General features: G+C 44.4%; 28 protein-coding genes, 1 long non-coding RNA gene and 5 other non-coding genes across 61 annotated transcripts in view; 19 read left to right on the forward strand and 15 right to left on the reverse strand.

Moving 5' to 3' along the window:
• Positions 1-1,020, forward strand: part of LOC130530577 (PRELI domain containing protein 3B-like) — a 3,277-nt gene extending 2,257 nt beyond the window's left edge. Inside the window, exon 6 of the mRNA XM_057041873.1 lies at positions 1-1,020. This exon is cut by the window's left edge and continues 277 nt beyond it. The gene's annotated coding sequence lies outside the window, so the exon portion shown is untranslated.
• Positions 1,021-1,106: 86 nt separating this feature from the next.
• Positions 1,107-4,886, reverse strand: bpifcl (BPI fold containing family C, like). The gene is made up of 16 exons (XM_057041867.1): positions 4,715-4,886; positions 4,538-4,655; positions 4,345-4,456; positions 4,130-4,258; positions 3,783-3,938; positions 3,649-3,712; positions 3,443-3,503; positions 3,228-3,319; positions 2,827-3,003; positions 2,666-2,725; positions 2,195-2,362; positions 1,937-2,004; positions 1,822-1,864; positions 1,686-1,746; positions 1,528-1,604; positions 1,107-1,438 (listed from the first exon to the last, which is right to left on the reverse strand). Exons 1-16 carry the CDS (start codon positions 4,727-4,729, stop codon positions 1,379-1,381), a joined length of 1,461 nt encoding a protein of 486 aa, XP_056897847.1. The 5' UTR covers positions 4,730-4,886; the 3' UTR covers positions 1,107-1,378.
• A 432-nt stretch (positions 4,887-5,318) lies between these two features.
• LOC130530571 (vesicular inhibitory amino acid transporter-like) lies at positions 5,319-8,829 on the reverse strand. The gene is made up of 2 exons (XM_057041865.1): positions 8,012-8,829; positions 5,319-7,319 (listed from the first exon to the last, which is right to left on the reverse strand). The coding sequence occupies exons 1-2, from the start codon at positions 8,390-8,392 to the stop codon at positions 6,132-6,134; spliced, it is 1,569 nt and encodes a 522-aa protein (XP_056897845.1). The 5' UTR covers positions 8,393-8,829; the 3' UTR covers positions 5,319-6,131.
• A 4,882-nt stretch (positions 8,830-13,711) lies between these two features.
• actr5 (actin related protein 5) lies at positions 13,712-18,472 on the forward strand. Its single transcript, XM_057041458.1, has 9 exons — positions 13,712-14,113; positions 14,570-14,808; positions 15,257-15,426; positions 15,543-15,760; positions 16,330-16,494; positions 17,039-17,143; positions 17,292-17,431; positions 17,691-17,823; positions 17,981-18,472. The coding sequence occupies exons 1-9, from the start codon at positions 13,733-13,735 to the stop codon at positions 18,299-18,301; spliced, it is 1,872 nt and encodes a 623-aa protein (XP_056897438.1). The 5' UTR covers positions 13,712-13,732; the 3' UTR covers positions 18,302-18,472.
• A 2,605-nt stretch (positions 18,473-21,077) lies between these two features.
• Positions 21,078-24,463, forward strand: ndufa4l2a (NDUFA4 mitochondrial complex associated like 2a). Its single transcript, XM_057041125.1, has 4 exons — positions 21,078-21,251; positions 23,108-23,193; positions 23,839-23,899; positions 23,992-24,463. Exons 1-4 carry the CDS (start codon positions 21,207-21,209, stop codon positions 24,046-24,048), a joined length of 249 nt encoding a protein of 82 aa, XP_056897105.1. The 5' UTR covers positions 21,078-21,206; the 3' UTR covers positions 24,049-24,463.
• A 1,398-nt stretch (positions 24,464-25,861) lies between these two features.
• Positions 25,862-31,545, reverse strand: LOC130530175 (serine hydroxymethyltransferase, mitochondrial-like). The gene is made up of 12 exons (XM_057041124.1): positions 31,407-31,545; positions 30,359-30,520; positions 29,332-29,411; positions 28,933-29,133; positions 28,674-28,755; positions 28,412-28,534; positions 28,150-28,289; positions 27,837-27,999; positions 27,608-27,707; positions 27,339-27,494; positions 26,967-27,074; positions 25,862-26,615 (listed from the first exon to the last, which is right to left on the reverse strand). The coding sequence occupies exons 1-12, from the start codon at positions 31,437-31,439 to the stop codon at positions 26,488-26,490; spliced, it is 1,476 nt and encodes a 491-aa protein (XP_056897104.1). The 5' UTR covers positions 31,440-31,545; the 3' UTR covers positions 25,862-26,487.
• Positions 31,546-31,565: 20 nt separating this feature from the next.
• On the reverse strand, positions 31,566-35,837 carry LOC130529649 (neurexophilin-2-like). Its single transcript, XM_057040095.1, has 3 exons — positions 35,823-35,837; positions 35,466-35,516; positions 31,566-32,868 (listed from the first exon to the last, which is right to left on the reverse strand). Exons 1-3 carry the CDS (start codon positions 35,835-35,837, stop codon positions 32,038-32,040), a joined length of 897 nt encoding a protein of 298 aa, XP_056896075.1. The 3' UTR covers positions 31,566-32,037.
• Positions 35,838-36,541: 704 nt separating this feature from the next.
• Positions 36,542-42,225, forward strand: LOC130530538 (uncharacterized). Of its 3 annotated transcripts, XR_008951865.1 has the most exons (5): positions 36,542-37,426; positions 37,570-37,621; positions 38,155-39,068; positions 39,215-39,266; positions 42,012-42,225. It is a non-coding gene; the product is annotated as an uncharacterized LOC130530538 (long non-coding RNA). The 3 variants fall into 3 exon arrangements; XR_008951864.1 differs by having other exon boundaries at positions 36,546-37,426; positions 38,155-39,266; XR_008951863.1 differs by lacking the exon at positions 42,012-42,225 and having other exon boundaries at positions 36,556-37,426; positions 39,215-40,351.
• On the forward strand, positions 36,821-36,934 carry LOC130530760 (U5 spliceosomal RNA). Its single transcript, XR_008951924.1, has one exon. It is a non-coding gene; the product is annotated as a U5 spliceosomal RNA (small nuclear RNA).
• LOC130530749 (U5 spliceosomal RNA) lies at positions 37,633-37,746 on the forward strand. Its single transcript, XR_008951914.1, has one exon. It is a non-coding gene; the product is annotated as a U5 spliceosomal RNA (small nuclear RNA).
• On the forward strand, positions 38,464-38,577 carry LOC130530761 (U5 spliceosomal RNA). Its single transcript, XR_008951925.1, has one exon. It is a non-coding gene; the product is annotated as a U5 spliceosomal RNA (small nuclear RNA).
• LOC130530752 (U5 spliceosomal RNA) lies at positions 39,278-39,391 on the forward strand. Its single transcript, XR_008951916.1, has one exon. It is a non-coding gene; the product is annotated as a U5 spliceosomal RNA (small nuclear RNA).
• Positions 40,154-40,267, forward strand: LOC130530751 (U5 spliceosomal RNA). The gene has a single exon (XR_008951915.1). It is a non-coding gene; the product is annotated as a U5 spliceosomal RNA (small nuclear RNA).
• Positions 40,743-45,704, reverse strand: stac3 (SH3 and cysteine rich domain 3). Its single transcript, XM_057041788.1, has 14 exons — positions 45,086-45,704; positions 44,812-45,004; positions 44,165-44,196; positions 43,527-43,605; positions 42,978-43,131; positions 42,796-42,893; positions 42,636-42,696; positions 42,447-42,544; positions 42,232-42,301; positions 41,968-42,017; positions 41,767-41,849; positions 41,589-41,640; positions 41,381-41,518; positions 40,743-41,271 (listed from the first exon to the last, which is right to left on the reverse strand). The coding sequence occupies exons 3-14, from the start codon at positions 44,170-44,172 to the stop codon at positions 41,164-41,166; spliced, it is 999 nt and encodes a 332-aa protein (XP_056897768.1). The 5' UTR covers positions 44,173-44,196; positions 44,812-45,004; positions 45,086-45,704; the 3' UTR covers positions 40,743-41,163.
• A 645-nt stretch (positions 45,705-46,349) lies between these two features.
• Positions 46,350-53,883, forward strand: LOC130530532 (methyl-CpG-binding domain protein 5-like). Of its 2 annotated transcripts, none has more exons than XM_057041780.1 (7): positions 46,350-46,564; positions 47,469-47,665; positions 48,375-48,511; positions 49,307-49,409; positions 50,742-50,913; positions 51,042-53,427; positions 53,664-53,883. In XM_057041780.1, the coding sequence occupies exons 3-6, from the start codon at positions 48,399-48,401 to the stop codon at positions 53,228-53,230; spliced, it is 2,577 nt and encodes an 858-aa protein (XP_056897760.1). In that variant the 5' UTR covers positions 46,350-46,564; positions 47,469-47,665; positions 48,375-48,398; the 3' UTR covers positions 53,231-53,427; positions 53,664-53,883. The 2 variants fall into 2 exon arrangements, with proteins under 2 accessions (XP_056897760.1, XP_056897761.1); XM_057041781.1 differs by lacking the exon at positions 46,350-46,564 and adding an exon at positions 46,603-47,041.
• On the forward strand, positions 53,837-58,986 carry LOC130530535 (proline-rich protein 36-like). The gene is made up of 7 exons (XM_057041785.1): positions 53,837-54,655; positions 54,849-54,957; positions 55,058-55,203; positions 55,685-56,428; positions 56,519-56,571; positions 57,091-57,157; positions 57,416-58,986. The coding sequence occupies exons 1-7, from the start codon at positions 53,837-53,839 to the stop codon at positions 57,485-57,487; spliced, it is 2,010 nt and encodes a 669-aa protein (XP_056897765.1). The 3' UTR covers positions 57,488-58,986.
• A 479-nt stretch (positions 58,987-59,465) lies between these two features.
• On the forward strand, positions 59,466-71,971 carry kif5aa (kinesin family member 5A, a). 4 transcript variants are annotated; one of them, XM_057041779.1, is made up of 29 exons: positions 59,466-60,132; positions 61,869-61,956; positions 62,037-62,110; positions 62,231-62,335; positions 62,417-62,465; positions 62,553-62,608; positions 62,686-62,773; positions 64,125-64,249; positions 64,350-64,454; positions 64,707-64,855; positions 64,940-65,088; positions 65,168-65,346; positions 65,578-65,646; positions 65,720-65,926; positions 66,189-66,335; positions 66,488-66,676; positions 66,775-66,892; positions 66,987-67,048; positions 67,200-67,309; positions 67,446-67,547; positions 67,701-67,761; positions 67,859-67,930; positions 68,045-68,149; positions 68,266-68,482; positions 68,556-68,730; positions 68,810-68,838; positions 69,104-69,143; positions 69,367-69,486; positions 69,676-71,971. In XM_057041779.1, the coding sequence occupies exons 1-28, from the start codon at positions 60,004-60,006 to the stop codon at positions 69,443-69,445; spliced, it is 3,078 nt and encodes a 1,025-aa protein (XP_056897759.1). In that variant the 5' UTR covers positions 59,466-60,003; the 3' UTR covers positions 69,446-69,486; positions 69,676-71,971. The 4 variants fall into 4 exon arrangements, with proteins under 4 accessions (XP_056897759.1, XP_056897758.1, XP_056897757.1 ...); XM_057041778.1 differs by having other exon boundaries at positions 59,467-60,132; positions 69,367-69,452; XM_057041777.1 differs by having other exon boundaries at positions 59,469-60,132; positions 68,810-68,889.
• Positions 71,972-78,522: 6,551 nt separating this feature from the next.
• LOC130530529 (uncharacterized) lies at positions 78,523-94,943 on the forward strand. Of its 3 annotated transcripts, XM_057041773.1 has the most exons (26): positions 78,523-78,615; positions 78,696-78,838; positions 83,002-83,199; positions 83,288-85,385; positions 85,464-85,673; positions 85,808-85,928; positions 86,039-86,132; positions 86,224-86,310; positions 86,433-86,549; positions 86,637-86,735; positions 86,882-87,033; positions 87,219-87,357; positions 87,615-87,737; positions 87,815-88,012; positions 88,091-88,749; positions 88,840-89,286; positions 89,778-90,027; positions 90,189-90,278; positions 90,822-91,133; positions 91,214-91,384; positions 91,486-91,663; positions 91,746-91,862; positions 92,657-92,941; positions 93,210-93,448; positions 93,564-93,623; positions 93,735-94,942. In XM_057041773.1, exons 2-25 carry the CDS (start codon positions 78,836-78,838, stop codon positions 93,600-93,602), a joined length of 6,426 nt encoding a protein of 2,141 aa, XP_056897753.1. In that variant the 5' UTR covers positions 78,523-78,615; positions 78,696-78,835; the 3' UTR covers positions 93,603-93,623; positions 93,735-94,942. The 3 variants fall into 3 exon arrangements, with proteins under 3 accessions (XP_056897753.1, XP_056897754.1, XP_056897755.1); XM_057041774.1 differs by having other exon boundaries at positions 78,553-78,838; positions 92,690-92,941; positions 93,735-94,943; XM_057041775.1 differs by lacking the exons at positions 93,210-93,448; positions 93,564-93,623; positions 93,735-94,942 and having other exon boundaries at positions 78,553-78,838; positions 92,682-92,823.
• A 166-nt stretch (positions 94,944-95,109) lies between these two features.
• Positions 95,110-104,783, forward strand: LOC130530534 (protein-glutamine gamma-glutamyltransferase 2-like). Its single transcript, XM_057041784.1, has 15 exons — positions 95,110-95,254; positions 95,478-95,648; positions 95,746-95,979; positions 96,049-96,167; positions 96,264-96,392; positions 96,905-97,073; positions 97,266-97,398; positions 97,522-97,625; positions 98,897-98,985; positions 99,141-99,294; positions 99,370-99,458; positions 99,605-99,788; positions 103,490-103,650; positions 104,127-104,263; positions 104,337-104,783. Exons 1-15 carry the CDS (start codon positions 95,128-95,130, stop codon positions 104,482-104,484), a joined length of 2,148 nt encoding a protein of 715 aa, XP_056897764.1. The 5' UTR covers positions 95,110-95,127; the 3' UTR covers positions 104,485-104,783.
• Positions 104,784-104,930: 147 nt separating this feature from the next.
• Positions 104,931-109,298, reverse strand: rprd1b (regulation of nuclear pre-mRNA domain containing 1B). 2 transcript variants are annotated; one of them, XM_057041786.1, is made up of 9 exons: positions 109,149-109,298; positions 108,693-108,972; positions 108,416-108,545; positions 108,203-108,226; positions 107,945-108,078; positions 107,515-107,633; positions 107,208-107,334; positions 106,823-106,998; positions 104,931-106,606 (listed from the first exon to the last, which is right to left on the reverse strand). In XM_057041786.1, exons 2-9 carry the CDS (start codon positions 108,841-108,843, stop codon positions 106,457-106,459), a joined length of 1,011 nt encoding a protein of 336 aa, XP_056897766.1. In that variant the 5' UTR covers positions 108,844-108,972; positions 109,149-109,298; the 3' UTR covers positions 104,931-106,456. The 2 variants fall into 2 exon arrangements, with proteins under 2 accessions (XP_056897766.1, XP_056897767.1); XM_057041787.1 differs by lacking the exon at positions 108,203-108,226 and having other exon boundaries at positions 108,693-109,268.
• A 126-nt stretch (positions 109,299-109,424) lies between these two features.
• Positions 109,425-114,293, forward strand: LOC130530533 (taste receptor type 1 member 1). The gene is made up of 6 exons (XM_057041782.1): positions 109,425-111,039; positions 111,129-111,438; positions 111,512-112,273; positions 112,366-112,584; positions 112,827-112,947; positions 113,301-114,293. The coding sequence occupies exons 1-6, from the start codon at positions 110,840-110,842 to the stop codon at positions 114,224-114,226; spliced, it is 2,538 nt and encodes an 845-aa protein (XP_056897762.1). The 5' UTR covers positions 109,425-110,839; the 3' UTR covers positions 114,227-114,293.
• A 2,945-nt stretch (positions 114,294-117,238) lies between these two features.
• her12 (hairy-related 12) lies at positions 117,239-118,393 on the reverse strand. Its single transcript, XM_057041770.1, has 2 exons — positions 118,273-118,393; positions 117,239-118,157 (listed from the first exon to the last, which is right to left on the reverse strand). The coding sequence occupies exons 1-2, from the start codon at positions 118,336-118,338 to the stop codon at positions 117,741-117,743; spliced, it is 483 nt and encodes a 160-aa protein (XP_056897750.1). The 5' UTR covers positions 118,339-118,393; the 3' UTR covers positions 117,239-117,740.
• Positions 118,394-121,510: 3,117 nt separating this feature from the next.
• Positions 121,511-123,560, reverse strand: LOC130530469 (transcription factor HES-5-like). The gene is made up of 2 exons (XM_057041659.1): positions 123,401-123,560; positions 121,511-123,276 (listed from the first exon to the last, which is right to left on the reverse strand). Exons 1-2 carry the CDS (start codon positions 123,461-123,463, stop codon positions 122,833-122,835), a joined length of 507 nt encoding a protein of 168 aa, XP_056897639.1. The 5' UTR covers positions 123,464-123,560; the 3' UTR covers positions 121,511-122,832.
• A 3,175-nt stretch (positions 123,561-126,735) lies between these two features.
• ubr4 (ubiquitin protein ligase E3 component n-recognin 4) lies at positions 126,736-166,870 on the reverse strand. 11 transcript variants are annotated; one of them, XM_057042108.1, is made up of 106 exons: positions 166,712-166,870; positions 164,796-164,893; positions 164,608-164,711; positions 164,389-164,518; positions 164,128-164,273; positions 163,951-164,050; positions 163,522-163,663; positions 163,321-163,445; positions 163,058-163,182; positions 162,800-162,859; positions 162,500-162,690; positions 162,218-162,317; positions 162,004-162,141; positions 161,684-161,801; positions 159,499-159,537; positions 156,843-157,030; positions 156,564-156,720; positions 156,367-156,452; positions 156,095-156,264; positions 155,612-155,891; positions 155,229-155,361; positions 155,004-155,083; positions 154,784-154,912; positions 154,436-154,618; positions 154,054-154,176; positions 153,714-153,943; positions 153,398-153,516; positions 153,216-153,313; positions 152,933-153,090; positions 152,642-152,848; positions 152,396-152,497; positions 152,216-152,316; positions 151,646-152,033; positions 151,390-151,453; positions 151,034-151,225; positions 150,623-150,693; positions 150,146-150,338; positions 149,398-149,631; positions 149,047-149,217; positions 148,775-148,957; positions 148,517-148,675; positions 148,284-148,436; positions 147,908-148,135; positions 147,646-147,803; positions 147,389-147,563; positions 146,999-147,200; positions 146,617-146,780; positions 146,247-146,463; positions 145,787-146,003; positions 145,311-145,343; positions 144,977-145,040; positions 144,733-144,867; positions 144,336-144,510; positions 143,962-144,093; positions 143,656-143,777; positions 143,196-143,307; positions 142,934-143,064; positions 142,668-142,845; positions 142,391-142,495; positions 141,886-142,041; positions 141,394-141,562; positions 141,080-141,284; positions 140,879-140,992; positions 140,223-140,432; positions 139,981-140,130; positions 139,665-139,892; positions 139,429-139,507; positions 139,074-139,310; positions 138,752-138,920; positions 138,490-138,634; positions 138,165-138,250; positions 137,989-138,076; positions 137,603-137,796; positions 137,243-137,482; positions 137,017-137,155; positions 136,764-136,889; positions 136,481-136,609; positions 136,051-136,397; positions 135,819-135,909; positions 135,651-135,735; positions 135,045-135,172; positions 134,818-134,947; positions 134,561-134,721; positions 134,326-134,435; positions 133,884-134,025; positions 133,728-133,809; positions 133,371-133,544; positions 133,093-133,214; positions 132,812-133,009; positions 132,642-132,722; positions 132,448-132,535; positions 132,231-132,358; positions 131,573-131,680; positions 131,325-131,441; positions 131,032-131,222; positions 130,716-130,889; positions 130,531-130,630; positions 130,230-130,448; positions 130,008-130,121; positions 129,577-129,719; positions 129,362-129,487; positions 129,078-129,272; positions 128,739-128,963; positions 128,486-128,576; positions 128,141-128,303; positions 126,736-128,050 (listed from the first exon to the last, which is right to left on the reverse strand). In XM_057042108.1, exons 1-106 carry the CDS (start codon positions 166,834-166,836, stop codon positions 127,986-127,988), a joined length of 15,603 nt encoding a protein of 5,200 aa, XP_056898088.1. In that variant the 5' UTR covers positions 166,837-166,870; the 3' UTR covers positions 126,736-127,985. The 11 variants fall into 11 exon arrangements, with proteins under 11 accessions (XP_056898088.1, XP_056898094.1, XP_056898090.1 ...); XM_057042114.1 differs by having other exon boundaries at positions 150,191-150,338; positions 159,499-159,540; XM_057042110.1 differs by having other exon boundaries at positions 142,937-143,064; positions 159,499-159,540.
• Positions 166,871-167,204: 334 nt separating this feature from the next.
• emc1 (ER membrane protein complex subunit 1) lies at positions 167,205-175,469 on the forward strand. The gene is made up of 22 exons (XM_057042119.1): positions 167,205-167,364; positions 167,800-167,927; positions 168,057-168,122; positions 168,207-168,300; positions 168,411-168,539; positions 168,670-168,796; positions 168,913-169,062; positions 169,183-169,350; positions 169,444-169,515; positions 169,633-169,731; positions 169,844-169,940; positions 170,355-170,471; positions 171,030-171,229; positions 171,365-171,514; positions 171,668-171,829; positions 172,043-172,162; positions 172,383-172,520; positions 173,263-173,436; positions 173,520-173,730; positions 173,818-173,902; positions 174,041-174,170; positions 174,585-175,469. The coding sequence occupies exons 1-22, from the start codon at positions 167,273-167,275 to the stop codon at positions 174,762-174,764; spliced, it is 2,889 nt and encodes a 962-aa protein (XP_056898099.1). The 5' UTR covers positions 167,205-167,272; the 3' UTR covers positions 174,765-175,469.
• A 266-nt stretch (positions 175,470-175,735) lies between these two features.
• Positions 175,736-181,924, reverse strand: LOC130530691 (ERBB receptor feedback inhibitor 1). Of its 2 annotated transcripts, XM_057042120.1 has the most exons (4): positions 181,687-181,924; positions 179,034-179,199; positions 178,209-178,276; positions 175,736-177,516 (listed from the first exon to the last, which is right to left on the reverse strand). In XM_057042120.1, exons 2-4 carry the CDS (start codon positions 179,078-179,080, stop codon positions 176,546-176,548), a joined length of 1,086 nt encoding a protein of 361 aa, XP_056898100.1. In that variant the 5' UTR covers positions 179,081-179,199; positions 181,687-181,924; the 3' UTR covers positions 175,736-176,545. The 2 variants fall into 2 exon arrangements, with proteins under 2 accessions (XP_056898100.1, XP_056898101.1); XM_057042121.1 differs by lacking the exons at positions 179,034-179,199; positions 181,687-181,924 and adding an exon at positions 178,882-179,014.
• A 5,079-nt stretch (positions 181,925-187,003) lies between these two features.
• On the reverse strand, positions 187,004-190,121 carry zgc:154075 (uncharacterized protein LOC556929 homolog). Its single transcript, XM_057041220.1, has 13 exons — positions 189,803-190,121; positions 189,645-189,729; positions 189,492-189,565; positions 189,345-189,404; positions 189,081-189,188; positions 188,911-188,967; positions 188,653-188,783; positions 188,498-188,552; positions 188,313-188,405; positions 188,090-188,224; positions 187,714-187,815; positions 187,393-187,554; positions 187,004-187,274 (listed from the first exon to the last, which is right to left on the reverse strand). Exons 1-13 carry the CDS (start codon positions 189,893-189,895, stop codon positions 187,146-187,148), a joined length of 1,284 nt encoding a protein of 427 aa, XP_056897200.1. The 5' UTR covers positions 189,896-190,121; the 3' UTR covers positions 187,004-187,145.
• A 185-nt stretch (positions 190,122-190,306) lies between these two features.
• Positions 190,307-192,293, forward strand: taf10 (TAF10 RNA polymerase II, TATA box binding protein (TBP)-associated factor). Its single transcript, XM_057041221.1, has 5 exons — positions 190,307-190,679; positions 190,865-191,010; positions 191,213-191,277; positions 191,547-191,661; positions 191,996-192,293. The coding sequence occupies exons 1-5, from the start codon at positions 190,547-190,549 to the stop codon at positions 192,083-192,085; spliced, it is 549 nt and encodes a 182-aa protein (XP_056897201.1). The 5' UTR covers positions 190,307-190,546; the 3' UTR covers positions 192,086-192,293.
• Positions 192,294-193,611: 1,318 nt separating this feature from the next.
• On the forward strand, positions 193,612-202,390 carry ppih (peptidylprolyl isomerase H (cyclophilin H)). Of its 2 annotated transcripts, none has more exons than XM_057041182.1 (9): positions 193,612-193,771; positions 199,878-199,942; positions 200,093-200,116; positions 200,557-200,601; positions 200,762-200,804; positions 201,093-201,185; positions 201,594-201,681; positions 201,768-201,808; positions 202,153-202,390. In XM_057041182.1, exons 1-9 carry the CDS (start codon positions 193,706-193,708, stop codon positions 202,219-202,221), a joined length of 534 nt encoding a protein of 177 aa, XP_056897162.1. In that variant the 5' UTR covers positions 193,612-193,705; the 3' UTR covers positions 202,222-202,390. The 2 variants fall into 2 exon arrangements, with proteins under 2 accessions (XP_056897162.1, XP_056897161.1); XM_057041181.1 differs by lacking the exon at positions 193,612-193,771 and adding an exon at positions 199,694-199,798.
• On the reverse strand, positions 196,094-197,979 carry si:dkeyp-100a1.6 (probable G-protein coupled receptor 160). 2 transcript variants are annotated; one of them, XM_057041180.1, is made up of 3 exons: positions 197,726-197,979; positions 197,164-197,377; positions 196,094-197,095 (listed from the first exon to the last, which is right to left on the reverse strand). In XM_057041180.1, the coding sequence occupies exons 2-3, from the start codon at positions 197,201-197,203 to the stop codon at positions 196,260-196,262; spliced, it is 876 nt and encodes a 291-aa protein (XP_056897160.1). In that variant the 5' UTR covers positions 197,204-197,377; positions 197,726-197,979; the 3' UTR covers positions 196,094-196,259. The 2 variants fall into 2 exon arrangements, with proteins under 2 accessions (XP_056897160.1, XP_056897159.1); XM_057041179.1 differs by having other exon boundaries at positions 196,094-197,377; positions 197,726-197,969.
• A 1,261-nt stretch (positions 202,391-203,651) lies between the features above and the next one.
• Positions 203,652-207,524, forward strand: ybx1 (Y box binding protein 1). Of its 2 annotated transcripts, none has more exons than XM_057040493.1 (8): positions 203,652-203,922; positions 205,451-205,514; positions 205,703-205,736; positions 205,821-205,910; positions 205,990-206,325; positions 206,652-206,746; positions 206,828-207,108; positions 207,185-207,524. In XM_057040493.1, the coding sequence occupies exons 1-7, from the start codon at positions 203,817-203,819 to the stop codon at positions 207,060-207,062; spliced, it is 960 nt and encodes a 319-aa protein (XP_056896473.1). In that variant the 5' UTR covers positions 203,652-203,816; the 3' UTR covers positions 207,063-207,108; positions 207,185-207,524. The 2 variants fall into 2 exon arrangements, with proteins under 2 accessions (XP_056896473.1, XP_056896474.1); XM_057040494.1 differs by having other exon boundaries at positions 205,990-206,262.
• arhgef16 (Rho guanine nucleotide exchange factor (GEF) 16) lies at positions 207,312-216,126 on the reverse strand. Of its 5 annotated transcripts, XM_057040489.1 has the most exons (17): positions 215,969-216,125; positions 215,851-215,932; positions 215,607-215,664; positions 214,404-215,024; positions 214,202-214,253; positions 213,048-213,211; positions 212,516-212,572; positions 211,458-211,618; positions 210,606-210,758; positions 210,409-210,538; positions 210,229-210,303; positions 210,047-210,139; positions 209,811-209,962; positions 209,160-209,348; positions 208,733-208,803; positions 208,153-208,254; positions 207,312-208,078 (listed from the first exon to the last, which is right to left on the reverse strand). In XM_057040489.1, the coding sequence occupies exons 4-17, from the start codon at positions 214,947-214,949 to the stop codon at positions 207,939-207,941; spliced, it is 2,085 nt and encodes a 694-aa protein (XP_056896469.1). In that variant the 5' UTR covers positions 214,950-215,024; positions 215,607-215,664; positions 215,851-215,932; positions 215,969-216,125; the 3' UTR covers positions 207,312-207,938. The 5 variants fall into 5 exon arrangements, with proteins under 5 accessions (XP_056896469.1, XP_056896470.1, XP_056896468.1 ...); XM_057040490.1 differs by having other exon boundaries at positions 214,404-215,016; positions 215,851-216,126; XM_057040488.1 differs by having other exon boundaries at positions 215,851-216,125.
• A 1,140-nt stretch (positions 216,127-217,266) lies between these two features.
• Positions 217,267-241,931, reverse strand: espn (espin). Its single transcript, XM_057041457.1, is given in 16 exon segments — positions 217,267-218,749; positions 219,304-219,325; positions 219,548-219,626; positions 224,969-225,343; positions 225,736-225,881; positions 228,068-228,121; positions 228,644-228,860; positions 230,282-230,443; positions 233,171-233,311; positions 233,314-233,462; positions 233,773-234,028; positions 234,721-234,852; positions 235,212-235,394; positions 235,466-235,652; positions 239,734-239,927; positions 240,997-241,931. Coding segments are annotated over 16 exon segments (2,745 nt in total). The 5' UTR covers positions 241,297-241,931; the 3' UTR covers positions 217,267-218,601.
• LOC130530372 (espin-like protein) lies at positions 220,889-224,959 on the reverse strand. The gene has a single exon (XM_057041456.1). The coding sequence runs from the start codon at positions 223,525-223,527 to the stop codon at positions 221,569-221,571; it is 1,959 nt and encodes a 652-aa protein (XP_056897436.1). The 5' UTR covers positions 223,528-224,959; the 3' UTR covers positions 220,889-221,568.
• Positions 241,932-243,793: the final 1,862 nt, after the last annotated feature.

Here is a 243,793-nt window from a genome sequence, read left to right on the forward strand (position 1 = left end):
GGAGAACTGAGCTGGTGGCGGTTTAAAAGAAACAACAACCCAACGGGACCGTCGCACTCGAAGCTCATGAGACTCTTGAAGTCACACGGTGCCTCCATGTCGTCTCAGCTTTTTCCTCCATTCTGTCTTTTCTCCTCTTTTGTTGCAGCTGATGCTGTTAATGGCCAAATGAAGCCACATCCCACTAATCTTTGTGGACTGACTGGCCTTGTTTTGTACCCTAGGACTGACCAGATCTCAAAGCTCCTGGCACTTACTCTCCACTGACTAATAGAGGATTGTTTCAGGTCGATGTTGAAATAATTCAGATAATACTATTAGTACTAATACTATTTACTGTTTTCCTCTGAGTATTCTGGTATGTTCTGGGTAGAAATGAGTCCATTATGTTTAAATCTGTGCTAATTTTAATCTCCTGCTGAAGATGTGCCGCCTAGTTAATGTTACACTTTAAGAATGTTCAAACTTGAATGTCTAACTTATTTTCAACTTGTGCGTTGTGGTTTTTAAATAAGAAAGTGTCCAAGCAGTGAGCAACATATTGTGATTCACCTGTGGCAGGAGGAGCTGGGCTGAACACCGAGGGTGCCAACTAACCCCAGCGGAATTTAATGTTAATATTTATTTAACATGTAGGGTTCATGTTTCTTCCATACCTCTCAGCACGCTGCTGCAGTTTAGGCCTTTGTTCGTTTCCCGTGTTTGATTTTACATTGTTGATGTAAAAGCAACACAACGTTCCTGGTTTTTTTTTGGTTTTTTTCCATTTTACTATCGGATTAAATCTATCGCAAACTACGTTTACAAGAAGGAACTGATGCATCAGCCAAATCACTCTTCTCAGTACTTCCTGTCCTTTTCTTTTCTCTTCTGTGGGGAACATGAGGTACAACTGTGGCTGTAAATAAAGGCCCGTTTCTGTCGTGGTGGTGTTACATTCCAAGAATGTGAACGTGTGCCAGAAAATAAAGAGCTCGCACTGAAATGTTTCAAAATAAAGAGGTGTCATTGTTTCATGAACATGCTGGCTAAGATTTTTGTTTTTGTTAAAGCACATATTCACTGTTGCTTAAACACATGAAAGATATTAAGGGCTGGGGCATGAATTCTTGTGATTCAAATTTTATTTTGTCTTTAGTTGCTACAACCTGGTGATGGTTTACCTTCCCCTCCACCCCAAAAACAGTGCCCCTTGGTGGAACCAACAAGTTTAGTTATTGAAAATCATTTGTGATTAAACTGTTAAATGTCTTTATTACCAAAATATGTTTGAAAGTGTGAAACAACGTATGAGGATAAGAGCCAATGTGAGTTTCCCCTGCATCCGCACGCATTTAACTACCCAAAGCATGAAAACCAGTTCAGATTGACTCCAGATTTAATCAGTTGAATCTTCTGTGAGTGAGATCTGTGCATCTGTAGAGATGGTTATGAACCCCTGTTAGGAACACAGACAAACATCAGCCCGATGACGGCATCTTCCCGGGTTTAAGTCAGGCCTGAACGTTCCGGACGGTTGAGACTCACCGTCTCCACCTCCAGAGTTGTGTTGGTCAGCTCTGCGTGCTTTAGTCTGGGCAGCTCAACACCCTTTCTCAGTCGCTCTGAAACCGATATTATAATATTTAAGATCATATTTGAGTCATCAGAACTTGGCACAAACAGGTAGAACAGTTGGAGCTTACGGTTGAGTTTGGTAATGGCTAGTTTCGCTCCCACTCTCGCCAGATTTTCAAGCGCTGCTGTCTGCAAATATGTTCTTTACATCTCTATTTTCTGCTGTTTGTTTGTTAATTAGTTTTCCGCGCAAGTGTTGTTTACCTCGAAACCTCCGATTTCAGTCGCCTGCAGTGTCACTGTGAGGCTGTGGGAAAGAAAGCAGCCTCCTTATTTTCAGTGGGTGAACTGAGGGTTTCATAAACACAGCGATGCTCACTTTTTCATTTCCGCTGAGCCCTTCAGCCTCCCGCCAGCCGTCCACACTTTACCACTGAACTTTGAGTCCTGAAAGGGAAAATGATGCAGGGGGGCGGAAACAGGAAAATAGATGTTGTTCTGGTCTAATTAGAAATATCATTTAAACGACGAAAACATAAGCAGTAAATATCTGTCAAGTCATGGTGGGCACAAACCATTAAACTGCTTTGAACTTTGTACAAAAAATAAGGTAAATGATTAAAAGTAAACCACTCACTGTGTTGAGAGTGAACAGGGGAATCTGGGCACCAGTTAGCTGAATTGCATAAGCCTTCACGGCCCCCTGAAGGTCCAGTGTGACCAACCCGGGCTGGAATGAGACCACTGGAACCTCTCTGGCATAAAGCTGCAGGTTCATCAGCAGACCTGGATACATCTTAGGAAGCTGCAGAAACAGGGAGGCTTCTGCTCGGTTAAAACGTCGCATTTTAGATGATTCTGCTGCACCGTCTGTCAGAAAAGTCACGCCACTCGTGAAAAACAAACAAAGTCTAATCAATTTTACACTTCCACAAAGGTCTAAAAACACATGGTTATCTATTGCCACGGTTCCCTTTCTGAATATTAAACATGCACCTTGCGGCCGTGATATTAAACAACACGACCGCCCGGCTGGGAACAGCAGCTTCTCCTGTGGTTCCTCATTTGAAGGCATTTATGTGGCCGGTTTTGAAACAGCTAAACTCACCTGAGGAATGAACGCTCCAAATGAACTGGTGTTTAGGTGCACGGGGGAGTAAGAAGGTATCTGAGATGAGAGATAGCGCCTGTTAGCTAGAACCAATCTGAGGTGTTGAAAAATCTGCCTGTTTTGGGACTGAAATGCGTCATTGGACAGCCTCTTCTCACCATGCTGTCATTAAGGAGGATCTGAAGCAGCCCTGCTGAGTAATATGCATATGAGGCAGAGTTCAGGGTGAATTCAGATACCCCCAGTGTTAACATGGAGTCTGGCTGCTCGGCCAGACTGAAAGGCTGGGGTGCAAACGGAGGTTCTGCGTGGGTTTTGATACTGTAGATCACCCCCTTTAAAAAGAAAAGGAGATAATCAAATAATTGACGCTATTACCACAGCATTGATGCATTTAGAGTCCTGCAGAAATCCAAAAGCACAGGGGAGCAGAACCATCTGGACTGTACCACTGCTGAAGATGGACTTCTACACTTTTGCTTAATGCAGATTGTATTATTGTTAAGGGTATTAAATTAGTTTAAATTCCACGTTATTGTTCCTTTGCGTGTTTGCCTACCTTAAGACCCACATTCAGACTTGAAACATCAATGACGGGATCATCGGTGAGACCGAGGTCAAGAGTCAAGTCTTTGCTCACATTAATGGAAACTGAAATAGAAAGATTTTTATCCTATTTGTATAATCATGTCATCTCCTGTCCACGCCACTTCGAGTTGGGTTCATTTTGTTGCACAACAGCCGTTTAATTTAAAAAAAGAGATTGTGTAATACCTCCGAAGACCTGTAGGCGGTAGTCCAACTTTATAATGGATTCCTCCAACTGTGGGCAGATCTGAGGCGTAACCAAAGATGTGAATATCGGCAATGGTTGCCACATCGAATCTGTGCACCATGTTTAATATAGGCATTGTTCAACAATTGCAGAGATTAAATAACCATGATTTGCAATCATGTCACAAAATTCAGGGAAAACCCACTTTGTCCTCTATTTCTCCTCTGACGCGGTCCCTGTATTTGCTCACAAAAGGCTGGAAAATCCAACTATCGGATAGAAAAAGCAGAGTTTATGTGCCACCTCAGCGTCCCTCTCATGCCACTGTTTCTATCATACCTGCCACCACCGTGGAACTGCATGTCCACGCCTCCGACGTGAGCCTCGCAGTTGACACTGGTGACAAATGGATGACCGCCAACTCCTCTGCCCAGCTGCACGGCAAAGGTCACATCCGTGTTGAAAACATTCATCTGGAAGGTTCCACCATCCTGTCTGAAATGCACAGACAAGCACACGATGGGGTTCAAGTCATCCGACATACAAATCAAGGACCTTGAAATCCTTTCAAGGTCCTTTCAGGTTTAATGAAAATGGCCTGATTTGTGGAAGACAAACACTAAATTAAAAATCAATAATGTGTAAGAATTTAGACGTTTTATGGTATGAGATTTTGGAATACTCACATTAAGCCAAATCTTGTTATCCACCCACCAGTCAGTGTAACGCTGACATCCGAGACAGATGCATCCAATCCTCTCCCTGGATAGAACTCCACAGAAGGTTCTGGAAACTTCACATTTTCTATGGTGATGCTGCACATGAGGAAAGCAAAGGCAGGTGTAAACAGCTCTCCATTCTCTTTGGGGGGGGGGTTGGAACCACAGTTTAACTCTCTTACCCCATCAGCGTGTAGTGTAAGTTATCAAATAAGATGTAGATTTCACCGCTGATGTCTGGGATAGAGACATCCTTCAGCTTATCTGTCATCCACTGTGCACCCGCGTACGCACCTGGCAGGAGACCGTGCTACATGTTAGAAAATATAGTCCAGATTGGTGGATCCGGCAGATCCTGTCGGGCTGCTGCCTTACCATAGTGGAGAGCTTTATCGGTCAGAGAGACGTGAACGGCCGGAGTTTCACCAGAGGTCGGCGTTATCAGCACAATTACAGCCAAGAATAGACGCATGTTGTGGCTGACCGAGGTCTCCTGAAATATCCCCGTTTATTCAGTATTCGACAAACCATTAGAGACGTGGCCTACCTGACCTGGGGCAGCGACATGAGCTCCTCTCCACCGCACTTCTGCAGCTTGTGTCTACGGAGAAGTGAAACTGGGGGCGAATCTGCTGCACCTTTTTGTGAAGATCAGGAAACTGTGGTTGATTTTAAATGAGCTCCAGTGTGCGTCATCCATTCTGTCTGTTTAAAAACTACAAACGCCATGTGGTTTATGAGAAATGTTGGGTTAAATGTTCAGCTCAGTCTGTCTATGAATAACATCTGCCTCTTTAGATATTATTTATTTTTTAAAAAGCCCCTTTTTACTATAAGGGAAGTGAAAAATGTTAATGTTTCTGTCATGTGTGCAGGCACTCGATGGAATGATTTCATTTCTATAGCTCTCATTTCTTTTCTGAAATGGAACAGATGATATCCCAGAGCTTTGGACCGTGATTACAGAGCTTTTACACTTTCTACAGCCTGCTTTTCCCTTCTAGATGGTGAGTTATTTTGTGTATTTCCTCTCATGGGAGCACGGAAGTCGAAACCAGCAGGGTGCACCGACACCACCGCCGTGACCTTTGGAAAAGAGAAGTTTGCTCTTCAAAGAGGAAGCGTGCAAGGACGGCACATTGAGATAACATTAGAATCACCAGCCATAAAATATTGGATTTATTTGTCTCTTAATTCAACAGATACTCTTTGTCTCACACACCATGATTAGTTCCATTAAATTACACATAACAGGTTCAAATAGCAAGAGAATATTATCAGACAGACATTTTCATAGAACAGTTAGGGTCCACCTGCTTGCACTTTGTATTCACGTCGTCCAAGTGACACTTGCAACACCGACGAAACGAAGGAGACTGAGGATTACCACAGAGGGTGGAAAACAAAACACAAAAACAAGTCCAGAAAAATAAGAGTTCTGTTCAAACGATTGCACATAAGTATATTGTCGCCTATTATAGCCAGACAGCACCGTCCCAGCTGGTCTGGTCTTTTTTTTTTTCTCTCCAGTGGGGTTTATGACATATCTATTAATAACATATTCACTGCATTGTTTTATCACACATTTCATTCCCCAGATACAGACACGTGCACACTCACATTTAGAATCACGAGCTGGACGTTTTTCGCCTGGTCTTTGACAACTTTTGTGTGAAAGCTGTTTCCCGCAGGCGCGCTTATTTCGTTGATAAGCCGCCAGGTTCGCGCGGCGGCCGCCTTCCTTTTGTCCTCTTCATTAAACATGTGGTTGAACGAGTCGACTACTTTACACTATGAGCTCAGAGTTTATCATTGCACATTATCACGAAGGCAAAATAAAAAGATGTACATTTCACACATACACACACACACACAAAAATCCCCATCATGAGCTTTTTATGTCACCATGATGTTTGGATAAGGTCTGCGTCAGGACAACGACCCCGGCGCCTTTGTGCCAAAGGTCATCTCAGTCCGGGATGTTGTCCCTGAACGCCTCTATGAGCCCTTCAATGGAGTGGATGAAGCCCGATACGGCACAAATGCCCCCGATAACAAAAATAGCGACGTCAAAGAAGACGTGGTGCCACAGGAGGTTCCTCCACTGGAGTTTCAGGTGGAAGAGGCTCGGCAAGAGGAAGCACAGGCCGGCGCCGGTGAGGCTCCCAGTTAGACCCATGAGGAGGGCAAAATGGGGTACAAAGACAGCCATGAGCATGGTGAAAACTACCAGGGCAATCCTGAGGCCCAGGCCCCACGATTTCAACTTCCCACCCGGGCCGTAGCAGTCAGGGAAGAGCGCCCTTCCACCGTCCTGGAAAAAGGACTTCTCCAGGACCTCAACTGCAGCAAAGAATGGCAGCGGATAGGATAGCAGCGCCTTGGCGACGAGGAAGATGTTGACCACGGCTCGGATGGTTGAAGGCAGGTTGTCCGTGATGACCTCTTTGGTGGCGTCTGCCCAAGTCAAGTAGGCCACCAGGGCGAAGAGGCCCTTGAGGACGCAGGCGGCGATGTGGCTCCACTCCAGCATGCAGTGGAACTCGCTGGGCTTCTGCATGTTTCCCTCCAGCGAGGGCAGGAAGATCTGAGAGGTGTAGCTGAACACGATGATGCCGATCGAAATGGGAAACTTCTTCACGTCGATGTAAAACTTGACCTTCTCCCAGGCCCACTCTCGAGCCCTGGACAGGCAGTAGGCAATCACCATCACGTTGATGATGAAGTGCGCCACGGTGCAGAGCAAACTGAACTTGGACACGGACTTCAGGTTCGTGAGGAAGGCGCACGGCAGGAGCGCGATGGTGGCCACCATAGACCAGGCTTTCTGCGAAACAGGAAACCCCGGGAAGCTGTTGTACATGAGGTTGCCGCTGACCACGACATAGAGGATGCACGTCATGACCAGCTCGATAATCTGAGCCACATTGACCACGTGGCCACCCAGGGTGGGGAAGCGCGGGGCGCAGCAGGCGTTGGCGACGTCCACGTATGAGTCCCTCACCCGCTCCTTGATGCCGTCCTCGTTCTCCTCGTACAGACACGCGATGAGGATTTTGCCGGTGTAGCAGCACACCACCGCCGCGAAGATAATGAGGAAGAGGCCGAGGTAGCCGCCGTGGAGGATGGCGTACGGCAGGCCGAGGACAAACATGCCCTGCGGACAGAGAGGCGTAGCTGAGTGGAAATGGACGAGGCCCACATCGCAGTGACAGGCCGGGCCAGCACAGGCATGCAAGGGACAGCCCACGCCTTACATAAGAATACGCAAGGAAAATTACATTTTGCGTGTCGACAACATTCGGAACCGCACATTTAGGAAAAAAAAAAAAAAAAGGGGGGGGGGGGGGTCTCAGCATTCGGTAGAACCTTAATTGTTCTTTGGAATCCGCGCAGACGCGTGAAATTGACAAAAATGCGATCGAACTGAAAAAAAAAATAAATGAATGAATTTAAATTGGAGTTTGATTTTTGAGTTGATAAGCACGTGGGTGCCATTCAGCTGCAGGGTTATCAAGGTCCAGCAGGCCCAGCCTGCAGCTCCCGATAAAAAGATTTGAATAAATACATCTTAAAGACCTGCATCATGCTTTTAGGAAGGGGAGAAGAAACGAATCCAATGTGAAATAACGTCGCATTTTTTTTGTCAACTTTTTATTTCCCTAAAATATATGTTAAATGCATATATAGATTATTTAAATCAACTGTGCGTCGTTCGCACACCCGCGCTGGTCCTTTATCGTCGACTACATCAAAAGATTCCAATCTCAAGGTGACTTTTTGTCCACTACAGGCCCGTCTCATGCACACGATGCTCACAGTTACGGTTCCAGCCAAACCACTGGTTACCTGGATCGCGTTGGTGACGTTCCACCCCGCATCCCAGGTGGTGATTCTGGGCTTGTCCTCATCCAGAGAACCTCCTGTCTTCATGGACGAGGGCCTCCGACCGGCTCCGTCTCTCTGGTAGTGGCTGTCTCCCTCAAACTCCCCCTCGCCCTCCATGCGCCCTCCTTCATCGTCTCCTTGAAGGACATCCATTTGCATCCCTTGCCTGTAGTCATAATCCAGATCGTCGCACTCGGCGAACCCCAGGCCCTCCTCGTCCGTGGCGGCCTGGAAGCCCAAGCGGGCGAACACCCCACTGACCTTGGCCTGAGATTTGTTGGACACCGTGTGGGCCGCATTGGTCAGCTTGTTGGTCAGCTTGTGTCGTATAAGGTGAGCCATCTTCTTCGGGATAAAACGCGCTCTTCAACTGGAAAATATTTTAAACGTGCAAAAGCAAAGTTGCGGGCGCATACAGAGTAATTTACCTATTTTTTTTTGTTATTGCGGATGTAAAGTCATCCCTGATTCCGTTTCGATGTCGTTGCAACGAACGCCAACCGGGCTTCTAAATGGCGCCTTCACCCAAAATCTTTTCTCTTTTTTTAAAAGAATCCCTCAGTTGCTTTTCCTAACTTGCGCGTCCATATTATTTTTTTTGCAAATCACTCACAGGCATTTGCCTCAAAGGTGAAACGCCCAACAGCGCAGACGGGGAAAAAAATACAAAATGTCCTCATTTGTGGCTCAAAAATGAGCGTATTTCCCTTCCAAGCAGTTTTGCGGGTTGGAAATCATGACAGAAGCGAAGGCTGGAATCTGACTGCAGCATCCGAGAGAGAGAGAGATGGAGAGAGAGGGGGAGGGAGGGGGAGGGAGGGAGAGAGGGAGAGAGAGAGAGAGAGGGAGGGGGGCAAATACCGATGATTTAACCGTCAGGTCATTTCCAGAATGGCTCCTGACATTATGCACGAAAAAAGAGATCAAACATTTCACCTGTTTTAGGCTGGATCCTGTCAACAGGTCAATGTCGGGAAGCACCAAACGCCACAAGGCGCCACACAGGGACGCGCGCAGAGCCGCGCATTTCGGAGCCACTCATCTAGTTCGCTTTGCACGTTTATTATTAAGACACGACCAATTAAGGCTAATATGAGGATTTTGAAATTGGAATAAACTGTCATTTCTAATTTTAGAGGATGCGCAATCGTGCTCATATCTCAAAAGACCACATCTGTAAATGTTGTAGCGCTGCAGCAGGTCTGTCTCTCTCGCGGATGCATATTTTGGTTTCCAGCTCATTTGACAGCATTATTCCCGATCAGCCCCTTCAGGGGGCTGCAGCTCGAGGTTGACGGGATGAGGGCTTCGCGGAGGCCTCCCGCGGTGCACGCCAGCGCTGCAGACGGCTCCTGCACCAAATCCATCAGTTTCGTCCCCGTTACGGTTTTCAGAATTAAGGAAATGGAACCGCGAGAGGCAACCCCTGGAATATGGCATGCTCTATATCGATCTATGTACATTTATTTTATGTATATGGTTGCACAGTGGGGGTGGGGGTGGAGGGATCTCAGTGGGACTTTCTTTTCCACCTAAGCTTTAATCCTCTGGAAGAGCCTCTTTTTAAACCTCAGTAATATGATGTGACGGCTGTCGACTGTCATCGAATATTTTTATTTATTTATTTTTCATCTTACTAGAAACCGTGGTAGAACTGATGAAAACGCGTCCCCGCTAGAGAGACAGACATTTATGCTAATAAACGACATTTAAACCCAACCCTGTGTTGATTCAGCCTGTCGTCACGTGTGCGATATTATTCTGTCATCATTAATAGGAATAATCATGAATGAGACACAATGTTCGGCGCAGCTTTGAAAGAAGAAGAAGAAAAATCCCAACATGAAAGGAGGATCTAATTTTAGCAAATATGCAGCCAGAGGACAGAAAAGTGGCGCATATTTCCATGCTTGGCTTGGGCTGCTTTACAGATGCTTTACGTGCACAACAACCCAGTGTTTATTAATTGTGCGTGTCATCAGTGCGTTCGTGCGTGTGTGTGTGTGTGTGTGTGTGCGTACGCGTCTGTAGGAAATGGGGAGAGTCCTTCAGGCATCTCTCCAGACTCCCTCCCCCATCACATGTACAGTCTCCAGGCTAAGGGACACGCGATTGGCTGCAAATGTCACACACACGCGCACGCAAACAACAATACGACCACGCAAAAATAAGAAATTTAAGAACAACAAAGAAAAATAAGCGAAATATAAAGCGCTTTCCTCTACTCGCAATAGAAACGCCTCCCTGATCATTTCTGACTATTTGAGACAAAATCGATTTTCATTCTGTTTGTTTGGGTTTATTTTTTCTTCGTAAGGATTTCTGATGGTCAGATTGGTTGCCGGGGAGACCAAATTAGCTTTTCGGGGCACAAAGCGAGGGATTAATTCAGGCTCTGTGAATCAAGATAGAGACAGTCGGAATACATAGAGACAGGGGAGTGTGGAGGCACGACGCCCTGGCTTGTGTGTGTGTGTGTGTTGTGTGTGTGTGTGAGTGTGTGTGTGTGAGGGGCTTATAGCCGGGTCTAACAGCCGTGCGCCGACTGCAAGCAATAATCTCTGATAGTTGCCATGGACACAATAATTAGACATAATATCCCTGTATATAAATTAAGGGGGATTTTTTAACGATTTCTTTCATTTGATACGGTTAATCCAAACATTTGGTCCTATTGTACTGAGTGATAAAAAAGATTTAAAAAATCGAGCGACGGTCAAACCGCCATGTTGATAGTGTTTTGGTTTTGTTATTTTTAAAAACTCGAAATTATTTATAGAAAATTAAAATCAGAGAGAAAATCTGGGTTTTTTTTGGGGGGGGGGGGGGGTCTTTAATTTTAAGTTTTGTCTTCAGTGGATATATAACAAAACAACCCTTTTTGAACAGACCGTTTCACCTTAGTAGAGCGAATCATGATGGAAAAACTGCGATTTTAATGTCATGTGAAGTCGCTGTAGGTGCGTGTCAGCATGTTGTCACCCTTCCAAAACACGCACAGTGGACCCGCGTCACTCGAGTCTCCTGGCAGAGAAAATATCTGCTGTCAGACAATAAAACACAGTGCGTCGTTACAAAAATGTCAAAATACATTTGAATCCGTGAATATGTCGTTATGAAATCCGAAATGCACGCACAGTTCACAATTATATTATATATAAACCCTAATTTCATCAATCACTTAATCAAATTGATTCCTTTAATGTTATACAGCTTTATCTTTTCAAACATACGGATGAATCTTCAGCTCTGAAGTTTCTTTATCTGTGAAATCTGAAAACAAAAGCTATATATAATATATAAAATTAACATTTGCAAACACTTTATATGTTTAATATATAATCTATGTTTATTTACATTATCATAATGTAAACTAATGTTAAGTTATTTTCACAACATGAAATAAAAGGATTAATACAAAATTAATCAGTAAAAAACGAATTTTGTTTCTGGCCGGAGATGATTTAATTTCAAATTTCTATAGGTCTGGTGAAGAGGAGATTTCAACCAATCGTCAAAGAGAAACTACTACAATAAATTCTACAGGCCATCTGGACCAGACATTCGATTATTTCTTTCTTTCCTTGTGATTTTTAGAAAAAAAACCCATCTCACACATGGTCAGAAACACACTCGGACACGAGTGCACGAATGGTGACAGGTGCACAAACACATTAATCACTGTGTGGCCCAAAAAGATCTGCTGGCTTTACAGGGCCAGAGACTGAAGAGAGCGATAGTGACAGGTGTGTGTGTGTGTGTGTGTGTGTGTGTGTGTGGTGTGTGTGTGTGTGTGTGTGTGAGAGAGAGAGAGAGAGAGAGAGAGAGAGACAGAGACAGAGAGAGAGAGAGAGAGACAGAGACATGGCTCTGAGGAGAGTCATAAAGAAGGGTAACTCTGACATATCAGAAGTGCTCAGAGCTGTTAAAACACACACACACACACACACACCACACACACACACAACACACACACACACACACACACACACACACACACACACACAAACTTGGAGAATCAGTTAATTTCTAAAAATTCAAGCCAGACAGAACCATTAATGTACTATTCAGCAGCTGCTAAACAGGACTGGTATCACATTCCACCCATTTCCCTCCTCGTCGGTGGGACGAGTCTGTTCGTTCCTCCACAAAATGGAGGCTGCCTGGCATCATATGTGGCAGTCCCAGAGTGCTTGTAGCCTATTAATTCCCCAGCGCCTCATCACCACTGCGGGGTTGACAAGCACAACAAGCAGAGAGCTGTGAGCATCGTGCACGGACAGTGACACAATGTCATGTCTTGCCCTGTGGGAGGAATGGAGTCGTGTGTGTGTGTGTGTGTGTGTGTGTGTGTGTGTGTGTGTGTGTGTGTGTGTGTGTGGGTGGGTGGGTGGGTGGGAATGTGTGGATAGTACGTAAGAAATTGTTTGTCTTACCAGTGGGTGGGTGTGTGTATGTGTGTGTGTGTGTGTGTGTGTGTGTGTGTGTGTGTGTGTGTGTGTGTGTGTGTGTGTTTGAGAGAGTGAGCTGACCCAGATCTGCTTATTAGCATCAGGAGGAGGGGACCACAGTCACTTAGAGCTTTGTGCCTGAGCAGTGAACTGTGCTCATGCTTCAGTGACACACCATCAAGCCTTATACAGTAAGCCCCCAACACACACATGAACACACACCCAACAATTATTTTCATCTCCTATATGTTCACAATATAGGTAGACAGTCTTAAAAAAACATTTTCAGAAATCTGGAAGAATTAAATGTCTCCTAATGATAAAATAATATAAAGATAGCTGTAATTCATATGTTAGAGGTGCTTCTGATTTAAGAGTCGAAATACTTTTTTCAGTGCAATATTTCAGCTAATCAGAGATACTCAAGGTTTTTTGTTGTTTTTTAAAAAAAAAAAAGTGAAATAGTAAATGGGGCTGTAAACCTCCTGACTGGTGTCTCTGTTGGACCAACACAGACGTGTGCAGTGGTAGACATGTGGGATATACAGCAGATCACACCTGCAGGTGTCCCACATCACCAGCTGAGGCCTCACTCGGTCAACTGGGAGTAACAGGATGGCAGACAGACTGAAATCAGGGATCTAGGGGCCTGAGGGAGAAAGTCTGCTCACATGGTCCAAGTGTTGCTTCGCATTGGAATATCCATGGGTCTACACACACCTTTTTCAAACTGATGCCGAAAACCATTTATTTAACTTAAATGGTGACGTGTAATATGAAATGCATTTTTTGGAGGTCTCTCTTGGACAAATTAAAATTTATATGTTTCACCACTGCAGTGCAAACAATGTGTTTTTACGCCCCCTGGTGGTTAGAATTATGTACACGATAGGTTTCTGAGACTCTTAAATTGAGGATTTCCGGTACATCACGTCACAATTATCGACATATTAGGTGTAGGAAACAAACAAACAAACAATCAAACAAAACTATACAGTAATCAAAACATTTGGAGGATATACTCCAATTTAAAAAATGAAAGGTGTATAAAATTATGTTAAATGAAAAATATTGAAATATATTTCAAGATTCTGGCAGCTATAGATTACCCTTGGCGGAATCTCTGCCAAAAATCAAATGCTATACGTTTTGTGATTGAAGGATCAACCGGAACATAAATGCGATACTCTAGTCTGCACACGGCTCTGTGTTACAGTGACACGCTTTCAAAATGGCTTCCGTTGGGGAACCAGTGTATCAAATCTTCTCATTTCAGGACTCCAAATATTCCCCTGACCCTATACACGAACTGCCCGCGCATTGTCTGACCTCCACACCGGTCCCCATAGTGATAGATAACGGTTCCTTTCAAGCCCGAGCAGGCTGGGCGGTTCCAGGGGCGCTTGACTCCCCGAGGCTGGTCTTCAGGTCAGTGGCGGCGCGTAGTAGAGGTGCTGCCCGCAGCGAAACCCAGATCGGTAACGATATCCCCAACCTGGAACCGCTACGGTGGCTCCTGAAGAGCCAGTTCGATCGAAATGTAGTTGTGAATTTTGAGATCCAGGAACTCATCTTCGACTATATCTTTACACACATTGGCATCACCTCAGAGGTCAGTATTCCAATTCTGTTACAGTACTGTTTTTATCACAGGAGAAATCTTTAAAGAATATATTATAGGGAGGTTTTTCTTAACGTACGTCCACAGCAGATCACGAACTTGCATTTGGCCTGCTAAAGTCACAATGCTAATTGTAGTAGCGATTCCAATAAGGATCTGAAACACCTAAACACCACAATTGCTTATTCTTTACAACAGTTTACAGGTATTAAAAAGTCAAATTGTGTGGTGAGCTGAGAGATAGAAAGAATAGAGAGATAGAAAGAATAATTTAATGAATTAGTAAAGAAAAATGGCAATTATTTTTGGTGACAAGAGCAATGAGCAGCGTAAAAGAGGTTATGACATGATTTCTGCACAGTTTTAATGTTCAATAAATTGTATTGTAGTTGTTAGCAGCATTTAATATGTGACACTGACCAGCATTACCTTCCTTTTGCTTTTCAGGGCAGTGTGGCCCACCCCATTGTGCTGACAGAGGCACCCTGTAACCCGCTGCATTGTCGGCAGATGATGTCAGAGTTGCTGTTTGAGTGCTATCACGTTCCATATGTCTCGTATGGCATCGATAGCTTGTACAGTTTTTGCTACAATAACGCTCAGAAGAACCTCCCGTCTCCACATACTGGCATCATTCTCTCCTCTGGATGCCACTGTTCACATGTCCTGCCAGTTGTCAATGGCAGGTGAGTAGTCGCGGACAACCCATTTGTTTTGAAAGCCCTAATTTCTATTTTATCGTCTTGGGTTTAATAGAATTCTTTGAAAGGAAATTCCCTAGTTTCTAATTGTTTTAATAGACTTGAATCCAGTTTCTCATACTGGGCAATAATTACAATTCTCATCTCTTTCCTCTGAGTTTGTAAGCTTTTGTAGTGATCTTTATGATATGGGCCTGAGCAGAAATCGTGGCTTACATGAAGAGGAAAATAGAAATATGCCAGACTAATGAGCAAAATAAGTTGGATTTCACCCTTAGTTTCTGAATTCTAAATGATTGTCGGGAAGGAAAACATGGAAAACATACCCCCAAACAATGTATTTGAAATGTGTTGCAGCTTTGACATTCAGAATGACTTTATATAGGTTGCAAGAGCCAGCTCAACATTTATTTTAGTATATATTTGTTTTTAGGGTGGATGCTGTCAACTGCAAGCGGGTGAACGTAGCGGGGAGCCAGGCAGCATCTTACCTGCAGCGTCTCCTCCAGCTGAAGTACCCCGGTCACCTCGCTGCCATCACACTCAGTCGAGTGGAGGAGCTGCTGCATGAACACAGCTACACTGCTGTGGATTACCATGAAGGTATATTGGATCATGTGTACGCACTTGATTATTATATAGTATAGTATACTGGATGTACTCTTTATAGGTAGTAATTCAAGGTGAGCCCCTTGACTTGAATGTCGTGTTCTTAACAGAGTTGGAGAAGTGGCGCAGCCCTGAGTTTTATGACCGGGAAGTTCACCGCATGCAGCTTCCCTTCTCTGGTAAGGTGCCAAGCGGCTCTGTCAGCGTGGAGGAGAGACAAGAGAGGCGAGCTCAGCAACTTCGGCGGCTTCAGGAGATAAATGCTCGCCGCCGGGAGGAGAAGCTGCTGCAGGATCAAGAAAAGTTAGACAGGCTCATGGCTGTGCAGGCAAGAGATTCAGATTATCTCTTTCTCACATTTTGTTTGACCTTATAGGCAGCATTTAAAATCCAAAGAGAATGAATGACCAATGTTCCATAATTTAAAGGAGCTTTATGTAAGTTTGTGGCCAAAACAGGTGCTGCAATCATATGGAGAACTTTAGAGCGCTGTACCCAGCTTTAAATTCTTCCTCACTTCCACTAGCCACCACCATGTTGCAAAGGCATCTCCTACACAGATCCTGGTTTAGTTTCTGAATTTGTCACAACATCTTTGGCAATGATAATGATGCCTTTTATGTTTACTAATGTCAGACTTTGGTGATTTTAAATGTACTGGTACTTGCAAGCTGCATCTTTGCTTTTGAAATGAGAATATTCTGGCTGGACTACTATTCTCAGTGATAAAAGTGTTTCAAATTAACAGGATTCCATAAAGGTAGCAGACATACCAGGGTCATTTTTATGGTTTCTTTACCTAAATCTCTTACATTCTGCTCCTTAAACAAGAGAAAATTCTGTTTAATATTTGATTGAAGTGTGTTGTACAGTAACACTAGAGGTCTGTGTGTGCAGGAGCTGCTTGAAGACGGTCTGATGGACCATTTTCACAAGAACCTGGTGGAGCTCAACATGGACTCGGCTGAGGAGCTGCAGTCCTACATCAACAAGCTGCAGGTGGCGGTAGAACAAGGCAGGCAGAAGCTGTTGCAGAGTGATGGAGCAGAGGGAAAGACGGAGGTGAGTGTTACCAACAGTAGTAACATTATTATCATGCTTTGGCTGATGCTGCAGGCTGACTTGGGTGTGGTGATTTATTGTGTTTCTTTCAGTCTGACAGTTTTAGACTAGATGAAAGAAACATTCCAGAGAAACAAAATTCTTCATATTGAAAATGTGTATGATTAAAAGAAATAACTCCAAATTCCCAAATGTAACAGTAGAAAAAGGTTAATTGGTATTAAGTATTTTAGCAATGAATGTCTAAGTACACACACACACACACAAACACACACTCACACTAAACTTTGGATTGATTTGGAGATATTTCAGCTGCCACAGTGAAGTATTCATTCTCCTCAGTTCTCCACAAATGCCCGGAGCTGATCATCTTACTTTATAAACCCTTGAGTTGAGGACAGAGTAGAGTACTCTAATTATTCCTGCATCCATATCTAATTACCATAAATGTGCTGCTGGGCTTTGTGGAATCTGTCCTTGTTCGCCACCGTTGATGTGCTGCAGCTGACATGAAGCCTGAGGCTTTTCTCCTGCTCTCTGTCAGGTGTCGGAGCTGGAACAGCCAATGGATGAGGGTGATAGAGCGCCGCTGGTGGAGTCTGATTTCCCAGAAGATGCACTGCAGGAAAAAAGTGCTAATATGGTTCAGGTAGAGACTGGAAAAGTAGAGCCTTTTTGTAGAAACTAAAGTAGAAACTTTTTTAACTTACTTACAGGTTAGTTTTGCAGCTAGCAGAACTATTTTGTGTACATAGTGATGCCTTGATGATGGAGTGAGAAATGACTTTGGTTTCCAGCCTGTGTTCAACATGGCGGAGTACCACCAGCTGTTTGTAGGGACAGAGCGACTACGGTGTCCTGAGATTCTCTTCCAGCCCTCGTTGACCGGCGAGGACCAGATGGGGCTGATGGAGACGTTGCAGTACGTCCTGGCCAGGTAATCATGCAAGATAACTATACAACAACCATAGACTTTAATGGGCTCTATATCATCTATTTCAGTGCTGTAGATTCAGACATCCCACTTTGCATGCATGGCTTTATATGTGATTATCTAATGCTGCATTAAGATGAAAGAGGTTCATCTGCAACAAAGATAAATTTAAACCTTGATTAAAGGTCTTAATATCCTAAACATGAATTTGTCTCAGAGAACTATGCCTAATTATTAAGTTGTGTATCTCTACCACATGCAGATACACTCCAGAACAGCAGGAGGCGCTGGTGAGCAACGTGTTTCTGACAGGAGGAAACATGCAGTACCCTGGGATGAAGGAGCGAGTGGAGAAGGAACTGCTGGCCATGAGGCCTTTTCAGTCACATTTTAAGGTACTACAGTCATACATTATATGCCATAAAACCTTATAAACCCCAGCTTTAACATACAGCCATAATTAGAATTCCAAGATAGTTGTTTAAATAGATTCACATTTTTACAGTGACATACAGACCAGACATGACGTCTAAAGTCTCGACTCCTTCTTAGGTGACTCTGGCCTCGCGACCTGCCCTGGATGCCTGGTTTGGGGCGCGTGACTGGGCCTTGGAGAACCCGCCTCCTAGAGAGGGAGCAGCAGCACAGGGGTGGATAAGCAGGCAGGAGTACGAGGAGAAAGGAGGCGAATACCTGAGTGAGCACCGTGCCTCCAACACCTTCGTTCCCATTAAAATCACCAAACCAGCTCCTGCCCGCCCCACTGAGCCCTGTGCCCCCACGCTGCCATCAGCTGTGGCCTCTGCACCAGCCACTATGGTTACAGCCGCACATCCAACCTCGAGTTCCAATATGTTGAGGGTGAACTCCTAAACTGACGTCTTGGTTGTCATGATATCGATGTTTTGCTTTTGTGGTTTCCTCAGTCTGTTAAACGATCATTCATATTGAATGGTCATTAAACTGAGGTTTGCTGGTAATGTTTTGTCATGTAAATAGAAGGCATTTGTATGTTTTATATAAATTTTGTATTTCCTCTGTAAATGACTGGCCTTTTTGTTTAACTCCATTTCTCCCATTGCATCTGAAATAAGTCGTTTTGTAATAGCTGACCTATTTTGTTTATATTACTCAGCTAATTGTTAATATTTAATTGAAAAAATGACCACAGATTTTTCCAAAACTAAACTAAACCCAATCTTAAAAATCATGAAATAAGACGTAGGATACAACTGACAACAGTATTTGTTAGATTTTTTTTTTAAATTGACATATTTCAGTTACTTTATTTTAACAACTGACCCTGTAAATACAAAAATCCTCTGGATGCAGTTTTGGCTTAATGCTACAGTCGTTTCTTGTGTGTTAAACAATTTCATACCACTAGGGGGAGAAAAGTACCACTAAATTGTGTCCTAGGTCTATTTTGATATATATATATTGAAAATATTTACTAAAAGCAACACTACTTCTAATATTGTAATGCCTGCCTATTTTTTATTAACCATTACAGTGTTTTGGCTCCACTCACCACAGATTCAGGACACATTAAGCCCAGTTCTTTCTAATCTGATATAAATCCTTTAATGTCCTCTGTAGAAGCTCTTGGTCCTGTTGCAGGTGTGCTGTGCTGCTCTATTCTGTGCTGATCCAGGTTATTAAGGTATATTAAGCAGTCAGCAGACCTCTGCTCTAATGGTGTTAGCCTGTAAAACTGTGCCACTGCTCTTTCTCATGTCCGACAGTTTCATTTTAAAGGGACGGCGGGTTGCTATTCAGAGCCAAACCAGACCTGTGGCTGCAGGGCAACCAACTCACACCAGAGAATGAAATGAGACTTCTATCTTTTACCTCAGCAAAAGTGAACGTGAATGTTTTCACGAGGATATTTACCATACCGATTCAGTTGCCCAGATTTAGCCCCCTGTCCAGGATGCGTCAACAGCAACAAAAACATGCTAGTTGAAGGTGCTCATTTTTATTTTTACCTGTTTTCACCCTCTTTGTACATTTCTGTCACTAACTTGCCGAATATCAGCAGCGTCCATGTCAAATTTACTGCTCGGGTCAATAAAACTCATCATTAGTTGGGGTTTCTGCACAAATTCTTTCTGCAGCTCCAGGGATCACGGGCGCATTTTGTGTTTCTGAATAAGCCAGGGCTGTAATTGGACTCTGTTTGTGGCAGAGTGTTGGGCATGGTCCAATAAGGAGGATTTGGAGGTCAGCAGGAACACCGTTCAGGACTGAGCTCAGCCCTGTGTTTGAGCGCAGGAGAGATAAAGATGGAACTGTAGGTGCTCCGTTTTAGATCTCAGCTGCACTTCATGATGAAACAAAGCCATGCTAAGTTAACATATTTGCATATCTAAGGATGTTTATAGGCTTAGACCTTGTAGTTCATTTTAACTGATATTTTTAGCGCTGTCTCTAGTACAGTGGTGTCTCAAAGGACTTCATTTCAAATCTATCAAATTTTGACTTGACCAATATCAAATGAATTTCAGGTCTGTGTAATGTGTCTCATAAACATCCATAACAACATCCTCTTCATGTTGTTCGGGATAATATCACACACTGTAAGAGATACTGTAACTGTGGTTTAATAACTGCTGGTTGAAATATTTGGTTTATACCAAGACCTTTTTTTTGATTGTTTGTGGAGCCAGATGAGATTTCTAAAAGTGTCTCCCCTCTTTTCCTTTTTCAGCAGTATCATATTTTCTCTTTGATTTTGACACTATTGTATGAAGATCACTCCTTTAAGAGGATTTAGGAGCTGACAATCACCCAGAGTTAATCATGTCCAGGTTTAAGCATATTTTCCCTCTTCATTTATCCGACACGCCGCACATCAGACGGCTGCTTAAGTCAATGTCTTCATTTGAAATTAATGGTCAACAGGATCCCTTACCTCCAAATTCTGTCTTCTATGCATTTTAATTCCAGGATTGGATTTTGGAAAGTCTTTAAAACCGCGCAAACACGATGATTATGAGGAATAATTATGTTTTTGTCCTTCAATGACACAACCTAGGAATAAACAAGAAACTACTCAACTTTTAAAAAGGATGCAATTTGACTTCAGTGCAAGTAATTATTCTTTATCGTGCACATAAAGGTTTGCTAAACTTCATTATAAAGAATCAACACAAACATGTTCCAGACTTAGAGCATCACTTTGACCTTAAAAAGCCTCCTTCTCATGTGTGGCTCTTTATTCTTCCCTATTTTCTTGCTTTTGAATTATATTTTTTTGCTGTTTTGTATATATTTTATTGATGTGATTTGGGCAACTGAACATCAATAGTCCCCTGTGACCCTTCAAAAGCCTTTTATACATGCTTCCATTTCCTCCAGCAGGCTCCCAACGGGTTAAAATATTTAAAATCCAGCAAAGGAAATGAGGCACAAAAGGCCTCTGTGCTCTGCAGGAGCTTACACAATTTGATAGGACACACAGACTCGAGCATCAAATGTCTGCGGCTCCATTAATAATGAGACAAAACATCATTGTTTGTCCAAAATGAAACAGTTCCAAAGTGTCCAGCATGGCGTAATCTCCACCAGCAAGAAGCAGAAGTAGCTGTAATTAGATGTAAATGACCTGCTTCTCCTCCTCCTCTTCCTCCTCCTCTGCCTCCTCCCATCCCCCCCCCCCCCCCTGCAGGGAGCAACAGGTCTAAATCCCGTCCTTGCACGGCTGCACAAAGCTTACTGACTTTGGTGACAACGGCCCGAAACATAAACTTTGTTGATTCAAGTTTACAGTTTGACAATGATATTCAGGAAGGCAGCAGAGCACGCCAAGAAACACCCTGGAGTAAGTAATCTTGATTTCTCCCCTCTTTTTGTTATTGAGAAATATACTTAAACATCATTTTGACAGCAAATTTGATCATGTTTGAGGGAGATCTACTCCTTTAAGGATTAAGTCTGCACAGATGACGCACCTGTAAAACTTTCCTCTGTAATTTTCATATCGTAGCATCCTAATATGTAAACATCTGTAATGGATTTATATAAATATATAATAGCAGAGCTTTTAGCATAGTAAAACGTATTTACAAACATGCACTAGTAGTTCAAAGAAAGTGTAATCATTTAAAAAGTGAAATAATCCTTTATGGCGCTGCCATGCTCGTAAAAATCAAAGTAAAAAATATCTTAAATGAATAAAATAAATGAATAAAGACATCATTTAAACAATTGCATTGATTTAATCAGCAGCACAGCCATAGAGTCAAGGGGCAGTTTTTGTTGCCATCAGATCAGTCTCCCATGAAGAGAGAGCTAGAGAGAGAGAGAGAGAGAGAGAGAGAGACAGAGAGAGAGAGAGAGAGAGAGAGAGAGAGAGAGACAGAGAGAGAGAGAGCGAGACAGAGAGAGAGAGAGAGATAAAGAGACAGAAGAGAGAGAGATAAAGAGACAGAAGAGAGAGAGAAAGAGGCAGCAGGAAATAAAAAGAATCCCTATGAGACTCTCCCAGAGCTCTCTGTTACTGTATGTTCCATCATTGTGACAGACAGAAGCAGCAAGGAACAAATCCCTGAGCCTCCACAAACCTGTTTGATCAAATTCTAACAGACAGACAGACAGAGAGACAGAGAGACAGACAGGCAGACAGACAGACAGGCTGCTTCCAGAGTGAAACCACTGTAAACCGCTGCCTTCATATCTACAGTGAGACCTCCTTACTGTCTGTCATAAACATGCACGTCGCTACATCTAGCCGAAGGAAGGAGCAGCAGTCAGTAAATATCCAGTGAAAACTCTTGAATAATCAGCGGAAAAAGCGTTTTAATATAAGCCTCCGTCAGGAAAGTAACATAATCTGCAGCATGTGTACACAAATGTTCCAGGCCTGGAGCCACTTATGTCAAGTTCTTCAGCATGTGATTAAATTTAGAGGACTTCAAGTACGGATGTTGTGATTGGCTGACCTTTGATTGGCGTTTCCATAGAGTCAAGGAGGGGGCGGAGCCTGTGCGAGGCAGCTGCACAGCGTGACGTTAAATCAATGCAGACACAGTTTTGGACAATTTCCCTCATTAAATAAATCTAACTTGTTATTTCATTTTTGTTGAGTTGGGTGTTAGAAAATGTCACAAAGTGATAATTGTGTTGAAATAGAGAAAATTCAAGTTAAACAGGAAACTTCAGCATTACCAAAGTAATTGTCAGCCATCAGTTAAGAATGTTTTTTGTTTGTTTTCCGTTCAGTGAATTTAGCTCAGCAGCTGTTTTTGACTGAAACACTGTTTTTGAAGCGAAATACAAAGAAAAGGAGTCAGAATAATATCTAAGTTTTTATTCAAATGATCCATGGAGGATCTGAATTGACGTTTTGGTCCCCGGGGCCTCCACCTTCATGGTGGTCTGTATAACATCCCAGTGGACTACACATATCAGATTTTCTTGAGTTTATTAGTCTTTCTGTGGAATCTTCTGTGCCCCTTCCTCTGAGCCGAGTTACAGAAGCTACAGCTGTCAACACACGACTCTAAGGGATGAAACAAATGACTAAATGGAGACCTTGTCTGACTAGTGTTGAAAACCTGAAGTGATGTGGCTTTATGACAGGAATCCAACCAAAGATGGAGACTTTTCTTTTATAATTTAGTGATCCAAGTTACTTTTGTGAAAATCTAAACTGAAAGTGTGTCTCCACCTCTTTAGCTCATCCCACAGTTCTTCTTCATCTGTTTGGGAATGGGTGGAGCGTTTCTTTATCTGATTCGGTTGGCCAAAGGACCCCACGTTACGTAAGAACCTTCACACACACATTACGGACGATATTCTAATGTGATACTGTACAACATAAATGCTTCAAATTTTGAAACATCTGTCAATGTGTCGTCTTTATGTCCCTCAAATATGATTCACTTCCCATCAGGATGGTTAAATTCACCGAAACTAAGATCATTATCCGGATGCATTAGGACACGATTTAACCTTTTTTCAGAGGTTTTGCATTATTCAACCTTGTGCCGATGGCGGCAGCAGCGATCTCTGCCCAGTTTCATGCTCTCCCTGACTGACCTACACTGGCTGGGACCTCATCTCTGCTCCTGCTGCTCTAAGAGCAGATAGATCACAGTTAGAGTTGCAGTAATAACAGCCGACACACTGAAGGCCTAAAAAAGACAAAACGTGGGGGCAGAGGGGCATTATCCCATCGTTCTACAGGTCAGTCATTCGATCTCTGCAGCCTGTCCATTTTCCTAAGACCAGCCTCACTTTTTTGTGGCTGCTCTGAAGACTATTTTCACGTTTGGTCAGAAAGGAGAGCGACAGATTTTGGCTCATCGTTTCTGTTCCTATGTTGGATTACGACATTTCTGCTATTACAGGGGAAACCTGAGTGGTGCATGAGCGTACTCTAAATCAGTTTAAATGTTTATGTTCAGCTGGAACAAGACCAGTAACCCTGAGCCATGGAACCAACTCGACCCCACGTACCAGTACAAGGTAACGACCTGCACACGCATCCACAGTCACACAGATTTAAAGAATTCATTTATGAGAGGAAGATGCATGAAGGGATTTCTCATCCTCCTCAGTTTGTTGCCATCTCCACGGACTACAAAAACCTGAAGAAGGAGGGGCCAGAGTTTTGAAGCTCTGCAACAAAGAAGCAGCATAAACATGGTCCGACACCCCCCCCCCCCCCATGAAGCCTGTAGGTGGAAGGGAAATTGGGCATATTAAACCTTTCCCCGAATGGATCCTGACTGCACATGTAGGACGATTCTATGTAGCTAGATAGTGTTAGTACTTTTCTGAGCTATTTCTTTCATCCTTTGATTGACGCAGAAGTCTGGTGATAGTTTCAGCGTTGGCCTTGCAGGTTTTGTGGTGAGCATCTGTGTTCTTCTGAACTTCTATGATTGCTATAAATCTACATAAATATGCTTGACTCTTAAGGAGATGTGCATGCTGGGCCGCTCGCTGTGGTGTCAGTTATTAGATAAGCTGTATTTAGCTGCACGTTTTTCATTTTTACATGAAAATAAAGAGTTTTTCATCACACAATTGTGTCAGTCAGAAATCGCCCTGCAAGACGGAGCTGACAAAGATACATGAAGTCTGATTCGTGTGTGGCTGCAAGAGTTGTGTTGATGACGGCGTTTACAGATACGGATCTTTTTCCGGCATCTACAATGGACCAACACACCTGCTGGTGGGGCAGCTGCCACTTTGTTGTTTGATTAATTGATTTGTGTCTGTGTGTGTGTGTGTGTGTGTGTGTGTTTGTGTGTGTTTAGTTACACTGGTGAGAGGATATTGAGCAGTCACCACGATGGCATTAACATATGACACACACACGCACACTCGCACACACAACACAAGAACACACACACATACACACACATGCACCAGTTTACTTCCAGGCTAGATTACAAGCTCTTGTGTGGAATCCTCAGATCTCTGTTTTATCTCTCTAAAGACACAATAATACATAATAATACACATGTTATCCCTGCTTTAATATCACACAAACAGCAATGGAAAAAAGAAAAACTGCACACATCAGCAAGCTCTCTGAAGCCTGAATAAACTGCGCCAGAGAAGTTGTCAGGTCGTGAGAAACTGGATTATAAATGGATGAATCATGTATGCCGCATCTGTTTATTTGTTTGTGTGTTTTCTGACAAGAGAGCTGAGAGTTTCCCTGACCTCTGACCTCCAGTACAGCTGGCTCGGTCCGTCGAGGGACACATTCCTCTGGCAGACCGCGGAGCCACAACCTCCAACCGGAGAATTGAAAGCCAAAGTAAGAAGCTGACTTGGGGACAGACAGACTCATAAAACAAAAGTCCCTTTAGTTCCACAGTGAAGTAAATATTTAGCGGGTCCAGCAGGAAGCAGCACTTTGCGTTCAGCAGCTCGCCTGCGCTGCTTTATACAGCGTCTCAGAGGGGAACTTTCCTTTCAGAATAATAAATAAATACATCAAAATGGAATTAGTGATTTGAACAGAAGAAGAGGGGTTTTCTTTAATCTGACTGATCTGACTGCAGCCATCTCAGAAACAGAGGAAATGTTAGAAAACAGAAGCTCTGAAGGTTTTTCTGAGGCCAGTGAAGGGCTGCAGGGTTACATAATCCCCTCCTTCTCATGTATATATATAATACTGCCTCTGGTTATTGGTATTAGTTTTATTGGGGTTACAGCAGGACAGAGTGACAACACAAATTCTGTCAAGGTGCTTATGTTTTGTTTTTTACAGAAGGTACAGAGTGGCAGCAAAGGGGAGAACAGGAACTTCGACAATCTTTGACTGATTGCTGTTGCTATCTAAAGATCTCTCAGAGGAAATTCCAGCATTTTAACAAGGATTGATGTTTATAAGGCCTAAAGTGGCTTCCTCTCTCTTATCATCATTTGTCTCTGCAAAATCAGTTGAACGCTACACAGCAGTAGGCAGTATTTCCTCAAGAAAACAAAGCTTTTATTTCAAAGACAAAAGTAAACAACGACCACAGAAGGCAGCATTTGTACAAATAGGAAATATGGCTCTGCCTGAACTTTGTCTGTAATCTGAGCACGCAGTCGGTTCGAAGCTTTGGGACGAAGCTTTTGCTTTGGAAAAAGAGCCAAATGCACCGATCACTCAGGGTCCTTCTGAGAACAAGTTTGAATGAAGAGTGGAAGCCGCTGATGCTGCGCTAACCACAGGAAAACATTCACCAGTGCAGAGCTTTCATGTCATGGTAAACAGCCTAAGAGACGTCATTATGGATCCTCATTACGGTTTATGTGGTGCTTCTTCCCAAATAAAATATTGAGATCCCATTTTTAGAAACTCAGGTGCATTATTTCTTTCTAACCCATAAAACACATAAACAGTCATAGTGGTGTCACATTAATGGCGGAATTTGCACGTTATGGCCCCGCTTAATAAAGAATCCTGTAGAAATGACTGTTTCAATTCAAACGATCCTGATCTACATTAGAGCAGGGACTGGTACCGTGGTAACGGGGCCAAAAAAAAATGAAAGAGAAGGGCCACGTCACGTTATTGAAGGTCAGCTGCAGGTGGACATAGAGTGACCTTAGTGGTCAGTAAATCCAGGCATGGGGAAGGGCCTGGCGAAGAGCTCTACCCTCTGGCGAAGCTCTGCAATGCGGGACGCGGTCTCTGCGTCCTCCAGCAGAAAGGCCTTGAAGCTGGCCAAGTTCCCTGTTGGCGAGACGAGGAACCACGGCAACAGGCTTAAAAGGCAATCTTGACACGTGTTTAAAGATTTAGCAAAAGGTATTGAAACTTAAACTTGTTACATAAAGACTTTGAATAAAATTGAATGAAGTCAAAACCAGGAGCACCTTTAATTTGAATGGTATTAGTCCTAAACTGGCAAATAAATGCTTAATTGTGAACAAAAGATCTAAAGAGTTTCTTTTTTTCTTCATTCAGACATTATCCACAGTTATTTAGTTCCTGGAATGGCCAACAACCCCACCGTCAATAATGCTAGGTCCCCACTCATGACGCACTCATTTGCTATAAACCAGAAGCATCTTCCTCACTCACCCGTCTTCTTCTTCACATCCAGCGCGATCTGAATCCCTTCATCAATAAACGCCACGACCTTTTCAAAGTCGGCTTCCTTGAACTGACGGGATGTCAGAGCTGGAGTCCCTGAAAGAGCAAAATCTAGGTAAGAGAACCTAACGCCCCCCTCAAAAAAGATCTTTTTTTTTTAGATATTGATGAAGTTAATCAGAATTTTCGGAATGACAGACATGTCAAAGGCAAACGAGACTCAGAGAAGAAAGAATGAAAGGATTTGGCTCCATGCAGTGGCGCTAACAGGTTCAGCCGACGCTCCTGCGTCGCTTTGCTAAGGATACTCAGATTTACACACATCTACTGATCACATTGTAATTCCTCCTATGTGAGTACCGAGTCGCATTCCTCCTGGGGTCAGGGCGCTCTTGTCTCCGGGACAGGTGTTCTTGTTGGCAGTGATGGAAACCAGCTCCAGGACCCTTTCGGCTCGTGCCCCATCCATCCCCCGAGGTCTAAGATCAACCAAGACCAGGTGGTTGTCTGTTCCGCCTGACAGGAAGGAGGGAGATGAAGCGCATTACTTTACCCAATAGTCAAAACTGGAGTACGAGCAAAGAAAGAGGTCACCTAAATGGCGTCTGAAAAACAATAAAAACATATACCTGACACCAGGGTGTAGCCTCTCTTCAGCAGGGCATTTGCCATTGACTTGGCATTCAGCATCACTTGAGAGATGTACTGTTTGAACATGGGAGTGGAAGCCTGCAGAGACAGATGTGTCACATCAAGGAGGTTGCAAAGGAGAAGACAGATGACTGCGGAGTGTTTGCCAGAGATCTTGTTTTCCCCCTTTTTGATGACTGCTAATGAATATTAAGAACTATCCAGGACCTGTTTCAACGCCACAGCCACCCCACCGATGGCATGGTTATGAGGGCCACCCTGAAGGGAGGGGAAAACAGCAAAGTTCACCCTCTCCTGCAGGTTATAGAGCACCTCTTTCCCTTTCTTATCCACGGACCGAACTCCTTTTCTGTAGAAGATCAGACCGGCTCTGCAATTTAAAGAGAAATCCAGATTTACTTCTCATCGACTGTAAAGACTCACGACCTCATGTGACTCCACAATTTAGCTTCCCTTCACTCTAATGCTTGATCTTTCCCAACTTTGCCTTTACTTAAGGGGTAAAAAGCAAACTACTCACCTTGCGCCACGCAAGGACTTATGGGTAGTGGTCGTGACCAGGTCAGCGTGCTCAAAGGGAGAGGGAACAGCGCCTGCTGCAACCAGGCCACTGATATGCGCCATGTCGGCCAGCAGGTAGGAGTTAAGTTCAACACAAAGCTGACACACACAGGCATTAGATTTTTTTTTTATCAAACACACTCTGTTAAATCATTTTTAACATAAGACACATAATTTTATAAGACATAAGAAACACTGACTGATCTAAATTCCTGACCTACCTTCTTCATCCGGGCGTAGTCGATGAGACGAGCATATGCGCTGGTTCCTGCTATGATTAGTCTGGGTCTGAAGAGCCGGGCGGTCTTCTCCAGCTGATCATAATCTATGAGACCTGTACTGGGCTGGATGACAGGATGAAAAGAGAATATTCACAAGAGGGGAATGGCAGCATCACTTGCGACACCCTGTCAGAGCAGCTTGGTTCTTCACACTTTGAAAACTCCGGTGTGAAGGTTTATTAAATCCAATCCCGTTACTCACATCCAGCTTATACGGCATTGATTCAAAGTAGATGGAGGTGGCTGAGATTCTCTTGGTGTCCGTCATGTAGCCATGGGTTAAGCTGAAGTGATGTGGAATAGAAATAACACCTTATTCTCGTATCTGAGCATTCAAATTTGCCTTCTATATGTTCAAAGCATTTATGCAATCCAGGCTCCCCACCCCACCCCCCCCAAACCTCCAAGTCAATAAATTCTCGTTAGTTCTTCAAACTTTACTACATTCTGTATTCACTCACTGTCCTCCATCGGGAAGATCCAGGCCCATGATTCGGTCGTGAGGCTGCAGGACAGAGGTGTAAGCTGCAAAGTTGGCGGGAGATCCAGAGTATGGCTGGACGTTGACCCCCCACAGGTTGGGGTCCAGGCCGAAGGTACTGAGGGCTCGTTTCTGGCACAGCAGCTCAATCTGATCCACAATCTCTGCCCCTCCATAGTACCTAAGAAATAGTGAAACTCATCTTTCATAGAATTCTCTGTTTGGTTGTCATAAGTAACTTTACCTCTGAGCTCAAGGCCACTAAAAAAAAGCAGATTTAAGCTTAAACCACACAAAATGACATTTTAACTTGCGAAAGTCTTTGGTAACATTTACAAGCTATGTGTCAGTTACGCAGAATAATATGATACGCGTGTACCTTTGTCCAGGGTATCCTTCAGAGTATTTGTTGTTCAGACAGGAGCCCTGAGCCTCCAGAGCTGCGCGGCTGCAGAAGTTCTGACCAGACACATGAGATTTCAGGATCCAAAGCCACGCGTCAATTTTGCACATCATGCTCATATATTAAGAAGCCGATTGTCGTGTCCTTAACTTTAACTAACCAAAAACAAAAGCAAAAAATATCTCTTTTTTTGGGTAATCGTGGTGAGGTTAGAAGGAATATCATATCTAGTTACATTTTCCTTGCATTTTTTAAAGGGTTCATCATCACAGCCTATATAAAGGGTTTATGAACATGTTGCTGCAGTGAACATCCAGCTCAGCTATTACTGACTCCCCGCGGGATTCAGCACACTGTCAAACCTGCCAAAGACACTTGAGAATTGGAGGAAAGATGGAGCTGTTGAGAGGGAAATAAATGTGAATTGAGTATTTCTCCCTGTCTCACTTCTGCTCATCATCTCTGCCTCAGCCACCTTTTCTACCTTCCTATTATTCCAAATCTGTCACCCTTCAGCGATTTCCCAATTGTTCCTGAGGGATTTAAAACCTTTCCATGTCACAGATCTCTCCATGACTTTTTAAAAACGACTTCCAAATCACACTCAAGTGTAAACACGCATGAATGATGGCGTCTGTTTCGACCGAAAATCAGAAAAGGAATCTGATGTTGCGCCTAAAAAACAACTAATACAATTTTAGCAGTTGGGAGAAAACTGGGAGTCACCCCGCTGCAGCACAAATGCACACAATTATCAAAATATTTCACTGTGACTGCGACCGACGGTGCTGCAGGATGCAGAACTTTCACAGAATTTAGGAAGAGCATGCTTTCAATAGCTGAAAACTCTAAAATCCCATGAACCTTTAAATAATGAAAGAAATGCAGATGTAACAATGGTGACTGACAGTTTGGTTCTGGGTCTTTTAAAACTCATTGCACCCGAAAAAGCAGCATAACACTAAAGCATTCTGCTTTTTTGGATTACACTTGCAGTTCTAACCTCTGAGGCGATGAGCTCCAGCCCCCGGCACTGCCGGTCCTTCTCCTGCTGCAGGAGCTTCCACATCTCCGGGTCGTCCTGGGCCAGGCTCTCTTGCCCGGTCCAGCTCAGGCCCCGACTGCATGACTGACCGGCGCATCCTGTGGCCCTGAGGACGAGGGGCTGAAAAGATGGTCGCCCTTTACAATTACGTCAAGATGTAAAGTTCTGAAACACAATTCAATGATAAAATGCGAGGGTCTGTTTTTCTGAAGAAACGCCCAGATGAGCTGGAAACCCTTTATTTTACCATTAAGTCCCTACTTGGAATAAAGAAGTTTTTCCCCCGTACATGGTTTTTATTTATTATTGACCAAAATTTCTCCTGTGTTGTTGTGTGAAAACCTTCTGTGAGAGTCCGCCTGTACAAAAAACACTTTCATCACTAACAAATTAGAATACTCGGTACTGCGGGTATTAGAATAATGTCCTTTGATGTTCTAAACCAGCCACTGAAAGAAAAACAGCAAGTGTTCAGCAGAGCAGTCACGGACAACCTCAGACATGAAGCGTATTAAGAGTGCTGACCACACACGAAGTGACTTATTTATCAGGGTCTTTGTTTGTCGAAGGCAGCATGCTCCTGCGTGATAGTTATGCAACCACCTGTTACTTTGGCCAACCAGGTAGATTAGCGGCTGTACATAAATGAAGGGAGAAAAACAAGTCTCCTTTTAATTTTCCGTATCTTCGTTATGGTTTCAAGCCAATGTTACACAAAGCACTCTCGCCCTCTTTGCTTCAACGGCATTAACGAAAAGTGTTCTGGAAGGAACAACGTTGTTTCTTCTCGTGATGGTGACAAATCCAAGTTAATCTCATGCTAATAGAAAAAAGACTTATGAGACACACGGAACAGTGCAGGAACAAAGGGACCCGAGTTACCCTTTGCAGTAAAACCTTTTTAAACAAAATGTGAAATTTTACCTATGATACCTATGTAAATAGATATTTGTACATGCAAATGTATGTAGATATTTGTTTTAAAACAATTAACCAGTGTACTCACCCGTAATGTTTGTCGTAATGACAGAGAAAGCATGTCGCACAGCGAAGAACCAGAAAACAAAGAACTGTTCAAAGTGCAAAGTCAAAGTGGGATTGACACCTGCGCGCGTGTGTGTGTGTGTGAGTGAGTGTGTATGTGTGTGTGTGTGTCTGAGCCACTGGTAGGAACCGTCAACCCTGTTTCTGCTCACTCTGCACAAGTTATTGGAAGAAAAGATGCACAAAACTGCAGGCAAGATATTCATTTTATAGAAAAAATTTACTTCAAAGCAGTCAAAGTTTGAAAAGCCACAAATGATTAATGCCTAAAGTTTCATTTTGTATTATGGATGAATGCACATGTATATATATTTTTTTTTTCAAACGGCGAACGTCACATTTGAAATGCACAGCCATTGCTCGTTTTCACATCCAGATAAATAGGAACTCATGAATATTCAGAGATATCAGAAGCCCTTTAAATAAAAGGACCTCATGAATGAGTCAGACTTTTCTTTTTCTGGAGCTTTTCGGCAGATGAATGCAGACAAACACAACTCTCCATTAATACGATCACAAGCGCTACGACATTTTGAAAGATGCAGGAAGAAAAATCACTGGTCCACGTGTCATGGTAAATGTTTCTGAGTCCATCAGCCAAATTGCTGCTGGTTCTGCTCTGCCTGAAAGTGGTGATCAGGGCAGACCTTCTGCACCAGCCTGTAATCTGTGCCAAAGAAGGCGATGAAGATACAGATGACCTTAAACGGCTTGGCACAGATCCACGCCGCCTGGGACTGGGTGTTTTCAGAGTAGCAGGTCTGCCCCGGGTCGTACATGCAGGGTTTGGTCTTCTTCGACCGGTTGGTTCTCTGGTATTCAACGCGACAGTTGAGCTCCGACACCACCGTCGCATCGTTTTGCGGTTTCTGTTGGTTTGGCGTGTTGGCGCTGGTGGACTGAGGTGGACCAAACTGAGATGTCAGGTCCGGGTCCAAGACTGAGTTTTTGGAGTGAGGGCCTGGCTCAAACACCTCCCATCCTACAGCTTTAGAAGGCGGGACGATACTGACGGATATGTTCCCCAGGCGGGAAGAGTTGTGGCGGAAGTAGACGCTGAACGTTCCGTTGATGTGATCCACGATTTTCCCTGTCACCAGGAGGCTGAACTTCACTGTTTTGACGTTGAAGTAAAAATCCCCCCAGCCCAGGATCTTCTTGGACTTTGCAGATGTTTTTGCTGGGGGCTTGACTTTAGAAACAGGACGGTACTGATACTGGTCAAGGGCTTGCGAGACATTCTGAGACCATCCGTACGGAGCATGCGAGCCATATGAAGGTGTTTTGTGCTTGGTGGAGATGATCTGCAAGTTCTTCTCTACTTGTTTGACATTCAGAGCAGCTCCAACGACACCTCTTCTCCCTCTCACGTCCACTTTCCGTTGCTGCCTGGGAAAGCCCAGAGGTTTGGCTGTTTCTTGGACCTGGGACAACAATAGGAGACTGCTTACAACACAGACAATAACTGAATTAGATCAGGGCCTGTATCCAACGTTATGCCCTGACTCTAACTGCTGTATTTATCAACCTGCCATTGCACTGTGGACGTGAGGTAGAAGGTGAGCAGTTATGAACCCTACCTGACCAAGCTGCTCAAGGTGATGATTAGGGAAAGCAAACTAGCATCTGTAAGCACAGATTAGGCACACCTAGCAGGGTAATGTGCCACACAGCCTTCCACCAACAGGACTCAGCTGTAGAATAATGATGGCAAATGATCTCATCTTGTCTTCTTATCTGCTTTATCCCTTTTGGGGTCATGGGAAGGGTGCACATATGGGTGGAGGGAGGGTCCACCCCTGGATGGGTCACCAGTTCATCGCTGGGCCCTATGTGAGCATTGCTTAAAGGTACCACAGCAGTGCTCTGAAGGCACTTCCCCTACTGTCTGGAATGGGCCTTGAACATAGAACCCTCCACTTCCCAGCTCAGTTCCCACCAATCTGAGCTACCACCAACCACAATAGCAAATGCTGTTACACCCAGTTTTAATGGCATCCAATAGTTGAAACCGATCTGGTCTGATGACGGTCGATTTAAAAACAAATGTTCCTGATAAGACCTGAGAGAATCTATCTTAAAAATAATTTCAGCAATCCATCGAGTTGTAATCTGGGTATGAGGGGTGGCTGAAAATGATGTCACGTTTCAGGTCTGCCCATGTGAAGCAACCTACTACCAGGGGGCATTTTAAATGTTGATCTCATCCTTGGGGGGCTTTTGTCATTGTGGTGAAAATGTTTCCCGATACCTTTGGCCTTGATGGTGACACTTGGCAGGTAATGACCTTATGCTCAGCACAGGGGATTTCTGACGTTCCTGCTGCTATTTAAACATGTGATTGAAACGCTCCCTGAAGGAACTGCTGGTAGCTGCAGTTTAGAATATTTATGATTGTACATTAAATAACATTAGATGTCTTGAGAGGAACAAAAACTGCTGGATTTTGATGAGGTTAATATGAACTCAACTCTGCTGTCAGGGACGTATTCAATCACAGTGTATTTACACAAGAGAGAAATCTGTGGAAACCTTGAGATCATCAGGACAGACAAACAAAGGACAGTTGCACACGAACTAGATTACAAAACGGGCGTGATCGATTAAAACAATCATGCTTTGGTGTACATCACCGTATGAGAAACACTTGCGATCGATGGGTCACTTCAGGCAAGGACTGCAGAAACCACACACACACAGACACAGACACACAGACACACAGACACACAGACACACAGACACACACACACACACACACACACACACACACACACATATAGCCATCAACACATTTTAATTCGCTGTCCTCTTTCTCCCCTCCTGGTAGAGCATTCAATTCTCTTTTCAATGCAACCTCATTATCTGCTGGATTTTTATTTATTTATCAATCAATAACCCAGAAGGGCGACAAATCACACACACATCGGAGGATAAAATATTAATATGCTTGGTGCAGGGTTAGTATAGACTTCTAAGGTTTGAAAAATGTCTCAGATGTGTGAAACAACTTTTCTCTGTTATAATTTCTTCTCATTTACTTCCAATTCTGATTTTATATCATGTTTGTTTGCCTATTTTATCTAATACATGATCAAATCTTCAGATTGATTAATCATCCATCCATCCATCATCCAATCACAAGTTATCAAGTAAAAATATGTACGAGTAGAAACTTGTTTAGAAATAGAATCTATTCTAATCATTTGTCAATGGCATTTCTTATCACCCTGTGGGACTCCTTAAACATCTCAGCCATGTGTGCCAGCCTGGAGTGAACTCCAGAGGTGCCTTATTGTTGAAAACCTCCATCTCCGGCTCCTCTAATTGGAGCCCACTCCGTGACAGCCATGTCACTGGCTGTGTCAAGATGCCAGCACACAGCCTGCAACTGAGCACCGGTGGCAGAGTGAATGCAAACGCAACACCATCGTAAACATCTCTGCAGAAGCAGAAAGAATCCTGATAACGGCGAGTGCATTTTAACAACAGATGCAAAACCATAAACTGCCAATTTTCTAGTGTCCATCCACCCAAATGAGGGAAAACATTACTTAAACTGTAATGTGAGTTTAAGAAACACAGTATTGATATTTAAATTCATTTGTTATTAAATGACATTTCTTGTGTTATCAGTTCTTCACATCTGACACTTTTACTGACAGTAACCAATGCCTTTGGTCTGTGTTATTAGGTTACAACTTGAATGTTATCTGTAATTAGCTGCTCAAGAGTGGACAACATATATAAACAAATATAAATTCATACAAATGCTACGAATAGCCATTATATTATGCAATTATTATCATATGGCACAAGTGTAGAGTCACACCTGACGCACAAGAAAACTGGCTGGAGTCCTCACATCCGTCTATGAAAACTCATACTCCTTCAGCATGTATGAAACTGTTTAACTTTGAGTACAAGTACAGATCCTTTGTTCAAGTTTTACGGTACTTAACATTATAGAATAGTTCAGGCATAAAACATGCACATATGAAGAAGTGTTCACTTCTGGACTCACCGCTGATGGGAGAAGATACATACAGGTGATGAAAAAGTTCACACACAACATCTTTATATTGTTACGTTTCTCCAGTCAGTAAAACTGATTGTCCAGGGGCTGCCAGTCCTATTTTATACTCACTACTTTTGAAGAATTAAGTCAAAAGCACCGTGAAGAGGAGACATTGCAGCGAGACTCCAAAATCTGGAATAAATACAGAGCTTCTCCCTCGCATCATCCCTCTCCCCCTTTTAGTGCTCAGCCCCCCCGCCACACACATACACACACGCACGCACACATGCACACACACATGCACACACATATGCACACACAGTGAGAGGAGTCCTCACTTTCTTCCTTGCTCATTTTCTCCACCTGGCCAACCCTCATTATGACTCGTCAACCCACAGATAGGCGCGCTCAGACGGGCATGGTTTTGACAACCCTTCCGGGCTGTTCCTGCATCCTGAAACCATGGGGAGGCTGAAAAAATGACAATGACTTTCTTTGGGAAATATATATATATATATATATATATATATATATAAAAAAAAAACTCTGACATGTCTGGTGAAATGCTGCCACCACTCAGTTTCAAGGTACATTATGTACCTTATGTGTCCTACAGTATGTTCACATTTACAGTAATTTATTTACTACTTATATGTGTTATGCCAATCAATAAATTAACTTATTGACTTTAAATTTGGAGTTTCTAAATGTTAAGCGTGTATTATTTTCTCATATGGGCATTAGTAGCAGATTTACCGTCCAATATTTCCAGGTTTGTATGGAATACCTGTCTTCTTACCTTTATCTTTCCTTAGCCTAACTCTCAATTTAAAACTAAGTATCAAACCATCAAAAATCCTCACTTCCTACAACTGAAAATATATATTCTGCTAATCGCGATGGAGCTGTACAATTGCGCGTGCACACGCTTTTACAGCACACGCGCGCTCCAGAAAGAAAGCGCTGTCCACTTTCTGCGCCGCATGGAGGAGGTGCGTAATCTTCTTTGGACGGATTTTGTAATTAAAAATGTAATATTTGGCGATGGCAATGTTTTACAGTAATAAATAAAAGAAATGTCACTATACAAGCGGTATTTGGCGAAATATGTCACTCCCAGAGGCGTGGTCTAGTTCGCCCTGTTCCCATAATTCTTAGCGCGCATGTTGCAGTTCAAATTTATAAACATATACTTGAGTGAATCTGTAATTAAACCACATATTTTTTTCCATAAAGGGTCTTCTTAGTTGGGAATTATATGTAACGATGTATTTCACCGGCTTACCAATTTCAACATAAACCGTCGGTCAAGATGTTCTCAGGGAAAATGTGTCGGACCACTCCGGCAGCATTAAGCTAGTTCACTCTTGATTCTCTTCAGATCGTATAAATCTTTCGCCTTTTACTAAAGATTTCCGTGGAGAGGCTCAACAAGAGTATATCTCAATTTTTTGATGCCCTGCGTTAGCGGGGCTTCCTGCTCATGTTCAAGAATAAAACACAATATTTCCATATTAGTGAGTTCAGGAATAACTTTAATATGAAAATCTAGTATTATATAATTGCTTCTTATAATGTGTGGTTGATTAATCGGCCTAGGATGTTGTCAGTCATTTTAAAATATAGAACAACCGTCGGATGCGATAGAATAACATCGTGCATGTTCTAGTTGTCATTATAACTCCTAGGAGCGCACGCGTCGGCACCTTTATACATGCCTTTTTCTAATTTAAGTTAGAAAGGAAGATGTTTTCACTGTAGTTTGCGATTTCAATGCGTCCAATCCGTTCGATAACTTACAAACTTGTAATTTTGTCGAAATATGCTCATTTGTTTGTGAAATCCTGCTCCTCGCCCCAGCGCCTCTAGGGGGCAGGATGTCCTCCACGGTGATTACAAACCCAGAAGAAAACGAGAATGCAGCTATGCACCGAGGCCAGACAACGTTGATAAAACAAGAATAAAAAGTAATTTTGGGCTATGACACAAGTTTATTCTATGTCCTTTTTAGTTTGCAATAATAATATAATAATAATAACTATCTGCAAAATGTGTTCAAGCTTACGACATGAGCTTATAATGAGTTTATTTCACCGCCTGTTTCCATGAGGAACCGTGGGTGATGAGCCTGTCGTGGAAGATCGGGTGGACCACCACTGGAGGTAGCTGTAGTTCACTCTTGATTCTCTTCAGATCGTATAAATCTTTCGCCTTTTACTAAAGATTTCCGTGGAGAGGCTCAACAGGAGTTTATCTCAATTTTTTGATGCCCTGCGTTAGCGGGGCTTCCTGTACATGTTCAAGAATAAAGCACAAAATTTGACATTAATATGTTCAGTAATGATTTTAATATGGAAACCAAGCTATTATCAAATAGTTACTTAAAATGTGTGGTTGATTAATCGGACTAGGATGTTGTCAGTCATTTTAAAACATAGAACAACTGTCGGATGCGATAGAATAACATCGTGCATGTTCTAATTGTCATTATAACTCCAAGGAGCGCACGCGTCGGCACCTTTATATATGCCTTTTTCTAATTTAAGTTAGAAAGGAAGATGTTTTCACTGTCGTTTGCAATTTCAATGCGTCGAATCCGTTCGATAACTTAATTTAAAATTTTGTCGAAATATGACAAACTTAGAATTTTGTCGAAATATGCTCATTGTGTGTGAAATCCTGCTCCTCGCCCCAGCGCCTCTAGGGGGCAGGACTGTCCTCCACGGTGATTACAACCCAGAAGAAAACGAGAATGCAGCTATGCACCGAGGCCAGACAACGTTGTTTTATCAAAAGTAATTTTGGGCTATGACACAAGTTTATTCTATGTCCTTTTTAGTTTGCAATAATAATATAATAATAATAATAACTATCAGCAAAATGTGTTCAAGCTTATGACATGAGCTTATAATGAGTTTATTTCACCGCCTGTTTCCATGAGGAACCGTGGGTGATGATCCTGTCGTGGAAGATCGGCTGGACCACCACTGGAGGTAGCTGTAGTTCACTCTTGATTCTCTTCAGATCGTATAAATCTTTCGCCTTTTACTAAAGATTTCCGTGGAGAGGCTCAACAAGAGTTTATCTCAATTTTTTGATGCCTTGCTTTAGCGGGGCTTCCTGTACATGTTTAAGAATAAAGCACCATATTTCGACATTAGTAAATTCAGGAGTCATTCTAGTATGGAGCTCGAGCTGTTATAAAATAGCTACTTAAAATGTGTGGTTGATTAATCGGACTAGGATGTTGTCAGTCATTTTAAAACATAGAACAACTGTCGGATGCGATAGAATAACATCGTGCATGTTCTAGTTGTCATTATAACTCCAAGGAGCGCACGCGTCGGCACCTTTATACATGCCTTTTTCTAATTTAAGTTAGAAAGGAAGATGTTTTCACTGTCGTTTGCAATTTCAATGCGTCCAATCCGTTCGATAACTTAATTTAAAATTTTGTCGAAATATGCTCATTTGTTTGTGAAATCCTGCTCCTCGCCCCAGCGCCTCTAGGGGGCAGGAATGTCCTCCACGGTGATTACAAACCCAGAAGAAAACGAGAATGCAGCTATGCACCGAGGCCAGACAACGTTGATAAAACAAGAATAAAAAGTAATTTTGGGCTATGACACAAGTTTATTCTATGCCCTTTTTAGTTTGCAATAATAATATAATAATAATAATAACTATCAGCAAAATGTGTTCAAGCTTACGACATGAGCTTATAATGAGTTTATTTCACCGCCTGTTTCCATGAGGAACCGTGGGTGATGATCCTGTCGTGGAAGATCGGCTGGACCACCACTGGAGGTAGCTGTAGTTCACTCTTGATTCTCTTCAGATCGTATAAATCTTTCGCCTTTTACTAAAGATTTCCGTGGAGAGGCTCAACAAGAGTTTATCTCAATTTTTTGGTGCCCTGCGAAAGCGGGGCTTTCTGCACATGTTTAATGACAATATTCATCCATATTCCACCGCTTATCCGGGGAGCCTACGCAGAGGAGCCCAGATTTACCCTCTCTCAAGATACTTCTTCCAGCTCGTCCAATAAACTTAATCTCTCTTCAAAGACAGAAAGGAGTACATTTAATTATTTTGTCATCTTTGACTATATAGCGGGATACTGACTAATGCATAATCAGTTGTTTATGCGCAGATGTTGACCCCTTCCATTGTAACAAAAAATCTGGCGGTGCGTCAACAAATAAAATCAGGCTACAAATTGTCGGTGCAATAACCGTGTTTTATATATCTGTTCTATAGGTGACACATAAAACATTTCTCATGTTAATTAACAGTATACATGCCTTCTAATTTAAATTACAAATTAAGACGGTGATAATTAAATTTATAATTTCAGTGCGTGGAATCCTTTCGATGATTTACAAACGTAAAATTGTGTTGACATGTGGAGCTACAGTACTTGCCCTTCGCCCCAGCGCCTGCAGGGGGTAGCAACGTCACCCAGGGTGATTAAAACCAAGAAGAAGAGAAGGAGAACGCAGTGGCGGATAAAACGAGAACAAAGTAATTTTGGGGTGTGAAACAACTTTATTGTATACGTTTTTATTTGAGCATAATATTTGTCTCACGATCTCTAAAACGTGTTCAAATTCCTGAACAGTTTAAATGATGAACCGTGGGTGATGATCCTGTCGTGGAAGATCGGGTGGACCACCACTGCAGGGAATTGTAGTTCACTCTTGATTCTCTTCAGATCGTATAAATCTTTCGCCTTTTACTAAAGATTTCCGTGGAGAGGCTCAACAAGAGTTTATCTCAATTTTTTGATGCTCTGCGTAAGCGGGGCTTTCTGCACATGTTAAAGAATAAAGCTCCATGTTTTCACATTAGTATGTCCAGGATTAATTCCAATATGAAAGTGGAGCTATCATAGGTTGGGTTAGGGTCATTACATTACATTAGTAAGTTCAGGGTTATTCTTAATGTGAAAAGCAAACTATCATAATTCCTGTAATTGACCAAAAACAGATAAAATGAATCAAGTTGTACCCTTTAGAAAACGCAATACGTTATTGAAATGCTGAACTCGGGTTGCACGCTTGTGTTGGCGTGAATATTTTGTGTTCGCTGTGGGGCCGCTAGGTGGCAGGATTGCCACGCCCACTTATTGGAAACCAAGAAGAAGAAGAGTAGGAGGAAGTGGGGGAAGAAGAAAATAAACGTCATTTTGAGTTGTGAAATGTTTCTTTTGTTTACGTTTTTCTTCTGGAATATCAAAAAATGCCTGGATTGTCTTCATTTGGGAGGAAATAAAGAATGATCTTCACAACATTGTAATTTTATTTGAATCGACATTCAGTTTTTATGGCTAACTTTATAAACAGCAATTGTGCAAAGTCTTATGCAAATAAGTGCGAATTGCTCGTTTTTAACCTTAATATATGTGTGTTTAAATTAATTATTGATTAATATCCTCAAACTAAAGTAAATGTATGCATAATTTGTCACACAAGCAGGTGGTACCTGAAGCATGTGGCTGTGTTATCTTTCTGTGTACAGTACCTTAATAACTCTTAACAAATATCTAGTACATTTATAAATGAGATGTGTTTCGTGCATCATAGATACATTGAAGAAATTTATTTTATGTAATTGTTACGATAAAATTGAAACGAAGAAGAAGGCCCAGCCGGTAAGGCCTGTTTAATTAATGCGTTCAGCTCTTTAATGGCTTGTAATGATTTTATGTCACAGTGATCTCTTCTAGAAGATCAGCAGGGAAGTAGCCCAGCTTGCGTCCAGTGCTGACCTTTAAGTATCCACCTTTCTCATCTCCTTTCTTCACTACAATCTGAAACACAGAGAAAGTTCACCTTAATTCCTTGGTGATATTGTGAGAACAGTTATTTTGTTGGACATTAATAAAATAAAGAAAATATGCTTTCTTTTGCAGTCATTACCTGATCTTTCTTTAATGTGATTTGTCCCATCTCCCTGTTTCCTACAAAGGAGCGTGTCACCTTAAAAACCCTTTCTGATGCTCGTACCTTAATGAGGTAGTTGGTGGGGAAGTAGCCTGACTTTTCCCCCATCTTTCCCTAAAAAGAGCCACAGCAGAGGTTTAAAATACAACATCTACAACATCAACTCTTAAGATGTTCAACTCACCCTCCACCATTCTTCATTGGAGTCATCCAACACTGTGATCCGATCACCAGGGCTTAAACAAAAGGGACAGAAGGAATAAAGCATTTTTGTTCATTTTTACATTTCAAGCATTTTTTTTGTATAACAACCTTATATAATTACATGCTCGGTGGGTAATATTTAAAACTTGTAATCATACTGGAAATCAAGGTCATCCTTTTCTATGGCCTTGAAGCGGTAAAGAGCCAGGTAATAGTGGGATTGGGAAAATGTTCCCTTAGCCTGTTGACAAGCCAGCACAGTCATTACTGCTTAGGCAGCTAAAGTGCAACAAACTCATGTAAACAAACATCATTACTAAGTCAACTTGATAAATAGTTGCAACAGTCTTTTTTCTGACCTTTTCATCTGCTTTGTCTCCACCTTTCTCCTTCTTATCCTCAGGTTTCCCTGTGACCATCAGACAAATTCATTATTTACAACAATTTGTTTACATCATACTGGTGAGATAAGTTTGCTTGTACTTGACCATATTACTTTCCTTACAACTCTATTTTACTTTTTCCAAATAAAACAGCACTACGTGTGTGTCAGATCTGATTATTTAATAATCGTTAATCACGTCTGCTGCAAATATGCTGAGCTTTGATTCATTAGCATCTACCTTCCCCTCCCTCTTCGTTTTCTTTGGGCTGCTGGTTCTCCTCTTCCTCTTCTTCCATCATCATCATCATCTGAAGAAGAAACATTATTTGACATACACATGTTACTTTTAATTTCTTTATGTATGGATTATTTCATTCATACATTTTTACTTGCTCCTCATATTTTATAATGTAGTCATGTAATATGAATGAATGTTTGTTTATAAACACGCACATTTTTCTTGTCATTTTCATTCTTTTTACGCTCCTTATTGGCCATGATGACCCCAACCCGCAGAGTGTCAAAAACTGGGTCATTCCGATTCGGGTTGTCTGGAGAAAGTCAGAGCCGTAATTTAGATTAATAAATGTTACCAATCAGATGTACAGATCAATGCCAGGCAGGCTGCAATACTGGACTCACTTGAGTCTGGTTGGTCGCTGCTGTACAGGGGGGAGCTGTAGGCTCTTCTGAAGCCGGGCGGCTGCGTTAGACAAATCAAGGCTGTTATATGCACCAAAGTTTCCTGTGTGTTTCCACACTTTGTCTTACTGTTGTGTTAACTGGCTGCAGAGAAACTCACAATTTTACCAAAGCACCTCTGGAATTCTACATAGGACTGACATGAATGGTGGATGTTGGTCTTGCAGTTTTTACACCTCAGAGCAAATTTGTTGTTTACTGGAAGGGCAAAAGTGGATAAATTAAAACTGCCATTTATTTATTCTTTCATTTGTTTGTTGTAGTAAATATAAATATACGTACGGACTATCATGCGAGCACAGACGTCACAAAACTTTGGTTTCTTGCAGTAGTGGTCCTTGAATTTGTGCGGTTTGTCATTAACCCGGACGACAGGCTCTTGAGGTTCTGGTTCCTTCTCCTCCACTTCAACCTCCTCCTCATATATAAAATAGACCTTTACATAAAAAAACAAAACAAAACAATATATAACTGTTATTTACCAAAACAGCACATGAGTGTGTTTTAATGCACACACAAAGAACAGGAAATTAGATAAAGGTAATGTGGAGTATTTCATAAATGTGCAAGTTTCATGTTTTGGGAGCATCTGACTGAAAATGTTTAATTCCAGGGCTTTATTTTAAATCATATACGAATCATTCCTGAAACTTCTATCTGCAAAATTTTATTCCCCACTGGGATAAAAACAGCAGAAACACAAAAGTCATGGTTCATATTTTTCCAGTCGTGGTTGAACTGCGTTCCTGCCCCAGCTGGTGGCTATTTTAAACTGTCTCAGAATGGTACTGTTGACAGTGACGGGGGGGTGGACATGGTCCTGCCACTCACAGTGTCTCCGTCCTCTTTCACTACGTTGTCAGGCACTGGAGGGTTGTCATGGATATCCAAAGAGTGTTTGTCATCCTCCCTGACGCACACACACACACACGAGAGGAAAAACTCATTCAACTTCCGACAGCTACTTTCAAAAATTAAAACCATGACATAAAAACAAACAAATAATTTCACTGACTGACTTTTATATCAAATCACTGATCTAAGTCAAAATTAGATTTTCATTGTGCATTGCGACTCACATAATCCATTTGAGAACATTGAGCTCTTTTTTTGAGCAACTTTAAGAATATATTACAGAATGTAACTATAATTATAACTAATTATATGAAAAAAATAATATTAATATTAAATATTAAAAACTACTTTGAAAAATCTCTGCCACAATGCAAGGAGAAGCCAGTGTGGATCATGCTCATAATGTTTGATTTGACACAGATTTGCTGTAAGACTTAATCAAATTATTCCAAAAAAGGTTTAAGTTTCTTATCCCATTTTAAATTCTAGCTATTTTACTGTTTTTAAATTCCCAAACTTTTAAACTCACATCTGTGCAACAGTTACAGTAATATGACCTTTTGAAAATGATCAATCTTAAACGAGTGCATCAAAAATGCACGAAATATACTTACAGATCCATCGGTAGCCGTCAATACTGCTTTACCTACAAAGATAAGTTTATTTTAGTTTTACAGTACAAAAAGTATTGAATTATTTTTTTTTAAATCAGGAGTTGGCTGCCAGGGTTATCAAAACCAAAAGCTACCTGCTCAATTTTCATGAAATCCCAACTGAACTAAGACGGCCAGGGTGTTTTGAGGGTTGGTTGTGATGTGTTGCCACCAACAACGTTAAGTTTAAAATACATAAATAAATAAAAATAAATGGAGGACTTACAAAGGAATTACACAACACAAAGACACACAAACAGATCACACATCTGTGTGAATTCTGATCGAAAAGCTTGAAATACATAGCAAACACATGCAAACACACACTGCACGAGTGTCCTTGTCTGCTCGGCTGAACCTATTCTAGGGCTGTGAAATTTAATCTACTCAGCACATCTAAATCTGGTCCAGTAAGCTTGAAAAAAAGAGCAAATTGATTAAAAAGTAACCACAATCAAAATCACTCTTTCTAAAATCACAAATATCTACAAAACTTATAATCTTTACATAATTGCTATATAAATATTAGGTTGAAAAATGGACCCATATGGTCTGACTTGAAGAAACTTTACACAATAACCTAAAACATCAAACCAGCTGCATCTTACCTTCAGTCAAAGTTCACAGAGCTCTGAGGATAAAATCCAGCACACACGGGAAGTTTCCTTTCCTGCTGCCAGTTACAGGAGCTGATCTGTCCAGTGGATCCAGAAGGAACAAACCTGCGTCCTCAGTTCAGGCCCACTGGGGTCAACGTCACGATGAGACACTTACTGTCAATTTAGGTGATCCCCAGTGTTCCTGAATGAACATGTGTGTATATTAACCTATGATTGAGAGCGCGTGTGCTTGAATGTGTGTTTGTGTGCATGCCATACGAACCACTCATGTGTCAAGATGACTGTTGGCGACAGCTGGGGACCCTGGACGGAGCACCGATGACGACCAGAAATCAGATACTTTCACTTGCTCTATCTTCATTGCACACTCACCTTTTTCTCCTTGTCATTTTTCACAAACAGCAGAAGTACACACACTGGTAAACACACTCTCCTCTGTTGTTTCAGAACCAGATAAAGACTTTATTTGTCGCTGGGTGGTTTGTATCAATGATTACACATTGAGGATCATTACCCTTTCAGAAAAAATCACACCAGGAGTCTTTTAGGTATGTATATGATGAGATTTTGGTCACACTTCAGAGGAGAAGGGTTTCAAGTGGAAGGTTTTATTGATGTGACCCCAAAAGATGAAATTATCTTTGATTATTTTCCCCCATTAATAAAATCTCAAAGCAGATTAAGACGGTCACAATTTCACGCTACAGATTTACCTCAGTTCATCTATAGAGGGACTGTTTTATTCCAACCTCAACTCTTTGGGACAGAAAAAGGTGTAGATTTTTGCTAAAGGGCAACATTTTACAGTACTTCAAAAAAGGAGACTTAAAAATATCATGGTCCCTTTGCACAGTTGAATATAATCACAATTTCACATTTCAGTAATGACTTTAATCCACATTTATGTTACAAGGAAATATTAAGAAGGTCAGATACGTCATTTTATTATCGCGGGACACCAGCAAATAGTCAAGGTAAAAATATTCAATCATAGAGCTTTCTCTTCCTCAAAGGATTGTTTATTCATTCATTTTCTGCTCGGTCCAAGACTTGCTGATTACAATAGTGAAGGCGTGCTCACATATATTAAGTTTTTTAAGGAAGTACAATGTTTGGTAAAATTCCATACTAAAGCCATTCTAAACATTAGATTTGAATTATCTCTAAAATATTTTTAAGAGCAATTTTAGCTTTGCAATGGAACAACATACATCGGACAACCAGCTCCAATCAGGTTAAACCAGTTGGTTAATCATACGCAAAGCCTATGGAATATTCATTAAAGACAAGCATCAAGGGGCATTATCACCTCCCTTAAAGGACTGTGTTAAAGTTAGTGAGTAAAGGCTGGTTTAAATCTTAGAACAAGCAGCCATGGTGCTCTGCAGACATGTGTCCCGGCCTAGTGTCCAATTGTCATTATCCTGTCCTCCACAATCAAGGAGCTGCACTGGTGTCTGTCTGGAACACTACAAAGGTCCCGGTGCATGTCGGGTACAATACTCCCAGTCACACCTAGTGCGCATGCGCAAACGAAAACTCCATTATTTTTTTGCTCGGGATCTGTTAGAAAAAAAAAAACCTGGAAAACTGTGAATCTTAGACTACATGGGTCGTAATGTTTGGCGAGATCTCTATAAATGCAGGACGATTTAGCGGAGCGAAGGCCAAAGAAGCGTCTGGACAACTGTGCGGCTGAAGCAGGACATCCTGCAGTGTTGTTGGGACACTCCACAATCAAGTAAATTTCAATTCGCCTAGCCTAGCTCGTAGCCTCGGATCCTAGGCGCAGTAATATGAAGCGTTATTGCTCTTTGTTTTTTAATTGGACTAGCCAGTGATTTAAGAAGACCCGGGGCGAATTAAGTACGCTGATACGCGGTTTTAGGAAGGGGAATAAATATTTTACGGCGCCGCTAAAGCGGCGTCTGTTTTCAAAACACACTCCTGATACTCCGTTAGCCTGTTAGCCAGCTAAGTCTTGATTCTCCCGCGAGCCAGAGGAGTCCAAAACTTGGACAAGACAGAGAGAAAGGTTGACAAGTCCCGCAAACACAAACGATCGCTGGGCGTTGGAAGTAAGCTCTCCACACCACGGCGTTTATTTAGAGACGCGTCGGTGCCCCCGGCTCGCTTCTGGAGAACGTTGCTAACGTACAAGAGTTTTGCAACGGAGTGTTTAGTGCGCCTGACAGCTGTCACGACAACATAATATAAAGTAGGTAGCATGCTAGCTTAGGTGTTAACCTAGCTGCTAGCCTGTCGTGCACTTGACTAGATCTTGTTTCCTGGCAGCACCCTGCAGAGGTGTCGATTGACCCTCAGCTGCGAATTTCTTTGTAATTATATTTAGGATCAATCAAGCTTTTTCAGCTTTCTTCGCCGTTTGTTGGAAGGGCTCCTGCTTGTGCTGGCTAAGTCCTCAGTGTACCACAGGCCTAAAAAAAACACACCCTCCCACTTCAAAGTAGCCCCAGTTTGTTCTTAAGTTGTAATCTTTTCGCATTCGTGAATAAGTGGCGTGTCCGCTTTTATTGTCGTGTGCGTGGTTCTCAGCCGATGAAGGAAATGGCTCATTACGTCTGTTGCTCGCCCCGACTGTGTCTTTGCAACATTACATAATCCGCCTCCCACTTTCCTTGCAGGCTCACCATCTTTATCTAAGACTCCGTTCTGATGTGAACAATTATACATACAGCAGTCATCCTCTGAGCGGAGGGAAGTCCTGGTCATTTGGACATCTGCTCAGGATTTGCTGACACTGCTTCTCACTCCAAAAACATGCACATTGGAGAGTGGATACCATAGCCAAAACAGATCCTGGCCTCCCAAAGATGACAAGGTATAGCTCTGCCATGCTGGTTACTTCTTTCCAAATGAGGGTTTAGTAAGGTCACAGCTGAGAAGTTATGCCTTTTTTGGGTTATTTTGTTAAACCTTGTAGCAATATTTTATGTGAGACAGTTATTAGTTGTTTCTAAAGCATGCCGGGTTAATCACAATACTGTTAGTTAATAATTAGAAAGAAATTGCTTCATATCTTCCAGACACTTTTTAGTTTTGTTATTTGGTGAGTCACTGTGAAATGACAGAAAATGGAAAAATAATCATGAATATATATTTAACAGCTTTACATAGCGTCAATAATAATTATGAGCAACGTACGTTTAACTATAAACGTAATATGGTGTATCTTAAGGCTTTAGAGAGTATTTTTGCGGCATAATGGAATCAAATTAAGCTGAATCCATTAGATTGATACAAATCTTTATTTGCAACCCAGAAATGAAAATGTTAAGATATGAGAGTTTGATAAAAACAAAAAAAGACATACCATGGGTTAAAAACAAGCTATATATTGTTGCGTGTCTTTATATATAATAGGCTGTGTTGTGTCACATCATGACCCACAAAAGAATCTCTCTTCTGAAGCATAAAATCAGACAGAAAGGTTAAACATCATCAGCACAAAAATGGACAGTTTAACAGGAGAAATAGAACAAGTGACAAACTAAAAATAAGGTGTGTTATCACTTTGATGCATTTACAAGGTGCTGGCAGGCTGCAGCTACAAAATGATGGGTGGCGGTGAGACTGTAAGTGGGAACAAGGATGGGGTCCACCCCACGGTACACGTCCCCATTGGCTGGCAGAGGAGAGTGGAAGGGGGACAAGTGATCTATGTCAGGTAGGTTGGTTCAGTCACATATTACGGTCACACTCTTGGAATGTAAAAGAAAGACTTTAAAGACGAAGATGAACGCCTCACATTTAAAATAACAGTATTTGAATAGACAAATCCAAATTGGTGAGCAGCACATTAGGTTTCTCTGTGTCCTGTAAGGTTATATTGCATATTTATAGTCTGTTCCACCGCTTTGCATTAACAAGTAGCACATATAAATTGGCATTTTAAACTGGACACCAGAAACAACTGAGTAAAATGTCTGCGAGCCAATTAAACAGCTTCTCTATCTTTGGAAGTGCAGACATCTGTCATCCACAGCTGATTGAATATTTATCAGGGAAGATTTTAGTTTGCTTTGGGTTTTCTGTCTGATCTCAGAAGATCCTTGTTCACTATAGATGCACCTGCCACACTGAATGGTCATTTTATTCTCAAAAATAGTGCTTATGTCTTGCCCATTGAAATATTGTCACGTTTAAGAGTGATGATGTAATATGGCAGCAATATATCCTCATGGAAGTGGCAGCATTTATTATTTGTGTAAAGTCAGTGAAGTAAAACAGTCACAGTTTCTGCATATAATGATCACATTCAAATATAACCCCAAGATATAGAAATAAGCCACATAATGTGAAATTGTGAGCTAGTCTAAGACAGCAGTCAGACAGACTGGCTTTATGTAACTCTCATGTAAAGCTTAAAATGGTTCTTCACAGTATTTGACACTGTTGCCTCAAGTTCTCCGATTCACCGTTTGTATTTGTTGCTCCTGTGTGTTGCTGTTCACTTCTTTAGTCCCAGCGGTGCTGCCCTGTCCTCTCTGGATGAGGTCAAGACCTATCTACTCAGTGATGGCACCTGTAAATGTGGTCTTGAGTGTCCACTCATCATTCATAAGGTAAAGTTGTGTGTGTGTGTGTGTGTGTGTGTGTGTGTGTGTGTGTGTGTGTGTGTGTGTGTGTGTGTGTGTTAATATATCTGCTACATACTGAGTACCAAAATTCACATTTTGCTAGAAATATTAGGACATTTAGGTCCTCACATTGTCAGAGGACAGTTTGATGGTTTTTAAGGTTGAGATTGGGGTTTAGGTTAATGTTATATAGTATATTATATAGTTGGGATGATTAGAGCATTATGTCTATGAATGACCTTCTATAGATAGAAGTACAAGGATGTGTGTGTTTGAGAGAGACATGTTGTACAGAAAGTTCCCACATCAGACATGACATATATCGTTTTGATAAATGTCTACAACAATAAATAACAAGATTTCAGTCTTTTTTTTTTTTTTTTTAACCAATTTAGAACTTGATTAAAACTACTGGAAGCATTATGACAAATAATTAAGTTACTTACCTAATAATACCATATTTTTAGAAACCTCAAATATTCTATGCAGAACTTTTTACTCCAACCATATAACACACTAATTCTTTTGATAAAGTCTTGTTTTTATTGCAAAAAAGCACTGCACTTTTTAAATTAATCATTGTACGTAAAAGTTCCTTTATGATTTAACTATATATTCCATATTTTTGCAAATGTTACCATGGTCTTCCATCTTTAAACACATTTAAAAGTACCAAAAAAGACAAAGTTGAATGTGAAATTGGCTGATATTTGATAAATCTAGAGAGCTATAGATGATACAAAAGCCAAGACTTTTAGCTCTTGCCTTCCTTTCAGGCCTGAAGAGCAAAAGAAGTAAACTTCCATAAAAATGGCAGAGTTTAGTGAAAAAAAGATGATGAAGATAAAATTTGTTGGGGGCCACATGTACATTTCTGAAAGGCCACATGGTTGTGCTACATACGTAGATCAGAATAAGAGGCAAAGAGAGGACATTTCTGCAGCTCACATCTTCAAAGCGCTGATTAAGGGGAAAAGATCTTGTTTTAAAGCTTATTTTTAGGTTAAGATTATGGTGAGGGTTAACCATTTAGTTGTTATAGTAAAGGGTAAAGGCTCAGTGTCAGTGAAAATTCTTCCAAAAATAAATGCACCAATGTGTCTTTTTATGTCTTGATCCTTTAAATATCTTTTTTTTTCTGGGATAAGTTGGATGGCAATTCCTTCATGGATACCACCCCATCTTTTAAATCTTTCTACACGGCCTGTTCCTTTTCATCCACATTTTTTTGGGTGTATTCTGAGCTTTATTTACTCCTTTCTTTTGATTATATTTCCCAGACTTCTGTCTACTCATCCTTGATTTGCAATCTGACAGGTTTTCAACTTTACTCTGGGAGTGAAGGTGGAGCAGCACAGCCAGCCATCAGGCAAAGCAGAGCAGGATATGACCAAGCTCTGTAACCACCGCAGGAAAGTGGTGGCAATGGCCGCACTGTGTCGGAGCATGCAGGTCTCACAGCTACCTTTTGCCAACCTTCAATATTCAGGTACATTTTTACTGAGAATGGAGCTGTTCTTTCAGTTTGTCCACGAAAATCCCCAGTGCTTTTATGATTTTTGAGTGCTTTTATGATTAGTGATGACAGTGAGGAAAAACATTTTTATCCACTTTCAGAGGTCAACAATGGAGCAGATACCCGTGATCCAAAGCGTGTACTTGTGGAGCAGGAAGAAAAGGACCACGGAATTTATTATCCAAAACTCCATCCAGTCCCCACTCGAGTCCATGGCAACCTCCCGCCTAACACCTGTGCCAGCCCTAAATCCCCTCATCAGTTCATTTATCCTTACAACGGTTCCTCGACTGTCCTTCACGCAACGACACAAGCTCACCATCCGCTCGAGGCTTTGAGGCGGCTTCACCATTCTACTCCCTTTCAAAACTCCTCCTGCACGTACAGTGTTCCCCAGAGATCATCCCACACTCCCAGTCCTCAGAATCCTTTTCAAGGTCAAATAACATCCAAAACACCAGAGACTCCAGCTTCTCCTAGGCTAGTGTCGCTCTCTTCACCTCCTCCCTCTTCCCCTGTGACCATAGTTGGAGGCGGTAGAGGCCCACAAACTAACACTCATTATCCTCACAGTGTCATCGTGGGTGGTTCGCCTGTTTCTCCTTCTCCCTCCAGCTCTCCCTCTGTCATTAACATGAACAGTGTTTCTCCACGACAGCGATCCCGCCACCCTTCAACCTCTTTGTCCCCTTTCTCTGAGGGAGGAGGCTCGTCGGTAGGACAGCAGGGAAGCAACTTCTCTCAGAGAAAGAAATCCTCCTCTTCCACTCCACACTCCCCGGCCTCTGGTGGCTCCCCAAACCCAAGTCCCCTCTTCCCCAAGTATAAGCTGGAAGACATTTTAGAGCAGTTTAAGAACTCAGGCAACAGCAGCACTAATAACCACCACCTCCTTATCCCGATTAACACCCCTTTACTGTCCAACCAAAGCAGTAACACTTGTGCTGTCTCCTCAAAGCCTTCAAACAGCACCATGAGTCCATCTCCTAGCTCTGGACCACCAAATTTTGATGTGAACTCTGCAGGGCCGTCTAGTTTACCTCCCGGGGCATTTCTGAACCAACATCACAGCCATCAGAGCAAATTGTCAAATACACCGTCGTTCCCTGCGAGCACCCTGCTTTCCGCAGCTGCCAAGGCTCAACTGGCCAACCAGATAACCCAGGCTCAGAATTCAAATGTGGCCAGCAAACCAGTGAGAATGCCCTCTTTAGAGATGTTAAAAGAGGGCCAACAGCCATCGTCACAGGTAATAAACAGCACTTTAATTAACAGCCACACTTTTCCCACCATTAGGCCTCCCAATCCCTCCCTTGCCTCAGCGTCCTCCATCCTATTACCTTCATCCCAGTCTCTGGCCCAGTCCTTGCCTCATCTGCCCGCTACAGTAGAGCGCAGTGCACTGCACAGAAAAAGGCATCGCCGATCTCCCACAGTACTTGGCACGCAGAAAGACCCTCAACATGTGGCTAATGGGTTGTCAAAGACCCCACCGACAGACGCCATTTCTGCAACAGCTATCAACCTATCCACTTCTTCCTCCATCCCGTCCCAGTTGCACTCTTCCTCTACCTCAGCTGTGCAGAACCAGAGTGCTGTGATGTTAGAAAACCATCTTCTTCTCCATCCTGGTCAGGCACAACGGCTCCCTGCTCCCCGTCAGATAGCACAGCTTTGCAGGCCTCCTCGACAAAACGAGGCTCTGGATTTCACTACACACGTAACGACGACACCTCTTGGCTTGGACCCTCCGACCCAGCCTCTCTCCGCTCTGTTACACCTGCTCAGTGTGCAGAACGCACAGGCTGCATCCTCAGTTGCCAGCTCCGCTCCAGCTCAGCTTGTATCCGTTTCGAATGAAGAAAATGGACACACTAATAAACAGAGCCCCAGACTGTCGCCTTCTTCACCAAGCTCTCATTCTAATTTGAGGCATCAAAAGAGACGGTCACCGTGCTCAAACAATAACACTAATGCTCCTTCCAGCGGCAGTAGCCCATTTCCCAGCTCACTGCCACAGCAGCAGTCTCCTCTCTCCATCCTCTCCGCTTGGACTACTGCAGACTCAGTTACATCCTCAGTCAGCAGCTTCCAGTCCCCCGCAGAGATCTTGCGCTTCTACGCTGCTGCCCAACACAAATGTAGCTTTACCCAACAGCAGCGGCTCATCCGGTCACGTGTCCCCACCTCCTTCAGACAAACGTCACCTTCCTACAGTAGGCTGTGTTTCCCACCATCCAATGCAGGAAGCTTCAGCACACGACACTGTGATAAGGGGGACTGGCGTTGACAGCATGTCTGCAGCCGTTGATCCCGTTCAGTCACAAGGAGGAGTTGCTCTGGCGGTCTCCAGCTCCCCAAAGCCTCTTGATCTCAGCAACCATGTCCTGGCCCTTCTTGCAGCATCTTCCACTGTGCCCCAGGGGGAGGGCTCCTCCAACCTGACGAGCGATGTTGTGATGTCTTCCCAAGAAAGTTCTTTAGCAGGTAAAGATATTTTTCAGCATAAGATTTTAACAAAGAACCAATTCATGATGTATTTATGTTTACATCATAAAGGTTCTACCACTGAAATATGTGCTTGAAAATATATCCTATTTGAATTATCCTATTTTCCCATTCAAATATTGATAAAGATAAGTATTCAGTCCATTATAAAATGGGCTTACAGACAGTTGCTAATGCACCAGCATGTATATGACACCATTCTGTCTTAACTATAGGAACAGAGGATCCTAAAGGTTTGGACCCGAGGGTTTCCATCGTGACCAAATCACCAGAAGCCATCAGCCCCTTGCCCACTGTCTCTTGTCTTGAGGACAATCAACACCCTCACACGACCTCAGCTGTGGGTGACTCAACCACCCCGTTACCCTTGGCGGAGGCCTTCCCATTCATGAACCAAGAACAGCTGCTTCAGCTGCTGTCATCCACAGGAGGTCTACCTTCACTTTTAGACCCTGCTGTCCTGGCTTCGTTGTCCCTAGGGGGACTGTGGCTGGGAGGGCAACAGGCGCATATACCTCATGCAAGTGGTACACCGCAGAGTCTAACAGAGCAGCAGCAATCACAGGAACAGCAGGAATTGTTGATACAAGAGGCCCAGCAGCAAAATCAGGATCAACAGCAGAAACAGCAGATAAACAGCAATCCTCTGTTTCCCTTGCTGCCATTGTTGTGTGGTGCTCAAGGGGAACTTCCGCTCAACCTTTTGGGTTTGCTCCCAACCCCAGCTTCAGCGCCTGCTCCGGGACAAGAAGCTGATTTAGGACTGGTTGAAAAACCCAGCCTTCAAGCTCTACTGATGGCATCTTTGTTGCTTGGACAACAGCAGGCTCAGTTGTTGCCTTTATCAGGGCTGGCTCAGTTGAGTCAGGTCAGTTTGGAGGTTCCGCTCCAGCAGCCACAACAGATCCCGAACACTCTGGAGGGTCTCACCTTAGACAAAACCTCTGGTCTGCTCGATCCATCGTCCCTACAAGGCACAGGACTCTTAGACATCACCCAGGGTCTTCTTTCTATCCCTACATCTGCTGAGGGTGCTACTCAGGCCCTACAGTCTCTCCTTCTTCCTACTGCTTTTCCTCCCCCCCCTGCCACGTTCCTACCCCTCAGCCCTGCCTTGCTCACTGCTGCCCTTAGCTCCGCTGACCTTCACTCATCTCCCCACCCACATTTAGCCCCTGCACAGCAAACCCAACATTCCCAACCTCAGGTATGCTTCCCTAATTGTTCATTATGAACTTCCTTTTCAAGCCATTACCTCCAATATATATGTTTCCATGTGGTTCTTTATTTAAAAAAAAAAAAAAAAGGTTTTAACATTGAACTGTGTAGAAATTGAAACTTAAACTCATTCACTGTTTCTCGATGGTTATGGCTGAAGCTAATCTTTATTGACTTGACAGGTATCAGGTGATGCTGGTGTCGACACCCTCATTCCTTTACCACTCCAAGGCAAGGATAACCCAATTCTTCAACATTTATTGCCCACTTTGCTCAATCCTACTGTATTAGGTGAGTTTGTGCTGACCTTCGAAAATGTTTGGTTTCCAAAATTCAACTTGGCACCTTGGACAGTGTGAAACTTTATAATCTATCCACTTTGACTTTGTAGGAGATCTGTCTGCTGTCCCAGGCCTACACAGCTTGTTGGGGATTGGCACAGGTTCTATTCTTTTGCCTCCAGTTCAGACCTCTGCTTTGGGCATGCCTCTACTGCACGGTCCTGATGGAGCCATGAACCTACTCAGCAATATACAGGTAGGTGTTACAGCTCTATTTTGCTCAATAAAGATTCTTGCCATGCTACCATCTGAAGTCTAATGTCAGGTTTGGCATTGATTCAATGAATTTTTATATTTACATCATACAAATTTGTTGTTGAAATATATATATGTTTTAAAATAACCAATAAATTATCAAATGTGTTCCACATGATATTGCATTTCACAAAGCCGTTTTGACCTTTGTTGCAACATTTAATGTTGCTCACACCCACTGTTAAGTATACGTGACTTTTGTTTAATTGGAACTTAGACAAGGATCTGCGGAATGACAGGAAACATTTTTCTAAGTAATGTGACAAGCTAATGTACATAAAAATTATTATTGGAAAACATTTTTTTGAAGTTCTGGTCCATAAATGTCATGAATGCAGAAGCTGTGCACTCACAGCAGTTGTGATGTCAATGACTGTAGCATCTTTTTTTGATCACCTCACTTTATTTTCTTTTTTCCCAAGCTAAACCTTGCACCACCATCAGAAGAAGAGAAGCCGGTGTCACTACAGGAATCACAAAGTCCTACTCCACATAAAGGCATTCCAGACCCTCAGATTGCTCCTGAGGTGGTTCCCAGTCCCACAGCTCCTGCCCCAGAGCCCACCCCACCTCCACCACGAGTATCTGAGGGCAGGTCTGTTATTGATCCATACACCTCTTTCATGGACACGATTTATACCTCCTTCCTTCAGGTCAGTGCTAAAGAGCAAGAAGATAGAGCCCACTTGGGGCCGTCAGACCCCACTTCACCCTTCTGTGCCTTACCACCGGTTCCATTTCCTGCGGAGCGCCATTCTCCATCAAACCCTGTCCAGACTCTTCCGCAGGCGAGTGCCCCCCTCTCTCTCAGCCCACGGCGAGCCTGCTCCCTCCGCAACCCGGATCTGTCCCGACTCAGCCTTGAAGCAGCAGCCCATTCCCCAGCTCAGGGGACACCCAAACCCACTGAAGATGGGTCTACACCACCATTACAAAGGAAACCACTCATGGTAGAAGGACATACTCACCCTGAGCCTCCTCTTCCATCAACATATTTGGAGGAAACTAAAACAGACTGCACTGGGCCAGCGGTTGCTGTGTACCCTTATGTGGAGGCAGAAGTTGCCAGGGAGGGCCATCTTCATCACGTTGGCTACCTAAGTCCCAGGGATGGGGTGTCCAGTGAGGAGACAGCTAGGATGTTGCTGCACAGAGAACAGGGAAGGGTGAGTGCCTGCGGGCAGCCACGAATCTGGTGTTGTCAAGATGTATCTGATTTCATGATGATGTTCAAAATGGTCTCTTTACCTGTGAAGGATCAAGAAGGAACAATGGGTGGAGCCAGGAGAGGAAGGAAACGGAAACAAACGTAAGTTGCCTTATTAACTGAAGAGCAGCGGGCAAGAAGCTGCACTTAAGATTCTTCAAGGATTTTCCATCCAATAATAAAAAGCATGTTTCACAATCGGTTTTACAGCTACAGTTTCCTGTTGAGATAAAAAATAATTCAAAAGCTTCTCAAAATGACATGAGAGGAGATGAGATGTTTGTGGCTCAGTATTTGTCCACCATTTTCAGATATTTCTCGCATCATCAATTATTAATTATAGGATTGTCAACACACATGTAGCATGTTGCACCTAACTAGACCAAGTAGCTGCTGTTATTTTATCTTTCAGCTTGTTGTGAACTAAAGTTAATGTTAACATTGTCAATAGCTAAATGTTTGCATCATCACTATTTTAAAACGCTTCTCAAAAATAAAAAGGAAACCAGAAACTGCATTTTTGAGAGGAGGGAAAATTAGCAGATGCACTCTCCTGTATTTTAGGTCGTCTTGTGGGAAACGATGAACACGCTCTTTAAAATTTTCTTCTTTCTGCCTCAGGCTGCAGAATGTTTTAGAAGACTTCAGAGATATGGATGCTACAGCACTAGAGGAAACCAAGGCCACAGTAAGACATGCTTGTCCTCAGTAACGCACTTGGTTTAATAGTTAATCAGCAGTAGAACATCTTTAAATTATTTTTGGCTCACCAGTATTACAGTACTTATTTTTAAGACCTGGATTGTTTCAAAGGTGTTTTGCACATTTGTGGTGGTGAGTTGTGGTGCATTCCTCCTGCCTTTTCCACAATATTTTTTCATCCAAAGTCTTGCAGGCCGTCGCCAATATGCTGGAAACGAAGATGGGATTTGTGTTTCTGTTGCAGACAGCTCTTCTGAAGCCCGAGAGGTCCGTGCGCGGCAGAAGGCGGCGAGGAGCCAGGTCTCAGAGGCAGTAACTGGTGGAGCGAGCCGTCGGTCTGAGCCGGTAACCAGTCAAAGGTGGCCAGATGATTCTCTTCTCCTCCTCCACCATAATCACCACTGTTGAGACTTTTTATTTGAAATTAGCTGCACTAATACATGTCATTGTCATGTCAACCATTGTTATGGGAACCACTATGGGGGAAACACATAGTAGAGATCTAGTCTAAAAATAATGTGCGGAAATAAAGCTAAAGATGCATTGAATGGATGCTTTTTCACCTGGCTCTTCTTTTTAGCTCATAATAATGGTTGCTTGACACTGTGAGAAAAGGTCTGTTGATAATGGTCGGTGTTAGTTGTATCAGTGAAAATACAGAAACGAGTACTGTTTTGCTCTCATCAGTGTGTTACTGTGAGTCAGGATAAAGCCCATCTACTTGAACGATGCTCCCTGTTCAAAGTGTGTCTGTACATGTATGAAAGTGTGTGTGTTGTGTCACGTGTGTGGGTCATCAGAGCTATTGCTGACCCCACACTGTCACACTCTTAGCTGAATTTAATGTCCTTTCAGTCAACAAGACCTTGTCTGTTCAACACATCCTTCCTCTTCTGTTCAGAATCAGTGGTCTTATGTCACCAATGCATCCAAAAAGACTCACAGAGGAGCATCAAGGGAATAAAAGAAGGAACAGACTTGATTTTTTTTCCTTTCTTTTTTTCTTCATTACTCTTTAAAACAGCCTAAATATGCTTCGACCAGATCTGGATTCTTTGTGCTCTAATAACTTTTTATCACGAGTCCACATGTCATGTGAGATGTTGCTTTATTAGATCCTCACTAGAAATTTTATAAACTGTGAAAACAATTATTTAAATCTAGATTCCTATTTTGGAACGTCGTCATTAGTTAGCTACGTCACCAGGATCACCAGTCAGGGGAACATCTGGTAACGTTCTGTTTTTCATGCGAGCGTCTGGAACACCTGATGAACCAAACATTTACCTGTCACGTCCTGCGTCGCTGTAATGGAAACTCATCCACTCTTAACTCGCGTTTAGCCCTCGCCGAGACAAGTGTCTGAAGTAAGCGTTAAATCAGAGCCACATTTCCAGGGTTCCGACTTGATACATGCAGTCCATTAAATGGAAACCTTAAAAATGTTCGGTTTAATTTTGTCTTAGGTTTATCTGTTAGATCTGTGTCTTACTGTGGATTTGGAGTCCAATCCTCCCACTTCTGTTTCCTTATTTGACTGACCTCCTCAACACTGTCTGCCCCCAAAGTACTAGAATCTCTAACTGTAATAGAACCTAATAATTAAAAATTGTGAAAATCGAAAGCAAATTATGCAATTTCTACATTTGTACATATGTACAGTTAATGTGTTTTATTTTGATTTTATATTGTTAGAGAAAGAGACAAGAGAAAACATTGAATTGTGAGTTTTCTGGGAATTGTAATTATTTTCTCATTCTACCCCATGCTTTCAATATTTTGTTTAAAAAAAAGCCAATTAAATTGTGGACTGTAGCTTTCTTTTTATATGGGTCTTTTTTTATTTAATATTAAACTATTTACAAAAAATTATATAACTGTTTTGTGCTGCCTGAAATTTGTGAAATGGTACTCAGGTAAGTTTTTTTTTTCATTTTTTACCTCTTCTAATTACGTATATGGTAATTAATATACAAAACTATATTAGTAAGGAACACCCATTCAGTTTAAATTCAAAATTATAAAACTCCTTATTTTCCCAATAAACTGATGTCATAATAACCCTAGAAAATAATTTAAACAATAAACCAATTGTGTACGAGGAAACGTTTTTTCCTGTCTGGAAAATGCTGTGAATTATTTTTGCTGAAGTGAAATTCCGGGTTATTTTGAAGTTGCCATTGAAACGTTTAATTCGTCACCACAGCTGCTACAGATGATGAAGACATCCCAGAACTGTCCCGCTGTCTGCCTGAGGGAGCTGGGCTGGTGATGCTGGGGATGCTGGTGATGCTGGGGAGCCTCTTTAAAGAGACGGATGCAGACAACGCCCATCCCTGACGGGCCGCTAGGGGGCGCTGTGGCGGGCGTAGCTGACCCATCGGCAGGCTTCTCCCTCACTGTCCTTCCCGCAGCATCTCACCTTCAGCCGGCCAGACGCAGGACAGCCGTCGCAACCAAAGAAGCGACCACAGCAGAGACGCACGGGCTCAAACGGAGGGAGCGATAACACCACCGGGGCTGCTTGTTTTGATGATGTAGGCTGGCTCTCATCGGGTTTGCGTCTCGTTTAGTCCGCCTCACTGCGACGAAAAAAAACCCCACCACCACCACCACCATCCTGCTGCGTAGGAACGACTCCCAGGCTTTCTATCTCCCCTCCTGGGCTAAACCATCGAAACTATCTACCTTCCTCAGAGTCTGTGCGGACTGCTCGTGAGTCGTTTATTTGGACCGTCTGTTCAGGCCCCGCTCGGAAGTGATTCGCCTCCAGCCTCCTTCGGCAGCATCTTTCCTCCCCACAGAAGCAGCATCCTTCCTCCTCTCTGCGCAATGGCCGACGTCCCAGCTGAGTGCAACATAAAAGTGCTGTGTCGCTTTCGCCCTCTCAACCAGTCGGAGGTGGTGCGCGGAGATCTGTTTCTCCCCAAATTCCAAGGAGACGACAGCGTCGTTGTCGGGGTGAGTAACGCTCGATTGTGCGTCCAGGCCCCTCATCAATAAACCATCGCTCGGGATGGGCCCCGGGCCAGGGCTGCACCCGCACCACACAGAATAACGCACATTTGAACCCGAGTCAGTGATTTGTCTGTAACGGGACAGACGGCAAACATGCGCGCACGGAGGCCTCATGCAGGACAAGTGCGCAAACAGGCCTGTTTTTGCGCCTCTTGATTCAGATACATCTTCTGGATGCCAAGTCCTATTGTTGTTATTCTAACCATGTTTTCTAAATTCTTAATCTCATTCTTAGTGCTGCACAGTTTATTATAACTGTATTTTCCTCACTGATACTGATAACTCATTATTTTTATTATTATTATTATTATTATTATTATATTATTATTATTATTATTATTATTATTATTATTATTATTTGGAGCCCATTGAAAGGTGTTCATGATGGTGGCATCATGATGTCACCTTTGTAGCAGACATTGAGAGCAATGCCCATATAATGTTGTGTCTGTCCTCAGATTTAAAAAAACAACAACAAGTCACCTAAAATATTTCTGGGAAAATGAGTTGTTTTTTTCGAGCCATTTTGTTGGGAACCCAGCTCCTTCTTTGAGCTGAATTATTGAACAATTTCTGTGCTTCATGGCTACATTTCAGATTATCTTTCAGACTCTCTCTAGCTTCTTTGCCCAAACCTGAACTTGTGTGAGGTTTTCTGATTGTGGTGCTGCCTGTGAGATATCTGATACCTGAGGAAAGGCTAAAGAGAAGCGATCAATGCTGAAACCTTCCCCAGCCATGATGGAAACATCTTGTCCTTCCCCTCTCCCCTCTCACCGTGACAGGGGAGAAATCCGTGTCACCCGACTGCTGACAGAGTGGGTCGATGCTACCCGGCGAACTCACGCGACACCGACTGTCCCGATTCCTCTCGTCTCTGTTTTCATCTGTCTTTTTTCTACATTCGCCAGAGTTTTCATTCTCTTCCTGCTGCTCGAGCGCGACTCCTGGTCTTATCTGTCCTCCCATCACTTCCCGTTCCTCCTCCCTCTCTCCTGGACTGATTGTCTCTTGGATGAATCAGTTTCTTTGTGCTCCCAGATGTGCCTCATGCTGAGGCGGATGTTTAGCAGCCGCACTCTCCTCAACCTTTCATGTGGGACGTTCGGGGTTTTGATTAACTGGATTAACCAGGGCTGACTCACCCCTCCGTGTGTCACAGAAGGACATATTTCTGTTTTTGTAGATCTCAGTGGTCTAAAGTACAATATGGGGATTTAGCTTGTACAATTTAAGGCTAAGGTGATTCCAGATAAATGACAAAACCTGTGGGGTTTTTGTTGGTTTGCCTTGTAGTGTCCAATTTCGTAGAAATTAAGTGGAACTGAAGCATCTGATGGGGATGATGTCATTTTTAGCTTGATGATGATGAGAGATGGCTCCGAGCACTGTGGACCCCCGACCTATGATAATAACGAGAGTAAGGAATACACACAGATATAAGGAAAGAGAATAAAGGTATCCATGTAATCAGACTGAGGTGTGACTCTGCTCCTGAATTCAAAATAATCAGTCATAAATCAAGTTTTTTCTGCTCCAACAGACCAATTTAAAGTCCTTGTGTCTGTCTTCGATCTTATTGATGAGCACAGTTGCACTCGTTTGTGTTATTTTCCTATCAGCTTGAAATGCTTAAACGACTGCAGCATCCTGACCCATGATGTCTGTGCTCTCCACAGGGGAAGACCTTTTCCTTTGATCGCGTGTTTCCCACCAACACCACCCAGGAACAGGTGTACAACACCTGTGCCAAGCAGATCGTGAAAGGTAGGCCGGAGCCAGGCGGTGAACGCCTCACACGTGGATGACGTGCAGTGGTTTTACGTCCTCTCCTGTCCTCCTCACAGATGTCCTGTATGGATATAATGGCACTATCTTCGCATATGGACAAACCTCCTCCGGGAAGACTCACACTATGGAGGCACAGATAGAGTTTTTACTATATTATTAGTATCCTTAGGTTCTTTTAAATGCATTTCTTCTGTTTCCTGACAGCGATCGCCGTCCTCCTCCCATTTGTAACTGTGAGTTTCCGTTTCAGGGCAAGCTGCACGACCCTCACCAGATGGGCATCATCCCTCGCATCGCTGAGGACATTTTCAACCACATCTTTGCAATGGACGAAAACCTGGAATTCCACATCAAGGTGGTGTTTTTGTCCCTTTTTGTGTCTGTATGTGTGTGTCTAAACAGAACTAACACTCATATTGTATCGTGGGGTTTCCAGGTTTCATATTTTGAAATCTATATGGATAAAATCCGTGACCTCCTGGATGGTGAGTGGCCAGCGGCAGCATCTGAATCTCCCGCATGTGTCCTGTAAATATTCCACACGTTGTTTTAAATCTCTTTGTCCTCCTCAGTGACAAAGACCAACCTGTCCGTCCATGAAGATAAGAACAGGGTGCCGTTTGTTAAGGTTAGTTTGATAAATATTTGTCAGTAGCAGCGTCATATTAGCCTCTTCTAACATCATCTGGCTCTTCTTGTGCTCAGGGCTGCACCGAGCGTTTTGTGTCCAGCCCAGAGGAGGTTATGGATGTGATCGATGAGGGCAAATCCAACCGCCATGTTGCTGTTACCAGTGAGTGTTTATCTCCTGCTGAAACACGGTTTTTGCGGTACATATGGAGTGTTTTTATTTTATTTTATTTTTTAAGTAAATCTACTGTAGATTGTCTTTGGTGCCTCAGTTGCACTCAGAGCTCATTACTCTCGCGTGATGTGACGGCTGATGCAGCCTGTTGTTGGCTCAAGTTATGTAATATTTCCGGGGGCTGCAATATTAAAGCCCCAGTACTCGTTATTACAAGAAGATTCGCTGTCAAAGAAACAAAATGGAGCAACGTCTCTGCCAGATGAAAAGTGGCTTTAGTGGCTATGAGAAACAGTCCTCCCTCTTTGCCTGCAACACCTTCAAAGTTAATAAACAGCAGCTCAGTTCTGCAGGATTACAGTTGAAAATTCACCATCAGTGTAATGAGAAACCGCTGAGGGTGACATATACATCATGTGGCCCTCTTTACTTCGGTGCAGTGTATTGATTTTGTGACAGAAGAAACTCGTCTCACTTTCACTAAAAGGCTTCATCTAGATGCTTTTCAGTGTCAATCCATCGTTTCTTGCCTGAATATATCAGTGGTTTCATCAGACTTTCATCATTTCCACAAATCAAAACAGACCATTATGGACAAACTGAAATTGTTCTATTATGATATTCATTCATCGAGTTGCCTCCAGGGGACATTTTATTCCATACATTATGAGCTGCGGACATTAATGGGTCCTGTTCATTCCCTGCTTCACTTCTTAATCACATTTAGCAAAATGACAAAAGCCTGCTGAGATTGATGTTTTCATTTAACTGGTGTTTTACACATTAGTGCGAAATAACAAATACTGGAGTGTATTTATGAGCATTTAGGGCACAGACAGCTGAAATGGAATAAGAGGTTAGTTGCGGTTTTATGCAGCATAACTCAAAAGTCTTGCACACATGTTTTCTTATAGATGTAAAATACTTTATATTAAAACAACGCCTGACTGCGACAGGGGACGAGATCAAATTTGCAGTTTTGTGTGGTCTCCATTGTTTTACATTGTTTTCTAGTTGAGTTCTGATGACTCACAGTGCTCAGAGTTGATGACGGTCTAATGGACCAACACTCTGCAGACACTGAGACGGTGTCCTCAGATACCATCTGCAGAGAAACCTGAACTTACCGTATGTAAGGAGAGCAGCCGACAATTGGATTAGTGTTGTTTATTCCAATAATACTGTAATATCCCTCTGCTGCATTAGCATCCCAGGTTGGTTGTGCAGAAATATGTGGGCAGTTACACACACGGCAACATAAATACTCATTTTCTCACATAACAAAAGCAGGAGTGACCTGTGTTTAACCTTCTAAAGAGTTGCCTTCTGTTTTGTGCAGACATGAATGAGCACAGTTCCCGCAGCCACAGCATCTTTCTGATTAACATCAAGCAGGAACATGTGGAAACGGAGCAGAAACTGAGTGGGAAACTGTACCTGGTGGATCTGGCTGGCAGCGAGAAGGTAAGAGCGTGTGCAGTGAACCGGTGTCTGACTCAACGCCAACCAGGAGTTTTAACTGCTTGGTGACACTGCTCAAGTCTTATTGCCCCTCTTCTTCCAGGTCAGCAAGACAGGCGCTGCTGGGGCGGTCCTGGATGAGGCAAAGAATATCAACAAGTCTCTCTCTGCTCTGGGGAATGTCATCTCTGCTTTGGCTGAGGGCACGGTTAGGGTTACCTCTATATCCTTACGAGTAAACAATGCAGAAGTAGAACATTATTAACCCCTCATCATGTTGATGCCTGTTCTCAACATTTCTTTATAGTCCCTCTTTTAATAAATACCCACATCCATCTTCTTTTTCCACTAACTGCAGTTTTTAGATGAATTTAATCTTCTTGGTGACTTGCTGCAAAACTAGACTAGAATTTTTGTCTTCTTCCTTTCCGATCCTTTTTTCTTTCCTCTCCTTTGGCAGAAGAGTCACGTGCCATACAGGGACAGCAAAATGACCCGCATCCTGCAGGACTCCCTGGGAGGGAACTGTCGCACGACCATGTTCATCTGCTGCTCTCCCTCCAGCTACAATGAAGCAGAGACCAAATCCACTCTGATGTTTGGTCAACGGTACAGATTATCCAGTCAACACATCAAAATAAAGATTTGCTGTAAATGTTCAATGTACAATTCTTTTTTTTACTCATTTCACAGCGCCAAGACCATCAGGAACACTGCCTCTATTAACCTGGAGCTGACAGCCGAGCAGTGGAAGAGGAAGTATGAGAAGGAGAAGGAGAAGAACAAGACGATGAAGGACACCATTCAGAAGCTGGAGGCTGAGCTCAATCGCTGGAGAAACGGTGAGATGCCGGCTCAGCCTGACGGCCTTCTAGTAGATGTTGATGTCATTAACGGAACTTTTCCCGTGTGTTTCTTCAGGAGAGGATGTGCCAGAGACCGAGCGCACCACATCCAACGTGGTTAACCGGATTGAGACCACGGAGCAGCGCCCAATTTTGGACAATGACACCTCCTCCATTGTTGTTCGCATTTCCGAGGAGGAGCGGCAGAAGTATGAGGAGGAGATCCGCAAGTTGTACAAGCAGCTGGATGACAAGGTGAAACAAACAGATAAAGAAAACATCCTAAACTGGTCTAAGATCATTCATCCCGTGGAAAAATGAATGTCCCGTTGGTTCAAGTGACCTATTACCTAGCAGTATAAACTCTTATATACTCTCTTGTATGGTTCCATAATTAGACATTCATATCTGGGAAACATACTCATTAATTTATGTAGCCTGGATATTAGTCATGTTGGCACTTGAGTCAGCGTCTCATTTACGCAGGATGATGAGATCAACCTCCAATGTCAGTTGGTGGAGAAGTTGAAGCAGCAGATGCTGGACCAGGATGAGGTCAGAGCACACACAGATGAACACCCAACTGTTCCCTGGGCCTCCCTGAATGGTCCCCTCCCTCTGCCTATAGCTGCTGGCCTCTTCCAGGGGAGATGGAGACAAGGTCCAGGCTGAACTGGGCAGGCTGCAGGTGGAAAGTGACTGTGCCAAGGCTGAGGTGAAGGAGGTGCTGCAGGCTCTGGAGGAGCTGGCCATCAACTATGACCAGAAGAGCCAGGAGGTGGAGGAGAAAGGCCTGCAGAATCAGCTCCTGGCTGACCAGCTCTCCCAGAAAATGGTGCGTGAGCTTAGGAATGGAGTGAATGTGAGGTAGAAAGAAATTAGTAGATGGGAGGCGGTGGAACCGATGAAGAGCACCTGTAGCAGAGCAGTAGAGTAGAAGCCTTTAATGGGAAATACTGTTGGCATTATTGAAAATAAATGGGGTAAATAATGTATATTAGATCCTTTCTCTGTGGACAGATGTGTGTTTGTTCTTCCTGCTTTAAACACTGCTTGGCTAATCTTTATCTTGTGTCTCCTCATTTTCTGGCTAACAGGCCAGTCTTATGGAGCTGGAAGCAGAGCTGTCTCGTATGCAGGAAGTAAGTGGTCAGCAGAGGAAACGCATCGCTGATGTCCTGAACGGTCTGATGAGGGACCTGAGCGAGTTTAGCGCCATTGTGGGTAATGGAGAAATCAAGTTGGTGAGTATCTAAAAGAACACTGCAATAAATATAGGAAATAACTGGAGTAACTGTAAATATTGTTCGTAACTATGTGTTGAGTCTAAAGATGACAGGACACACCTGAATATAGACCAGGTGTTGATTTCTGTGGGTGTATTGTTCGATTGCAGCCGGTGGAGATCAGTGGGGCAATTGAAGAGGAGTTCACTGTGGCGCGTCTCTACATCAGCAAGATCAAGTCGGAGGTGAAGAGCATGGTGAAGCGCTGCCGCCAGCTGGAGAACATGCAGCTGGAGTGCCACCGTAAGATGGAGGAGACCGGGCGGGAGCTCTCCTCCTGCCAGCTTCTCATCTCTCAGGTGGGAGGGTCGTAAGAGAAGCAAAAAGGAGGAAACCTTGAGCAGCAATGTTCGCCACAGCTTTGAATCTTTATGGCCTTTTGCGTGTTTTGATGCAGCATGAAGCCAAGATCCGCTCTTTGACTGAATACATGCAGAGTATGGAGCAGAAGAAGAGACTGCTGGAGGAGAGTCATGACTCACTGAGCGAAGAGTTGGCCAAGCTGCAAGATCAGGGTAACACGCAGGAAAAGAATCCACCTTTTCAAAATATTCAATACAAGATGGTGGCTCTCTTGCCAATGCTTTCTTTCCTCTATTCTCCCGCCAGATAATTCACTGCAAGAATATAAGGATGGTGAAAAGGGTGAGACTGAGGATGGAAACGTGAAGGTAAGAGACTCAGAGGTTGTGTTCAAATGCTTCATCATATCTGAGCAGTATGTGGACTTCATAATCGTGGTCACAAATAGCAAATCTTTGGCTTTGGGTTTCCTTCGCATTTTCCCGGCTGTGGTCGCAGGTTTGCTCGTTTCTCTTTCAGAAGGTCATTCGCCTGCAGGGTGAATCTCCCCGCGGCCTTCATCATAAGCAGTTGGCCCGACTTCGCGACGAGATCAATGAGAAACAGAGGATCATCGATGAGCTCACCGAGTGCGTGACCAGCTAAGTCTTAATGTTATCTCTGATCATATTGAAGGGCCACGTGCCACTATCATTTACGCCTTACATGACAAGAGTATTTTTGCATTCACTTATTTTGCTGTGCACCAAACATCTTTCTGAACAGTCGTAACTCTAAGCTGGAGCTGGAGCTGGCACAGGTCCGCGCTGACTTTGAGCGCCTGAAGAGTCAGGACAACACCAAGAGTGAGCGCCTGGAGGAGCTCTCGTAAGTGTCCAGATGTCAAAAGATCCCATGCAGAGAGCGTACACGGCTCACTATCTTACAAGATTCTGTTTGTCAGTTTTTTCTCTGGTTTTCTACACAGTGAATTCACTACTTTGTAATCTGACTGTTTATTCTGCGTCTGTTTCCGGGCAGATTCCTGCATGAGCGCCATGAGCAGACTAAACAGGACTTGAAGGGTCTGGAGGAGACTGTTGTTAGTAAAACATCCAGCCACACATACAGAACCCTCTCACCCCCTTTCCTCTGTACAGCCCTCATGATCCTCTTCCCCTCATCTGTTTGTTTTCCAGGCCCGCGAACTCCAGACCCTCCACAACCTGCGCAAGCTGTTCGTTCAAGACCTCACGTCGCGGGTTAAAAAAGTACGTGGAAATCAGGATGCTCTTCAGAAACCCTTATGTTGGCCCTGTTAGCTCTTATCCTTGCTTGCTTGCTACTACGGGAGTGAACCTCCTCTTTCTGCATCTTCTGTGCAGAGTTCCGAAATGGAACCTGATGATAGCGGGGGGTCTTGCACCCAGAAGCAGAAGATTTCCTTTCTTGAAAATAACCTGGACCAACTTACAAAGGTTCACAAACAGGTGAGTTACGCCCAGAAAAGGCTCACCTGCTGGAACATCTTCACGTATCTCCCCCTGTCCTCCTGCTTCGCTCCTGTGGGCGAGTTTACACATATATTCAAAATTTCCCCTCCCAGTTGGTTCGTGACAATGCAGATCTGCGTTGTGAGCTTCCAAAGCTGGAGAAACGGCTTCGGTCTACTGCTGAGAGAGTTAAGGCCTTGGAGACTGCACTGAGGGATGCCAAAGAAGGCGCCATGATGGACCGCCGACGCTACCAGCAGGAGGTTGACCGCATCAAGGAAGCAATGAGAGCGAAGAATGCCATGAGACGCCCTCATGCAGCACAGATTGGTAATAGGTCTCCTTCCTGGGTGACAACGTGCCTGTTGCTAGCTTACCTCACACTACGCTATCATCCCGACAGCGAAGCCAGTGAGACCAAAGCAACTGCCTGTCTGCTCTCCCACCAACCCCTTCTACACTTACATCCGCGCCACCGAGCACGGCAACACCTACAGCAACACCCTCTTCCAAGGCCACATGACACAGGCAAAACCCGCCATCGTCAACAGCAATGAAAATTCTGTCCAGAGCAACACGTAAGTTTGTATTTCCCCCCCGGCTGCAAGGTTAAAGTCAGCTTGGTTGATAACAGCTGCCTTTTGTGGTGTGTTCCAGAGTTTCCACAGCTCTGGGCTACAGAGCAGGTAGATATAATGGAGACATACTGGAGTCTTACCCTCTCAATATCGACAACGGTAAACGCAAGAACACGCAACTTTCGTGGACTGGTATTTCCAGTTTCCCTTTGAAAGTTGTCTGGTCCTCGTGTAATGTGTTACACCTGTGTCTCATTGGCTTCCATCCTGAGAACACACAGTCACTCTCAGGAACACGGTGTTACTTTCTTGTATATTGATGTGCATAATTAGGATTATTTATTAATCTAACCAATTTTTTCCCCCTCAAAAGGCAACAACGTCAGTGAAACGAGAGACATCAACGACAACAGGTACGAATGTCTGAAATTAAATGGTTCATGTTGACTGTATCTGGGTTGTTTGACTGTCAGTGGACACACTATTGATGGATGCGTGTGCATTGGTTGAACGTGTTTTAGTTGTGTGAAACAAAAGGAGCATTGACTCATTTTTCATGTCACTTTTGAGCGACGGGTTGTTAAATAATGATGATGCGTTTTGTTGTGGACTGAATTTGTGTCTGTGGATTGACAGAAGCGATGTTCACTGTGGCAGTGAGATGGATGATTCAAACAGGCACTTCATCGTTCAGCAGGAAACCGCTGCCAGTTAATGCCATGGTACAGCAACAAACAGACCTGCATGCATATTCAAGTAAAAACCGACAGTAATGCAAACGTATCGAGTTATATTCGCTAATATGGTTTTTGCTGCATTTCTGTTATCTTGTTGTATATTCAGAACCAGTTATCAGCACAGGCTGAGATCCAACATCTGATGTTCACACACCTCCTGTTCATTCATAAGCATTCACTTCTGTCTTTCTCTGCTGTCTCCCTTCAGATGATGACCAAACACTGTACCCATTCAAAGACCCCCCATCCCTACACACACACACACACACACACACACACACACACACACACACACACTCATATCCCCCTCCTTCCATCTGCATGCAGCCCGGCTTCTTGTCCCTCTACTGCATCACCGATGAAGATGACAACTTCCTGTATCTCCTTTAGTCTTTTAACTCGACGAAGCCCCTCCTGCCTCACTGGTGATGCGCTCCTGCCCTTCAGGTTTGGGTTCCACTCTGTTCCAGTTCTGTCATCACAGGATTTCAATCAAATGCATAACTTTCACTTTCAAACGTACCGATTCATAAGCCAGTCGAATTCCTGAATACTGCATATTTTTTGCTCCGATCACCATTGAAGTGGTTGAACTGTAACTGGGCTCCATGCCTGACTATTTAGTACACACACTGTAAATAATAGTGCTGTATACTCCAGTAGAGCTAGAGTTGACCGGCAACTGGTTGTTTGATCGCACACGGTGCGGCATTCCCTGCACATATCTTCTTAAGTGCATCATGTGGATGGCATACTGTAGGCATGACCCCTTTTCTGTGACATAAATAAGAGTATGGCAGCCTGCAACAGAAGACCCAGCCTCTGCATGTACTGTATATGGCTAAGCGGGTTAGCTTTCGTATCTTTGCATGTGTCCTGACTCCAGTCGGGAACTAATATGCTGAAAGGAAGGCATCTGATCACTTTTGCAGATGTCAGACCCACAGAGAAGAGCTGGTTTCCTTTAATCCCGGGGCTGTTGTCAGCGCTATAGGGATTTTTTAACTGCTTTGATACTCAGCTGTATGATGCTAGTGTAAACTTCTGAAATTTCTGCCCACACCCAATTAAGGTGGTTGCTTCCCCGCATCGATGCACTGTGTGAGTCTTCATATCGAGCCTTAACTAGAGCTGGTTTTGTCATGATCAACCTAAAACATGCATACATTTGTAACTTCTACCTCTAGAGCAATTAAACACATTTGATAGTTAGATCTTGCAGCTGTATATAAGCAGCTGGTCTTAGAATTTAGTTAGAAAGATGCAGCGTTAGCCAGCCAATAGCTTTAAGCAAATTTCCATATTTTTCATAGAAGGCGCACCTGAATGACATGCGTGGACATTTTCTCCATCACGCCACAGGACCAGAGCTGGAGTTAAAAACACAGCCAGTAAAGGCTTTTTGTTTCCATAGAGAATCGTAAACTTGCTAGTATACAGGTTTTACTCTTTCCTATTCATTAGATGCAGATTGTTCAAACTAGGACCGACGTTCTTGATCTCGATCCAACGATCCGAAAGCCTGCTAAAAGCGTGTTTTCCCACATGAGTCGCCAGCTGAGCAGCCACCAGTCTGGGATCATGTCAGGAAACAACTTTTCATGCCGTGCTGTGAGTATTCTGTGAGAGATCCTGACCAGCCAATCAGGACAGCTGAAAGCAGCACGTCTTGAGGGTAACGTAGAGCAACGAGTACTGAGATAAATCAAAGGATGTTGGATTAAAAACGCAAGAAGGTCTCACATCAACAACAACTTTCAAGAAAACAAAAGAGAGTTCATTTAAAGGTTTAGTGTTCACTGCTTTAACTACATTCAAACCATAAATCTTTGATCAGACAATCTAATCATCTGATCCTTCAGATTTGACGTCAAATCCTATCCCTGACTCATCCGCTGTGTTTGACACTCTTGCTGACATCAACAACATCTCAGGGCTTAACAATGACAGTCACAGCCACCACTGCTGTTTTCCTGACAGACTAAAAAAACAAACACCGATAAACAACCAGAAGAGCGTGTGTTTTTGAACGTAGCATAGCAAATATACCAGTAGATAAGTCAAATATTAATCAATGAACATAAAACATATCGCACCCCCATTTCAGTACATGACACTCCTGGTCAGAACCTACTGTAGTAAGTATCCAAGAGGAGCCTTTATTCGACATCATGTTAACGTGAAGGAGGGGAAATGTGTCATATATTGTTACCTGCTATTCCACTGTCTAATTTCCCAAATATCTAAAATACATGTGCTATATATTGTTAATCTTGTAAGTAAAATAGTGTGACATGGCATAGTAATGAAAAAGAAACATAGCCACATGCTGATTTTGTTCAGAAAAAAAATGTCTGTTTTATTTATTTATGTTCTCCTGTTCTGTAGCTTTTGACATGGGTGTGTGAAGAGCCACCATGAAAACTTTCTGTACATATAGACTCATCACTATGCTGTATTGTTTGTGAACATTGTGTTGTAGCCCAATAAACTTGTAGAAAGGAGACCGAGTTGAGTCGTTTTAGTGTGAAGGAGTCGTTGAAGGAAAGAGAGAATCCTGAGAGTTGCTCCGCCTTGTGGACAGAATGAGGTACTGAGAGTAAATAAACATTGAGATCTCTTTCATACAGTATTTTCTATCAGAAACAGTGGTGATGAGACAATTACACCTCCATAAAAACGTCGGCAATATGCACTTCTGTCGCCTATATATAGAGTTTAACTTTTTATGCAGCAGTTTTACCATTACTGTAGCTCAAGTGAACTGTCTGGGCTAGTTTTAACAGTTCAAACCTTTAAAACTATGATACATGACAGGTTCTTTAGCTTGACAATACTACGCAGGTAATTAAGATGCCACCAATTTCATAGTTGTAAATTAATGTATTATTTATGAATCTCATCCGACTTCTATAAAAAGTGATGAAACTGCCTGTAAACTAACTTCCTGTGAGCCTCTCATATGATCATAAGCAGTTCTTTATGGTTCCCACGAGAAAGGGAGCAGGGATGTAAACAGTCTGGTGTGCACGCGCGCAGAGGATGCTGTTCCCAATACAAAAAAAGGAAAAAAATCCAGTTCAATATGACTATGACGACAATATATGACTTTAATTGCTGACAACCGAGAATCGCTGTATTTCACTGTGGGAACAGAAAGACTGATCAATAAACAGTGATCTGAACCTGATCCCGGTTCGACGAGTGAACACGTGACCCCCACGCGGCCACTGCGGAAGTTCCACCACTCGCTCCTCGCGCGGCCTCCCCGCGCGCTCCCGTCAGACCATGGAGGAGTCCTCCGGCACTGCGGCAGCAGGAGCGCGTCTCAGCCGGGACAGACCGCAGCTCAGGCGGCTGCTGGAGCCCATCGGCCGGACGTGAGGAGCAACAGGCGAGGTAGAGATGAGAGACGCCGATTGTTGCCAATGGCGACTGACACTCGTCATTTGCTTATTTTGATAGATCTCTAATAAATGTTTAATGGTGACACAATTGATGTGATTGCAACAACTGTTTGTGTTGGGATGCAGTTCTCGGTGGCGTAAATGTGCACGCAACAGGCCACTGGTGTGTGTTGTGACGCAGCGCTGAGTGAGATGGAGCAAACCTCAAGAGTTAGTTAAAACCCGCGTTTACTTGCAGTTCTGGCACGATTACAGTGAAGTTAGAAACTCCCGTCTCCCGGGACAGATCACTCTGGCTGTAGTGATGGCATCCGGGGGCCTCTCTGTAAGATGGTATCTGAGTAATGAGCAGTTCCTGGCTTCTTTTCAAACACACATCAGCAGGTAGGTGATTGCCTTTAGACGAGGAGGGTTAATTAATCCACACGGATGTTCTTTTGATCAGAATCGGCGAGGAGGTGATGATCTTCCAAATATCTGCACTGTTGCAGTCAGTTACAGAGACATTAAGCCTGATGCCACACCGACGCTGTGTCTGGAGATTTGACTCCTGATTTAATAGTCTAATAGTTTCAGGATTTTGTCACTGCAGTTTAACTTTGTGAAGCTCCTGTTTTTTGTTTAAATTGAGATTAAAGAGGAGTTTGGAGTATCAGCAGTCACTCACAGTCACACACATGTGATCTCACAAATATCAGCGGGAATGGAAACTCCTCTTTTTTGTTTGTTTTTGTTTCTCTCTTTTTTCTCTAAATGTCAAACTCCATAATTAAGCTGTCAGCGCGGTTTATTTACACTCGGACTGGCTTTGCCATCAAAAACACTGAAACTAAAATGTGAAATGAATCCCTTACTCTCAATGCTCCCCACGTTTGCCAAAATAAGCATTAGACGGTAGCAAAAATGCCCCCTGCAACCCTAAAGTGCCCAGTGTGTGTTATTCCACACCTAATGTTCCTCCTGTGCGACCTGAACCCCCTGGCTCGGCTCCCGTGGGCAGCTGCTACTGTCCGTCTGTGTGGCTGCGTCTTCTTTGATGGAGGGGCTTCTTGTGTGCTGTGTGGGCGAGGTTAAAAATAAGAGGAGGTTTTTGCGCGTGTCTGTTGTTTAAGCAGCTGGCCTGGATGTTTGTTTGTCTGCTGTGACTGCAGGTGGAGCCGGTGGCCTCTAGGTGCTGTTCTCGAGCTGGCTTCAAGGGCCCCGTCCCCAGCGTTAGCAGCGAGTCTCGGAGTCAGCATCACCTGTCTCTTCTGTTAGACCGTCTGACTTTTTGACCCTTTCTATTCAGTCTGTCAGTAAAAAGGTCAGATGGGTCAAGTTATATATACATTACATACACACAATGTGTAGCACATGTGGCACTGAGACGCTCAAGAGCTTTTATTTATACATAATTATGTGCGGCAATTCTGACCGTTAATTCTTGCTTCCACTACTTTGATGGGGACAGGCTAAAAGTTACTGGAAAAATCTCATAATTAGGGACTTTTTACAGGTCAGCAATGTGAATTATGGGAGAAAAATGCAAAAGACTTTTTTTAGAAAACAGTTTTTTTTTTTGTTTTTTTAGAAAACAGTCATTTATGTCAGTTTCAACATTTCATACTTTCTTTCTAATCCCCAAAATTTGCTGCTGCGTGCACGTGTGTGTGGGTGGGCAGGCGGATGGATGGGTGTGTGTGTGTGTGTGTGTGTGTGTGTGTGTGTGGTTTGTTTTCTCATCCACACTGAGGGGAGCATGAGAAAATGGCTTTGCGTTTTCACAGTGGACCACCAGCAATGAGCCACATATCTGTAAATATCAACCGCTTGACTTGGTTTTAGTGCTCAAAAAAGAAAAATAATCATGGTCTTTTAAAAGAAATTATTAACAACATCTAACCATTATTATTATAACTATATGTATTTTGTGTATTATCTAATTAATCATCAAATATTTTCCGGTATGGCTCTTGGAGAGATCTGGGATCGTATTGTATGAAAGTGTTTGATGTGTTCTATTCTCGAACGTGATCGAACCCAATTTATGCCCAAGTTGTGCTTCATCCTGCTAGTGAGGACAAAGCAGGTTACCATGGTGTCACCTCATTCACCAGCATGTGTATTCACACATGCCATTTGTTGGTGATGACATCATTCCATCATTCCTGAGGCCCATTGTGAGGCTTCCGGGGCCACAGGTGACTCATATGGAAGTCACGGCATTAAGAATCTGCCTGGAGAACACAAAACATAACGAGTCAGACTGGGGGGGGGGTGCATAAGACCTCGCCAACAGGCAGGAAGTGGCAGTTTTTGCTCTGTTTTCTTCATCATGATACAGTTATTTTCTAGAAGCGTCCATAAAAGCGTGCCTCTCTTGTCCACCCGGCCACCGCCAGCATCAGACCTGACGACCTGCGAATCTGTGAGAACGAGTTTAAAAAGTTCCGTCTGTCTCACGGTTCTGTCTGACCTTAACGGCTCCGGGTGATTTATGACGGCAGGGCGAGCTCCAGAGAGGGGTCGCGCTGTCGCCGGGATGTCCAAAATAGACGCCTTTTCTTCACCCACCCGCTGGGTGCATTCGCCCCGCTCAGCCTGGACTGGTCACCGCAGAACAAGTGTTGGATTACAGCGCCTGGATCCCCTGAACCAGCCTGCTGGAAGCCTCCATCGAGTCTCATCTCTCCCGTTTGTTGCTTCCACGTGGGCTCAGACCCACAGAAACTGTTGGCAACATCAGATTTTAGACGTTTTATCGGACTGAAGACTTTTGCTGTCTATAAGTAACCAATACCTTTGAACGTGTCAGGGTGCCACACAGAAGTAGGACATCTTTAAGTGGGGCCTTCAACCCCCCCCCCCCCCCCCCCCATCCCTTGAGAAGCCCCTTTATTCTCTTTGAGAAGGCCATTAACATCGAGAGGGTAAATTTCAAGCTAAGATGTATTTTGTTCTCCTGCTGTCTTCACAGCTGCTACCAACATTTGGCGTTTTTGAGTGAAGTTGTGACAGAAGATTCTTGTGCATATTGATTGATGGGTGGGGGGTTAAAGTGCTCGCAACCACCCAAAAACTCTCTGGATAAAAGCTTTTTGAAAATCTCGCTTCCATTTCCACAGAGTCATCCTGATGATTCCAAGAAGACGCCATTTTGTCAGAATGCCCAAGTGTGCAGCCTTGCTCTGACCTCCTCGTGCTCTGCGGGGGACTTGTGTGTCCAACAATGTTAACTGATTTACAGAATGATAATGAGGTGCTAGCGCTCTAAGCCCGAGTTTGGGACGGCGCATTGTTGAAGTGCCGAGGATGCTGGAGGCAAAAATAGAAGGCCAAGGATGGAGGTGTGTTTGTTTCCAGCGCTGCTGGGAATTAACAGCTTCCAAACTCTCTGTTCCATTAAGGCCTTTGTAGTGCGCATGCACACACACACACACACACCACACACACGTACACACACACACGTACACACACACACACACACACGTACACAGGCGCGCACACACCCACACATACACACACACACAAAATAAATGCTAACACTATAACATTTCACAGAGTAACTTCCAAATACAGTAATGTCACATCCCGACAGACTTGTTTTACTGTCTGTTTTAATGTGTCTGCTGCTGCTGCTGCTGCTGCTGCTCAGATGTTGCCAGCGAGGTCAAAGAGAACAGCGACGGCAGAAACGAACCACATCCTACGTTTTAGCTTAGCATTTTAGAGACTTTAAAATAGCTGCATTCAACTCGGTTCAATGAATATGAAATGCGGGTTCAGAAATCCCGTTGTTTGAAAGGAGGAACTCTTTAAGTCTCTATTTCGGATGTGCTGGGCGACGCCGCGCCGCTGAAACATCATAGCGTTGTGAAACGGTAGCTAGAATATCTCGTTTGACCCGGTCGGGTCAGCGCAGAGACAGCGAGACAGACGGACGGACAGGGAGGCAACCGCTCGACCCGGCTGGGACACGTGCGCATTTCAGTCCCAGATACCAATCGGCCAACCTCGTTCACGCATGTCTTATTTTATTGCCTAAGTCCACCTCGTACTTATTAAAAAATAAATGTAAAAATAGCATCTTTGACCTGTGGGTTATCACCAAAGCTACAACTTCTCATGAATATGGTTTGAGATGATTTCAGATGAGGTATATTTACATCAAATGTATTTTGAAACTTCATGCTACAGAGAATGCTTAAAGAGAAAACAGATTCCAACAATTGTCCTCAAATTCCTCCCTTCACCTGCAGCAGCCTCTGGGTCACCGGTTCCCTGCCCGCACCTGTACATATATTTAATTATCAGCACTGAAATTCTGTGGTTTTAGACTGGAAACCTGCTGAGGATCCCCTCCAAGTTCCTTACTCGCCTGACCTTTAGCGGACAGCTGTTGGACGGCTCGCTTCGCCTGTTAAAGCTGCAAATATTAAATCAACACGTCGCGCGGCCCTTCATTGAGGAATGTCGCTGTTTAACGTCAGAAGGGGCGGGACGAAGGATTCAAGACGCTTTAAATGAGCGCGTTTAGCTGCTCCTGACAACAAGGTTTGTTTAGAGATGTCGGAGGAGGAGAAACTTCATCAGCCTCACAAGAGCCAAACATGTGAAAGTGACACAGATGGACATGAACAGCCTGATGGGACGCGTCCTCGGTCTCCAGCGCCCCAGCTGGAGGACAAACATTTTGATGTCGTTGCCATGGTTATATCCTCATGACCACCTCTGGTCCACCTCCAGGCCTTTTTAATGGGTGACGAGACAAATGAGCCAAAGAGGGCACGAAGTGACTCAGAAAGGACGACGGGACGAGATGAAACGTGTGTTTGTGAGGGAGGTTGGGGGTTTGAGCGAAGCCAACGTGTCCTCGTCCGTTGGCTGGGCTGCTTCAGGCCGGTCGCCCTTGTCCTCATAACTCTTCCTGTGTCTTGACTGTGCTGACCTCTGACCCCTTCACATCACAGTAATCAGATCACCAACACGCCGCTGAATGAAATTATGTTTTAAAAGTCATTGATTCATCATCTTTTTCAAACTATGGTTATAGTTTACTTTCCCCTCATATTTAATTCCACATTCCAGAATTTTCCTAATCATGGATATACTTGATGATGTCATTCATTTTCGCGTGTGGTTCACTGGGAATGGTAAAAATATATACTGCACATATAATTGTAAAGGTCCTGATCCAAACCTAATTTGACTATTTAATCACTATTAATTCTCTAAGACCTTTACATTTATATGGGCAGTATATATATTTACCATTCCCAGTGAACTACACACTATAATATACTGCTGTTCCTAGCTCAAGGACCATGTTCCAGGAGGGTCTCTATCTGGGGGGTCAATGGTGACCCTAATAATGGTGACCTGGAGAATGTCATTTCTTTGGTCCTCTCCCTCTCTCTCCCATCTGTGACTCTTCCCCCTCTCTCCCTATCTATCCCTTTTTCCTTCTCTCTCCCTCTCTCTCCCTCTCCCCCTCTCTCCTCCCTCTCTCCCTCCCTCCCTCTCTCTCCCTCCCCCTTTCCCTCTCTCTCTCTCCCTCCCTCTCTCTCTCTCTCCCTCCCCCTTTCCCTCTCTCCCTCTCTCTCCCTCTCTCTCTCCCTCCCCCTTTCCCTCCCTCTCTCTCTCCCTCCCTCCCTCCCTCCTCCCTCCCTCTCTCCCTCTCTCCCAGCAGCTCTGAGCTCTCAGAAACCAAACACAGAGCCGTGAGTGCGCAGAGATCGAGGGGGATAAAGAGAGAAGGGGAGGTAAAGAGACAAATCAAAGCTCAGATGAGGGATCAGCGAATGCTCATCCTGACGCTTTCATGCTGTCTTAACTCACGCAGCATTTTGGAAGAATGGATTTCATTTTGGCCCCCAAACCCCCGCGCAGGGGCAGCGGCCCCGTGGATGGCTGCGTCTGGATTACTTCAGGAAGCGCCGCTGCTGTTGCGATGAATGAAAATGATGGCGTGCAGAAAGGAAGATGGTAAAGTGCAAAATCTGCCCTGTTTACTGGGAAATGCTTGACTTTTCTCCCTGTTCTGCTCCCGGGATTATTACATAACAATACTCAATCATATTGTAACTCAGACTGGCTTTAGAGCCTCAGATTTAAGGACTGAAGAACCTGTTTGTTGTGAGACGCTTGTTTGTTTTTTCCAATAATAACCACCCGTTTGGGCAGGGAGCTAAAGAGTTTCATCTTTCAACATGTTCACCACTTCATGTCACAGCTGTGAAGCTCAACTCCAGACATAAAGTGAGCATCCTTGCTTTAAAACTCTACATCGTGACATATGCAAGATAGCTGCCGCAGCGTGCTCTGGCTGCTGCTCTGTGCTCTCTGGAGTGTTTGGACTCAAGGTGAGGGGCTCAGGTTGCAGAGCATTAAGGCAGATTTCACAAACCAGCCACTGTATCTGCCTCCTGCCCCGCTTGACTATTTACTGGCATGTGAGTCACGCTGGAGCTGCAGCAGATCTGGGGTGAAGCAGCCAGTCTCATGAGAGGTGATGTTGGGGAATATTTTGGCCCTGTTAAACATCCCCTCGTTTGTGAATGTGTGTTTTTTCTGCCTGTTGCAGGAAGGGTGTGTCTGGTTGCGCATAAAGTCGATATTGTCTGAGCCTAACTGACAGGGAGGATGGATTTTAAAAAGCCCGCCCAGCTTTCCTGTTGGTTAGACTTGCTAGGACACCCTTGCATATTTGCCATGTCGTTGAGGCCAGAGTCCATTAACCCGCCTATTCCCGTCTCATTGGAGTGACCTCAATGTTTGGGTATTTGTTCCTGTGTTGACCAGGTTGCACAGAGCATCCTTTTTTCAGCTAGCAGAAGGGCGTCTTGTCTCGTCTCAGTGACTCAATGAAAATACGCGGCAGACAATTTGTTTGCAAAACTAAGAATCCCCAGTTTTACACGCTGGGTGTGTAAGAGCAGCAAATTCCCTCACCTCCATCTAACTGCACATATGTGAGCTCATGTGTGCGCTGGGTGTGATTAGTGTGATTTTCACCTGTTTTTCCTGTATCTAAGTGGTGGTTTGGGCCTGTTTGTCAGGAAATCTGCCGGTGTGAGTTACATTGAGAGCTGTGGGCTAATTACAGATGAGCAGAGTGTGTGAGTGAAAGCTAAACCAGACTTTAATTTAATAACAAGCCCAGCACATACACAGCAGGCAGACATGTCAGCTCTGTCCTGACCGGTTTAAAGAGGCGCGTGCTTCATTCATAATTCCCTTTATGTGCTTTCAAGCTTTTAAACACAGACCTGATTCCTACTTTACAGTCACTTTCAAGCTGTCCTGCCGATCAAGGTCGTTGTGATCAGTGTCTGACTACCACGAGCTCCTAATTGCTGAGTCCATCTGAAGCTACTAAATATACCATCTCGCCATTTCACAGCTCTGCAGCCATGTTTGTATTTTCACTTGTATTTATGTCCAACCTCAATATGATTCACTCGGTGTTGTGTTCAGGCGTCAGCAGGTGTTTGAGAGACTCAAGAGTTTGCCTTCTGTGCCTCTCCTTTCTTACGTTTCTAAATAAAGGCAAGGCTCTTTACCTAAAAGGTACACTCCTGTCTTCAAATCCTTTTACTCCCCTGTCCACAAATTTGATACCTTTTTCCAAGCAACCTCTTTCCTAAGCTGAAAATAGCAGAGAATATTCAAATATTTATAGAACATGTACTCAGAAGGTTTGTCTGAAAAGAGGTGATTGTGTTTTCTGTCTGGGCTCTATGCAAAATACCTAAAATCAAAGAAGATGTTTCAAAAATATACTTGCAATGTGGATTTGCCAGCAAAGCGAGCCTGATTTCCATGTGAAAAAGTTAAAACCAATGCCAAACAGATTTGAGGATAACTAAGATTTGACGTTGATCTTATCTGTCTGTTTGAACAAGGACGCTCTTCTTTCTTACATTTTAACAGCACGCCTGCGGTGAATATTGTCCTGTGGTTTTTCATGGCACCACTCGTGCTTCAGCACTAATCCACTTATGCCACAATTGAATTTTTCTTCAAATTTCAAAATAGGTTCAATTTTCTCTTAGCTGAACAGCAGCTGGTCAGAGACGGTCTCTGATGGACGTGTGTTGAAGGAGTCCCTCCCGAAGAAAAGAATTTAAAAGAATTGGTTTAAAAATGAGGTCAATCATTGTGTGTAGTTCATCCACCTGGATTTTCCTTCACCAACAGTCTTTTATTAATCAGAATAGAGAATTAGAGGCTGAACACCAACACAAGGCTACCATGTATTCAATTCATCTTTTAAGTCCACAATATTGGGTAAATACAAAAGCGTCTTTTCCCTTTTTTTGGGATGAAAAGCCTTTGACATAAACACAGGAAATGGATTCTTTTCATACATGACATGACAGTAGCCCCGTTTGTATACTTTAGCGTTTGGCTGAATTAGATCATTTGTGTTTGTTTAAAATTTTCCCAAGCATCCAATGTGCGGACTGTCAAACAAGGAGGACTTTTGGGAGGAAACATCACAGAATTCTAAAGTAATGGGACCAACGGATAATAGATGAAAACTTTGTCCATCACAAATCCACCCAGATAAATTCGAACAACAGCCAAAGCATAATGTCCCAAATGGGAATGCAGTTATTCCACAAATGTCACAAATCACCATTATTTAAGTGAGTTTTTTTGAGTTGAATATTTTGTTCTTGTCCAGGCAGGAACCCGCTCAACATCAGGAATGTTTGATGACTATTTTGGTTTGATAATGACTAGCCCGAGACATTCAACCTGTCCTCAGCTCACATACTGGGACATCTTATCCAGAGTGATGCAGGCATCGTTATGACTGACTGTGGTTAAAAAGACAGACAGAGAGAGAGGGAGAGAGGTAATTTGGCAGCATGCTGGCAGGACAGACAGGCCCATACATCCCAGTCACGCCCCATGAATCGTGGAGACACAAATAAACTGCGAGCCGGGCAACAGTAGCTAATGATTTTTTTCTTTTTACAACCAATATTATTTCACTGTTGTCTCCTTCTGTTACAGCTCCCAGCAAAACTAAGTAAACATCATTGTACAGTTTTCTTAACAAGCTTTGATTGGTTCAGATATCTGTAATTTCCTAGTAAACAGTAACACGATTGGCAGTGACATGTTGGAGTTAATGAGGCCGGTCGTCAGATTCTTCAGGGTCATGATTTACTACACATTATTCTCCTCTCACCGCATCTTTCACCCTTCTTTACATTCTCCCATGACTGTCCTCCCCCACATCCTCCCTTCTCCTTCATGTTATCTCGATGACCACTGCTGTTTTGTCCCAGCGGGACAGGGCAGGACTGACCAGAAAGGTCTGAGTCACCGCGTTATTTCCTCACTGTGGTTTGATGTGCGAGCAGATAGGAGGGAGAAAAGCATAGTAATGGGAAGCTCCCGAACAGCTGAGATACTGCACATATTCTGGGGAAGAGTGAGAATTATTCTCTCTAAAATGTCAAACAGCTCATCTTTTAATTGGCTTAAGGGAGTAGAGGACATTACTTGAGTAGGAACCTTTAGGCTTTGCTTCTCAAAAGGATATATACCTCCCAGTGGAGCCTCAGCAACACATGCACTGTATATACAATGACCCCTGAGGTCGGCTGCCATGGCCTTTACTGAGCTAAATAAAGCCGAGCCTAAAACAGGGCCCCGGAGCCCCGGGTTCAGGTCAACGGGAATGTGAAACCATAAACCAGGAGTTGAGCTGGCCTTCAGAGACGCCATCACACACCCTGTTTACTTGAATGTTTACTGTCAGGCTCACCAATGTGTTTAATGAGCGTTTGTGTTTGCGTAGCCATTCTCTCGGTGGGTCACAAGGTTGAGGATGAGGGGTGTGCGCAATTTACTGTGAGGTGTCGGCGAGATGGAAGCAGCTGACCCCGAGCAGCAATGAAAAAGATTATTATCGTTCTAAGAAATCAATGACCCGCCTTTGCCCATTTACTGGAATTTGACATTGGGGAGTAGAAAACAGCTCTTTACGGGGTTCTTTGTTGCTTTTTTATTTATGGGAGTCTTTTCTTTAATAAAGGCATTTATGCAACGAGTTAATGTCTGCATTCCACCCAAAAGTCATAAAATCAGTCAATTTTGGAACTGACCTTTTTTCCTCCTTGTGTTTCTAGAACTCGGATCGCCTCGAGAGTTCGATCCAGAACCTTCTCTCGGTGCTCTACCCGCCCTTTGAGGCCACTGCCCCGACTCTTCTCAGCCAGCTCTTCCAAATCATTGACAGTCATTACCACGGCGATGCCCTACGCTGCCTCCTGGACTTTCTTGTTCCAGCCAAGCACATTTTAGACACTGTTCAGCAGGCTGCGTGTGTGAGTGTCTTATCTGTGACCCACACCTTCTCCTGTATCACAGCAACGGTGATGTTATTGTGAGATTATTCTCATTTTTCTCCTGCAGGCTCTGTACTCTGATGTACTTTTCCTGTGTGAGGGATGGCCTCTATGTTTGCATGACCGGGTCGTCGTCCACTTTGCCCCCATCGATCCCTCACTGCTTCGACCGGGTGATTTTTACCTCCGAGTGGCACCATTTTGTGACCAGTCAGCACGAATCCTGGTCTGTAGCCTCCTGGAAGAGGAGGGTTTGCTGGTAGAGGTAGTGGAAGAGACCCCAATCCCTGAAACATCCTATCCGTGTATATTTAGCCGCGATTGGTTAGAAGAGTTCAACCAGGGCCGACATGGAACTCCCCTCAGATGGTGCCTGCTGGCCGCTGAGCAAGGCGTGGTGAGGTTACCATGGGAACTGGTGGCTGTGCCTGATTTTGTGGATGAGTCCACACGCGCTAGGACTAGCATGGCTTCTACTTCTCCCCCATGTCCACCCTTTCTACCTTCACTTTCTCAACCTACAACTCCTCTTCGTCCACTTGAGAACTCTTCATCCAGCCACTCGGTTGTGCTCTCCGCTACAGATGAACCTTGTGAAAAACAGTATCCTGTAACGATTCAAAATTCAATTTTAGCACCTTCCTCAAATTCAGCCCTCTCAGTGGAAACCAGAATTCGCCCAGCGAAGCACGGCATTGCTGTGTCGCTCTGCTTGGTGGACACGAAAGCAGCTTCGTCATCTAGACTGGTCAGATTGAAAGAGATCGAAATGGAGCCTAAGCCTGTTGGATTAGTGTCCCCTAATAAGTGGGACAGCTGCTGTACTGGGACAAGCCACCATGCTGCTGGAGACGCGCACGACAACAGATGTGAAGATAATGGTGTTTCTGAAATAATAGAAGATAAAAATAGAATTACTAAAGAAGCAAGCAGGAGCGGGCCTGCGGATCACACTGCTCTGCAAGGAGAATACATTGATATTTTGCAGGCGACGATGCTTTTTGGTAGTAACCCGTCCCTACTGGAAGAGCAACAGAAGTCAGAGATGCAAAAGCGCATGCAAAGTGGACCACAGATGCAAAGATATGCACCCAGGCCAACTCAGACACCACCATGTGCACAAATGGAGCCCCAATGGCAGCCCAACACTGCAGCCTTGGCTCACTCGCAGCTGCCTGCGCCTCCAACGCTGAGTCACTGTCGAGCTGAGGGTAACCGCTCATTAAGGCTGGACATGTCAGAACCGGGACCTCAGTCTACTACCAAGCATTCCCAACAAGCCCAGCCTGAGTCCCTCTCTTCTTCTCATTCTGTCCGTGCAGTCTGTTTCTCAGAGACACCCTGCACCCCGTGCACGAGGAGAAGACAATCCGGGAAGGTTTCAAAAGCTCAGGAGCTGCGCTGTCGTTACAGGGACTCCTACCAGGCTGCGCTACAGAACCCCGTAGCCATTGAAGAGGAGAGAATGAAGAACATGTTAGCTGTCGCTGAGGAAGGTCTGTCACAGTGTGATGGCAATTTACCTGACTCTGCTAATGAATGTAAGGGATTACCATTTAATCCAACGATGCCACGCCAGCCTCATCTCTCTGTAACTGAAGCCATTTGTGAGGAGTCGGGGGAAAAGAACACCGTTTCATACTGGAAACCTGTAGACCCTTATTCTCCTCCCTGTGTGGGTTATGTTTTCAAATCTGACCAGCTACCAGAACAGAATAGTCAGAAGGAAATGGATGGAATTATTGACAATATGAATGGGTCAGCTATATCAGCAGGAACAGGACTAAACCCTGACACTGATCAGCGGGCGCTCTACGCCAAACACCACAGATTTCCGTTAAACTCAGGTGAGGTTTCGCATAGGAGCATAAACCTCACCACGACTGGCAGCACGGGATTAGAGCCAAATTTTCCCAGAGCTCTGCCAGTCCTGCAGAGCAGACGCGACTCTGTCTCAGATGGAAGATGTTCATCACTCTCCACAGCTGTGGTGGAAACCTCAGAGAAGTGTGAGCTGGTCTTGGTGGAAGGTCAGAATATTAGGAGAAGAGAAAATGGCGAGCTGTGCTCTGAGATTCCCCAGCTTCATGTGGTCAAATGTAAGAACAGCACAGCTTTTCGGCTGGTCTCGCCAAAGATCAGCAGGAGGAAGGCTGCTGCTCCAGGTACAGAGTGATCTATTTGTAGCACGTGTTGGGTTCGGGTTTAACATGCCTCATTTATCAAATATCTGCTTTTTCCAGCTGGTGCTCAGTACGGCAGTACATCAGTTCCCAACACGAATGACCACCAGACACTAAACCCGTCCCAGGAAAATCCACCCTTGGCATCCAAGACGCAGAGAACCTGCCAGCCTGCCTCTGCCTCCGCACACCCCCGACCTGACCACCTTCCCTTGGGATCCCCAGACCCCAGAGCCCACCCCTTGTATTTAGGAGTAGCCTCTCTGACAGGTAAAGTTAAAGCACAGTGAAGACCTTTACTATTCTTCCAGACCTTAAAGATAATTCTGTGATTAATTGCTTTTATGCATAATCTAAAAAGAAACCTGGTCTTTGTCTAATGCTGGCTGTTTTTTTTGGTTCAGGTGGTAGAGATAAAACAGGCAGGGCAATCCTAGAGCTCTATGGGGGTCACTGGGGATGGAGTTCAGCTGTAACTAGCCAGGAGCTCTTTACGATGCTGCTCTACTTCTACTCTATCAACAGGTACCCTTTTGAGAGAAGTGTTGCATTCAAAGTCAGATTTTTGTCATTTTGGGCACATTCCTAATCTGTTGTGTCTGATTTTGCATTTTTGTTGCCACATCGGTGGCTAGAAGAGAAATTAGACAAGCAGGACTGACCCTCATTTTCGATGCGAGGAAGGCGATTCCTCAGCCGCAGCTCTACAAGGCTTTAATGACGCTTCAGGTAAGATGGAGAGGAATAAATACCACAGCTATCTGTTGATTAGGGCTGTTTTTGGGCACCCGAGTGTTCATTGGGGAATAAACTATTGCAGGAGCAGTTTGTCCAGGCAGTAAACAGCGTTGTGCTGCTCGCGGACAAAGAGAGCAAACTTCGGCCGGAGAGGTTCCCCGGAATCCGGGTCAGTTTGAAGAAAATGTACTTTTTCATAATCATAATCAAAATATAAGGTTGTCCTGTTGGCTCACCACTTTAATGAAACGAAGCTCAAAGAAAAAGTGACACTGTGTAATTCCGTTGCAGACCGAAGTGGTGACATCAATGAAGGCCTTGTTCAGGCTGGTAGACGCGAGTCAGCTGAGTTCCCATTTGGAGGGATCACTCACTCACAGCCACTGTGACTGGATGGAGCTACACCAGGTGAGTCAGTCAAAACACCCCAATACCACTTCTCTCTTTCCTCCTTCCCTGCTCACCATTTATTAATTTCCACATTTTGCTCTTTAGAAACTCTTCCCATTTGTGTCTGACCTCCACGAGGCTTCGGGTCTCCTCCACAGAGCCATCGGAAAGCTGGACGATCCTCAGAGGACGGACAGCACGCAGGTATGTCTATGCAGTCAAATAGAATTCCTTGGCCTTTGGCCTTTGATTGTCCTACAAACTGTGTGTTTAACTCATGAAAAGTAAGTCTTTGTCATGTTCTACACTTATCTTTAGACTCTCCTTGGCTTTTCTAATGCTCCTTTCAGACTGTGCAGCAGTGCATGATTGACCAGAAGACTTTCATGAAGGATGTTCTGGAGGACAGTCGATTGGTGAAGTTGCAGAGGGAAGGTGGCGCCATCCTGGCCAGACTGAGGAAGGAGAGTGACCTGAAATATCCCCACTGTGAGGACTTCAGGTAAAACAAATCTTCTGCTGTACTGTGTGACGTTTCAGGGGGATGGTGATGCCCTGAGACTGAACAGTTTGAGGTGTTGAGAGGGTGTATTTCTTTGTTAAACTCCTGTAACTGCAGCTTCAAATGGGCTAAAATTTCAATTCCCTGGTTTTAATTTGACCGGATTCCGGTTTCCTTACTTGCAGTGATGCAGTGGAGTCTGTGAGCAGCTTATACAACCACGTAGAGGAGCAGGCCCATGTTCTGGTACAGAGGACCAACCTGTCCCTGGAACACCTGGAGTATCTGCTGCAGCTCAGAGAATTTCAAGGACATTTCATGCAGGTACATTCAAGTAGTAAGAAATGTCCTCTGTGTCCTCCGTTAGGACAGCTACAGCCCCCGACTGACAGTCTAATGACAACATAAACATAAATACGGGAACACATACATGTGTGTGCAAATAATTTATCAAGCAGATTTATGACCCGTAGGATACTGAGCCTGAAATGTCTCCATTGTGAGACTATTAAAGGTTTATCTTATCTGAATCTGTTTATGATCAGTGTTACACCAGTGTTTTGGATTCACGGTCTCTACAGATGCAGCAGTGGTTTGATGTAGAGGGGGAGCGTCATCTGCTGGAGGCAGAATCAGTTGAGGACCCTGGGGACCGGATGGAGCAGGTCCTCAACAGCTTCACTGGTTTCCTTATCGAAGCCAATGTGAGTTTTTCTCCCCCTGTTTCACTGATGTGTTTATGTTTCTGTCCTTAGTAAAATCGATCTCTTTCTTCGACCAGGACCGACGGCATCACGCCATGACCTTGGTGTCAGAGGCGGAGCGACTGCAGCAGAGCGGGCAGTCTTACCCAGAGACGGAGGCGTTTGGGGCTCTGGTGAGCTCCTTCAAGTCAGGCCTAGAGGACTTTCTCTGCAGGGCGGAGGCTTGTGGCCGGGAGCTGCAGGTCATGGTCAATGTGTGTGATTATTGTGAGCAGGTCAGTGAGTTTTGAATGATTTTAATGCAGTTTTGCCAGTAACATTTGAGTAAGGAATCCTGTTTAATCAACGCACAGGCTACGGCCCTGGCCAATGAATGCACTGGGTATCTGAACCAGAGTCAGTCCAGAGTGTGTTCAGTCCAAGACCGAGACCAAATAACACCAGCCAGTCAAATCCACTCTGAGCCAAAGCAACAACAAGGTCAAGAGTCGTCACTGACCACAGTGCAGCCGACCACATGCAGCGTTCTTTTACGTGGGAATGAGAACTCTGTCCTCCAGACCTTCCAAGACAAGTTCAATCATTTCAGCCCGGAGAGATTTCAAGAAATGAAGGCTGAAGCCAGTGCCCTGCGCAGCTCCAGGGGCATGCGGGTCTGGAATATAGCTTGGTTGAGATGTCAAGAGGCCAGGCAACAGCTTCAGGAGAGAATGCATGACCTGGATGATGACTTTCAGCAGGACCCGAATCCCAGTTCCAGGCACTATATCGACGTGGAGAGCATTAATGTCCAAACACCGCCGCCCAGTGGCCGGAGTCTGCGTGTGCAATCAACGCCTGGACCAGGACATCCAGATTGGGAGGATATTCTTTCAGGAGAGAAGGATTTAGTGAAGAGTAAAACGCTCCTAAACAGCAGTGCTACTAATTTAGCAATAGCCTGTAGTGACCTCACTGTTAAACCTGAGGATGGCAGCAAGGGCTCAAAAGTCCCACCGCAGTCACCGAACAGGTAATCTTTATTTGTCACACTCATAGTCGTTTCCCTTGCAACTAGCACAAATGTGTGTCACAATAATGATCCCTCTTTTTTATGGTGAAGATCTACCAAGAAAACAGAGAAAGAGCTGAGGAGGGGGCAGCTGAGCAGAGTGAGGAGCGAGAGAGATGCCGCTGCTCTGTCCCAGTCCCACACTGTTGGCTGCCAGTGGTTTCCATGGGGACGAGGTCTTCGGGTAAGGGCGGCGAGCCACGAGTCGTGCGCCTCAGATGTAACGGCGACAGGGTTGCCTCCGGCCCGGGAGCAGCAGGTCCGATCCCCTTCTCCGTGCTCCCGCCACGGTCAGCCTTCTTGTCGCATTCTGCAGGAGGCTCAGAAGTACCAGGTGTCGCGCCACGGGAGCTTCTGCTCAGAGGGGTCGTGCACGAGCGCCCGTGGGGCCGTGGGGGGGAATGAAACGTTATGCTGCAAACACTCCAGCCTGCCCATCGGGAGATACGAGGGAGGGTTTTGTTTGGCAAGTCCACCGGAGCAGGCCAGCAATTCTCTGTAAGTTTACAGGTTTAAAAAAAAAAAAAAAAAAAAGTCATTAATATTCTTTTAAATCTTCCAAATCTTAATGCCATGCACTATATTCTGTCTTTAAGCCTACAATGAAGTACTACAGGTACTAGTTCTTGTTGTTCTCTTCTCTTTTCTGTAAAAACAAACTGCTGTTCTCATCAAATCTCTCCTGAAGATGCTTGGATGTGTTCATGACAAACCCCATCATACATTCTTTGCACCACTGAACAAAGCAGATCTGATTCTGAGAATATTGTTTTTCTCTTCTCAGTAAAAAAACCCAACATTTTTCACACCCATTCTGGTTTTCATTTCCTGTTGTGATCCACCCTTCTGTATCTGCACTGTTGTCTCCACATGTTGTCCTCATTATTCAATAATACAATCAAATAACTGAATCTAACATATTTTATATTTATATGGAATGTTATTTTTGTGATTGAGATCAGCTGACGTTGGTTACGTTCCTCTTCCAGGAGGCTGCAGCGTGTCCTGGAGGAGCTGCTGTTGACAGAGAGAGAATATGTCCGCTCGCTTGGCTACATCCTCACCCATTACCTCCCCCTGTTGGACAGACCAGACATCCCCCAGGACCTCAGGGGCAAGCGGGGCATCATCTTTGGTAATCTGGAAAAGCTGTACGACTTCCACAGCCACTACTTCCTACCAGAGCTGGAGGCCTGTGAGAGGGAACCCGCCATGGTGGCCCGCTGCTTCCTCAGACATGTCAGTCCCTACTTTACGACTTATAACTGAGTTTTTCTTTTTGGATTCATTTAAAGCAAATGTTTCGTTATTGAAGTAATATTTTTGGCAGAGTAAAAGCTAAAGGTGACAGGATTAAGTAACCTATTGGGGTTTTTTGTTTTATGTGGGTCCTTTAACAGAGAGAGAGTTTTGGCCTATATGCTCTGTACAGCAAGAACAAACCTCAGTCTGATGCTCTGATTCTACACCGTCGACATGACATCTTCAAGGTCTGTTTGTTTCCACACGTCTGATTTGGCACGTAGGGGAGGGTCGTCACAAGATGAAAACTGCTCCTGACAACACCAATGATGTTAAAAAATGTATGTAATGATGTAAAGAATGGGTGACATTTTGCCACTTATTGTTTTAAAGGGAACTGAATCCTGCCACATGGCCCAGGTCATCATGTTGTGGTCATACAGGCAGCTTCTAGCTAACAGGAAGTGAAGCTGGTGATTTTTGGGAGCTGTAATCATGCCCTTTTGTCATATTTTAGCAGAAGATACTGTTTTAACATAACTAACATATTCTAACATGACACAAAGAAACACCGTTTCAGGTATAGGTGGGTGGGACTTATCGGTTTACTGCAGTCTACCACCAGGGGGCAGGCAAGATAACTTGATTTAGCTTGAATTTAAATGACGATTGTGTCATAAAACCTTATTTTATGCATCTGCTTTTCGAGCCATTGAGACTAACTGGTTTGACAGATGTGTTGTTGGGTGATAGCCGCGTGTTTTCCAGCGTTTCTCTGTTTCCCCTGGCAGAGGAAGCAGCAGGAGCTGGGAGACCTGATGGATCTTTCATCCTACCTGCTGAGGCCCATTCAGAGAATCAGCAAGTACAGCCTCCTGCTGCTGGACATTCTAACGCTAGCTGGCTCACACAGGCCCAAAGGCATGACCCAGGATCCACTGCTCTCTACGGGCGTGTGTGGCCCCAGCGTGTATTTGCCCGACCTCACGAGCACCGAAAGGGAGCGGGAGAGGGCTGAGATCCAAGCCGCCGCTGACCTCGTACGCTTTCAGATGCGTCACGGCAACGATCTGCTCACCATGGACGCCATCAAGGACTGTGACGTAAGTTGCCATGAAGGCAGGTTATGGCCGAAACACGGAGCGGCAATGACACTCGCTCGCTGGTTTTCTTCCTCTCTCAGGTGAATTTAAAAGAGCAGGGTCAGCTGGTTCGCCAGGACGAGTTCACGGTCTTCTACAGGAAGAAGAAGTGTGTGCGGCGCGTCTTTCTTTTTGAAGACCTCATCCTCTTTAGCAAGACCAAGAAGACGGACAGAGGCAACGACGTTTACGTCTACAAACAATCATTCAAGGTCCGCGCGCACGTTGGGCCGTGACAGGACTCTTGGGGCACGAGCGCTTGGCCTTTGTAGCACCTCAGGTGTCTGATGGATCTCTGTACTTCCTCTCTCAGACGAGCGACATCGGGATGACGCACCACTCCAGCATGAGCGCTTTGTGCTTCGAAATCTGGTTCCGCAGGAGAAAAAGGGAGGACACGTACACATTCAGAGCTTCCAGCATGGAGGGGAAGAAAGCCTGGACCGCCGACCTGGAGAGGATTCTGTGGGACCAGGCCGCTCACAGCCGAGGTCAGAAGAGCAACACCAGGACACATTTAGATTTTCCGAAGGGCCCAAATGAAGTGACGGGTTTGAAACGCAAATCTTTCAGAGCTGCGTCTGCAGGAGAGGGTGTTCATGGGGATGGCCCGCAGACCCTTCATGGACATTCATCCCAGTGACGCTGCCATCTGTGACCGAGCCGTCACCTGTGCCCCTCCTGACAGAAGTAAGCCCCCACATTAAACATGGCTTGAAAATAAAAACATAGTTAAGGGACAATGAAAGTTATTTAAGGGATTTTTTTATAGCAGAATACTTTGATACGAGCGCTAGATGTTTAGAAGAAGCACTCTATAAGGTAACGACAAGTTATGTGACGTCTGGAAGTCAAATGTGAGACCACCATGGACTGCAAACATACAGTCCTGTGCACACGTGAATGGTTCCTCAGACATTATCCAAGTTTCCCACACTGTCCTTTACTCATTTTTTGTCCAACAAGTGCTCTGTTCTTTAACATTTTAAAGATGACTGTGTTTTCCCTTTTTTCTATGCAAAAATGCTATGCTAAAATCCTTCTGACTCGTAATCCAGTGAATTTTCTTCACAACTGTTTGGTCACCTTTTCACGTTTATCAGTGGTTTCGAGTTCATCATCATCAGGTTATGACTTCAAATGGTGAAATCCTTTTTTAGCTAAACAAATTTTGGCAAATAAACTGAAATCTTCATCAGCTTCAGCCACACTAAACAGTCTGTGCTAGGTCACTACCATGCAAAACTAAAATACAGACATTAAGCCTCTTGTGCTAAATATTAGCATCTTAACAGCGTGTGCATGGTAGCTTTTTGCTACGCCAAAGGCCGCTTTCATAAGCATGAAAACTCTCAAACTTGCTTTGTATTTTTGATTTTTACATTAAACAAAACTAGCAAAGCCTAAATAACCGCTGCAGTCTCACCTGTCCCCTCACCGCTCATAAACCCCATTATGTTGATGGTATCCATGTCTGTCGTCAGTCCCTGTGGCGTGTTGTTCACACAGGGGCTTAGACTACCCCCGACCGCATTCCATCGGCTCTGGCAGCACCGCATCCACCACCTTCAGCCAATCCTCCTCCTCCTCTGGACGTGGGTCGCTGCCACCTGCTGGTTATCCAGGGTCCCAGTCCCTGGGGGTCGAGGCCAGTCCTGCCCTTTGCTCCTCGCCCGAGGCCGTCGGCGAGAATGAGCTCAACCCTCATCCTCTTCATCTGTATCACCTTTATCGCAGTCGTGCTCAGTGGAACGCTCATCATCATCTAAGTGAGTGGACGGGTTATTGTTTATTTCTGACTGATTAGTGAGACTTTTAGTTAAAAATGCGAGAACAAATCATGGATGCCCAATGCAGAGAGCTAAAACCTGAATTTAAAATAAATGCAGGGCAGGAAATTAAATGGTCGTCTGTACCAGAAACCATCACCACCTATTCACACAAACCAGTCCGATGTTGTTTCATCCCTGTAGCTCCATGAGACAGAAATGAGATGGAAACTGTTCAAAAATGTAACGTTTTCTGGTCCTAATATAGGCAACAACACCGAATCATCTTCAGAACGCATCGACCTCTTCAGCAGCACCGACCACAGACGCCTGTCTGCTATTGGCGGAGAGCTGACGGATGACGAGTCGTCCGTCAGCTCCCGCAGCTCAAAGCCGACGCAGCTGGCGGGATGTCAGACGCCGCGTTTCAGGATAAACAGCTCGCCAGATCTTAACCGGAAGAAACCCGACATGGTCCCCAAACTGCCACGTCTGGCTGATGCTGAGGTACAGACTGGCTGGCTGTTGATGACGGTCTGGAGCTGCTTTATATTGTGTTTACCTCCATGATCAGCGTCTGTGTGAGGAGTGTTTCATGATGTCTGTCTATCTCACGTTGCAGTGCAACAACATTATAATTGGGAAATCAACGGAAGTGTAGCCCTCAGTGCCCGTCTGAAAGGTGAGCGCGTGCGTTGGAGCCCCGGCAGCCAGTGCTGACTGAACAGAAATATTACAGTCAGAGAATCGTCAAGTCTTCAAGCAGTTTCTTTTGTGACCTTTATTGTTGCAGATCACCAGATCAGCCTCTCCTTGATGTCAGGTCAGGAGGTCCGTCCGGTCATTGGGCCTCGTCATGCACTGCTACAGCCTGATGTGGCTGCCTGACGGGCCACAAAAGAAGAAGGATGACTGGTTGATGTGGTTCAGACCTGCAGGTTTAATATCACATGTAAAAAACATTTTTACCAACATTGGTTAGCAGAATGTTCTGAATCCAGAACTAAACATAATCGCTGCTGCTCTGCTGCTGCTGCTGCTGCCGCCTAAACTGAGATCAGGATCTCTGAACCAATTATTCCTTTAATTTATTGGAGACATTTGTCTCATCTATTCATTTCTTTAGTCACTTAAAGCTACATGACAGTGATGATTATTGTTGGCATCATTAACAGCTCGCATGTAATAAACAGGACCAGCTTTCATACTGCATCTGGGAGCAAACGCTTCACTTCTGCTCAACAGTGAAGCAGTATTTTGGTGTTTTTATGTTTTTTTATTTAAAAGTTTGCAGGTTTTTGACGGTTTTTAAAGTGTTTTGGTTACCAAAAGAGATGCCGAGTGGAGCTTAAGACGCGGAAGCACACGGATGGATGTGTGCTTCTACAAATGGAACATATTTAATGTTGTGCTGAATATACATTATCATTGAGGAAGGTATTTCTTTTTTCCTCTTTTTATTCCTTTTTTTGGTACTATTGTTGACAATTGTTCTGTCTTGCACTGAAATTCAGAGAGAATTCCTGTATGAACTCATTTGTGAGCGGGGACAGACCACTTGTGTTTGTTTTTATAGTGGAGAGACAAAAAGATCCAATCAAATATTGTATATAACTGCAAATACAGAGCAGATATAACTTTGCTTCCAGGGTCCACGTTTCCCAGCTGCCCACTTTAATGAAAATAACTAAATCAAAAAATGTTTTTCGTGTTTTTATTGTTTTCCATTTCTTTCTTGTGTTTCTGTGGTTTTTCTGTCTCTAAAATCCACAGTAGCCAATTACCACAAACTGAATAAAAGGAAAAAAAAGAGACTTTTTTTGGCTTCTTTCCTTCATCTCATTAGTTCTTCAAGAGAAACCAGACAGTTTGTTCCAACACTGACGTGTTTCACTTCCCTGTTGTGCACAAACCGTCGTGTCCTCTTTACATTTATAAATTCGGCTTTTCCAAGTTAAAGCTGATGCCTGAAAAGAATTTAAGTAATTAAAAAAAACAAAACACCAGCTACATGCAACAGGAACATAAATTAAATTGTTTTGTTACATATTTATTGTCATGTCTGATCATTTTTGGCGCCTTTTGTGCTGTTTGAGTCAAAGCCAGTCAGATGAGAAGGACAATTAAACTAAGTTGTCTAAAAATAAAACAATGATTTATGTGGCATAAGGACGTTTGGGGGCGCCATGATCAGATTTCACCGCCTACAAATACCCTTGAAGAGCCACGACACCGCAGTGCCGCTGAGGCTCCACTTCTCACACACACGCACGCACACACACACCGGACAGCAACAAATGGACTGCAGACCAGGTAAGACACTGCAGGAGAGATCATGTGATCAGGCGATCCTTGAGGCACGTTAAATATAAATATAAATTAGACCGGATTCTTGTAAATGTTTTTTACTGACTCAGACAATTTGGTTTCAAATTTCCTGACATTGGATAAAGTGCTGTCGGCTTTGAAAGACATTCCTCAAGTGGATCCAAGTGACGGTGTGTGTGTGTGTGTGTGTGCGTGTGTGTGTACGCAGTGCCAAACATGGAGAGCTGTGATCCGAACATAAAGAGCAACAACAGCAACCACCACACGGACCGTTATGGAGACCAGCGTCTGGTGGTCAGGAGGGGACAGCCTTTCAGCGTTCTCCTGCACACGAAACCCGACTTCAAACTGAGCAAAACCAGCTTCATCGTGGAGACCGGTGAGCTGCTTTGTTAATTCCCTGTGGCGACATGTATGAAAGCGTGCGTGAGAAACGTTCGGACTGGGTCGTTTCATCTCCGTCCCCGTCCCTGAAGGTCCTCTACCCCGGGAAGAGTCGGACACTAAAGCTTGCTTTGGGCTGGGCGACTCCACGGTGGACACCGAGTGGAGCGCCTCTGCCACCGCCGACCCCTCTGGGAACACAGTTTCTGTATCAATCAGCCCCCCACCCACTGCCCCCATCGGGCTCTACTCTCTGACCCTGGAGCAGGAGGGCCAGAAGGTCAAGTTAGGAGAGTTCACCCTCCTCTTCAATGCTTGGTGCCGCGGTGAGTCTTTACTCATGTTTAACCACCAGGAAGGTTACAGAGGCTGATCTGGTCCGTCCTGGCTCACAGGAGACGCCGTCTACATGCGCAGTGAGACCAAGAGGAACGAGTATGTGTTGGCGCAACACGGGCTGGTCTACAGAGGAACACAAAAACGGATCAAAGGGACCCCCTGGAACTACGGACAGGTACCCAGAACTGATTCAGGCTGAGTAACGGTGGCTTGACAGAGCTTGGTTCACGTCTGTGATGTTTCACTCTTCCCTCCCTGCACGCGTCTGCAGTTTGACCCAGATATCCTGGACATCTGTCTGATGATCCTGGACTCAAACCCAAAGTTCGTTTCTGATGCCGACCAGGACTGCTCCGCCAGGAGGAACCCCATCTACGTGACCCGCGTGCTGAGCGCCATGGTGGGTCGGCCGGTGCTTTGAAAAGAGTTAGATATCTGTGCAGGCTGTGCAGGTTACCATGGAGCACCAGAAAACCCCTTTTATATTCTCCGCCACATAGTAGCTCCTTTCTTTCTTTTGGAGCTTTCTCTCTCCTCCAGGCAACTAGTGAATCAAAAGAATTTAGACTTTTTGATAGTTTTGTCATCATTTAGCCTTTTAGTCAGAGATGGTTTCATTTACATTTTTAAAAGTATTTGAAATTATTAGATAAAGATACAATAAATGGGATGTTTCCATCTTTTATGACAATTTTCCCTTTAACCTCTGGAGACATGAGCTTTTTTTTGCATGTTTTTAAAATGTCTTTATACAGGACAGTTTAGTCAAACCAGCCAAATTAAACAGTCTCGGCAGGTTAATTTTATACTTCCATATTTACCCGCTTCACTTTTGAATCGCATGTGGCATTGTCATGGTCGCCATGGCGACGGGGAGGCCCCCCCAGGTCAGTTCTGTGCTCTCTGCTGCAGATCAACAGTAACGACGACAGGGGCGTGCTGGTGGGATCGTGGCACGACTACTCCAACGGGGTTCACCCCGGCAAGTGGATCGGCAGCGCGGACATCTTGCGGCAGTGGGCGGAGAGCGGCCCCGTCCGCTACGGCCAGTGTTGGGTCTTCGCTGCGGTCGCCTGCACAGGTTGGAGTTGCTGGAAAAGGATTTCTTTGTTGTTGCTGCACCAACAGGCGTTTCTTCCATCCTGTTATCTAATTTGGCCTAAATTTAGACTGATCTCAGGACTCATTTGCTCCGTCTCGTCTTTGATGTGATGACGGCTCTTTGATGACAGTAAAGCCTGAGCTGGGCCGGTAACGCCTGTCTCCCCTCCAGTGTCCCGCGCCCTGGGCATCCCGTGTCGGGTTGTTTCTAACTTTGGATCGGCTCACGATAGCAATGCCAACCTGATCATAGAGAACCTGTACGATGAAAATGGAGAGAGCATTTCTCAAGGCGACTCCATCTGGTGAGGACGCCGTCCGCTCAGGTCCACCCTGCACGGCTGGTGGCAGAATTACAGCAGGATACAGATGAAGAGTGCAGGATGTAGGAAAAAAGATGTTTGTTTTTGTTCCTCCAACACTGTCAGGAACTTCCATGTTTGGGTGGACAGCTGGATGACCCGTCCTGATTTGGGTTCAGAGTTTGACGGATGGCAAACAAGCGATCCGACCCCACAGGAGATGAGTGAAGGTGACTATTTATTCTCTCACTGATGCTGAAATAGACCATCAACAGGCAATGTATTATATTTATTAACATTGTTTTGGCAGCTGTTACAGGTAGATAAATGATTTAGAATGATAAATCAAAGCTGACACCTTTACACTCACCTGCCACTTTATTAGGCTCTAGCAAAAGGCCGGGGCCCCTTTTACCTTGAGAATTGCCTTAATTCTTCATTAGATAATTTCCACAAGGTCCTAAAAACATTCCGAGGAGAGGAGAGGAGAGGAAAGGAGGGGAGGGAAGGGGAGGAGAGGAGAGGAGAGGAGAGGAGAGGAGAGGAGAGGAGAGGAGAGGAGAGGAGAGGAGAGGAGAGGAGGAGAGGAGAGGAGAGGCATAGATCATCGAAAATACATACAGAAATACATTATATTAAGTAAAGTAAGCTGCCGGTAGAGTCAAGTTGGTGGATTATCCTGTTGGTAGTATCAGATGATGGGTACACTGCTCATAAATGGAATAATTTATGACCAGGAATAATACTCAGAAAAGCTGCCAAGTTTAAACGACATTCAAGTGGTAGTAAGAGGCCCAAAGTGTGCCAAGAAAATATCCCCCACACAATTACACCAGCAGCACCAGTCTGAACTGTTGGCTGGATCCATGTTGTCATGTTGTTTACACCACATTCTGACCTATCAACCTGAATATCGCAGCAGAATTTGAGACTCGTCAGACCAGGCAACGTTTATAATCTCCTGGTGTCCAGTTTCGGTGAATCTTGTGGGAATCGTAGCCTCACTTCCCTGTTTTTAGCTGCCAGGAGGAGCAACAGATGCACTTTCATGTGTCGTTTGTTCCGAGATGCTATTCTTCTTTCCTCGAGTGGTTATTTGAGTTACTGTTGCCTTTCTATCATCTGGAACCAGTCTGCCCAATCTCCTGTGACCTCTCACATCAACCAGGGGTTTCCGTCCACATGACTGCTGCAGACTGGATATTTCCTCTTTTTGGGCCGTTGTCTGTAAACCAATAGTCAGACCAGCCCAACAACCATCCAAGTCACTTAACTCTCCTTTCTTCCCCATTTTGATGCTCGCTTTGAACATCTTCACCACATCTACATGCCTAAATGCATCGAGTGATTGGCTAATTAGCATTTCGTGTTAAGAAAGTGGCAGGTGAGTGTATATTTGATGCGGTGGAATTTTAAACAATCGCCTGCTGACTGTGTGGATTAAAACGAGTCTGAGACCTGCTCAGATGAAGCCTGTGTCTGGGGGGTGGGATGCTCTCAGGTGTTTTCTGCTGCGGACCGGCTCCAGTGAGGGCCATCAAGGAAGGAGAGCTGACCAAGAAGTATGACGCACCTTTTATTTTTGCTGAGGTGTGTTTCCTTTCAACATTCTACCATTCCATTTCAAACATGGACCCAAGTTTCCCACATCAGAAGTTTCATTTCAGAAAAGGAGTTCATTAATTACACCTCCATATATTAATAATGGTCCCGTTCTAAACTTCTGTATTGCGTCACGGCGTCAGGTTAACGCAGACGTGGTGGATCTGGTGCAACTCTCAGACGGGCAGATCGTCAAGTTTGGCGGCTCCACAAAGTCTGTGGGACGTTTCATCAGCACCAAGGCCGTGGGCTCAGAGGAGAGACACGACATCACTCACCAGTACAAGTATCCAGAAGGTACACACACTCCAAACACTCACGCTTCCACCGGAGGTTGAGCATCTTGATTAACCATGTTGATGATGACTCGAGGCTCCCCGGAGGAGAGGCAGGTGTACGAGAAGGCCCAACATCGCAATAAGCTGCAGCAGCGTGGAGAAGAGCCGGGGCTTCATCTGAAGGTTTCTGCCACTATATAGGCCAGAATTAATGATGGCGCTGGAAACGTGCACAGCAAGCAGCAGCGCTCACATCTCATCCATGTGCAGCCTTTGAAATTCTGACGATTTAATCTGATGTGTGAATTCTCATTTCTTTTTATCCGAAGATCAAACTGGCGCACGACATGATTGTGGGCTCGGACTTCGAAGTGTTCGCCGTCCTCACCAACAACTGCATGGAGGCCAGGACCTGCTTCTTCAAGTTCTTCGCCAAGACCGTCAGCTACAACGGGAAACTGGGAGAAAGCTGTGGATTCGCTTCCCAAACAGTGGAGGTGGCGCCTGGAGAAGGTCAGCAGACCAAGACTCATCTATGTTGAAGTGGCCTGTTTGACACGTGTGAGGGTGATGCTTGGTCACCAGTGAGTGCGACGAGTTCTGCAGCTTGAGCAGAATAGGAAGAGGGAAGTGGTTTCGCCTCCAACACCTCGGTTGCTGTAACTACTGCATAGGCAGTTCTAGTGCGTCCACAGTCATCTTTTCTCGATGATCCATCCACAAAGAGTGTCTGTCCTGTAGTCAACGCAACATCACTGAGATCTGGTCGCGGCAGGACCTTGGTGGAGACCTCATCCAGGCAGTTGTGCTGGTGTCCCTCTTCTGCGGTGGGTAGCAGCGTCGCTGGGTTTAAGGTCGTGCAGCGTCGAATCGTCAGATTCGGCTGAGACAGCAACACTGCCATGCAGGAAAGATGACGTGCGGGCGACAGGAATGCTATCTTACTTTGTAGCAGCAGTATTGACACTGCATGTGGAACTAGCAAAGTTAGCTCATGATATAGCACCACTCCTGCGGAGGCTTTTACTGCCTCAGATGCTGCCACCACCGCTTTAACGCATGGTGGGAGTGCACAAACTACGGAATCTAGCTTGTGGGAGTAGTACGCCACTGGCTGCCTCTTATCTCCGTGCTTTTGCAACAAAACTGAAGTCATAAAGTCACCCTTGCAATGTACGACCTGCTCAAAAGGCTTCTGATAGTATGGCAGCTTTAACACTCCAGCACCTACAAGGGCCTGCTTTGTGTGTTTAAATGCTTCTTCAGCTTCAGGGGTCCAAGTTAACACATCAGTCATTGCTAAGGGATTATTATACATCAATGCTTGTAAAGGGGCAGTTATTTTCGCATAGTCTAAGATCCATGATCTGCAAAAATTCACAAGTCCTAAGAATGACATCATCTGCTTCTTTGTTTTTGGTTTTGGGGCTTCAAGCACTGCTGTTTTCCTCGACTCGAGAATAGCTTTACCATTATGTGTCAAAACATGGCCCAGATAAATCACTTCCTGCTTCACCAGTTGCAGTTTGCTTTTGCTTAATCTATGGCCTTGAGCGGCTAGCCAGTGTAGCAATGCTAGCGTGTCTGACCAACAATCTCCCTCTGTTTTTGACGCCATGAGGATGTCATCCACGTAGACGAGGATTTGACTTCCACACAGAGGTTTAAACTTAGCTAATGATGACATCATTACCTGAGAAAAGATTGTGGGACTCTCACAGTAGCCCTGAGGTAACCTTGTCCAGGTGTACCTCCGTCCTTGAAACGTAAATGCAAACCAAAACTGGCTGTCTGGATGTACTGGTACAGAGAAAAATGCATTGGATACATCTATCACCGTGTACCACTGATGTTCAGGGTTTAAGTCATTCAGCAGAGTGTATGGATCTGCGACTAAAGGAGACCTAGGGACCACTGCAGCGTTTACAGCTTGCAGGTCCTGCACCATCCGCCAGCCGGTAGATGGTGGTGACTTCCTTACTGGAAATAGGGGTGTATTTACAGGGGACTCAGGACACTCTCTGATGACTCCTGCTTTAAGCAGTGAGTTAAATATCGGAACAATACCCTCCTGTGTATCAGTCTTAAGGGGATATTGTCTCTGAAATGGTCTATAATCTGATTTAGAGATTATTTTTACAGGTTCTGCTCCTTTTATAAGACCTACATCTGCAGGTCCTTCCGACCATAATTCAGGGGGAAGCTCTTTCAGCTTCTCCTCTTCCTCCTGCGTGAGGAAGATGTTTTCTTCTCATGAACTCTGGTCTGTGAGGTGCGTTGCTGGATGTGTCAGCAACCATGTTTTAAGGGGAATGCGCCACACCTGGAACTGATCATTAAAATCAACCTCACCCTTAGGCCTATAGGGCAGGCTGCTCCAGTGTTTTACGTCACATCCCAAGTCTTGCCATCTTTTCTTAAGCGGTTTAGCAATAGAAACATGTGGTACAGAACCTGACACTTTGAATAGCGCCACTGCTTCGGCGGAAAGGCTTCCTGCCGTGCAGACAGCCGTTTGACCACACACATATAGGTGCATAATTACATTAATCATTTGGGGATCTTTGAGTCTAGCAAACTTCTCTGCATAGCTTGATGTGCCATGTGGGTCTGATTTACAGAATCCACCAGTGTGCTCCACGTGCATGGTTACATGCAGGTCAGTTTGATTGTGGAGCTGGGCTTCAGGCTGTAAGTATGACAGAGCTTTACCATATAACATAGTGATTGGCTCAGAGAATGGAGGGGGCTGCTTTTCAGGAATGTCAAGTGACCAAAATTTACTGCACATCTCTCCTTCCCTTACCCACAGATTAACCATTCTATCTACAGACCACATTCCTTCGGCTGTGGTACGAATCATCAACTGAAGCTGAGAGATGAGATCTCTTCCTAACAGATTTACGGGACATGTGGTGGAGATCACGAAAGGGGCTTTAAGTGTGACATGACATTCTTTCTTTAGTTACGAGACCATTTGCTGATCTCACAAAAATCTGTGTAGACGTTGGCTTCAGGGCTATTGGATCTCTAATTACTGATTTACCTGCACCCGTGTCTACTAAGAATGTTAAAGAATTGCCTAACACGGTCAGTTGTATTTCTGGTTTGCCTTCAGCAAACAGGAAGATGGTTTCTAAGTCTAAAACATCTTCTAAGTCATCTTTTTCAAATTGGTCAAATTTTGTGCCCTGATTTGTTTTAATTTTTGTGACATCTTTTTCCAGTTCTAGTCATAGCTGAGGTGGATTAGAACCTTGCTGCTGTCCTCTATTGTATCTCTGGTTACGTTGTTTCTTTCTGCAGTCACGTTCCCAGTGTCCATAATTTTTACAATAATGACACTGATCATTTTCACGGGAATTGCCTCCTCCTCCCCTTCCGCCTCGGCCTTGCCCACGCCCGCGGCCTCGGCTTGGGAAAGGGTTGGCATTGAAAAACATGCCTGTTAATTGGTTCTTACTCTTTTGGCATTGTCTTTCAGCATGCATAGCATGTTGTTCATAGCGGTTTAGGTTACTAGTTCCGAAATCAACTAATTGTCTCTCTACCCAGGTTTTTATCTCTGATTTTGATCCCCCATGTATAGCTTGCTTTAACTGCTGTTGGTAGGGACCTTCTGGTTCTTCCGCATACGGAATTCCACTATTTTTTCGGAACACATCTTTCATTCTCATGCTATAGTCTTCAAAACTTTCGTCAGTCTTTTGTCTCGTGGCCGTAATGGCGCTGTAGTCAGCTCGTCTGGTAAAAGTAGTTCGCATGCGCTCGTACAGTCTGTCGAGTCTGTCATTTAGTTCTTGGCTGCCAGGCTGCCATGGTTGTTGAGTGGCTGGATCCACTGGGACCCAATCTCCTCTAACAGTGCCCCATTTCTTGCCATTAACGCACATGAGGACTTGCTGTGTTTCAGTATGGTAACTTCTTAATATTTTGTAATATTGCCTGGCCTGTCTAAGTTACCATCCCAATCGAACTTAGTCATCCACAGCTGAACATATGAGCATGAACCTGGATATTTGTCTTCCATGTGTTTACATGATGCTGGGATTTCGAATTCAGCACCTTTTGTGGAATGTTGGTTCAAACACTCATACATTCCTTTTGATTAAACATTCTAAATCTACTTACTATACTTACTATAGCATTGAAACGATAATAGTAATAACAACAATAATTCTTCTCACACACGCGAGCGGTTTCTTTCATTCCAGACAAGCGCCTGTCCCTCAGAGTGGAGTATGACCAGTACGGACCAAAAATCACCTCTGACAGGTTGATCACGCTGTCGGCCATCACCATCGACAAGAACACTAAGGATTTCCATAAGGCTGAGAAGACCGTGGTGTTAGACGAGCCAGACATAGAGATCCAGGTATGCAGTTCCTGGTGTGACCTGTATCTTCTATGTATGGATGCAAAGCTTTTAATACTGTTGTCAGATAATGAGTCTGGAAAGTGTCTGAAGCCAAACTGGAGACTTGTCTCCTCTGCTGGACAACGGGCACTTTATCGGTTCTCATGCGCTGCGCAAAGTAGAAAAGATGCTGTAATCTGAGTGGTTTCAAATTGTTGATTTTCACAGAGAATGGTGGAATAATTGGCTCTAGTTTATTTAAATAGATTTGCCCTGACAGGGACCTCTATAGCCAGCCGAGCAGACGTGGCAGAAATTCCTTTTAAAGAAAGATCAACTTTAGTTGCGTCTCTGGTGGCTAAATGTGACCAAGTGTGATGATGGCGCCCTTCCTATTCTCCCCGCGTTACCATTCGAATGTCACACATTAGCTTTATGACTGGACGATGTGATCGCCTCAGAAATGATGTGATAATGGCGCCACCTGTCTGCAGCTGTCGGGAGAGGCCAAAGTCAGCCAGTTGCTGACAGCAAAGCTGACCTTGTTGAACCCTTTACCAGAGCTGCTGCAGGATTGCAGCTTCACCATCGAGGGGGTCGACCTCACCAAGGGCAAACCCCTCACCCACAGGTGCGCTCAGTTATTTACTTTGTCTCCTGAACCGAGTCTTCTTTACGCCACGTCCTACACACGTCTCTCGCAGGATCGGAGATGTGGGGCCCAGACAGGAAGCCAAGGCCAGCCTCCAGTTCAGACCCAGCAGGGCCGGCGCCACCGTGCTGCTGGTGAACTTTGACAGCGACAAACTGAACAACATCAAGAGCTCCATCAATGTCGATGTCAGAGAATGAGACTGGGACGCAGCGCTGTTGCTCTTCACTTTCAATTTCTACTCACATTTTCTAAAATGTTTGCGTGTCTCAATTATTTTAACTTTTCTAATTCATCCACTTTTTACTATAAGCTAGAAAATCCTCATTCAGCACAATAAACCCAACACTGTTTATTTCGCTCTCAAGATAAACAGGTTAGATTTGTTATCCATCTGTCATCAAACCTGCTTAGAACTGCAGTTTTAAGGAATTTCATGAGCTGTAACCTGAACATGTTGAACTGCTGACTAAAATTAAATGACAGTTGGAGTTTTAAATTATCGTTAATTTTGAGTCATGATTTCTTTCCTGGAATTTTCTGTTGGATGTATTTTAGAAGCAGCGCTTTCATAGGGAGCAATCTAGATATCAACAAAACCAGCTTATCTGTAAAAAGCTCTAATTTAATGCATGGAAAACACTAATTCCAACAAACCAAAGCACATTTATTTTAACAGAAAAAAGGATAACGTATTGTGGTGGATGGCCTTAATGTTTAATACACAGTAGTTTGCTTGAACTGGTTTTCCTTTATTGGCTTTGGCTGCACCAGGTTAACGACAGACTGAACTGAATGTGTGTCTAATAACCACACACCAAACCAATTTAATGTCTAAATAATGTTACTGGGTGTACTGGGCCCTTTTTGAAATGAAAAGCCAACCCGGGTCTCTCTACACGGACCATGTAAAGACATAAAGAGTCATTTTGATGCAGGACAGAGGGAACACAGCTGACTTTAAGGAGACTCCTGCTTTAATAACACTGGACGCAAGTGGAGCCCAGAAACTGCTCTCCTTCCATTTGAGGTATTGTGCAAGGAGACAGTATTTCATCTTACTTTAAGAGTTTTAAGGAGCATTTGAATCACGGGGATGGTTGAAACAAAAATGTTGAAGGAAAAATAATGTCAGGATGAGCCACGATACACTCTTTTCTTTATACGAACAACTTAAAACCAAACGAGATGCACATACGTCACTGCTGGGCATAAAATGTAACTGCAGCTCTGGAATGATAATGCTCGTGACCTCACCAATGGACTCACCATCACGTTGTTAACGTCCGCTACTCTCTACTGAAACACCTTAAACGTGGGACTGAACCATCCACGTCAGGATTTCTCAATATTGCTCAATTTTACGCAAACAGAAACAAATACTTTCTACTACTTTCATGGGTTTAGGCTGTTTTGTGGAGAAATTCTTCAAAATTCCAGCATTCATGTTGATTCAAACCTCAGCTTCAAACATAAAATACCCCTCAAAATTAAAGCAGGACTTGGCAACGTGTGAATCAGTTTAAAAAAATGAATCCGTAAATGGAGAGATGAGGAAGGACAAAGCTTGTTTGTCATGATCAGACAATGAAACCGGCGCCAACTGTTGTTCAATCACAATGGTGAGGTGATGAATTCAATGTGTTCAGATGAACATTTTTAAATGTCCATAGCTAAACCAGCTTCTAACCTCTATGTCAATGTAAAGCCCCCAAATGAAATTCAAAAATAAAACTAACAAATGGTACATTCTTGTCACAGTGTAATCACAACCAAGCTTCCTCACTGCATCCCCAAAAGCAGAGACAAAGAGATAAATGACCACTCCTGGCCCACACCTTCTGAATACTTTGATAGTTTAAGTGTTTAAAAAAAACCAAACTAATAATAAAAACACCCAGGAAGCAAACTGTTTTCAAGCTGGTGGAACAGAATCCTTGTTGATGAACAAGTCCAGGAAGAATCCAGGCTGACAGAGTCCCTCTTCTCCTCTGCCGACTATAAAGATTTCATAAGTCCTTCTTCCTGACGTCACCTCCTCCATGATTAGAGGCACCACTACAGGAATCTTGTGACTCAAACAAGAAGCTGGGTTTGGATGGGCAGGAGAAGGAAGTCCATCTCTCTGACCGTCCGCCCGTCCGTCCGTCCGTCTGTCCTGCCGAAGGTGCCTCAGTCGGTTGAAAAGAGGTCTCCAGCTGAGGGGAGCGGTGCCAGACCTCCGGTCACGTTGGGCAGGAGGGAGAGGTCGGGCAGACTCTGGATGTGGGACTTGAGTTCCTTCCTCACCTGGGTCACGCGGGCCAGTTTCTGCTTGTACTCCTGCAGGCACCAAATCACCAACAGGAGACGGTTACATTTATCAACACCTTCCTGGCTAAAACACACGCCTGTGACACCGGCTCTAAAAGGAATGGTTCCGTTGTCACGTTGAAACTAGAATCACCTTGAATCATCAAGACAAAACCCTCGATACTACAACTTAACATAGTTTCCAATGAAAGGGCTGTTTCAGACAGTAGCACCGGGAGGAATCACCTCTAGTTTCTTTTCCCTCTCCGTCAGAGCCTCCCTTTGACTGCTGATGTAGTCGGTCAGCATTCGGGCCAACTGCCTCCGATCCTCCAGCTCTGCAGCCAGTCTGCCGTTGTACTCTGCCAGCAGTAAACAAGCTTCATCGACCGTCTTCGACAGCTTGTCTGCTGCATCCTTGTCTGGATTGGCAAAAGTAGGTTGTTACTTCACACAATAATCAGCCTTTTTTTTTCTTCAGTGAACCAAAAAGCGTCACCATGAACACCTTTATATGATAAATCCTCATTTTCTACCTGTGAGCTTTCATCCCATGTCTGATCTAGATCCACCCATATACAGATAGATCCAGATACAGACAGACTGATGTTTCCCTTTAATCCTGACTCACCAGTGATTTTCTCCAGCAGTGAAACATCCTGAACTTCCTGCGGCAGAGAGGCAATCTTCTGGCGCACTGCAGCGTCACCCGATGCAGCATTCTCCAAATCTTGCAGTGCCTTCACCAGCTCCTCGGTCTGAAAGCAGTTATGTGTGAATGACAGAGAGATCATCTAGTGAACTTTATTCTGAGAAGGCTCGGCTGCATCAGCTGTGACTGCAGAGACGCCTGCTGGGATTTAGGGGCAAAATAAAGGCAAAAGAGAAAGATAAGGTATGAAAAAGAGGATTTAAGGGCAGATTTCCTGAAATCCTACCAGCTGGGTAGCAGAAGAAGCCATGTTGCGAGGCGAGTTGTAGTTTCTGTAGTCATCGTCTTCATCATCTTCCTCCTCCTGGATCTTCTGATAGCTTCGCTTCACAGCTTTAGTCTCTTCTGCACAAACACGTCAACAAAGCAGCTAAAGATGCAGTAATGACTTATATCTTACTACCTCCCATCACTAATTTATTTAAGGCAATGCTTTTGCTCTTACATTACTTTTTAATATTTCGTTTTATCTATTCATCCATTATCTGCCGCTACTCTTTAGCGGGGTAACGGGGGGCTGGAGCCAGCAAGAGGTTATTCTAAATAAATGCATTTTCCCATTGAGACAGATATTCAGGTGAGAGTCAGTGACCATATTTACCACACAGAAATCAACACAAGGCAGAATATGTAGTTTTTGACAACAGTGATGTGACCTGGGGGCCTGGGGCTGTTTGAGTCCTCTATCGCAAGTTTCAGCTGCTGAATGAAGTCGGCTCTGTATAGACTCCTCTCCTTCCAGATATTCAACAATCTCTCCATTTGCTTTTTGCAGCCATCATCTCCCTCTCTGCAAAGAGGTAAAAGAAGACAAAAAAAGTAATACAAAATACAATAAAAATTACAATTTGTTATAACCAATGACTTGAACGATGAATGTCACTGAAATTTTTGGGAATCCGTCGCATATCTACCTTGTACTTAATGAAGAGATTTGACTGTAAAAAGTAACACAACAAATGGTCACAACCAAATTGAAGAAAAATTACACAAACTACAGAAAACCTATTTTCACATGCTACACTTAGATACTGAAATATCTTCATTTTGATAAGTTCATTTTGACTATTTCAGAAGCACATGCTCTTGTCACATCAATTACTTTTAAGGTGGTTGCATTCCTGTACCTTGCGACATGTGAACAGGCATCAACAAGGACAGACTCAAAGTCTTTGGTGAATTCTGGTCCTTTCTTCTTGCTGTTCTGGATTACGTCATTGGCCAGATACAGAAATGTCAACTTCCGGCTGCTTTTAGCTAAGGGACACAATTAAATGAAAAAAAAATGGAGGGAAAAACATTAGAATGCAATCAATATCCTTTTTTGACCATGTCTACATTGTCCATTTTCAAGAGATTAATTTTGCTTATCAAAATGCACATATATGTTATTGTAATAATCACCCTTTTTCAGCTCCCTGTGCCACACTTTGACAATGAGCGGCGAGTGTTTGCGGTGGTGGATGATCCAGAGAGACAGGGTCTGGACGCTTTGCTGGGAGCTGCTCAGCTCCGACAGCTTCTTCTCCAAAGCCGACTCGGAGAAGGTCGACATGCCGCCGTCTGTGCGCGTTTTTCCCCGTGAACCCGAATGAGCTCCGACCTAGTTCAGGCGTTCCGTCATCCAAACTTTGTTTTTGCCGCTAACTGGGCCACTTGCAAACCAAAACTGTTACCGACGTTACTGTGATTATTTGGGTGACAAAAAACGAGAAACGAACAAACAGTAAGCCCAGATTTCTGCACCACCTGTTTGTTTACAGCTCCGGCTAACGTTAGCCAACCGGACTAAGAGGCCATCTGCTGACAGTATATTCGCGTTCTGTCTCTAGTTTAAAAATCCAAAGCCGGTTAATATACCTTTAAAATATCCTCCCAGTTGCGCTTGTTTCCTAAAGGAAAGGCCTACAGACTCACACAGAAACTTGCTGTGTTTATTTTACTGGTCGAACTTACAGTGAAGAATTATTCGGGGGGGAAAAATGGCAGCCGTGCCCTTTCACCTCCACATTTTCGTCGCACATTAATGACGCAATCAAAATCCCGCCGTAATATCGTGAGGTTTGAATTTATGGATTTATGAAGGAACAAATTGTGATTAAGTTGTGAGTTCTGCGACCACACAGAGATAAGTGGCATTTGAGCTGGTTAACATCTAGAGACTTCGAGTTCACATCCTAATTATGAAAATTTTAGGACAGATTAGAACCAACAGCTGAGGTACAGGTTGGACAGGAAGGTGCTTAACGACCAGATGGAGCTGAAATAAACTGTATTCAGTCTGTCGAATGAAATCCCCACAGAAAAACACATTTAATCTCTAAATTTAAAATTCCAAAGGTGTGGTAGTGAATGAGTTCAGACTGAGGGAGGCAGCAGCACACCACTCGTATCTTATCTGAGGCAGAAAGCGCTAAGAAAGAACAGATTTTGGAACCCTAGAAAGGTTTCACACTACAGTATTTTCTCATGATGAAATGCTCACTAGCCCATTTAACTTATATCAGAAACCACCACCGTTCACTGCTAATTACTCAGTAGACAGTTAACAGTGGAAAGACCTGGGAAATTCATAACTTAAGAGTCACGAGAATCAACATCTAGTTTATTTTTCATGAATGCGTCTGTGCATAACTCTTTAGTAACTCCATTTGGAAGAGTGTGTTTATTAGAGAACATCACAGGGAGGAGTCATCTGGCCTTAAGTTCTACAAAGCAGAAAACGTGGCCTCACTCTTGTTTAAAGATATATATATATAAAATATATATTTATTAAATAATCAGCCAGGGTTTACATTTGATTACAAAGAAAATTAGCCAATAATGCTTTTAAAGCCATTAAAAACACAGAAAAACACACAGAATTCTAAAAACACAAAATTATTATTTAAATAATCCAAATTGGTAATTAGTGGTGTAGTGTGAAGTAAAATAAATTTTTAATTATTTGTGAAAATTTAATTCCTTTAATAAGACCTAGGGTCGAATAGGTACATTTATGCCCACTAACGTCACCAAAACACTTGTTTGCGTTAGCATCATGCAAATTTTACCAGTGGGTGTAGCAAATAAGGCTTAAATGTCAACCAAAATGCAAAACCAGACACACCTGCAGAAGTTTTCATTTTTCATAATAAAGACCATGATCCAAAAGCAAAAATATAGTTCTAAATATTGTATCAACATGAAATAATAATAGTCATTCATAGTTATTCAGACATTACTAAACTGGGCTTAATCCGCACGAGAGCACATTAAATACCATTATGCTCTTATCTGCTTTCCCACAGAGTATTTGTATACACTGTTTGGTTCCAGGTCACTTAAGTTTAAATGAAAACCCCACTTTGGCTTTCACGCTTGCATTAGTTTATCATTTTAATAACAGGCAAATGTGCCAAGCCACAAGCAAATACATTCTCATTGAGCAACACTCCCTGCAAAGATGCTGATTATGTGGTCGGTTCCGGTGAGTCCGCAGGTACAAAAATGGTGCTCTGTGTTCCAGGTGACACAGCTTCCACAGCAGCTGTGCGGGAACTGAAGGTAAGATGCAACTGCAAATGAAAATGCTTGTTGCCGTTCTGTCTGCGACCCCTCTGATGCTGCAGCTTGCTACCGGGGAACTGGATTATTCCACCCACGGACAGGGGATGCAGTTGCATGGCAACTTTTCCATCGCTGGCTTCTTTCCTCTCCACTATGGGGAGAAACTTGATGGCAGTTTGCCTGCGCTGGAACTCTGCAAAGAGTGAGTTTTACTGCATGATGAGCTCAACATCAGTGTTCAACTTCACTTTCCTTTTAACTGTGTTTTTATTCCAATCGTGCCGGTTCTAGTGGTGAAATCAACAAACATGGATTTCACCTGTTGCAAGCCATGAAACTGGCTGTAGATGAAATCAACAAGGACGCTGGGACCCAGGCTCTTTTACCAGGGGTGGTGTTGGGTTACCAGCTGTATGACACGTGCACAGTGTCAGCTGGTATTCTGGCCTCGCTGGATGTTCTTGAATACTGGAGCCCCTCTGCATCTGGGAAAGTCCCAAACTTCGACATCAGTCAAAGGCCTCTGGCTGTGATTGGTCCAGACAGCAGCAGCAATTCTTTCACGCCTGCTACTCTTCTAGGAGCTCATCTTATACCCCAAGTGAGTAGAACCTCTAATCACATCACTTGACCACTGCACAAAATATGATTCTCTCTTTTCTGCTTCATCTTAGATCTCTTACGAAGCCTCAAACGAAATGTTGAGCAACAAAGTGCTCTATCCCTCCTTTTTCCGCACAATTCCCAGCGACAAGAACCAGGTGGCAGCAATGATCCAGCTGCTGGTTCGTTTCAACTGGACCTGGATCGCTCTCCTCGGCAGTGACAATAGCTATGGCCTGGAGGGAATGCAGAGCCTTTCCCAGCAAGCACCTGAGTTCAACATCTGCATCGCCTACCAGGGAGTCATTCCCGGATACACACAGGACACAGTGCAGGTTATGAGGAACATTGTGGACAGCATCCTGAAGACCAAAGTCACGACCATTGTTGTCTTCTCCAGCAAGTCCAAACTTTCCAAGTTCATGCCTTTTGTAATAGAACAGAAGGTGACAGGAAAGGTGTGGATTGGCACCGAGGACTGGTCGCCATCTTCCCTGATATCAGGGATACCTGGGATTCACACTATTGGTACAGTGATCGGTGTGGCTGTAAAATACACCATCATACCAGGTTTCGAGAAAAGGTTAGTTGAAGCATCGTTGCACCAAAGCAACGATGGGAACGCCTCCAACGTCACCGCGAATCTCAGCAACACTTGTCTGCAGAGCAGAGACCTGTACAGCCTGGCAGAGATGAACTTCCCTCTGGATAATTATGACATCACCTCCGCCATTAACGTGTATAAAGCGGTTTATGCGGTGGCTCATGCTCTGCATCAAGTCCTCGATTGTGATTCTGGAGAGTGCCAAAGGAAGAGGGTCTATCCATGGGAGGTTAGCAGATTTAGCTATCTATCAAGCCCTAAACCTTTTATTCATTGAGTAATTCCTTTACTTTATTTATTACTTTATTCTTTACTTTATAGCTTCTCTCCAGACTGAAACAGGTCCGATTCTTAATGGCCAACTCATCTGTTTACTTTGATTCAAATGGCGACCCGCCGACAGGATATGACATCATTTGCTGGGTTTGGCATGGAACAGAGTGGTCCGTCAGGCGCGTGGGCTCCTTCAGCCCCAATCCCATTTCCCTCACAATTGATGCTGACAAGATTGAATGGCACATCTCTGGAGACTCCGGATCCGTAAGAGCCATTGGTTAAAAATAGAATGTACATACAGGGAAAAGAGTATATACGGCTGTGTTCTCTCTCTGTTTTCTCTGAGTTTTAGCCACTTAGGTAAGTGTTAATATATATTCACATGTTCCATTATCTAATTCAGACTGATTAAGGAAAACTACAATTTTTCCCAGATTGTATATGCATTTTTGATTTGTGTGTGTGTGTGTGTGTGTGTGTGTGTGTGTGTGTGTGTGTGTGTGTAGGTGCCACAGTCCATCTGCTCTCCACCATGTGAGCCTGGCCACAGGAGGCTGTTGACAGGGCAACACTCCTGTTGCTTTGACTGCCAGGCCTGTTCGGAAGCAACGTTCCTAAACACAAGCGGTAACTTTAAATTAGATTGTGTATTGTGACAATGTATTTGGAGATGATGTATTTGCGTAAATTTTGACGTATTTTCAAAAATGAATTTATTTGAAGTAAATATTACCAAACTTTAGCAGCACTGTAGAAGGTCTGAGTTGTTGTGCGTACGATTGACCAGAAGGAGGCGCTAATCGCTCAGATTATGTCTTGATTTAGTCATCAGGAGCAGGTGAAATCCTCCGTTGAAAAGGTCCAATGTGTTAACAAGAAACAACTGCAGCCAACAGCACAATTCACACACATCAGAGGGTTTTTTTTTTCAGTGAAACTGGACAAAAACACATTTCTTCTACTTTTTGTTGTGTCCTCAGATCCAACTAGTTGCCAGGACTGTCTGCCAGAGGAGTGGGCGCCCAAGAGCAGCGAGCGTTGTCTGAAGAGGACTCCCCTGCTTCTGGAATGGGACCATCCTCTGTCAATTGCCCTGCTTTTCTTCCTGGCCTGCTGTCTTCTCATGACCTCCAGCTCTGCAGTGATCCTCCTGCTCAACATAAACACGCCTGTGGCCAAGTCTGCTGGAGGCCGCACCTGCCTCCTGATGCTGGCAGCTCTGACCGCTGCGGCCATGAGCTCTTTGTGCCACTTTGGCCAGCCGTCTCCCCTGGCTTGCATTCTCAAGCAGCCTCTATTCACGTTCAGCTTCACTGTGTGTCTGGCCTGCATCACTGTGCGCTCGCTACAGGTCGTCTGCATTTTTAAATTTGCCTCGCGGCTGCCGCCAGCCTACGACAAGTGGTCCAAAAAGCAAGGGCCAGAGGTGACCATTTTCATCGTGTCTGTCACCATCCTGTGCATCTCCGTGCTCCGTGTGGCTGTGGGTCCCCCCGAGCCATCCCAGGACCTCGATTTCTATATGGACAGCATTGTGCTGGAGTGCAGCAACACCCTCTCACCTGGTTCCTTCATTGAGCTTTGTTATGTGTGTGTGCTGAGCGTCCTCTGCTTCTTTTTCAGCTACATGGGCAAAGACCTGCCGGCCAACTACAATGAGGCCAAGTGTGTCACCTTCAGCCTCATGGTGTACATGATCTCCTGGATTAGTTTTTTCACGGTCTACCTCATCAGCAGGGGCCCCTTCACCGTGGCTGCTTATGTTTGCGCCACACTGGTCAGTGTCCTGGCCTTCTTTGGGGGCTACTTCCTGCCCAAAATTTACATTATTGTGCTGAAGCCCCAAATGAACACCACAGCCCATTTCCAGAATTGTATTCAAATGTATACCATGAGCAAACAATAAAGCTTTTTGAAAAACAAAAGTAATGGGACCAACAAAAGCGTTTCACTTAACAAACAACAGTCGAAAATACCCAAATGTGCAGAGAAATAAAGTCAACGAGCACTTAAATTTCTCTCATTTCTAATTGGTGCAATGTGAAAATGTCATAGATATGACAGATTTTTGTTGAAAATAATACATTTTAAATTGTTATCAATCATTCTTTATATCAGCATTTGCATCTTCAAAGATCTTTCTCCACGTTTCCTTATATATATCATAGATGTGAACGATTACATGGCAGATATTGTATACATATGTCGTATATATGCTTACTTACTTTCAAGTTTATTATTGTCTTAACAGCATATCAGGTCAAGGTGATGATTTTCCTAAAAACATCCCCTCTTGAACAACTAATATAATAATCCAACCAGCAGATGCTTAAATGATTAAAAAAAGCAGTATTGCAGCTTTACTTCTCATTGCAAATCAAACAAAGGCTGAATCGGCCTGTCTTGTGCCTCGCACGCGCGCACACGCGCACGCACACACACTGCTGCTGGCTATTGTCTGGGAATAGAGATGAAAAGGCTCCTCGTGGCCCGGGGGTCAGAGCTATTGACCAGTTGATGTGTGAGTAGAGTCCGAGCTTGGTTTTCCCACAGTCCCTGCGTCCACTCAGGGCTTAATACCCTCAGTCAACAATAGAAGTGTGCCATGGATGAACAAGCAGGAGCTTTCTTGTCCAGGCACTGAGGACATGTGCAAAGAGCTGCGAGGGGAAAATCTTGGGGTTTTTTGATGAGGTTTTTTTTTTTTGGCATCATGGAAATAACAGGACACACAATTAATGACTGGTGACCATCAGACAGACCTGTTGTTCTGGTGTGTTTTCAGCTCTTTGGTCAAGGTGATGCAACACCAGGACGACTCTCGTTACAGGTCATAAGTCCAAATCGAATGTAGTTGTGTAATTCTGTAAAGCATCATATGGCGCCCTTGACCCAGGCCCATATGGGTGCGGATGGGATTCCAGGGTGCTGCACAGGGGCGTCCAGCTGTTGCAGGAAGATGGCTTCATTACAGAGGTCAGATATCACAGTACAGGCTCTAGCTCTCAGGACAGGTCCAGCAACACATACTGCCAGTCTCTGGAAGACCATCATCACATTAGATTTGGGTGTGTGTGTGTGTGTGTGTGTGTGTGTGTGGGGGGGGGGGGGGGGGTGAAGGGGTGGGGTCATCTTCCTTGCGTTGATATCCCCGAGGACGTCCTAATGAAGTCTGCGGAGCCCTTTTTAAATTCAATGCTTGAAATTACCTCCAGACTTTTTTAATCCTCACGTGTCCCAAAATAACGAGACAAGGGACCAAAGCTGACGGGACATCTGAATGGCATCATGGACTCCCCTATGGTTTGTGGATGATACGCGTGCAATAAAGTGTGTGTAATTGTCCTCCAGAAACCCATCAGAAGCTTCCGCCAGCGCTGCCTTGTCACTGGAGCGTGAGATAAGCAACAGATCCTGATAAGTGCCTGACAGAATGTCATTATCCACTTGATGTATATCTCGGGAAAGGTTTTATCTGTCCTGGTCAGCCTGGGACTGCGTCATCTCTGGGTTATTGATGCATGTCCTATTGTTAGAGCCCCCACAACTGCCCGAGTCACGTGGCTTTGTTATGCTAATCAATACTATTGCTAACTGCACAGACATGGCTCTGTTTATACCAACTACTCCACCATTCAGCCAGCCAGGTTGGTGAGAATGACAGTATTAGATGACAGAGAGAGACCTTTTGTAATAAACTTCTACAACAATCTGAGTACTTGTGGAATTTGTGTTAAACTCCCTGTGTCCTCTTTCTCCAGTCTGAGGAAACTCAAAGTCATTCTGGAAAAAAGCACCACAAGCAGGAACCAAACTCCAAACTGGAGAAGATCCTGGAGATGACCATGAGCTTCCTGAGGCAGCAGCTGCAGCCAAGGCCACGCTCACTGTTGGAAGGACTCGCCACACTTCCTCCTTGCACGGGCCAACACGGTGGTCTCGGCCCCCTCGCTGCAGGGCCCCTCGCTGCAGGGCCCCTCGCTGCAGGCCCCTCGCTGCAGGCCCCTCGCTGCAGGGCCCCTCGCTGCAGGCCCCTCGCTGCAGGGCCCCCAGCAGCAGCAGCAGCAGCAGCAGCTCGTCCCGGGTGTGCTCCAGTCCCAGGCCCACCACAGGAGCAGCAGGACCCGTGTGGAGGCCCTGGTAGAACCCGTGACCCACAGACACTGTTAGACCTGAGGGGAGCGGCACCCTCCCTCATTATGTGGGAAATATGTTTCCAGCCTGCTCACACCGAGTGTGTTTGGTGCTTCATCACAGTGATGACAATAAGTGGGGAACTTTTCTCATAGTTAGATAACTGTCAGTGATTTATTTTCTGTAGTTTTCACAGGGTCCTTCTCTTTATCAATTAATATTGTTTTGTCTCAAAATAAACATGTATTTTCTTATCTCATTTGACTTTTAGAAGTCAGTTTATATATTTGACTTAGCTTATTTATTTTTGTGAAAAGCACTTTTTATGGCTTCATGTCCTAAATTTTACCGTGCATGTTGCATTGGTATATTACAAGGTTCAATATAAAATATATTTTTGGAAAACTTTGATGAATCAGGACTAATAAATCAACACCCGCAATTGTTTAAACCAAATGTACAACTCTCTGAATTATCATGGAGATAATGTGATGTATTCCTTCCTATAGGTTCCAACTGTTCACATCAGGAAACAATTCCAAAGAGATCACTCTCTTTAATCATTTTAACCTTCTGAGACCTGAACTTTATCTTTATATGCTGTAAGTCCTAATATGAGGACTGTATGGTGAACCTATATAATACCTAATTAAAGCTAGTAATTACAGTATCATGTCTATAAGCAATATGTATTTGTTTATTGATCTTAAACTTGAATCTAAAAGCTGAAACCACTCGTTAAACATTATCAATTGTTTCATGGTAAATAAACAGCATCAAAAGATTTTTTATGATTGTTTCTTTTATTGTTAATTGTCAAACAAATAAAAAAAATATTAAGAGCATAAAGGTGATAGCAAAAGAGCAATTTCACACACACATGCACAAACAAACAAACACGTACAAAGCAGAATTTTGGCATAGATCACTGAAAAGAAAAGGAGAGAAATATTCTCAACAGAACTGTCAGTGTAAGGCAGTATTGCAGATACTGTTACAAGCAGTCTCAGATAAACTCCACTGGAGTAAACAGACACCTCACAGAATATGACAGTAATATCAGCACAGCATCAAACATCTTTAAACACAAAGGAAAAACACACGTGAGTTCCAGTCAGAGCAGAACAGTCTTTCAGTAAGTCAGGGACGTCCCTTTTACTTGTCCATCAATGTGATGAGACAATAAGAAAGCCCACCTTGAGCAGGCAGGCTGGAAACATATTTCCTACATAATGAGGGAGGGTGCAGCTCCCCTCAGGTCTAACAGTGTCTGTGGGTCACGGGTTCTACCAGGGCCTCCACACAGGGCCCCTGCTGCTCTTGTTGTCCTCCAGGGTGGTGGGCCTGGGACTGGAGGACACTGGGGATGAGCTGCCGCCTCTCTGAGCCTGAGGGAGCTGCTGCTGCTTCTGCTGCTGGGGGCCCTGCAGCGAGGGGGCCGAGACCTCCGGGTTGGACCCTGCAGAGAGGAAGTGTGGCGAGTCCCTCCAGCAGTGGGTGTAGCCTGGGCTGTAGCTGCTGCCACACAGGCTGGGCTGCAGCTGCTGCCTCAGGAAGCTCACGGTCATCTCCAGGATGTCGGCCTTCTCCAGCTTGGAGTTTGGTTCCTGCTTGTGGAACTCTTTTTCCAGGATGACTTTGAGTTGATCGATGCAGCTGTTGATTCGATCTCTGCGCATTTTCTCTACAACTGGTTTTCTCAGCTGGAGAAAGAGGACACAGGCAGGTTAGCACCAATTCAACAAGTAATCAGAGTTGTTTTTTTGGTTGTTTTTTTTTGTTTTTTTAAAGTTGAATAACATTTGCTTATGTACTTACTCTGATGTTGTCTTTCTCTGAGATATGGATTTGATGAGTGGAGTAGTTGGTGGAGCAGGGAGCCATGTCGGTGCAGGTGGAGTAAGATGCTTCTCCTGGGCTGCAGCGTGAGCTCTGATGCCTCTGGGGAAGCTGCTTCTCATTTTATACCGAGGCATTAGCATAACAAAGCCATGTGGATGAGGCAGGGCAGTGGTTCCCACACTCTGACCAGTGGGACTCCTGGGACAACAATGGGAGACGTCTATAATTCACAGAGCATTTATCTGTGTGAGGCGGTTTTCCCAAGATAAGCAACAGGTAATTAACAATTTATCAAGTGTCATCTGAGAATTTATCTCAGGCTGCAGGTTAGAATTTAATTCTTAGACACGCAAAACGTCCCGGGTAGTCTAATAAAGAAAGGGGTGTGCATTTTGAGACGTGGGGGCCAAACACATTGCTGCAATAAACCAAGCTGAAGGTTTCTCTTCAAAGGAGGTTTTCCTTCCTGTAGGGAAAAAACAACATTGGGGCGTGCAGAGGGGAGATTTCTGACACATGAAATGGTCCTTTTAATGTCAACTTTGTATGTTAAGCGTTCCAAAGTGCGCGCAAGATGCGTTAATTCACGCAAAATGTGACGAGACAAGATGGGATTTTGTTCCCTCCGAGCTGATTATTTTTCCCGTCTTGTTAGGAATCACAAACATCGCGCAAAATTGCGGTTTTGAGCGCTCCCAGGTGTGAAAGCGGGCGAGTGGCGCACGCTCCGGGCCGCGTGCTGTGCGGGAGGCGCGGTAAATCGCCTCGTGCTCACCTAATGACGCACAGCAGGACTGTTTTGAGTCGGGTTTTTTTTTAGCATCATTAAATTCGCTTTTAAAGCCTCTGGCACAAAGGGTTTAGTGACTAAAAAATATCGTTTATTTATTTTTAACAAAAAAAACCCTCATCTTTTTACACCAGTACATCTCGTTTTCGACCTAGCGACACAACACAATCCGAACCATGACCCATCTATCAAATAGCACCTATTTCATTCTGCGCATTGAGACTCAGGTTGGGTCTGATAGCTAGTTTGTAGTTACATATTTGTCAGTAAATTCCTGCCATCCCTCCACTGAGCAGCTCCTGCTCTAAGATGAAAGTTTTGTGTCAAATTAGTGTCAACCTAATGGCATTATGGGAAGGTTGGCAGGGTGCCTACAAGGGCCCCCATCGTCGGCTGTCCCCAGATGTGAAGCCGTCCTTGTGGGCGCTGTGTGAGTAGTCCCGGCTCCCCCGTTTCCCACCACTCTCCCAACATCGGGGTAAATGAGCTACAGAAGCTTTGCCACTCCTCAATGCTCCATCGGGAATGTTAATGAATCTTTTGTTGCAGGACAAACACGAAGTCTGTGTCTCGGCCCGTCTGAGAAAAATCAAGTCGACTGTCCTCGCTGGCTGGCACTGAGCAGTCCATCTGCCTCCAGGGTGTGTGGATCCTTCAGGCACACACACATCCTCTACCCAAGATGTGCTCAAAGGTTTATTTAATCCAAAGTAAAGAAGTGTCCCAAATGAAATGGCTCTTTATCAGGCGAACGCTCCCACCCTCAGCCTAAAGACACTTTTGTATCCTGCATGCGTCTTTTATTAATTTATCTAAAGGAAGATGAGAACTGAGGTTCAGAATATTTTGTGTTAAACTCCTGATGGCACATGGACAAATCTTAATCTGTATTAATCAGATTATTTTCATCGGAGTGGCATTTAATCAGGCCTGTTTTTTTAAATCTAATTCCCAGGCCTTTCTGTTGACTTAAACACCGAGGCGTCTGTGCGAGGCTGTGCATCCTCACAGGAGCTACTGTGCACAACGTGGCTACCGGCACTCTTTGTCAACAAGTGTGTGTGAAGACGAGTTCCCCTCCCACCAGCAGTTTAAGGGCTCAGAATTCCTGCCATAAACCCCCGGCCATCGTTCAGACCTGTGGCGGCACAGAACGGCTTCCCATCAGCCATCTCTCTGTGAGTGTGGTATCTCCCGTTTCCCACACTCTGCGCCTATTCACTGGCCCCCGGGAGGGGAACAATAGAAGTGTGTCTTGTTACACATCACATTAGCCACGGTGTTTGATCTCCTGTTGAAGGGGGAGGGGAGCCAGCTTCAGCCGGACCATCTGGCCTGGCCAACGAGACCCTGAGAAAGTCCAAGCAGACCCTGAGAAAGGCACGCCGCATTCTCCACAACTTCTGCACACACAAATAGTTGTGAAAGACTTTTGTGGTACTTGAGACATAATTCATGCACTACAGACAGCAGGCCGTGACCACCACCGAGGCAGAGCGGGAGGGTCCTGCACACCCCTTTTTTTTATTTTATCTCCTTTTTTCTGGACGTCCAGGCACCAGCGAGGCATGAAGATGAATCACATCCGGCAAACTTCTTCTCTACTGTCACAAATTACATGAGGTCAACTGGAAAGGAGCAAACCTCAAACAACATTAAAAGTAAAAATCATTCATTCAATCGTTCAGATAAAGTGGTGGAGACTTTGATCCAGGTGCCCTCCAGAAACACACGTTTTAGGCATATTTGTGTGATATCAAGAACCATTTTTTTTGTTTTCCTCTGATGTTTCCTCTCCTCTCTCCTCTGTCCTTCTCTCTTTTAGTTCTGATGCCAATGACTAGTTAAAAGGTTAAAAAAAACCATATATTATTCACCATCCTTTAGATTCAATGAAGAAAAAAGTCAAAATGTTGTGAATCATTAAAACATTTTTGGTGTGAGAAACAATTTTGGCCGACTCACATTTCAAATTTTTACTGAATGGAAAATAAGAATATAACAGGCCAAAGTAGTTCAATCCACTCTAATAAATCTGTTGATCGGGCAGCAGCTCTGTCAACTCAGTTTAGTCCTAAGTTTAGTCCTAAGTCCTGTCAACTCTAGTTCTTAGTTTTAAAGACCACTACCAGTGGTCTGTGTTCACCATGTGAGCAAATGGGACTCTTTAAAAAACTAGACTAGTGTAAATCAGTATTATTCTGTCATTCTTCATCAAAATAATGATGATGATGATGATGATGCAACATGCATGTTTAGAGGAATCTCTCATTTTCTATGCTGAGATTTAAATACTAATTATGTTAAAGGTTGTGCTAAACAAGATCAGTACCTGCAGCATTACAGGAACCTTTTCTAATTTTTGTCCTCTTGCTCTTGTGACTCTTTCCATTTTCCTCGGGTGAAGAAACGTTGAAAACACAGTTGTTTGTCATTTTAAAACTTCATGTGAAGTTTTCATTTATTTTTCCAACAGCAAAACTTCTCAAGGAAGCAATTCAACAAAACTGTTGCAGTGACAGAGTAACTTTCCCTTTATAAAAGGTAATAAAGGAGGATGACAACCATCCAATGACATCATCACTCAACAGTTATCAATAACAACTGATCACACATGGCCCCAATATGGGTCACATATTGTCAAAATAACGAATAATCAAAACATGATTTACAGGAAACGTGGATCCACAGGATCCGTTGATGGTTTGGAGGTGATTCAACAACATCAAGCTGATGAAATCTATCAAGAAACAATACATAGTATAAAAGATCAATAAGTGATACACAGTATCAAAGAACAATAAGAAATACTCGGGATCAAAGATCGATAAGTGATCCTCAGTATTGAGGATCAACAAGTAACACACAGTATCGAAGATCAATTGGAAACATTCAGTATGAAAGAGCAATAAGTGATCCTCAGTATTGAGGATCCATTAGTAATACTCAGTATCAGGAATCAATAAGTGATCCTCATCATTGAGGATCCATTAGTAATACTCAGTATCAGGAATCAATAATTAATCCTCATAATTGAGGATCCATTAGTAATACTCATTATCAGGAATCAATAAGTAATCCTCATAATTGAGGATCCATTAGTAATACTCAGTATCAGGAATCAATAATTAATCCTCATCATTGAGGATCCAGTAGTAATACTCAGTATCAGGAATCAATAAGTGATCCTCATCATTGAGGATCCATTAGTAATACTCAGTATCAGGAATCAATAAGTGATCCTCAGTATTGAGGATCAATAACACAAATACTCAGTATCAAAGACACGGATCAGCTCCACCCAACGTGGGTGTTACACAAATAAAAAGTGATATTTGCAAAGTCAAATCAAACACCAGTTCTTCCTCACAGGAATAGTGAACACTGTGTGTAATCCACACACACACATGCGCGCACACACGTGCACACGTGCGCACACATTCAGTAAAACCCGAATCGTCCGTCCTTCCAAAGGAATACCGGCACAGGATCGCCTCGGATACAAGGCTGAACCGTCCTCCTGCCGAACCAGAAGAACCGGGTCAGCCGGTAACTGTCTGTCCAGGACCTTCACGGACACAGGTGTCCCCCCACAGGTGTCCCCTCACAGGTGTCCCCCCACAGGTGTCCCCCCACAGGTGTCCCCTCACAGGTGTCCCCTCACAGGTGTCCCCCCACAGGTGTCCCCTCACAGGTGTCCCCCCACAGGTGTCCCCCCACAGGTGTCCCCTCACAGGTGTCCCCCCCTACCAAGGTCTCCACAGGGCGCTGCCGGCCTGGTGGGCTTCCTTACTGGAGCTTATCTGGTGGAGCGGAGAGCCAGGGGGAGAGAGTGTGGAGGGAGCGTGGCCGGTCCCGCTGGACGCCTGCAGGCCGTGGAAGTGGCCCAGGAGCCGCCTGTGCGCCTGCGTCTGGAGCTCGCAGCGGGACAGGAAGCTGACGGCCTCCTGGAGGCAGCGGGAATAACCGTCCCTGGCGGCCACGGGGCCCGGGAGCACGCTGGCCTTCTGCAGCTGCTGCTGCTGCTGCCAGCCCCTCAGGTAGGACACGGCCATCTCCAGGATGTCGGCCTTCTCCTGCTTGGAGTCGGGCTGCTGCCGGAGGAACTCTGGTCCCAGCAGAGCCTTCAGCTGCTCGATGCTGGTGTTGATGCGGTCGCGGCGCAGCTTCTCCACCATCGGCTTTCTCAGCTAAAGAGAGCAGGAGAAAAAGGGGGGGATTAATTCAGGTGTTTTTTTCTCTCTCTCTCCCTCTTAAAATCAAAGTTTTCTTTTAAATCAGATGAACAAATCTCAGTACGGAAATTCGGCTCACCTTATGAGCAGGAGCGAGATGTTCCTTAGGAAAAGTTGCTTGTCCAAAAACAGTGGGTGCCATGGCTGTCGAGTCAGAGCGGTCCTGCTCGGTCCAAGAGCCTCTCAGATCTGAGCTGCCTTCTCCTCTTCTCCCGCCTGTATTTATACACCCAAATCTCCATATGAATGTGTGGGTCTTGGGCTTGTTGGACTTTCTCACAGTCCCCAGGCCAATGGGAACGCTGGGAAGGGCTTTGAGGAACGCAGGGCTGCCACATGCTCAATGAAGTGTTTATAGCCGTGGGGACAATGAGTGTGTCTCCGGGGAGCAGGTGGAGGAATAGACCGCAAGAGAAAGAGCCCGGGGTGGGGGGGTGGGGAGGGAGGAGGCGGAGGGGAAGGCTTTAGCTGGGAGGCTGACCCCGTGCTTGTGTTGATATGGGAAAGTGGTGACCCCACGGGGAAGCACGCCGCTGCCTCTTGTCATCTCTGCCGCCACGTAATTGAGCACAAAGTGCCTGCGCCACCAGGCACACGCGGGCGACGCCGAGGGCCAAATCTCAGGAAGGACCGACGCGGAGCCACGTCGACCACGCTGGCACCAGAGGAGCTTTGCACAGGCGTCGACTCGGAGCTTCCTCACCATTAAAGGTGTTTTGGGGACTCTGCTATTTTGATGGGCCGGTCATCAGATCATCATCTTGTTTCCTTGTCTAAAGAAACACCAGAATCAGCTTTAAGGACCACACGATCACTCCGACTCCGCTCAAACCTCCGATGATTCCGATGCCAAATAAACAGGAAGTGTCAGATAAGTGTGCTGCCTCCGCTGAGAATATCAACCATAAACGTCTCCACACTTCAGCACATGTTCACACATCAGCCCCCCCCCCCCCCCACCACCATCACCACCACACACGCGCTCAAACATTCTCACACAGGCCGCCACACACATTCACTTCCCCCCTCTCTTCTCTTCCCCTCTCCTCTCTTCTCCTCTCTTCACACACACACACACACACAACACACACACACACACACACACCACACACACACACACACACAGCAAGCTGGCCCACTTGCCGCTGGCCACGTCTCAGTCACACGCTCCGCTCCTGCGTGTGTGGAACGTGGGAGCCGCCGTGGTCCCAGGCTTCCCACACTTCAGTGTTAATGACACTGAGGCCGGCTGCACAAAGGAAGTGTGCCCCATCAGACAAAGATTGAGTGACCAACCCCCCCCTCCCACACACACACCCACCCACACACACACACACCCAGCAGCCCAGGGCTGTCAACAGGGCTTCCAGGCGCACCATCTGGATGGATCATACTCTATTGTCAGCCAGTCAAGCGTGGGAGATGTTCACCGTGAGAATTGGAGTGGCTTAAATAGGTAGAAAGTTAAATAAGTGCTAATGTCTGTGTGAACCTTTAAGGCCGAGTTACTCGGTGGAAACTTTATAGAACAGATTACCTTAAAAAGACTAATCACATTTTACAATCAAAGAAGATTAAAACTAAAAAATGCTGCCGTCTCTGACAAATTAAACTACGCCAAACAATCGTATTGACTGCTGTTATCAATGTGCCTGAGACCTGATTGTGACCCAGAGGTCAAATACGGGAGCTCGGCCGGCGAACGCCCACCTTCCTGTGAAAGTGACATACTTTCCCTCCACGTTCCCACCACATATCACTGCCAGCCCCGGCAACAATCAGCATTGTGGAGCATCCGCAGAGAAGAGGGGCCCCTCCTCCCTGTTTGTTTGGGTTGGGGGGGGGTGGTCGTTGTACCCCATGAATTCTGCTAATTCATCCACATCCTATTGTCATAACACGGCTGTGCGATTGGTCAAACACCCTGAGAACCTGCATCACATTACTGATGTTGGGAAAGTTGACGCGGGTATATAAAGGAGGGACGTCTGGGTAAAATCATAACTCCCCAACACCTCTTAAAGAGATCTGGACACGCCGGGCTTTGGGTCTACGATGAGGGATCAGCAAACAACGTAAGTTTGGACTTGGGCTTTTCCTGGAACCTCTTTGTCATCCTACAACTATCGATGTGTTTAGGTTTCGTGGGATTTTTCAGGCTTACGACTGGTTGACCCTTTGAACCCCTGCTTTAATCTCCTATTTGTGCTTGTTTCTGCTCAGCATGGGCAAGGTGATGGTTCTGGAGAGGAAGTGTGCAGACAGGGCAGTGAAGCTCCGCTCGGCACTGGAGGTGCAGCTCAGCGGCGGCGTTTCCACCTCTGACGTGTGGGACAGGACGGTTTCCTTCTTCGCTGTCAAGAAGGCCCTAATTTTCCACAACGGCTACAGCAAATCCTCCAGAGAGGCCTTGCGGCTGTTCCCTTCGGCTGCCGACGACGTTCTGCCTCTGTGCTGACCCGAGGGGAGACCTGCGAGACTGTTTCAGGAAATTCCTGAACCCGGAAGGGGGAGCCGTCTCCCACTGAATCAGATTTGACTGGTCCGGAAGTGAAGCGGCATCAGTGATCACTGGAGGTGATCGTGTGTGGATAAACGAGTCGAAGCCATATTCCTTTGTTTAAAGGGGAAATATTGTATGCTAATGCATACTGTCTCATGGGATGTTCAACTGACAACATTCTGATGGTTCTGTTGGATTGTGAAAAGCCATATGTGAAATGTGCAATATGTGCAAGCTGGAAATAAAATATGTTTACATATCATTGAGAATCGGAGTGACTTTCTGACAACTCTGCTGGGTTTGTGCAGATGAGACGGGTGAAGGCAGCCATTGCCTTGATCAGTGTCGCCCCCTCGTGGTTTAGAAACGAACTACTGTCCACATTATTTGGAGATATTTTGCTGCTTTTTTCACGCAAATGGATTAAAAAAAAAATATCCGAACAGATTTTTATCCATATTGGTTTCGAAATGTTAAAATTAGGAAACGTTTTATTCAGTAGACAGAGCTGCTACATGTGGAGAGAGATTTTTTGGCTGGACAACACATAAAATAAACCTTTTAAGCCTCCATGGAAATCCTAAACTTCTACCTGAACACACCATCACCTCTGTGAAACGTGGCGGTGGCAAAGTACCGTATGTGGACGTTTCACAACAAACTATAACGAAGCACGAAACATTTAATATTTCTCTTCTATTTAATGTTACGTACACATCCTGCGACATGTTCCCATTAAAGAGTCACTTGTATTGCCCATTATCCTTAATATTGCTACTATTATAATTAAAGTTGCTGTTTTGGCTTAATATGGCTGAAATTGTGGCATCAAGGCGTTTCCTCTTCAGTTTCTCTCAGAAAGGAACGCGTTGCATCTCATGTTGAGCAGCTGGAACAGAAGGTCACCACCGTTTGGAGTAGTTACTGCTTTATTAATCACAGACTCGATTCAGAAAGCAGACATTCAGCAACAGATGAACATTGTAGCAGCAGGAGGCGATAATACAATAGTGGGTGAAATCCAGACCATGCATTCAGCTCCAGTCAGGGGGCGCCGTTTAAACTCGCTGCGGTGGAACAGGATAAAAGTGGCTTTAGGGATTTTCAAAAAGTCACAAGTGTTGCCAGGAATTATGGGAGAAATCTTTGATACCTAGAAATAAAAGAATAAAGAGGCTAAGAAAGAAAAACTATGGTGTAAAAAAGAAAAAGGTGAAGCATATAATGTAGATCTCTTTTATTATTGACTGATGTTTCACTGTCAGATGGACTTCACGAGTCCAAAGGTTCCCTTTGTGACAAAGCCAGACCTTAATAAAAAAAACAAAAAACACTTTTTATTCTTTAACTTTATTTGACCCATTTTTTCTTTGCCGTTGATAAAAGAAACATTACACAAACACACAAACCAAAAAAAACCCCAAACTTATTTTCATGTTCATCACTCAAATTCCAGTTAGAACCTAAGAACCATGGAAACGGGTCAGCATGAATCACAGGAAAAGGACAGCCCAACTCCGACAATCAAATCTCCTGGAATCTTAAAAAGTCCTGAAGCCCAAAACAACTTAAACCAAAAACAAACAAAAACAGGGAAGAAAGATAAAATCAAATGCCACTCGTAACACATGGTGCATCAAATCCAAAAACATTTCACTTACTTTCACATTTGACCCCAGACTAGGAGCCAGATGGGGTCGTTTAAAAAACCCATTTCCACCCTAAAACTGCTTTCATTCTATTCATCCCCTACGCTGGACTCCCTTGAGCTGTCCTCTGGGACAAGAGTGAAGTCTTTAAAGTGGGAAATGTCTCGAAGCAGAAAAACAAAGCTAGACCAAAATAATCTCAAGTCTTGGGCAGGCTGCTGGGAACTGTCCCCCTCACTCTTAAATGCGATTTATTTTTATTTTTTTTGTGTGTTTAAATGTTACAAAGGTGTTGACCAGACGTGGATGTTTTTAAACTACACACCGTTTCTGCTTTTGGTTAAATCTAAGATGACGTATGGGGAAGGGGGGGGTGAGGAAGAGTCATGGTACCGGTATGTTGTGTCTCAGCGTGTTTGCGTGTGTCTCTTTTCTGTTGGTAATTGACTCAGCGTTTTTCTTTTCGCGGGGCGGTTCCCCCTCAGGTGGGGCGTGATTCGAGGGGTTTCCCGTCAGGGCAAAGAGTTCAACAAATCCTGGAGGAAGATGTCTGGGTCTGGGATTTCAGAGAGGAGACCTAGAAAACAATCAAACAACATTATGACCTGGACCGAACGGGCCCCCGTTGCCCTGAGACTCCGCTGACGGGCTGCGTTTGCAGACTGACCTACGACGTCGAAGATCTCCGACAAGGACTCAGCAGGCATGAGTTCGTCCTGGAAGGCCCTGAGAACGCGCTCGGAGGCCTCGTAGATCGGCATGTCGTTGTGACGGATATATTCTGCCAGTGAGAAGGACCAGCCCCCCTCTGTGTTGCTTGTAGGTACTTTCTGTAGGTCACAAAAATGGCAAGAATAGAAGAAAAGAATAAACTTTATCTGTCTTCATACAGGATTCTCCTGTAAAGGCCAGATGGAGGGACGACCTGAATAGCTAGCGGCTGTTAAAACGCATCTTTAAAAATGCTGAAGAGGTAGAGAATCGGCAGGGTAGCAGTGAAACAGACACTCACCCTGAACATGTCATAGACCAGATCCACCAGGCCCCAGAAGAGGAGAGGGGAGCGATAGACCGCGTACTCCTTTGGTGTTTTATCTGTGAGTCTGAGGGGAGGAAGCACAGAGATGGCTGAAATATAATCTCCACTTCCGTTGCATTGAAAATCAGCGGAGCAGCTGACACTTTCCCAACAAGCTAATATAGATCTATTTTGGACAAAGTTTTGTATCTTTAATAAAAAAAAGGAAAGAAGGGTATTTTCTTACTTGTTGGTGGAAACTGCTGAGACCTTGCGGGTGTGTGCGGTGACCAAGAGCCTCCGCAGGAAGTACAAGCGTGAGGTCCTCCAGCGTTCGGGCGGCATGATGTGCATGGCCAGGATGGTAAAATAGTGGGGTCCTTCAACATCATATGAGCTCTCCACCCATTTCTCACATGGCTGCTCCTGGAAACTCTGCAGGTTCTTTTCCTCGCGGGATGTCGCCCTTGTACTGTCAGAGGTGGTGATCAAGCATTAGCCAACTTTAGAAATCTCTGGTTTTCTAGACATGAAGAGTCGTCTCATTTTACACATCAAGGAGTAAATCCATCAGGAGGGGACGTACGTGTTGAGGACATAAAGCACAGTGTGAATGATGTAGGGAATGAGGTGTATGTTGCTCTCCCGTCCTCCTCCTCCAGTATCCACGCTGAATGATTGTTCAGTAGCAAAGCGGAGGAACAGCAGTTTGGTGTCGTGGATGTTGAGCTGGTAGGTGGGCTCCCGCTGGCCGGTGCACTCCTGTAGATATGTGTTGTGCCTGTGGATGAACCAGAAAGGAGGTTAGTAATGAACGTGACACAGAGCCAAGTTCACGCGCGTGCATGTCTGTACTCTTTAGGACCTTACCTTGCTAAGCATGTAGCAAAAGCCGATTCTGGAACGTGCGGCCCCCAGACGGGAAGCAGCCCATTGCACTTGGTATTTGCATTCTGGAGCAAAGCGCTGTCCCATTCCTCTCGCCCTCGAGCCAGCCTGCCAACGGAACGCACAAAGATGGGCGGGAATGCCAAACGAACACGGCCGCTTATATGAAGCTCTGAAGGGCGTCTGAAGGGTGCTACCTGACAGCAGCCAGGTGGCAGTCGTAATGGACAATGTTAAAGTGCGACACAGTGCTGTAGCCCTGCTGCTTCCGGGGCTTGTTTTCGAAGTCCTCCAGGAACACTCGCTTTGTGAAGGTGTAAATACCCAAGGTTTTGGAAGGCTGGACCAAGACAAATAAACATATGATAAATGAAAGCACAGGCAACTGGGCCAGAACACGGTGGTATCTAAAGCTCGTGACGTCACAGCTGCAAAATCACTTTATCAGACTTGCACATATTTCCCCTGTGCTCCTCAGATCTGCTGCTTTGTGTCTAGTCTCTTCAACACTTAAAAGAAACTTGAGTGACCGACCGAAATATTCTCCGTCCCTTCAGCTCCACTCTCTGTAATTCAACATGAATGTGGTGCTTTGACACCGTCTGGTAGTTCTGGATGGGGAGGGTACCTGGAACTTGTAGCCCTCTCGACAGATGCAGCAGGTTAAGCCCGGTTCCTCTATCAGATCCTCCATTTGCTTCAACAGTGAAGTCTTGGTCACCACCTGACCCTTTTCATTGGTCTGAAAAGCAAAAGCAGACGTCCCATATCACACAAAAATGACACTAGGTGGAGGCCAATACTTTTCTTTTTTTCTCCAGTAAATACGGGTAAAGGATTGGACGACTACCGTCATGCCCAGTGTTCCCAGCGCCTTCTGTCGCATGGCCATAGCCATCCTCTTCTTCTCTGCTCTGGTCTCCCGGCGGGCTGCTTCGATCTTGAGGTTTACGTCACTGTGTTCCCTCAGTGCCTCCAGAAGGTTCTCGGCCAGGGTTCCTATTCCTTCATCGCTGGATACCTGCTCCAGCTTGTGCAAGTTGGTGATGGAGTCGGTGCCTATGAGCACCTGTGAGGCCGAGAACATGTGCTGTTGCTCCTTCATACGTAGGTCAAGGCCGCGCTGGAGTTTTTGATTAGATATTTGGTACCTGTGTGGGGGGATGCTGGGTAGCCAAACCACGCAGCAGTCGGAGAATGAAGGGGAGAGCTGGTCTGGAAAGGAACTTCTTCCAGATGTCTGCATCCAGACTGAAACACGTGGAGCCCATATTTAATGAAAACAGAGGCAGGAGAATGTTGTTTCAGGTTGGAACAAAGCGGTAAGAAGACCTACTTTTTGGCATTTGGGATATGTTTCTTCATGTAGTCCAGAGCACTCTGAGTGATGCCTTTCTGGAGAATTAGATCTTTCAGCTGGTGGCCGTTGCTGTTATTTTTGATACCAGCAGCGATTTTACAGAAGCAGTCCAGGAACACTTTGTCATCGGCACTGTGCTCTTCATCATACCTTGGAAAACAAAGTCAGCTTTAAAATACACAAAATCAGAAAAATGATACTTCCAGTAAAGCCCAAAATCCTTTGAACTATTACTGAGACAACACCCAGCACATGTGGGATTATTTGAAAAGCAAAGCTAAAAGATGCCCACTTGTCAAAGCTACAACAGGGTTTGAATCGTTCCACCAAAATCCTCATCTTCTCCAGTTCACCGAAGGACAGGTAAGGGATGATGCGCAGGAGACCCTGCAGCACGCTGGGGTTGGAACGCACAAACGGGGTGTTAATCTGGTCCAGCAGCATGACCAGCTGGTCCTTGTCTCCTGTCAAGAGGAGATTACCCTGCAAAACAACAGCCATCAAACAGCAGTTACACCATTAGTTCCCATGAACATTCTGACAGACCAGACAATCATTTGGAGGTCTTCAATTTTAGAAAGATACCTTGTCCTCAGAAATCTCTGCGTTTGCTTCGTCCAGAATGATTTCCATGATGCTGAGAACTTGCTCGGCTATGGAGGCCCCACCGCTGTCCTTGCTCTCCTGTTCGGCCAGTAACGCCTGACCAAAACACAGCACTGAGCATGAGCTTTTACCAAGATTTAAATGAAAGAATCGAATGATAAAATACAGATTCCATCGTCTGCAACAGCATCTTCCCCGTTGATGTTCCCAGCCAACGAAGCGCTCACCAGGTTCAGCGTTCCCAGCATGACGTTCAGCGTGTTCATCTCTGGTCTGACCAGCTGCTGCCTGTTGATCTTCACCTTCACACAATAACTAAATAACTTCAGCAAAACCTGCGATTGGGAGACATAAAATCAGGTTTTGTCATCTTAAGTGCAGAAAAATCCAAGAACACAAAGCAAGATTAAAGTAGTTTAAAGCAATTAGATTAAAGCAAGATTATAAAGCAGCCTTAAAACACCATCAGTGAAATTAGGAGCAACAAAACTAACGGGTTTGTCCCTCCACATTCAGGGCACCTCACTTTTTTGATAATTAAAAGCAAAGATAAGTATCTTAATAAAGAAAAAAAAAGAGTTTAAAATATGGCACCTTTAAAGGGCTATCTGGCAGATAGAAGTTGAAGTTTGAGGAGATTAATATCACTGTGGATAAACTGCCTACAGACCAACTTTAAACTAACTTCAGTAAAATGATAGAATTCTTGCACTTGCTGCTTTTCCTGTTTCACAATCTCAACAACATTCAGATAAGTGGTTTGATAGCAGACTAGATATGGTTTCATCTTCAAAAACATTTATATCTGCTTCCTGTTATGTGTGAGGCAGCTTAATTGATCTTAACATGCATCACTGAAACTGAATGTGAGATTATTTTTCTTACAGTGAGAAGATGTCTTCCTTGTTTAAAATCTTTTATTCCAGACAGCCGGTTGAGCATACACTCCAGTCCTCCACATTGTGCCATGACACCAGCCATTTTGTACACCTCTTCATCATCCTCCTCCTCATCTGTAAGAAGAGAAGGTGAATTGATATTTTTCTCTTCTGTTGTCCTGAACAAAGACAGCAAATCTGGAGTGAACGAAAAAAGAGCTAACCTGTGGTTGAGTCCAGAGACTCTATGAATTCCTCAGTGGCATCTCCCAGCAGCCCTCTCATTCGATAAATAATTCTCATTGGCTCCCCCTTTGAAGGCACAAACGACAACTGGCTTCATTCCTCACAGGTATAAAACTGAAGGCATTCCACAGCTGCTAATAAAAGACTGAATCAAAGTCACAAAGAGCCGCACCTCATTTGTAGGACACCACACCTTCTTGTAGACCTCTGCCACTGACAGATCCAAACTAATGATTTTGTTGTTGACCAGAAGCTAAGGGAAAAATAAACTTCATTTAATACTGGACAAGCCGTGTGTGTGTGTGTGTGTGTGTGTGTGTGTGTTTAACATTAACATTTTACCTCCATGCCACTGTCATCTTCAAGCAGTGCCACCAGATCACAGTCTTGGCAGATCTTGTTTTTGACGTCCCTCATGAGCGGGCCAATGCCGGGCTCGTTGCTGCTGTAGGGATTTCCTGGCATGCGACCCTGCAGGAAGTCTTCTTGCTGAGGATCTTTTTCCAAGGTCACAAAAAACTCTGTCACTTCATTCTCCTCCTACGGACATGGGAGCATACAGGAAAAATTAGGTGATGACAAACTCAAAATGTAACATAATCATCAGGTGCAAAGTTACTCACGGGGTAAATGATGCTGCAAAGCCTCTCAAAAATGAAGACGGGCGTTCTGTAGTCATCCAGGTTGTATCTCTTTGCAGTCTCTATACACACCGCCATGAAGGCTTTGGTTTCTGACTCAGTGCCTAGGATAAAGTTACAATGTTAATATACTTCTATTTGAGGGCTTTTCCTTTCTAACAACAAAATATAAGCAGAATCAAAGTTTTTCTGTTACGTTTCAAATGAAAGAGAATGACATCATGGAAAACAGAAGCATGGGACACTGAGATGGAGCAGACCTGTTGTCATGTCTTCCAGCATCTCCAGCAGCATGTCCTGGGTTTCATCAATCAGCTTAGTGCGCTGCACTACCAGTTTCCTCAGGCACAGGTAGCCGTTGAGCACCGTGCCGACCAACCTGCTTTTGAAATGTCGCTTGATGGACTCCACCTCCACGAAAGAAGACAGCAATCCTGTGGTGCACCAAACACACAACTTTACGCGCTCCAAAAAAATTCAAAAATAAGCATTAGTTGTTGCACAAACAATAATGTGATTTGACTTTGACACTGAACGTTTCACTTAGATCTAACAGCTCCACAAGTGTCGCATTTAATATGGTTGAGTCATAGGAAACAGGAACGCAATGGCCGTACCAGTCAGACTCTTGAGGGCATAACCCTGCTGCAGGTCTGTACTTAGGGTTGCCTCCTCCAGAGCAAGCAGATTGGCTATTTCCTGAACAGAGAATCAAATATAAATTCAATTATTTGCCCCTTTTCACCTACACTATTTAATTTCAGGGCTATTACCTTGGTGATCAGGTTGCCAATGTAGGGCAGGACACCGCGGGCTGCCAGGTAAACCTTCCAATGTGTTGGTTTGATCAGCTTCTGGTACAGACCAAGGTATTCCACTGCACACTCTCCAGCCACGCTCAGCTCGTCCAGGTAACTGTCAGACACACAGAAGCCAACTTTGGTCCTGACTTGCTATAATAATATAATCAGTCATCAAACCACCTCTAAAAGGTATCGCCACATATTTTCCTGGCAGCTTGTCTTTCACTCTTTAGCTATGCTATTTGTCAGTACAGAACAGACATCAACAAAAAGGCACGTTATTTTATTGGCCTTTTTTAAATTGTGCATTTATAATCTGGCACATGGCTGTGACATTGACAGATTACACAAACTACAAAGCCCACTGCAGAAAACAGTAAATATTAGAACGTTGCTTCGACTAGATTCTCACCTGGTCAGCAGATCCAGAACTTGCTGTTTTCGGCTGGGGAATGTGGTGAGTGCTTCCACAATTGTGCACGCCGCCTGTCTGGCTGCCTGAGTGGCTGGTGTGAAAAGGACCTACAACAAAAAAAGTTTATTCAGTTTACTCATTTCAAACTCATTTAACAATGGACTAAGGACGCAAACTGAAGAACTATGATTCTGTACTAACTGAAAATATATTAATTCTTTCGATTTTGTACCTGTCGCAGCCAGTTGTTGTGGCTGAGTTTGAGCAGACGAGGGAAGAGGACTTCACCTTTTCTCGACCTCATAAACTGCTTCCACTTCCACACGTACTTCTCCAACAGATACTGCTTACGCAACTCAGCCTTCCCCTGAGGCTTTGTTGCACCCTCCTGAACTGTGGTAAGAAAATAGTAACATTCTTTATCATGCAGGTCATGCAGTCAAGCCTTCTGTATTGATATGATGTGCAGTTTCTTTCGGCGGTGCTTGCCTCTCGCAGGAAGACACTTTTTCCAGGCCTCATATGATGCTTTAGGGTCTTTCTTAAGCCAAAGTTGGGCCTGGGCATGGATCTCATTACTGTAGGGCCTCACGGTGGTCAGAGATTCAACTGCAGCATCCTATTAACAAGGACAAAAAAGGACAAGCTCTGTTTTTGTCTTGTTTAGACATTAACTTTTGTTTTAGAGTAACTTTACGACATGTTAATCCGTGTACCTTGTTTTTCTTGCTGGTGGGAGCGGGAGGCTTGATCAACTTTTGAAGAATTCTCAGACACATGAGTGTGATGTTTTCCACCACAACGGGTGTCTTTATATTCACAGACATTAGGAACAGTGTGAGGGCTGCAACCATGAAAAAGGGCAAAATTAGGTGCATCTTTCACATTAATAATTAGATACATACACATGATATGTAGTATTCACTGTGCCACTATTAGTTAAACTGTTATTACAGTTAAAGCTTGAAAATTGAATATATCTTTACTGAAATTATTTCAAATTAAAAGTTTCATGTAAATTGTATTTTGTAAATTGATTAATATGTGGCTATATTACATGTGCATAAATATAAAAGACCAGACAAAACTGAAATTAACATTTGATGTAAGCTAGCATAAAGAAATCTTTGTTATCACTCTTTTGCAGCTCTCAAGCATGTACAAATTTAATTGCTATTGGTGTCTTTTTTGGTATTTTTCCCTCAAAAAAGAACCAGCTAATAATGTTTTTATTAGCTGACAGTGTGGCACAGATCAAAATTACATGAACATTTAACATCAAAGAAAATCTGAAATGTATGAGATTAAGAACAAATGCTTACCACAACTTAACCGTAGCTCCCAGCATCCTCCCTCTTTCGATATGGAGTCAGTCAACAGTAGCATCTCATACTGCAGATTACTAACCTGTTTTCACAAAATGAGACTCAAAGGTAAATTTTTGCTCTAAACTGTACTGTAAATCGTTGGTAGGACATATGTAGGCATACCAGGTCGGGATTGGCCCAGTGGCCTTTCAGGGCAGCGGACACCTTAGCAATAATGAGGTCATTCATCTGCTGAGTGGCCTCTGGATGATCTCTGAAATGGAGGGAATAAGGGAATGATATCTTGATTCAGCTGTACTCTAATGAAAATCACTTAAGTGCTTTGACAAAATTCATTCTGTGGATTTATTGTCAACTTTAAAACAACTCCCATTTCAGCTGAGGGAAAACCGACCTGGTTAGGAGGCAGATGAGCTGGCGCACCTCTTCTCTCATGGCTGCCGTACCTCGTCGTAAATTATACTCAAACAGCTCTCGGATGAGGCCCTGGTGGACCAGGATCTGCCTGAGAGCTGGGTTGGTGGCTAGGGCACGGAGCAGTGTGATGCAGTGACCTGTCACTGCTGAGGCACAGCCATAGCACTTAGTGGAGGAGGTGTGGCCACAGCCCAGCACAGAGAGAGCCCGGTATTGACTGGCTGTGAATGTGGGCTGGTGGCTGCTGCTGCGGGATGACTTGGTAGCAGCCTCTCGCTGCTGCAGATCATATTCCAATAGCTCTTTACGAGACGCAAGCACTTTCTACAAAAAAAATGGAATTTGGATTACATGCAAAAAGGGGAAAAAAGGATAAGAGGCCCAAAAGAAATATGCAGCTTTCTAACCTGTATTATTTTAGAGAGCTCATCAAACGATGTCTTGCAGTCTCCACTATACTCTTGAGCCAGCTGCTGGATATATCTGTTGACGTTAGCAGAGGATGTACCAAGTCCAGCCCCTGCTCCGGTGTCATCCTACATAAAGGAAACACACACAACACAGTTGCCTGATAATGTTCTTTCTGCACCTTTCAAACGGCAAAATTAGCCAGGACATGCACTACAGGAACCTTGACAATTCTATTTCTGTAAAAATGATCTTTCTTTGTTCATGCTTCTCCAGACAGACCTGTGGTTTCTCTGGTGCCGCTTCATTGACTTTAGCAAGGAGGCTCTCCAGCTGCGGTCGGTGGCCCATTAGTTGGTGGTAGACCCGATCAGCTTTGTCCAACAGAGTATTGATGTTTGTTACAGCCTGTGAATAGAAAAAAACAGTTAACATAACTTTGTAATATATTCAGAGCAAAGTATGCGGTTAGGAAACACAATTACAAACTTGTAGAACTATTATGTAACAAGAATGTAAAGTCAGTCTTGTTTACCTTTTTCCTGTCTTCTTCATTTTCAATGGGATCCACTGCACAGCAGGGTTTCGCATGCAACATGAAGTCAAACCGTGCATACTTGCAAAAACCACAGGCATTGCACAGGAAGGGGTCTTTTTCATCATAGTTGATGGACCTGAACAAAAATATTAATGAAAAAAAAACCCAAATTGGTTCCGGTCTTTTTGTTTTCTTACTCCTGCAGAGTAAACCTGAAGCTCACCTGCACTTGTGGCACTGATACACGTTCTCGCCGCAGTTGCCACACACCCCAGGATTAGCTGGCACAGAGGCACTGCAGCGTGGACACTGCAGGGTCTCTGTGGATGCCTGGTAGTTCTCATAAAAGTCAGAGAACTCAATCATTAAGTTGGATGCAACAATGGGTAATGGGAGGTCAATCTTCACTTCCGTTTGTCCTGGTGTCAGCTGAACTTTCTTGGCTTTGTGCCAACGAGCAGGCCTAAAGAGATATTTAAGATGTTTAACACCTTGTGTCTAATAATCTGAGGGTTTAGCAAAATGAACACATGTAGTGGGAAAAGACACAAAGAAAGGCTGAGCATCAAGTGCTGAAACATACTTGTTCTTCAGTTCCACAATAGCCTGTACAGTCCTGTTGTTGTAGTACAGGTTGATGGTTCGAACCATTTTTGTACGTTTGAGGTCACCAATCTTCACTGTGACCTTGCTGATAGTGTGACTGCCAATGAGCTTGACGACCTGCTGAGTTGTGGTGTACCTGGTGTCCACTTTGATGGAGGACAGTTTTATATTCTGTAGGCAAAAAGTTAGAAAATAATAATGGTACACATTCTGTTCAAACTGCAGAGCAAAATCTTTCATTTAACTGCAAATGAAACCTTCATATAATTCTAAGATTATTTGTTTCTATTTCATATACAACTACTCAATTTCCAGTGGCTACATACAGTCATCAATCATTAACAGCAGTTGTATTATACATACTGAAAAGGGGACTTCTGGATTGTTGCACACCAAGCAGGGGTCACTCTCCAGATAAAAGCCATCAAACTCCACTAATCCAGACAGAGTACTGCAGGAGAAAATATTCAATAATAACATGGTTTGGATTGAGTATGCAATTATGTTCTCATTAAAAAGACCAGGCACTTGTGACATACTTGTAAATGTTGGAGTTTGGGTGATTTGTCAGGTTGTGATTCTGAGCCCTTAAGATTTCCACCGCTTTTTGGGAATACTCCTTCAACTGAAACAAAAATAAATCAATAAGCAACATCCCATGTGGTGTTATACTAAGGCATATCAAATCCTGAAAAAAGTAAAGTCATGATATTGGTTTTATTTTTCAACATCACCAAAAGCTACAATTTTGAGTATGTATTTCTAAACCTTTAAACCTATTGTAATAAAACAACACAGTAACCATGACTATCAGAATCAGTATAGCAAAAAACAACCTAAGGCTAAAATGGGTTTCCAACAAACCTTTTTCTCGGTCTGATGGGTTTTGAGGGAGAAGTATCCAAGCAAGTCAACAAACTGGGCAGCTTTACGTCCATATGCAGGCAACTCTGGCCAAATGGCCCAGGTCAATTCCAGCAGTAACTCCTGCTGAGATTTACTGGAGTTCCTACAGACACATTTTCAGACTCATTTAAAGAGGCATTCTTAGATTTGCTTAGTTTTGATCTGTGCGTATTTTAATGATTATTTAACTGCATGCATAAATCCAAATATGTTACTGTACCTATAAATGTGAAGTGCCAAGCAGTGAGCTTGCCAGCGCACAGCAGATGAGTTGGACTCCAGGAGGAAACAACGCAAGAACTGAATGAGGGTTTCCTTGTCTGCAAACTTGTTAAGTTGACAAACCAGAGCCATGCACAGCTGATCCTCCTGGCTGCCAACACCATCACCTGTAGGGAGCAGAAAAGACACAATACAGGAAGTCAGGAGCCATCATGGATGTTGGAAAAATTTCAAAGTGCTGCTTACATTCATAATGAAGCTTTAATTTACTATAGAGGCAAATATAATTGAAAATTAAAAAACATAGATCATTGACTCACCATCTTTGTCTTTCTCTTTGTCCTCCTTTTTGCTCTTTTTACTGGAAGACTTGCTCTGTGAGGTCTGGGATGCTCCCGATTGTCCAGTGCTACCAGAGCCGCCTCCTGAAAGTGATGACGAAGCGGAGCTGGCCATCACCTTGCTGCCACAAAGGGCACAGGAGAGCAGTTGCAACAGCACTGGAGAAACACCCTCATCTACCAGGAAACTGACCTGGAGCAGGAAATACAAGACCGCTGGACACACACACAAAAGGGTCAAGAGCAGAAGCCAGCATTATAACGAATGCCCATAAAGATTGTTTTGTGATAGTCTGAGATGTGTTTTATTAACAACAAACTAACTAAAACTTACAATCATCTTTCATGCAGAACTTCTGCCAGTTGACTGTTCTTTGGGTGGCAATTTCTGCACAAGCCTTCAGATGTTCCATCTTCACCATTAGAAAAAAGTTAAAGGACAATGAGTTCAACAGCTGACTAGCACAACAAAACAAAGCAGACTATTAAACATTTGTTCGATCAAGACTGTATTTGTCCGGTCATTTAAAATAATACAAAAGAATCTTTCTTTGAGAAGAGACTACTCACCAGACTGATGAGAGTGTCATATTGCAGGGCTGAGCCAGAGGAAGCAGTGACAACCCCTGACCTTAGGAAGATGCCCTGCTCCTCCAACAGCTTTTTGACACTCCGCACATGGGAATCAAGCGTATGCAGGTCCCGCAGTTGACGATATTTTTCTTTTGAGCCACAGATAAACAGTAACAGCTTTCTGACTTGCCTCCTAACAAATGGTGTCTGTTGAATCATCAAATACTGGGAGAAGAGGAAGAAAAAGCAAGAATTTGTAAGTTTACAGTGTTTTAATAGAAAAATAAAATAGTTTACACACTGTACTTCTTACTTCAGATAAATAATAGAACCAGGAGTGGTCAAAGACAGGAGGTGGGATACGTGGGTTTGTGTCAGCAATCTTCTTAATTTGATATGGAAGCCGGAGAACCATTTCAGTCAACAGCTGCGAGTATGCTTCAAATACATCAGCAGCATGCCCCTAAAACATGAAGATAAAAGTTTACATTAAATCAATATTCTTGACAACTATACATATTTTTAAAGCAAATTATATTTCCTCTCATACAACACCTTGACATATTGACGCAGGAAGAAAGGACTCATGTCTGGTGGGGAGGTTGCTGTGTGTGGGCGAAGAAGCTGGCTGGTGGCCACAGGCTCCTCTTCACCCTGCTGGCTCTTCCAGAACTCCAGGAGTGATTTGAGTACATGGAGACAATAGTCAATGGCACCAAGGCTAAGCAAGGCTGTTGCTGTGGCATTGGAAATCAATGAAGATGACTGAAAGAGAATAACAGGTGCACTTGACATTTAGTAAAATACATTTTTTTTGGCACAAAGGCACTTGCTAAGATAAATAGACATTTAAAAAAGAAGTAGTTTTTTTTTCTTGACAGTTGCTTCTCTTGTAGAGTCACAGGGAGGGTGCTGGAGTCTGCATATAGATGAAAGCAGGGTATACCCCTGAAGGGTCACCAGTTCACTGCAAGGCCCTATCTGAGCATTTAGGTGCTCAATACCTTGCTCAAGGGTACCTCAGCAGTGGTCTTGCCACCTCTCCTGTTGCCAGCACACCTAACTTTTGGTCATAACCAGGACTTGAACAGGAACCCTCTGCTTTTCAGCCCAGTCCCCTACAAACTACTGCCACCCTAAATCCGTTTTTATTTTTTTTAAATAAAAGTAATACAATACACACTTAAATTCCAATGAATTGTTGAACACACCTCTGAAGAGGACTTGGACCCAGACTTGGTACGAGACATAAAGACACTGAGCAGTCTCATTATGACCAGGTGAACTTCATTTATAGAACTACGTTCATTCTTCTTGGACACATCCTATGTGGCAAAAACACACAGTTACATTAGAAAGGAAAAAAAAAAGACCAATCCAAGCCTGAATCATTAGAATGAGCAAAGAGATACCTTCTTGTGCATGCCAAGCTCAACAATGAGTAGGGATAGCAGTTCATCTAAGGCACCCTTATCCTTTTCATCCTCACCATCCAGGTCAGAGGTCAACATAAGTATAACCTGCATGTAAGGGATGGCTTGGACTCCACCTACATTGTGGAGCTGAGGAAGGTGCTGGAGCAAGCGCTCCAGTAGCAGAAGACGAACCATGTGAAGCCTAAAAGGCAAAAAAATGATGCGATATAAATTCAATTTTTCCTTCATGTAGACATAAACTCTCTAGAAAGAAGATAAAGTTAATGTCCTTGCATTTAGTTATGTCTGACCTATTGCTTGTGTGGATGTCTCCCTCATTCTCTGCTTCTCCATCTGAACCTTCTCCTTCCTGCTGGGCTGTGGTGGTGCTGATGGCTCCAGTGCTGGAGCTGATACTGCCAGGCCCTGCAGGGTGGCCCTCCACTGCTGTGTCTCCATATGCACTGCTGCGACCAGACACTACCACCAAAACAAGATGCAAAAATACTTTGTAAAACAAATGACGATGCCACAAATTCATGATCTTGATATGTGTTACTTTTTAAAATGGGGGGAAAAAAAAGAAGAAAATTATAAATGTGGCTCATAATGAGCGTATTTACATATGCCAAATGTGGGTTACAGTAACATTACAATAATAATTGAGCCTTTTCAGACCTGGACGTCTAGCAGCTTGCATGACAATTTCTCAAAGGGCAGCTTATACTGTAGGTTATTACTTACAAAACAGCCTTTAAAGTAATTGTTTCACTGTGTTTAGTATAATTATTTTGAGCACCCACCACTGTGTTCCCCGGCTACAGAATCGATGGCAGAACCTCCACTCTCTGAGCCCACACTGCCACCATGCTCAGCTGGGGAGGTCCGCAATGTTGAGCCATCAGTTGCAGCTGTACTGCCCTCATCATCTGATGCTGGGGCTGAAATCATAGCAATAGCTGTAACAGTAAATACACCACTGTCACCTGGCCAGGATACATTTAGGTCATTCTTGTGTACCATCAAAATTTAAAAAGCATGCTGTACATTCAAAACACTGGCATTCATATTTTGTGTAGGTACTACCTACTTGAGTAAACATGGCAAACTGTAAAGAGGATAAACAACCACTGGAATTTAAAAAAAAATCAAACTAAGCCACAAGATGGTGTACGTACTGTGCATAGCACATTTTAACTATTACAGTGGAAAAATATTAATTGCATGTTTGATGCACTGAATTTCTGACCTTGAAGATATAAAATTCCCAGTTTTAATCACATGCTATCACATTGACGGTTTTGTTACCTGAAGCCGTTGTATCTGAAAGGGTGCCGGCATCCAGGGAAGAGGAGCTTGGAGCCTGCCCAGACAAACCAAGGCTCTGAAGACCAAGAGCACTACTGCTACTGCCTAAAAATGCCCAAACAAACTGGCATGAAGCCCAAAATATCACATCCATGACAAGTGGCATTCAAAATCATTTCTATCCTTCTCATCAGATAAAAACCATTTCCTTACATCACAAAGTTAGTGTTTCACTATCAGAGGATTTAAAAAAATAAAAAAAATTCTACTTAGTGACCTTGTTGATCCTGCTGAAGGCTGAGAGCAATTGCTAATTCAACCATTGTTTCATCATCAGCATCAGGAGGGATGTCCAGCATCGGGGGAAAACCTTCTGCTCCCGCCAGCAGGGCTTCAAGAGGAGAAGGATTTCCATTGTTTACATTTTCAGCTGTGTCTAGGACCATTGACTCTGACTGGAAGACAGAAAAAAGATTTTCTACATATTAATACTGCAGCTGTAATGTTAACCAAAACCCTTAAATGTAAACAGTGTTTACTCACCACCATCTCAAAGTCACCATGATCAACTTCGTTTTGCTCTTGACTCTCCTGTCTAACCTCTTCACTTCCAGTTAGCACTGATGATTGCATTTTGTCATCTGCATCTTCGTCGTCATCGTCATCCTTATCCCCTGATTAAGAAAAGCAAATCACTCAATTAATTTTTGAGGAATTAAGATTAAGGACCGACACAACGGTCACAAATGAGGCGCAAGCCTTTATGATCTTTACGATCTTCACAATCTTTATGATCTTAACTTACCCATGGGTGTGTTTGAGCGGGGAGGAGATGGAAGGGTTACATGACGCTGTTTATTTCTTGGACGAAGCACTCTGATGAGCGCCTGCTTACAAGCAAAGCTCACAGCTGTGTCCTGAAATTTATTTAAATATAATACAGTTAATACCCCTGTATTAGGTGTCCCAAAAATATACTTTATAATTGGACACTAATTGTGTGAGTACCAACAGCAACAAATCAGATCAGTTAGCCTGCGTTGCCATGCTTTGTAACTCTTGAATTGTTTTGTCACTATATTTTATTCTGTGTCTCCAGTAAAAATGAGCCTCCATGATCATACAGACTGAATTTTCCCATTCCTTGACATTATATGTTACTTTCATCACCGTGCTTATTTGAATAGATTGCGGCTCGTTTTTATGCTTTGTTTAAACTCTAATGAAACCCAATGAACCCTAGTGATCAAGTGCATTTCACTTACAGGACACAGCAACATCTGCATGTAGATTTTGGAGGCAGCATTGATGTAATCCAGTTCACATGTGCAGTATGCATGGATGATATCCACCAAGGCATTAACTGTTGCTTCCACATGAGTTAAACCTTCAAAAAGTCATAATATTATTGTCACAATCATTGTTTAAAAATATTTTTTCATTCCGAGCAATATGAGGTCTCTGTACATATTCTCATGCACACAGATATGTGATCTTACAGTGTTTTAATATAGACAAATTGACATTTTTTAAATTTTAGATATATCCATTTTCTCAAAGATTGAACTTACCAGGCAGACAAGCAGGAGCGAGAAAGGCATTCTTTGGTTTTAGGGCATGGAGTTTCCAGAAGTTGTTCATCAGTTGTGTGATGAAATTACAGCTTTCACTGTCAATGTGTTTCTGCCCATCCTCTGTCATTTCTGTGTCAAAAGGGGTTTTAGGTATTTAGTGCCAAAGAATTTTAATTTTTTTTAACCAACAACTGTTTTCTGAATACTGCCATATAAAACATGTAAACATAAATTGTTCTTGCTCAAAGGAACATTGGACAAACTCCCAACAACCCCATTATTGTAAAAAGCAGTGGAAGATGGATGGATAAAGCTGTTGTAATTGTAATAGTAGAAGTAGACAATCCTAAAATTCTTAATGAGATTCTTACCAGAGTCTTGATTAAGAGATTTTAGTTCGGTGAAGTGTACCAAGTTGTTTGGTCTCATAATTGCAATGGAGCGAACGGTGATGACAAGTCTCTGGAAAACGTCAGGGTCCAGCTCCTTGGCCTCACGGCTGCAACTGTTCAGGCACTGCACTGCATTGCTTAGCAATGACTGATCCTGAACACGTGGACAGAAACAGTGTATGTTTCATCAGTCATTCTGAATTAAGGGCAAATTACTTTAATTTTGAATTTTAAAATAGAAATCAAAATAAATATTTGGCAATTTCATCATAAATTGTACAAAGCTTACTGTTTCCTGAACAGAAAAAATATCAGATAAAAATTCCATGCTAAATGGAATGACTTCGGTCAAACATGGCCATTCCATTTTTTTTACCTTGTGGTTGTGGTATGCATTTCGACTGGTGTGCAGGCTGGCGAGAAGTCCCTTTGTATGCTGCTGCACACCAGTCGGTGTTGGCATGGACAGCAGTAGAGTCGCTAACTCCAGGGCTGCAGTCTTATTCTTTTCCTAGGAAGATTAATAATAATATGCAGTCAACACCATTACAAGAGTTTTTTTTTTTTTTTACACACAGGTTTTTAGGGTTTCACTTCATTAAACTAGGAAATTTGTTTACCTTTTCATTGGAGGAACCAACTGCAAAACAGCTTTCCAAAGCCTCGAGGGAGCTGACCACCAGCCTGAATTTAAAAAAACAAAATCAAAATCAGACTGTTTCCCATTTTCCATCTTAAATAAACCAGACACACTCCAAAAAAATATCATCTCAACCTCCTATAGTCTGTGATCTGCATGCTAAAAATAATATTTAAATGCAAGGGAATCAGAACTAAACTCTGGTGCAAGGGGAAAAAAAGTGCATGGCATGATCCCAGTCTCAAGCATGTACACACAAACTAGCACACAGGCACAAAACCGTACAAACAAGCAGAGAAAGGGCAGTTACTAACCGGTCCAAGGTTGATAAGGACTCAGTTTCACAACTTTTAATTGTTTTTGGAGCAAAAGAAAAAGAATAAAAACAAAGTGTGAGGATCACAGAAAGAAACAAGTGGAATTAAATGATTTAGCTGAACATAAGAGAAGCATGCATAAAGAGATGACAACAAAACAGCCATGCACTACTGCTATGAATCAATAGAGAAGACAAAAGTCTTCAGGACTTCTAATGAGAACCAAAAAGTAATTAGATCTTTTCATTGTCTACTGCTTCTTGATGGGACAAAGGTGTGTTAGACCAAGAAATATATTAATGTGTAGAACTTTTGGGATACAGAAACAGAAATATGTATCAAGTACACAGAATTTAATTTGCCTACAGGTGAATCTAAAAGTACTGGTGTTAAAATTATCTGTGTTCTCACATAGATAGTCTCATTGTGGATGTGGAAAGAGTTATGTGAACTGTGTGTAATGAAGTACAAACCTCTCTATCACGCTGCCACTGGTGGCTGTTGGAGTCACTATGTCTCCATCAGAAGTGCCATTGCTTTGACTGAGGTTAGGACTGCATACGTTGTTAACGGATGCAGAAGAGAAGTCCTCAGGTGGATCTTCTGGCCACCCAAACTGCTCCTTGGTTTTACCATAAATCTTGATGGAATCAAGCATGGTGACACCAGCTGGATCTACAGATGCTCCAACTTAGAATGAACAAGGAGCAGAAAATGCATTACAAGATGATTTTGAACAGTTCAAACCTAAATGTTTATCTTTCATATTATTAATTAATTGTAAAATTATCGAGGCAAACTTACTTATAAATATTACAGCTTTCAGAAATTATATCACACACAGTAACACAAGTGTAAATTACTATAGTCAAAAACATTTACATGTTCATTAACCTGAATAAATTATTGACATATGCTCAAAATAGCACTTACTAAAGATAGAGAGTTTCTTGTCAGCCTGAAGGGCTTCCTCTCTGGTGAAAGGAAAGTCGAACCAACGTGCCCTTGTCAGGTTGATCTGCATGGTGCGACCAAAGACCTCCACATATGAAGGTGCCCTCTCAATAGCCTGACTTCCTACTTGCACACGCATGCCTGTCATGACCATCGAACTGTTGTTGTTGACTGCTTCCACAGTGAATCCTCCAGGCTAGGGAAAACGGAACAAGTATGACTATAAGTAAATTGCTTTAAATTCTATAATGATGTATAATACAAATATATATAAATAGGAACTTGATTTACATATGCAACATTAGTAATATTTTTGCTATAATTGAATCATTTTGTTAAAGTGTCCTACCTTTGTGTTCGCCACATACATCCCAGTGGAGTTGAGTCTGTGTTTGATCTGCTGTCCATTGTACACCTGCAGCAGGTCATTACCCCCAAACTCTATCTCCGTCAACTGTTGGTTGTGTTCAAAAAAGTCCACTGGGAATGTCACCTGACTCGATGTTCGGGTGGCTGGAATTTAATTACAATTTTAAGATTCCAATGTTTGCAGGATGCATTGCAAAAGTAAGAGAACAGATAATTACAAATTAATCAACATTAGCATTGTTTGCAAAACAAATAAAAATGCAAATGCTATTAGGTGTAATTTATCACTCTCAATTACAATGTAGGTGTCCATTGCCTTATAGAAAGGTGAAATTTAAGTAATTTATTTGAAACAAACTTACTGGTAGCTGCAGCTTTGCGTTTGCGGACTGGCTTTAAAATACTGATGCCACTGCTGGGCTGCAGTGCCGGCTGTAGCCAAAAAGATGTGTTTTCCACATTAGCCATGTAGATTCGCAGGCTTCCATCCTCACAGAGAAGAATCATGGTTGTGCGCTGCTGTTCATTGCTGGCAGTATGCCGGATAGCTACCATGTCTTGAATCTAAGAGAGAGAGGAGCAAAATAGAGGAGCAACTAAATATGAGGCTGAAGCTATTGTAATACACAAAACAAAAACAAGAAGCAGATACACTTAATTTGATTTTGTTCTGCTATTTTAACACATTTATTATAATGCTGCTATTTTGGGTATCGTGAAATGAGGACTTCAGTACAATAAATAACCCATACCTTTGCTTTGGCTGGCAGAGTTTTAATTTCCTGGACAAGAAAAGTGTCTGGCTTGAGCATGATGACCAGGGGTATGCCAGTGGTCTGCTGCACACAGCACACCAGGCCTGGGTGATTCATTACCTCAGACCACTGACACAGAGCAGGTGACATTTTACTACTGCCACCATTAGAGCTGAAAAAGAGAAGAGGGAGAGTGACTGGGACATCAGTACTTCCAAATGCTTAAGACAGAAAGCAATAAAAGTGCTGCTTACCCTTTGACATTGATTGGAAAGAGTCTCTGTACTTCAGTGGTGCTACGGCTCACTGTTGCAGCAAAGGACTTCCCTTGCACGTAGCTGAAGAAAAGCATCTGAAGCACATGAGAGAAGTAGACCGACACACCACCACCAGCTACCTGCCCGTTGCTATCCTGGAGACACAATGAAATATTTTACTATCCTTCAACCTCCATTTGGCATCTTAAAGGAATACAATGGATAAAATGTAAAGGTATAGTAATGGATTTCTGATTACTTTCAAGTCTTCATGGGTTATTTCCAACACATTGGTAACATAGAAAGGACCATGCTGAGCACTGCTGGATTCATCCATGAGCTGGGTGTACATGTATCCTGCTGAAGACATGATGGTGATAATGCTCTTTCCCTCTTCATTGAAAAGAAAAGTAGCATCACGTATCTTGGAACTTGGAAGCAGGAAGTAGTACATGGGGCTCAGAGCATCCACTGACAAGTCATAAATCTGTTAAGGAAAACCATCAAATTGTAAGTGATGATTACTGTTGTTTCCATTACCAAGAATAAATCATTGTTATATAGTAATGTGGACCGGGGAAAAAACAATTAAATCAATATTAATAGGAAAATGGTACAGATCTTATCAAATATACCTTGACAAAGTCTGCTGTGATGATGGCAAGCTCAGTTTGAGAGCCTGGTAACCAGATAGCTTTAATGATGAAGTTGCCAGTAGCCAGTTGTGGGTGCAACACCAGATGGTCGGACACAGAGCCTGTGCTACTGAATGTTAGAACGTGGCAGTCCTAGAGAGAAAAAGAATGTTAAAGTAATAACTACAATTCCAACTGCCTTTTTAAATTTCGGTAAAAACCCGGTTTCTGACCTTGAGGCCACATACAGCCAGGTAGTCTTCATTACAGGGATTGCCTGTGAGACTTAATACAGTGAAAGGAACTGGAGCAGAAGCTAGACGGGTTAGTGTCAGCTTTCTTTTACTCGAGTCAGCCTGTTTCAGGAGAGTGGACAGCTGCAGAACAGTTATCTGTAGAGCAGGAGGGGCAAACATATAGAAATTGAATTTACACTCTAAATATCTAAACGGTATTCTCGATCATGCCCCACATTAGGTTTTGACGCTTACTTTTCCCTTCTCGTGACTGACAGCAAGGTGCTGTCGACGGCCATGAGGTGAAGACAGGACACACATGGCAACACGGCGCAGGACGTGTGCACTAATCAGCTGGCGTATGGTCTGTCCCTGATCACCACTGTAGTTCATCCTCACATTCTCAAATGCACCTTCCTGAGAGCCAAGAGTGGGTACCTGAGGAAAAGTGATACATCACATACACGTCACACTGAGTTTCTTTTTGGCTCTTTGAATAAGAAAAAATAAATGTAAGGTCTTCATACCATTAACTGATCTGTCATTTCCACAGCTTTATCCTGAGTGTGCAATTCATTGAGTGCTTTTTGAGCACGACTGCTGCTTCCCACTGCTGATGTTTGTTGGAAGTTTGTCTGGATGGCTTCCATCAGAAACATGAGCATTTCCAGTATGACTGCTGCGGTTGATGATCCCACCTGTTGTTACAAAGAACAAACCTTTAAGGAACACATTGTACAATGCTATACAGTATATGTCAAATATTAATTAAATATATCTTAAGAAATGCACTGTAATAATATTTTTCAAGCCAGAGTAAGATTAGACAACAAAACACGAGTAATAGAAATGATACAAAAACAAAAGTTGTTTCTCACCACTTGTGCTAATAACTCTTCCTGGCAGCCATCAATGCTCTTGCAGACACTGCTCTTCTTCGGTCTGTCTTCATCACTAGATTTGCCATCACAAATGGTGACTTTACCCTTTTCGGAAGGCGACGCATTCTGGTGGCGGATAGCGCTGTCGGGCATACGCATTTCACTCTGGAACGCAGAGGACTCTTTCAGAGTAGAGCTTATTCCACTGCTGGGGCTGCGTTTGACCAGGGCCTGGGAACAGCAACATAGTAATGTAAAATGTGAGCAAACTATTGTTTTTTCCCTTGTTTAAGTTTATAATTAACTCTAAGCTCCTCCATGCTATTAATCACTTAATCAAACTAAAAGTTATGAGTTCGTGCGAGCTGGAGGTATATTTTATCTAAACTGCAACAGAAGACAGGTCAATGAATTGATCAATCACCTAATTGTTACAATATGTTCTATATATATTAGCCACATACTTTCCTACCATTATCCACTGAACAAACCTATTCACTGTGACAAACCTAATTGCAATGACAAAAATGAAGCTCAATAAACTGAAAGTAAGATGCAGTTGATGGATTGTTCTACATCACATGCATTTCCAAAAATAATCTTCAGAAGAGACAGTTACAAATAGATTTATATTTTTATAATTTGCTCTAATTTTCTTGTCACAACTGTGGGCTAGCTATAACCCTGGTCAAATGAAATGGCTGGATGAAAGTCAATGGCGGAATGACTTGCAAACCAAAGTTACCGCTGTTGTTCTCTTCCCATGATGACCTGAGGTATTCGGTCTCACCTGGCAGCTGCCATCTTCTTTGGCACCGCAGTCACAGAAGAAAGAGCCATATTTGGCATAGGAGATCTCATGGTCTTTGTGACAGACCTTAGCACACACTGTGCACACACCTACCCCATCCACCATCTTACAAGTATGACAGTGGTACCTAGAGAGGGGGGGGGAAGCACAATAAAGTTGAATAACACTCCGACACTATAGTTCATGACACAACTTCACTAGCATATTTATTGGATGCATATTAAAATCAGAGAATTCAACAAAACTACATTGAATTGTTGTGCAATTAAAAAACTTTATGCATTTATGTTGCATTGGCCAACAACAGTAGATATGTTCTTTGAATTGTTAATTTTCAATAGTTTATTGTCAACTAAAATCCCTGGTTATAGTAAATAAAAAAGAATGCTAATTTTTTTTTTTTTTTTTTACCAGTGCTGGTTCATGAACTCCTTCTGAGTAATGGTGAAAGTGCAGAGTTTGTTGCAAAGGGAGTCTTCATCCTGTCACAGAATGACAAAGAAATAAGACAAAAAGCTTCATAAACAACTTATGAGCACACTAAAATAATTGACGATACCTTCATCTGTCATAAAAAAATAACTTCAATGTTTTACTTTGAATCATGGACTGCCATCACACCACTTAAATCATAAACATGAAAGAAATCTTCATATGGATTTTCTTTTAGGCGCCTAATGAGGAAATGTTACTTTAAAAAGATAGATTAATTACTAATTCCATAAGTCATTTTTTGATTAAGTTCTAATTTAATAAATGGTTAAACTGATTTACTTGACTTAAGACCATATTTTAAGATAATAAGAACTCAAGATTTCTCACAGAATCCTCTGCCTGTGAATCATCATCCTCCACTGCAAGCTCCTCCACCCAGTCTGAGTCCACTTCTAAGGCCTTCTCTTCACCCTCCATCAGAAGCGTTGAGGAACCTTGACCACTGCTTTGCCTCAAAGCATTCATTACATCCGCCAGATACGAGATGATGTGGCATGAGCATTCCAGCATGCTGGCATGCTGAAACACAGTTGCAATATAATGCTCAATTAGATAATTCGCACTAATAGTGGGGGGGGGGATTCTGCCTCATTCTTGAAATGCCAAATAAGAAATGTTTTGCGTGGCATTTAAAATGGAAATACATTTCAGTAGACTGGTAAAATATCAAAGAAATACCGTACCTTTCCTTGTGATAAATTTGCGCTCACTTTTTCCACAACATTCTTTTGGGTCAAATATTTTTTACTGGTGAAAAAAGAGAATTTGGATTTAATACCAAGACATTTAAATATGTAGTTACATGACAAGCGATGAATAGCAATGCAGATAAAATGATTTATGTGGCATGTGTCCTTACATGCACTTTTTCCTGAATCTTTATAGACGATAATTGAGAAATCCAAATTAGAGGAAACGTCTATAAGGAGAAATTCTTACCATCTTGTCAACCACTCAATTGCTGCTCTGTGAAGCTGTAGATGACCAACCCCTTGTCCTGCACTGGCCAATGTCGTCATGATGACCATCAGCTCTGGGAAGCCTGTTCCATCGCCATTGGCCAACATGTCTGTTGCCATTGGAATGAGTGTGCTGAGGAGAACGGTGCAAACTCCTTCGCCCACCTGGCTATTGTCTCGTACAATATGAGTGGTAAGCAGTTGCAGAAGCTGTCGATTTTCTTGCACTACTTCCAGCTGTTCTGAGTCTTTTGGTGGAGTGGCCGTCATGCGCGTCAACCACGACTGCAGCCGAGGGGGTTCCACACAGGCCAGCTGAGCCAGGGAGCCACACAGACACAAAAGGCTGGCGTTTGGGCTCTTCTCCGCTGGGTACAAATACATCATTGTGAGAGTGAGACGTTTTCTATTTATGTATAAATTATAATTGCAGCGTTATGCTGTAAAACTGCTGCCAGGTGGTGTAAAGCTGACGCTACCCAGTAGTTCAAAGCAGAGCATACCTCTGTCTTCTGATAGATTTTAGAATCAAATGCAGCAGGAGACTTACTAAGTTGGAAGAGCTTGGTGAAGAACTTCAGCACTCTGTTGCAAAACTTGGCAGATAGGTTTTCATTGGCCGTTGCCATCATAATTTGCACGAGCTCACCGCTGGAAAAAACACAAACATTTGTGAAGCAGCTCTATAACTGTGGTATAAATGTGGTCTGTTTAGAGGCTGAGCACGTACCCGAATGAAAAAAACTCTTCCATTGCCTTACGCACTTGGCTACTCTCAAGCTGCTTTTCAAGGTACTGAAGGCATTCTTCAAGGACAGACTCATCTAACCCACTTAAAAACAAAAAAACAACAACCACATTTAAACAGATGGTTAAAAAGGGCAGAGAGCTGCACACGGCCTTCACTCATTTGTGTGATCTAATTAAAGGCAGAAAAATAGATTCTAAAAATCATAATTGTGCCATATTCTTGTACCTGCTGGGATCTGAGTGATTGGCAATGATGTTGTGACAGCCAGTAACCAAACGCTCATAGATGCGGGCAAGGAAGGCATCAGACTCTGCTGGACCAAGAACGCGCTCCAGTGAGGTGCTGCTGATTTCAGCTACACTCTCTGTGCTACTCTCCAGGATGAGTGGCAACAAAGTGCGCACAACCTGTGTGGGATTCAGCTCCTCGGTGCTGACAAGAGAAGCATGCACCCATATTAAATCAAAAATATGAGTAACCGTTTGAGTTATAGCCTACCACAGGGCAAATACTTACACAATGAGGTCACCAGTGAGGCGAACCAATGACAGCAGAATGTGTTTAAGAGAAGAGGCAAGAGGCAAGGACTGACAACTCAATGTTCCAAGGTGAGCTGCCTGGATGGCACTGATGTAGCTCTCTGATGGAATGGTATCATTAGCAAATGCATTTCTCTAAGAAAGAAGAAAAGACCATGAGTTTCCAAGTAATCCGCTTTTTTTTTTATAATGTAGTTGTTTTTTAAAAAAAAGATAACATAGTCAACATAACACATTTAGTAATCACCATCTTTACATACCCAGGAGCCAATGTTTGGAAATTCATTGGTGTGGATGCTGTTCCAAGTCTCACTTATTGTTTGTACAGCTGATGGCAAGTTCTGCATAATGCTGTGGCCTGTAATTATTACCAAAGTAAAAAAAAACTGACTGTACAAGAAAACTGCATGCATATTTTCAGCCAAGTAATATTTTGACATACCCAGTGTGTTGGCCTTGCAGCGAGTGGACCCAATTGATAGGACTGCAGCATAACCTTGGAGTTTGGCATCTGTGAGTTTGTTGTCTCCTTCTTCTGGGATGTTGGTTAGCAGGTACGACCTAGTAATGATAATCACATTTTAATGATTTGGATCATGATTTGAAAATCATGTGTTGGAGTTTAAAAGTGATGACAGGGTTATTACAGACCATTTATCTCACATGCACATATTTGAAGCAACTAGATAAGACAGGATACACACAAGCCTGTGAAGTTGATTGACAAGATTGCAGATATCGGAGTGACTTTTTTTCACCTTGTAAAAGCTGTGTAAACATCAGTGAGTTGTAGTGTGGCAGGCAGAAGATTCTTTGTGATCTCGGATGACTTGGGGGTGCCTGCCTCAATGGAAACCTTAGACAAATGCTCATCCAGGGAAACCTGCACTTTGGAGATGACTGCATCCAATGTATAGATGGCCTGTAGCGAGGGTAACTGATGGAGTGGAATGATCACATTCGGGTCTACAGTGGAGAAGGTGGAAATCTGAAATAGGAAAACGTTTATGAAAAGACAAATAAAAGATCAGTTGTCATTAAAGATTTATTTATGGCTAGCCATGCATGCTGTATATCAGTTAAGATGGTAAATATTACCTGTCTGGCAATGTACTCCTCAGCTAGCTCCACATCATATTTCACAGTGCTGCATTTTGCAACTGTCATCTCAACCAGAGATGCTGCCTGATCTGCCTTCATTCCCTGTTTCACCAAATGCTCCTGTTGTGTGACAGTGACATAAACACACACCCAGACTTAAAGAGACACAACTGAACACAACTTTTTTGTAAAACAATAAGAATCTTTTTCAGAAGGATGTCTTCAATGGTTCATAGTCGCTGTCAGAATAATCAAACTCATAGTATAGCACTGTTATTAAGCAATCAGAATTATCCTCTGACAAAAATGGTATTATTTGAGTAATTCAAATATGATGTAGCAATGAAAAATTCTGGAGGACATTTCAGTTTCAACAAACCTTGATCCAATTGACATAAGTCGACACCCGAAGACGTGAGGACCACCGCAATGTGTGCAAGATGTCGCTCTCACTGGGATCACCAAAGCCCGTCTTTAACTGTTCAATGTAGGCTTTCGAGGGTGGTAAAATGCCAAGAATCCTCCACAGTATCAGAAAATAGTACTGAAGGGAGCATGCCTCCTGTGTAGGGTAATGAAATTGCACTATTTTAATTACTAAATATCTGATTATTGAGGTTATTGCTTTCTAGGGAAGTAACAGACTCTGAATCTTTTACAATTGTCTTCACTTTATTCAGTCGTGTTTATAAAATTCCAGATTTTCTTTTCAATAAAGAGTTCTCACCATTGCAGTAATGGGTTTGTTGTCATGTCTTCTCGCTATGTCAAACTCAGAGCCGGCAACAAGCAGCGAGATGAGCCAAGTGTACAGCGCATTATATTTGACTGCTCCATTCAAGAGCTTCGGAAAGACCTAAAATGGAAAAGTGTTATGTGAAGAGAACAGGGCTGAACATTTTTGCCTGGTAACTATTTATATCATCATCATATTGTAATTGTCTCACATTGATATCCAGTCTACTGATATCTTCTTCTGATGCTTCAGGTGACAAAAGGCAGTAGAACTTGGGCTGAAGATTTGAATCTAAGGGGGGAAAAAAAGCAGATTAAGAGCATGTATGCAGAATGACACAGAATAACATGCAATACCCTACTGCTATAAGTATTTGCATGTGTTCCATGCAAACTGAGAAATTACCCGCGATTTTAAATGAACAGTCTCTCCTTACCTGCTGAACAGTGTTTGATCCAGTTTTCTTCTACCTCTTTGAATGAACAGTAAAGTGGAAGACTGCTGTGTTTCCCAGCATCCTGAACAGATCCAGGCTCTGAGCTCGGAGGGGTGAGAAGGTTGTACTGCACCTGTTTAAAAAAAGCACACAATGTCCCTTACCCAAAGGAATCCAGGAAACAACAAGGTAAATTCACTGAGACACGGTGGTCTTATTTTCAAAAATAAGACCACATACAATTGATTCAATGGGAAAGTAATCTGAATACTTTCAATCTTTAGCTTTTTGGGCAGTATTTTGCTTGAGAACCAGGAAATTACACTGCAACATGAATAAAATGTTTGACTTAAATGGAAAAAAAGAGAGAGAGAGAAGGTAACCTGCTCAAAGAGGTACAAGGGTGTCTTGGAGTAATGGCGCAGCAAGTAGTCAAAAACTAGACACAAGCGGGCCAAATGGAGAGGAACAGCCTTGAGCTGGGAGTCTCTGTTCTGTGCCACCTCCATGATCGCCTGGGTGACCAAAGTCAGGACGGACCGCCGGCCACGCTCTGACATATTGTGGAACAGAAGCAACAGGAGTTGTAGGTGCTCTACATTAAGATCTTCATCTCCATGAACGGAACTCTGCAAAATGTGTTGCTTCAAAGTTCCCAAAAATCTATTAAAGACAACAAAATGTAGGAGAAGAAAAGGACAGTTTGATCATTGACACACGATATTAGTATAACATCATTGACGCTGCATATTTAGGCATGTTTTATATTTATCTCTTTGATACTCTCTCATTAATAAAATGAGAATCGTGAACCAAAAAGTTCCTATTAATTGTGAACCACACAACAATTGACATAGATGCCATACCGTTCCCACACTTTCATGCACTCTGGTACATCAGGTTCCCCTTGAACACTGGCTTTGTGTTGCCATATTAACAGAAGTCTGGAGAGGACTGACAAAGACTGGGGGTGAATATACAGAGGCCAAGGCCCCTCGGAGAAAGGTGCAATGCCCAGCTGCTGAAGAAGTGTGTTCTGGAAATGAATGGAACAACCAACCATCGAATTAGTGATTCTGAAATGACAGCATTGTTGATGACTGTACATAGCTTTTGGAAACATGAGCATCTCCCTCACCTGCAGGGCGGGGGATGGAAGGTCAGATGTTACCAGGGTGTGGTTAAAATGATAGAGAGCCAATGAAAATGCTTCATCTGAGGAGCCTGAGAGGAAACAAGGCAAATTACACAACTAATAGGAATTCTGACAATCGTGAGAGAACCAGACAAGCGTCTATGAAGCAACAAAAATGATATATTGCACTGCATATGTACCTTTGACGTCCTTGTCCACATCCTTGATGATGCTGGCGAGCGTTGCCATATGCTGCTCTGTGAGGGACACGCTCAAGTAGTTGCGGATGAAATTGTTCCTGGATTTCAGCATTGAGGTGGTGATGAAGTTGAGAATACTGGAGGCTAAACCGAGAAACTACAGGGGACGAAAATACTTGTCAAAAGGGTTGCAACGGAAAGACTTTAACCAAGATCAGCTCCATTGTTCCTGGCTTAATTCCACCCTAAGAAATTTGTCATTAAAAGGGTTTTTCTCACTAGCTCTGGGTCTTTTCGGCCAGCTAAAATGTTTCCATTCTCGCTCTGATTCTGCTTGCTGGGACTCTTCAGTCTAGGAGACGTCTCCAAGGGTGGGGGTGGAGGAGGGGGTGGGGGGGCAACTTTGTCTTTGGTAGGTGAAATTGTCTCTTCAAACCAAAGCCCCAAGATGGGCTCACTGTCATCATCTGCAAAAACAGGGACACATATCTGAAATGAGTGGCTGTATGAGATTTAGAATTCATGAGACATTTGTGAGGCATTCGTGTTGTCATGAAGAGGAAAATGCGTGTATCAAACTGATGTAACACACGGCCGGGTTTGGACATACAGTGTGTTTTCTGTGGGTGAATATCGACTTAAAGGCAAAGAATAGAATTTTCCCGCCACCAACAACTTCTGAGGTATTAGCGTTACATAAAATGTTGATAACCTCCATTACATGTACCTTTAATCAACTCATGCTGTAATGCTTCCAAAAGCATGCAAAACATCCGCACATTATCTACTCTTGTTGTGGAAAGGAGGAGAAAATTGGAAAACAACTTTTTGATACTCAGTGTTAGTTTATAATACAAAATGTACACCTGACAAATGGGAAGAATGACTGGTTTGTTAATGCATAACAAGAGTATTGAGTTACAACTATCCTATAACGTGGACTTCAGAAATGAGAAGTGTGCGTTTAGGCCAGATTCAAACTACAGGGTTGCAGTTGGCTTCTAACCCAGTTTTATCGTGGCCAGAAGCTGTCCAGTGCAGTATTATGGATACAACAAATAAATTAAATGGTTGTAGTCCAGGTATCAGGGAGGACCTTAAATGCAAACAAGCAGTTGTGTAATATAAGGTATATGGCACAACTTGCTTATCAGAAACCTTTCCTTAATTTCTTCTGATTGTCTCAAACCTCAAGTAAAGAGAGCTGAATAAGAGCTCCTAAATTCTCTTCTGAGGTTGAATATGCAACTTTCTCAGTCAAGCCAGTGCAGCAACACCTGAAACGGATGCAGATCATGCATTTAGAGGAGTAGAGTCACTCTGATGGTGATAGTTTGAGCTTAGGTCTTTCTTACCTAACAAACAATTTCTGCCCTAATTTATTCTGCTACCAAAGACAATCCCAGTAAGCAAAAGCTCCATTGACTTAATACAATCAAGAGAAGACACAATGCATCATTTTTAAACATCAGGCACTCTCACAGCTAATTGTTACTAGGTTATTCCACCATGACATTTGCTTGGACTTGTTACTTGTGTTGGCAACACACTAAACACACATCTTAGCAAGCAGTGCCCGTTGAGACTACTTCTTTCACTCGGTAATGCCAGTAATTAAAAAAGTAAAAATCTAGCAACACTTATTGCACTACTCATCACACCCCAGCGGCACAATATTTAACTATCTAAAATAGAAACAAACCTTTTGATTATGTAAAGAATATCACTTTAAGTTGATATTCACTTTTGCATGCAACACATAAACATCAGAACAGACAGCATTATGTGACTAAGCTCATAGTCTTCTACAATATTCAAGAATAATACCAATGTTCTGACATGGGTCTAGCTTTCAGACATGGGAAATTACGGTTCGGGTCAGTTTAATCACAGCATCAGAGGTGGAAGTTGTTCTAATCACAAAGTCGCTAACGAAATCAATGTGTCCATAGTTAGGTTGCTGCTACTAAACTTGTGCTCTGTTATTCTGGAAAAAGCTAGCTGGAATTGGTGTTCCAATTAAACATGATTCATTCTGAAACAAACCATGAATTAGCACCTGAAAATGCAAAAATAAATGTCTTTCTAAAGGTTTTCAGATACATTCACCTCCTGGCCAAGAACAAGGAGCTTATTCAACATCTCCACTGATGCCACGAGCTCTTCCTTGGTTTATTACTTGTACACTCAGTAATCTACATGAAAACAAAGTCTACTGTTGGTCTGAAGAGCTTTCAAAATATATTACACACATATTAAAATGAACGATCTTTCTAAAAGTCAGACTGACACCAAATAGATGCGACTAACAGTTCAATTCCTCTTACGTGTTATATTCAGCCCCTATCATCGGCCCTCTGTGCGTACTCTCCAGGTCACTGCCTGGTGTTTGACCCAAAACCCATTCCATGACCTACAAAGCCATTTTCAGAGATGGACAGACTATTAATTACCACTGTGCTCTTTGGCCACTGTGCCATTCGGTCATCTACAAATCTAACATGTGTTTTGACTGACTTACATTGTCCTGAAATACTGTTCAAATATGTGTTGTTTGCATTGCACTCAACAATACCACTGATAGTTTTTAACAACAGTTGTAAAAGGTGATGAAAATCCTAACCAAATTGAAATGGCTCATAGGGTGCCATTATTTAATTTTGACATGTCAACACAACTGGTATTATCCTTTGAACCAAATGGAGCCACAAAAGAGTCTCTGACAAAACACGTGGATTCAACTCATTAAACCTTGGATTTCAGCTGCAGGCAGGCTTAGAGTTGTTTTGCCAAAGCATCTAAATCTGTGGCTCTGTCATTTTCTAAACTACCAGGCATAAGAGCTCAGATCCTACACACAAAACAATGACAAAATGGATCTCAGACAGTGAGGTGAACACCAAGTCTTGACCCGAGTACATAAAAAACCGCTGACCTGAGACACAAGCTGCACTTGTCTTCTCCTGTCTTCTCTCTGCTGAAATAGTAGACACTGTCATCTACGCTGCCACTGTGTGGACCGGGCGAAGAACGGAAATTATTTTTATCTTCATCTTGTCACTCCGGTCTGACTGACTGACCCACAATGTTCTTGTTTCATCGCTTCACACACTCATAAAGCAGCAGTGAGATTAACTTTTTTGCAAAGCAGCTGCTTGCAGAGCTAAAGCCGTCGTGATTCTCTGGGGGATATAACAGTCTCTCTAAAAGATGTGTTTGGGTTAAGTCCGTCACATCTACAGATAAAAAATGCCTCAGTTTTAGTTTAATGCCTCATATGTATTCAGATTCCATAGTCAGCTGAGAGTAGTGAAGGATACCGTATTTTCACGACTATAAGGCGCACCTAAAACACTGAGATTTTCTCAAAAAGCGACGGTGCGCCTTATAATATGGAGCGCCTTGTGTGTGGACTGAGTTCCAAAATCTGCTGTGTGCCTTTGGTGGGTGCACTATGGTAAACGCTCCGCCAATCGATTAGCGGCACACCTAAGCGTAAGGACCCCCTAAAATGGCGCCGGTCAAGCGAGACGCGTATGTATGAGGCTTACTTTAAACTGCAGGCCATCGAATATGCGGCTGAAAATGGCAATCGAGCAATTTTAGTGTTTTCACTTTATGAGGCGGCGGCATCTCTCCATACGCGCGAGGACAACTGTTGCGCAGCGGCTGCCCGTGGATTACCAGGAGAGGGCGGCCATCTTCCCTAACCCTAACCAGGAGAGGGTGGCCATCTTCCCTAACCCTAACCAGGAGAGGGTGGCCATCTTCCCTAACCCTAACCAGGAGAGGGCGGCCATCTTCCCTAACCCTAACCCTAACCAGGAGAGGCGGCCATCTTCCCTAACCCTAACCCTAACAAGGAGAGGGCGGCCATCTTCCCTAACCCTAACCCTAACCAGAGAGGGCGGCCATCTTCCCTAACCCTAACCCTAACCAGGAGAGGGCGGCCATCTTCCCTAACCCTAACCCTAACCAGGAGAGGGCGGCCATCTTCCCTAACCCTAACCAGGAGAGGGCGGCCATCTTCCCTAACCCTAACCCTAACCAGGAGAGGGTGGCCATCTTCCCTAACCCTAACCAGGAGAGGGTGGCCATCTTCCCTAACCCTAACCAGGAGAGGGCGGCCATCTTCCCTAACCCTAACTCTAACCAGGAGAGGGTGGCCATCTTCCCTAACCCTAACCCTAACCAGGAGAGGGTGGCCATCTTCCCTAACCCTAACCTTAACCCTAACCAGGAGAGGGTGGCCATCTTCCCGAACCCTAACCCTAACTCTAACCAGGAGAGGGTGGCCATCTTCCCTAACCCTAACCCTAACCCTAACCAGGAGAGGGTGGCCATCTTCCCTAACCCTAACCCTAACCAGGAGAGGGCGGCCATCTTCCGCACCTACTGCCGCGACAAGATAACCGCGCCCAGCCACATCACCAACATGGATGAGATCCCTCTGACTTTTAACATCCCTTTGACCCACAAAGTGGAGAAAAAGGGACCAGCACGGTGGCGATACGCACAACGGGGCACGAGAAGTCGTTGTTCACCGTGGTTCTCGGCTGCCACGGAAGCGGACAGAGCGCTGGATGAGGGAAGGCGAACACTCCTTCACAAAGACTATGAGGCAGCGGCGGGCGAGTTATGCCACCATATGCGGGTGGATTGTAGACGCACGGGCTATGATACCGTCTTCATGTATTGGAAGAGCTTTCACAAAATCAACGCTGAACCGGAACCGGTCGGTGAGTTCGATTCAGTTGATTAAGAAGAGGAATTCGGGATGTTGGACATTGAAATAGTGCAGCTGTTTAATTCAGATACAGAAGATGAAAACTTTGATGGTTTTGTGGCGGAAGAATGAATATTTTGTTCAATAAATGTGTCGAAACTTGTCATTTTTTACTGTATGTTTCAGCATGTGCCTAATAATACAGTGCGCCTTGTGTATGTTTTAAATACAGAAATAGCACCCGTAACTGAGACTGCGCCTTATGGTCGTGAAAATACGGTACATGTAAAATGCCAAGAAATCCACATTTTACTGAAAGCTGCTTTAAGCATGAGTGGATTTCTTTCCATTTTAAATGAATGGATTTGTTAAAAAAAAGATGCAATTCCAGTACCTTGACTGCTGTCCTCCTCTGTACTGCTGAAGTCATCCTCATAGTAGGTGTTTGAGTCGGTAGACGCACTCGCATCACTGCTAACAGATCCCTTCCTCTGGCGTTGGAGGATATAAGCCTGGTGGAGATGAGCCAAAGTTTTACCTGACTGTGACCCGACCATAACGGTGATAATAACCAGAGGGTACGGACATCTAGTTTCTTTATTGCATGCACCAGACAAACGGTTCTTTACATTAATCAAAAACCTGAAAGGGAACATGACAGAACTAAAAAAGCAAAGGTTTTAGGTAAACTTCTCTCTCGTGTAATGACGGCACCTTTTTGTAGGACGTAGAGAGAAGCGTGAACATTAAGTTGGTCAGGGGCACAGAGTCAATGAGGCGCTGGACCCTCTGGATGGAGGTGCTCTGCGCCATGATGTTGAGCTCCGCTGGTGGACCGTCACTGGACCACCCCTGAGGAGAGCAGCAGCATTAGGATGCGGCCAGAGAACGGAACACCATTCAATGTCATTCTGGTCGGTTTGTTTACCCTGTGCAACGCTTCAACTTGCAGATCCTGGAAAAGTGAGGTCAGAAGTTTGATGGCATGGTTGGCCAGTATAACTGACAAAACTCCAAACCCTTGGTGCCTTAACAAAAACAAGGAAGGCCCTCAGTCAATTAAAGGCTGGAACAGTCTATTTTTAACAATGTTAAATAAGGTGCAGACATTTCAAACCGCTACAACCAAAAATATGGATGGTCACGATCGCAAATCACTTCACTCTAGGAGACGAAGAGCTCGTTTCTGAATGGAACCAGAGGAAAATACCCTTTTCCAGGACCAAGTTTAGGCGATCCTGCGCCGTCCTTGGTACGTGCGGCAATATCCCGGACACGCAGGGCAGCCAGAGGATCCTTTTCTTTGCCTTTATCTGCCAGGGCAGTGGGGCTCAGGTTGAGGATTAGGTAGAGGCTGTTCAGAAGGCACCAGGCGCCGAGCAGTTGGAAGTTCTGATAATGCTATTCCAAAAACATTAAACCACGGTTCATTTGTATTTCATGTTCATGAGCTCAGAAGCCCCAGATTATGATGAGCAGCACCGTCATCACTGTTACATCATCATCTCACCTCTCCACCAGCTCTTCGGGAGTTACTGATCGTTTGGCCAATCATTTCATAGATCTCCAGCTGCAAATAGCACAAGATTGAACCATTTTTGGTGTCACAGAGACAGATGGCAGTCGTTCTATTGATCAGACCATGAGGGATTAGATGTCTGAGACGATAGTGATGATCCCTCTAAGCCCATAATTCACCTCTTTTGAAAATTGATACAAGTTTAATAGGTGGTGGGTAGAAAATCGTCTTGGTTTGCTTTATACTCACACATTTCTGGACGATTGTGGCTGCATCATTTTCATAATCTTCCTCTTTAGTTCCGGTGGAGGCAGAGCGAAGCTGCAAGCCACTGCCGACCTGCAGGATGGCCATGCACGTGGCCACGCTGACACCTAAACAGGGCCGGCCGTTCATTTTAACACCTTCTTCGCAATATCGAGCAAAAATACCAAAATAGAACCTATTGCGTTGGACTGTGAGGAATCACTAAACAGCGTCATTTAATGAGACCTAGGGGAGTTCTGTCCTACCAGCATAGAGACAGCTGAGAGCCAGCACAGTCATGTCCAGCAGCCTCCCTGGCGTCAGCGGCTCCAGCACAGGCAGGGAAAGCGTGTCCAGCGCCATGGTCACGTCGATCACCAGTGAATGAAATCTGAGGAGAGGGTTTAAATGTGGATTTCCATTTTTTTGGATGCTGTTCATCTCGTATCCGAATGAGAAAAGCGTACCCGTTGCGAACAGCAGTGGCATCGGCCACGGTGGCGGGCATGATGAAGAACGAGTTGGCCGACACGGCGTCCTGGAAACGGTTTATGTAGCGCAGAAAGTAGGGCAGGTTGAGGCACACTCGCAGCAGCTTCTCAGACCCACCTAGAAACACGGGCCAGAGTTACGATGGCCAAAAACCGCGTTTCCCTGCGACTCTTCTCAGGTCCGTGCAGTTGAATGGAATTTTAAAAGGGGATAAAACCATCTTCTTACAGTGTTTCTGCTATACCCAAGGCTCTTACGCTGCCATTTAATATCAGACTTTCACAACAACAGACACATCACTGAGTTCAGCCACAGCCAGTGGAAAGTTCTGGCCCAACAGGCTAACGTGGATGGTGAGATGGTGCCACCAGCGTGACAACACACTGTCCTGCCCACGTGCTCACCAAGTTCCTGTAAGCTTGACACATTCTGAGAGACGAAGGCATTTTTCATCTTGGCCTGGATGGCCTGGTCTGTGCTCAGGTCATCGCAGTCACTTTCAGCCTGGAAAGACCAACAGCAGAGGGTTAACCAGGAAGTGCCCGGGGTCAGAAATGTGGCAGCAGCTCGCCGACACTCGCCTGCATGTGCGCCGCCGACGGGGAGCCCAGGATGGTGGTGAGGTCGGGGTTGAAGACCGAAGTCAGCTGATTAAAGAAATTCATCTGTACTTCTTTCTGTCGGAGCTCGGGGCTCACGGCACTGGGCAGCTCCTTCTGATCCTCCACTGTTCAATTCCACAAGACACAGGTGAGCCACCCACAGGCCAGGCCTCTACCTGCCCTCACACACGAAGGATTGTGGCGCTGCGTAAATACGAGGGGACGTTAGAGGACACTCACCATCGGAGAGCGTCTTGACGGTTTGAGGCAACTTTGCCGACTTCATCATAGCCGTGAAAGTGATGATCTCCGTGCGATCCAGCCTGCTGCAGCCGGTGCACAGTCCTTTTATGAGAAGAATCAGGTGTTTCTGGCGGACAACAAAGGGACCGTTCGTCACGTCGCCTCTGGATTCCTGGACTTCAAACTCAATATGGCCTGTGACGTTGCGTTTCTTACCTGTGACACTGCACATGCCTCGTCTGGGTTCTCCAACCGCATCAGGGAGAACTCAATCAAGACTTTGCACGCCGCAGCAACTGAAAGAAGCTGATTTCTCGGTACTAAAGACAGAGAACAAACTGTGACAAGTGGATTTGGGTTGAATATTGGGGAGGATTTCCTCCAAACATACGGGGGATACATACTTTGGCCACATACTGTTGTGATGTAGTGTGCCGAGAGTGCCACGAACGATGAGTAGAAGGGCTCGTACTGCTTGTCATGGTGAAGAATGTCGGCTTCACTGGAGATGACAGAGTGTCTTGTTAAACCCATCTAGCGCTGAACCCTGCTTCAGACCGCTTTACAATATTAATATTACACAATCAAAAGCAAATTTGTGCTCCGATGTCGTTGATTCCGAGTACAAAGTGTCTATTCTATCATTTTATACAACTCAACAGCTTAACCAGGAAGACTACAACAAGCCGGAGGGCTCATATAACCTCACGCTTTAATTATTTAATTCTCCTCTCATGTTTGTGCACTGGGAAAACAGTCATTCATCTCAGGCTTAGTTGAGCCATAAACATAGTTATTAAGAGTGATAGAAGATATAAGATTATGGCTCTGAGGTCGATTATAGTCCACCACACGCGGTCGTTCAGGCGGTAACTCACAGGAGGAATTTGATCTGCCCTGGCCTAGAGTATCATATTACATACGTTCTGAAGAAACACAATGACCTTTAATTCCACAGGTGTGGAGGAGAACATCACAATTCAATTTGAACTCATTAGGCTAACGAATGATGCTATGCATTGATCACATCAACTCAAACGTCCACGTTCAGCTTTTGAAGCAGCATCTAGTTCTGAAAGAGAGCTGATGAGATCGTGGTCTTTTCTCTTTATGAGCCACACAGCACCAGAACCAACACACAGCTGGTTCAGGCCCAAACCCAATTTAACAAGGACCTAATGGGAAGCAGTGAAAAGCCATTAAATCCCTGCTCCAAGATAAAGGAACCGGTCTGTTAGCGATTGTCGTTCCTCTGCAATCTGCCCGCTACAGATGTCGTCATGGCTTGGACGGTCATAAAAATATGGTTCACGAGCTTTATGAATGAATAAACGGCTCGTGAGTATTTATTACCATGTTTACCAGCCCGAGCCGGAGTTTCAATGGGGGGGAAACACAAAGATGCCTTTGAAAGCAGCAACGAACCCTTTTTAACACCAGGATTTGCTCAGGTTGCGAGAGAAGAGTCACAATTATTACATTCAGTTGAATTACAGGTCCAAAAGCAAACAAACCAGATTTCAACCGAAAAACTCATTTAGGCCAGGAGACATTGTTCTCACTGCAGGATCAGCATTGCACCAATGTTCTGGTATTGAGTAGCACTATGACATGTAGGTAACATGACAGAAAAACATGCCTATAGGACTCTTATCATATTAGCAATAAAGTGTGGATGCAGTCATGGTGGGTACTTGTCATTTCAAGGGGTCACCTTTAATGTTTCCAACTACTTTCACTCCAACTTAATGTTCGGATAGATAACCTTAACTTCACGATCAGATGATGAATGTCGCTTTGATTCACTCGCAAATTCGGATGCAGAAAACAACCATGTTTTAGGGAATCCACCTTGCATTAAATGACATTATAGCATTTTAGTATGAGTGGGCAATATCAACGTTATCCAGTCCGGCAAGAAGGCCCTTTACTTGGCTGATTGGCTAATGTTTGTGTTAGCTAGCTAATGATGAAGCAGATTTTTTTAAACGTCACATAGCAACATTCGTAAATGTTTACACGACAATACCATATCGTTAAGATTTATCGCATGTTTCTCACAATACGTCCCCTGTTTCCAATATATAACCTTCATTGAGGCTATAGTATATCAACATTTTGAGAAGTTAGCTAAGCTTAGCACATTAGCTAACGCAAGGAACTGACTCGATGCCTAACGTTAGCATAGATGTCAGGGTTCCTATCTAACTTCAACAGCCCAGCTAAGCTAGCCAGGTAACCTGCTAGCTCGCTTCTGGGTGGACAGAGACAGCATTTGAGCAAATATTGAGACATATTCGGTTGACATCACACCATTTACCTGTTTATTATAGACCCAATAAGCTGAGGTAGCTCCTTGGTTTCAAAAGCGGTGTACGACGCTGATAAAAGCGGTCGAACAGCGGCTGTCCATTCGTGTTCGCCCTCTCCTCCGCTCGCAGCCATCTTGGAGTCCAGTAGAAAAAAAAAAATCTACCCACCGAAAGAAGACACTGTGAAAGTAAATCGAGGGGGCGCTCACAATAAAACACGAATAATACTGTTCTCCCTTTTAACAAATGTATCCCTTACACCACCCAGTTTGAATATTTTGACCCAACACATGCATTTGCAATTACAGGCAGATGCCGCAACACAGTCGTTTATAGAAGTTACTATTGACAAACTGTATTTTTAATGGATAGTATGCATTGCGTCATGTATGTTATAGTTTGTACTTGCTCTGACACACACATTCAGCCACAATAACAGCGTCTGCTCTTCTTGCCAACCGCAGTATCACATGTGACCTGTAGGGGGCAGCACCGACTAACCACAAGGCAACTTTAGGCGGTCAACTTCCGCTTCCGCCTCTTGAGAGCGAGCCGTATCTACTGTTGCAATGGCAAAGCTAATTTTATCATGTCTTAAATTTATTTTGTTATATAGCACCATCGATGCCGTGTTTGAAGATCAAGTGGGGAAATTTGACTGGTAAGATCAGTGTTGAGATTGTATCTTTTGTATTGTTTAGAGGCATGTGCGGTGTGGAGATGCTAATGCTATCAGCTGTCACAGTCACTAGCTACGACCCGGTGTGCCGAGGGGGGGTGAATGAGTAATTAACAAACTACACAAAGTAACGAGTGGTTTGTGATTTACCAGTCGACTTCAATGGCAATTTAACCCCCCACTCCCCCACACTGCATATGCGCATAATCTCACATGTATTCCAGTTCGATCAATGAATCAAACTGTGCTCTACTCCAAACGTTTGGACAGATTTAGAGCCAACCCTGTACTCCGGTTGCATTGTGCGTCCTTATTGTGGTAGTTTGTGTGTGATGATGGTGTTTTACATGCAAGCTTTTATTAGCCGAGAAATGTGGAACTTCGCCCGTTGACCTTGCGCCTCCGTGTGATCCTCAGGCGGCAGCAATATGTGGGCAAGGTGCGCTTCTCCTATTTTGACGCACATGTTCAGGGAACCAAAAAGGTGCTTTTGGCAACAGAAAATAATGTTTTCGCTGCCCTCAACACCAGGACTGGAGACCTCTGTGAGTATCCTGTCCTGCATTTGTTCGTAGTTCTATTGCCTCCCCAAAATATTCAACTCTTAAGAGGCACATTGTCATTTCCTTGTTGTTGTTGTTGTTGTTGTTTTCTCATCATCTTTAATGTGTTAGTCTGGCGACATGTGGACAAGGCTGGGCCAGAGGGCAACATCGATATTCTGATGCTACATGGACAAGGTGATCGAGAGATCGGGTGTGATCTGGCAGATATTTCAGTGCCTTTTTAAAGTCGTGAACTGCTACAACTATATTGTGTTGTAGATGCCGTGATGGTGGTTGGGAACGGCCGTCTTCTGCGTTCCTGGGATGTAAATGTTGGTGGGCTGAACTGGGAGGTTGTACTCGACTCTGGAAGGTGATTGCTAGCTCAAAACATACATTACAGTATAGTTATTTTACTGGTAAATTCAAAGAGAGTACAGCTGATTGTGAGCTCATTGGAACCGTTTTTATTGTATATTATAGTTACCAGGCAGCATGCTTAGTTGGATATCAAGACAATGTGAAACACGTCGCTGTTTTGAAGAAAACCATCATCTCTCTCCATTACCTGTCTAATGGTCATCAAAAGTGGATAGAGAATCTCCCAGAAAGGCAAGTGGCATTTTGCTTAATATTGTGTGGTGACCACAATTTTCACTTTATACCGACATATACCCCAGAGGAGGAAGAGTTATGAAAGACTGATTTAATATATGTTTAATTATCCTTTTCAAATCCACAGTGACAGTGTTGACTACCAGACTGTTTACTCTTTTGGAAATGGTGAGGTGGTTGCACTGGGTCTTGTCCCTCACTCCCACATCACTATTGTTGCATACAGTGTAGAGGATGGAGAGATACTCAAGCAGGTAATCAAGATTTTCAAATGCAAAATGAAAGTCTATAACTGGGGTGTGATGTACTGTATACGGGGAAAGCTGTTTCAGGCGAGAGCCAAAGTTTCTGTTCGATGTGTTGCTTTTAGATCTCTGTTGATGCTCCTTGGTTGTCAGACATTCAGTCCAGCTGCGCGTTGATCGGGAAGGGAATGTTAACGTGTGTGGATCCTGCTTCTTTATCACTGCACATGATTAACTTGCATTCAGAGGCAGAGATGACTCAGATCCCCTTACAGGTAACTTTTGATTCTGTGGAACTCCAATTGTTTATCCATTTGTGCTGTTTAGATGTCCGTTTCTGTGATGTTTTGAGTGTTTTATTTTCAAAATTTCCACTGCGTAACTCCTTCCTCCAGTCACTGGGACTTGAGGTCAGCCCTGGTTTCCATCCAGTTCTGATCTCCAGCCAGCCCAACCCAGCTCGCCAGCCGCTGTCGGAGTTTTTCCTTCAGCTCGGGCCTGAACGTTACCTCCTCCTGCAGCTGAACAATGGTCAGATAGTAACCCTGAGGGATTTCAACCCTGTACGTTACACTCTGTCTTCTTTTTTCTTGCTTCCTTTCAAAGCATCTGTCAGCAGCACTGGTTACTGACTGCTAACGTGTCTATATTAATAGGCCATGCTGGTTTCATTTGCCACTACTGGAGAAAAGAATGTTGCTGCCGTCATGTCGCCCAAGAACAAAACTGTGAGTTCATGTCATTTGGACAAGTGATGTACATCCATACATTTTTATCAGTATGTGGTTTATGATTTTAATCTTAAGAGCAGCGTTAGTACAGTTTTTGCTGTTTCTTTCTTTTAGGCCAGCAGTCTTAATCTTTTCAGTGCAGAAACAGGACGAAGACTTTTAGACACAACTATCAATTTTAATTTGGATCCCAACGGTGGGAAGCCAGAAAAGGTGGGTTTCAATTATCATCACAACCCGTGAGCCCTTCGTTCTGGCTATCTGGCTGGTGAAGCTAACAGTGGCATTATACTTCCCCTCTACATTTGCATAACCTGTCTTCCAGTTGTACGTACAAGCTTTCCTCAAGAAAGATGATGCTGTTGGCTACAGGGTCATGGTTCAAACGGAAGACCATGCGCTAACTTTCCTGCAGCAGCCAGGTAATGAGAAATTCTGCTAATGTGCTGTTTTGTGACTATCACTGGGGCCTCTAATGACATTTATAAATGCTCAGTGGTCCAAAAGTCTACTGATTTCTTTGTCTGGATTTTTTTTCTGTTCCATTTGGGCAATTACAAGGAATGTTTGCTAAATTTCCAAAAGAATATGAGCTGATGTTGTTTAAACAAATTACAAAGACCCTGGTGAACTATTCCATATCGTCATTGTCATCATATATGAGCCAACTGACACAAAATACATATTTATACAAAGAGTACTGCTGTTCATTCCACAAGTGTGACAGGAGGAAAAAAAACTATGCTTCTTGTCAAAATTCATAACAGCATACTCTCCGCGGGTGTGTACTGTAGAGAGGAATAGATGACTGAAAAGTAATGTGCCTGGTTTTCCAGGGCGCGTCATGTGGACGAGAGAGGAGGCCCTGTCAGATGTGGTCACCATGGAAATGGTGGATCTTCCTCTTACAGGAGCACAGGCTGAGCTGGAGGGAGAGTTTGGCAAAAAGGCTGGTAAATGTCCCACTTACAAATGTACATGATGTACTTTTCCGGGTTAAACATCTAAAAAGGCTGAACTGCGGTCAAAAGGCCACGCCTCCTCTTAGACGTCCCATTTACAAATGCAAATAATTATTTTTAAAAACAAATCACATTCTGTAATATCTATAAGTGCAATTGTATATATATTTCACAAAATCTTTGACTTGTTTGATGGTATGCTAATATGCTTTTGAAATTTGCTTCATTTTTACTTTTGTTTGATTTGTAATGCTGCGCTTGGATTCAGCCATTCAAGGTAAACCCCTACGCTTGGTCATCACGTCAGGCTATTGCCCTTTGACTTGCTCTTGATGTTGATTTAAAAATCACCCCGTGTGCCAGTCCCACTCTATTATTATTTATGTAGAATATGTGCTGAATCACATATCGCACAGCAAATTTGAGAAGATGTCTGCATCTGGGTATAGAGAATTGCTACTTACAAGCACTAATCAAGCACTAAAGCAGTAATCAAGACACATTTCTTGGTGTTAATCCACAATCATTTGTGTGTTCCTCTCTGCCCAGACGGCCTCTTGTCCATGGTTCTGAAGAGGCTCTCTTCTCAGCTCATCTTGTTGCAGGCCTGGATCAGCCACCTCTGGAAGTTGTTCTATGATGCCCGGAAACCTCACAGTCAGGTTAAAAATGAAGTGACCATTGAAAACCTCTCCAGAGATGAGTTCAACTTGCAGAAGATGATGGTGATGGTCACTGCGGCTGGGAAGGTGAGAAAATGAGCCTTTACCTGGGCTGTGTGAGAAATGAGCTGAATGGGGAGGACACGGAAACAAATACGCCAACAGACGTCCTTCAAAGTGTCTTCTTGTGTTCATCCTTATTCTTTGTTTTTTTCTACGAAGCTGTTCGGGATTGACAGCAAGACCGGCATCATTTTATGGAAGCATTATCTAGACAGCATCCCAACAAACGCTGTCTTCAAACTGATGGTGCAGAGGACCACAGCCCACTTCCCTCATCCACCACAGTGCACGCTGCTCATCAAGGACAAGGTAGCTCGTGTCCAGCCGTCTAACTCAGAGTGTCTCACGTTGCCATACACTTGTAGTGGGCTATTTTAAAGACAAAAGATGCAAATAAAACAAGTTCATCATTATTTACCTCTTTTATAGTTGCTGATTCTTGTCTTATTGTTTCATTCCAAGGACACGGGCTTGGCCACACTCCATGTGTTTAATCCCATCTTTGGGAAGAAGAGTCATGTTACTCCTCCCGCTCTACCTCAGCCAATACTTCAATCACTGCTGCTCCCTCTCATGGACCAGGATTACGCTAAAGTCTTACTCCTCGTCGATGACCAATACAAGGTCGGTGGCACAGCAGCAACCACCTCGCTCATCGATGCTGAGCCGACGTGCATATGTGGGCTCGTTTTCCAGTTGATGGGTGTTTTTGTCATTCATACACACCAGAGAAGATGTCTTCCTTTTGGTTCTGTCGGTTTTGAACGTCACAAGTACAATGAGAGGAATAGATGACTGGTGACAAATTTAGATTGTGTATTGACTGTTTTTCCACAGGTGTCTGCTTTTCCCTCTACAAAGAACGTGCTGCAGCAGCTGCAGGAGATGGCCTCCTCCATCTTCTTTTATCTCATCGACTCCAGTCAGGGGAGACTGACTGGCTACAGACTGCGAACAGTAAGTCGCCTCTCGCGACTGGAACTTTTATCCATTTTCTGAAGCCAACCCATTTTTAAGAGTATATGAATGAGGATGCTGTGATCTTAAGTGTCCATGTTTGATTAATTTTTCTTCTTGCTTGAAATATTAAACAACCATGAGTCCATAAGATGGTTTTATTTGAACTAAAAGTCATCTCTTACTCAACTGCTATATCCACATGTTTACATTCACTCAGGACTTGTCGACCGAGCTGATCTGGGAGGTCGTCATCCCCACCGAGATACAAAGGATTGTGTCCGTCAAAGGAAAGAGGCCCAATGAGCACGTGCACTCTCAGGGAAGAGTGATGGGAGACCGTAGTGTCCTGTACAAGGTATGAACTCTGCATTCTGGAATTAATGTAGAAAAACAAAGAGAGCTTAAATGTGGCATCAGTCTTATTTGTGCTGGAACACTCCACGTTTTGGCAACTGCTTTGTTTTCCGCGTCTGTCAGAAATGGTCACATCCTTTGCTCTGACGTAAGCTGAATAGTTTCCCACAAAATCGCCCTCCTGTCATTGTTTCCTCTGTTACTCATTCCTCCTCTCGGCATTGATTCCAACAAGAATAAACCTAGAATATTTTTTCAGGATGCCATGGGACTGTGTTCTTCTTGTTGTGTTATTTTTGTCCGTAAACCCACTCACAAGCGGTCCCCTCGAGGATCATGTAATATGTTACCGCGCATCATCAAAGGGATCTGTGACCACTCGCCATTCAGTCTCACTTTCCTGCTCCGTTTATAAATAAACAGATTCCTTTAGCTAAAACCAAACGGGTTTCATGAGTAAACCTAATTCTCTCTATTTATTTTCCACTGCAGGGTTCATAATCGATCCACTTTAGTTGTGCGTGCTTTCGTCTGGGGTTTTTCCTTTGCATATATTACAACATCGCTGATTGTTATAGTAATGTTGTGGCCTGTGGACACAAACTGACTGTAGTTGAGTCAGAGTGGATGGTAACCAACGTCAAGTGGTCCATAAACCAACATTTTCATCCCTTTTTCATACAGATGTGCTCGAGGAAGGGTCTCTTTTATGACATTTTCACTATCAAACTTGCTTCTTACAGTATCTGAACCCCAACCTTCTTGCCGTGGTGACTGAGAGCACGGACCTCCATCAGGAGCGAAGTTTTGTCGGGATGATCCTGATTGACGGTGTGACTGGGCGCATCATCCACGAAGCAGTTCAGAGAAAGGCCAGAGGACCGGTGCACGTTGTGCATTCTGAAAACTGGGTGGTGGTCAGTATCATCGGGCGTATTCAGTACTCTGCTGTTTCGATCCCGCTGCTGAGAGTGACCCGTGCCGCTGTCTGGTTCTGCAGTACGAATACTGGAGCACCAAGTCTCGCAGGAACGAGTTCTCTGTGATTGAACTCTACGAGGGAACGGAGCTCTACAACAGCACAGTGTTCAGCTCCCTGGATCGACCATACGCTCCTCAGGTGTTGCAGCAGTCCTACATTTTCCCATCATCCATTGCAACGGTGGAGGCCACACTGACTGAGAAGGGCATCACCAGCCGCCACCTGCTCAGTGAGTGTCGAGGCTGTGGTGGATCAACATTTGCTTTAAATTTCTAAATGGGGAGTTTCTTACATTACGATGTTTTTCCCCACACAGTCGGCTTGCAGTCCGGAGGGATTCTGTCCCTACCTAAGATGTTCCTGGATCCTCGGAGACCAGAAATAATAACAGAACAAAGTCGGTGAGTCCTTCTATCAAGGCTAATTAAAGACATTTTCTACGAACATATTGTGCAAGTTGGTATTTGGAAAAACAGACATGTTTAATGTAGGTTGAAATGATTCCAAGTCTGACTCAAGTTTGTACGCTTTGTCCTCAGCGAAGAGAATCTGATTCCGTATGCACCAGAATTGCTGATCCGCACCGAGTGGTTCATCAACTACAATCAGTCTGTGTCAAGAGTGAGAGGAATCTACACTGCCCCCTCTGGGCTGGAGTCCACCTGCTTGGTGAGTCTCTATTCCCAAAAGTGCCAACCAAGGAAAATGTGTCATGGTTGGTATATTTTATAAGAAGGCATGTTTTTAGTTTTGTCATAAGTCATAACATTCTTTATTTTACCCATTTCTTTTTGTCCATGCTGATGGATATTTGCATCTCTATGTGGGCATGTTTGTCCACCAGATGGCGTCTTGGGTGTTTTCTTTCCTAATCATGTCTCCATTTCCATGATTCCACTGTGTGCTAAATCAAAAGTAAATGAGAGTAGAGGATCATGTATTTCCATGGTTTGCTGTGGGCACACAGATGCATCACAGGTTTTTAATGATATGAACCGTTGCAGTCGGCTATAATGTAGGAGGATCCAGTAGAGACATACACACCTAAATGTATCTCTGAGCTTGTCCTGTTTTTCCTCGTAGGTGGTGGCGTACGGTCTGGACATCTACCAGACGCGGGTCTATCCCTCAAAGCAGTTCGACGTGCTCAAAGACGACTACGACTACATGCTGATCAGCAGCGTTCTCCTGGCCCTTTTCTTCGCCACCATGATCAGCAAACGCCTGGCAGAAGTCAAACTGCTCAACCGAGCTTGGCGGTAAAGTGACTGATGAACAAACTCCCATCTCTGTCGGCCCCCGCGAGGCTGCACGTAGGACCTCCCAGCCCGACGAGCGACAACTGAGGAGCATCCCTGTTGAAGAACGCAGGTCGAGGTTCAATAAGGCCCACATGGAACTGCAGGGGTGAGGGAACGAGGGTTGGGGTTGGCGATAGGAGGGATTAGAACAGTTTTTATCTCTTGTTTTTTTTTTTTTAACTTATTTTGCAAGCCCAGTGAATTACTTCATAGCAGCACTATTTTTTTTTTTTTTGGGTGCAATTTAACACCTGGAGTTCTAAAGGCTTAATTCTTACTCGGCAGATAATACTAGGGTTTTTGGGGGGTTTTACTTGACTGGATCATTCTAATGGTAATAGTGAGGAGAGGAGCAGGTAGATGGAAGACAATTAGCACACATATGCATGATTTAGTGCAATACCATAGTTGGATTTCTTTTTTAACCTACTGATCCATCGTTATACACAAAGGCCATTTGGTTGAATGGCAAATAGACTGTGAGTGAGATGATTACAGATTTGAATTGCTATTTAAGACTCGAGGACACTGTCCCACTGCTGCTGATGAAAGTAAAAGCGATTACTACTAGCGTTTATTTTGTATGTGTACCTCAAATCATCCCAGCCAATGTTTTTCATTTTTCAACCGCTGTCAATCATCCATTAAACTTTGTCTCAAAACTCAAGTTGTGGGTTGTTGTTTCCGTAGAGAGAAAACACGGCACATTTTTACTGCTCCTTTATCTCAGCAATAAAATAGTTTGCTAACGATTTGGACACTTGACTCCTTTACTGAAATGTGTTCATGTTATAATTGTTTTATAACTGGGTGCGGTTCCTTCCCTTATATGAAAGGTCCGGATCAACTATTCTGTGTTTTTTTTCAAGAAGAAATGGACACTATTTAGATTTTAGTATTTAAAATAAATAAAACGACCGAGACAGACATGACTCATAAAGAGAATAAGTTATTTTTATTTCATAAATAGATTAAAAACACAGATTTAGAATGATCTCATTGTGAGTCAACACAGAACCTTAATGAGAACCTCCAACCTGTTGATGTAACAAAGGCAGTGAACCTGAGTCTGCACCTCAACAGCGTAAATGTAACTTGCTTTCCACGCCGACTAACAAAAAGAAAGTACAAGACGAAGTTGAATTAGTCATTGTGTAATTGACGTCCGTTGGTTTAAGGCGTGTTTCTAACTACATTACATCAAATATGCTGGTTACGCATCAGAAAACTTGATGGACTATTACAGTCTATGGCGTAACTTAATGGAAACCCCGTGGGACATATTTTTTACTTCTAATAAATTAAACTTCATATAATGCAAAGCCTAAAAAAACAGAATGGTGCAAGTTTTAGTGGATAGATAAAATCTGCTATAACTTTAAAACGATTCCCCTTCAACGATAAATCGATATACATGAATATTTCAAGCAGCAACGTCATACAAACTGATGCACGAGTGGAAATGTTGGTACAAGCCCCGCTTGTACATACAGTAATTATCTCTTAATGCTAGTCCACTTTGTATCGATACGAGCAAGTGAATGCTTTAGTCTCAATAGTGATGAATTAAACAGATGAGTAAAAAGACATTAAGTGACCCGTGACTGAAATAAGTTCATAGAGGTAAGAATCCTTGTGTTTTCCATGATGTTGAAAATAGTCTTTTCTAAATGTCTCCTTTCTGAAACACAGTGGACCACAGTTCACAGTTTTGTTCCCGTTAAGTTTCAGCCAGGAGCGGTTTTATCTGTTCTGCCACAAATGGCTGTTTGATATCCTGGCGGGTTCACTCAGGGGCCTTTCTCTTCTGTCTGACCCCGCGGGGCGACCCGGCGGCAGGAGGATGTAATGCGTGTTGCTGGCCTGTCTGCCGTCCTTCAAAATGGGGACGATACAGGGAGGACACTGAGCTGCAGGTGGCGCTCTTTCACTGGGCTGCCTCTGTAACGCTTTACTCACATAATTGGGATTAGCAGCGAAACTCTGCGTGGCAGGCATCACGCCGTTGATATAGATCGGAAGTGTTCTGGGGCTCGGGGTACGAGGCGGGCAGGGTGGGACTAGCGGGACCCTTGGAGGGATTTTGGGAGGCCTGTCTTCCTCATTTGCGTTCACAGCCTTTGACAGGGCAGCAGGTTTGGGTGGGATGGGGATACGGGGGGGGATTTGGGGCTTCTCAGCTGGGCAGGATGTCACGCTGCTTCTGTAAGCACCTGGTCCGGAAGAAAGCAAGCGGCTTCTGGAGGATTGGTGCTGGTCTTTGCCACACAAGGTGTCAAAATGCTCTTCTCTCTGAAAGCCCCAGATATTTCCTCCCCCATTTCGTGATCTCTCCTCTCTGCCTGGCCAAGAGAAAGGCATGAGGCCAACCCCCGCCCCGGCGGGCTGCAGCGAGCCCTCCTGGTAGGCAGGGTTCACTTGGCCGCAGTCTCTGTTCGTGCCCCTGGACACGGCTTTGGGGCAACTTCTGGGCAAGAGCCGCCTCTGGTCACTGGTGAAAAACTCGACCTCACTGTCAGCTGCCTCATCAGACATGAGCTCCTCAGGGTCGGGCGGTGGAGGGAGGGGTTTGACTTCCCGATGCTGGCCTCTAAACACTGTCCATCTCTGGGAGGACGGGACAACCTGGTCTCCCTCGTGGAGCCGCAGTATCTCATCGGACCGTCGGCTTGGGCGAAAAATGTCAGGGGGAAAAGGAGGCTGGGAGATGTTACCTGCAGAGAAAGGGACATCAGGGCTTTTATTGTGCACCGCGCTATCGCTGCTTTTTCTACAAGGTTTTGCTATCAGTGTTGTTTCCTTCAGAGTGGGAACAATTCTCAGAGGAAGAAACATGGAAAACAACTTGTAGTGTGGGGGGAAAACAACTGTAGTCATGGTGTAGGAGGGGGAAAATACCAGGGGAGTGGGCTGCTCACTGTTCTTTGAAAAAAAAAAGCTTTCGTTGAAAGCATCATGCAGAAAACCGGAGCGAAAACATGCTGAGAACATCTTTAACCTATCGCCGTCTTTGTCAAACATCAGCCACAACACCCTGGGCAGCACAGGGATCGCCATTATCTGCGGATAAGAGCTTCCTGTGTCCTTCTCTGTGGAAACATCCGCTGTGCCCAGGACTGCGGGAGCAGCTGGTGATCAGGAAGCGATGACTTTTCCATTTCGCAGTTGTCCTCTCCTACGCAGCTCGGCCACCATCACCCAGCACAGATTTAGACCGGCGCAACTGAGAAGTTGCTTAATTTCAGAATTAAAACCAAAATAAATAAAGCCGCTGCCGCCATTGACATTGGCAGGATTTAGAAACTGGTTATTTGGTAATTGTTAGTTCACCAACAGGAAGTCTGAGAAATACAAAACCACCAGACTTTACTCATAACAGAGCTGAAAAATGCCTTATTTCACTCACAGTTAAATGTCCGGGCACCCTGCTGTTGCTGCAGCTCTGTCAGGTTGTGTTCCACGTCGAAGCACATTCTGCAGAGGAAAACAGGTTGAGAAATCCATACAGAGCTGAGTATGCGTGTAAATCATTCCTGCACATAACCTGGGCAGAGTCAGTCATTATGTGTGAAATAACAAGCTCGACACACATGTCGTGGAAAACACGTATGCTCTCCTCTCGCCTCTCCCATGACACGCGCCGTACTTTTGGGTTACGTAATAGCTTTGTGCGCCTCTGCTCCCGGCCGTCTCCTTGCACGTTCGCCAACGCTTTAGTTCTCATAAATATTCACAGCATGTTCGTCACTGTCGCATTGATTTCCCCCTCGTGTTTAGTTTCCTGTCTCCTCTTTTGTACACATTGCCACTCTAAATACAGTTTCTTTAGCATCTGATTCCTATGAAATGCCAGAGATGGATCAACCTCAGCACGTAGGTCTGTGAACGCTACCCTTCAGTTAAAGTAGCCTCTATGCCCTTTAGACAAAGGGGAAACAGGGATGACTGGTGATGAGCTTGTCAGACTGGCATCTTGGCACAATTTCTATCAGGTTTAATGCTTCTCTAAATAAATAGGCTAATGCTTTTATGCTGTCAGGTTGTCTTGTGACAGTTGCCTCAACAATAAAACCACTTACTAATCTGGGGTGGAGGAAGGTGTCATGTGGTCTGTTTCCACTCTGAAACTCATTAACCTTTTTTTTATAGGTTTGCTTTTAGACATTTAAAGAACTGAAAAGGAAAATAAGACCATATTAATGAGGCGCTTTTAGCTCGAGGGTTTTTGTACCTGTTCAGGTCAACTTGCCCCCAGAAGTTGTTCAGATTGTTGGTCATGTTGAGGCGGAAACTCTTCTCTTAAAAAGCATGAAGGTCTTTGCGGTATCAGTGCAGAACTCCGACGCAGGTCAGCCCCACCAAAGCCATCACAGCTCTACTGTAGCCAGCTGGACACACTGTGGGGGGGGAGAGAGAGAGAAAAGAACTCTGATATGCGTCCTGGGTAACAGTCGAACATCCCGGCTTGTAACAGTAGGTGTGCACAAGGCTTCGGAGAGAAGAAACATTCGGCTTTTGAATGACATCACCTCCTCTTCCTTGTTCCGGTCACACCTGCGTCAGAGTGAAATGCCTTTAAACACAATATAAGGAGTAGACATCTGGAGAGCGACGCCCTGCTCCATGCATTCAGGTCAGGAGAAGCCGTCCAGAAGAGGACGTCTCGAATAACTAACAAAGGTCTGGTTTAGGCCGTTATCATGGAAAGACCTCAAATACTTAAATGTCCCACACTGGTACAGGTGAGCCCCTAAAGAAGCAACAGGCTGAGCCGCTGCAGTCTGCTTTGGCAGCTTCATCGGTGTTTCTTTGTGGTTCTAACTCAGGGCCATTTGTCAGATGCGGAGGCTATTGCGCAACCCCTAGGTCAAATGTGGGAGGGCAGCAGCGCTCCTCACCCTCCTCCTGTTCCGTGACCATGAAACCCAGCAGTATGCACCCTTGCAACAGGGGATAATTGTGTAGTATTCCTGACAGACGTGCGTCGCTTTTGATACGGCCCGCCAAAGAAATCAAACTTAGGTAGGAAACCAGATAAGTGGCTTCATAAATTCACTTTAACGGGGATCACAATCATTAATTCAGTCAAGAAGTAAATAAGTTGTGGTTTTTGTGCTTGACAAGCTAAGATAGGGACTGTCCTCTAACCAGGACTTAATATTCCAGTGTAGGAGGCAAAAAACGCACACACAAGCGCCACAAAACAGCACAACGCAGGCGGCCGGGCATCTCTTTGCATATTCATGTCATCCTTAAAACAACTGACCGTGGCGTCATTTCCGCCAGCGAGCCCCGGAGATGGAGGACGCGGAACAATCAGGAATTCTACCCGCAAGTACTCATCATTCATGAATGAAGCCACTCTCAGGCTTGAATGGGCCTTTGTGTCACTTGGTTCTGCAGCGAAGCGGGCCCGAAGCTACGAGCAAACTCTCCCATGAGGTTCGGACTGTGGACACGCCATGGAGACGCAGACGCGCGGCTAAAGCACGAGTCCAAGCCACAGATCCGTGAGAGGGCCGTGGGTGCTGGCACTGTTGAAAGGACAAGCCAGAGGCTAGAAAAGGGTTTGTTGTCCTTGGCTGTTCCCACCTCCCCTATTCAGGCATTCACTGGCCGGATCTTTACAAACGACTCCATTACAGAGCTGCTGTAAACAGTGTGTTTTACATCCTCCACTTGCTATCTTAAATTTCTAACAGACGCTCGCAGACTGTGCCTGTTGTAACGCCAATGAAAATGTTTCCCCTGCAATATTAAAGTGCACAATTCTTAAAATGCATCTCCTAAAGGAAAGAGCGGCGCTGTGCACGATTAGCGACCACTGCTTATTCCTTGTGTAAACAGGTAAAAGATTGAAATGTGCAATGGCCCTCTGTAGGCTGCAGAGCACAGCATACATCCCATAATTTGTTTGAATGTGTAAGAGCTCATTGATTGAGCAAACTATTGGACTGCCACATTCTCTTCCTGAGTCTCTCTCACAGACTAACCCTGTTAAGACTTATCCAAGTATTTCGTACACATTTGTATTGTGTAATTTACAAAACATAACTTGTAACTTAAAACCCTCCAAAACTGTGGATCTAATGGTGAGTAATAGTGAATCACTGGTCACGGCTCTTGTTCATTCATAAAATACAGTTTACTCAATAATGGGCACGATGTTTGTAGGAATATGAATCATTTCCATATTTCCATAGAGTTTACTGGTTCGCTTACAGTCAACAGGTCTGGAAATTACCTGGAAAACCACAGCAAAACAAACCGCTACTGTTGTGAGTGACAGCTGGGGAGTTTCAGGATGTGCTTTAAATGACATCATGTAGAAATACATTTGGAAATATTATAATGGAGTTGGAGAGGAAAACTATCTGAAATAGTGGATAGATAGATAGATAGATAGATAGATAGATAGATAGATAGATAGATAGATAGATAGATAGATAGATAGATAGATAGATAGATAGATAGATAGATAGATAGATAGATCAGCGCCCTCTAGCGGCCGGTCGGTAAAGTTTCTTATTGCCGCCGCGACAGGGCTTCATTCAGCGGATCAGGGCAGCGAGGCTGTCCCGCTGATTTTTGCTTATTATCGCCACAACATACACAATGACCCTGCACAAACAGCTACCGAACATCCCCAAAATATAAACATATAATAAATCAAAGTTCAAACTGAACAAAATCTGCGGGTCGCGTCATTTTCCCCCCAGATGTAAGTTACCCAGATGTAAGTTGAGCTCATTTCCAGCGTGCGTAAAGGAAATAAACTCCGCTGTCGCTCTGAAACAAGCTTCAACAGCCTTAGTGGCTTAGAGAACACAGAAGGCAGGCTCTATCACTGCTGTACTGACACTGTTACACAGAACAAGTCTTACCCTGGAACCGCAGTGTCCATCACGTGAATCCGGCCTGAGAATCGAACTTTTGCTGTCCAAACTGACAAAATTCAATCTTTCTCTGACTATCTTAATATGTGCGCTCTCCCGGAGAAACCAGAACCATGTGCACATCCTCCTCTAACAACAACACTGAAGCTTCGAGTCATTTGTCAGGGTGACGCGATTTTCCACGTCGCCTCATAAATGCGCCCAGAGCCCCAGACGCGTTACTGTAACTCCACCCAGCTCGGCCTTAAAGGAGTAAAAGACTGCAGCACGAACGCGCACAGCGCGCACAAACCAGCAGCATTTCCACTAAAAGTAGTAGTAGCATTTTTCTCTGGAATTGAGATGGTGTTTAAGGGGGAAACGTTCTGCCCATTTTTGGAGTCAGATTTTTATGACAATTTTAATTAAATGCGTCCGAATGAAATAAGAGAAGCAAAGGAGCAGCCTGAGCTCTAAAACACATCCATCAGACGTGACAAGCACGCATGTGACTGTGGAACTGGGCCATTTGGTAGGATTTGACAGCTGAGAAAACGACAAATTATGAAGTGATAGAAACTGAACTTTCTGTTCACGTGAAGCCAGTTGTTGCAAAACTAATCGGACTTCTGAGGCAACGTGACCTAAAAGATTACGAGGGCAAATAAATAGAAGGATGTTTGAAAAACCAACAAGTCAGTCACCTCATATCTTTATTTGGTTATTTAAGCTTGATTGATTGGCGTTGGGAGGACATGCTGTTCTTATTCATCAGTTCAGAGCTTCGCCTGAACAACCCAAACGTTACTGAGTCTTCCCAGCTTCTCCATTCATGTTCCTATCTGAGAAATTCACTCTTTTGGGGAGAAAGAACCCATACAGGTGTTTTCTTGTAGAAGTGGGTTTGACAAGGACACCTAATACATAAAACACTGTTTTTGAACGACTGTAAGGGCCGTTGGGGAGAATTTCCCCTCTTTTTCCTGGATCCTTTTGCAGATAGGAGCTTTTGCGCTTCGGCCCCGGTGGTGTGATGAGAGGCTGGGCCTTCGTGACGTCATAAAGGTTCTCAGTTGACCTGTGTGGGAGTCTGCGTGTGTGTGGGTGGCATTTGGCCGAAGCACAATAAAGAACTGATAGAGGGCAACGAGAGGGAGACTGCCAGTCTGGTCACGGTGGATGGGACTTGTTTTGAGGGCAGCGTGTCACATTTGACTGCACTGTCTGTTTGTCTTCACCCACGGAGAGAGGAGCACAAGGACAAAGAGGCTGGTTTAGCGAAAAATACCGGGAAGTGAGTGCCAACCATTCTTTATCTTGCCAGTCAAGTGTGCGCCACCATCCAGGGCAGGTTTTATTTCCCCAGTAATCCATACGAGAAGTCAAATAAAGAGAAAGGCAGTAGTGGCGACCCCACCCTCTCCCGGGGGGCGTTCAGCGTGGTTCATCAGCAGGGCCCGATGTATCAACCCAGTGAGTCCACGTCTAATCCGGCCATGTGCAGCGCTGGTTTCTCATTCAGTATTGATCCAGCCACATTCGCTGCCTGGATTAGCAATAATCTGCTGCTTTGCCCTTCGTGGGCGCGTGTAGTGACCCAGGATGTTGGAGGCAGCGGGGGTTGTTGTCTCCCAACGGGAAGGTCAAGTCATTTCCTGCTCCGACAGACCTTCGTCCCTCACAGCTGTCGGCGCAGTCAGAAGCCCACCTCCCACATGCGCACAGCCCCCCCACGTGCGCGCTTGTTTTTCAGAAATGTGATGGATCGCTCTGAAGGAACTCCCTCATGTCAGATTAAAGACGGACCATCAAACGTGGACTCCAAGGACCCTCGATCAAAGCCTGGAAGCACCGAGAGGCACTAACGGTTCAAGTTCTGAAACATCCGGCAGCAGTGCTGGAAATAAATCTCAAAACATCATGTTTTCAGAACAACCACAATGAAGACAGTAAGGGCGACATGTGGGGGGAAAACCTACCGGAGCTCAAATTTCCGACCTTTAGTTCAGATTTTATTACCTTTAAATTCAGAATTCTGGTTAAAGAAAGAAAGAAATGGGCAGCTTTTAAAGGGTTTCCAATGAATTCTTCTCATGCAGCAGTACAAATGCGCAGCACGCCAACTCAAACGTGTACTGAAGTTATTGTACATTGAATTGGACAGCAGAAATGCCTCCCTGGAAAGACAATTACAATAAGTAGGTGTCAACATACAGTACATGTTGCATGGTAAATACATTTGTGTAGGTTGATGTGCTGACATAAGGGATTCTCTTATAGAGGAACCAGCTGTGTACAAACATGTAATAGTAATTACGGCGCTGCCGCTGCAGACGTGCAGACAGACGAGCCCGCTGCTGTTTTCCCTAAACATGCGTGGCATGTTTGGGCCTCGTATCCCACGCGTGTCAACACTGGGAGCTGTAACATGTATTAAAAAAAAAAAAAGACTTCATGAAATATCCCTGTTTCCTGCCTACCTGACCACAGCTCATTGCCACCACCCACCACTTCCTTCAGTCTGACCCAAAACAGTCACATTTCTGCTGCCAAACCCTGATAAATGACTCAAACTTCTGAGGGGAGGAGCTTAGAGAAACACACTCCTTCAGGTGAACCAACGCAGACGTGATCATCCACAGGAAACTGTCCTAATTTAATAGATTTACTGGTCTGACAAGGACCCGGGGGTATCGGGGAGGAATCGGCCTCCTTCGGCGTGTGAGTGGGTGTCCCACCGTGACCTTTACCCTCCCCATCCTGTAGGGACACGGCTCACTTATCAAACGCCGAAGGCCACAGGGAGGACGAGGACAGACTGCAGATGGATGACAGCCGATGCAGTAGCTGAGAAACCGCTCAAACGAGACCATTCATCTGGATCTGGGTCGGAACGCCGCGTTAATGATGATTTAAGACTCCACACAACACTTCCCCCAACACAGGCAACAACACACTTTGTTTTTTTCCCAAAGCGAACCACAATGCAGTCTGGGGGTGAAGCTGCAGAGGAAGTGGCCGGTACCGGAGTGATTCAAGCTGCGTCACATCTGATTTCACGGTGACAGCTTCAAACGAGCAGCAGGGCCCAGGGCATGAAAAGAGCCATTCTTTGCCCGTGGACGCGTCTCTGACAGGGGCGGGCAAAGACGGCCTCAAGTCTGCAATAGCGTTAGAACTATAAAAAGAGGGTGTATTTAGACTTGTTTGAAATGACAAGATCATTGCTTCAAAACCATAAACAGCACCATCCGATTGCTCAATAGGACATGGACGAGATGAGTGTTTTCCGTATTGAGTAAAGTCTATATTTGCTCGGCTTGGCAGTGAGGTCAAAGTCTTTTTGAATCACCACTTAACCTCCCTTTTTGTGTTTTCCGTGTGTGTGTGTGTTTGTGGGAATCAAAGCCATCTGAGATCTCATCGCAACAGATTTCTGGAAAACCGTGGCTGAACCTCCTCGTCTTCTGCCACAACATATCTTAGAATCCTGTCGAGCAACGATGCCAATATTCCTCTTTTTCTCATTCCATCCCTCCCCGCACTCCCACCTTCTTCCCTTCGCTCACTTTACATTCACTCCCGCCCCATCGTTTCCTGGTGAGTCACCAAATGAGCCAAACTACAGCGTGTATAACACTTTATTGGTTCCGTTCCTCTATTCCTCCTCCTCTTGTTCTTCCAGGATGGCAGATTTCTGCTCTCTGGGGTGGGGGTTGGGGGTGAGGGAACTGTGAGATTCCCTCCGTTTTAAACGTGATGTTGCTGCTGCCAGGCGTGAGGAGGGAGATCTCAGCTCTCTGTCTACTGTAAATCACAGTGGGATTGAAAGAATCCGTACGTTAGTTAATCCCTCTAAAGCCGCAGCGCCAGTCAGTGGAAACTATTCCTCACTGTTGCGTTGGTCTGTTTCTAATGAATTGGGTGGACGTGATGCTGCTGTGAGGTAAGGACGTGCGCTCACAGCACAGAGCTCGTCTCCGCGTGAGGCAGCGCCGAGGGCAGGGCCCTCCGGAAGATCGCTTGAGTCACTCAAGAATACAGCTGCTGACTCAGTTTGAAAGCTCTCTAGGAGTACGGCGCCAGTTTATCTGGCTCGGCCCGTGTGACTTATGCTCCTTGTACTCGTATGAGTCGGCGTAGTGCTTCGCGATCACGCCAATTTTTTTTAATTACAGTGGGAGCAAAAGACAAAAAAGGTCATGACCTATATTTTAGGACACCTTCAAAAGGGAGACTAAGCACAAGCCCTGAATACAAGAATTATCAGGCAGGTGACATCATGTGGAAAATAGAATCTTTGCCCGAAGGTGTGCCCACGCTCACGCAGTCTTATCCTGGCAATGAATCAAAGCTTTCCCTCATTTCTTTAGTTTTATCGACACATCTCTGTTGCCACAGCAATTTTATACTTGTGACAACGAGAAACACTTCGGGGAGTAGGAGTCTCTGGAATACAGCAGAATTAGTCATCCCAGCATGTGTCGCAAGGTCCCAACATGGCGTGGAGTTGTCACTATCTTGTACGCAGTGCGGTTAAGAAAGACCCCACCCTTCATGACGGAGTGTGACTTACTGCAAGGGCTGTGCTACCTTTAGGTTTTATATACACCAAAGAAGTGCTCTCTCTCTATATATATACATATATATAACATTGATAAATAAAAACAAAGGCATATGCTTTTATTAGGCTTAAAAAAGTGTATATGGAGAATTGGCTGAAGATGCATGCTGCAGTCATTGAGCTGATTTTTACTTTAGCTTTAACTAAATTTTAAGATTTAATGGTAAAAGCTTTTCTCAAAAACGGTTTCCACAACATTCACTCATTTATTTTCAAACATACATTAAATTATTCACGTTATTCCACCTCATTTGAATATTTTCTGACTCGTTTCTAACAGGTGACCCAGGCGAATACGGAGTTGTAGTCAACCAGCGACGCCTTGTGTTCAGAAATGGAAGCGCAACACAACACAGTGCAAAAAAAAATGGAAAGAAATCAGAAATGACAAACACTAAAGGGGTTTTAACAAATTACTAAGGGAATTAAGACTGGTTCCTATTAAATATTGTTTCACAGATGTAAATTAGGAGTCAGGACTAATCGGTGGGAGTGAACTATATATTTTTTTTAATCAAAATGAGGATTAAACTGAAATCTGTCAACTGTCAGTGAAGCCTAGGCTCCTAGACCTCTGACACCTCATGTTTAATTTATGTGCACATAGAAGAGATTCACATTCACAAGGAATAAAAAGTTATTGTGGTGTTGTGTTGCATGGAAAAGAGTTGTTTGTGGGTGTGGAAAGTCAGCATCAGGGTCTTCAGATGGAAGATTCATTGTTTATTGCAATCTGCTTGACAAAGTGAACAAAACTAGTGTTTCAAACCCATTAAAATGGACAAGTCACTGTTTCTCCAACCTTCTACAGGTCCCCTCAACAGCTCTTATTCACCAGTTATTGTCATTTTTGGTTCGTTTCACCACAGTACACCACTCGGCTCTGCAGACGTGAACGCTCGGCCTCAAACACCAGTAAATGGCTCATCAGCGTCTCCTCCGGACCGCTGCGGATGTGGGATGGATCACCGTTCTGCATTCACAAAAACACGCATGGTTAAACAATCAGATGTGCCAGTAATATTAACGGGCAAATGGGGACCTGGAAAAAGACTCTGTAGGAAACCAGGACAGCATCAAAGATCACTCACCGCCACAGCAGAAATAAAGGCCCTGATGAGGTTATAGTCTCCTGCCGCATGGCCGCTCATGCCGAACTTCTTGGGGATATCATCTTGTCCGACGTGCCTTGTTGACATCTGGGTCAGAAAGTCAAACACGCGGACCTGGTGGCCGTCGTAGGACAGCTCTCCCTGACAGGGTTTCAACAGGACAGGTAAATATCAACCGATTCGCTTTTCAAAAGCAAGGTTTTGGCCGAGTGCACAAGTGTGTCTCAGCTCACTGAACGCAGCATTTAACAAAATGCACTGCTTTTTATTAGTATGTGCCTCACTGTGTTTTCTTGCTACCTTGCTGCCGTAAATTGTTGTTTTTCTTTGGCATATTTCTTCGGTGAACGCCACCATGGTAAACGCCGCCGTCACCCCCCCCTCAAACTCCAGGTTCACAATCTGGTGAGAAAAGAAGACATGACGTGAATAACAAGGATTTAACTTTATCATTCATCCATCTTCCACCAGGATATCTCTAACTGAGGGTCGGGCACACTTGGCTCATTATAGTATATAATAATAATATCTAGAAATAAACACCCATTTGCTCCTGAGACCAATTCAGATTTGCCAAATTTTCCTAAGCCCCAAATGCATGTGAAGTATCCCTGAGACCCCGTTAACAGGAACCAACACGTGTTTAGGTTAATAATAATACCCAGTCCTCTCCAACCTGATTACTGCAGACGTCATTGTCACACGCGTAGACGCAGCGACCATAAGGTCCAGTCCGCAAAGCCTCAGTCACCGACTCCAGGTTTGGGTGGGAGTTCGCACATATGACTGACACGGGCCAGCCAGTGTGACCCTAGCGCACAAACACAAAGAGAACACACATAAAACGAGGATTTCCTGTCAGGGCGTTGCGTCTGTGCTTTAAACTGTGGAAACTGTACCCGTTTGATGCTGTCCAGGTATATTTTGCATGCAGAATACGGACAGTCCTTCTCTACGGGACAGTCCAGGCAGCGATCTGCAGCACCTGCCGGCTTAAAAACACACCCAGTTTTGCCCCTTTCCCCCTCAATTGTGTCAACAGGTCATCAAATATTTGCTCAGATATTCAGATGCCACAACCCACCTTGTTTTCTGTCGTGAAGAGGCTGAGGGATCCGAACGATGACACCTTCAGACACCTGCAAGTTAAAAGCAGCCCCCTCAGTGTGTGGTCCAGTGCAGCATGTGTTACTTTATGGCATCTGCTCAGCTTGTGTTTTATTATTCCTTGCAGATTACCTGCGTGCTCCAGCCCAGTGATGTATCAGGTCAATGTCGTGGCACGACTTGGCCAACAGAGAGAACGAGCTCTCGGCTTCATTCCTCCAGTTTCCACGAACAAACGAATGAGCAAAGTGGTAAAAGCCCACCTACGACGGGACAAACGTCTTTCAGCAGTCTCAAATGAAATAAACATGTAATTACTATCATGGCTACAGGGAAGAGCCCGGACACATGCATATATAATTCATTTATTCATATACGGTGCTTCCCTACCGGCTCGAGGTGCTGAATATGAATGACATCGCCTATAGCTCCAGCATCAATCAGCTCCTGTAAGATTGACCAATGAATGCAATTTGTTAGGCCAGAATAAAAACGTGATATTAAAATCCTACTCAAAGTCTTGTAAACAACAACCAAGCAGAAAGCAGAGAAATATTAACCTTTATCTTGTGGATGGTTGGATCGTAGCGGAGAACGTGGCCCACTGACAGCATGACTCCGCTCTGAATGCAAGTCTGCACGATCAGTTTGCAATCTTCCACAGTTGTCTGACACCAGAGAAACACACAAAAAATGTTTTTCATTTATTTCTCATTTTTATTCATATATTTTATTGATTGAGGACAACTTTGTGTATTTTTTCCCAGCATAAACGCACCTAAACTAGCCATAGTAATCAAAGGGTGATCAGAACAGAGACTCACTGCCATGGGTTTCTCCAGCAGAATGTGGTATCCTTTTTTAGCAAAAGCCACTGCAGGCTCCTGGAAGACATCAAAATCAGGAATACTTTCAAATAATAATGAGATTTTCACCTGGAAGAAAGCAATACTCAACTCTTGCATACTTACCTTATGTAAGCGGTCAGGGGTACAAATGATGACCGCGTCTGCAAACTTCTCTCTTTCGACCACAAACTTCCAGTCTAATTCATCAAAAACAAATGAAAGCAGTGGCTGTTATTATAATAGACTATTCAATAATATGCCTTATTTTATGCAGACCTTCAAATAGATTTTCGCCACCAATGTTGTGTTGTTTTCCAAGTTTTGTGCGGGCGAATTTCCTTGGATCAGCCACCGCAACAACCTGAAAATGCAGAGGCATCAGCTCCTGCACAGTTAGTGAGGACAGCTTCAGGTGCCAGGTCTCTCACACCTACCTTCATGCGCTCAGGGTGGACGGACGCAAAATTAGAGTAGTTTTCTCCTCGGTTACCGGCTCCCACCACGATCACACGGACAGGTGACGTCATTCTGGAAGCCGACACCAAGCAGAAACCAATTCTGGACCGTAACAACCGGTTCTGTCCCGAACTGCTATGAAACCCTGACAGCAACCTTTCCCGCCTTGCTCACGGGACATAGAACAAATCATAATGTGAGCTCAGCACACCGGACACTTCCTTAAGGTTTAGCAGCCAGGGAAGTGTCGCCCCCTACAGGTCACATTCTGCAGACATCCAGAGAGCACAGACAAAATGCCGTGCATGACACATGCCAGTCCAAGTTAACGTTAACTTTTATATAGATAGAAACAATTGTACGGACACCCCTTGTCCTGAAAATAAAGTACGTAAATTTAGATCGAGTCCGTTGGTCGCCCAAAACCTTCGGAAATCTTCGGTTGCTTCCGTCAGGTTCCGAAACAAGCTGGGTCACGTGTCGCTACCAGCTTTGCAGTCCAGCTATGCTGTGTGGTAGCTTAGCTTTCTAACGATAAATAGTGCCTGCAGTTTATCGTTTGAATCCCAATTTGATAACAAAACTAACGTTAATTCCCTGTACAACATTTTATAGTCGCTTATTGGTGGGCGTCATAGAGCACCGGATCGTGTTTTAGACCAAAGTCGAGCGTTTCTTTGTGGTAGCTAGCAAAGATTAGCGCGTTAGCTAACAATTTCACCATGAATATGGATAACGCTAATCAAGCTGTCACCACCGGAGTCTCATCGACGACATCTTCAACTTCAAGCAATTGCATCGCTAATGAAAACGCAACAGAAAACGCCGGCAGCAACCCTCCTGCCACTAGTAATGGTAAGATTGTGCCAGGCTGGTCTTAAAGTTGGTGGTTGCGTTACATTGTTCAAAACACAAGCGTTAGTCTGCAGAGGCGATTTCTTGGATTGTCGCGTTGCATAACGTTACACAAGTCGGTGCAGATGTGCCTGCTGCTGGTTATTTAGTGCAACAGGTTGTTGACTTTGTGCGTTGTGTTTCAGCGTCCATGGTGACACCGTCAGCCGACACAACAGTCTCCAACGGGGTCTATGTTCCTGGAGGAATCGCCAACGGAGATGTCAAGTCCGCCGTCTCAACCACACCTCTGGCGGATTTCCTCATGCAGTTGGAAGAGTACACTCCTACAGTGGGTCTCTGTCTTTACAAAACACAGTCATGTCAGAAACACAACAGCTTTTATTCATGATTAATGTGTGTCTGTGTGACTCAGCCGCCAGGGAATTAAGTTGTCCTTGATTTTTCTTGTCACGTAAAGGTTGTTCACCTCTAAACTTGCTTCAGTGGTGTTCTTCTGTTTGAATCTGTTCATGGCCATGTTGACCTTTCAGATTCCTGACGCAGTGACAGGCTACTACCTCAACCGGGCTGGCTTTGAGGCCTCTGATCCCAGAATGTAAGACAATGACTGCATTATTATGGTTTTTACTGTTTCTCCACCACAGGTGTTTGCACCAGGAACTGATTACTGAACTTATCTTTGTTGTAAAAAAACCACATACTAAATCTACCGGGAACTGAGCATTTTATTGCATTTGGTGTGAAGAGATCTGTCATGGCTATGAAAAGATCTTCTTTCAGCAATATCTTTGGATATGTTGGAACATTTGGAAAAGCAAAAGATGTGATTGTGATTTCATCTGAATGGTTTGTTTTTCTCCTCAGAATCCGCCTGATCTCCCTCGCCTCTCAGAAATTTATCTCCGACATTGCCAATGATGCGCTGCAGTACTGTAAAATGAAGGGCACGGCTTCTGGCAGCTCCAGGAGTAAGACAAAGGTCGGTGTTTTGGTAGCTGGTTATGTTATTGAATAGGTTTTCTCAGGACAATAAAGAGCAGAATCTGCAATTGCCAACAATCTTTTAGATAGAAAACAGAACTCTTCATTGATATTTGCAGCTTCTGTAAATAATACGAGGAATTATTTTGAGTATGATCCATTTGATAAAGACTTCTCAAAAACTTAATGACTTGATGATTACAGTAAATGTGCTCAGAAATCAGAGAATAAACAGTTAGCTTGATGAGTTCTGCTTTAAATGCATCACATGTTGCTGTGTATGACTGCGACCAGCTAATAGCCTTTTGACTTATCTGTCCCTCTCTGTTTAGGATAAGAAATACACGCTGACAATGGAGGACCTCGCTCCTGCTCTCTCAGAATATGGTGTCAATGTTAAAAAACCGCATTACTTTACATAAAAAAGTCTTTCCTGAAGGCCTTTGTTTCATTTCCCCGTGGTGTCACTTTTCAATCTAACTTTTTTTTATTGTGGTGCGTTAGTACATCATTTGCAAACATTTGTAGTCTGATTTTCCATGTTTTTGTTATTATTTTAACGAACCACCTTTTCAGTCTGACAGTTGTGAATTGTTTAATTTGAGTAAATAAAACGTACAGAAACAGTCATTTACAGTCATTTTTGTGCTGGTACACGTCTTTGCACTTGTTCACCGTTCTAGTTTTTTTACACACTTTGTGATCTCATTCTTTTTTTTTATTATTTGTCACTTTTAACCAATTACCGTAATTATATGACAAAGAGCATCAGTAATGTTAAAGATTAGCCAAATAAACAGCAACCTATAACATTTTAACCTTTCGTGTGGTTAGGTTTGGTGCTTGTAAGCAATATTTGTTTATTTGATTCTGTTTGCATGAATCCAAAATAAGAAAATACTTCCTGTAAGTCTTTCAGTGTTGATTGATTGATTGTTTGATTGAGTACTTTATTGATCCCTTTAGGGGGTGTCCATCAGGGAAATTAGCATCTCCAAAAAAACGTACAGCACTGTACAAAATTACCCACCACCATTACACACCATTAAACCTATTAAAGATAATAAAAATAGAATAAAATAGGAAATCAAATAGAATAAATTAAAATAGAATATAAATATAAAACTATAGAAATGTAAATAAATGAACTGAATGAATGAATGAACTGAATGAATGGATGTCCCAGTATTATGTTATTGCAGTGTTGTTCCAGTCCTTCTGTTGGCCCTCCTCCCCCCCAGTGAGGAGTTGAACAGTCTATTGGCTCGGGGGATGAATGAGTTCCCCAGTCTGTTTGTCCTGAACTTGAGACTGGTAGAACATCCAGAGGAGTTTCCTGCAGATGTTGAAGGATCTGAGTCTCCTCAGGAAGTACATCCTGCTCTGGGTCTTCTTGTACAGCTGCCTTGTGTTGCTTGTCCAGTCCAGCCTATTGTCCAGCCACAGCCCAAGATATTTGTAGGTCTGCACGCCCTCCACCTCCTCCGTTCCTATCTGAACTGGTCTAGGTCTCGGTCGGTCCCTCCCAAAGTCAATGACCAGTTCTTTAGTTTTGGAGGTGAGCTGCAGGCTGTTGTTGTGGCACCAGGCAACAAAGTCCCTCACCAGGCACCGGTACTCCTCCTCAGTGTTGTCCTGAATCTAGTTGCATAAATTATTCTTTTTACAATTAATTTCACGTAATTTGACAATTCTAATGTCAGATGATGAACTGGGTTTGGACGTGATTGGAAATGGCGCAGAGGTGACGATTCGCAGAGTGTCTCTACTTAAACTGGCTAAAGCTCTGACATTAGTGTGGAGACCACATAAACAAGCCTTTAACTATTTAACGTTCCGACAAAAGACATTTTCCAGGGAAGAAAGTGCCCAACAGAGGGCACTAATACGTTTCCATTTTCCAATCGCGATTCGTTAGTGATGGGAGGTTTGTCCCAAATGACGAGCCGTAGTTCATTTTCGTCAATGGCTTCCTCCATATTCAAAGTTGAAGCGTGTAGTTGGACAAACTAGCCCTGTTACACTGCTTAAAAACTGTCATAATGTCCATCCTGCAGTCAAACCCCAGCAACCCAGTGGTATTCTTCGATATTACCATCGGAGGACAGGTGAGAAGAACGTATAATTTACCACCAACGTTGAGTTTACGTTGCTATTACTCTCAGATCTCTTTATTTTTGTGTAAGTAATGTGGCGCTCTTTGTGGTTTTAATACGAAAACACCCCCTCAAAAACGACAGAAATATGCTAAAAGCGGGTTCCATTATATGTTTGAGTTAGGTTATTGAGTATTGAGGTTATAAATGGAACATTGTTCCTCCACATTCAGGCTGTGCTCGCTGATTTATTTATTCATTCATTCATACATTCATTCATACATACATACATACCACACGCATGCATATACATACGTGCTAATTTTTTTGTTTTCCCCAAAGCATTTAGGCTTTCACAAGATGGAGAGACAGATTTCTAAATTCTGATACATTGTCGAAGTGTTTAAATTAAGGTGGCACATGTGACTATTAAAAATCCACAAAGTTGCTTGAAAGTCATTCCTGGTGATTGTTCGACTTTAGTTTATTGGGCATAAACATTAAAAAGTACACTGTACAGTTAATTTAACAACAGTAACAACATATAAAAACAGTGACAATGTAGGATTTTTAAAAGCACCACTAAATGAATGAATAAATAGTCCACAGCTTCCACCATCATTTAAAAGCTGTGGTTCAGTAACCTGAGCGACCACCTGGCGAGGGCCCAGCTCTGATGCTCTAGATGCTTCCCTGACGATAACTGGGAGGAGAGGCTGGGTGATGGATGTCCTCCGTTATACTGAGTGCTTTGTTCTTGCAGCAGCTAGTAGTGATCCTATAGATGCTGTCTTTACTGTTTACAGTCATGAGCTGTGGTATTACCAAACTGCATCTATTGTAGACTATTGTATTGAGCCCTTTTTGCGACACAACTGGTGTTTAGTGACCAGGCAAGTGAGCCCAAGATGCAGATGCCTGTGTCCTTCTCAATTAAAATGTGGTTTTACATTCCAGATGTTTCAGCTCAGTATGTATGGCGAGAGATGCAGCATCATCCACAGGTCTGTTAGAGCCATAGGCAAACTGTAGTGGGTCAGTATTGGCAGATGTCTCATCATTTATGTATGTCTTCGCCACTTTCTCCAAGCATTTCATTACAGTATACCAGAGGCTAGGGGCCTGTCATTAAACCATGTAGGAACCACACAGATTCAAAATGTCTGTAAAAATGGAAGGAAACTGGGTTTAAGAAAAGGAGATGGAGTGCCATCCGGGCCAGTCGCTTTACCTGCGTTGACAGATTTATTACCCCTTCCTGCGTCATCCTCTGCCACGTGATGTTTTGTCTTGTTGGGTGACGTCTTGTGGAGAAGCTGTACTGGTGGCTCAGAAGCCTGTTCAACCTGGGCATAGAACCTGTTCGGGTCAGCCAGGAGTGAGGCGGCCATGCTTGTGTTTGTGCAGTCCAGCCGTAAACGCCGTTCAAGTTTGTCCCCATGTTGTTTTTAGCCTTCCTCTGCTCTTACCTGGCTCGCTCTCCTGATTTCAAAGCATCGTATCATTCTTTTGCTCCTATGCTGCTCTTCCTTCATTTTAGATTGGTATAAGAGCAAATGTACAAGTTGTTGGATTGGGTACCACAGGCGTCACCATCGTCCGTGCTCATTTAGTTTGCAGTGACATTGATTCATCACAACTTTTACGACATTCGTTTTATAGATCTAGAACGTAGCGGCTGTAAAGTGTTAACATACTTAAGGAAAATTGTTTGTTTTGCAGCTTTATTGTGGTGAAGTTGGACTCAGTGTCAGATGATTGTCGTACAGGTGCAGCATTTACTGATGTTGCTCATTCTTCTGATGTGTATCCAAGGTAGTTTTCTGTGTACACTGGCCTGTTTTTCTTCTCTTTTGAAGACGTTTCGCCTTCTATCCAGAAGGCTTCGTCAGCTCAGCTCTTCTGATGTGGCGCAGCCCCTCTGTGAGGCCGTTTGTCAGGGTTTTTGGTTTTCTTGACAAAGTTGATGATCATCTTCTGCTTTTTAATAGTTTCCTTTAGATATCTTCTCTGCTACATCATATTTTTGTTGTTTTCAATGTTAGTTCACCAGGTTTTTAGGAAAGTAGGGTTAGCAAAGAAGCTTAATGTTATTCTCCTAACAATGCAATGAAAATGAATACTTATCTCTATAAGTTTGTAGCTCAAAAATGGGGTTAATTTTTGCTCCTAGGCTAGTTGCTGTTAATAATAAACTTTGACTGGCTTTACCAAAGTACATCTGCTCTCGCTTATCTCAGTTGTCTTCTTTTGTCCTCTCTAAATGATTGTGTCTCTACCACATTTGAGAAGCAATCATCACGCCCACAGGTCAATAATAAATTGAGACATGAGGAACAGAAACAGCTTTTATTTATCGAAAATTTCGTTTGGATTAGTAACTATAGAGGTGCTCATCACAGAATCATTTGTGCTGAGTCGATAGTGCAGGATGTACAGAAAATGATGATCTTTTAAACCAAATATTTTACCGATAGACCTGACGGGCGCCACCTTCAGGCTACACTAGACGCACGCTTGTTCTATTCACTTTGGAGGGCTTGAACACAGCAATAGGAAGTCGCTCATCTCTCGTGCCATTGCTCAAATGCCAGTACACGTTCCATAGGCACACATTTTCTGGTAGTTGAGAATATGGCCCTTCCTTATTGCTCTTCGTCCAAAACACGATACCCATGAGAAAACTGTTGGTGCACTCCAGCCACAGAACGTTGACGGTGATGTAGGCCGGCACACCCAAGTCAAAGAGCAGGCAGACTGAAGATATCATGAGATAAGGTATCCAAAAGGTTCCAAATCCCAAAGCTAGGCTGATCCACAGCGGCGGCCGCTCTGAGTACGTTCTCTCCAGACACTTCTCCATCTGCTCCTTGCTGTCGGTTGAGATGAACAAGTCACTGCTGTGGCTCTTCTGTTTTTCCCTCACCTCAGATAACCTGTCGGCTTCTTTTACCCATTGAGGAACACGTGGCAGAAAGGGCAACATCAAACAAATGAAGGCTGCGAAAACAGTCAGAACAAAGAGGGCAATGGGCATAGAGTCGTCTACCTCACAAACTAGAACCTTCAGCTGCGGCCGGTTGAGTTCCTTCGCCTCCGCATTGACATAAGTGAGGGAGTAGACTAAAGCCAGTGTCCACCCCAGTGAAATCAGGGCAGCGTTTTTCAGATATTTCCAGGAGTTGCTGTGGTTGCATAGGTAAGAATTGTGTAAATAGTAGTCCACTAAACCCAGGAGTATAACCGGCAACGGTAGCGCTCCATACGTGGCGGCGGCGTTAGCCAGGAGGAAGCAGAGCGGCACCGGAGATCGATCGGCCCCGACAAACCAAACACCTGCCAGAGAACATGTCAGGACCACGTCGGCCAAGACGATGGACAGGCTGCACATGGTAAAGATGTACCTGTAGAGCTTACGGGAGCACAAGTAGAAGGCCGTAGCATCCAGTCCCAACTTGAGAAGCATTAGCACCAGATATTTGTCAGTGTTGTCTGTGTGGCTGCCTGTGGCAGCCACCACCTCATGTAATACAGCCAGCATTTTAGTGTTCTGTGCGTTTCCTCGCTGGCAGCATTTGATTTACAGGTTTTGGTGTCATCAGAACAGGATTGAAAATGCTGTGAAAGACAGGTGAAAGATCAGTGTCCAGCCTGTTACCTTTAGTCAATTACTAAACAATGCAAGGAAAAAGCACCTGTTTTCCTACTTTGCAGAATTTTCCACGTTTCTGAATTCCTCATTAAATCATAGACCGTCTTGTCAGAGTGATCAAGGGTTAAACATTTACTTGCCAGGGACGTCTGGCAGATTTGTCACTAATTTTTACTTCAAGGTTCTCTGACTTTGAGTTTCTGCACAGGTATCCTCTGCCCAGCAGCGAGGACAGGTAAACCCTGACATCTCGAGCCAAGCAAATGTACAGAACTGAAACAGTCACCCCCCCATCCCCCCAGGAAAGTCCGTACCTCTCTGTTCTGGGTCCTAGTCCCGCAGTTCCAGCTGAGCCCCTGACGTTTGAAGCTTGCAGGAACAAAATCCTGCGGCAGATTCTATGAATGTTGTGTCATTGTTGCAGTTCCTGCTTTAAGCAGCTCGCTTTGGCTCCACCTTCCTCCTCTGTGAATAGCAACCACCAATAGGACACGCCTGTTCTGTTTAATTATGACAAGGAGCCTTGTTTTCTTTTCTATATTACCACGGGAGCATCACTACTCCCCATGATAACAGGTGATGACAATGGAAAGACAGGTTCTCCCAACTATTCTTGTTAATCCACTCACACACACACACACACACACACACACACACACACCCACCCACACACACCCACCCTGTTGCTCCACATTCTTATTTAATTACGCCACAATACCAGGAAGTCCCAATGTTTAATTTTTTTGGCAAGTAATTGGTGCATTGCCTTTGGAATGAATAAACATACATCCTCCTTCTAAATGTGGAAGAAATGTCAAAGAATATGTTTCCAACCAGTTTCCTCAAGAATCTATTCAGTATTTTGACCGATCGTATGGCGGTTTAGGCAAGAGGAAAGTCGCCTGTAAGATTCATTTTACTTTACTTTTTATAGCATATTTCACCATTTGTTGGGATGAGAAAGCAAGTCACAAAATGATTTCTTTGGAGCTTTCTGTCGACAGTATGAGTGTTTAACTCTCCTTTGTTAGCATTTCTATTTATTTTGCAAGATTCTTTCTGCTGAGGTCCGTGTGAGGCACAGTTCTGCAGTGATGTCACGGCACGGACAAAACCCTCTTTTTACGCCAGAATGGTGAAGACACTACTTTGTTGTAGAAGTCGGCAGCTTGCATGAAGCCTCTGTCTGAGGAGACCTGGGTGACACCCACCCTGCTGCATACACACGGCCCGGAGGAGCTTCTGTTGTGCATCCGTTCTGCTTTCCTCGCTTCTTTCTTTCTCCCCCCTGTGCATTGGTGTGATGGGTGGGAAGTGCCACAGGAGGGAAGTTGTTTCAGTACTGAGATAAACCGCTTTAGATTTGCCAGTGAAACGCCAAGACACTGAAAGAAATGGGTGTGAATATAAAGTGAAAATCGAAAGCAGTCTGTCCAGCTCGGCCTCTTTAGGTGCTACTGCCCTTTTTATTTTTAGACTTGAGTGTTTGTCTAAAGCAGGGGTGGCCAACCAGTCAGAGCCTAAGAGCCATATTTTTTACTGTGTTACCGCAAAGAGCCACATCACACACATGGGCACACATGAACATCACCTCATCACCTCATCCCTTCCTCACACACACACACACACACACACACACAGACCTCTGCTTAGCCAGATTTATTGTAAATGTCACACACCAACATGATAATGACAGAATTTGACTTCTACAGACCACGGGCCAGTCATTTTCAACAATGAACATTGTGTGCACTGTCTCACACACACAAACTCTCAATTCAACTAAGCCCACAAACAAAAATATAATAATTAAAATATTTTTTTTTCTCTTACTATGCATGTTGCTTAGTGGGACTTCTGGCATTCCTTGCTTTGAACAATCCTCTTCAAATCTGGCTTGTATTCAATTCTTTCACGTGGGTGTCAGTCAGAACAGATCGATGCTTTGATTTCACGTGTTACAGGGTAGAAAACACAGACTCGCAGACGTATGTTGACCCAAATATTGACAGTATCTAAAGGAATGCAATCTGTGGCCTTTTCAGTTGTAGATCACGGAACCGAGTCACGAAGCTTCCGTGCAGGTTTTCTCGTTTGGCTGTGCATTTTTTTCCTGCCATTTTGAAGGCGAACTTGACACTAATTGTTTCCTCAAAAGATCTTGTCTGAGAAACGTTGCGCTATTTTCATCTAAGGCGCATGCGCTTTTGGCGAAAGTACCGTATTGAACTCAAGCAAAGCAAACACGCACATTAAAAAAGCACAAACCCAAACTTCGACATGAACGTTAGAGCCGCATGAAACCAGGCAAAGAGCCGCATGCGGCTCGGGAGCCGCAGGTTGGCCAGGCCTGGTCTACAGCAGAGCTACCTGACCAGTTTTCCTGGGTTAGATATGCAAATCTGTCACCACTGTGGATTTGTTTGAATGCCTTAGACATTACCACGTCTACTTTTGTTTCCTCAGGACGTGGGGCGGATGAAGATAGAACTGTTTGCTGACGTGGTTCCAAAGACGGCAGAGAATTTTCGGTAAGATCTTGCAAATTTGCAGCCCAGGATATAAACTCTATTCTTTCACATCCATACATTGTGCAGTCCTGATTGCAGGGATGCACAGTCACATGATTGTTTCTGACTTTTCAAAAATGGGAACTTAAATGTTTTATCATCTCTTAACAGGCAGTTCTGCACAGGGGAGTTCAGGTAATTGAGGGCAGCGCCACTTCCACAGTAAACAGACCGTCTACAGAAGTACACGTGCATCATCTTGCTTTTAACTGCACTTAAGTGCCATAAGGTCCAAATACGTAAACAACATTGAAGGGTTTGGACTCATGCCCTCAAAGGTTTATCTTAAATTTATGTTGGCGCCAGAAGGATGGTTGACAGAAATACACCCAATAAAGTGTTACACTGATGTCATATTAAAAAATAATAATAAAGTTTGCTGAGACCTTAGCCACCTGCCTTAGAACCGACCTAAAATAAATATTTGACCAAATTTTTATTTGACCAAATATTTACTTTGGTTAAGTGATTTATGTGTAGGTTGCTATTACATGAAAAGGCTTTGTCACGAGGCATTATGGCAGCACTTTGTATTGTTTTTTTCATGTGTATTTTGGCTGATGTTTATCCTACAGGAAGGATGGCGTTCCTATTGGATATAAAGGTTGCACCTTTCACAGGTAAACAAGCCACAGCAGCTTATTTCAGTTAGTGGTGAAATCTGAACCTGAACTTAAAGAGAAAGCCTGATTAAATCAGCATAATTGGATGTGTGACATGTTAAAGGTTGTCAGAGGTTTTGTATACGTTGAACTGACTTGTTTTTCCTCTAAATGGCAGGGTGATAAAAGACTTTATGATCCAAGGAGGAGATTTTGTAAATGTGAGTATAAGCATACAGCATGATTGAACAAGTGGTGCAAATACTTTAGGTATTGTCATAGTCCTGAGATCCTGGTGCTTCAGACATCATACTTAAACTTAACTAAATGGATAAGCAGTTACTAGTTTTCAAAAGGGAAGTTTAATGTGTTTTTAATCTTCCTAAAATTGGATGAAATGCCGGACATCTGTGGTCCTCTTGGCCCCCTGGTGGACATGTTGCGAGTTGCAGCACATCTAAAGCGACATTGGCCCCCACTTTTCCATCCTATAAATTTCGTTTTTTTAGGGTGACGGAACTGGAGTCTGCAGCATTTACAGGGGTCCATTTGCAGATGAAAACTTCACTCTCAAGCATGAAACACCTGGTCTTCTGTCCATGGTATGTTGCCTTTTTGTACTGAAATGCGGTCATAATGAGGCGGGACTGCTTGTGGATTGAATGAAGGTGTCAGAAATTTAGAAGCCCGTTAAAAATCTCAGTCACTTAGTCTTACAAATTGTGTGTATCTGATATTATGTTGGTTTAACTTTTGGTTTTAACGATACACAGCCAGTGTAGCAGCATTAGTGGAGTACAGGAACGACCGGTCTGCTCCTACGTAATCCAACTTTAAACTCTGCTATCCAACAATCACCTTTGATTGACTTGATATTAAGATGAGTGTGATGCCTCGGCTTCTAGAGACGAGCAGATGTGATGGAAATGTGATTAACTCTAGCTCGTCAGGACAAACATTGTTTTCCAAATGGTCTTTTGTCCATTTTCTTTCATTGTTTCTCCACTCAGGCAAACAGCGGTCCGGGGACAAACGGCTGCCAGTTCTTCATCACCTGCACTAACTGTCACTGGTTGGATGCGAAGCATGTTGTTTTTGGTAAGAACACCCAGAATATTAAAAAAAAACCAACAACAACTAGCTCTTTCTGTTAATTTATCAGAATTATTTTTTTTACTTTTCAGGAAAAGTGATTGACGGCTTGCTTATTGTGAGAAAAATTGAGGTAAAGTCATTGGTTATTTTCATTCACGTGGGCTGCAGATGCTTGTAGGTGGGCAACACACATCTGCTCTGCCCTGGAGGTTGGTGGATACCAGCTCGAGGCGATAAATAGTGTTGTGAGAAAGGTCACTGACCTCTCACCTGAACACTCAAATTGGGGAATGAACATTTTCATTTCCCGTGAGCGCAGGTGTGAAGTCTCTGTCTTCTTGGGCGCCAATTTAAACAAAAAAAAAAAACCTCACTACTGAAGATGTGTCAGGATTGTTTGCCAGGATTGTCACATTTATCAAATAATTAATTTCTGAATTTATTGACTTGGTTTGGACCCTTGTTCCCTGACAGAATGTTCCAGTAGGACCCAACAACAAACCCAAACTCCCCATCGTCATCGCACAGTGTGGAGAGATGTGATCCAGTGGGCAGGAATCGCACGACAACACGCCTGCGTACGCGAAGAACGGCTCGGCAACCATAAAATTCTATGTGATTCCTTTGAGTGCTTGATAGAATCTGGCTCATGTTCAATAAATAATTTGGGGGTTTTACTTGTTTTTAAAAAAAAATAAAATACTGTGTTTTTAAGTCTTTCTTTGGAGTCTTTGTTCATTTTTTAACCCTGATTACAAAAAACACAAAATCTAGCAGCACAGATGTTTGGGAGCACCTACAGTGTTTTTGATGCTTTGTCCACATTTGGTCCGTTACTGGGTGCCTTTTATTGGCTAAAGGTCTTTTCTGTTGGAGCTCTATTAGCTTATGAGCTGCGTAGTTTCTACCACCCTCAAGCAGGGACGATAGAATTACTGTCCAGTGCCAAACAGTCCTGTGCTGAACTTATGGCCAGTGCTAATCCCAGCGCTCGATACAAATGCAAACCACTCGGCCCCCCTCCCCAATCCATGCTGTCGCTCTTCCGCCTTGGAACTTGTTCTTTTAACACAAAAGAATCCATTCAAGTCTGTTCCTATGGATGCAGGAAGAGGCTTTTTTTCATTATCGTTTTTTTTTTTCTGGGGGGAGGAGGGGTGTCTCTTCATGGGGAGGCTTTCTGAGGTCACTGGTAAAGCCCAGTTTTGTGTGGGAAAACTGGAGCTCAGGGAGCCCTTCACACATTAGCCAGTGCTCATAAACAGTGCCAGTGGAGCATTATCATCACAATGAAGAGGGTTCGGGGTGGGGAGCTGTGTGTGTGGGGGGGTGGTTGTCTGGTGTTCAGTCTGAGCGTTGTGCACTTCCAGACTTTAGGTCTCATCAAGCAGTTTACAGAAACCTAAGATCAAATCATAACTCATACTCATGACTGAAATTCTTTAGAAAGCAATAAAAATTAGATGATGTGACAGGAATGGGATTCTTTGTATCTGTCAAGTGGGGGGATGTTTATTCAGATAAGTGAGTAAAACAACTCTGGTTTGTCCCATGTCAGCTTTAATCAGCTGGATGCTTTAAAATGGGGGAGCTTCTTTCGTAGTTTTAGCTTCTGTACACTTCCAACAACTTATTGGGTCAACAAAGACTGAACCGGCAGAGGAAATGCATTTTCCAATTTTACCATGACTTTATTTTCGCAAACATTTTAACACGTCAGTCACAGCAAACAATCAGATCAAATAATTCAACCACATAATGGGAAAGTTTGAGCACAAGAGGAGCGCAAGCGGTCAGTGTTCCATCAGTGTCAAGATGAACCGTCTGGCTTTGACATCACTCAGGGGCGGGGTCGGGAATTCTATTGACCGACATCTCAGCCAATAGGAAACCGAGTTGCCTCTTTTTCGCCACCAGTCACCGCCAATTGGGTGCGAGTAGGGCGGGCCTTAAACAGGAACCATATCTGGCTCGGCTCCTCGTTCTGCCCAGTTCGATCGGCAACGGGAGCGGAAAGAGGAAAGCAGAGAGCCCGAAGGCAGTAGCCCCCACCACCGCCGGCCCAGGTTACCATCTAGCACCGGGAAATATAGCAGAGAGCCGCCGCCGGCAGAAGCCATTAACAACCAGGAGTAACTATGAGCAGCGAGGCCGAGACACAACAAGCGCCGCAGCCTGCTGCCGATGAGGAGGGACCATCCAGCCCGGCAGCCGCAGCTTCTGCGGGGGATAAGAAGGTCATCGGTGAGGGAACTGGAAATGAGCTCGCTAGCTCGAATAGCTAAATGGGTTTAGGGATCCAGCAGAGGATCGATGGGGCGCTTGTGAACGTCGGAGTATTGAGCCCAATTGTTTTTTTCCCCCCGCTTTTGATTTAGCTACATTTCCCATACCGGAGAACTCCTCCGGTGGTGTGATTATACTTTAAAATTACTCTGGAATTTCATATAAATAAAGCGAACGGCAAGTGTTTTAAAATACGGAGGGTGACGCTTATAGAATAGCTGCGTCGTTGCGGTTCAGGACTCGAGTCGAATGTAGCGTTTTGGCGTTGACTTGGTGCCACTAAGCGCCACCAAAGCGCAGCGACGCCGGCTGTCCGTCCACCCGCCGCGGCCGGGAAGTTGACACGCACCGTCTTTACCCACACGAGGGGAATTTACCAACGTGTAGGCAGTTGTGTCAAAGCGAGACGAAACGGCGATGTCAACGGTTGTCATTTGAAGATTGGAAGACAATTTCTTGTGGTTAGTTACACACAACGGGGTACACGATGTCCCCACTGGCCGAGTGCTTCAAGCCTACCAGCCAAGCTAACGCTGCCCGTCGGGCGTCTCTTTGTTCACACGACCGAGGCTGGATTCCAATTCAGACTCTTTATCTTTTCAAATCACCACCGCTCCTTGCGACCACACGTGTCGAAAGGCTCACAGGCAAACTTAACTTGGATCACGGTGTATTTGGCCGTTTCAACTCTAAATTTATTCGATATTTTAGGCTAATGCTAACGCCGTGGCCTAACTATTCGAGGGGGTGTTAGCCTGCTGAGCTAGCGGTTGCTATTTACGTGGCTAAACAGGCCGTTCAAAATGTCCGCCGAACGGTTCGGCTGATTTCGGTCGCACGCTCTCAGTTTAGTCTCCAAAAGCTCGACAGCAACTATAAATTGTACAACAAAAGGCTACCAACCACATATTTCCCCCAATATATAATGGTTCCAGGCTACTGGCATTATTCCAACCACATGGTTGCGGCTCGGTTAGCTGCTATGCTAACACCGCTCCTCCTCGCTAAATTCTCCCGGCGCGACTCCACCACGTGTGAACGCTGGGTATTTAGCCTCCCGGCTCAAAATTGGGCAGAAGGTCAGGAGTAGATGATTGTGACAATTTTGTGGGTGGCCATCCGGCAATGTTTGTGAATTGTCTACCATCCCCCCACATGCCCGGGCCACTGGGAGCGGGTATTATCAATTCTGTAATCGGGTTGCTCAGACTCTGAGATCGGCATGTGATCTGCACTTCTGCACGTCTCACATGTGCAGCTGGTACATGGCACTCCAAAGCAAGCTCTAAAAATGGGTGACAGTTGGAGGTTAAAAATAACTCTTGCATTACATGGGGCTCCTGTATTTTCTTCATGTGCTATTTGATCCCCTAAATGCCCCCATGGATCAAACGGATACTGCATTCCCCTTGACTCTTATCTTTATAGTGCATCCCTGAAGTGTAGTATAACCCAGTTAAATGTGGTGCACTTTGTCTCGTTGCAGCAACAAAAGTCTTGGGTACAGTCAAATGGTTCAACGTCAGGAATGGATATGGTTTTATCAACAGGTATGTGAAACCCCCCCTTCCCTTCCCCTAAGATTTAATCGCCATCTGTGTCTGGTCATTTATTTCTAATCCTATTATAGTTTTGGTTTGCTCACCGTGCTGATAAGATGATTTCCCCACTGGTCTACATGTTTTCATTCTGTTAAGTGCTGGATGACGCTGGTGGTAATTGAGTTCATTTGTTTTAGGAATGACACAAAAGAAGATGTGTTTGTTCACCAGGTGAGTTGACTTTGTGGCCTCTTTTTGCTTCTGATAAGATTTCAAAGGTAAAATCTCAAAACCAATCTCCAATCTGATTTTTAGACGGCAATCAAGAAGAACAACCCCAGGAAGTACCTCCGTAGTGTAGGAGATGGAGAGACTGTAGAATTTGATGTTGTTGAGGGGGAGAAGGTGAGTGCGGCGGCAGTCTAACCAGTTCGGTTGCAGCTCAGTGTAAATTTATGGGATTCCCTTAACAAAATGTCTCCAGGGAGCAGAGGCGGCAAATGTTACCGGGCCAGGGGGGGTCGCAGTCCAGGGTAGCAAATACGCCGCAGACAGGAACCGCTACAGACGCTTTCCACGGCGGAGGGGCCCTCCTCGCGGTGGCGACTACCCAGAGAACTACCAGAGTGACGGGGAGGGTGAGCCAGGCAGCGGAGGCCGCGACAAAAGCAGTGGGGGAGAGAACGCCCCTGAAGGAGACTCGCAGCAACAGCGCAGACCCACCTACCCCGGCAGACGGCGTTACCCTCCATATTTTGTACGTAGACGCTTCGGCCGCCGGCCCCCGTACACAAACGCACCACGTGGAGAGATGACTGAGGTACGCCGTCACACGGCTGCTATCCTGAAACAGGCACCCAGCACTCCCCGATTTAAACAAACCAAACCAAACTGCACTCTTAATATCTTAACGTGCTCGGCGGCGCTAAGTCCTCTCCTTTCTAACACTCCTGTGGTTCTGATCAACACCTCTGTGTATCGGGGGTCTGTCCAACATCCCAGCGTTGAGCGCTGAATGTGGAAGTGATGTCAAACAAACTGCTCACTTCTTTAGCGCGTAGAAAGCGCCGTCCCGTCGACGCCGTCACTGTTGGGCGTGGCTCAGGCCAAGTTGTGAGTGTCATTTGTTCTGCCCTCCATCTCCAGGGAGGCGAAGGTGACGACAACCAGGGAGGTCCAGAACAGGGCAACAGACCAGCAAGGCAGTACTACAGAGGCTTCCGACCAAGATTCAGACCCAGGTTCGTGTGTGGCGAGGGATCATTTGCCGCTGCCAGATCACGGGCGACGGCTCCTCTCCTAAACGATCGCTCTGCCTGCAGGGGCCCACCTCGTCCCAGACCGGTGAGGGACGGCGAGGAGGACAAGGAGAACCAGGGCGGCGAAGGTGGTCAGAACCAACAGCCACGCCAGCGGCGTTCCCGTCAGAACTACCGCCGCAGACGTCCACAGACTGGCGGCAAACCCGGCCCGGAGACCAAGGAGGCCAAGACAGGAGGTGACCCATCCGCAGAGAAAACGTCCGCTCCCGAGGCCCAGCAGGGTGGGGCTGAGTAGGGAGGAACCTGCCCGCCGGCACCTACCATCATTTACCATCGTCCGGGTGAGTCCGGCCGTGCCGCTCAGCTCTTCGTGTGACGCAGGCGGGCAACGTCCTCAACTCTTTTCTTTCTCCGCAGTTTTTTTGTCAACAAGAAGAAACATCAAACAAGATCTGAGCAATAAAGATTTGACTTGACGACGTCACGAGCTTGCACCATGCATTTGACCAGATTACCACCAATTGCCTGCAGAATCTATGCAGACTTGTTTCTTTTCCATTATTTTTATGTGACAGCTACAAAACATTTTGGGGAAACAGCAAATGTTTTTCTAAATCTGTTTTAAGTTTTTACACCAAATGGTTTTTAAGAAAATAAGAAATTTGATATCTGGTCAGTTTGACATTTTTAAATAACTTTTTATGTATTCAAACATTTTAACAAAATGCAAGCTAAAATAAAAGTTCAGAAACCAGAATTGTCTTGAGTTTTTCCTATAGGTTTATTAGACATTTTACCAACACAATTTTACTGTTTGTTTTTAAAGCTACAGCATCAGGCTGTGACTTTATGCCTGTTTACTTGGCACAGACTCATTCTAAGCTGTTTACACCAGCAATACATTATTAGGTTTTGTTAAAAGTGGACATAACATTAAACAACACTTTTAAAACTACATTTACATGTTGACTATAAAATTATTCAAGTGAAGTTAAATCGTCCAGACGGGGAGACCTTTAACAGTTACCTTCGACTGCCATGAACACGTCTTGGTCGGCCTTTCCACAGACCCCTGTGCTGGTTCTGGCCTTCCTACTCATGGACTCCCCCCACCCCCCCATCCACCAGGCGATGGGTCTCGTCTCCTCCCTCGGTGAAGATGGACGCTCTTTCAAACGTTGGTCTCTTTGCGCAGGCGCTTCATGCGCTGCACGTTGTTTTGGATGGCAGCGGGGTTGGTGATCTCTGTGGCACAGCTGGCAGGAAACCAGCCCCGTTCTCCATCTCTCATTCTCTCCCCATAGCACCACTCTGGGAGGAGAACAGTACAGAACACCTCAGTGGTGGTAGGTCTGGAAGTGGGGGGGCAGCGTGTAGAGCCTCACCTTCCTCCTTCTGAAGGACAATGACCAGCTCAGCCTGCTGGAGGCTCAGCTCATCCTGGTTCTTGGGCATGTAGGCCTTGGTGGCTTCATACTGAGGCAGACCTGAAACACCAAAATGTCCAAAGTACTTTAAAACTGGACATGCTGTCATGTGACAGCCACTCAACACCCCCCCATATTGTTCTAAAAGACTGAGGAGCACCACTTGATATTCAGGGGCTCATCTTCCACTACAGGCTCACTCGTCCCTACAGTATGAATGTTGGAATTCTCTTAATAGGCTGAAAGTTCCGTTGTCTGGAGCTACAGCACAAATAAACAGCGTAAAGTGAGTAAAGAAGGTCACGATCACGGTTTTAGCTGCAACCAAATGGATTTCTAACAAACAAATATAATTCACCTGAGATCAGTAATAACGGAGAGTAAACGCTCTGGACCGTCACTGCAGCATTTGCACAGGTTAGCAAACCAACTCCACCGTTTTTATTCACTAACGTGTGGGTGACGAGGGCCATCTGGCCTTTAAGTGAGCGTCGATTATCCGGACCCACTCCCTCGGTAAACAAGCACATGAACCTACCAGTCGTGGGGGTGGAGACGTCTGTCTCCTTGTGTTCTCTGAGAGCCACGATCCAACGAGCCCGATCCGCCCTGATATGAGAGGGAAAACAGCGCGCACGGTTGTGACTTTCTCTCATTTAAACCCAAACTGTTGGAACGTTTTAAAATACTGTAGCTATTACACGTCGCTCGCTAGAGGGCGCCATTAACCCTCAGTTGTGGTTAACAGGAGCCTTTTCTATGAAATTTTTATTCCCCACGTAACTAACTTTAAGGTGATTATTTACAACAGTTTAGATGCTAAAATTGATAATACAACACTTTTTCCAGCTAATTTCAATTCCCAGCTATTTTTGTCCACAGAGTCACTTAGTCTCATTTAAATATTCTTTGAATACTCCCCAGATATGGACATACTGAGCTAGTCTTTGGAATCAGTTCTGTACCTGGACTCAGCAACAAGGCACATCTGCTCCGTTCTCCCCTCGCTGTTCCTGCTCATCAGGAGTCTGAAGGACAGATAATAGTGGGAGCTGTTCTTAGCAGGTGAAGATGTCCGTCCTTCTGCATCCTCCCCACACTCCACCTCCACGTTCTCCAGAGTGGCGTAGTCCATCACCACAAAGCTCTCCTCGCTGGGCACACAAACATTGACCCTCAGATGATCTTTGACACATCAACATTTATAAAAATAATGACATTGTTTTAATGATCAGAGCCAATCAGCCAGCATGGGTGACATTGTTTTTCTCCAGTGTCGTGTGCAGCCGATTCCTGTGTGCTGACACTGTTTGGTTTCTCCCTAGTTAAAACAGAAAAGGATCCTCTTGGGCTGACATGCTGAATTCAAGATTGAAGAATCTCAAGTATGCACGCACCACATGCACAATCCTTCCTTCCCCTGTCCCTGTTCCCTCCTCTTCTATCTGCCAGCAGCTGGACCTCCTCAGTATTCACAACTCAGCAGGAAAAGTGCATAAACATGTTCACAGAGGTCCTCAGAATTCCTCTCCAACAGCACCAATTTCAACCACGTGCCCTGCTTTTCCCTCTCTTACTGGGGTCGTACGGATAGAGTTTGTGTTTCATGTGCTGACCTTTTCTTCTTGGTGATGATCAGAACATCATTGAAGAGAAACAGGTAGTAGCTCCTGTGGCTGAAAGCCCTCCAGATGCTGAGCTCTTCGGTGGAGATGGCGAGCTCGCCGCACTTCTTCAGCCACCGGGACGATGACACCAGAGGAAAAGGCTGCAGAGACACGGTCAAGAGTTCATGTGTACCGCCCTGACCCAGCATCCCACCCAATACCTCTGAAGCCTGTTTGGGTCTTACCTTGATTTTCCCAAACTCCATCTGTTTCTGGATGGTGTACATCTGCTCAGTCCTCTCCATCCTCCTCGCTCCATCATTGCAACTATTGACCAGCTGTTGAGCCAATAACCACAGAGTCACATCTCTATTCCCCTGTTGCGCCACTAAAAAGTGCTTTTTTTTTCTCCTGTCACCGACTCTACCTTGCTCATGGCGTGCAGCGCCCACACGGCTGCAAAGTACTCGGCTGTTTTGTCCTTTGTTTTCTGGCATATCGTCTGTGACGAGAACAAGGACAGGAAACGTTTTCAGTAGAAGCGACATTCCGGCCCGGTTGACAAGCTTGTGGAGTGATGGGGGCTGAGAAGCAAAGGTAAACCAACGTCCAGCAGCAGCGGCAGCCTGGTGACTCTCTGCATAGGGAGGATGAGGAAGGAGATCATGGGCAGGCCTCCGCATTCACTGCTGCCTTCGATTTGCTTCAGGGTCTCTTTGAAGGCAGTGTTGCTGGTCCTGGCAAAAGAACAGCTTCAGTTCATCCTGTCGTTTCACCAGAGAATATTTTCATACTGATACTGACAGCAGCTTCTGCAGCGTCCTCTGCTGGAACGTCTCATTGGAGCAATAAACGATGTAGGGTTCAAAATGATTGGAAGCATGGTTTTGAACGATGTCGCTAATGTCTCGTATGACTGGATTCTCGTAGTGACGCCTTTCCAGATCTTCAAAAAACCTAAAAAATAATAGAGTTGGGGGGGGGGGATTGGTTGTCACACAACTTGCACATTCATGTTCAAATGACAGGTCAGATATCCTAGCTAATGTAGCTACTGGGGCGGCAGAATCCAATAAACCAACAAGTTGAACAATGGATTATTTTAAGTATTGTAATGCTTGTACAGCCCCTGCTAAATGCCTTTCTGCCCCACCCTGCTCTTCTTTATTGTAAACAATGAAGTAAAATGACACCTGGAAAAAAACTGTCCCCCACAGATACTAGCGGACACAGAAACCCCCTCTGCCTTCTAGTTTCACTGATTTTGTTAGTCTGGCTGTTGAACTGGAGTCAGTTTCTTTCAAAAAGATGAAGCCAGCAATGTGCGCAACTCAAATCCGGGCCTCTCACCCAAACCTGTGAATACCATTTAGAGCAGAGGCTGCAGAACCAGTTTGGCGAGCATGTTTCAACATGCCCAAAGCACTAATGCCAGGGGCCATGCTGTATCTGGCACACGGAGAGTTTACTCATGATGGAACACAACAAAATATGGACAATAATTCAAAGAGGAACGACAACCAACAGTCTGCAAGAGGCAACAGTCGCAACACACATTTCAAAATTCACAATCGCGCCATCGATCTTTCTCTGATCCTCATTGGTCCACACACAAACAAAACAAGTCTGGTTTCTCTCTGGTTCTGGTTTCTGCACCTTTGGCTGATTTGGTGGATGACAGCGATGTTGGAGAAGAGATGATGATGCTCCGTGGTGGTCATGGTTTTCCTCAGAGCCTCGTTATCCTTGAAGTGCCGCACCAGGATGCCCAGGCTGTGCAGGTAGGAATGCTCCGACGTGATGATTTCAAAAATGGCCTGTCAAAGAGCGCAAAGATCAGCCTGAGGAGGAATCAGAATCTGTCACGTGTGCTTTTTAGTGTCACACTGCAGAGTCAAGTTCTTGGTAGGCAAATGAGACGGTGTGATGATGCATGTGTGAGTAAAAATAAAAAGAACCACAATGAGGAAGAATGGAGGGACATCTAGGCATGGGTCTAGATACTCATTTATATGGAATCAACTGAAATATTTAGCAGAAATAGTCATAGTTGATTCAAAAGGAACTCCCTATAATAGCAGACAAGTAGATCCTGAGCAGGACATGATTGAAGAGTGTGTATACTTGTTTTTACTGCGTATGCTGAAGTGGTGGCGTTGGATCAACTCCTCGTTTGTGACGATGACTCACATTTCAAAGTACAGAGGACCAAAGTGCAATAGATGAGTTACACCGTCAGCAGCACTTCCTGGAAATCTGAGACTCATTCTGATATTTCAGCGCGTGAACATCAGTGGGGAAGAGGAATGATCATCCTGGTGTCTCTGCAGACCCTCTAGCAAACAAGGGTTCAAATATTTGACTAAATTAAACTGACTGGGACGAGCAAACGAGCAAAACAGCAAGTCGAAGCACTTAAACACAGGCGGAACAGCGTCAGGGTGTGGCGTTGCTCCGGTGACTGGTGAACATAAGGTGGACCTTTGGTGTTGACAGAGGCTGTGTTGCTAAACTGGAAAAGAAACATTTCACAAGTGCCAGCATGTTCCACTAGGGCATCCTTTATTTCCTACAAACATCACTCAAAAAGTGAGCCGATGGGAAGTGCGTGGTGATGATGGTATCGTTTCCTTTGGCCACAAGCTCAACGTGCGGGCTTGAGAGTGAAGCACGAGCGGTTGCATGTAATCTTTGGCAGGTAGACGCATACGTACCTCCTGTCTCTTCCTCTCCTGTGGCGAGATCATGGTCAGGATGCCCGTTTCCTTCACCTTTGGAGAGACGAACAATAACTACTGTTACACCCGACCACCACACTCCTATTGTTAATACTGTATGTGCACTGACAGCTAATATAGAGCCTGAACGCACCACGCTATGGCAGTCAACCGCAGCTCGACAGCATTGACACAATGAGCTTGCTGTGGCTGTTGTGTGTAGGCTTGTTGACAGAAACAATTTAATTATTCTAAGTGTTTTCCACGCGCCTCTATCCCAGCGGCTAAGAGGATCCACGCCCGGCATTCGCTTTTCACAACAATATCCGGACAAAACCCGACACATGGTCCCAATTTCCTACTTTGCGCTGAGTTACAGTGTTGAATAGTGTCCAGAAAAATGTTCTGCACGATATTATGGTGGGAAATATTTGGATATTGGTGGTTATTTCACTTAAACAGACCTCTGTGTGACAGCATTTAAATAATCGGGTTATTGGTAAAAATAAAACCACTGTTAGAAGTCCACCTGTGGCAGCTGGCTCCAGGTGAGCTGGATAGGCCGGTAGCTCTTCACCACGATGGCCTGGTCCTCCACGGGAGCCTCCACCATCACAAAGTCATCCAGCAGCTCATCCTGGATGGTGGAGTTGAGCCCACGCTCACGGATCTCCTGGTAAAGGCGCGGCGTAGCTGGCAGATCAACAGAATTCAACGTCAGTAGCAGCTTCAGTGAGAACGGCAGCTTTATCTAAAAATAATGATTTTGTTTTTGGGCATTTTGGTGTCAACAGAGTAAAAAGTCTCTCTGCAAATGTAGATTTAGGGAAACAGAGTATTATAGCCCGGCACTGTTTTATCATTCAAGGTCACGTATACATATACAGTAAGGTCAGGGGAATCTGGGGTTAATTATAGCCGTTCACTTTTTTTGCATACCAGAGTTGTAACCTGTGTCGCACATGCTCCAATTACAGAACATGTTTCTGCTTGTAATATCTGACAGATGGGGCTGAGCAAAAGTCAATGTTTGTGGGATAAGCAGACGTGTGGTACGTTTCTGGCTGAAGACATAAAATACTTTCCACGAATTGGTCTGGAAATGCAATGACATCTGTTTGAAAGAAGCCTGGGTCATACAGAGAGCTAAAAGTCCTATTTATGTTGAAGCTCATTTTCTAAAGTGTGTAAAAAATGATACCCAGTCATTGTGGGCCGCAATCCAGCCGGGTTTTCTGTCCTCCCAGGCAGGAAACGGATTAAAGCAAGGAAAGAGGGAACCCGGTGAAAGCCTTTTCTACCTGGTAGGTCAGAAAACCTGGCTGGATTGTGGCCCTTGGGGCCTGGGCTTCAACACCCCTGGACTAAAGACTCCACACTGATTTCTTAACTGAAATACAACGCTGAGATCTGTGGTATAATTAGTTAAATAAATGCTGTCAGAGAGACCTGCCAATAAAAAACTTCTGAACCCAATAATTTACTATTCTGCTGGAAATGAAGCAAGATCCCATGTTTGGTCCTTTCCGTTGCCTGAAGGCACAGTTCCTCAACATGGACAAGGAGAGATGCATCAACATGTCCTAACCAGCATCTGACAGCATCAGTCGTTATTCCCAATCTAGGAGCGATCGCACGGCCGGGTTTACGGAGGCAGACAGGCTGACACTTTAGTAAACATACCATCCTTGAAGGAGCCACGCTGGTTCTGGTTCCTCTTCCTCCCAAAGGTTCTCTGCAGAGGAAAACAGAAACGTAGCCACAGTTAAGCACGACGAGTCAGTAATACTGTGACACTCGTGAGCCGGATTAGCCAACGTCTACGTATCCGTAAATGCTGCTTTTTAAGCGTTAGCGATCAAGGAGGTAGCTCGGATGATGCTACCTTGCGCCGGGGGCTGCGGCCTGGACTGGGACTGGGGGCTCTGCTTTCTTTGACAGGTTTCAACGTGGATGCGGATCCTTTTCCTCCTGCCATGGCTTCGATGTCCAAACTGGTCACAGCTGCTCTGTAGGACTTGTTCCTCCGGTTCCTTCTTAAGGCAAAACCGTCTCCATCGCTGTCGTAGTCCTCCCAGGACACATCCGAGCCCTGCGTTGAATGACGGGTCCGAGTGCTGGCGTGCTCTAGTCCAATCGGGAAGGTGACCACAGTCGTGTGGTGGCGGTGTTTAGGCCGGCTGGCCGCGGCTAGATTCTTAGGAATGAGCTGGTGGGTGCCGGTTTTAAGCGCGGCTGGACTCTGGGTGCTCAGAACCACCTGAGGCACCACAATCCTGTCTACTACATCTTCCTGCTGTGGTTCCTGCTGGGGGGAACCTGGGGAGCAGTCGTCCTCTGGCTCGGATATGTGGAGAACTGTGGAGAAGTGGCTCTCCAGAATGAGAGGGGCCTCGTCGCCCAACCGGCTGTCTGACTGTCCCTGGGACATGACGACCCCTCCCTGACACCTCAGGCCAGTGTGGCGAGCGCTTTAGGACCTAAACAGTTGGTGGCATCTGAAAGACTACAAGCAGAAAACACAACCGATGAAAACTTTTAACAGGTTTTCCCCCCCAGTTCATTTCATGTAAAAAGAGATATTAAAGATCAAAGATGTCAAAGAAGCAGCGCAATACTATATTTGCAAGTATGAATCAATGAGGGCGAAAAGCAAAAGACAATAGAACGCATTACTGAAATTGGTGTCAAGAGAGAAACCAAATACACAATTTACACACACAAGGAAGTGATTAAAAGTTCAGTATCTTGCTCCAGGTCACCGAGGGCACTGACAGCGTGTCACAGGAGTAGCCACTCGGTACCAGGGCCCAACCAGAACATGAAAACGCTACAGTCGGCTCCACGGTGGGACCTGACCCACAACTGTGTTGTTGTACGCAGGATTCAATGGGAAAGAAGTACTGGGTCCTAAAGAGAACCCAAACATAAGCTGCATGTGACTAAAATGTAACGTTCTACACGACCCTTAAATACCTCTGGTGACCTATGGTGGGGCTCCCATGTCTAATGTGTGCGTGTGCGTGTGTGTGAGAGAGAGACTACAAGAAAATAAATCCAAACATTTTCTTTAAATAAATCCTCTTACCTGGACGCACATTTACTGTCACGTCAGCTCGTTATGAAGCCTAAACACCTTAACGCAGCTGAAACAACAACAACAATTAAGTTAGAAGCGACAGGTTGCAAAACTGAACTCTCACAGGGGAAACTTGTCTCGGAGAGACGGATTAGGGTGGGAGCGAACATGTCGGCCTCGCTCTCGCATTCCCATGGTGGGAAAGAGCCAGGCGACACCCGGGAACGGCGCAGGGAACAGCCGCCTCGCTTACCTGGGCGCGGTGAAGCCCTGCACGCACGACCGCCTCCGTCCTGGATGGCGACGCGGCGACGAGAGCTGCGGCTGAGCGGGCTGAGCGGGCTGAGCGGGCTGAGGGGCGGGCAGGGGCGGGCAGCGGCGGGACTCCTCCGGGACGCAGCTCCGTCACATATTGCTCTGCCTCGCGCGCTCACTTCCTCCTCGTCTCGCGGTCGCCCATTAAGCGCCTACGTCACCACAGGTGAGCGTCGGATCCGAACCCGAACCCGAACCGCGAAACTGAAACGGGCAACGACCGCCGGGCCAGAGAGGAGTGTCTGAAATGGAGGTAATTAAAGTGTAAATTCTGGGAGGCTGGGAAACATGCCCAAATAAAGCCAGCCCAGGTTCGGGTGCCCCCCCCAGTGTCCACCGGGTTGGTGTTCATCTTTGGATGTAACAGTAAAATATATTCATATATTGTGAATTATTAATTTCTGTATCAGTTAAACTGAAAGAAACCCCATCTGGACTCGAAACAGCTTGGGGACTATCGCCCCCTGGTGACCAAACAGAACAGCTGCAGCTGTCAATCTACTGTCTGGCTTTATTTACACCTGCATGAACTCCATCCATCCATCCATCCATCCATCCATCCATCCATCCATCCATCCATCCATCCATCCAGCACATAAATATTAATAATGTGTAATCGGATCAGCATTTTTAGCCTTCATTAATAAATCTCACACACACTTTAAACTTTGACTTCAGCTTAGACTTTTCCTCTTCTACGCTGCAGTCCTGAGCACATCAGTTCCTGTTTTACCTGTTTGCCATCAAACGAAGCTTTGCTGTCCATTAAAAATCTTTCTGAAGTTTGGTATTCTGCCATGTCACCACCTTGATCTCAGCACGGTATCTTTGCACCAGGTTATGATATATACAATAAAGTTTTCCTGTACATCTGTACCTGCTGCAGCCATAAATTATGCTGCATTTCTTCTGTTGCACCGGCTTATTAAATCTTCTCATTGGTTCTCCTGCCTCAAGAAACTTAATCAGTATGTGACCCAGTTTTTTCCAAAACCTTAAAATTGGGAAAGTGGCAAAAAAAATATCAGCTGAACAGCAAATTACACATATTTAATTAAAAGAGTTTGTTTAAGTGAACACTTTCGGGGCATAAACATGTCAAACTTGAATATAATAACTCTGTAATTTCTCATTCCCTTCACAACTTCCAGAATCATCAGCACAATTAATTTATAGTGTAACATTTCATTTAAATATGCAGGCTGTATCCCAAACTGTCTCTGGCTTCCTTAAAGTTTGGTAAACTGTGACCCCTTAACATCAATCAAAGCCTTTATTATTGATATGCAGAGGTTTTTAATGGGTCACTTTATTACAATAAATAACAACATACACCAGCACAATTTTAACAGTATTTGGTGATTCAAGATTTATTGTTTTCAGTTTAATTAGTCTGAAATTGCAACATTCTATTCAAGCAAGGCTGAAATAATGAATACAATGCAATACAGAAACATTGAACCAACATTCAGAGAGGGCCACTATGTACAGAGACGGACAAATATACATAGATTAGGCGTATATAGAAAATCTAATGGCAATGGCATTTATATCAGGTCTTAATTTCAACAATATATGGCATCTGATGACACTAATTTGAAATATTTGCAAATGATTCCCAGACAACTACAACATCTGTGATGGTGAAATCACGTTTACGCTTCGGGTCAACGGACATTTGCTATCATATTGGAATATTAATTTAACTTAAAAGACAGGCCGACAGATTCTTTCTCTAGGACACCAAATAATAATAATAATGATAACAATATTAATGATAATGAGTCAGTCATCCTGTCTGTCGGCTGCTGTCAGAGAGCACTCTTCAGTCTGTAAGCAGATCAGGTCATCAAAGATTCATCTCCAGGTTAGTGGGACAAAGTCGGGAACATGACACGGACCCACTAAAGACTTTTCTTTACTTTTGCAATATTCAGCACGCCGGTGAGACGCCCACGTTAAGATGCTGCTCATGCACGGGAGACCAAGCAGGACCGTTCAGCTGTGTTCTCATCTGGTGCCGAGTTAAACAGGCCTGACGAAACCTCGCGATGGTACACGTCAACATTTGGAATTTAGTGTCTCAATATGTAGTCAAATATAGAAAATGGAACATTGCAACATATATCCAGTGATCGTTAATGAATTAGACGTGCACAGCTATGCAATCTTTACATTTAAAACAGGATAGGAATATTCCAGGTCCTAGTCCAGAACTAAAAACAGATTAGCTGGAGCAGCATTATTTAGGACTATAACTCTGGTATTAAAAATAAGAAGGTGCATCTAAAACTTACAACAATCCATGTTTCTATATGTTTCTACTAAGGTAAAGCTGTGGAACATTCTACAGACACATAGCTGCTTCAGATTTGCCTGTTATAGTTGAGTGATATTTCCATTAAATGTGCGGTGGTCAAGGGGGGTTATTTCCTCCAGTAGAGTCATCCTGAAAGACCTCCTACTGGTTCAAAAGAGCAAATATATGCTAAAGACAACTGGAATCTGATTAAGGACGCGTGCACGTTTAAGCACTCAGCAACCGTTAGCGCAAGAAGATCAAGGTTTTGTGTCGTTCAAGGTTGTGTAATTGAAGTGGGTCTTGATGGTGCGATTCTGGTGATTCTGGTGATTCTGGAGATTCTGGAGGCCAGAGAGGCTGAGTCTGGGTCACTGGAGCAGGGACACTTCACTGTTTGGCCATATCCCCTTTCTTCAGAATGATCTGTCGTTGCCAGGGCGCCAGCTTGGTCTCGTCGTAGCCCAGGGTCCGTAGCCGTTCCAACTCTGTCTTCTCCTCGATCTCCTTGGCCTCTTTGGCCTTCTGTTCTGCTTTTCTAGATGACAAAATCAAGATTTTTTTATATGGTTAATGCAAAAATTAATGCCACAACTACAAAGATGGTGGTGGTGATGGTAAGATGATAAATACACGTGTTTAATCCAAATGGAGGTCAGAGAGGTGAAAAAACCACTGTGGTAGACATTGGGGCTCAGGCAGCAATATGGACACCTTCTGGACGACCCTTACGTGGACAGCAGTCAAGCACTTCTGCAGAGTCTTTATAAAACCAGTCTGCCAAACATTGCCCCTCTGTCTACCTATCTGCTTGCCTGTCTGTCTGTCTGTCTGTCTGCTTGCCTGCCTGTCTGTCTGACTGGCTGCCTTACCGGGATGAGTACGTTTGGGCTGAGACGTGCAGCAAATGTGCAGTTCTCTTATTTGACCACAAGGCGGCGTGCGCCAAAGAGGTCAAATGATTGTGTGTTTCAACACCATGCGACAAGTTGGAAGTATGTTATACTACTGCATTAATTTATGAGTGAACACATTTCACAGTTTTGAAGCAAAAATATCCAACCTGTGATGAATACAGAAGTGTTTTCTTACCTTTTTTGTTCCCTTTCACATCAGGTGAACATAAGAACAAGAAAAAAGAGTAAATATCTCATAGAACACGGCTTGTCACAACAAAATGAGTGTTTTTCTGTTTTTATACAAAATAGACACAATCACAAACTCTAAAGTCTCAGGCAAAAAAATAACCCAACATGTGTTAAGGCTAAAACTAGTGAGCTCAGCCAGTCGTTCAACAGGAATGGTCCCTGCAGACGGGCAGTTTTCATTACTCACCTCTCTTCATCCAGTTTCTTTTTCATCATGTCTCTCCTCCAGGCTGGCATCGATGCCAGACGAGCGGCCTCCTCCTCGGACTGCATGTGGACACAGCGGGTAGGGAAACATGGGAGGAGAAGGCAGCCCAGAGTTGTCAGTAAAAGACCTTAATTAACAGCCCCTCCACCCCACTATTATGACCTCACCTACTTACTTGACCTCTGCCTCAAACACACCTCTGAATACCTCTACTTGAATTCAATGCCACGCTTCTGTAAACCTGTTTGATGCCACATTCTGAGTTGATTCCGGAACACGGTTTAATTCATATTTATCTCTGTTTATTTCTGTAAAGACTGCGTGAGGCCACATGAACCTCTGCTAGATGTACTCAAAAGAGCTACTTAAAGTAGTCCTCTCCTGTTTAATCCCTTTAAAATGACAAGCTTTGGCGTACAATCATACGGTGCATGAACGGTAACTGGATGCCTTTTTTTCTCTTTCGGGCTGTAATCAGAGGTGACGCGGGGGCGGCCATCTTAAATTTCCCAAGTCACATTACCCTTTTGCGTTTCTCTCGCTTTTCACTTCCCCTGGCAAAGAAGAATCCAGGTAAGTTTATCTGCATGGTGAATTTTTAATGATTCCCCTGGGAATTGCAGAAGAGGACAGGCTATATGAAGAAAAGCTGAAGCTGCGAGTCACAGATTTATTGGCTCAGGAGACAATGATATACTGACAACTGCATCCAACAAACCCCAGAGGAACCCAGGTAGAACTAGCACATACTGTAGAACTCTTTTACTGGGGTTATACTTCATCAGTGCCTTAAAGAAACATCTTGAAATTCAGTTTGAACGAAAAATAATGACATTTTAGGATATATGTCATTTCTAAAGCCTGTTTAATCCACTGATGCCTTCAGTTTACTTGTCGATCGTTTGACCTTTTGTCATGTGAGATGAAAAGACTGACTGTAACCTTCTTATGGCACCCGTAAGCCACAGATAGCATGACAGCGGGTGGTGCTAAGAAGGTTAGTTGAAGGTAATCTAGATTTTACAGTGACAATAGTGTGATTCTGTGCTGGTTCAGAGCCGCATTATAACAAATCGATTGATCTGACCTGATCATTTAAATATATGAAATGATAGCTCGGCCTTAAAGATCAGCTCGAGGAAATTAAAAACTTTATTTTTAGCAACAGTGTAACAGATAAGTTGTAACTGAATGCAAATTGAAGCAATGCAAAGTTTAAACAAAAACACTCAAAAAAGTAGCAAAACGATGAAACAGACCGCACAAAGCAATATTAGAGCTCCGCTGGATATATTCTTAAATTTGAATATGTTCAGCTCAATACTAAAAGTCTCCCTTCAAGCTGTTTCTTCATGCTTCATATTAGATAAATTATGTAATTTCTGTCCATTCCTGGCACAACCAGACAGGGAACGCTAAGCTAATTCGCTAAGCTGCATCATGATCTGAAATTTAGATGATTTTAGGCACAAAAAGTTAGTTAGTGTGTTAATTTAAAGACATGACTGGTGACACTTGTACCAATGGAACCTGCAGGGTTTCGTGTGTTTCCCCCAGCTTAAAACATCCCATCTGGCTGACTGGACAAATGGAGTCTCGACATGTCTGAATGTGCCGAGAGAGGGAAAGAATCCAAAAAGACTGGGCTGGGTCAGACAACACGGCCAGGAAGAGGCCGATTATAAAGCACAAATAAAGGCTAGACTGCAGCCCTGCGGGTTCTTCATCTCAGATAACCCAGATGTTTTAAATGAAATATTCAGTGATCATATCCAACAGTTACAACGGTCTAAAATCAGGATTTCATTTACCCATTACGTCATTGCTTACAAACACGTCTCCATACCGTATGGCAAATCTTTCCTCGACAAATCCCTTTTTCCTAGAAGTACAGTATCATGGCAACCAAAAGATACTGGACTTCCAAACATTATGATTCCCACACACTGGTGCAGTTAAGGTACCGCCAGAGCTTCATTTTAATGGTTAGCCAGTGAGTTGCTAGATGTCAAATAGCTCGGCTTCCTTTTCTTTCCAAAAAGCGAAGCTCCGGTCGATGTATCGGATGATCTCCTCGTTGCTGAACTCTTTCAGTTCATAGATGGTTTTGACAGGGTTTTCATCGTGTTCTTCAGCGCGAGGATCCTCTTTGAATGTCACAGTGGGACGAGTAGGACGGGCTTGTCCCGTTCCGTCGGTAAAATGCACAGTTTTAGTTTTAGAGTTCCGCTCCGGCCCGTTTCCGTCAGAGTCTAACGTGATGGACGGTTGCTCAACCGGCTCAGAACTGTTGTGCTCCTTGCAAGTTCTCTGCTGCCCACTCGCCCTGGGGTCGGACACATCCTGTTTGGATGCAGCGGGCGACGAAGAAGAGGAGGCTGTTGAAGGTTGAAGACCTGCGGGCGGCGGTGCAGGTTGAGTCGGTGGAGGTGGTGGAGGATGAGACGGTGGGGGAGGGGGGGAGTCCTCTATGGACATGGTGGACATTTCAGTAGACATGGAGCACAGAGACGTGGTGAACATACCTCCACAGTCAGAGTCTCCAAAATACCGGACTTTGATGTCTTCAAAGCCGTCCGTCCAATCTCGCCTCCCCTTCTCAATGTCCTCCATGACCTCCTTGTGAAACTGCCTTATGACCTCCCATTTGTGGCTTCCAAGGCGGTCAAACATCTCGTAGCACAAGAGGTGGCGGAATTTACGCTCGCTGCGACACATGCTCATTTCCAACAGCTGGAAGTAGCCGAGCATGAAGAGGTCAAGGGTCAGACTTTCGTAGCTCACCGGAGAGCCGTTAAAATGTGGCAAAAAGTGCTCCGGCCAATAGATCATCTGGGCTCGACTCAGGCGGCGGATCTGCCTCGAAGGGACTTGACTGACGATGGTTCTCCAGTGGCCGATCAGATTCCCCACGACCTGCTTTGACTTCATGAAAAGCAGAAGTTTGTCATCTTCGCTTGGCATCTCCTCGCTGATCTGTGCAGTGAACTGGCTGTAGTCCTCACAGCCTACGTCCAGGTAGGTCCCCTTCCTGCCGGTGTATTTAGTCCGGTACGATTCGGAGATCGTGTACTTGCGCCAGTGTTCCAGGAACAAAAAGACGATTCTCTCTTTCCTCATTTCAATGCACTCCTGGACGTAGCTTAGATCCGTCTGCACCTCTAAACTCCTTGTTAATTGGTCGTTATTTAAAATGGGGTCTACAGAAAGGACCTGGCTGAACTGTTCGATGTTAGCCGGTGCCGCTACTTCGTATGTCACTGGAGCGTGAGAGGCAGTGATGAGCGGCTCATCAACGAGTGGTGTGGCCAATTCCTCGATAGAAGGCTCTCCAGTTGTACGGGAAAGGAGGTCCTCAGTAGAAGAACTGAGAATCTCTCCCTCATGAAAGACCTCTGGATCATAACTACCTCCACTTGCCACTGGGAGCGATCTCTGGCGTTTGTACACCCGGTTTCCCTTGTTATGTGCACAGTCCGACTGGTTCTGGATTTCATAATTGGCCTTGAGGTTCTTCACTGAAACTCCACACTGCTTTATTTCTTTCTCCACGTCCTCCCTTGTCGAGAAGGACTGAGACCGTCCAATGACTCCAGAGTTCAGTGATCCTGCTGGTTCGTTCTGACCTGCACATATGTTTCTTGCCTCTTCTTGGGGACTTTTAGGACATATAAGGTCCAAGATGTCAATCTCTTTCCCCCCTAGAGTGGCGAGTAGGATGGCCATGCTCTTGAGTAACGTGGATATCTTACTGCACCAGGCTGGAAGGTCTTCCGCTTGTCCGTGTACCTGCTTGGGATGGACTGAGAAGTGTCCCTGGGTGAGGGCCGCAGAGACCGGCAGGAGCTGGTGTAGCTCCTGCTCCAGTTCCTCGAGCTCCTTCTCCACCTCGGAGACCTTGTGCATGACCTGCAGGTTCTCGATTTGCTTCTCGATGCGGTTCAGGTCGTTCTCTGTCATCAGCTCCCCGAACGGACCCAGAATGGCATTGTGGGTGTGGGAGTAGTGCCATTCCTGAGGCTGGTAGTGTCCACTTGCCACAAACTATATCAGCGGCCGAAGGAGACCGAGAGACAACAAGAAAGGGGAGGAGGGAGGGGGATTTCTTCAGCTCAGCTTTCCTGGTCTGAACACACACTTCAGTGCAAATCCACTGTGACACACAGGATTTACATGGATTTAGTGGTGCAATGGCACTGCCTCGCTACAAACACGGAGCTGCTCGCTTTTGATTTTAAATACAAGCAAACAGAGGAAACCTTTCTGTCCTTTTTATGCAACATGTCTTAGATGCTGCAGGTTTTTACTATGTATTTGTTCAAAGCCCTCGCCATCTATACATCTCTGGCACCCTGAGAGATTTTATTTAAAGCTTGTGGTTTAAAGAGAAACGCTGACATGCAGCTGCTTTTATTCAGGGTCGTTTAAGCGTGCAAAGGTGCTTTTGTTTAACTTTATTGGGCTTGATGTGAGGTTAATCTTTAATGTGCAAAGATTATATGAGACACCTCGTGGAAGTAATACATTTTATGATGATGCCCTATATGAAGGCATTCTTCATTTAGTTTAGTTGTTTAGTTTGGTCGACGGGGGCGTCCTGTAGTGTGAATGGGCCCAGCATCACACCACTGAATCAGCATGTAAAAACTCAGCAGAGCTGCAAAACTCACCCCTCAAACACCACTTCACCACACTCTAAAGCCACGACTCAAGCATGTGAAGCACCTCTGGTGAGCGCTTTCACTGCAGACGCATGCAGAGAGAAAGGAAACCAACCCTTTATTAAAATTTAGTGAGCAAGGGAACTATCCTCACCCAATGACGCTTCAAGGAGCTATCAACAGTCTTTAAGGTGGTAGTCCAGAGCCACCTGTACCCTAATACTCATTGTTATTTCCATTATTTCAAGACTGAGCAAGAATAATCCTGATTAATCAAGTTTATTTAGTCAAAATGACATATTTTATATAGGTTTTGTTTGTTGGATTAACAAGTGTTTAAACATTTTGATGACCACACGCTCCCAGGACCGGAAAAGTGAAATAATTAGGTGCACAATCAGGACTGTGATTGTGAAATGTTGAACAGGATGAAACTCTGTGGAACAAAGCAGCAAAGCCGCTGCTGCTCTGGCTGCTTTGGTCAATGCACAAAGTCTCTTTAATGATGGAAGAAGCTGATATAAATTCAAATTTTGAACGCCATAACTTCACCCTCAACTAGGTTTTCGTCCAGTAAAAAAGTGGAATCCATCAGCCGTCCTTCAACATCACAAAGATTCACACGCCAATCCAAACGTCAACTATCCCCTTTGTGCTTTCTTTTAATAAATTGAGCTTTTAACCACAAGTGGGATAGCTACTGTAAGAGAGGGTTACACCTCCGGATCGCTCCCGCCTACCTTGCGCCTGTGGTCCTCCTCCTCCTGCATCTTCACCTGAAGCTTTCGCACCATCACCTGCCTCTTCCACTCGGGGATGGCTTTCCCCTGTTCGTCATGAGTCGGCACCAGCGCCTCCACGTCTGCGAGGCTCGACTTCCGACCCGAATCTGCTCCCGCTGCAGTGGCGCCGTTTCCATTGATGGCGGCGTTGGCGGACAGCTGCTCGTAGCTGGAGGAGGCTGACATGGTCCTGCGGGGACCAATGCCGGGTGGCGTGGACCTGGGACTGGTGGTGGCGGGCGAGGTGAGGACAGGAGAACTGGCTGGAGGGGGCGATGCCGGCATGGGTGGGGGGCTGGATATGCGAGACTCTGGTGGAGATGTGAGGCTTCCCTGGAAAAATGAAGATACAGCGGTGGGTTTACCCGGAGAGATTCAGAGGGTCCTCGTCAGTCTAGAGGATTACAACTAAAAAGGTTTGTTCTTGCCAGAGCAACACCAGTTTGTCCAGTATTGCTCCTGCAGCATCACATATGACTCAGTCCATTCATTCCAGTTGCTGGGTGACACATTGTGCACACCACGCCAGGTTGAGATCGGGTTCACAGACAGATAAAAGAATCGGGGAACATGAGAAATGCCCTTTTTTTTGTCAGAAACACTTTTCCAATAATCCAAAATCCACCGGGGTAGCAGCACTCATCAATAAAGCATGAATAATAGTTAGTTTTAATTAAAAATTGTGGATCAAAAAGTCCACATTTGTCAGTTGTGAGAGGACCTACGTTGCTGTTGGTGGGTCCACCGCTGGAGAACACGGTGGTGTAGCCTTTACTGTGGGGGGTGGGCTTCAGGCTCTTCCCTGCCTTGATCTCTGCCAGCAGCTCTGAGTTGTCACCGGTGGGGGACATCATGTTGAAGGATTTAGTACCTGCGGAGAAAAGGACGGAGACGGCCAGTGAACATGGACACTAGGACAAACACAGTGGGCGGAGAGAGAAGGAGAGCTAAACAGGTAAATGGGGAGTGGGAGCAGGTAGAGTGAAGGAGAGGGTGACTTTAGCCTTAAATGTTTCTTCCACGGAGACAATTGGGCAAAGAGAAGAGATCATTATGGTCTGTATACTTTTGGATCTTCTTTTCACACTGTTCTCCTTACAGAGCCTCCCAGCTCCCAAAGTATTTAAAGATTCTAAATATCCATTTCTGTGTTCGGCATATTGTTACTATCAGGTAAATTTAGATGGAGGAAAGCAATTAAAAATTATGCAATTACACTGAACCCAACAAGAGGCGGTGCCTGACCCACAGTCACCTGATGTAAGTTAAGGCAGAACTTTAACCTTTTAAGAACAAAGGATTGATATTATTCCTATTATGTGCAGCTTTGACTGGAGAAAATCTACTTAGAGTGAACAATACAGCATATTCAGGGACTTCACCTTCTAACAGTGTCCTTTTTTCTGGTTAAATAAAAGATTACAAGAGGGGGCACGTTGTGTATTTTATCGCACCCTAAATATGTTTGAGTTTGAAAATGATTTCAGTCGATATGGCAGAGCGACTCCGATGTTGATAAGAGCTGTTTTACAGATGGTTGTTAAAAAAACTACAGCGTTACTATTACAGAAGGTAGAGAGGTTTATTTTTAAATATCCCAAATCCCCTGAAAGCCAGCAGCAACCTTACCTGAAAGTAAAGCCTCAGTAATCGATCATCGGTTTCTCATTGACCGCTCATTTTCAGCAGGAAAAAAAAATCACCTCTCCAATTACAAAATAAAAAAACCTGTTCCCTTCAGATTTGATCGTTGGGCTGAGCTGAACACACAGCTTCACCAGCCTTCAACCCTCTTCTCTCTCCCCTGCCCGCTCGCTCTCTCTCTCTCTCTCTCTCTCTCTCTCCCATCATTACAGTTGGGGCAAAATCTAAAGGAATCACCAGTAACTGGAAGTGACAGCAGCTATTGGCAAGCCAGACCAGAATTAACACACACCCACCCACACACACACCCGTCAATCCCCATCCTGTTAGTCCGCTCGACTGGATCAACCCTCCCCACGGCCCCTCACACAACCATACACATTCATGACATGCACCTCTCCTCATATTTACAGGATTATGGCCCAAGTGGCGGGAGCCCGACACCCGCGGAGCCTCAGACGGCTCGTGAACCAAAAGAAACGACCTGATGCACATTTACGACAACACGTGACGGCCGTCTGACCCTCCAGTCAAGATACTGTCACTCTGTGAATGAGCCTTGCTAGGGCAGCAAAAAGCTCTCTCATAAAGTTAGTTTTATGACAGAAATGTGACTTTTTGGGGGGGTCAATGAGATCAAATATTAACTTCACTTTCATTTTGTATCATACGTGTCCTTACCTACATTAACTAAAAAATAATAATTAAAAAAAAAAAACAGCCACACAACCAAGAATGTGCAACAGAAAATGTTTTCTGTTCTGGGATAAAACAAAATCAGGAGCCATATATGACAGCTCAGACGTGTTGGTGGCCTTTAACTTTACGACCAACTAAGAGCTGCTTTATAACCGTCCTATTGCTTAAAGACAAGTCATGCTATTAGCGAGGCTATGTTGGAGCTAAGCATTTGATTACTATCTCATTAGACAGCAGGTGGAGCATAAATAGTTTAACAAAGTACCAACTGTATACATTGTTAGTGGAACCTTGCCTAAATCCAGCTGGTTATAGTTTACAGCCCGACCAAAAGGTTTATTACTTGTTTATAGATGTACCTACGGTGTGTATTGTTCACGGAGCTCTGACACAAAGGTGAGGCCACACCATGTGATTGATCCTGGATAGTGATATTTCATATAGTGTAAAATAGCGTTTAAGGAGTTGCACAAAATCCCAAATCATAATTTAATATAAAATATAAAGAAATATATGATATTCGACAAATGGGGATTCCCGCCCCCCTCATGGTTTTTTCCCGTGTTGGAGGAAAATATAACATATAAAACCAATACAACGCTGAAACCTGCTGCGTCCTGTCCTGAGCAACAACACAGCAAACTAGCTCAAAGCTAAACCACGAATGGATCTCCTGTTCTTTACGCCTGGCGGGTTAACGCAGCCTGTACTTACTTTTCATTGTTCTGGAGACGCCTCCCTCTGCCGGAGGGGCAGACACATCCCCACCTTCACAGAGCAGCAGTGAGGAGGCAAAGAAGAGAAGAAAAACAGCAGAAGCAAAGAGAGAAACAGAAGCAGACGGAGCAGGTGAGAACGTGGAAACAGGCAGGTGGGAACAGGGAAAAAGACGACTGGGAAGTAGGTGCAGGGACCAGTCGTCGTGAAATTAGCCGAGTCAGCATTATTAAACTGGGTTACATCGGCAGAAAGTGATGGCGGCTACACGCCAACTCACAACATCTAAGACGAGCACGGCTGGCGGGAAACGTTTACCTGTTACTCTACAGCATCCGGGGCAACGTGGGCACTTAAGGGAATGGGTGAACACTAAACCAGTTCTTAGAGTAACAGAAACCCCGCATCATTAATTTAGAATCCATTATTAAGGACGCGAGGGTCAGATTGAACTGGTCTTTAACCAGTCAGGTCACCCTGGGAATGGGCGCAAGAGTATCACCCTCAACAGGAAATAGGAGGTTTTTCCCATTTATAGACACAAAGGAGGAAAAAGCAGCGTGGAAGACTCACTTCCCCCCGATGACGACGAGGGGCGTCGCTGGTTGGTGGGGTTACTGGCGGGGGGACTCTGGTCGGCTGGCAGAGGGGGGGGCGGCGGCGGCGTTGGATTGCTCGGTGGAAGAGGAGGCGGGGGCGGAGGAGGCGGGGGCGCCACCGTCTCCTCCACGGCGCCGTTCTCGGTGGTGTGGGTGGGGCTGTGGCTGCGGTCCTCCAATAACAGGGAGCCCTGAACAGAAAGGGGCGGAGCTACATTAGTCATATGGGGTATTTTTGTTGTTTTTTTGCTTTGGCGGGTTTTTACCACACATATAAGTGGAACATAAAACTACTAATGTGTCTTCTGTGATCATGACAGGAGTTTGAGCTCTGATTGCTGCTCTACTTTAACCAAACTACTTTAACCAGCACCAAAGTGAAAACAGACGTAAAAAAATCAATAATTAGACAAGTGCAGTCATCAATAGACATAAACAGTCAATGAATGGTAGAATCAATGACTTTAAGAAATTATGCTGTTATAATTATTTTAACAACAACAACAACAACAATAACAATAATAATAACCATTCCGTGTGGCAGTGTTCCCCTGTATTGGCATGTGGGGACGTCCCGTGGGCAGTAAATAACTGCAGACTGTCAGCAGTGACAGATGTACGCAGCCCTAGTAGACGTGTCGTCGCTCTGCTTCCTGCCATCATTAATTGACTCATAAAGACATAATACACTGCTACTAATATGACCTAATCTCTAGAGGGGAACTCTGAGGGGAACCCATCAGAAGAAGCCATCTGTCACTGCAAGTGATAGTGATTTACCCCCCCCCCCCCCCCCGCCCGCCCCCCGCCACGCCCAGGACGCACATGTCTGACACGTGCCGTAAGTGTGCCGTAACTCAGCTGGAGGCAAATTAACGGGCCGTGACATTTAGCTCTGCCCCGCCCTTCTTCCTTTCTCCAGACGCGTGCTCATTATTGTTGCCCTCTGTACACTGCGACCCCCCCCCCCCCCTTGGGAGTGGCAGGGGCCCCGTCCAGATGGGTCGTGGCAGCACGTGCCGTTGGGCCAGCTGATTAGCCGCGCCATCTGTTAGCATGCCCCTGAGACCGGGAAGGGCCTTAATTGGCTTAATGCAGCTTGTACCCCGTATCAGTGTGACCCCCCCACCCCCCCCCCCACTCCTAAAACCCTTGAGATTACAAAAACACACGTCCCCAGAGACACCAATGACACACTAGTCTATTCCTGCTGCCAGTGGAGGCATGTGGCAGAAAAAGATCCAGTTTTTTCCAGTAATCCTACACTCCTTATAGGACAATACATCAACCACGGACCATTGTGCTGCACACCAGTAAAACCAGACCAAAAGGCAAACTGGAGTTCCTGGTTCGTGCTGCTGGGTCTGGACTGGAGACGAAACAGGGCGTGGACGCAAGAAGCATGGAAATGAGGAGTTTGCATGAGGTGACAGCGAGAAGCTGTAACAGCCGTGTGACGTCATGCAGCCGGTGTGGGAACACGACACCGCGGAGCAGGAAAACCTGTCTGATTCCTCACAGATGTCACACACCTGTGTCAACACACGGGCGACATAGAGCGCTGCCACGCTGAGATTGCGCTGCCGCCACACCCAGCAGAGGGCCGCCTTACCTCCTCGTTAGGTGCCATTCCTCTGCTCCCTCGGGGCTCGGCGCTGTCGTTGAGGCTGAGGTTCTTGTAGTAGTCTCCAGTGCTGGGCTGCTTACTGAAGCTCCTCGACTTCCTGTTGGAGTCCACCCGCCGGAGTCTGTCGTGGCCCTCTCCTGGAGTCAGCTGCAAAAAGTAATGAGGAAACGTTCAATAAATCAGAGAGACTGTCTAATGAGATGCAGCGACATTTATAATATCCCGATGACACAACGGAACACAAACACTTTGCTAAACGGTCCTTTTCTAATGTCATTTGTGGAACAACGTGCACTCCAAGGTGTACTTATTAGCTTTTGGTGGCAGATTAGCTCTGTCGTGTGACCACAGCAGCCTTGTTTGAATAACAGAACAAAGCTTTTATTCACCATTAGCAAAACCAACAATGCACTTTAAAAGTGGAGCATTAGCATTCCTGCTGTATTTGACCAACATGGAGAGGCTGGAAGCCGCGTTAGCATAAATCCAGACCCTCCTGCCGCGCTCACTTTCTGCCCCCGTGTATGTGTGAGAGCAGCGGAGCCGTAAAGTCAGAGTATCCATCTCCTGATGCGGAGTGGGACTCTTTAAAAGCACAGGACGACCTGGCAGCACATATTCACCTCTGTGAATATTGATGCAAAAGCAACATTTTTCCCCAACAGAGTGCATCACAACACATTTCAAAAATTAAACGGTAAAAGTAAAAACAAAAAAAAAAAAATCCCGCGTTTCCCTCTGTGCATTAAACATCCCAATGCAGCTGTAACAGAATCTTTGCAGGAAAATGTACAGTTACTTTGCCTTTCAAATCCAGGGTTGGGCTTGAGACGGCTCCAGACGTGCATTTACATTGTTGCCTCCACCTGAACACAGCCGGCGGGGGTCTGAATGAATTTAAGGGCAAATAATGCACGGCTGACCCCTGACCTCTCCTCCTTTGTGGCTCTGATTGGCTGGTTCGGTTGTGTTTGCTCATGTCTGCCATCAAAGGAACGGTCCCTGAGCACTCATCGGACGGGAGGGTAACACGAGCAGGAAGCGCTACAGATGGTTTGATTGTCCTCCTCCGGGGAGCGAGACCGACAATAGCGAACGTGCACGGCCTTTGTACACACACTTACATATAGAGCTATTATGCACACATCTGGCTGTCAGCGGGATGTCATTGTTTTCAGGCTGGTTTTTTCTTTATAGCATCAAGTGCTGTTAAACGAGGATGCGGTTTGATTCTGTTCGGTGTGTTTGCCTGTGGCATGCGGAGAGCATCGGCATAGGCGAGCTGTTTAAGTCAATCAAAAACTTAAACAAAAACGATACGAGTGGCTATGAAACACAGCTACAGCAAACACAAGAAAGGACTCACTCCAATTGTGAATGAACTATGAAAAATACCAGACTAAAGAACAGCTGAAAGGACTCAACTCGGGGTGAAGGAAGGGGTTAAATTTAACATTACACTGGATTGCCAAAAGAAAAAAAAAAATCCTAATCCCCTTCCAGTCCTACCTGGGATCAGAATCCTCTCCTTCGGGCTGCACAGTCGTGTCCACAAACCAAACGGAGCACAGAGAATCGGTGTCACCAAATCCAGAGCATCTGCTCCTGTTCGCTCAGCGCTACACCTGTCACTCTACCTGCCCTCTCACTTTACCCACAGGCCTCATCAATAACGTATCAGGGCGGCCACAGCGGCGGTAATGATGTCACCACCAGCCCACAGGCCAACCACTCCCCGGCCCTGTCCGGTACCTCTTATGCAAAACACAAAGACCCAGGCGCTGCCCTCAACATGGCCGACCGCGCTCAAATCTCCCAGGCTTTGGGGTATTAGAACGTTCTGGTTTGGTGCCGCGTCTTGGCAGCAATATGTCAGAAAACAGTAATTCTGTGGGAAGAGCGAAAGAAACATGGAGTGGGGGGGTGGGGGGGGTGCAATGACCAATGAGGAGCAGCCTCGGAAGAATCCCAGAATAAACAAACAACAATGAAACATTTACAACCTCATTCAACAGGTTTGCTGCAGCGTTGAGATCAGAGCAGCAGGCTACTGTTGCCTGTTGCTATGGCGCCCACGTTGTTTTCCTCTGAATGTATATGGCACGCAGTTATCTTATGTGTGTGTGTGTGTGTGTGTGTGTGTGTTTAGCTGTGGCTTCTGTTAAATAGTTAATGAGAGCACGCCTGGGTTGGTCACCTGGGTACCAGCTCAGGGTGAAGGGGGAGGAGAGAGAAGAAGAAGATGGCACTAATTAAAAACTCTCTAGTCTGGTTGATCATGCGTGCACACACAAACAGCGCAAAGCCCCTCCTGGACATCGGACACTGTTGCCACGTATGGACTTGATAACATCTAACAGATCAGGTGGGCCGGGTCTCTTTTAACTATATAATATTCGGTTGGCTGTGACAAATATTTATGATTTTCATATTTGCAGCACAAACCTTGATGCCAACTTTAATTTCTCCACATCGTCTCTTAATAAACTGTCTGAGTGATCCAAAGCCAGATTAATTACTGGAATTAAGATGGAACTCATCATGAAAATGATTGTGCTTGCCAACCCAGAGGACCTGCCACAGTAATGAGCGTCTTTGTTAGCCTCGTTAGCCATGCTAACACAATAACAGCATTGTGTGTGCTCAGACTGGGCTCCCAGTTACATAAACCCATCTGATTAGTCACAGGGGAAAATGGCCCATGAATGGCCAATTAATCCCAAACACCCAAACCTTTCTCTTTAGGGTGACTTCCTATTCTTCATTATCTCATCTGCTCACAAGACCATCCATTAATAAAAAAAAATAATCTCAAAATTCTCAAATCAAATTTGAAATTCATTTTTAAAGTCATTATTGTTACAGGTGGCTGACCTTCTTCTTGGCGGTGTTGCTCTCCACATGGCGTAGATTGCTTTTAACCTTCAGGAACTCCGCTGAAGAGGGCTCCATAGGCGGCTGCGGGGCTGGGTAGCTCGGCGGCGGAGGGGGCGTGGGGAGAGACCCCGGGGGAGGGGTGGCGGCGGTGGATAGGTGGGTGGAGGCGGAGCCTTGGAGACGGCATGGGAGGCCGATGGCGCGCTGTTCTTGTGGGCGTCTGAGGCGATGTCGGGGTTTAGCATGTCCATGTACGCCTGCATGTCTGAAATGGCCGAATCAGACGCACCTGCAGGAAAAGCAGATTCCATGTTTGAGGGGGGATTTATGAGGGGGGCACCGCTGTTTTGAACCCCCCCTCCTCCTTTTAAACATGAATTAGAGGTAGGAGGTTATGGAGGCGTCCTCTGCTTAAATATACAATCCACACCTCCACCACTAGGGTGCAGCACCAAATTACTGTGCACCTGGAGGTATCGTCAGTGAGGACATGTGACATGTGGCTGCACTCCCCAAGTTATGGGAAACAAGCTGCAGTTTGGTATCATAACATCTATGTTACTATAAAAATGTGTAGTCTGAAAAAACCCAACACACACCTGTGTGCGCCACCCTGCTCAGCTGAGTGGGCGGGCCCCTGGAAGTGGGCCCGCTGACTCTTTTCTCTCCCGTGCTGGACTGACTGGAGTTGGCTGAGTCGTAGTTGGACATGGAGCTGGACGGAGAGCTGATGTCAAAGTGGGCCGCCTGGGTGGCTGGGGGCATGGTAGTGTTTGGGGACGACAGGCCCGAGTCGGGCTGCTTATACTCCAGGTCCGTCGAGGGGTCCCGGGACAAAACACGGTGCTCCACACTCTGTGGAAGGACACGAGTTGTGAAATGGATTATTGTTCCGCTGATGGAAATCGTTATGAAGCATCAAATGGAGCCTGATATGCGATGGCAGTGATGACCCAAACGAGGAGAACACCTTTACAAGTTTAATTAGCAGCCGGGAATGAATCAGAAAGGCCCTCGGGCCCTCGGATTCTCCGAAGGGACCAGTCAGGGAGGGAGAAAATATGTTTAAAACAGGCTGAACACTCTGGGGTGCGCTTAATTTTTTTTCTCGGGCCGCCCTGGGATTTCAACGCTAACAGAATTCCGCGTGTTCACCGCTCCTAATTAGCTGTGTGAGAAGCTGATGTCAGTCAAGGCCCAGGTTGGGTCATCAGCATCCACAGAGTTCTGGACAAACACTGCACATTTTGTCAGACGGCCACAATCCCACGGCTCCCACTAGACCGATTGCTGCTCATTATACTGGGAAACGTAACGCTAACACACATCAGTCAAGCTCTGATAAGCGTTTAACCAGCAGCGTCCGATACATTATGCAACTGTGTGACAAACCAATCAACACCAGCAGCTAAAGCTCCCTGATCTTCTTGGCTCATGGAAACTGGACGTGGAACAAAGTCCTCTTGTGAGTTCACTAACAGTAAACATACCTCAGTGCCACAGAAACAGATTTCACACAAAGGGTGGGCGGGAACAGCGACACTGACCATGTTCTCCACGGTGCGCAGGTACTTGGCGCACTGGCTGTGGCCGTTATACTCTGCCAGGTCCGCCCCCGTGAACCCGTCCTGGTCTTTGATGCCCAGGTCCACGCCGTTCACCACCAGGATCTGACAGCACTGGAATGCCGAACAAACAAAAGAAACAAATCTGCGCTGGTTTTTGTCGGACCTGGTGGTAAAAAACTGGATCAGCTCAGAGGCCTGAGCCTGGTTCTAAGGTGACGTTAGTCAAAACAGCCGGTCGGCGTGGCGCCGCAGCGAGGTTAGCCATTCAAAGCAGATGGTTATGTGAAATTCATACAGCTAGCTGAAGACCAACAAGCATGATCTTTTAAAAAAAGGGTCTCGACTGTGGTGTGCCACATTGCGTGATGCTTCAGGGCGCCAATATTCACACTACTTTGAATCCTTCCTTTTAAAACTGGTGATGAGCTCGATATGTGGATTTTCCACCCTCTAAAATCCCCCACACACACCTCCAGCTCGCCGTTCTCCGCCGCGTCGTGTAGAGGGGTCCCTCCCCAGCTGTCGGTGACGATCTCCCCGCCGTGCAGCAGCAGCCAGCTCAGCACCTTGGCGTGGCCCCGGCTGGCCGCAAAGTGCATGGCCGTGGCCCCGTCGCCGTCCCGGTCCGTCAGGCTGATGTCCGTGAAACTCATCTGAGGGCAGACGGGAGAGAGGCGTCATCATCGTACGGATCATAGAGATGAGCTTTTTCCTCCTGACGCACCAGCCAGACGATGACCGTGTTGTGGCCCATTTGTGCAGCGGCGTGGAGACACGTCATCCCGTCACCGGCTCGCATGCTGGAATCAGCCTGACAGTCCTTGACCAGGTACTGGACGATCTCCAGGTGACCCTCCTGACAGGCCAGGTAGAGCGGCGTGGCACCATTCTTGGTTTGAGAGTTGATGAGGCTGTCGGGAGGAGGGAAAGCTGAGTCAGCACGCTTCGGAAGTCTTTACATAGTCTTTGCATTCCACGCAAATTCAACCGAGCCGGTCATTAAAAAAACAACAGCTTATTATTTGAAAGCCGCAAACATATACAATTACACTCTTTGCCAAGTGAAAAAAGAGCCTTTAAGACTTAATTCTTTAGAAGAAAATCCCACTCAAAGCTCAGTGGGGGACTACAGAGCACCGAGAGCCTTCGTAATCAGCACCCAGGCTGGGAAAAATGTGGGTGTGACTATAAAGAAAGTGGAAAGATCTATGCATTCATTTAATCTCCATGTCATTCAGAGGAACATGAACTGGTTAGCAGGGATTATTGAAAGCCAGAAGGAAGCATTTCCTCTGTCGTGATGAGAGTGCTGCTGAAACACTTTGCATAGCACCCAGGGGTGGGAGACAAGGGGACAGCTGGTGTCTTTCTGCAAATAAGCCACAACAATTGGCTGAAAACAGCCCTCCATCATCTGCCAGGGGCATGTTTCTTGTCTTTGCACACTCAGAATAAGTGGCTGTTTATAGCCTCTAAGCTGTCTGCGTGTATCCGAAGGCTGGACGGAAACGTCCCTCTGCCCGTGTCAACATTGGGATATTTCGAGAGCAGACAGCAATAATACTGAGCCACATTCTGCTGCTCTTCCCTTTCAGCTCACCCCCTCCCCTCCCCAGGGAATGGCTCACCCGTTGCCCGTGTCTTTCCCCGTCCCAGATCTTGTCAATCACAGCGGGGCTTCGGGGAATGGACGAACGCCTCCCTGCTAAATCCCATAAGGTTGTGCTTTATTTGGACACTGACAAATGAGCAATGTGTCTCCTAAGAGGATTATCGCTCCACTGGCTTTGCCCAACTTACTGCTTCCAAGAGTTGCACCAGCGGGCAGGAGAGTAGGTCCTCACTGATAACAATGATCCTTCCTTGGATTAGCTCGTACAGATATCTTTAAAATAATTCTAATCAAAGTGGGATACCCATTACCAGGACAGATGTCTCCATTGGTCATTAATCCCTTTAGCAGTGTTTAGCGCCATCTCCACAGGGGTGCACAAATGGCCTTTGTCACGCCTCTTCGGACTGAAGAGGCTCACGCCCTCCATTAAAGAAGTGCTTTTGGAGGAGAGGTGTGCATTTCAAAGGGCCAAGAAAGAGGTTAGCCTTGTGTGACTACGCAGCTAGCAAGTGGCACAAAGGGCGCTCGCCCGCCAGTCATACAAGGGGGGGGGGAAGAAACACCGTAGTGGTCGTCACTTGATATTCCCGCCAGCTTGTGGAGTAATTTACTTCATCGACTGTTCCGTACTGTCCCATGTGTAACAAAGGCTCAGGTATTCTTCATTACAAGCACTATAATTAATGTCAGTCTAATGGGCCTCCTGTCTGATAAAGGCTTGTTATCTTAATTAGCTGTTAGCTAAATAATGAAGTGTTCTGGGAGAACGTATACATGACATCATGGAAACGTACCGATCACACGAAACGCAACTGTTTCTTCCATTTTCCGCCCCCTGCAGTTATATTGTTTAAACAAACTCTTCACCCGCGCACGGAGTGCATGACTTTATTTTTTTCTCTAATTGGTGAATGCATGTTATGTTTAATCAAACCTGGATCATGGCAGGCTGATACTGGTTAGATAAGGACCAATCTGCCTGTTTCCACACTGAGGGTAGCACAACATATAGCAGCAGATTAGCAGCCGCTGAGGAGCATCAAACATGATGACGGTGAGCCGGAACACCCTCATAATTCAATCTGTGTTAAAACTATAGGACCAAAAAGCAGCAGCCTGACTGTTGTCTAGTGCTGAAAGCACCTGAAAATGTTTTCTCTGTTTAAACCTCCTGGAGAGGGTTTTCGTCCACCTTCCTTAAGGGGATTGGAGCTGAAAAAAGTGAGCTTAAGGGTTAAACTCTGGAAGCTCTGAGCTGCTTCGTGCATAATAAAAACAGCTTGACTTCAGGGGCTTGTATTATAAAAACTGCTGCATGATGAAAGCTCTTGCTGAGCTAAATTCCTGATGGATATTTGAAGATTATTTACCTGAAAGTCCGGCATGATGTAGCAATTAATTATGGATTCATTTCACTTTCCAGTTCAAACTCAATGAGACTGAGAAGTTGTGAATGAGCCCCCCTCTCACTGAACTTTGACCCCAGAATGCTTCTCAACTGAGTTTAGCCGCAGATCTTAATCTAAACGAAATGCTGGCATAATCTGTCTGTAATGTCACCTTTTCTCCTGCCCTTTGTCTCTCCTTTATTCTCTTTGGGTAACAGGATTGTAAACAGGGACACGATAGCACGCAAACTAGTCGGCTCAGCTCCTCTCAAATGGAAAAAAACCAAGCCACTAATTTAAATATCATTTGTAAATTAAATAAATACCAGTGATGTCACATTTATACACACACACACATTCACACGATAACTGTATGTGTGTATTTTGTGTAGCTACTGCTAAGCTAACCGTGTTTTTGACGATGACTCAATGTAACAGTCATCATTTTTGATTTTTAATTTACGTACAGATTTTTTACAGTACATGTGAGTGTAAACTGTAATACTCTGTTTTTCAGCGCCCGTAAAGAATTTATAAAAATATATAAGTTTCTTGAAAAAGATCTTAAACATAATCAGGAGTACCTCCGACATCTAACATTTTATAACAACTAGGATATTTTTGTATTTTTTAGCCATCCAATCACGTCTTCTGTCTCACAAAGACAAACCTGTAAAATAAAAACAATGTTATCTTGGTTCTGCAAACGATGACTGCCGACAATGGCTGACGGCAGCCAGAAAGGAGCCCGTCAACTCAAATGGATTTGTTCTCTTCGTTAGCTTTATCACTGGTTGGTGCGACTGTGCATCACCATGGAGACGGTGGTAAACAGCAATAGTGGGAGTGGTGCTGGAGGAGAGTGAATGGGGCCCAGTTATCAGGGAGCTGCCGAGTCCCTGAGGATCATTAAATTTTCAGCAGCTATGTTGCTGTCTGGGGTGCAAGTGGACAACGTTAGAGGGAGACGGCATGAAGTTATTTCCTGTTAATTCTGACACGAAATTACAGCCTCTGCTCATCAACGCGGTTTTCTGTCGATATTGCTGCTTTAGTTTCTCACACCTAGAGACAGGATTTTACTGAAAATGCAAGTAAGAAGAGTTAAAATGAACCTTAATATGTATGTTCTGTATGTTTCCTCTCACATGAAAAAATGACTTAATTGAGAAAGTAAAAGTGGGTAAGGAGCATAAAACTGTGTCAACGGTGTCAAAAAAGTGGAAATACCTGGTCTATTACATAAGGAAGCAGACGGGAGTTATAGCGGTAGGCTATATTTTGGGAAAGTTAAACTACTTAGTGATATTTTTTAAGTAGGATTGGATGCTAAGTAGTTGCTGAGTGATCTAGAAACGCAAACCTGGTTGTTGACAGATATTTCCATAGTCAATGTGGCCGACGCATCTCTCCCTGGCGACACTCTTAAAGAGTTGCAAATTATTTCATTAGAAAAATGAAACTTAAGTTCTCGGTAAGACCTGGAACCAGATTTACATCTAACTTCATGGTGGCTAAGATCATGTCAATTTATGTCACCAGGCAACAACCAGGAGCAGTCGGTGCTAATATAATACAGAGTCCTATTTTTTACAATTAAAATACATGTTTTAAATAAAATGTAGGTGTTCAATGTGAAGAAGAGTTTAAATTGAACAAATGCTGATTCAGCCATTAATAAATGTTGGGTGAGCTATTTACAGCAGACAGGCACATTAGCTTGTTAGCATAAATCCTAGAAATACTACAAATGTGTTCATAACACAACATGTACGCAGCAACAAGTAAGTATCTGCATGAGTAATGTTCAGAGAAACACACAGGTAGCATCTCTCAGACGATGTTCTCAACTTCCACATACATTAAGAACCCACAATCTACGTTAATCTTGGTAAAAATCTTCTTTTTCGTGTTTTCAGTGCATGTTTTTGGATTCAAGTTCAAGGTTAACTTGGGAAAACTTTGCTTTGGACACCATGTTTCTCTTACTTGGGGCTGTGCTCCAGTAACAGTCGCAGCGAGCACAGGTCTCCCTTGGCAGCGGCGTAGTGAATAGGAAGGGCCCCCGTATCCGTGGAAGCCCCCGGGTCTCCCTCGCCGCTTTTCAGCAGCCAGTCGGTGACCTCGTGGTGACTGAAGCGGGATGCGAGGTGAAGGACAGTGGCGCCGGAGCTGTCCCTGTGCTGCGGGTGAGACAAGACGGGGACGCTTTATAGTTCCAGAGCACAGATCTAAAGTAAGAAGGTCACCAGGTCTGGTTAACCAGGCTGGTCACCAGGTTAAACTTATGTTTAACGTATGGAACAGAGAGGAGAAAAAGGGAGGGTGTTTAACCAGCTGGAGCTCTTTTCTGATGCGCTGCAGCGGAACAAATGAACCTGGATTACGCCAGATAAAATCAGGATGGGCAACACAAAGGAACAGACACAAAGATAAAAAGTGAAAGCTGGTATCAGCCTGCAGTGGGAGGAGCGCTGGTGCTGGTAACTGAGAGCGTTTACTAATGTCAGCCAAGTATCTTATCATCAGTGGGGTGTGTGTGTGTGTGTGTGTGTGTGTGTGTGGGGGGGGGGGGTTTCTCTGTTTCCTTCCACGCTCTGCCAGACCCCCCGCAGGAGTTATGAAGACAAAAGCAACAAAAGCTCTCTTTAGGAATTAGAGATGATTAGAGGTGGCGTTCTGGTCTGAAGTCATGAATCAGCACTTTGCTGCTCCTCATGGTGCCCCCCCCCCCTTCAAAGATGTTGGGGTAAATGTGGCCCAGAAAAAGGCACATCAATCAACAGATCAGATGAGTAGTTAATATGTGATGGAATGTAAATTTTATTTATAGGATCATTGTAGATAAATGAATCAATTTGAAGGGACCAGTATTATTTCAGTTTCATTTCATAATTTTCTGGCCCCCTTTACAATGTCTGTGTCTGTCTTTGAGGACTTTGTGATCCACTAATGGTTCAGTCCATCAGCATCAACCCTGCACATTTGCAAATGCTGTTTTGCATCCTTTTTTAAAAAACAACTGGAGCATGAAATGGCTGAGGTTCAAGAAGGCTCTATTGTCTTAGTTCCTCCATTGTGTCATGTTATTTTGGCTGACGTTTCTGTAATGTAATGACATTATCATTGTCTACTGACAACAAGTCTCATGGTCTGACGTTCTAGCAAATCAGTCAAAGCCTGGTTGTTGAAGCCTGGATGAAACCAGATCATTGGAGCAGAAGGTGCGCAGCTTCAGCCTGGCTCACTCACCTCTGGTCGACATCCGCCCTGAGTCAGCAGCCACTGTAAACAGGCCAAGTTACCGGTGGCCGCCGCGTCATGGGCCGGACTCGCCCCGTTGTTGGCCACGGAGTTGCCCGCCAGTCCTGCCTCCTCCACGAGGAACCGCAGGCAGGATAACTTCCCTGCCCGGGCGGCGTGGTGCGCAGGGGTGGCCCCCAGCGCGTCCTTCACGTCGCCGGTGAGAGACTTGGCGGCTAAATGTTCTCTGAGGGTCTGCAGGTCCCCTTGACGCGCAGCGAGCAGCGTCCTGTCCACCTCCAGCACCATGGTGGCTGCTGCGGCGGCTGCTGGATGGAAGAACCCTTCCTTTGGTTGTGTCAAATGAGGCCGACCGCTTCACCGGACGGTCGAGGTCAGCATTGTGTCCGAAGAAAAGGTCCAGGTTGGGGCAGGTCCGCTCAGGTTTCTCTCCACATCTTCACCGCGTCACGCAGATAATATCAAAGATCGTATCTGTCCATGCACACACATCAACCTGACTCTTCACATGCTGAAATAAGCATCTTACCGGATATTTTTTCTTCACCTGAGCGACGCATTCGCTCTTCCCTCCGATGCAAAAAAAAGTTTACCAAACGCCCCCCAAAAGTTTTGCCATCGATTATCTGTTCTACGGTTTTGCCGAGCTACATGGCGCGCCTTGGAGAATATTCCTCAGTGTTTTTCTTCCTTTAACAGATGGCGACGTGGGACTGAGCGTCTGCTAAATAATCCATCAGGGGGGAGGATCGCTGAGCCAGTTCCAGGTTGAAGCGCTCAGGAAATCGGCTCAGAAGTTAAAGGGGCCGTCAGAACGGGGAGAGACACCCCCTCCCGCTTCACAGAGAAAGTCACACGGCTGTGGTCCTGATGGGGGACCGAGTCAGGTCTTCATTCCTGATCAAATTCAGCGACGGACCCTCATCTTCACCCTCATTTTGCGTAAAGGGAGTGAGAAATGCGCGTCACAGGGAGAGTTTAGAGGTCCATCTGGTGGCTCTTTGTAAAACTGAGCTCCTGCACATCCAGGAGTTCATAGAGGCTGAACATGACTTAAGATATTTGACTTCAGAAGTGGCATTTTAACCAGCAGCATGTTGTTGGCTAATTATTGAGAAGCTCTATAATATTTGTAAAGTTTGCACACCGACTGAAATAATTAACAGCATTAAACCTGAGCCAAAGTTTATTATTAAGAACTTTATAGAAAACACGTTAAGATGTTACTTTTTACATATTACGTATTTCTAATTAATAAATCTGTAACAACCTTGCATAAATATTGTGGTTCGTCGTCACAGCAGGTTATTACGGGTGACAGGATTTCCTTCCCTCCCAACTTTACTTCTGAATGTACATTCTTTGCTTAAGACCAATGAACCCTCGGACCTTATTTATTGGTGAGCAACAGCAGAACGTGGGGTGAACTGTAATGCTTTTTAGGACCAAACGGGGGCAGGAAGGCACCACAGAGGTGACCTTCAACCTGCAGGGAAGCTCAGGTGTCTTTCATATAACTGTTCCTATCTTGTCCCTCTTATAGATGTGGACCTTCGAGAAACACCTTCTATCTTTTAATCGAACGTGTTTCCCTCCGACAGGAAAACTGAACCCGGATAAATCATATAACTGTTAATGACGTCAGCAGAAACGGGAACGTCTGAAGAGCCCAAATGGAGCTGCGTTCAACTGACATGAAATGGGAATTACAGGTCCAACGTGTAATGAACGTTTTATTTCTGCATCCTCGGGTGAATGACAATAAACACAAACATCCGCACGTCTTCTGACAGGTGTGTGAGTTTTGGTGTGTGTGTGTGTGTGTGTGGGGGGGGGGTGCTCTTCAAGGCGTGGAGTTGATGGACATCCTGCAACTGAGGGCGCTGAGGTGGTTGGGTGGGGTAAGTGGGGGGTATGGAGGGGGAGGTCGGGGGTACTGTGCAGAGCTCGTGCTTGGCGCGTGCCGCTCCAGTCCATCTGTTGCACTAACTGTCATAGACACCTCGCGCTGATCTGACAGGGGGAGGAATTCCCACGAGACAGACTAATGGGACCATTCCCTGAAGGATATGGTCCATAATAGCTATGTTAGACATTATGTAAGATAAGATAAGATAAAACTTTATTGATCCCACATCGGGGACACATGTTACAGAAGTAGCCAGTGTTATACAACACTAAAAGAAAAACTATTATGTTATGTGCATTACTATGTACATTATACATTATATGCAGAGGGGAAAATTCTATCTATCTATCTATCTATCTATCTATCTATCTATCTATCTATCTATCTATCTATCTATCTATCTATCTATCTATCTATCTATCTATCTATCTATCTATCTATCTATCTATCTATCTATCTATCTATCTATCGGTCTGTCTGTCTGCTACAATGCAATAACTGTTTCACACGATTTTATAGCTGCGATTTCATCGACTCTCGTTATTTATATTTATTCGTTAATTGTTAAACTACTGCTCGGTTTTCACACAGGCCCACAGAAACTTTGAAGCCATTCATTCTCTGAAACGTACTTGCCTAAATTGATGTCGGAACAGGTGTTTGGTGCAGCTGCAGCCAAGACTAATCAAAGGAGCACCGCTCAGGGTTTAATTATGTGTAAGTGACCTGTAATCTTTTCCCAGCGTTCCCAGGCTTCTACTGCTATACCTCTAGGAATGGGAGGCTAAATCCCTATTGAACTGGAGCGGGGAGCGGGGGGAGTTTTCCAACGGTTTTCCCCCCCAGAAGGGCATGAGAAAGCTGGGAAATTTCTTG

The sequence above is a fragment of the Takifugu flavidus genome, chromosome 8, assembly GCF_003711565.1.
Source record: "Takifugu flavidus isolate HTHZ2018 chromosome 8, ASM371156v2, whole genome shotgun sequence".
Taxonomy (NCBI): Eukaryota; Metazoa; Chordata; class Actinopteri; order Tetraodontiformes; family Tetraodontidae; genus Takifugu; species Takifugu flavidus.

Coding starts and splice junctions, on each gene's coding strand:
- actr5 (XM_057041458.1), top strand. CDS start 13,733: ATGGCTTCCGTTGGGGAACCAGTGTATCAAATCTTCTCATTTCAGGAC. Junction 15,427..15,542: donor TGCTGTGGATTACCATGAAG/GTATATTGGATC, acceptor TGTTCTTAACAG/AGTTGGAGAAGTGGCGCAGC. Junction 17,824..17,980: donor CTTTTCAGTCACATTTTAAG/GTACTACAGTCA, acceptor ACTCCTTCTTAG/GTGACTCTGGCCTCGCGACC.
- LOC130530691 (XM_057042120.1), bottom strand. CDS start 179,080: ATGACCAACAATCTGAACAACTTCTGGGGGCAAGTTGACCTGAACAG. Junction 178,277..179,033: donor GGGCAAGTTGACCTGAACAG/GTACAAAAACCC, acceptor TTTCCTCTGCAG/AATGTGCTTCGACGTGGAAC. Junction 177,517..178,208: donor GGGTGCCCGGACATTTAACT/GTGAGTGAAATA, acceptor CTTTCTCTGCAG/GTAACATCTCCCAGCCTCCT.
- LOC130530571 (XM_057041865.1), bottom strand. CDS start 8,392: ATGGCTCACCTTATACGACACAAGCTGACCAACAAGCTGACCAATGCG. Junction 7,320..8,011: donor ACGTCACCAACGCGATCCAG/GTAACCAGTGGT, acceptor CTCTGTCCGCAG/GGCATGTTTGTCCTCGGCCT.
- kif5aa (XM_057041777.1), top strand. CDS start 60,004: ATGGCCGACGTCCCAGCTGAGTGCAACATAAAAGTGCTGTGTCGCTTT. Junction 65,927..66,188: donor ACCAGCTCTCCCAGAAAATG/GTGCGTGAGCTT, acceptor TCTGGCTAACAG/GCCAGTCTTATGGAGCTGGA. Junction 66,677..66,774: donor GCCAGCTTCTCATCTCTCAG/GTGGGAGGGTCG, acceptor GTTTTGATGCAG/CATGAAGCCAAGATCCGCTC.
- LOC130530533 (XM_057041782.1), top strand. CDS start 110,840: ATGCAACTGCAAATGAAAATGCTTGTTGCCGTTCTGTCTGCGACCCCT. Junction 111,040..111,128: donor GCGCTGGAACTCTGCAAAGA/GTGAGTTTTACT, acceptor TGCCGGTTCTAG/TGGTGAAATCAACAAACATG. Junction 112,948..113,300: donor AACGTTCCTAAACACAAGCG/GTAACTTTAAAT, acceptor TTGTGTCCTCAG/ATCCAACTAGTTGCCAGGAC.
- LOC130530534 (XM_057041784.1), top strand. CDS start 95,128: ATGATCAGATTTCACCGCCTACAAATACCCTTGAAGAGCCACGACACC. Junction 97,399..97,521: donor TCTCAAGGCGACTCCATCTG/GTGAGGACGCCG, acceptor CAACACTGTCAG/GAACTTCCATGTTTGGGTGG. Junction 97,626..98,896: donor CCCACAGGAGATGAGTGAAG/GTGACTATTTAT, acceptor GGATGCTCTCAG/GTGTTTTCTGCTGCGGACCG.
- bpifcl (XM_057041867.1), bottom strand. Junction 1,865..1,936: donor GGCTCAGCGGAAATGAAAAA/GTGAGCATCGCT, acceptor TCTTTCCCACAG/CCTCACAGTGACACTGCAGG. Junction 1,605..1,685: donor AGCCATTACCAAACTCAACC/GTAAGCTCCAAC, acceptor TATCGGTTTCAG/AGCGACTGAGAAAGGGTGTT.
- LOC130530175 (XM_057041124.1), bottom strand. CDS start 31,439: ATGCTTTCTCTGTCATTACGACAAACATTACGG. Junction 28,535..28,673: donor CAATGCCGTATAAGCTGGAT/GTGAGTAACGGG, acceptor CCTGTCATCCAG/CCCAGTACAGGTCTCATAGA. Junction 26,616..26,966: donor GGATGTGAAGAAGAAGACGG/GTGAGTGAGGAA, acceptor TCTCGCCAACAG/GGAACTTGGCCAGCTTCAAG.
- LOC130530532 (XM_057041780.1), top strand. CDS start 48,399: ATGATGGGTGGCGGTGAGACTGTAAGTGGGAACAAGGATGGGGTCCAC. Junction 48,512..49,306: donor GGACAAGTGATCTATGTCAG/GTAGGTTGGTTC, acceptor TCACTTCTTTAG/TCCCAGCGGTGCTGCCCTGT. Junction 49,410..50,741: donor GTCCACTCATCATTCATAAG/GTAAAGTTGTGT, acceptor GCAATCTGACAG/GTTTTCAACTTTACTCTGGG.
- LOC130530535 (XM_057041785.1), top strand. CDS start 53,837: ATGAACCAAGAACAGCTGCTTCAGCTGCTGTCATCCACAGGAGGTCTA. Junction 54,958..55,057: donor GCTCAATCCTACTGTATTAG/GTGAGTTTGTGC, acceptor TTGACTTTGTAG/GAGATCTGTCTGCTGTCCCA. Junction 56,572..57,090: donor GGAAGGAAACGGAAACAAAC/GTAAGTTGCCTT, acceptor TTTCTGCCTCAG/GCTGCAGAATGTTTTAGAAG.
- emc1 (XM_057042119.1), top strand. CDS start 167,273: ATGGCAAAGCTAATTTTATCATGTCTTAAATTTATTTTGTTATATAGC. Junction 168,301..168,410: donor GTTGTACTCGACTCTGGAAG/GTGATTGCTAGC, acceptor TGTATATTATAG/TTACCAGGCAGCATGCTTAG. Junction 171,830..172,042: donor TCGTCGATGACCAATACAAG/GTCGGTGGCACA, acceptor GTTTTTCCACAG/GTGTCTGCTTTTCCCTCTAC.
- taf10 (XM_057041221.1), top strand. CDS start 190,547: ATGAATATGGATAACGCTAATCAAGCTGTCACCACCGGAGTCTCATCG. Junction 190,680..190,864: donor CCCTCCTGCCACTAGTAATG/GTAAGATTGTGC, acceptor GTTGTGTTTCAG/CGTCCATGGTGACACCGTCA. Junction 191,662..191,995: donor GCTCCAGGAGTAAGACAAAG/GTCGGTGTTTTG, acceptor CTCTCTGTTTAG/GATAAGAAATACACGCTGAC.
- LOC130530529 (XM_057041773.1), top strand. Junction 83,200..83,287: donor CTGTTCAGCAGGCTGCGTGT/GTGAGTGTCTTA, acceptor TTTCTCCTGCAG/GCTCTGTACTCTGATGTACT. Junction 91,664..91,745: donor CCAGGCCGCTCACAGCCGAG/GTCAGAAGAGCA, acceptor CAAATCTTTCAG/AGCTGCGTCTGCAGGAGAGG.
- stac3 (XM_057041788.1), bottom strand. Junction 41,850..41,967: donor GAGACAAAGCAGATGAAAAG/GTCAGAAAAAAG, acceptor GCTTGTCAACAG/GCTAAGGGAACATTTTCCCA. Junction 41,519..41,588: donor CCAATGAAGAATGGTGGAGG/GTGAGTTGAACA, acceptor GGCTCTTTTTAG/GGAAAGATGGGGGAAAAGTC.
- arhgef16 (XM_057040490.1), bottom strand. CDS start 214,949: ATGTCCCAGGGACAGTCAGACAGCCGGTTGGGCGACGAGGCCCCTCTC. Junction 208,255..208,732: donor CGTCTCCACCCCCACGACTG/GTAGGTTCATGT, acceptor TTGGTGTTTCAG/GTCTGCCTCAGTATGAAGCC. Junction 208,079..208,152: donor TGTCCTTCAGAAGGAGGAAG/GTGAGGCTCTAC, acceptor TTCTCCTCCCAG/AGTGGTGCTATGGGGAGAGA.
- ubr4 (XM_057042107.1), bottom strand. CDS start 166,836: ATGGCTGCGAGCGGAGGAGAGGGCGAACACGAATGGACAGCCGCTGTT. Junction 143,778..143,961: donor CGCTCCTGCTTGTCTGCCTG/GTAAGTTCAATC, acceptor GACTTTTTGAAG/GTTTAACTCATGTGGAAGCA. Junction 137,797..137,988: donor ATCCAGAAGTCCCCTTTTCA/GTATGTATAATA, acceptor TTTTGCCTACAG/AATATAAAACTGTCCTCCAT.
- ybx1 (XM_057040493.1), top strand. CDS start 203,817: ATGAGCAGCGAGGCCGAGACACAACAAGCGCCGCAGCCTGCTGCCGAT. Junction 205,737..205,820: donor AAGATGTGTTTGTTCACCAG/GTGAGTTGACTT, acceptor TCTGATTTTTAG/ACGGCAATCAAGAAGAACAA. Junction 206,326..206,651: donor CACGTGGAGAGATGACTGAG/GTACGCCGTCAC, acceptor CTCCATCTCCAG/GGAGGCGAAGGTGACGACAA.
- LOC130530469 (XM_057041659.1), bottom strand. CDS start 123,463: ATGGCACCCACTGTTTTTGGACAAGCAACTTTTCCTAAGGAACATCTC. Junction 123,277..123,400: donor ATCTCGCTCCTGCTCATAAG/GTGAGCCGAATT, acceptor TGCTCTCTTTAG/CTGAGAAAGCCGATGGTGGA.
- zgc:154075 (XM_057041220.1), bottom strand. CDS start 189,895: ATGACGTCACCTGTCCGTGTGATCGTGGTGGGAGCCGGTAACCGAGGA. Junction 188,225..188,312: donor ACCTGGACAGCATCAAACGG/GTACAGTTTCCA, acceptor TTTGTGCGCTAG/GGTCACACTGGCTGGCCCGT. Junction 187,275..187,392: donor CCTTTATTTCTGCTGTGGCG/GTGAGTGATCTT, acceptor TTGTGAATGCAG/AACGGTGATCCATCCCACAT.
- rprd1b (XM_057041786.1), bottom strand. CDS start 108,843: ATGTCGACCTTCTCCGAGTCGGCTTTGGAGAAGAAGCTGTCGGAGCTG. Junction 108,546..108,692: donor GCACAGGGAGCTGAAAAAGG/GTGATTATTACA, acceptor TGTGTCCCTTAG/CTAAAAGCAGCCGGAAGTTG. Junction 106,999..107,207: donor ACTGCTGGAGAAAATCACTG/GTGAGTCAGGAT, acceptor TTGCCAATCCAG/ACAAGGATGCAGCAGACAAG.
- LOC130530372 (XM_057041456.1), bottom strand. CDS start 223,527: ATGACAGAGAACGACCTGAACCGCATCGAGAAGCAAATCGAGAACCTG.
- LOC130529649 (XM_057040095.1), bottom strand. Junction 32,869..35,465: donor TGTATCTTCTCCCATCAGCG/GTGAGTCCAGAA, acceptor TTGTTGTCCCAG/GTCCAAGAAACAGCCAAACC.
- ndufa4l2a (XM_057041125.1), top strand. CDS start 21,207: ATGATATTCAGGAAGGCAGCAGAGCACGCCAAGAAACACCCTGGA. Junction 21,252..23,107: donor ACGCCAAGAAACACCCTGGA/GTAAGTAATCTT, acceptor CCACCTCTTTAG/CTCATCCCACAGTTCTTCTT. Junction 23,900..23,991: donor ACCCCACGTACCAGTACAAG/GTAACGACCTGC, acceptor CATCCTCCTCAG/TTTGTTGCCATCTCCACGGA.
- her12 (XM_057041770.1), bottom strand. CDS start 118,338: ATGGCTCCCTGCTCCACCAACTACTCCACTCATCAAATCCATATCTCA. Junction 118,158..118,272: donor CAGAGAAAGACAACATCAGA/GTAAGTACATAA, acceptor CTCTTTCTCCAG/CTGAGAAAACCAGTTGTAGA.
- si:dkeyp-100a1.6 (XM_057041179.1), bottom strand. CDS start 197,300: ATGCTGGCTGTATTACATGAGGTGGTGGCTGCCACAGGCAGCCACACA.
- ppih (XM_057041181.1), top strand. CDS start 199,709: ATGAAACCAGGCAAAGAGCCGCATGCGGCTCGGGAGCCGCAGGTTGGC. Junction 200,602..200,761: donor AAAGGTTGCACCTTTCACAG/GTAAACAAGCCA, acceptor TCTAAATGGCAG/GGTGATAAAAGACTTTATGA. Junction 201,186..201,593: donor CACCTGGTCTTCTGTCCATG/GTATGTTGCCTT, acceptor TTCTCCACTCAG/GCAAACAGCGGTCCGGGGAC.